The sequence below is a fragment of the Monodon monoceros genome, unplaced genomic scaffold (genome assembly GCF_005190385.1).
Source record: "Monodon monoceros isolate NGI ecotype Baffin Bay Population unplaced genomic scaffold, NGI_Narwhal_1 Super_Scaffold_4, whole genome shotgun sequence".
Lineage (NCBI taxonomy): Eukaryota > Metazoa > Chordata > Mammalia > Artiodactyla > Monodontidae > Monodon > Monodon monoceros.
In genome coordinates this window covers 55,864,391-56,149,082 of record NW_021703781.1, presented here as the reverse complement: position 1 = coordinate 56,149,082, position 284,692 = coordinate 55,864,391, and the positions used below count along the sequence as shown (strand labels likewise).

The window sequence follows — 284,692 nt, the reverse complement described above, 5'->3', positions numbered from 1 at the left end:
CACTAGGCAACTAGGGAACTCCCAAGACACAGTTTAAAATTTAAGAATGTTATTAATTGCATCATGTTAGTGAGGAGTTATGTGCTTTGTACTTGTTCATCAAGTTGATATCTAGCTTGAAAACAGAATTTGAGCTCCAGTTTAAGTTAGGTTTTTTTTTAAGCACTTTATTTCTTCCTAATCACAAAAATTCTAACTCACAAGAATAAGGCATCTGGAAAGACAGCAAGTGTTGAGTGGCTGTCAGATGATTCTCTCTGGTTAAATTAGACTCAGAAATTATAGACTAATTTATCAACGATGAAAGACTACTTTGGGACTTCCCTGGTGGCGCAGTGGTTAAGAATCCTCCTGCCAATGAAGGAGACACGGGTTCGAGCCCTGGTCTGGGAAGATCCCACATGCTGTGGAGCAACTAAGCCCATGCGCCATAACTACTGAGCCTATGTTCCAGAGTCTGCGAGCCACAACTACTGAGCCCGTGTGCCACAACTACGGAAACCGGCACACCTAGAGCCCATGCTCCACAACAAGAGAAGCCACTGCAATGAGAAGTCTGCACACTGCAATGAAGAGTAGCCTTCGCTTGCCGCAACTAGAGAAAGCCAGTGCACAGCAACGAAGACCCAACACAGCCAAAGATAAATATTTTTTTTTAAAAAAGGAAAGACTACTTTGAGTTCCTTAGTATGTTGATGAGCATATCCTAAATTCTAAGGTTGAATATTTCAGTTTGGGAGATGAAAAACGAATAATTGGAAGAGTGTTTTTTTATGTTCTGGTACAGCATTTGACTATAGTTTTTAAATCCCCAAAAAAGAAAAGGTCATCAATTTCTTATCCTTGAGTGAAGCAAATCATCAAGTGCTAGGAAAGTGTCAATCTCGTGGCAATAGAGACCTAATCACCAATTTGATCTTCTTAAGCATCTTGACATATTAGCCAGTACTTTTATAGTTCCAATATTTATTTATTTATTTTTTTTTTTGCGATACGCAGGTCTCTCACCGTTGTGGCCTCTCCCGTTGCGGAGCACAGGCTCCAGGCGTGCAGGCTCAGCGGCCATGGCTCACGGGTCCAGCCGCTCTGTGGCATGTGGGATCCTCCCAGACCGGGGCACGAACCCGTGTCCCCTACATTGGCAGGCGGACTCTCAACCACTGTGCCACGAGGGAAGCCCCCAACATTTTTAAAAATTGAAGAATAGTTGATTTACAATGCTGGGTTTAATTTATGCTGTACAGCAAGCTGACTCAGTTATATGTATTCTTTTTCATTCTGGTTTATCACAGGCTATTGAATATAGTTCCCTGTGCTATACAGTACAAAGTTGTTGTTTATCCATCCTGTATATACTAGTTTGCATCTGCTAATCCCAAGCTCCCAATCCTTCCCTCCCCTACCCGCTCTCCCCCTTGGCAACAAGTCTGTTCTCTATGTCTGTGAGTCTGTTTCTGTTTCATAGATATGTTCATGTTGTGTTTTAGATTCCACATATAAGTGATATCATATGGTATTTTTCTTTCTGACTTACTTCGCTTAGTATGATCATCTCTAGGTCCACCCATGTTGCTGAAAATAGCATTGTTTCATCCTTTTATATGGCTGAGTAGTATTCCACTGTATATATACACCACATCTTTATCCATTCATCTACTGATGGACACTTAGGTTGCTTCCATGTCTTGGCTATTGTAAATAGTGCTATGAACATTGGGGTACATTGTTATCTTTTTTTTTTTTTTTTTTTGCCACATGCACACAGCATGTGGGATCTTAGTTCCCTGACCAGGGATTGAACCTGCGTCCCCTGCAACGGAAGCATGGAGTCTTAACCACTGCACCCCCAGGGAAGTCCTGTTTTTGAATTAGAATTTTCTCTGCATATATGCCCAGAAATGGGATTGCTGGATCACATGGTAACTGTTTTTAGTTTTTTAAGGAACCTCCCTACCGTTTTCCATAGTGGCTGTACCAATTTACATTCCCACCAATAGTGTATGAGGGTTCCATTTTCTCCATACCCTCTACAGCATTTATTATTTGTATGAGAGTCACTTAATGCCTTACTCTTCCTCACTGCTCCCCTACCTCCACCCCACCAACCAAGTTCTAGTTTTTTTCCTAAATATTTCTCAAATCTATCCAACTCTCTCCATCTTCTCTATCTTGGCACCACTTTAATTCAGGTCACCAAAATGATCTCTCTCCTGGCCTACTGTAGTAGCCTAACTGGTCTCAAAATATCCGCTCCAAATCCCTTCAGTCTATTCTCATGCTAACCACATTTGGCTTTTCAGCATGCAAATCTGTCACCAGCCTTTAACACATTCGGTGATACTGATGGAATATTTAATGTTAGTTGATTACTGTCTGTATTGGTAATTCTTTTATATATTTGAAATTTTCCCTAATAAAAAAAATGATACCCACACATACACTCAGTGTTATGGACTGAATGTTTGTGTTCCTCTGCCCCCTAGAATTTATATGTTGAAGCCCTAACTCCCAACATGATGGTAACAGTAAACAGGGCCTTTGGGAGGTAATTAGGTTTAGATGAGGTAATGAGGGTACAGCCCCAAGATAGGATTAGTGTCCTTGTAAAAAAGAGACCAGAGGGGGGCTTCCCTGGTGGCGCAGTGGTTGAGAGTCCGCCTGCCAATGCAGGGGACACGGGTTCGTGCCCTGGTCTGGGAAGATCCCACATGCCGCAGAGCGGCTGGGCCCATGAGCCGTGGCCGCTGAGCCTGCACGTCCGGAGCCTGTGCTCCGCAACGGGAGAAGCCACAACAGTAAGAGGCCCGTGTACCGCAAAAAAAAAAAAAAAAAAAAAGAGACCAGAGAGCTTACTCTGTCTCTCCCTACCATGTGAGGACATAGCAAGAAGCCTTCTGAAAGCCAAGAAGAGAGTTCTCACCAGGAACCAAACAGGCCTGCATCTTGATCTTGGGCTTCCCAGTCTCAAGAACTATGAGAAACACATTTCTGTTGTTTAAGGCACCCAGGCTATGGTAGCCCCAGATGACTAAGACACGCACACACTCTTCAACAGCTTCCCATTGCCTTCAGAATAAAACACGCCTTACAAGGCTCTATATGCCCCGGTCCCTGCCTCCCTCTCAAGCCTCATCTTATACTGCTTTCCTCCTTCCTCTGCCTTTCAGCTGCACAGACCCCTTCTGGGGTCTCCATCATGTTCCCTCTCACCAAAAGGCCTTTGCACATGCTGTGTCTTCTCACTGAAAAAAACACACAGCCCTGTTCACCTTGCACCACTGAGACAGGCTGGGACCTGGGACCCTTTACTGGAGTGCTTGCACCTAGACAAGCAACAGAATACCAAGAAACTATAAGGGACTATGAACAATAAGATACTAAAAGACGACAAACCAACTGCCACTTCTGAGGAGCCAGGAGCAAAAGCAGGGTACTCTGCATGATCCCAGCACCGCCAAGCGGGTGGGCAGACCACCTAAGCCACTCCTTCAGCCTAACCCACCCATCCGCCCCCACCCTCACACCGCTTAAGGAACAAGCCCACCCTCCTCGGAGAGCGAGCAAGGGAACCTGTTACTTGTTTTCCCTCCTTTGTGCTACAGCGTGAGTCCCAATAAAGCCTTGCCTGAATACCTCGTATGGTCTCTTATCAACTTCTATTGATTAAAGAGTCCAAGGACCCAAGTCAGTAACATCAACACCTTCACCTAATTAACTCTCACCTTCAAGTCTGGGCTGAAACATCACTTCCTCAGTGAAGACATCTATTACCACAGTGACCCTATGTCCTGACTTGCCTGGGAAAGTCTCAATCCACACCTATTCCTCTCAGCCTAATTATCAATCTCTCTCCCTTCATTCTCAAAAACATCCCAGTTTAGGGACTTCCCTGGCTGTCCAGTGGTTAAGACTTCGCCTTCCAATGCAGGGGGTGCAGGTTCGATCCCTGATCAGGGAGCTAAGATCCCACATGCCTCGAGGCCATAAAACCAAAACATAAAACAGAAGCAATATTGTAACAAACTCAGTAAAGACTTTAAAAATGGTCCACATCAAAAAAAAAAAAAAAATCTTAAAAAAAAAAAAAGCATCCCAGTTTACATGATAAATTACATGGCTACCCAGTCCGTGAGGAAGTCTCACCACTATGTGGGCTACTTTCCCGTCACATGTGCTCACAGCTCTTTGTACCTTGCCCTCATTGTACTGAAGTTTATATTTATACATTTATTTGTGTGGATTAATATCTTTGCCCCTCATTAGACTGGGTAAACTTTGGTTGCTGGGACTGTGTCTGGTTTTTTGTTCATTCATGATTTTGTTAACATCTCTCACAAATTATGTGCCTGGTATATAGTAAGCACTCATATTTACTGAATGGATGAATTTCTGTGTCTGATAGGCTAATTTATTGAAATACTCTGTACCCTACCTACCCTCCAATACACTTAGAAGATGGAACCCTGGCATATGTTCTCCTCAATCCTGCTGGGAGAGGAGGGGAGACAGAGGAGAGAGCACCAGGGCCTCTGAGCTCCCAGGCATAGGAAGGACACAGGTCTGCAGTTTCCATAAGCAGTGGGACCTGTGACTGGTCCCCCTTATGGGAGCTCCAGTGCCCTGTTGGACCTGAGGGGAAAGTTGGGAGTTCCACATGAACATCAGGGTTCCTCTATGAACCATGTTGCCTGTTGCTGGTTTTCAGGTAACAGATGACCTCTCATAGATGACAGACTCTCCTCTCCACTCTCCAGAACCAAGGGTCCTCAAACGAGGACCTATGTCTTATTCATCTCTGTAGCCAAAGGCTCATAGCAGGTGCTCCGAATTTGTTGAATGTTAAGTGGGGTAACACAATGCCAAGCTTCAACTAGAGTCCAGCTCCCTGCAGTGTGCAAGGGCCCCACCTACTGGCCTCTTCAGTAATTGCAGACAGCTTAAGCCAGCTTTGCATGAGGCAGGGGATGAGAACTCAGTTGTCAGTAGGGGCTTTGCTTTCCCTGCAGCTGTATTTAGTGCCAGGAGCACTGCATTGGACTAGCAATCCCCTAACACACTCAGGAGAACAAAATAAAGTATTAACTCCTCACTTGGGTACAAAAGGCCATTGCTACTGAATCCTCAGACAGTATTATCCTGCCCCTGCTTACCACACATCCTCCACCTGATCCATCCTAAAGGCTCTCTTCTCCCACTGGGAACATTTCCTCTTCCTTTCATGGTATGTGCCTTCTTCCCCCCTGGCAGCTGCTACTCTCCTCAGAATCCTGGGCCAAGGTCAGTCTTTTGTTGCTGTCCCCTTGGGGGTGCTACTCTGGCCCTTGGTGACAGGACTCAGCATGGTGTACAGAACTGTTCCCATCTCTGACTTCCCCTATTAGACACTGAGCTCTCAGGGAGTTCTACGGCTGGTACATAGTAGGCATTCTAACACTCTTAGTATTTCAGAGCCCCCAAATACTAAGGTTGAGACACCATGATCTAGTTAATATCCACCTAACAGGGTTGGGTGGTAGTGAGGATATAACCTGTGAAACATAAAGCCACAAAAGGATATTGGAAAGTCTCCTGCTTTGTGTCCATATGAGGTACACTGCAGATGGGCATAAGCCATCATGTGTGTGATTCACTTAACGTGTGGATTTCAGCAACAATGCCAGAACCCATCAGCATAGGTAGGAATTCAGGTCCCTGAAACTAAACAATGAAATGAATAAATTAAATGTGGTATATACATACAATGGAATATCACACAGCCTTGAAAAAGGAGATCCTGCCACATGTTACAACATGAGTAAACCTTGAGGGCATTACGCTAAGTGAAATAAGCCAGTCACAGAAGGACAAATGCAGTCTGATTCCACTCATATGAAATATCTAAAGTAGTCAAAATCATAGCAATCTGTTGCACAACGTCAGTACTAACACTAATGAACTATACACTTAAAAGTGGTTAAGATGGCAACTTTAATGTTGTGTTTTTTACCACAATTTTAAAAAACTGAGCATTTTCATTTACCCAAGTGGCAAAGATAAACTTGTTTAAGTGTTGGCAAGAGGGCAAGCAAAGAGGTACTTTCATAAAGTGTTGGAACTACAAGTTGGTACAATGGTTTTGGAGAGCAGTGATGAACAAACGTTAAATGTACACATCCTCTGACCCAACAATCACTCTTAGACTATTTCCTATAGAAATACCCACACAAATACTCAGTCTCACATATAAAATATCCACTATGGCACTATTTATAATAACAAAACACTTAAACAACCTGAACAGCTACCAATAAGGTACTACTTAAAATAATTTATGCTACTTCCATACAATGGGGTCATTAAAAATGAGCTCCAAAGTTATGAAACCCTGCATATAGCAAGCTACTCCATATGTGTGAGGAGAAAGGGGAGAGGATGCATGTAGTAGTACACACAGTGAAACTCTCTGGAAAGAGACAAAAGAATCAAGTCCCAGAAAACGGGGATAAAACGGAAATTTAATTTTTACTTTATACTATTAGATTTAACAAGTACATTTGAAAATGAAAGCATAAGGGGAGGAAAGAAAAATTACCAACTCATTTCTTTTCAAATGCTCTTAGATTAGTGGTTTTCAGCTCTGGTTGCTCTTTAGAATCACCTAGGAGCTTTAAAAAATCTTAACTCCCAGAATCCACCAGAGAGCACCAGGATCTGACTCAACCGATCAGCAGATGGGTCCCTGGGTATCAGTGTTTTTAAAAGATCCCCAGATAATTCTAATTTTCAGCCAGTGTTGTGAAATCACTGATTTAGGCCAGGGTTTTGCAAACTGTAAAACGCCAGATAGTAAACATTATATCCTTTGTGGTCAAATAAAGTCTGTCACTTTTTTTTTAAAAACCCTATAAAAAATGTAAAAGCATTCTTAGCTCCTGAGCAACACAAAAACAAGCCATGGACTGGATCTGGCCCATGGGCCATTTTGCCAATCCCCAAGTTAGACTACGCACAGGCTGGTCTATTGCCTGGACAAGACACCATGAGACAAGGTATCATGAGATAAGGAATAGTCAAGAAGGCTCCACACTGAACCCACAAGTCTGGGCCCCAGCCCTCCAACTAGCAACCAAGTTGTTCTGTTTTGAGTGGAGGTGGGAGAACTTTGAACTCACATTAATAAAACTCCCAAGATACATTATAAACCAGCCAGCTTATTACTTTTTAGTAAGATGTAGAACTTTTACCATGCAGACTGAATACGTATGTCAGTGTGAAGAGCACATTTTCTTCCTAGAGGCAGTGACACAGAAAACCAGGCTATCTGTGGAACCCAAACAAGGGGAAGCTAACCTTAAGTTATAACTCATCCATAAAGCTAGGGCATACTTTCCCAACACAGGGACCAGCCCCAGAGAACTTGGAGAACTCGTCGACTTTCCTCCCTATCTTACTCTGGCTGAGCACTGCCAACAGTCATCTCCTACAGCTTTATGATCAGCCTGCTTGGCCTAAGAGTCATATCTCTGCTCACTGTTTTTTACTGTTACCTCCACTGTTACTGAGAGTCAAGGTTCTGAAGGGGGCACATCAGTTGCTCCCATGCACCAACTACAAGACACAATAATCCTGTTAGGATGCTCTCTCAACACCAGTCTAACTCAAGTATTACCAGATAAAATGCTTTGTAATGATTCTTCTCATCCTCCATTTACAGGTTACCTATAAATTCACTTGAATAATGTAACCTAATTCCTACTGAGGATTAACGTTTTTAATTATAGGTTTTCTTCTTTCACTTTCTTGATCAGTGATTCCCAACCATGTAGGAGTTAATGAAACCAAGAAACTAATTTTGTGTCACCACTGCTACCAAGACAGAAATACCAAGTGATATGTGCTTTTCAGATTAAATTAACGCTATTTTGTTCTCTAAAATGTAAAAAAATAAGATGTAGCCCTCAATTTAGTATTCGACACTCTTAAAGGTCAAGCCAATCAAAAATTGTCTTTGAACAATAAAAAAGTTTATGCTTTCAAATTAAAAAACACATATCGCAAACATTATGTAATAATAAAATTATAGCAAACGAAATATTCAGACTGACCCCACGGCATTCACACCACACCAGAATTTTGCCTGAAACAAAACAGTAAATTTTATCCACCGAAGTAGGTTAAGTCCATGCTGGCTGAAAACTTCAGTCCTAGACCCCACGAATGAGGTACATAGTTCATGCTTCACAGATACATACATTAACCAGTCTTAGCCACCCCTCACCAGGGCCCTGAGGGGTAGGAAGGATGAAATGTGGACACAAGCACTCCCATAGACAGAATTCTCCAATTATAAAAATTCATAATGTGACCTTTACCACATCTTGGAAGATAACTGAGATTTTAATCTGTGAACCCACCTCTGAAAACCACAACAAAAATCAGTAAGAAATGATCTAATGTAAAATATACAAATTTCTCAGTATGAGAACTTCCACAAAACAGGGAGAATGACAACTAAAACAATTTTTCTTAAAAAAGAACACTCCCCTTACCTTGTCCTTGCTACCCAACACTCAAAAACAAATCTGTACAAAACCACAAACACAGAAAAGGACCTTAGAGGATGTTACGACGCAAAGCCTTCAGACCTAATCTAAACTGCTCTCCTCACTGAGACCCTCCCCCGATAGAGCTGAGGGTTCCCAGGTCCACTGGGGAAAGTGAGTGGTCTCAGATCATCACCCCTGCTGTGCTACAGATGGTCCACGGTCACTCGCTGTCAAACTTAACAGAATTGACTTGGACAGAGATGGAGCCTCCCCGGTAACTGCCCCGCTTCTTCTTGGTTTTCTCATGCCGGAAGGATTTGCCTTTGGTGAACTTCAGAACTTGATTGGCTCGCTCCCCCCAGTCTCCGGTTGCACCCCGCTGGTAAGTAGAGACAGGTGGTTAGCACACAGAAGGACAACGCCAGGGTCCTGTCAGTTTCTTCTCCCTGCTCCAGGCAACCCGAACCCAGAGAACCTCCTACCAACCAGAACCAAAAGCTACCCTCTCTCACCCCACCCCCTCAAGAATGGTGAAGACCCTCTCTCTCCTCACCTTGGCGTCAAAGGAATTGTCTGCCACTCGAGCATCCACCTCAATCTCCTCCTCCCTGATCCTTCGGAATGGGGAGGATCCCCTTCGTTCTCCCTGAAGAAGAATGAAGCAGGAAATTCAGGATGGAGTGGCCTAGTGGTCAGGAAGGCCCTCCTGAGCTACACCCACAGCACGTATGCCAGGCCAGGCAAAGGGCTGTCAAGGTGCTTTGCAATTTTTCTTTCTACTCTAAACGCTGGCTCCTGAGAGGAAAATAAGGCAACTTACTTTCTTCCTTTTAGGAAACGTGTTGGGGGTCTGGGGCTTTATCTTCTTGGCTAGAGGAGTCTCTGCCTCCTTAGCAGCCTCATTCTGCTTCCGCTTCTTTCCTGAACCTACAAAACAAAAGGCCAGACTCAGGAGACCAGTTTCCTGTCCCTCCTCCCAGGGTCCCACACTGAGGGCCTCCAACTAACTGGAAGCCAGTCATGGGCCTCGGCTCCCTATCCCACCCCCAAGAGTAGAGCCCATCCTGATCTGGGGGACAAACCCAGGAGGCAGGTTCTTTGGATACAGACCTGGCTTAGCAACTGCCACTGCTGCCTTTTTCTTGCCCCGCTCCTCCTCATTGCTGTCCTTGTCTGCTTTTCCATTCTGGGCAGTCAGTGCAGAGGTGCCATTGGCCTTGGCGGTTTGTGGTCTTGGAGTGCCCTTGGCCTTGGGCTTCTCCTCTTCCTCCTGCTCACTGGAGTCCTCAGAGGAAGAAGTGCTGCTGCTCTCGGCCTTTGCTTTCTTCACAGAGGCTGGTTTGGAAGGGGCTACAGTTCCCCCTGCCTTCTGTGGCTTCTTTTTGGCTGGGGGTTTAGGCGTCTTCTGGTCCTCGTCTTCCTCGCTGCTGGAGCTGTCTGAATCAGAGCTGCTGTCCCCACCACCCTGAGAGGCCTGCCTGGCAGGCAAAGACGGAGCTGCTTTGGTCATCACCTTGGACTTAGGGGTGGCTACAGTCTTCTTCGTCTTCTCCTCCTCACTAGCACTGCTCTCCTCCTCGCTGGAGGAGCTATCAGCCTTTCTGGTCAGAGGCTTCTGGCCAGTGGCTGCAGGCTGCTTGGGAGTTGTAGCTGGTTTAACCACAGACTGCTTGGGAGTGGCAGCTGGCTTACCTGAGGAATTCTTGGTGGTACTGGCTGGCTTAGCAGGAGCTTCATCAGAACTGTCGGAGTCTAGACAGAGAGAATGGAGTGAATGTCTCCCCAAATCAGACTGAGGGGAGCCCTTGGAAATCCCACTGCCCTGAGGGCCTCCTATGCCTTACCTGAGCTGTCTGAAGAGCTCTCTCCTGCCTTCTTTGCTGGAGCTGGTTTAGTAGTTGCTTTGGAGATGACTGCCTTAGCTGGGGGTCTCTTTTCTTCCTCAGAACTTGAATCTGGAGAGAACCTATGGCATTAGGCTGGGTCCAGAGTCCCAATCCAACCAGGGGCAACGAAAAGAAGGACGCAGGGAGTTCCCTGGTGGCCTAGTGGTCAGGATTCCAGGCTTTCAGCGCTGTGGCCCGGGTTCAATCCCTGGTGAGGGAACTGAGATCCCAAAAGCCGCGCGGCACAGCCAAAAAAAAAAAAAAAGCAGAAGGGACAGAACCATTTCCCTCCCTACTCCTCATACACTCCCCAGACCCACTCACCACAGGTGATGACTCACCAGACTCGTCGCTGCTGTCCTCACTGCTCTCCACAGGCTGCTGCTTCTCTGCAGCTTTCTTGGGAGCCTGAATTCCCAGGGACTTCTTGGGTGGGGGAACAGAAGGCGGGGGAACTGAACTATAGGGACCTGTTTAAAAGGGACAGTGTGGTGGTTTTAAAATACATACACAAATTCTTTGATACTGCTTCCTTCTAGAAATGGAGCTTAATTCCCTATCCCTTGAGGGTGGGCTAGGATTAGTGACTCATTTCTAACAAATAGACTACGGCAGAGATGATGGCATGCCATTTCTGAGTCTAGGTTATAAAAGGCAACGTGGCTTTCTCCTTTCTCTGGGAGAAGCTGGCTGACACATGCCAAGGTCCACGTGGTGACTGCAGAGGTCCTCCTGCCATTGGGCCCTGGTCAGACGTCCAGCTTGACTCCCCGTGTCCAGTCACCTGGTTTTTTCTTCATGGGTGTTTTCCTCTGCTCCTCCTCCTCCTCCTCCTCACTGGAGGAGTCCTCACTGCTGGAACTCTTCCGGGCAGGAGTGGCAGCTGCTTTCACTGGGGCCTTGGCCACAGCTTGCTTTTTAGGTACAGTCTGCATCACACAGAGAAAATCAATTACCACAGGAAAATACTGATCCAACCAATCCTGCCATGCAATGGAGACCCCCCAATTACCAACGTCCCCAGTCCCTTCTTTCCTGCTAGAAATTAAGGCCCATACCTTCTTAGATACGGCTGCTGCCTTCCCCTCCTCTGAGTCATCATCACTGCTGCTACTGCTACTGCTGCTGCTGCTGTTACTACCAGCTGCTTTGCCATTGACTACTTTAGGTGCTGGACGAGCTGGTATACCTAAGAAAAAAGAAATAATGTAAGCGAGTACAAAGACAGCTTTCGGATCCACCATGGGCAGTGGTGCCGCCGCCACGATGCAGATTTTCAGGAAGACCCTGACAGGGAAGACCATCACTCTCAAGGTTGAACCTTCAGATACAATAAAAAATGTAAAGGCCAAGATCCAAGATAAAGAAGGAATCCCTCCTGACCAGCAAAGACTGATCTTTGCTGGCAAGCAACTGGAGGATGGCCATACTTTGTCTGACTACAACATTCAAAAGGAGTCCACAGGCTTCCCTGGTGGCACATTGATTAAGAATCCGCCTGCCAATGCAGGGGACACGGGTTCGAGCTCTGGTCCGGGAAGATCCCACATGCTGCAGAGCAACTAAGCCCGTGTGCCACAACTATGTGCCCGCTCACCTAGAGCCCATGCTCTGCAACAAGAGAAGCCACTGCAATGAGAAGCCCGCACACCACAACGAAGAGTAGCCCCCGCTCGCTGCAACTAGAGAAAGCCCGTACGCAGCAACGGAGACCCAACTCGACGAAAAATAAACTAAATAAATTAAAAAAAAAAAAAAAAGAGTCCATTCTTCATCTGTGTGGAGACTTCGTGGTGGTGCTAAGAAAAGGAAGAAGTCTTACACCGCTCCCAAGAAGAACAAGCATAAGAGAAAGAAGGCTAAGCTGGCTGTCCTGAAATACTGTAAGGTGGATGAAAATGGCAAAATCAGTCGCCTGCGTCAGGAGCGCCCTTCAGATGAATGCGGTGCTGGAGTTTCCAAGGCCAGCCACTTTGACAGACACTATTGTGGCAAATGTTGTCTGATCTACTGTTTCAAGAAACCAAAAGATAAATAATCGTATACTGGTTAATGAAAGACAAAAACTAATGAACAACAATAAAAAAGGAGTATCAAGACATTAAAAAGCCATAAAAACCTCCTTCCTATTAGCACGGAACTTAGGAGTCTGTCAATTCTCTTGCCTCTGGAGGAAGCATGAAGGAGAATGCTGTGGTTTACTACATCAAAGGATGAATTTCTTGCCCAATTTCAGGAATAAACCTGTCTTCCAAAAAATGATATGATGCAAATTATTTGAATATGCCCTCTGAAGTCTTTAAAACATGTTTTCCCTCACTGCAGACTATTTCTGTAGTTACTAGTCCCTAACAATAAAACTTTTTACTTACTAGGAAAATGTTTCTTTTTTAAAGAAAAACGACACCAGTCAATACCTCTAGTTCAACAACCAGTACCATTTCACTCCTGTGCTGAATTAAGGAATTTTCACATCAGTCCCCAGGGCAACCTGGTCCCCAGTCCAGCCTCCTAGGAACATAAACAATACCTGGTTTGGCTAGGGCTTTAGCCTGAGCTTTAGCTGCCACGGGTGTTGTCTTTGGTTTCTGGTTCTTTGGCACCTCATCTTCTGAGCTTGAGTCAGAATCAGAATCAGAGCTCTTGGCCTTCTTAGGAGGAGCTTTGACTGTCTTGGCTTGGGGCTTAACTCCCTTCTGTGAGAAAACACACAACCAGGAGAATCAGCAAGAGCTTCAGGGCACCCAAAGGACATCCTAAGGTAGAAAAGCTTCCTAGGTGCCCCCTTTTTTAGGCCTTGTCGCTGCCATTCCCTGTCTAGAGTTCCCTGTACCTGTCCATAAAACATATTCTCTTACTCTTGGAGTCCCTGACAGTATCCCAGAGAAACCCAATACTGCCAGGGAAGCAGAACGGGTTGAATTTCCTCTAGATTCAGGGCTCAACTTCAACCTCACATAATCCTTCCCAAACCTCATACTTCTACAACCTCCCTGAAAAACCATGTAATCACCTGTTGTATACCTAACACCATCAAGCTAAAAACCAAGATTTTAGTTTCTTCTTTCCAATCCCTTAGCAATCCCTTTCCTTCTCAAAGTTGCAAACCTGGACAGGCTTTTTCTTTTTGTCCTCCTCCTCATCATCACTGGATTCTTCACTGCTGCTGCTGCTCTCTGATGCCTTGACTGCAGCCTTTCCAGGATGCTGAAGCAGACTGGCCCGCTTGGCAGGTACAGCTGAACAAAAGTACAGGTCCCAGTAAGAACCAGAAATTTAGCACAGACAGGCTCCAAATCCTTTTCCTGGAACCACAACTCCCTGCTGGGTCTTACCAGCTTTCTTAGCGGGAGGCCCTTGGGCTTTTTCCTCCTCACTGCTGTCCTCACTGCTGTCACTGGATGAAGTCTTCTTCTTAGCCTTCTTAGTCACTGGTCCATTTGCCTGTAACTTCCGCTTTGGGGCCTTGGTGGACCTGTTGGGGTAGATTAGGCTAACTCCTGGGGAATCAGGACCTTCCCAAACCAAAGAACACAGTCCAGCCTACTTGGGGGGAGAAAACAGCCACACTAGCGCAGAGGAGACTTACTTGAGCCAGAAACTATAGATGTCCAAGAGGGAAGAGGCGTTGGCATCCTGCTGGGTCTGTAATAGAAAAAGCAGAGTAAGAAAGTTTTAATTTGATATAAATGTTACATCTCTGTAAGACTTCTACTTGCATAAATTAGGAGAAAAATATTCTATTTACGTATTTCCCAGTTTTTGGCATCAAAAACTTGGGCTATCCCTGTAGTCTCTGGCACCATCTATCTATTCCCCCACCTGTCAATCCTATTTATCAAAGCCTTTAAAAACATACATTCCCTTTACTCTAACAGTGTACTATCTAAGAATTTATCCTTACCCATGAAACAAACATCTACACAGGAGGATGATTGCGGCAACGTGGTTTATAATTCCAAATCACTGGAAACCATCCTCCAAGAGAAGACTAGTAAAAATCTACGTTACATATTCAGTACATAATTGCATTCAGCTATTACACTGATATAGATTATAAGTTGGTATCCAAAAAAATGGCAAGGCGTTACAGTATATACAAAAATACTGGCTCAAAGTTAGATGAGTAGATGTGAAACTCACCTCTGCCAATTATTAATGTGTGACCCCGAGCAAATCACTTAATCTGGGACTTCCCTGGTGGCGCAGTGGTTAAGAATCCACCTGCCAATGCATGGGACATGGGTTCCAGCCCTGGTCCAGGAAGATCCCACATGCCGCGGAGCAACTAAACCCATGTGCCACAACTACTGAACCTGTGCTCTAGAGCCCTCAAGCCACAACTACTGAGCCTGCATGCTACCACAACTACTGAAGCCTGTGCACCTAGAGCCCGTGCTCCACAAGAGAAGCCACCACAATGAGAAGCACCAGGCATCGGTACTGCCACTTTGTATATGTACATATCATGTTACTCACAAAAATCCTATAAAGTGGATGATGACATCTCCATAGAAGTACAAACAGATTCAGGGACGTTAAGCAAGCTGCCTGGATTATACATTTCAAAAATGGCAGAGGCTGTTCCCAAACCTAGACTTGTCTGATGCCATACGTCAAAGATTCAAGACAACAGCTATGCCTGCTTTGTAGAGAGAACTATGATGCTCAATCCTGCTTCAGTAAAACGAAAAGCAGAACCCTGCCTCTACTCGTTCATTTTCTTCTTTAGTAACAAAAATCCCAACCTTCATTATTTCTAAAGCAATTTTACTTATCTTTTGAGTCCCGGGTAAATTCGATTGAGAGTTAAGGTCAAGTCACGCTCGGCATCAGCCAACATAAAGCCCAAAGAAAGAACCAGGAGCCTCCAATGCCTCCGGTGGGGCACGACGCTGCCGCCTCGCCGCACTCCGCCAGCCACGTGACCCAGGCCACGAGGTTCCCACGCGGCCACCGCCGCCCCACTCACCAGAAAAAAAGCAACAAAGCTCAGCGCCATATAGTCAGACATCGTGGAAGAGACGCCGAGACTCCAGGCTTTCCGGCCACCGCCGAGTGCTCGGCACAAAGGCCTGGCAGACACTGGGCTGGCGAACCCCACAGACCTCCCTACCTGCAAACCTAAGCATGTCAGGGCCCGGAGCCCTGTGGTCATCCCACCCCAGCCCATGAATCATGCCCGGGACTCACAGCGCCTGTTGCCTTGGCGAACTTGTTGGCCACGTCCGAGAGCTGGTTATCGCGCAGAAAGCCGAGCACGAGGGGATACAGGTCGCTGGGAACCACGCGACGTAAGCCGGCGTCCGCCATCCTCTCGGCAATACGCGTCACTACCGTTGCCGACGCACGCGACTCAGGAACCCGGAAAAGGAGGGGTAGGGGCGGACCCGCGTGACGCCATCGCGCCGCGCAGGGCGCGGCGGAAGGGGCGGGCGCACTCCGTAGAGCAGCCCCGGCCACACCTCGGAGACAGGGTAAAGGCGAAATCTACTAACGCTTTCCGGTCCCGCGAGTGTCGCCATCTTGGTAAGGGTGGAGCCCGCCGGTCTGCTTTGTGAAGGCGGAACCCTGACGTCAGGGGCCACGCCCTCAGCCGCGGCGGGAAAACTTCGGATTTCCCGCGCCCTGCCTTTTTGATGGAGCCACCTTTTCTCAGTGCTGCGGTTACCCGCGCCCCTGGCATCTGGATGCCAGAGTAATGAGTGGGCCGGGGGGCCCGAGCTGACCTTGAATTCCTCTAAACTTGGTCACATGATCTCCCAACCTACCCTATTCGCGCTGCCCGTGGACTCCCACTCTTCATCTTCACTGCCTCCAACAACCTGGGAGGCCCTTTCTCAAGATACCACCCCAACCTCTGCATTCCCATCTCTATTACAGAGGACGCTTCAGATTATCTGTGGTAGTGGTGAGGCGCTGACCTTCAAAACTTTCCCTACCTCAATCATGACTTGCCCATGAGACAACCCTTTCCTCTTACATAACACAGCCTTAGGTCAGCTCCATGAAGGGAAAAAGGGGTTGTGCACCAAACCTGAGTGACAGCAGCAATCTCTTCAAACCTATAATCCTGAAAATAACACTTCTACCTCCTGGGGACAGCCCACACTATGAACCCTCCCTGTGGAAGAACTAGAAAACCCCTCAACTGCCTCTTCTTTTGTCATGAGTACTCAAATTTATCAATCAATGCTCAGGCCTGCCAGGTTAATTCCAAGTTCTATCTTATGTCAGTTCATATTAGCAAACAGCAATCCCTTCAGTCCTATGCACTACCCCTTGACTATTTCCCATTCATGCCCCTCAGGGAGGTAAGGATCCACTTTCTCAAGGGACACACCTCTCCTTTGCCTTTCTCAGGCATTCCCCTGTCCTTGGTATATAATTCCTACAACTCCCTCTTCCCCAAAGGTCTATCCACCTGCATGCATTCTTTAAACATCTGAGAACCTGCTGAATGCCAAGCATTGTGCTCAAGCTATTATGGTCCACATACACACAAGTCTCGGTTTCAAAACCCATTATTTGCAACAGTGTGAGCGTCCTCTGGGTCCTTGATATTAAAATTCCTTCCTGGACCAGTAGCACCACCTTTGCTGGAAATGCAGAATCTCAGGCCCCATCCCAGAAGTCAGAATCTGCATTTTTAAAAGATCTCCAGATGATTCAACTGCTCTTTTAAAGTTTGAGAGGCACTCCTAGATGACTGATTTCACTTACAACACTCTTCAGGAGCAGTTTAAAGTGGTCAGGATTCTACACCTGACCAAAGAGGGGTCCTAGGAATTAAATGGAGGTAAGCATGTCCCTGTTGTGTTCAGAGAGGAAAAGTGACTTGTCTGGCACTACCACCATAGAAAGAAGCACAACAGCACTTGGCAGTTCCCTCTAGTTCATGTTTATTAGTCTGCATAGTGACTTCGATTTTCCAAACACTGGGGGAACCCCTCAACCCCATCCTTCTTACATAGGAATGCAAGTTAATGTGTTTCAATGCCTATTATAAAAAACAAATACCACTTTAAAAAAATCAGATTTAACACATTTTTATTTCACTTTTTTCCATTTCTTTATAAAACAGTCATCTCCTCACTAGCAGCTGTCTCCCCTAGACTGGGGGAGGGAATGGAGGAGGTTGGGCACCTCCAAAGAAAAGGGGGTGGGGGAGAAGGGCCCAGGGTTACCTCCTGAGGTTCTTCTGGGCCTGTTTCAACAATGTGTCAAAGTCAAGAGAATCAAATTTGCTCTTTACAGGAGCAGGGTCAAAGTCTTCCCGGTTGGAGTCTATAAAGGTAGAGAGAGACAAACATCAAGGTCTCTGAGTACACCTCCCAACCACAGCGTCCTCAAATGGCCAGCTACCTCTCATGTCTATAATGGATGGAGCTAAAATCACCTGGATATTAATTCAAAAGACAGGTGAGCACCCATTTCTCCTCTCATCCCACCCCTTAGGCTCTTCACGTGTCAGAGGAAGACAAGTCTGCCTAGCTAGCGCCCCTCTCAAAAGGCTGGGGACCTTTTGAGGGAGGAGATGATACCAAAGGCTCAGGGCCTCCCTCCACTCACCAAGATCAGAATAGCTTCTCTTGCAGAACTGCCTGCGGCCCCCAAAGCACAGATCAAAGGGCTGTTCATCTGCTTGCCTCAGCTTGTGGCCACTCTCAATGGCTGCAAATGCCTCCTCGGCATAGCGGTAAGTGACGAAGCCATAGTTGTCACTGGTGGGGAGGGTGAGACAGAGGCTGACATGGCTATTTGGGCACATGCCATGGAGAAGAGACAGCTCGCCAGGGTACAGTAATGGACTGGGGTGGCTCTTCTCATTCCCCAAATTGCCAGCCCTCTAACTGTAGAAATGAAGGTGCCTATATTGCCTAGGACACCAGAGCAAGGGGGGAGAAACAAAGAAGCATCAAGATAGATAATGAGACAGGACATCCTGACCTTAGGGCCCAACCTCACCCTTGGACACGGAAGTGGATGGTGCACTCCTCAATCTCTCCAAAAACAGAGAACCTCTGTTTCAGCTCTGACCTAGTCATGTGACCAGGTATCTTCCCAATGAAGACCACTCTTCTCTCTTCCTATGTTAGGTCAAGGAAAATTGACACACTATGAGCCAAGGCCATAGCTGCAGACAGCTCTCTGAGCTCATGTCATGGCTCAGGGACAAGCCCTCTCCTCCCAGGACCTGTTCCTCTACTCACTATTGCACGCTCCTTCTGCAGAACTCTCTGCCTTTGGTAATGGTCGTGTGAACGATAAGAACTGTACCTGACAAGAGAAGAAGGTGCCATCAGTGCCCCAGACATTACGCAGCTCAAGTCTCAGAACTCTTAGGCACCTGCACCCCAGATGCACCGACTCCCTGAAAACACGCTCACCGTCGCCTCCTGTCACTTCTCCGGCGAGGAGATGGAGAGCGGGACCGACTTCGGGAACTAGATGATGAGGATGAGGAAGACGAGGAGGAAGATGAGGAGGAGGAAGAGGAAGAGCATCTTCGGGAACGTCCAGAGGAACTGCAACTGGACCTGGAGAACAAAGGGGCACACAGGAATGCTGGGAGCAGTGCAGGTATATTCTACTTACCTCACCTTGGCCCCAGCCCTGCCTCCCTGTCAGGAAGCTCAGGACCAAAGGCAAAGCAGAGCAGAGGAGATCTAGAAGAACTCTTCGCAGATGACCAAACTGAGAACGTCATGAACTTTAGATGTTCTAGAGTATTTGGGCACAGATCATATTTATTTTCAATTATGCAATTAAAAATAGAAAAATATTTAACAAATCAGAAAGAATAAAAATAACGGAGACTCAGAGATAAAAGGCTGGGCCCTAGGTCTTACAATTAGCTGTGGGTGGGGAGGGGGGCAGGCCTGGGTCTCTGGGATCCTGCTCCCCTCATATGTCTCATAGGAGTACTATGAACACGGCATTTAGGGGATGCGCTAGACCTGTAGTAGGGGACATTTCTGAAGATAAGCTTCACCATCAAAAACCAAGAATTCTTCATTGATTAAGTGGAAAAATTTGGGTCTATTACTGAGAAAAAGGTAGTGCCAGAAAATAGCTGAGGCCACAGTGACACTCAAAGGAACTGTCCCAGACTGTTTCCTCAACAGATGATTAAAGGGAGGACCGTCTGCCATTAACAACCCACTAGACCACCATCCCACATACTACCGGGAAAATAGCAGAAATAAGGACTGATACAGTATGCAAAGGAATCAACATGGTCAAGATCAAACCCTAATTGTCTCCCCAAGGCAGGTCTCCAGGAAGGAGGAGACCTCAGAGATATCCCAATCTCCAACAGGGGATATAAGCTATCTTCTCAGAGCTTGCCTCCTTCGAATCCAGTAAAGGGGGAGAAGACAAAAGCCAAAGACAGAAATAGAAGCCTTACTGCCTGAAAGTATCGATGTGCTAAAGCTTTCAGAGTAAACCAGAGGAGAGAACTTCCAAAGTGGAGAGAACCTAACAGGCCATCAGAGCTCACCTTCGCCACCTCTTGTGTGGGGGGGAGAGGGACCGGGACCGGGACCGGGATGAGGAAGACGACGATGAGGATGAGGAGGAAGATGCTTCGCTGGTCCGGTTGGACCCAGAGCTGACAGAACGGTTGCTGCGGCCACGGCGGCCTTGCCAGCCCCGGCTTGGGGGGCTGGCTGACCTGCAGGCTTTTCGATAACAGCGCATTGACTGCTGCTTGGCTGAGGGATCAGGGAGAGTCCTAGTGTTCGTGTCATTCCGGCAGGGTGAGGCCTCAGGGGACAGCAAGGTGGATGGGGCAAGGCAAGGGGCTGGGGGATCTGCCTGATCATTGCTAGTCCTGTGATCAAGTGGCTTCTGGGAGGCAGCTGTGCATGGGGGCAGCGGGGTGGCTGGGCCCAGAGACAAGACAGGTTTGATGGTGATATCCTGATGGCGTTTGACATTCCATCGGGAGCCCACCTCTGGAATGACTAGGGCAGGCGTCTTTTTTGGGGGGGTCCTGCTCCGGACACAATAGTCATGGTCCCCAGAGCCCACATGGACTGGACTAGGGCCATGGACCCCTTCTTGGAGGCAGGCTGCAGCTGGATGTTTGGCCTCTGTAACTCCTTCAGGCTTCAGGGTTCCCTCCTGGGCGGTGGACTTAGGAGATTTGGCTTTGGCCAGCAGTGAGACAGCAGCCAGGGGCTTCCATAACTGATGGGGAGGGGTAGCTGGAGGGGTGAGCCCTGTGAGGGGAGGGAGGATGGAGATAGCAGGATGAGATCCGATTCTACACTTCTAAACACTGTGAATATAGGCTCCAGGGATCCCCACTTCATCTCACAGAGTATACTAACAATGATCAACAGCCCAACTTCTCCCACTGTTAAAACTGCTCCTTCCCCTGAGTTCCCCATCTTGGAGACCAGCAGTAGAAACCCAACCAGCTATGGTCCTCCTGAACTGTTCAACCTCTCACTGCCCAAACCTAGCTGGTGGCCAGGTCCTGTCTGTCCTACCTCTTCATTCTTAGACTCACCCCCTGCCCTCAGAACTGCCTGACTTCTGGGCTGCATCTTGCATGAACTCATGTAATTGTCTCCTAATAACCTCCTACCTCGGGCATCACACCTGTCCACCTGTCTTCTACATTCCTGCTGGTGGGAGCACCCAAAAACCAAACTGGTAACGTTTTTTCAATTGCTTCTTCACTGTACAGTATAAAGTCCAACCAGCTTAACATGGCATTCAAAGTTCCCATAACCTGACCTCCTGCTTTCCACTCCAGCTTTCTCTCTTCCTTTAGCTCTGCCCAGCACCCTGATCAACCACTACACTCCAGCCAAAATGAACCACTCACAATTTCCCAAAACATACCGGGCTGGCTTTGCTTCTCCAGCTCACTCAAGCCATTCCATCTACCTAGAATGCCCATAAACCTACCTGATTGGTATCAGTGATTTTCTCAAACCTCCACTTTGAGGATTACCTTCTATATAACCCTGCCCTGACTGTCCCTCTTCAGACCCCACTATAAGCCACACAGGCTTCTTTAACACACAACAGCTGATACTCAACATGCTCATTTGTTTACACATCTGACATCTGCCCCCTGGACTGTGAGAACCTCAAGGACGAGGATCAGATCTCTGTATCCCCAACACCTACACACACTTGGTGCAGAGCAGGCTCGAAAAACATTTGCTGCATAAACTAATCAAAGGCAGAGTTCCCCACCCTGAACCCACCTGCCACGTTGGCCAGTTCTGGGGCTTGTAACCGGTCTAGGGGCCTCTTCTCCTGGGGAGTGTCAACGCTGCTGGCGGGGGGAAAAGGGAAAGCCTGGTTCATTGCCTCCTCAACATCTTGTACATCTGCTTTGCTCACAAAGCAATGGGAGAGGGGTGTGTGCAGAGAGGAATGGGGGGCACAAACTGCCCCAATCATTCTCCTCCAGCACAAAAGCGGTCTTAGTGACTGAACTTTATGTAGGTTGGGTCTCAATTCAGCTCTGCCCAATTCCTGGATGACCTTGAATACCCCCCACCTCCTCCAAGCCAGGAGCCTCTCGTGCCCGGCTCAAACCAACCCAAAATCAATGTGGAGGAAAATATGCTTGGCAAAACAGGATGGGGTATTGTGAACATGAAAAAAAAAAAAAGGCCTCTTGGTGCTGGAAGAATGGGAAACAAGGAGGTCCAGGATGCCTGTGCCCTCCAAGGAGTCAGGGGAGCCCTAGCCATGAATATCCTCCCCCACTTTTTCTTATACCATTACCAGTGCTGAGCAACCTTAACGCCTGTTAAATAAAGGAAAGAAATCCCCAAAAGCACGAGTTGCCAGAAAATAAAAGCCATCACCATTTGGAACCCCCAGACTGGAATAAGCCAGAAAATGGTACATATATATCCTCCTACTTCACCACTCAAGACAGTACCCTGTAGTGATGGGCTGAACCGGGGGTGGGGAACAGGGAAAGACTAGAGCGGACTAAATGTCCCTGTAACAGAGGCATCCAGTTGACAGTCCTGGAGTACCGGCCGGCTGCTGACCAACAGCTGTAGGGTAACTCACTCATGTCCCCATACTTACCCTGAGTTTCCTACATCCAGGCTGTCAGCAGGAGCCGGGGGAGGGCACTCCTTTTTGGCTGCAAAGAAACCATACTAGTTAAAAGCCCAACCAGATGTTCCATACTGAGGAGGTGCAGAAGGGCTGGCTCTGAGACCCAAAGGAGGAAAATCCATTTTGCCTACATACTCCATTTGGGTCTCCCCCAAGAGATCCATTCTCCTCCAGTGGGTACCCAGGTATATTTTTAATCATGTCTCTTCTCTGCTCAGAAACAAGCACACTCCCCACTGAATCTGGGGAGTCCAAACTTCTAAGCCTAGCATTCCAGGCTCTACATAACCCACCTAACTAACTTCCTAGTCTTATAACCTATTCTTGATCTACACTTATATTTTCTATTTTGCCTTGTACTACCGATACCTGTTACCAATTCAGCAGTCATTTCTGCAAATTCTTCTCCCCAGTCAGACCATAAGCTCATCTGAGAACAGGACATAATATCTCCCGCAGCACCTAGATCCATGCCTTGTACTGAGAAGCTGAGCTATCCATTGCCTTTCAAATACACCACATGCGATCTTTCCTATACCTCTGCCTTTACTCACCAGTCTCTGAATTCCTGTCTTCCAAGGCTCACCTGGAGAGCTACCTCCCCAAATAACCCAACCCACTTGAATCTCCCCATCCATCTACTCTTTATAGTTCTTGCCATGCTGTACCCACCACTCTCCCTGGCTTAGATTGTGTCACAGGTAAATCTTGTCTTCCCATTCCAATTAGGGGGCTGCTCTAGTGGCTGAGACTCCCCTTCTCCTTCCCCCCAGTTTAAGCAACTACAGGGCTAGGCCCAAAGGAAACATCAACAAAAAAGGGTTGGAGCAAAGCTACCCAGGTTTCCTCACCTTCTGATTTCTCAAATTGCTCCAGCAGACTGGACAGGTCCGATGCCTCAATTCCTGTGGAAGCATACAACACGGCCCCTATCAACTGAGTACACAGGTCCCAGAAGTCCCAAATCCCCTCACTTCTTCCCCTAGGCTCCCCATGCTCACTGTACTAAGTAAACCAAGGCAGCAACACAAAGCAGAAAGAATCAAACCAACCCAGACTTCCACCTCTCAAGAACTCTCCAAAGAAATCCAACAAAGGCCAGCCCCAATAAGGTAGTTTATCCTGTTTTATGGAGGACACTCCTCACACAACCCCCATGCCATTCTTCACGGAACTGTGTGGCACTCACCAATCTCACTGATGAAAGCCTGTACCACATCCTCAGGACCCTGGGTACGTGGGGTAGGCAGAAAGGACAGTGTCCTTAGACGGGCTGGGTGGACAGCAGGCAGCTTGGTGGTAGTGCTCTGCCTTGGTGCAGATGTGGGAACAGCCTTGGCAACAGGAGAGGGTGCCTTCTCCCTGGGCCTAGCTTCCTGGGGCTCAGGCTTTAGCCTCTCTGATGCAGGCTCCTCAACAGCCACACTCTCAGCAGGCAGACACGGTGAAGCCTTGATCCGAGGGCTGTGCACCGGGGAGGACACCTTGTGTTTCAGATGGGGAGATGCAGGCACTGGCTTGACCTCCACCTTGGTGGGCTCTATCTGACCAGCTGCCCCAAGACTGAGGGGAGGAGCCATCGGCACAGTCAGTACACTATCAGGAGGGCCAGGTGGGATGCCACTGGGCTCCACCTTGGGTGAGGGAACAGCTCTTCCAACAGAGGTTAGAGGCAAAGGAGGTGGGGGAACAGCAGGCCAGAATGGAGGGTGTTGCAGCCCTGGGCCCCATCCCAAGGGCCCATAGGTACAGCTGGAGCTATAAGGTGGGACTGGGGCAGGAGGAGGTACCCAAGGCACATTGCAAGTGGAGGGCACAGCATAGGCACCTGGAGTACCAGACACTAGGGGCACCGTCGGTGGAGGGGGCAAGCAAGGATAGCCAGAAGGGGACAAGGGGGGATAACAAGGCCAGGGTGGCACAGGGGCATAGTGAGTAAAGGGATCAGGTGGCACTGGCCCCACAGACATCGGAACACTAGGAGGCTGCAAGGGTGGTGGGGGCAGACTGGGGACACTTTGCCCATTTGTGGGAAGGGGCAGCATGGGAGTCATGCCCAGCCCACCCGTGGGAAAAGGCAGGGCAGTGGGCATTGTGGGGGGCATGGACTGCACAGCAGGAGGTGGAGGTCTTGCTGGCAGTAGCATCTCTTGGGATGGCACCTGCTCAGTGGGAGTTGAGGCCACAGGTTTGCTTGCAGGTGGCTCAGGACTAGGAGAGGCAGGGCTGGGACCCACAGGAGCAAAGCAAGCCTCAGAAGGAGCTTCAGGGCTTCTCTGCAGAGTTGTCTTCTTGGCTGTGGCTGGTGGGACAAGACAAGGGATGTCTGCCAGCCCTGTGGGAGTTTCTGGGAGGCTGGGCCACTTCCCAGCTGGGGGATGGGGGTTCCTCTCTTCTGCCTCTGCTTGGCGCTGCTGCCTTCGTCGCCGGTACTCAGATAGGCTAAGAGGCCGAGGCCTGGCTTCCTGGGCTGTTGCACTAGTACCACTTTCCCCCTTCAGAGGACCCATGACCTCGACTTCAGGATTGATGGCCTTTGGGGGGTCTGAGGACTCTGACTCCAGGAGGAGCTGGGGGGCTGGACTCCCCTGGGCTGATGACACTGTACCACGTCTGGGATCAGTTGGCCTAGACTTAACTAGTACAGGGTCAACTAGAGCCAGGTCATTGGGAAGAGAGTCAACTTGTACTGGCTTGGCTAGGACAGGGTCAACTGAAGGCAAGTCATCTGAGATGGGAACAACCACTGCACCGTCAACTGCTGCTGAGTGAGCCAGAACTGAGTCAATCAACACTGAGTCAGCTGGGAGAGGGTCAACCAGCTCTGAGTTCGCTAAAGCACGGTCAACCAGTTCAGGGTCAACAGGTAGAGGGTCAGCCACAGTGGGATCAGGGTCAACTGCAGTGGGATCAGGGTCAACCGCAGTGGGATCAGCTTCAACAGAGTCAAGTGGCATGGGGTCAGCTTCAGCAGAGTCAACCAGTGAGAGATGGGTTGAAACAGGGTTGGCTTGGATGGGGTCAACCAGGCTGGGGTAGAGGTCTAGAGGACCTTCTTTAGCAGGACTAGCTTGTCCAGCACTACTCTCCAAGTTCCCAGAGCCAGGCTTCTCCAAGGCAGCTGCCCAAGCCCGAGCCCAAGCCCGGGGCTTCCCTCTACCACGGGGAGGCACAACCTCTCTTTGAAGGTCCTCCTGAGGCAAGCTGCCTCCCTGAGAGGTCAGCTCTGTAACTGCTGTAGACTGCCCACGAGAGGCTGACCTCAGCCTCCTGGCATAGCCTTCTGCACAGGCAGCTGGCTGCTCCTTGCTCTTCTTCTTTCTGCCCTTTCGAGCTCTCTGGGAACTTAGCATTGTGTTGGCTGGTGGGTTCTGAGGCCCCTTGGGTGCCATTGGCTCCATGACCTCCCTGGGCTCCAACAAGCAGGCTGACTCCAGCTTTTCCTTTGAATCCAGTGACAACCCCTCTTTCTCAGGGCAGAGGGCTTCCCTGGGCACAGCAGCCTCTGTCTCTGCCTCTAGTGTAGGCATGAGCAGCTGCAAGGCCGCACTGGCCTCTAGCGAGTTATCCAGGAGGACAGGCTGGGGTCCAGTAGGGATCTGTCGCACCACAACTGGGATCTCCAGGTCGTTGCCAGCTGTGGCCGCCTGGCCCACAATTTCCAGCACCACACAATCCTCAGGCAGTGTCAAATCACCTGGCTGCTCTTGAAGCTCATCCTCAAGTGCTGTCAGGTGGGTGAGGTTAGGCAGGCAGTACGGGTGCATGGCCCGCACCAGCTCACTCAGGGAGGAGATGCTCTCATCGCCAGCTGCCTGCACTGCCATCTCTGCTGCTACTGCTGTTTTATCTTCCTCCTCGGGACAGGCCAGGTGCATGGGGAAGTCTGCGATGCTGCTCACAGAGTTGTTGAGCTCCCCAGCAAGCATCTCGCTGCTGAAGCCGGCCACCTCCTCCTCTTCTTCCCCATCACTACGCTGCTGGGGAGGTGGGGACTGGCCCCAGCGGGGTCTTGACCTTGGGGGTCTCCAGCTAGGAAGCTTGGGGGAGGAGGTCTCCAAGAAAGAGGGTGGAGAGAAGTCCCAAGGAGGATCTGTGAGAGACATCTCAACCTACAGGAAAGAAGATAAGACATAGGAGTTTTCTCCAGGAATATCTTTTTCCAGACATGTCCCCATATATTCCTCCCCATTGGGAGTCCATGAGGCTCCCTAGGTCAGGCTTACCCCACTCACTCTACTACTGCCTGTGCTGGGCCCCAATGGGTCAGTCGGGGTGATGAGGTCACGTTCTGGGGGTGTCCGAGAGAGGCTGAGCAGCCTGTGCAGCTAAAAGGGAGAAAAAGACCTGAAATGTGTTTGTGCTTCAGAACTTTATGAGTAGGCTCATGGATGTGGTTCCAACCTTTGCACCAACCACACACCCCCTTCCCCTCATCCCACACTTACAGAGGAGCCCTCCCGAGGTGACACAAGCAGCTCTGAGTCAGGAATGCTGTCAAATGGAGACAGGTTCTCGGAATCTGCATTGTCCAAGATCTCTGTTAGAGCTGTGAGCAGTGACACTTCATTCTGGTCCTCCAGAGATAACCTGCTCTGCTCAGGAAAGACAACAGGAAGGTCCCACCACCATCCCTATGACCTACCAGGCCACTGAGAAGGACTGGATGCCAAGAGAATCCCTCTCCCAGGCTCAGTTCAGCTCAATTTGCCAGAGAGAGATGTTAGTACCAGGAGGCATGGGTTCCAATCTCATTTACTACCATCCACCATCTCTCTAGTGTCAACAAAGACCTGTCAAAACTGAGTCTTGAACTTATGTTTCATACTCCCTACACTCTCAGGTAAGATGTGGGATGCTCAGCAGACAACCCTTGGCTAAGCTGGAATTGGACTCAAAACAAAGATCAGAACCCTCTGAACATGTAAGTCAGGGGCCCAGGCAGGGTGAAAGGCCTTGGATGATAATCCAAGTCTGCCAGGGCATCCTTTTACATGGGATGTAGCCCAACTCTCACTGAGAAACAAAAACACACTTCAAGGACTCAGGCTGAGTATCTAGGAACCAAGGCGCTAGGAGAACAGAGCCACTGAGCCAAAGCTCCTGCCTGAAGACCTCCAAGCTCAGCCCCAGCTCACCTCTCCAAGGCCACCAAAATCTTCAATGAGGGAGATGAGGGAGGCATCCATATAGCTGTGCATGGTCCCCAGCAGTGTCCCATCCTGCAGTATCAGCTCCTCCATGTCTAAGTCCTTGTCCCTCAAACAGGGGCCCAGCCGAGATAGATTGACAAAGCCAGAATCATCCCCCTCCTCATGCAGCAGCACCTGGGGCAAAAGGGAATAAGGTCAGGAAGGCACAGTGAAGGCTGCAGGGCATGGGCCCTCGGGGGCAGCTGATTTACATACTCTGTAAACCAGGTACTGAGCCCTCCACCAATGGCCTCAGACTCAGCAGGAGCCCCAACACACTCTGGACTTGCTGGGCAGAGAGAAGTACAAACTATGAGCCACAGTCACAACCAGATGGCAGTGTTCAAGAACCTTCTGGGAAAAAAAAAAGTTTAGACTCCATCCAGAAACACTTGGAACCACACGACATTGATAAACTGGGGAATAAAAACATCAAAAAGACCAAGATTGTTCAGAAGAGTTATCTGCTGGCAGTGATGAATACAGACACTCTCAGAGGCACACCAAAGGAGAGGAGGTCAGTAAGCAGGCAATTCCAATTACAACCACCTTACCTTCCTCAAATCCCACTTAGGCCTCTCGTCTCTGCTTAGCTCAAATCCCACCTTCTTCAAGAAGACACCTCAGGCCTCCCCAACGCATCTCTCCTCACACCCCGAATTCATACGTGTTCCTGTACCGCTCACTTCTGTGGCAATCACATCCTACCCACTTCCCTACCCCATGACATTCCTTGCATCATTACTAAAACTATATTCCAAGTTCCTTTGGGGCAAATAACCCTTTGTATCTATTAGCTTATATTTTTCTTGGCTCTTGGAAGGGTTTAAACTGTGCTTATACTTCCTGGTCACCCACCATGCCTGGCACAGTGCATCACAGTATACACAGCTGACAGTCACACTTATTTTGAACTTCTATTTTGAAGGCTCTACAGTGTGCCACCCAACCTCTCAAAGGTAGTCCCAAGGAACAAGTCTCTTCCCTACCCCAACCAGGTTAGAGCAAAAGAAGAGAAAGCTTGATTCTGTGGATGGAAAAGCCCCGCCCCACCCCACCTCTTCCCTGAGAACTAACAACATCTTCAGCCTTGTCAGGCAGGGAGCCATCCGCCCAGGCCTGTCAAGAGTGTGGGCGTGGGCAGGGCCAGAAGTGGCTGGAAGGGCTGGCAAGGCCAGAGGCAGGGGTATCTCCACTATACGAAATTATAGATGATGCAAAGGCCAGAGAACAGGAACAAACACGGACAAGCCAATCTTACCTCTCCTTTGGCAGCAAAGGCAAACTCTGTACCTCTTCCAAAAGAAAAAAAAAGCAACAGGTATGACTGCACCCCCCCACCCTCCTAATCAAGCTGAAGAGTAACAATGCCCAACGAGAGAAAAGGATAGATAGGGACACTTTAGGAGGCCAGGCCCAGAGATGAAGTAAAAGGTGGCAGGTTTTAGGCACTAACTCCTCCCAAGCCTTCACAATCCTGTAATTACAACTAGCAGCTGAATAGCACCTCGCTCAGCAAACACTCCCAGGTGAGCAAAGAGGCTGCATCTCCTGCCCTGCCACCTACCTGACCCAGCTACTAGGCCAGAATCTTGAGACAATGTCCAGCTTTATGAACCACTCATCACCACTTCCATCAGGCAGGTACTGGAGCCCCAGTCAGAGAAGCCCCTCTTTACCTGACCTCACCCATCCCTCCCCTCAAACCCCAAACAGCACAGCTCCCAGAGTACCAAGATCATGGAGAGGATAAGCCCAGGCTAAGAGTGTGCCAGCCACCAGCATCTCTTTAACAACCTCCCCGACTGGCTTTCCCACATCCGGCTTGTCCCTGCAGGGTTCAAAACCAGCTACAAACGTGAAAATACACATTTGATCACCTCTTGAGACACTCTCTAATCCCCTCTAAGGGCATGTTCCTGCTCTTAGCACTAGGTTTAAAGTCCTTAAATGGCTTACAGTGGTCCTGGTATTCCCCACCAGACTCCTCCAGCGTGTCTTCTCTCACCACTCTCTCTGTCGCTGTATACACCAGCCATACGGGTTTCTCCAATAAGGCATGTTCTCTCCCACCTCAAGGTCTTCACATACTGTTCCCTCTGAGGAAAGCTCCCCCTCCCCTCCGCCCCCCACAATCTCACCTTAAAATGTTTCTTCCCAGACCCTGCAAGTTAGATTACTACTGCTGATTATATAATATGCTGCACTTTCCTCTGTCCTCATCATTATTGTCTGTCTAAAACATAAGATCTGATAAAAACATAAGATCCTGGAGCACAGGGACCATGTGTGGTTTACCACAGTATCCCCCTATGTCTAAACATAATGGAATCTCAGTAAGTTCCTGGCTGATTGACTAGCTTCCACATACTCATCTTTGTGTGTGTTTGTGGTGAACAATCTCTCCACAAGACCCTCTCCAACCCCAAATGACTACCTAACTTGGACTACAGCTGGATCATGGATACTTCCTGCCTCTCCCCCAAAGGGTGGGCAGCACCAGCCCCACAAGATGTGGCCTCTGAGAAAATAAGGGAAGAGCGGGTGGGCAGCTCCCAAGTAGAGCCCCAGAAGCCACTCCCCACCCCCCACCCCCAGGGCCTGGATTGGTCTGCTAGAACTGATATTACCTGGCAACCTGCAGCCCAACTCCCACCTAGAAACCAAAAAAGAAAAAAAAAAGCTTTCAAGGACTCAGCTTAATTGCTTAAGCAAGATAACAGTTCAAACGAAGTCTTGCCGACCTCCACTCTGGGTGGGAACTTTTAAGAAGCCCTGGTGAGAAATGGGACGATAACACTTTTAACTATGGAGAACTGAAGACCAGGAATAAAAGAGTATGACAGAAAGAATGTCCCCCCCCCCCATTTAGTAAACGTTCAACTGGTGTTGAGTAGTTCTCAGATCGCCTCCAACTTTTGCCATCCCCAGCACAAATTCCAGAGAAGCTTAAACACAGACCATCTCAAATTTGTCTGTATCAATTCACAGGAGCAGGCCTTAGCTGCCTCCTCAAAAGAGATGCTTGAGGAAAAGTGAGGGAAGGAGAGGACTCCCTTTCCTTACTTAAGCCTGTGCCATGTAAATGTTGACACCTCCCATGCCCCTTGAATCACGAACGAGGCAGGACTGCAGGCAACAAAAACGCCAGTGCCCATGCCTCACAACCCACCCCAAGCCGGTCGGAAAGAGGCCGCCACTCCACAGCCCTTCAACCTCAGCCCTCTACCCTCCCCAACACACTCCGTCATCCGCAGGGAACAGACTACCCGCACACCTGTAAAGTCCTTTACCATCCGTTGTCGAGAGGCAACGCGGACCAAAGCAAAAAGAAAAAAACTCCTCCAAGGCTCTGGGCAAAGTTGATTCTAGCAGCCCCTACCTTCCTTCCTTCCCAGCCTGGGGCCCCCAGCGCCGATCGGAGATGGCGGGACCGGCTGAGACACACCCAGTTCCCGGCAGTGCGGCTCCAGCGCCGATACGAGATGCCCGGCAGCCTGGAGCGGGAGCCACGTGGACATCCCCTCCCCGCCCCCACGTGGACCCGAGGGCCTCCTCCCCCCCGCCCAACCCACGTGGGTGCCGGGGCCGCCTAGAGGGGGAGGGGAAGCAGACAAATTATCCCGGGAAAATCGCTCCCCCCACCCCACGTGGCTCCGAAAAGGCACTGCGGCGCTGGGCTACAGGCAGCCCCCACTCGGCATCCTTAGAGGGAGGTCTTACTCTAAGTCCGAGTCCCTCCACACACAGGGACCAGGTTTCCGACACCCTGCTCTGCCCCTCCGGCGTTCCGGAGGAATGGCCATAAGGACCCGCCTCTGCCCGCATCCCTCCAGCAAACGACCCAGGTCCGGTCGGTCCAATCCGTCTTCCGCAGCCACCCGGCATCGACTCCCGAACGCTTCTTCCCTTTCCTGTGGCGTCCACGTGTCACCGCCCGGCACACGCCGCTTTGCTGCCAGCCGCGGGCCGCCCGCCAGTCTCACCTGCTCCCCGCCACTCACAGCGCCCACAGTGCCATACGGCGCTTGGCTCCGACTCCCCCAACCGCTGCTGCGCACTCCACCGCCAGGGTCGGGGCCGGAGCCCCCACTCAGAAGCGGCGCGACTCCGTCTCTCAGTCTCCGGCGCGCCGCCATCTTGGCCCCTGAACACCCGGCGCAGCTCTGATCGCCGGCGCCGCCTCGCCCAGCCGATTGTGGGAAGGGAACTACAACTCCCGAAAGACACTGCAAGACTACGAGTCCCAGAAGACTGAGCGGCGATACCCATTTGCACACGGGAAAAGGGCACTGGCCTCACGAGGGAGCCTGGGAGTAGTAGTCGCATTCAGCAGAGCCTGAGTGGCACGTGCTATAAGCATACTGTAATGCATAATTTTGTGTTGCGCGGGGGGACCTAGTTGGGGAGCGCGAGGTAATAAGGGGATAATTACCTATTGCGTATCTTTTTATTTTCCCAATTCGTCCAACTGTCAGAACTCCCTCTTTGTCTGACGTTTTACCTGCTGCACGTTCCTTTCTCCTTAGTCCAAGTGGGCCTGTGTTTTGAAACAGCACCGCCTCGTGGGCACCAGCACTCCAGGAGCTAAGCCTCACCCGCTACACTGCGGCACTACCGCGAGTTTAATCTTAGAACACAGCATTATCGGTGTCTCTCTGAGCTACTCAGAAACCCACGTTCATGTCTCATTACCAAATTTACTTCCTGCTACTGCAGATCATCTTGCTATCTTCCAAATACAACAGGTGTTTTTCTGCCTTGTGGAAAACTTTAGCCTCAAAACATCTTTGAGGCCCTATTTTATCCGGGAAAGACTTTTTGGTTATCCCAGCCAACCTTGATCCCTCTCTGTATTTCCACAGTCCATCACTATGTCTATTATTTACTCATTTGTCATTTAGAAGCTACTTCATATTGTTTTCTTTTTCTTTTTTTAAATATTTATTTATTTATGTGGTTGTGCCGAGTCTTTGTTGCAGCAGGCGGGCTCCCTAGTTGCAGCTTGTGGGCTCCTTAGTTGTGGCACACGGGCTTCTTAGTTGTGGCATGCGAACTCTTGGTTGCGGCACGCATGTGGGATCTAGTTCCCTGAGCAGGGATGGAACCCAGGCCCCCTGAATTGGGAGTGCAGAGTCTTAACCACTGTGTCACCAGGGAAGTCCCTGTTTTCTTTTCTTTTTTTTTTTTTTTTTTTTTTTTGCGGTGCGCGGGCCTCTCACTGTTGTGGCCTCTCCCGTTGTGGAGCACAGGCTCCGGACGCGCAGGCTCAGCAGCCATGGCTCACAGGCCCAGCCGCTCCGCGGCATGTGGGATCTTCCCGGACCGAGGCACGAACCCGTGTCCCCTACATCGGCAGGCGGACTCTCAGCCACTGCGCCACCAGGGAAGCCCGTTTCCTTATTTATTTATTTATTTATTAACATCTTTATTGGGGTATAATTGCTTTACAATGGTGTGTTAGTTTCTGCTTTATAACAAAGTGAATCAGTTATACATATACATATGTTCCCATATGTCTTCCCTCTTGCGTCTCCCTCCCTCCCACCCTCCCTATCCCACCCCTCCAGGCTGTCACAAAGCACCGAGCCAATATCCCTGTGCCATGCGGCTGCTTCCCACTAGCTATCTACCTTACTATGTTTGTTAGTGTGTATATGTCCATGACTCTCTCTCACCCTGTCACAGCTCACCCTTCCCCCTCCCCATATCCTCAAGTCCAGTTCTCCAGTAGGTCTGCGTCTTCATTCCTGTCTTACCCCTAGGTTCTTCATGACAATTTTTTTTCCCGTTTCCTTATTTTTAAAAAAAGTTTTGTATTACAAAAATTTAAAAATCACTTCAAAGAATACAAAACTATTTAAGTAAGAAATATACTTGGCCTACAAATTCCAGTCCCCAGATTTAACCCTTGTCACCTTTGGTGTGTATTCAGCCACACTTTTTCTATGTATATAAAAACGTATAGGTCCCAGTGAAGAAACATTCAAACATTACTTCCTGTCCTAGTCCCAGAGCCTGTAAAGGTGAACCCAGTGGGGCTGGCTGGAGAAGAAGAGGAAAGTTTGTTCCAGAAGGAACTGAGGGATCATAAGGATTTCAAAACATGGGAAAGGGAGGAATAAATTATTCGTCAAAAATCAGTTGTGTAGGGCTTCCCTGGTGGCTCAGTGGTTGAGAGTCCGCCTGCCGATGCAGGGGACACGGGTTCGTACCCCGGTCCAGGAAGATCCCACATGCCGCAAAGCAGCTAGGCCCGTGAGCCATGGCCGCTGAGCCTGCGCGTCCGGAGCCAGTGCTCCGCAACGGGAGCAGTTGTGTATATTTTTTCCAGGCCCAAAGAAAGAACAAGTCACGTGTAATGGAATCTAACTCTTGGAGAATATCAATAGGGAATTTTCAAGTTATTTGTTATACAACTTAGCTGTTTTAATTAGCATACAATCATTCCAGCCCCTCTAAATAAAAAAGTTTTGTTTTATTTTGTTTTTCTTTTGGCAGCTCCGCGTGACTTGTGGGATTTTAGTTCTCTGACCAGGGACTGAACCCAGGCCCTCGGCAGTGAGAGCGTGGAGTCCTAACCACTGGACCACCAGGGAATTCCCAGAAGTGTTTTTTTTAACCTTAAAAAAAATGTATAGGGACAGACATTGACCTTTGTTCAAAAATGGGACCATCCCACATGTATGGTTCTATAACTTGCTTTTTTTTCATGTAACAATATGTTTGTCCATTCATTAACCAATATATACTGAGATCTTGGTGAGTACCAGTTCCATTAAAAGAATATATCATTATTTAAATGAATATATAATTTAATATCATTATCATTATTTAAATTATATTTGTGATTTCTAGTTTTTCACTATTACAAATTAAGTTACAGTGAACATTCTTTTTTTTTTTTTTCGGTACGTGGGCCTCTCACTGTTGTGGCCTCTCCCGTTGCGGAGCACAAGCTCCGGATGCGCAGGCTCAGTGGCCATGGCTCATGGGCCTAGCCGCTCCGCGGCATGTGGGATCTTCCCAGACCGGGGCACGAACCCGTGTCCCCTGCATTGACTGGCGGACTCTCAACCACTGCGCCACCAGGGAAGCCCTACAGTGAACACTCTTGTACATGTATCTTTCCTTTTTTTTTTGCCGTGAGATCTTAGTTCCCTGACCAGGAATGGAACTCACACCCCCTGCAGTGGAAGCACTGAGTCCTAACCACTGGACTCCCAAGGAATACCCTTTTTTTTTTTTTTTTTTTAATCTTTGCCTTTTTGTACACTCTTTCTATGGAATACTTTCCTCGAAAGGAGATTGCTGAGTTAAAGGGTGTATATGTATGTACATTTGAAATTTCGGTGGACAATGCCAAATTGCCCTTCAGGAAGGTTGTATTAATACACATTCCCAGGGAATTCCCTGGTGGTCCAGTGGTTGGGACACTGCGCTTCCACTGCAGGGGACACAGGTTCAATCCCTGGTCAGGGAACTAAGATTTTACATGCCGTGTGGCACAAAGTATTAAAAAAATAAAAAATAATACACATTCCCACAAAAAATTCATGAGAAGAGAGGACCTCTTGTTATGGACTGAATTGTGTGTGTCGTCCCCCCTTCACCATGGGCAAAATTCATATGTTGAAGGGCTCCACACCCAATATGACTATATTTGGAGATAGAGCCTTTAAGAAAGTAATTAAGGGTAAAATGACATAATAAAGGCAGGGGGTCTAATCCAGTAGGACTGGTTGCAGAAGAGGAAGAGACACCTGCAAGCCAAGGAAAGAGGTCTCACTAGAAACCAGCCCTGCCAGCTCCTTGATCTTAATCTTCCAAACTCCAGAGCTGTGAGAAAATAAATTTCTGTTCTTTAAGCCACTTAGTCTGTGGTATTCTGTTATGGAAGCCTGGGAAGACTAATACAACTTTCTTTTAGTTAGTTTCTTTTTTCTAATTTTTTTAAAAATTTATTATTTATTTATTTAATTAATTTTTTTGGCTGCGTTGGGTCTTAGTTGCAGCGCATGGGATCTTTGTTGAGGCATGCGGGATCTTTCATTGCGGCACCCTGGCCCTTCGTTATGGTGTGAGGGCTTCTCTCTAGTTGTGGCGCAGCATGCATGGGCTCTGTAGTTGTGGTGTGCCGCTTCCAGAGTGCGTGGGCTCTCTAGTTTGTGGCACACAGACTCTCTAGTTGAGGCCCGCGAGCTCAGTAGTTGTGGCACCCTGGCTTAGTTGCCCCGAGGCATGTGGGATCTTGGTTCCCTGACCAAGGATCAAACCCATGCCCCTTGCAGTGGAAGCACAGGGTGTTAACCTCTGGACCACCAGGGAAGTACCTTACTAACCTTTTGGGTGAAGTGAATCTGTTCACAATTCTCCCTATAAAATAGAGAGGGCAACAAAAAAGTTTGTTTCCAATAAACTTAGAAATAATTTGCCAGTGAGAAATCAGTAAGAACCAATACAGGGTGGCACAATTCTTCCTCTGTTGAAGAAACATTCTCTAAGAGATGCTCTGTAAATGCTGGTGATTTGGGCACTAATTATGGTCATTATTATAAGGATTAGACTCTGGGAAGAAGATTAATGTTAAAGAAAGCAGAAAGCTGTGCCCTTTTTTCTTTATTCAGCATATGATAAAAAAATATTCACCTACATGTGGTGTCTGCATGGAATCTACTAAAAAAGATACGAATATATCTCTAGGTCTCCACTGCCACCTAGACAGGAGTGTTGTGGCTACTAGTCTCCTTGGCTGGTGCATTCCTAAGGGCTAGGAAGGAAAACCTCAGAGACACAGGCTACCAAATATTGGGTGTCAATCACATCTTTGCCTGACTCCACATTCACCAAAGACTCATTTGATTATAATAACAGATTTCCCATATCATTTTCTATGGGGAGAGTGAGATGATCAAGTGAGACAAAATACCCAGTTCACATGACATATATTTCTCAGTGTGAATTAACAAATTAACATTCTGGTTTATTTATTGAGTGCCTACTATGCACCAGGCAATGTTTTAGGCACTGAAGATACAGCAATGGCAAAACAGACCAACAAACACACAGAAACAAAAAAACCCTCCCTAACAGAGCTCACATTCTAGTGGGGAGGCAATCTCCAAGTAAACAAAGAGTCAAAATAATTTCAGAGCACCAGAGGGGCTATCAGAAAATAAATGGTGGCACAGGGGTTAAGAATCCGCCTGCTCGCATGCCACAATTACTGAGCCCGCATGTCACAACTACTGAGCCTGCGTGCTGCAATCATGGAAGGCCGCACGCCTAGAGCCTGTGCTGTGCAACAAGAAGCCACCGCAATAAGTCTGCGCGCTGCAACTAGAGAATGCCCACGTGCAGCAACGAAGACCCAACACAGCCAAAAATAAATGAGTTAATTAATAAGAAAAAAGAAATGGGATGGGACTTCCCTGGCGGTCCAGTGGTTAAGACTCTGTGCTCCCAATTCAGGGGCACGGGTTCAATCTCTGGTTGGGGAACTAAAATCCTGCATGGGGAGAAAAAAGAAAATAAATGGGTTGGAGACTGTAAAAGGTAAGAGGGGACAATTTTATTCTATACGGTGTGATCAGGTAAGGAGGAGGAGATATTTGAAGTAAGACCTGAATCACAAGGAAGACCTAGCCATTCAAAGAGCATTCTAAAGAGCATTCTATGGTAAGAAGAACAGCCAGTGCATGGGCTCTCAAGTGACAACACATTTTTTAAAATAAATTTATTTTATTTATTTATTATTTATTTTTTGGCGGCATTGGGTCTTCGTTGCTGGCTTTCTCTAGTTGCGGTGAGCGGGGGCTACTCTTTGTTGTGGTGTGCGGGCTTCTCACTGCGGTGGCTTCTCTTGTTGTAGAGCACAGGCTCTAGGTGAGCAGGCTCAGTAGTTGTGGCGCATGGGCTTAGTTGCTCCACGGCATGTGGGATCTTCCCGGACCAGGGTTCAAACCTGTGTCTCCTGCATTGGCAGGTGGATTCTTAACCACCGCACCACCAGGGAAGTCTGACAACACTTTTTTTGTGTTCAAAAGGAAGACTAGTTTAACTAAGGAGTTCTAGAAAAGAGGCAGAGTAGTGCCAAGATAATGTTTCATGTGTATTTAATTTGTGTGAATCAGTTTCCTGAATCTGATGAATTCTGATTAACTTCCTAAATTAAACCTCCAGACCTGCAACACTAAGGACCAGACCTGTTGTCATTGAAAACCCCCAGGATGGGTCCCAATAACCTCTGCCTCCTGTTATTCACACTCTTATGTAGTTCTCTCCCCATTTGTACCAGGGTTGGTCTGTGTAACCAATAAGATAAGGCAGAAGTGATGATATGTCACTTCCAAGATTAGATGATAAAACGACTGAGGCTTCAGCCCAGGTGTTTTTGTTTCTCTCTCTCTCTCTCTGATCTCTTACTCTAGTGACAGCAGCGTGCCATATTGTGAGCAGCCCCATGGACAGTCCCATGTGGCAAAAAATTGAAGCCTCTGTCCAACAGCCATTGAAGAACTAAGGCCTGCCAATAACCACTAGAGTGAACATGGAAGCTTATTCTCTAGCCCCAGTCAAGATGACTGAAGACCTGGACAACAGTTTGACTACAACCTTGTGAGAGACTCTGAGCCAGAACCAACAGCTTACCCACTCCTGGATTCCTGACCCTCAGAAACTGAGGGAAAAAAGATAACAAAAAAATAAAAAGAAACCAAGGGAGATAACAAAAATTTGTTGTCTAAGGTGCTGAATTTGAGGGTATCTTGTTGCATAGTAATAGATAATTAATATACCTGGTTTACAGTTATTCTTTCAGGGAGATGCAAACTTTCAGGCAATATTCCTTTTAGTGGTTTATTTTTAGCCCCAAACAACCCACATTTGAGGAATGGTTTACAGTCTTCAGCTTGCTGTCTCCTTGCAATATCCCTGGAAGAATTAGAAAAGTAGGGATTATTGTCCACATTCTACTGAGGAAGAAATTGAGGCTAAGGGAGGGTTAAACAGGGGCACACAGTGAATAGAGCAGACTGTTTTCTTTGGTTCCTCTGTTCTTAGTAGTGTATCCTCCACTGTGCTAAGCAGATGCTTGTGGAATGAATGAATAGGTTTCATCCCATTTGGCGGCATGCTCTGAAGGGGCATGGACCCTTTTAGAAGGAACTATTCCCAAATATTGGCATGTGTAAGAACCAACTGAGGCACTTCTTTAAAATGCAGATTCCTAGATCCCTTTCCTCCAGACGTAATGTTTCCTCCACACAAGGATGGGGCCTTCTACATATTTATTTGGCCAAATCTACCAAACTGATTTGACAGAGAGAGGGATGGTAATGGTAAATGGTGATGGTGATGGTGATGGTAAATGGACAAGAAGGGAAGGAGTCACTTGTTGGAGCAGGAAAAGATAAATCCTATCAGAATTCTTATAATCATTTAGTAAGTGTTATAGGACACATATCAGGTTCTAGGCACCTTCTTAGGTGCTGGGGACAGAGCCATCAATAAGACATATTTGCCATCTTGATGGAAAAAGAAGATTCGTCCTTGAAAGAAAGAGCAATACCAATGAGTATTTGAGGGAGTTTCAGGGGTAAGAGAAATGTGGGAGAAAATAGAGAAGGCCAAGGTCAAGGTCAGGAGAAGAAGTTGGATGGGACAGGTTCTAGGAGCTGGAAGAAGCAGGGAACCCACCTGTCCTAAAGCAGTCTAGCCCATTGCTTCTGCTGTCTGCCTCTCTGTGGGGCTCCTCTTCCCTTCTCCTTTCCTTACCACCTCACCTCTTCTCACTTCCCATTTTGCTTCATCCCCATGTCTAGAGTCCATCTTGCACTAATGACTGTATTTAAAAATATTGGAATGCCCCTGAATTATTCCCTTTTTTTTTGCCACGTCACATGGCATGCAGGACCTTAGTTCCCTGGCCAGGGATTGAACCCACGCCCCCTGCAGTGGAAGTGCAGTGTCTTAACCACTGGTCCCCCAGGGAAGTCCCTGAATTATTCCCTTAAAAATGGTTAATTTATGTCATGTGATTTCACCTCAAAAAAAGAAAATATTGGACTTCCCTGGTGGTGCAGTGGTTAAGAATCCGCCTGCCAATGCCAGGGGACACGGGTTCGAGCCCTGGTCCAGGAAGATCCCACATGCTGCGGAGCAACTAAGCCCGTGCGCCACAGCTACTGAGCCTGCGCTCTAGAGCCTGCGAGCCACAGCTACTAAGCCTGCATGCTGCAACTACTGAAACCCACACTGCTGGAGCCCGTGCTCCGCAGCTAGAAGCCACCGCAATGAGAAGCCTGCTCACCTCAACGAAGAGTAGCCCCCGCTCGCCGCAACTGGAGAAACTCTGCGCACAGCAACGAAGACCCAACGCAGCCATAAAAAAAGAAAATACTGGGTGCTCAAATCCATCCATCCACATCAGCTAAGCCTGCCACCCTCCAGGACCTTGTCATTAAAGACCTTCCACATAGACTCATTGCCTTCCTACCACACCCCAGGGCTATCTGCCAGGCATCTGTGACTTCTCCCATTTTTGCCTGCACCACAGTTTCCAGAGCTGCTCCAATGATGGTTTCCTCTTCTTCCCCAGGCCTAGCCCAAACTAGAAGGCAGAAAAGAGCACTGGGTCAAGTACTTGTTAGTTGTGTGACCTTGGGCAAGTTCAGGGAGGTGAATCCACTTAACTTAATCACCCATTCAACAGTACTGAGATAATATTTCCTTAAAGGAAACAGGACCAATAGATCAGCTGGGGTGGGAGTGAGAGGAGTACCTTCCCAGAGGAGGTGAAGGTGTAACTGAGGTTTAAAAGGCATTAACTAGTTAGTAGGCAAAGAAGACAGAGAAGAATGTTTTACAGAAAGTTTGAATTTATTAGCCTTCCTGAATCTGTTTTCTTGTTTGTTTAGTGGAGGTAACAGCACCTTCTTCCAAAGGTCATTATTAAAAGTAAATGAGATCTCAGGTGTGAAACACCTTGCACAGTACCTGGCACATAGTGTATACTCAACAAATGCTGTTTTTCTTCTTCCCAGCCTTCCACCTTCCACATGTGTAATCTAGGAGAAGGGAGCCTTAGATTGAGAGGCGGCAAAGTCCCCTATAGGGTGGGTTATAAGCCCCTTTGTCCACTCAGGTGATTGGTGATCACCGTGGAATCTGGCCAAGCTAGTTATTTGGAATGAGTGGCCTTAGGGGTGAGTGGTTACAGGATTGGGGGAAGGCAAATTCATACACAGTAGAGAGTGAAAGGGGTCCAGCCAATTCAGCCCACTCCTGAAATTTTTTTTTTTTTTTTTTTTCCTGTATGCGGGCCTCTCACTGTTCATGGCCTCTCCCATTGCGGAGCACAGGCTCCGGATGCGCAGGCTCAGCAGCCATGGCTCACGGGCCCAGCCGCTCCGCGGCATGTGGGATCTTCCCGGACCGGGGCACGAACCCGTGTCCCCTGCATCAGCAGGCAGACTCTTAACCACTGCACCACCAGGGAAGCCCCTGAAACTTTTGAAATAACCGATAACCTCAAAGAAAGCAGAAAGGAGCTAATGTATATTGAGTACTGACTACATGGCTGGCATTGGGCTAGGCGACTGGGCATACATTGTCTCATTTGACTCTCATCAAGCTGCAGGTACCAATAACAGAGGGTAAAGCTAGAGTTCAGAATGGGGAAGTCAGTTGTCCCAGGTAATTTGCTAGTGAGGGGCAAAGCTGGAATTCAAACTGAGGTATCCAAAATTCCAGGCTAAATTTCCATTGCTTTAGGTTCCCTTTACTCCCTGTAGTGCTGACCTCTGCCCTGCGGAATGTGGGGAGGAGGTGGACGCAGGCAGGGGATGCTGCCAAGGAAATAACTGTGTAAGTGTGGATGGCTTCAGTCACATCCCTCTGCAGGTTTCTATCTCGCCCCCCCCCGCCCCCCAGAGGGTGGAGGTAGGGAAAGCTAGGGGTGGGGGAATCCACGATGTGGACGGAATGCTGGAGTTAGTGAGAGGCTATGCTTACAGTTCCCTTCCCCCACCCTCTCCTGAGCATAAGGGAGGGGATGCCCATCCCTGGGCAGGCCCTCTTTTCAACTCTCAGACTCTACATCTGCCCTTCGTTTCTTGCTCCCTCAGCAAAAGCTTAAGGGGTCTCATAAACACTTAAGCTTCCACATCTGTAACCCTCCCCCAGCCAGTCAAGCCAGCTGTGCAGACTCTGGGCAGGGGTGAGGGAACCTTCACAATCAATCCCCACCTAAGTAACAAAGGGAAGGAGGACCCTTCACCCAGTCTGGGGCAGACGCCCTAGGAAGGGGACACCAGGCCAGGTCCCCAGCATCTACTCCTGTAGCCCACCCTGAAGCTTAAAGAAGAGAAGCTAGCAGCTGGGGACCCCCAGAAGGGAGGGGTCCAACTCTCTCTTCCAGACTTCTCCCCTCCCCTCCCTCCTCCCAGCTAATAGGTATTTCCTGTTTATGAGGCAGCTAAGGCTGGGCTTTTGGGAAGGGATGGAGATGGTGATGTTGCCCCCCACCCCGGCTGGGTTAGGGAATCCTTGAGGAGCGTCTGAAGGTTGGGAAGCTCCTCCCTGGGGAAGGAGTGTTCCTTACGTTGACCATCCACATCATCCTCCCTTCCACCCCACCCCCTCCAACTGAGGCCACAGCCCCTGCGGGTAGGGGGCACTGGAGGGGTTTGCTTCCTGTTCTTCCCAGTCTCGGAGGCCCTCAAAGGAAAGCAGCTTCCAGGCGATTGGCGGGGGCGGGGGCGGGGGGGCGGGGGGAGGGAGGCTGAAACTGGATGGAGAAAGGGGGAAGGGAGGTGAGCATCTTGACTGATGAGTCAGAGTCTGCAAGGGTAAAGGACAGCCTACGGATTCTCCCTCCCCAGACCAACCTGGCGGTCATTTCGCTACCCGCCCTTCTCCCAGCAAAACACAGATCCCAGGCAATTAGGCGAGGGAGGGCCGGGACCTCACCTAATTAACCCTTTTAGGGCCAGTTCCAACTGGTTTAGCAGGCAAGGGAGGGGTAATTAATTTAGGGGGGAGGTGAATTCAGGGGTTGCTACTAGAATTAAGATAGTGCTGCTTTCCCCACCCACGTTGGGGTGGGAGCGCATAACCAGGGGCCTCCAGATTAAGATTGGGGTTTCAGCAGAGAGCATGGGCGGGGGGTCGGCAGTCGCGTTTCTCTCCCAGAGCGCGGCCGGGGGGTGGAGACAGAGCTACATCTCAAAGCCCACCCTGGCCCCGCCTCCCCCAGTCCCGGCTCCCGCTTCGGCTCCTCTAAGCTCCCAACCCAGCGGCGCCCGGAGGACGGACACCCAGCGTGAGGCTTCGCTTCCTCTCCCTTCCCCTCGCCCGCCCTCTCCCGGGTCTCTGCCTCGGTCTCCTTTTTTAAAAGCTGCGTCACAAGCACGCCGAACTCGGAGCGCCGCCGGCCCCTCGCCGTCCGCCGCCGCGCTGCGCACGCAAGTCGCCGCCCGCTGCGCCCTCGCCCGGGTCACTTTGACACTGCTCTCCCCGCCCACTAGCAGGCAATTAGCATATTAATAAAGCCCGGCCCAGCCCGACTAGGGCTGGTGAGCGGGCGCCTACCGAGGGAGAGCGAGAGCGAGAGCGAGAGGGAGCGCGAGAGCTAGAGGGGGCGAGCGGCAGCGGCGGCGGCGTTGGCGGCGGGGAGGGCGGCGGGAGCGCACAGACACGCACACGCGCACACACAGACACACACTTCGGGGACGCACACCCGCGCGCACACACGCAGAGACAGCTCGCCTTCCTGCCTGGCTTCCTTCCTGTCTGCTCCACGCCTGACAGGCCCCTCACTGCAGCCAGGGGCCGCCCGCACCGGGCCGAGGCCGGGCCGGGCCGGCGGCGAGGACAGCGGGGGCCGCGGGCGGCGGCGGCGGCTCATGCCCAGCCTGTCCCCGCGCGGGGCGGGCACCGTGACTTGGCTGGGCCCCCAGCGGCGGGCGATGTGAAGATGTCAGTGGGCTGTGCCTGTCCTGGTGAGTGGGGCGCGCGGCCGCCCGGCCCCTCCCCGAACCCTCCCTGCCGATCCTTCACCCCTTGTTTGGTGAGAACTTGTGTGTGGGGCGTCGATGGCATGCCTGTGGTCGGAGGCTTGAGGGGTGTGTGGGGCCTCAGTCGGGGGAAGGTTTTCCCCAACTGTGTAAATGCGCAGCAGCCCAGAGGCACGGGTAAGGGGCGCTGGGGTTAGCTTGTGTGTGTTTTTTGGTGGAGGAGGCTACTTAGGGAGGGGTTTTGGGGGGGCTGAAATTCCCAGAATTCCAGGGTGTTAGCCAATCAGAAGTGAGTCTGGACTTTTGACCCCCCCCCTCAGGTCATCATACAGTTGTGATTGGCTGGTTTGGGTTGCCCCCCCTTCCCTGCTGCCTATTCCCTCTTACCTATTCTGTGACACCTCCCTCCAGGCTGTTTCTGAGGACGCTGTTTGGGGGGAGGGATTGATTGGGGGCCGTCTTGCCCCCCTCCAAATTATCCTGCCTGTTGCCAGGGAAGGTTGGCCCTCCTGAGGGACACGAGGTCCTCCTGGGGTGTGGGGGGCAGATAATTGGGCCCTTGGGTCTGGCATCTTCGCCCTAGTGGGAGGGGGAATGTGGCAGCCCCAGGCAAGCTAGGAAATAAGAGTGACTTGTGAGAGTTGAATTGAGGGGAGCGATGCTTGACCCCAATGAGAGGACTTAGGTTCATATCCCTGCCTCCCCCCAAACACATCAGCTCTTGCCAGTGACAGACAGCCTGGGTCTGAGTTCTTTCCTAGGGAGGAGGAAGGCCTGGGTCTGAGTTCTTTCCTGCTGCCAGGGAGAAGGAGAGGGGCCGTGTGACTGGAGAGGTGGTCTTCAGAGGGCCTCAGAACACGGTTTATATCCATCCCCAGGACTCTGGGTTCTTGAATTATCTGCAGGACCCCCTTCTGTCCCAGGCAGGAGGTAGCTTTCTTTGGAAAGTCAGGTATTCCTGAATCTAGCCTGGTTTGGATCCTTAGCCCCTCCAAATGCCCTGTTCTCTGGGAGGCCCATACCTCACAACTGGAAACCCCCCTCCCCCCAACACACATCCCCAAGGGAAGCTGCCAGTGCGGAAGCTTCCTTGAAAATCATGTGACCCAGGCCAAAGCTCTGCTGGGCTGGGCACACACTTAAAGTGCCTGCTGAGGCTGACGTTTAAGGGGCATGGGGCCCAGAGGGAGGGCTAGTAGAGCCTAAGAATCCTGGGATATCCAGGTGTGGGAACCCCTGGCTCCTGCTGCAGAGGGTCGGGGAGAGGAGGAGAGGGAAGAGCCTGCCAAGCTGGAATCCTGCCTGGCCCCATCATTCCTCCTCCTACCAGCTTGGTGTGTGTGTTTGTGTATTTTCTTTACAATTGCCCCACGCTGAGTACCCTGTTCAGATCCATCCATTCTCTGAGTCCATCCCATGGCCTTGATCCTCCATCGCCCTACATAAGCATAGCTAAAGGGCTGAGTCTTAAATATGATTATTAGTGCCTACAAATAGCGAGCAGGAGGTGAGTATGGAAGGGTTGTCAAGCTGGAGGTAGATGGGAGGTTGATCTTGAAGTTGAGGTAGGGTGCCTGGTCCTGTAGGAGAAGGGAGAAAGTTTCCCTCTCAGTCTCTCAGGGAGCAGCATGGGTACAGAAGAGGACCTGTATGTGTGAGGGGGGACAACTTAAGGCAGTGCCCTAAAAGGTATGTTCCTTTTGTGTGTCTGGTGATCTGGTTGGGGAAGAGGGGGCCTAAGATGGCCGAGAGTGGGGAATCTTTTTCCTGAATGTGAGGAAGTCTATGGATTGGTGCCACAGAGGATGGATGGAGGTTAGTCTTCAAGAGAACCACTTGGGGAGGGGCATGAGAGTGGCCTGGGGGTGAGAAATGGTAGGATTCGGGGTAAGGGAGGGCACCACGCTTGCATGGGTGTGTGTGAGCACATGGCTGAACACAGGGACCCCGTGGCAGCATGTCCAGTCCAGGCCTAAAGACCACCCCCCGCAACCTGAGCAGCCCTGGGGTGGGGGCCCAGGCGCCCTGGCAGGCTGCCTGCCTGCCGCCTGCCTGCCTGCCTGCCTGAGTCTCTCCTTTGTGCTCTGCTGTCTCCCGGCTCCTCCTCCCCCAGCCCGGCAGAGACAGCACATGCCCCACACATGTGACTGAGGGAAGCCAGAGCACACGCAGACCCACACACATGCACATGCAGAAGGAAACACTACAAGATACACACATACACACATCTAGCTCTCATAGTGCTCCTGGGGTGTGTAGTAGCTTCTGGGGCTTTGGTCGGGAGCAGGGAGGATCTCTGCTAAGGGACATCATCCTGGGCAGGGCAGGTTGCTGAGGGGGCCAGGGCCTGTCTGGGGCAGCATGTGACTCAGAAGGGTTAAGGTAGGGAGGAGTAGGGGGAGGGGAGGAGGCAGCAGTGGTGGCGGCTGGGAGCCAGGAGAGGAGGATGGCAGAGCGCCAGGCCAACGGGAGGCCGGGCACAGACAAAGGAAGGGGGGCAGGCACACTGGAGGCCTGGGTCAGGGAGCCCCAGGGGCCCGGGCAGGGGGCAGTGCTGGTACCTTATCCTGTGGGCTGGGGCGGGCTGCTCCCCTTCAGAATTCCCACCTCCAGCAGGGGTGCTCTTGCTCTTCCCTCCCTCATCACCTTTGTCAGTCTTTGCTGCTCCCTGCTTTCTCCCCACCCCACCTCCCACCAATTTTAGAGCCTTCTAACTCTGAGTTGCTCTCTTTAGTTGGACCTCATCTGCCCCTGTGCAAGTGGGAGAATTAAGTCCGAACTGAGAGAGGACTTGCTGGAGAAGGGGAACTAGGAGAGGGCCCGTTTTGAGTGATATGCCAGGGTCTGGATACATCTTGGTATTTAGGGGCCCTTCTCCCTGAAATTTGAGGAGACAGACTGGGTGGGGGTTCTGAGTTCTGAACTGGATGCTGAAGCCAGAGCACACAACCATCTCCCCTCCCCAAGTAGATAGTCATTTGGGGCCTGGAGTGACCATTCCTTGGAGGGGGCAGGCAGTAGGAATGGCTGCAGTGCCCCAGGGCTGGGCTTGTGTGAGTGGGGTTAGAACCAGGGTTCCAGCCTCAGGCCCTCCTGTCTCACTGTAATCTGTGCAAGTTAGGATAATAGGCCCTGGATGCTATTAGGATCTCTTGAGGTACTGCCTGTGACTGTGCTTTGGAAAGTTTAAAGGCACAAAACAAATGACAGGAATTGTCCTGTCAGTGGGGGAGGAATGTAGTTATCCCAGAGTTGGGCTGTAAATTTGGGAGTCAGGACAAGTATCTCAAGTCCTGGTGGTAGGCAGTATGATGGTAGGCATTCTGGCTGAATAGTATAGATTTCGATAGGTTTATGAAAGCCAGGATGTATCATATGGCCAGGCCATGATGGAGAATGGTGTGCAGATTTCAGAGGGGGGTGGGGTTAGTCCCTGGGTAACAAATGGTCAGGGTATGTGTGTAGCAGTCTGTCAAAGGTTCAGGAGGTATAATGCAGTTTTGGGGTGTGTCTTGGGGCATGTGCGTCACAGGTCCCACTGTGTATGTGTGTGTGTCCTGGGTTTGGGTTTATTTGAGGTTTGAGGTATATCACAGGTTGAAGTATGTATCAGGTACGGATTTGTGTGAGAGTGAGCTGTGTTAATTGTGTGTGGAGGATGTTCACAGAGCCAGATGCAATAGTATTATTATTGCACAGTCAGCTGGTGTGTATGCCATCCTGTTGTGGGGCTGTGTGTGAATCTGGTTGGGGGGGCGGGAATACAAAGCTGAGACTCAAATTGCAAAGCAGAAGGAAGTCCTTACTGCCCCCCACTTCCCATGTGAGAGAGAGAGAGAGAGAGAGAGAGAGTGTGTGTGTGTGTGTGTGTGTGTGTGTGTGTTTCTGTCCAGGTAGTAGGGCCTGGACCACTATCCAAGTTTTAGAAAAGCCCCCTCTCTTGGGCTTCCCCCCTTGCATTGGAGAACAGGTTCCTACCCTGGTAACCATATACCATTTTTTCCTAGGGTTTGGGGGAGGATTCAGCAGCAGACTAGACCCCTTCTGGGGACCCTCAGATGGGCAAGTTTGCCTTCCTGAGCTCTAACAGAGCCCCTTTCCCTTGCACCCACGTGCCTCCGGTGGTGGTGGTGGTGGTGGTGGTGGTGGTGGTGGTGGTGGTGATGATGGGTGGGTGGGGGAAAGGGGGCTTCCTGCAAAGGTAGTCAGCATTTGGAACTAAGCTGGGTTGGGGGCAGGGAACCTGGAGTGTCCCCCTCCTTCCAATCAGTGTTTACAGGCTGAAGTCTGAGTGTGTCTCTGTCAAAAATAACCCCCTGGAGCCTTCCCCCCAGCTGCTCTGGGATTTCACCAGCCAAGGGTGGCTGCTCAGGCCAGCCTTCAACCCGAGAGATCACTAGGGAGAGGAAGAGAGATTTGGGGGATGTTTGGGAGACCGTTAGAAGATACTGGGAGTCTCCAGAGAGGACGAGTGCCCTCCTCCATCCCTGCCTGTGGCTAAGGCTCCCCAGCTCACCCCTGAACACCCCGCTTGGGGCTTGGGAGCGGCATTCCAGTTCCTGGCTCCCACAGCCCTCCCCTCCATCCCGGTCTCTCCAGACCCAGTCTCTCTGTCTCCCTCTCTCCGGCCTGTCCCCTGTCTCTCCCAGTCTCTGTCTCTCTTTTGTTTTTCTCAGCAGTCCTCCCTGCCTGCCTCCCTCTCTCGAGCTGTCTCCCTCCCCTCTCTCCCTCTTCCTCTTTCCTCGCAGGGAGGGGGCGGGGCCGGTGGGGGCAGCTCCACCCTCCGCCCGCCCTGGGGCCTCATTCTGAGAGAGGCTCTGAGAGAGCCAGCGGGGAGGGAGGGAGAGAAAGGGAGAGAAGGAAGGGAGCCGGCGGGGCGCTGTGTGTGTCTGTGCGTGAGCGAGTGTGAGTGAGTGTGAGTGCCGGGCCCTGCCTCTGCTGGTGCCCCGGCGGAGGGGCCTGCTGGCCTGGGGAGGGCGGGCGGGCTGCTTGGAGGCAGAGGCAGAGGCGGCGGCGGGGAGAGCAGAGGAGGAGGAGGAGGAGGAGGAAAGAGCGGAGCAGCCATTGTTGAGGGAAACCTTGCAAACAAAGAAGGCTCCGGACTCCCCGCGGCCCCCCGCCCCCCAGGCCGGCCCCCTGGCCCCGGGTCCCCAGCCCAGTGGCCATTGTAACTTTCTCCCGGGGCTGTGGCCGCCGTGGGGCGGGCCGAGGCCGTGCGTGCGAGTCTTTGTGCAGCCCGCGGAGTGGAACTCCCAGCCAGGCCTGCCTGTCCCACTCGGGACATGAGCGGCTGAAGTTGGCCCCCCCTCAGGCCTCACCCCTGCCAGGGCCCCTCTGGGCTCGCAGCCGCTCCCCGCACCTCTCCTGGCCCCCTCAGTTCTCCCAGGTAAGTAAGTCTGGGCACCCTGCAAGCCTGTTGGGGGTGGGTGGAAGGTCCTCCATCAGGCCCGGGCCTGGTATGCTGGCTGTGAGAGAGGTGACCCAGCTCATAGAGGAGAGGGCTCTCAGGCCTGCTGACGACCTCTGGTCAGCCCCCAAAGGGAGGGGGCCTGCCCTCGGGTCAGGCTGGTTACCATGGAAATACCCAGCTGGAGGTGCCCCCCTAGGCCACAGGATGCAGCTTCCATTCTGAGAAAACTTTACTAGTTCTGGGCTCTTCCTCTCTCCTCCCCCTTCCTAAGGGCTCCTAGGTTGCTAGAGGTGGGAGACGGGACTCTGCCTGACTCCAAGACTGGATGACACATCCATCCCCTCACCCCCACCCCCACGTTGCTCCCTCTACCCCTGCTGCTGGGGACAGGCAGCAGCAGGGACAGATGGTCTGGGTGATGTTCCCTCCCCTTCTCTTCTCACTCCCCAGCCCTTGTGCTGGGGCTACTGGGAGTTGCTATGGCTCTGGAGAGATGCTGAGTTTATTTGTGTCCCTTCACTGGTCGTGTAAATAGAGGCCCCAAAGCGTTGGGCTTTAGCTCCTCAGTACTGTTACCTAGCCCCAGGCAATGCCTGTCATTTCTCAAGTGAGAAATTGAAGCTCTGAAACTTTTTTCAGAGTTAGAGAGGAACCCTGGTGTTTTGCCTCCCTTCTCTTTAGGGTCTTGAGCTGATACATTTCAAGTGGTCCTGAAACTGAGGGGCAGGGGCAGTAATGCTTTTGGGGAAAGGAGGGCCTAGGTAGGGGATGAGGGCCAGGTCTAATAATCTAGACTACTGGGTGCATTGCCCAGGCCTGGCTTCTGGTTGCTAATGTGAGCTTTGACTTCCTACATGGCCTTGTCCACCTGTCTGTGGAGTGGGGAGACTTGGGGTTGGGTGGGACTGCCTCTTTCCTGAGGACACATGCTCCTCATTCAGTCCTGACTGGCATGTGAAGGCTGTGTATGTCGTGCTGGGAGCATTTGGATGTGGCCTGTGAGAGCTCATGCGTGGGGCAAGGGCCTGTTGCAGGCACCCTGATCCTGCCTGGGGCTGCTGGGTTCCAGCCCTTGGTAGACATGTTGGGGCGAGCTGCGGGTGCAAGCCTGCTAGGCAGGATGAGGCACACGCGTGTGCAGGTACACACAGGCTCTGAGTCTTGGCACTGAGTCTTTGGGGACAGTGGAGGGTAGGCCTCTCTGGGACCCTCCTTTGGCCCATATTGTGAGGAGGGGACCCAGGGGAGAGAATTAAATGATACATGTTGGTACAGGGTCTTCCTTTGTCTCTTCCTCCCAAGGAACAAAATAGATTTTGTATCTAAATTGGAGATGGGGCTCAGATACAGCGATACAGCTACCCTTCCAAATGCAATCAAGTTTGGGAGACATGAGGAAGCAGCTGTGACTAGGACTCTGCTTCACGATCTCCTCCTGTCTGGTGGGGAGGGGATAAGTGGCATTGTGAGGGTACCTGGCTCTTACCTAGCTATGAAAGTAACACTTCTTCCAGTCAGGTAATAGTAGAGCAGGAGTAGAACTGTGTATGCTTCTGAGTGAGGTGGAGAGGGGACACATGAGCACATGCACAGATACACACAAGCAGAGACCCTGTCTAGTTACCACTTGCCTCCTAGACTGAGCCCCTGAAACCTAGGCTCCTTCCCTGGGGCTTCTTATTTTCTATATGTAACTAGAGTGGGACCCATTGGAGGCCCGTCTACCTCCCTCCCTCACTGCAAGTCTAAGGAGAGAAAAGGGGTTGAGGCTTTGGGTTTCTGGTTTGGAGACAATACTAGACCCATGGTGGGTGTGTGTGTGGGGGGCTGGGCTGATAAGGGAGTGGCCGTTTGTGGGAGAGGCAGAAGGCCCAACTGGTTATCTGGTGGGCGGCACCCAGCAGGCACTCCCCCCCCCTTTATCTTTCTATTCCCTGCCCTCCTGAGACCCTGGGGGTGGAGAAGGAGCAGGGAGTTGGCAAAATCCCCCTTTACCCTCCCCCAACCTGGTCTCCAGAGGGCAATAGAGGGGTAAATACTATAGGATATGGGAATCGGAAGACTAGGCTTGAGCCCTAGGACTTGAGTTCTCACTCTGCCAGTTAGTAGCTGTACGGTCTTGGTAAGTCCCTTTGAACTTTTAGTTGCTTCATTTATAGAATGGGAATGTTACACTCGGCCCTGCTCCCTCACAGGCTTGTGATGATGATTAAACAAAATAATGTAGATGAAAAGGGAGTTTCTCAAAATTTTAGATTCTGATATTTAGATATTTATTTATCCTGTGGTATTGACATTTCTTCCCAGGTTCAATTCTGTCATCCAGGGCTCAGCCACATGAAGAAATGGGGTCTTGGGTATTAGGGCTGAGAACTTCTAGTTTCTTAATAAAAACTGGGATAGGTGCTCCGTAGGGTAGTCTCCCTCCCCTAGTGCCCTCGGGGGCTCCAGAAGACCAGTCCCTGTGCATACAGTCTAGCAGACTTCTAGGAGCACTGCCAAGAGGGACTCAGGAGACCCCTTCTTTCTTTCCCTTCTAGGTTGTTCCTCAAAGTCATTCAAGCTGTACTCACCCAAGGAGCCCCCGAACGGCAACGCCTTCCCCCCCTTCCATCCCGGCACCATGCTAGATCGGGATGTGGGGTGAGTTTCTTGTCTACTTCCTGTTCCTTCCCCAGATGGCATCCTGCCTGAAAAGGGGAGGGAGTGACACCCCCCAATAATTCCTGTCTTCCACCCCCATTCTCATAGCCTCTTCCCTTACACAGCCCAACTCCCATGTACCCGCCTACCTACCTGGAGCCTGGGATTGGGTAAGTGGAGCCCAGTGGGGAGGTTGGTGCTTTCCATTACAGGGGTGAAGGCGGGGGTGGTGAGGGGGATGCTCTGCTCCTACTGATCTCCCTTCTTCACTTCCCCCAGGAGGCACACACCATATGGCAACCAAACTGACTACAGGATATTCGAGCTTAACAAACGGCTTCAAAACTGGACAGAGGTATAGCCAGGGGAAAGGAGCTTGGAGGGAGAGGGCCATCTGGGCACCCCTGTGGCACGTCTTCTGACACACACACCCCTCCCTGTGCTTCTTAGGAGTGTGACAATCTCTGGTGGGATGCTTTCACGACTGAGTTCTTTGAGGATGATGCCATGTTAACCATCACTTTCTGCCTGGAGGATGGACCAAAGAGATATAGTGAGTGACCTCTAGGGGTCCTGCCAGTGCTGCTGTAAGAGCGTACATCTCCTGTGTCCTTCTAAGATCTGGGCGTGGGTATTTGTCCCAGGGGATCTGTCTTGGCAGGGGTGGTATCTGCCTGACCACTTTTGAGATCCTTCTGTTCTGAAGAGTTTGTCCCATCTCTGCAGCCATTGGCCGGACCCTGATCCCACGCTACTTCCGCAGCATCTTTGAGGGGGGTGCTACGGAGCTCTACTATGTACTTAAGCACCCCAAGGAGGCATTCCACAGCAACTTTGTTTCCCTTGACTGTGACCAGGGCAGCATGGTGACCCAGCATGGCAAACCTATGTTCACCCAGGTTAGCACCCAGCTGGATGTGGAGCACTGAAGTACCTGGGTTTGATTCCCCTTCTGGCTCCCAAAAATGTACTTGGCTTTTCCCCAGGGAGACATAATGGGAAGTGGCAGGATGCACAGGGATGGCAGGCATGCTGCAGTATTCAGCAGACATGTATTGAGTTTGTACATGACAGTTTTCTGGGCCGCAGGGAGACACCAGTGAACAAGAGCCTGTCCTCATGGAGCTTATGGCTGACGAGTGTTTTGCTAGCTACAAGAGGAGAGGACAAGAATCTGTTAAGCGTTTCTCCTGTGTGTGTGTGTGTGTCTGTGTGTGTGTGTGTGCCGGTGTGGCAGGTATATGAGGAGACGGTCCATGTCAGTTATGCACCCAGATTTCTGTTCAGGTGGCAGGAGTGTATGTAGTGGGAGAATCATGAGGAAACAGGGGAACTGGTATACTTTTGCGTATGTGGGGAAGTGAGCAGACTTGTGACAAGCTTGTTTCCAGGTTTGTGTGGAGGGCCGGTTGTACCTGGAGTTCATGTTTGATGACATGATGCGGATAAAGACGTGGCACTTCAGCATCCGGCAGCACCGAGAGCTCATCCCCCGCAGCATCCTTGCCATGCATGTGAGTTGTGCACAGAACCTAAGCCACAAGGCTGAGGGCAGGCAGCAGGAAGGGTGGAACAAGGTCTGCCATTACCCGCCAGTGGCCCTAGACAGAGGGTTGAAGTTTATCCATCTGAAAAATGGGTTTTTATATAGTAGCCCCTCTTCTCTTGGGTGTCACGAGGCTAAGATGATAGGGCAGGTGAGCAGATGCAACCCAGGTGCTAGTATTCTTACCTTTCTCCTCCTCTAGGCCCAGGACCCCCAGATGTTGGATCAGCTTTCCAAAAACATCACCCGGTGTGGGCTGTCCAATTCCACTCTCAACTACCTCCGAGTGAGTCTCTGGTCACCCAATTTCTGCCCCATCCCATTTGGTCTCCACTCCACGTCTGTCCCCTGACAAGCCACTAACTGGTCTCCCCCCAGCTCTGTGTGATACTCGAGCCCATGCAGGAGCTCATGTCCCGCCACAAGACCTACAGCCTCAGCCCCCGTGACTGTCTCAAGACCTGCCTCTTCCAGAAGTGGCAGCGCATGGTAGCACCCCCTGGTGAGTGCCTTGCACCTGTACCTGCTCTTACCAGTATCTGATGCTGCTTTCCCAAGGCTGTATCGCTGTCTCCTCACAAAGCCCTTTCCTCTTTCCTGGGTCTGCAAGATTGGGATCAGGGTAGGCTCAGGCTCCTTAGGAGCCAGAATGGGGAATGAGGGTCCCAGGGCGCTACCCCACCTGAGTCTCCTTTCCCTGGCACAGCGGAGCCTGCACGGCAGCAGCCCAGCAAGCGGCGGAAAAGGAAGATGTCAGGGGGCAGCACCATGAGCTCGGGGGGCGGCAACACCAACAACAGCAACAGCAAGAAGAAAAGCCCAGCCAGCACCTTCGCCCTCTCCAGCCAGGTACCTGTAAGCATCTCGGCTTTCTTCTCTCTTCTGGGCTGCCCCACTGCTGGCCCCTGACCCTGGACCCTGTCCCATCCTGAGCTCACTAGCAGATGTAGAAACAAAGACAGTTTTTCCCAGTGTACTTTGCCATCGTGGGCTGACTCTTGTCCCTGATGACAGTCCTTGTCAGTCACGTGCATGATTGTGATCACACAGACTCAGACGTAGCAACGTACGACATCAAGGGACGGAGACAGCCATGGGAATGTATGGACATAAAGGACAGACAGCTTAGGGGCACACAGACCACCAGAGAGACACACACGCTGACAGAGGGACACACAGACTTGAATGTGTGCAAATCTAGAATACATACATGCACATACATTTCCCCAACGGTGTTTTGGATCTGCTCCTTCTCTCTTACATTGGACAGAAGTTCAGGAGCCCCCTAAAATTTCGGAGAGATGGACTAGGGAGCTAGAGGAGTAGACTGACTTCTCCCAGAATCCAGTGGATATAGGTTAAAGGCTGTGATGCTTTGCAGTCATTCAGTGGGAAGTATTCCAGGGGCGGAGGGTATCAGAGGAGTTGGGGTTTTAAATTGGGGTATAAGTTGGGGGTTGTGGGGTTGAGTTTCCCGGGTGGGTGTTGGGGCTCTGAGGGTATCTGCTGCCCTGGGCTGGGCGAGCCCCTGCCCCGATTATGTTTGGGGACCTCCGCCACTCTCAGGATGTGATGGTGGTGGGGGAGCCCACCCTGATGGGCGGGGAGTTCGGGGACGAGGACGAGAGGCTCATCACCCGTCTGGAGAACACCCAGTTTGACGCGGCCAACGGCATTGACGACGAGGACAGCTTTAACAACTCCCCTGCCCTGGGCGCCAACAGCCCCTGGAACAGCAAGCCTCCGTCCAGCCAAGAGAGCAAATCGGAGAACCCCACGTCACAGGCCTCCCAGTAAAGGCTTTGCCATGGCCACCGCCACCCAGCGCTCTGCCTGTCTGCCCCACCCCTCGAAGCCCCAGGGAGCAGAAGACAGAATGAAGAGACTGAGCATCTAAAATGGGCAGCCTCATCCACCCGCTTCAGGGAGGAACTGGACTCACTGGGGGCAGGTGCCAAGATTTGCCCCCCCAGTGGCCCTGGGCTGGGGCTGGCCTCTGCAGAGCCTTTTGGGGAAGGGGGTACTCATGTGGATGCCTATGTGGACCCTGGGCCTCTGAGAAATGCCCTGACCACCTCCCAGGGCATTTGCCTCCATCCTCACCCCAGGTTCTGGGTTCCCTCATCCTCCTGACTCCACCCTCTTCAAGCCTGGGGTTGTCTATGCCCACAGCCCTTAGGGACTTAAAAGTTATGGGGCTTGATTGAATGCCCCTCCTCCAAACCCTCCCCTTAGGTGGCTGGTAGTAGAGGGGTAAAGCTTTGGGCTCCTCCCTTCTGCCACCTATCCCAGCTCCAAGTTTTTTAAAAAATAATATTATTAAAAATGTAAGTTTAAAAAAAAATCACTCATGTCCCCTATTTCCCCTTATTAAAGGTCCAGCTACCTCCCTATGCCTGGCAGATGGAGAGCTTAGGGCCTATGTGGAGGTAGTGGGGTATGCATCACCATTTTACATAGTTTGGAGAGCTTCAGACCAAGGAGACACTTTGCCATCTCTCTTCTCTTTTCCTCTGGGGTGACTGGAGTTGGGGAAGGCATGCCATGGGGGTAGGGCGCCATTGATGGCCTCACTTTTGTGACAGCCCCCTGCTGTTGTCTCTGTCTCCCCATCCTCTAGGACTCTGGCCTGCCCTCCTAGTGCTTGTGACTCCTTCTATCCCAGCCCCCAACCCCCTCCCTCCACGGTGTGTATATTCTTTACAAGTCCTCCACTAGAGCAGCTGTCTTGGATGGGGTGAGGGGGAGGCTCCCTGCCTTAGGGAGTGTGGAGGGAAGGGAGCAGCCTTGTTTGTCACTGTGTTTTTTGTTTTGTCTCAGTTGGGCAGGCATGGGTGGAGGAGGGGTTCATCCACTCTCCAGTACTCTCTTTCCCCAACTTCTCAGACTGCATATCTAGTCCTCCCCTGCCCTTCAAGGAGGGGTAAAAGCCACTGAGGGTGTCCCAGCTCTGAGCCCACCAGGGAGCAATAGGCTTTTGTCCTCCAGCTGAAGTAAAGGCTCTTCATCTCTCAGTATCTCCTCTCTCCCCTTCTTCATAGAAGGACAGGGGAGGCAGCCAGGATCCTCAGCTCTGTTTCACAATTGGACATGTGGAGGCTCCAGGCCCAGGGTGAGGCCGAGAGCAGGGTCCCATGAGTCTGGACGCAGCTCTGTGGCTTCGCTGCCTTCTCCTGTGGCCAGTTCCAGAAGTGTTAGCACCACCTCTCTCCCCACTCTTCCTTCTGGATTCTGGGGTCCCCCACATCCTGTTTCCTCTACTCCAGCTGCCACTTTTGGAAGGATATTGTGTCAGGAGCTGAGGGAAGGGGTAGGGAAGGTGGATGTCCCACCCCCCCCGCTGTAATGCCTTTTTTTTTTTTTTTTTTTTTTTTTTTTGGGCCATTTGAGTCATGTATGGTACCGATCAATAAAGAGACTTTTTGGTTTGAGAGTGTCTTGGTTGGTCATTGATGCCTATAATGACTCAGTCCAAGGCAGTCTTTTTCCCCTCTTTCCTGCAGTCCCTAACACCAGTCATTGGGGAAGAGGCATGAATTGGGCTTGTGAATTCCCCCTCACTCCCATCTCACATTTCCCCTCACTCTTCTGGTGGTGTTCTTGATGTGTCCCAGGCTGCCCTGTATTCCTCAAAAGTTGACTTCCCAGCCCCTCCCAGGACTATTGTTCCTCACCCCTAACTGTCATGGGGCTGCCAGACAGGTGGTGGTCCTCTGCAGGCTGGGTTTCTGGGATAGATAGACCTGGATTAAGCTGTTGGGGGAGGGGTGGAGGAAGGGGTTCTTGCCTAGGAGGGGACTTGGATTGGAGGAGCTTTGGGTGGTTAGAATTCTTGGGAGACTCAGTCCTGTTTTTGTCAGATTCCTACCCCTACCTGGCCTCTAGCTTACCAGCCCAGCTGAGATATGAACTAGTCTCCTCTGGTGTTAGGTCCCTGGGTGGGGAAGCGGGAGAGTAGTGGGGTTGTCTCCTTGCTGACTTTGGGCTGAGGCACAGAGAGAGGAGGATGCTTAAGCACTATTGCTAGGGGACAGCCTGAAGCTCCACAGAGAGATGGTAGGAGGAATAGGGCACTTTTCAGACTCCTTTCCAGGTATTCTCCCTGATTCCCCTCCTTCCCCACTATTATAGAAGATTGGCAAGATAGGGAGATACTGCAGTGGGTTGGGGAGGGGTGTTAGCACCTGCAAAAACCCCTACCCAGTCTCCCTCATTTTTTTTTTCTTTTTCTTTTTTTTTGGTTGTGCCGCGCATCTTTCAGGATCTTAGTTCCCTGACCAGGGATTGAACCCGGGCCACGGCAGTAAAAGCGTCAGGCAATTCCAAGTCTCCCTCATTTTCATCCCAGACAGGGGAATCTGAGGCCTCAGACTGTTCCCTCACTAAGGTCTCTGGATCTCAAGTAAGGCCTCATAGACCTGCACCTCTGCCCCCACCTCCCAAGCTGGCAGGAAGAAACCAGAGGAAAGGACTGCATGGCCCACCCCACACCCTTTCCAGTCCATGCAGTTACCTCGGCCCTGCCCTTGCTGCCAGCCCAGCTCCTCGTTGCTCCAGGACCTCAGAACTCCCAAGGCCTGCATTTGTACACACACACATATCCCACCCCTCTGCAGGCCTGATCTGACTGAAGGACATTTACCAGCCAGCTGTGACCACTAATTCGTCCTGGAAGTCCTAGGTAACACCTATCTGCAGTGTGTTTGTGTCTGGCGCTAGGTGTACATCTGACCTTTTTGCCTGAGTGTGAGCTTGTGTATGTAGTAACTTCTGACCTCAGAGAGGGCTTGGATATGTGTATATAAGGGACGTATACATGTATTAATAGGCATGTGGGCTTGTATATGCATTTGTTTATGATGTATGTCTTGGTGGATTCATTCATTCAGCTAATATTCATTGAGCCCTCTCCAGGTGCCAGCCCCAATTCCACGTGCTAGGGATGCGGTGCTGAACAAGGCAGAGGAGGCATGACCACTGGGTGTGAGTTGGCAGTGAAAAGTACATAAATGAGGATGTGTTGTTGAATGCATGGCTTGGCAGTACGATTGTGTTGGGTTATGGGGCTGCCAGGGCGGGCATGTGACTGGGTTTCAGCATTTGCAGGTTCACATTGTGTGTGTGTGTATGTTTCTGAAAGGGAGGTGGGGGTCCAGGGGAGAGGTAGATTGCTAAGCCTGGACTCTGCCCTGCTAGGCCTGGACTCTGCCCTGGGGGAAATGAATGGGCCAGAGAGACAGGGGAACCCACTTTTTGAACTCAGGAAACCTGGTGGCCAGTGACTTCCTCTGAAGCCCCAGCTCTGGCTCCTCCCTGTTTGCCCCAGTGGCCCCTCTGGGGAAGGCCCTTGTTCAGGAGGAATTGCTGGGGTGGGGGAAGTAAACCCTTCAAAGCCCTCATGTCCTCTGTTTCTGGGTGCAGGGGAGGGCCCAGTCCCAGGCCCAGCATGATGCTGAAAAACTTGTTTCAGCCCAACTGTGTATGCCAGCGGGGCCCCACTGCAGAGGTCCAGGCCTTGACCCCCAGGCCCCTAGCTCATCCTGAACCCAGCTCCTTCCCCATGTTTCCTAACCCAGTCCAATCCAGCCTGGTTTCTAGCCTCTTTCTTAGGACTGCTAGTCTAGTCCAGCACAATCTCCAGCCCCTTTTATACCAGTAGCCCAGTCCAACCTAACCTCTAACCCCTTTCCTAAAGGTAAGAGGCCAGCGCAGCAAGCCCAGCCCAGTTCAGTCTGACCTTAAGCCCCTTCCCCTAAGGTGGAAAGTTTGAAGCTGCCCTCTCAGAGCTTCCCCCCAATCCCTTTTTTCACAAAGTAGGGTCTCATTTTGGGGATTGGTAGAAGTAGAGGTGAGAGTACAGGATTAGGAGCTACAGTTAGGATGAAGAAGGAAAGGGCAGGGAAGACTGGGAGATGAGGGGCAGGGGGTGCTTAGGATGGCCCAGGTGTGTCCTGGGCCAGGCTGAAAAGAGGGAATGTGTAAAAAGGTGTGAGTCAGCGGCCCCGTAGTTCCAAACGGAATTTTTTTTTAATTAATTAATTTATTTTTGGCTGCGTTGGGTCTTCGTTGCTGTGTGCGGGCTTTCTCTAGTTGTGGTGAGCGGGGGCTACTCTTGGTTGTGGTGCGCGGGCTTCTCATTGCAGTGGCTTCTCTTGTTGCGGAGCATGGGCTCTCGGCGCACCTGCTTCAGTAGTTGTGGCTCGTGGGCTCTAAAGTGCAGGCTCAGTAGTTGTAGCACACGGGCTTAGTTGCTCCGCGGCATGTGGGATCTTCCTGAACCAGGGCTCGAACCCATGTCCCCTGCATTCGCAGGCAGATTCTTAACCATTGCGTCACCAGGGAAGTCCCCAAACTGAAGTTTGAAGATGGTGGTTTTGACCTCCACTGGACCCAGCTCTCCAGTACCCAGAATGCTTACAACACTCTACCATGTGGCCACAGTCCCATTCTCTCAGGACGTACCTCTTAGGCTTCTTTCCACTCCATCCGGAGGTCTTCAATGAAGAGCAGGAAATGAACGACAGACTACACACCCTGTAGTTCTTAGCCTAGGGAATGGGGGGAGCTGAATGGTAATGGAAGCTGACCCACCTCCAGGTTCCTACTCCACCAATTCCAGGATGCTTTTCCTGAAGTAGCTAAACCCTGGATTACTCCTCTCCCTGCTGCCCCACCTCTGTGCCACCAGCTCACCTCTCCAGGAGGAGAACCTAGAGAAAAGTCCCAGAGAGGGTTGGGAAGGAAGAAACTTTTCCCCCTCTCCCCCAAACAAATAAGGCTACCTGGAGAAAGTAGGCATAATTTCTCTCCCTTGCCGTTAATGGATGTCAGGTGCACAGAATTAGATTAATCATACCCTTGTTTCATGGCACACTCTTTTCATTGCCCTGTGCACAGGACACATTTATTTAATTATAGTACTGTCATAGAACTTATCACATGAAAGCTAGGACCTTGGCAATAGCTGAAATGCATCCTCCTCCTGAGGTATCCACCATTCTCTTTTCCTTTTTATAAATTTATCTTAGCTTTATGTATTTCCATTTTTTTTTTTTTAGTTTTTTTTAACCTTATTATAGAGGAATACTGCTGTATGTAGTTTTTGGCTGCTTATTTTTACTTAATATTACTAAGATTCATATTGCTGCAGTTCATGCATTTTGAGGGCTGTGTAGTATTCCACTATGTGACTATACCACAGTTCTTCATTCTCCTGTCACTGGACATCTGGGTTGTTTCTATCATGGTTTCTGCTCTTATGAAGAGCCTTCCTATGAACATTTTTATTCCTTTCTCCTATTTTATGTGTGCAGAGTTTTTCTTGGTTTTATATTTCGGTGTGATCTCTGCAAACTCATGTTCCCACCTCTGAAGCCCAGGTCTGAGTACGTTTACTATGGCAGAGGATCTAGGGTTAACTTGAATTAAAGTTCAAACATTTATTGGGAATTCCCTGGCGGTCCAATGGTTAGGACTCGGCACTTTCGCTGTGAAGGGTCCAGGTTCTATCCCTGATCGGGGAAACTAAGATCCCGCAAGCCACGTAGCCAAAAAAAAAAAAAAAAAAAAAAATCCAAACATTCATTGAGTACCTGCTATATAAAGTACTCTGTCCATTCATTCATTCAGCCAGTCAAGCTACATTTAGTGAGCATCTACAACATGCCAGGAATTGGAGATGGAACAGTAGATAAGAAAACATGACTTATAGAGTTGGGTAGGGAAATAGATGTTAAACAAACAGTTACATATATATGCAATTACAATTTATATATAACTGAATAGTGCAGGTTAGATATATAATAGAGACCTATTTTTTTTTTTTTTTTTTTGGCTGTGCCACACAGCATGCGGGGATCTTGGTTCCCCAACCAGGGATCAAACCCATGCCCTCTGCAATGGAAGCGCAGAGTCTTAACCACTGGACTGCCAGGGAAGTCCCAGAGAGAGACCTAATTTAAACTGGTGTGTTAAAGAAGGCCTCTCTAAGGGAGTGATGTATCAGCTGAGACTTGAAGGATTAGGAGGACTCCACCAGGTAATGTGCATGGGGAGGGGGATTTCATGGGGAGGAAATAGGTCCTGATGCTGGGAAGTGCTTAGTGGGTTGGAAGAATAGAACACCAGTGGGTTCTGGGCCTGGTGAGCAAGGGAAAGTGGTGGCAGGAGAGAGGCTGAGGCCAGATGGGACAATGCCATGGTGTCAATAACGATGATGACAATCTCAGTTAACATTCATTCTGCACCAGGTACTGTGAGAAATGCTTTATATCAATTATTATCTCATCAAAAGCTGAGCACAGCTCTGTGTTGTGGGTACTGTTATTATCTCCCATTAATATGAAGAAACTAAGTGCCAGAGAGGCCAAGCAACTTGCCTAAGATCACAAAGATAGCAAGGAGTTTGAATTTCATCCAAATGTAATGGACTGTCACTGCAGGGTCTAAGGCGGTCATGGTTAAGACCTGGTCCCTGCCCTCCTGAAACTCCCCAAACGGGAAAGTCAGACATAGCCACATGTTGAGTAAAAGCACACATCAGGGAGCAGGATTAGAAACCTGCGAAGTGCTTTAGACTTACAGGGAGAGAAATTCGTTTTGACCAAAGTGATCTGGGAACACTTCTTGCTGAAGGTGAAATTGGTTGTGATTGTGGAATGGAGGTGGACCTGTGACAGGTAATTTTGTCAAGGATCGACAGACATTCTAAGTAGAGGGATAGCTTTAGGAAAGGTACTGAAATGGGATGGTCAAGGGAAGGAATGGTGAGTACTTTGCTGGATAGGAGAGAAGGAATCAGCAAAACTGCCCTCCATAGTCTTTCTAGATTGTAGAGAGTTTTGAATGACAAGCTGAGAAGTTTGTTTATTTTATTTTTTTTGGCCGCACTGCGTGGCTTGTGGGATCTTAGTTCCCCGACCAGGGATCAAACCCAGGCCCTCTGCAGTGCAAGCTTGGAGTCGTAACCACTAGACGGCCAGGGAATTCCCAAGCTGATAAGTTTAGACTCAATTTTATAGGGAGTGGGAAGCCACCAACTGTTTTTGAACAGAGAAGTGACCTAGTTAGATACTTCTTTTAAAGTGAGATTGGTTTAGTGTGGTGTATAGAACTAGAGAAGGGGGACCAAGTACGGGGCCGAGAAGCCCATGCTACTAGCAACTTAAAAAACCAAAACAAAAAGATCCTATCTTATCATAAAATAAATTGTATAAGATTGAAGAATTAAATGTAAGCAAATAAAATTAGATGAAAATAAGATGAAATACTATTCATCACCTTTCTAGAAGTATGTGTGGATAGGATAAACTTGTAAGATTTTAAATACCATAGAAGAAATCAGAAAGGAAAAGAGTGAATAATAAAAAAAAAAAAAAAACCCGAAAAGAGTGATCAATTTTGCTACATATAGACTGAATTTATAACTTTGGTATATGTGTGTGTAAATAAAAAAGTAGATCCTGACTCTCTACCCCTTATACCAGCCACAAGAAAAAAAAAAAAAGCAGGTGTGCTGGGAAATATATTTGTAACAAATATGATGAGTTACAATCTTTCTGTACAATTAATTAATGCAAAATAAGTTTAATAAAGAGGCTCCTCACTAGATAAAAGGATAAAGGACAATTTCAGAGGAGGAAGCACTAAGACTAAAACACATAGAAATATAGTAATCGAATGTATATTTAAATAATATGGCTCTTGGGCTTGCCTGGTGGCACAATGGTTAAGAATCCGCCTGCCAATGCAGGGGACACGGGTTCGAGCCCAGGTCCGGGAAGATACCACAAGCCGTGGAGCAACTAAGCCCATGTGCCACAACTACTGAGCCTGTGCTCTAGAACCCACGAGCCACAACTACTGAAGCCTGTGCATCTAGAGCCTGTGCTCCGTAACAAGAGCAGCCACTGCAATGAGAAGCCCAAGCACCGCAACAAAGAGTAGCCCCTGCTCACTGCAACTAGAGAAAGCCCGCACAGCAACGAAGACCCAATGCAGCCAAAAATAAAATAAATTTTAAAAAAATTAAAAAATAATAATATGGCTCTTTTTTGTCTATTAAAGATTTCTTTTAGTAAATTAAAAAAATATGTAACAGCTTTATTGAGATATAATTTACACACGATACAATTCACCCATTTAAAGTGTACAGTTCAGTGGCTTTTAGTATATTCTTAAGTGTTGTGCAAACATCTCCAAAACCTATTTTAAAACATTTTCATCACTTAGAAAAGAAAACCCATACCCAGCAGCAGTCATGCAACATTTTCCCCCACTATCCCAGCCCCAGGCAACTACTAATCTACTTTGTCTTTTTTTTTTTTAATGTTTATTTATTTATTTATTTGGTTGCGCTGGGTCTTAGTTGAGGCTTGCAGGCTTCTTAGTTGTGGCATGTGAACTCTTACTTGCGGCATGCATGTGGGATCTAGTTCCCTGACCGGGGATCAAACCCTGGCTCACTGCATTGGGAGTGTGGAGTTTTAACCACTGCACCACTACTTTATATCTTTATTAATTTGCCTATTTTAGACATGTCATATAAATGGATTCATACAATATATGGTCTTTTGTGCCTCGCTTCGATCACTTAGCAGCATATTTTCAAGTTTCATCCATGTCGCCCCATGTATCAGTATTTCATTTCTTTTTATTGCCAAGTATAATTTTCCATTGTATGAATATACTACATCTTATTTAGCCATTCATCAGTCGAGGGACATTTGGATTGTTTCTACTTTCTGTCTGCTATGAATAATGCTGCTATGAACATTTGGGTACACATATTTGATTAGATACATATTTTGATTTCTCTTGGGTATATACCTTAATTGTACAAAAAGATTGTAACTCATCATATTTACGCAAATGTATTTCCCAGCACACCTGCATTTTTTTTTTGGCGGGTGTAGGGGGTAGGGAGTCAGGATCTACCTTTTTATTTACACAGACATATACCAAAGTTATAAATTTAGTCTATATGTGGTTAACTTGATCACTCTTCATTTTTTTTCTTTTTTTATTGTTCACTCTTTTCCTTTCTGATTTCTTCTATGGTATTTAAAATCTTACAAGTGGAATTGCTGGGTCATATGGTAACTCTATGTTTAACCTTTTGAGCAACTGCCAGACTGTTTTCCAAAGTGACTGCACCACTTCACAGTCCCATGAGCAATATATGAAGGTTCTAATTTCTCTATATCCTCCCCAACACTTGTTATCATCTGTTTTTTTTTTTATCATAGCCATCTTAGAGTGTGCAAAGTAGTATCTCATCATGGTTTTGATCTACATTTCCCTGATGACTAATGACATTGAGCAACTTTTTTCTTTTAATTAATTAATTAATTTTTATTTTTGGCTGCATTGGGTCTTCATTGCTGTACGAGGGCTTTCTCTAGTTGCGGCGATCAGGAGCTACTCTTTGTTGTGGTGTGCAGGCCTCTCATTGCGGTGGTTTCTCTTGTTGTGGAGCATGGGCTCTAGGCGTGCGGGCTCAGTAGTTGTGGCTCGCAGGCTCTAGAGTGCAGGCTCAGTAGTTGTGGCACACGGACTTAGCTGCTCTGCGGCATGTGGGATCTTCCTGGACCAGAGCTTGAACCCATGTCCCCTGCATTGGCAGGTGGATTCTTAACCACTGCGCCACCAGGGAAGTCCCCACTGAGCATCTTTTATTAGCCATTCGTATACCTTCTTTGGAAAAATGTCTCTGCAGATCCTTTGTCCATTTTTTAATTGTCTTTTTATTGTTTTGTTTTTTTTTTTGAGGTATAGTTAATGTACAATGTTGTGTTTCAAGTGTACAACAAAGTGATTCAATTATATATTTTTTCTTTTTCATATTTTTTATTGTGTTTTAAGAGTTATTTATACATTGTAGATGCAAGTCTTTTATCAGATGTATGGTTTGCAAATGTTTTCTCCCATTCTGTGTGTTGTCTTTTTGCTTTTATGAGAGTGTCTTTTTTTTTTTTTTTTTGCGGTATGCAGGCCTCTCACTGTTGTGGCCTCTCCCGTTGTGGAGCACAGGCTCTGGACGCGCAGGCTCAGCGGCCATGGCTCACGGGCCTAGCCGCTCCGCGGCATGTGGGATCTTCTCGGACCAGGGCACGAACCCGTGTCCCCTGCATCGGCAGGCGGACTCTCAACCACTGCGCCAGCAGGGAAGCCCAAGAGTGTCTTTTGACGCACAAAAGTTTTAAACTTTGATGAAGTCCAAATTATCTATTTTTTCTTTTGTTGCTTATGCTTTTGGTGCGCTTGGTAAACTATGCTTTGAAGTGTAACATACAGAAAAGTACACATATCATAGAAATACAACTTGACGAATTTTCTCCAACTGAACACACAAACTGAACCAGCACTGAGATCAAGAAGTAGAACATTACCAGCACCCTGAAGTCTTCCTCATGACCCTTCCCAATAATTTTTCCCCTGCAAGGGTAAGCACTGTCCTAATTTTTAACACCATGATTGATTTTGCCTGGTTTTTGAAGTATGTAAATAAAATCATACTAAAGCGGCAAAGATTTTCAATGATCCTACTCAATGCTGAAAAGGATGTGAAGAGACTAGAATCTCATACACTTTAAGTAAACTAATCTTTCAGAAAAGCAACTTGTATTAAGGTGCACAACATTTGACCCACTAATTTCATTTCTGGGAATCACAGCATTACTTATAATACAGAAAATTTGGAAACTCCTGAAAGTGATGGATAGGAGAATGGCTTCGTTGACTATGGGACATTCTAAGAATGGAATGCTATACGGCCATCAAAATATTTACCAGGCTTCCCTGGTGGCTCAGTGGTTGAGAGTCCGCCTGCCAATGCAGGGGACGCGGGTTCGTGCGGAGCCCTGAGCGGCTGGGCCCATGAGCCATGGCCACTGGGCCTGCGTGTCCGGAGCCTGTGCTCCGCAATGGGAGAGGCCACAACAGTGAGAGGCCCGCGTACTGTGAGAAAAAAAGAAAAAAAAAAAAAGATATTTACCAAGAGGTTAAAAGAATGTGAAAAATACACTTACGATCAATGTTAACTGAAAAAGCAGGATGATAAATTATCATACAAAATGTCTGCAATTATGTAAAAGGTCTATGCCTGGGGAAAAAGTATCAATACATGGGAAGAAAGTACAATGGTGGGAATAAGATGATTGGATTCTGGGTGGATTTTTCTTCTCTTTGCCATTTTTCAAACTTCCTTTAATGTACTCACACTACCTTTATAACAACCAATACTAACCATAAGAGAGACAAAATCCTGGTGGGAAGTAATAAAGACCTGAATTAGGGTGTTTGTGGTGGGCCTGGGGAGAGAAGCAGGAGTATAGATACAATTTGGCAGTTTATTGAATATGGGGAGTGAGTAGGTGGGAAGGATGGAAGGCAATGTTAAGGTTTGGAGGAACTGGGAGGACACTGGTGCCATGAACTAAAATAGGGACTCCTGAAGTAATTGCCGCACAGTGGTCCAGAGCACGGGCTCTTGCTAGAGACACACCTTTTTTGAATCCTGGCCCAACCACTTATAGGTGGATAACACTGAACAAGTTATTTAACCTCCTTGAACTTGTTTCCTCATCTCTACAATGGGGATAATAATAGCACCTGTCTTAGGGGATTGTTAGGAGGATGAAATGGTATAGAGAGTTTAGAGAATGCCTGGCACAGAGTAAGCTTTCAGTAAAGATTAACTATTGTGATATGCCAAGAGGCCCTGGGAGGTTGGCGGGGGGTGGGGGGGAGGGGGGCAGGGCTAAGATGTCTCACTCCCCAGCCACCTGTTAGACCAGAAACAGTCCTTCCATCTCCCCTTTCCCAGCTTGCTCACTGCCAGGAGGTCACCCCAGGAGATGCTTCAAAGCCCACCAGGGTGGGAGTGACCGGGGCTGTGAAGTAGGATGTGTGGGAGGACTGGTTTGGAGGAATGGAAGGACTGGTTTGGAGGAACGGGAGGGTTAAGAGCTAGGAAACTGCAAATTAAGTAGGCCAGTCTAGCGCAAAGCAGAGAGGCTCTGGAGTACCCCACTGGAGCCTTCCTGTCCCATATCAGTATATCATGATGCTTTCTGGATAGTATAAGGAGGGTCATGGCTAATTGGGTCCCTTCTGTCTCACCACTCTGCCTCTGCTCCCACTTAGACCTAGACTTGTGAGAGCAAGGTCTCTTGGCCTCTAAAAAACAAGGACAGCCAGTGGGACATCTTGAAGAAGATAAGGCGAGCTCCATGTGTCAGTTTGTCTTCCAGAGGCCACCCTGCCACCACCCCTCCCTGCCCTGCACACACGGGCAGGAGGTAAGACGTGTGAGTAGCTACCTGGATGTCTGGTAGAAGCCTAAGACCACATTCCCTCCAGGCCCCTCCCAGGTCTTGAAATATGAGGCTGGCTACATAACTGTACCTGCTGCTTGCCTTCATCTTCGGTCTGGTGCTCTTTCTGTCTGGCTTCAGCCTGTAAGGCTGCCTGTGTGAGTTCTGCAGGGGCTATTCATTTTATCACTCCAGTTCCCAGCACCACCTATCTGCCTGCTTCCCGCTGGGTGTGACCACGCTCCTCTTGTTTGTTGCCCTTCCCCTACCCAGTGTGCATGCCTCATGTCTGAAAGCTAGTCACTCAGGCCAGGAGCCACCTCTGGTCTCCTCAGGAAGATCCTATCCTAACGTGTAACCCCTCCCCACCTTATGTAACTTGCTCCCCACTCTGACTTTCTGGGCCCCATCCCTCCAAGAACCATCCCCTTTCATTACCCAGAACTCCCCAAACCCAACCCCTGCCTATACCCTGGTTCCTCTCATCTGCCTCTGATCCCTCTTCCATTTTTCTCTCTCCTCCCTGACCCCTCACCTCCATCCATCTTCTCCTAATTTCTACACCCCCACCTGTCCTCTACTGACTCTCAACCTTTCTGCACATTCTGACCTGGCCTTGAGTTCTTTCCCACTCTCCCCCCTGCCTTTTCTCCCCAGGGGCTGGAACATCTGTAGCTTCATAAGCAATAAGCAGCTGTATGAGGCCATTTCCTACAGCAGCTACTCCGTTGGAAATAACATGTACAACCTTCACTCTTTCCTTAAGTCCATCCTTCAGGCACAGACGGGACTTAACCCTCCCTCCACCCCTGGGAATTTCTCTCTGAGTCCCAGACTCAGATCCTACCCCCACTCCAGAATCCCAGCCTCCCAGAGAGCCTGAGCCACACCCATGGGAGTGTCAGATTCCAGGCCTTACAGTCACAGATGTGAGACATCAGTCTACCCAATCTCATTTCTCTGTCCCTTCTCCCTAGGATTTCTGGGCAGGAAACCCCCTTCCCCTCAAATTTTAACTTACTCCTAGTGTCCTGACCCTGCTCCCTCTACCTCCCAGGACATGGATGTAAACACTATCTATGGATAGGAGACCATCAGAAAAATCCAGTCCAACCTGCTGGGTGAGGTGGAAGCAGCCTGCAGTGGGACTAGGAGGGACTGGGAACTCTGGTGGCTCATTATCATCCTGTCTCCCCCAGATTTCAGGCCCTTGCTGGGGATCAACATGTGGATCACCCTCCGTGGGTATCTCCATTATGTTTTTTTCAACACCACCAGGCAATTCTCCAGTACCAGCTGGGTGTCCTGCAATTCAACTCAATTCTGACACTATCTACCTGGAGAATAGCATCAGATCCTATGGGTTAAGGGCTTGGTCCCACAAGACTGCCCCCTACTCCAGATGCCAATCGTAAGTCCAGGTTGTTACCTGTGCTTCTGACCGACTGGCTAATTAATTGGACGTTCCCATGCCACCCCTCCCTGGTTTGATTAATTTGCTAGAGCAGCTCAGGGAACTTAGGAAACCAGTTTACTTACTAGATTACCAGTTTATTACAAAGGATATTAAGGGATATGAATGAACAGCCAGGTGAAGAGATACATAGGTAGAGGTCCGGGAGGGCCCTGAACACAGGAGCTTCTCTCCCTGGGGAGTTTGGAGCACACCACCTTCTGCCCGGTGGATTCGTTCTGGTTCACCAGCCTGGAAGCTCTCTGAATCCAGTCCTTTGGGGTTTTTATGGAGACCGCATTACATAGACATGATTGATTAAATCATTGACTATTGGTGATGGATTCAACCTTCAGTCCCTCTCCCTTCCCTGGAGGTCAGGTGGTGAACTGAAAGTTCCAACCCTCTGATCACTAGGTTGGTTCCCCTGGCAACCAGCCCCAACCTTAGGTACTTTCCAAAAGTCACTTCATTAACATAAACTCTGGTGTAGTTGAACGGGTTTATTTGTTATGAATATCAAGACATGTTTCTCAAGACACATTTATCAATTATGAAGCTCCAAGAGTTTTAGGAGCTCTGTGCCAGAAATGGAGACGAAGACCAATTACATATTTCTTATTATATATCACAGCATCAAAAGCCCATGCTGGAATCCTTTTCTGAGCAGATTGAGAGTGAGAGGGATGGGTTGGGGGGGGCGCTGTGGGCGGGCAGCCCAGCCCAGGCTCAGGTAGAAGCAGGCCCACAGTGACAGCAGTCAAGACCTCCTAGCTGGATGAACAAATGCTTGGGAGGAAGGCACAACTATTAGGTTTGAATCTTGCTTCCACCTCTATGGAGCCGCACCATAGACACGTTTAACTTAGGACCAGTATAGCCGTCTGCACTCAGCAAAGAGCAACTCCATTTTAAACAACTGGCAGGGTGAGAAGGGAGATGGCATCTCAGTTACACTAAGTGTGAGTTCAATGATTCAAGCATTTTTCATGCAACATGGACCCTAAAAGCAAGCCAGCTGCCAAATCTGGTGCTCAACCACTGAAACAATTGGTTCCCAACTGGCTGAGCTGGACTTATTGAGAGGTCAGCTCTACCTTATTTTATGGATGATTTAAGGAGTTATCATGTTTTGACTATATGATTCAATTTTTGACCTATGTGTTTACTTTAAAATCTAATCTCTTTGTATGATATAATTCTATTGTACTTACTTTGTGACCCTTTCTCCGTCATTTATCCTCTGATCCTCAGTTTCCTTAAGATCAGAGAAACTGATCTTAAGAGATTCCTAAGGTTCCTAACTATTAGTGCCCTCCAAATGACATGTATAGAATATACAAGTAAGTTCTTCCACAGTCATTCTCTCTTTTAATCCTCAAAACTGTTCTATCATGTAGATACTGTTCCTTTTCCTCTTTTATGGCTGAGGAAATTGAGGTTCAAAGAGGTTAAGAAAGTTATTCAAGGTTACACAGACAATAGGTGGTAAAGGCAGGATTAAATCCTTGTGAGTTCTTATCCAGTGTGTCTCCAGGTACCCTTCTAACACTTGGGAGGAATGCCCCAGATCGATGGGCAGGCAGGCCCTCTTGAAGGGTTGGGGCTAATTAAAATAGAAGGATGTTTTAATTAATTAATTTATTTATTTATTTTTGCGGTACGCGGGCCTCTCACAGTTGTGGCCTCTCCCGTTGCGGAGCACAGGCTCCGGACCCGCAGGCTCAGCAGCCATGGCTCACGGGCCCAGCCACTCAGCGGCATGTGGGATCTTCCCGGACCGGGGCACGAACCCGTGTCCCCTGCATCGGCAGGCGGACTCTCAACCACTGCGTCACCAGGGAAGCCCCGGATGTTTTATTTTTACACGTACCTCCTTTGCCTTATAAGTTTCAGTGCTCTTGGTCCTTTGTTCATATGCCTAAGTACTAAGTTAAACTCCCACTGCTAGGGTAGTCCACTCATGCCTGGGGGTCCTATCCTTGAGCTGAGAGAGGTTCCCCAGGTCCACATGGGAAGGGGAAAGGTGCTGGCCTAAAGCCTGTAGGCCTGTCTCCTTTCTAGTCCCACCTCTCTCACCTGCTGGCCAAGGATCCAGCTTGCCTGTTTGCAGCTTAGTTTTCTCTGTAATATGGGCATCATAACTGCTGTTCTGTGGGCTTCAGAGGGTAGGAGGATCAGATGAAGTAGATGACAGGGAGTTACTTTTTTGTCTTTAATTTTTGGCTGCACGCGGGCTTTCTCTAGTTGCGGCGAGCAAGGGCTACTCTTCGTTGTGGTGCGTGGGCCTCTCACTGAGGTGGCTTCTCTTGTTGCGAAGAACGGGCTCTAGGCACACAGCCTTCAGTAGTTGCGGCGTATGGGCTCAGTAGTTCTGGCTCTCAGGCTCTAGAGCACAGGCTCAGTAGTTGTGGCACAAGGGCTTAGTTGCTCCGCGGCACGTGGGATCTTCCCGGACCAGGGATCGAACCCATGTCCCCTGCATTGGCAGGCGTATTCTTAACCACTGCGCCACCAGGGAAGTCCAGGGGGTACTTTGAGGTGTGAAATGCTCTTCCAGTGTGTGTGTGTGTGTGTGTGTGTGTGTGTGTGTGTGTGTGTGTGTGTTGGGGAGGGGTGGGTGGAAGTTATCCAAGGCGTGGCCTGGCAGAGCAGTTTCTTCCCAGGCTAAGGTCAAAGCCAGGTCCTCTTCCCACTATCGACACCAGAGCCTGGGTCCTGTTTGTTGTTTTTGGCTCCTCTCCTAGCAAACAAAGCAGCATTGAAGAAGGTATTGCCAAGCAATGGGGACCTTGCCTCTCAGCTCTCTAGGAAGAGGGGTCAGAGCTCCAGACCCTGGCAGCAGCCTTATATCACCCTGGGCAAGTGCAGGGAGCTCTATCAGCAAGTGCAAGTTCATGGCCCAAGGCTCAACCTCAGCCTTAGCTTGGTGAGGGGCCCTCCCGAGACCTTCAGCTCTTTACTGCTACCCTGAGTTTGACCCAGAAGAGATAGCCTCCACCCAAGATATATACCCCGTCCTTAGGGAGACCTGATGAGGGAGACCCCACCTCATTCTTGGGGTGTGTATTAGCTTTCTAGGGCTGCAGTAACAAATTATCACAAACTTGGTGGCTTTAAACAACAGAAATTTATTCTCTCACAGTTCTGGAGGTCAGAAGTTCAAAACTAAGGTGCTCACAAGGTTGGTTTGTTCTGGAAGCTCTGAGGAGAATCCATCCCATGCCTCTTTCCTAGCTTCTGGGGGCTAGCAGCAATCCTTGGCATTCCTTGGCTTGTAGACCCATCACTCCAATCTCTGCTCTGTCTTCACATGACCTTCTCCTTCTGTGTCTCTGTGTTGTCTCCTTTTCTGTCTTATAAGGATACCCATTCTTGGATTTAGGACCCACCCTAGTCCAGGATGACCTCTTTTTGAGATCCTTACCTTGATTAACTCTGCAAGGACGCTGATTCAAAATCAGGTCATATTCTGTGGTTCTGGGTGGACATATCACTTGGGGGCCATGATTCAGCCCACTACATGTGCCTCCAATTGGATGGAGGAAACCTAAGCCCACTCTTGGGGAGTCATTGACTCTGAGAGGAGAAATCTGTCCCTACTTAAAGAAGCCCCTCTTTTTTTTTGGCCACGCCCTGTGCAGCTTGTGGGATTCTATTTCCCTGACCAGGGATGGAACCTGTGCCCTCAGCAGTGAAAGCACAGAGTCCTAACCACTGGACCGCCAGTGAATTCCCAAAGAAGCCCCTTTATGATGGAGAATTTGATTCCCAGGCTAGTCCCCAAGAGCCTTTAAATTGAGACAGGCACACAAATGTTGGTGGCGGGGAAGGGTCAGCATTGGCAGAATCCAGACCACTGTTCTCTATAGAACAATGGGAGGGTGTTGTGTCTGTCGTGTGAGGATTTGGAAGGGGACCAAGGGGGAGTTTCCGCCTCCACGAGGCCAGTGAGGCAAGCCAGACACATGGCCTTAGTCTTTGCCCTCCCCCTTTTTCTTTCTCCAGCTCCCAGATGTTAATGAGCTGATCTCAGTGTTAAATACATTTTTGAAAATGAACCCCTATATAATCATCAACAAAGTAGGACTGTTCCCAAGGGTGGTCTTAATATGCTGGGGAAGCCATCAGGGTTAAGCCCCCATAAGGGTCTTTTTGCCAAACCAAGCTAGCTCCCCGAGCCCTGTTTCTTCCTTACTTGCCAGGACCTACCCATTCAGCTGGGTTCTTTTCTTTCCCACTCTGGGGATTCTCTTCCTGAACTGGGAGCCGTAGAAGCCTTGCAGCTGGTACTACCTCATGCCTCCTTTCTTTTTTCTACAAACTGCAAGAGCCTCAGGCTGCTTCCTACCCATTCAATCTCTGGGGGTCCTCACGCCTCTAGACTGGATGCTGAGTGAGGCACCAGCTCTCCTCACACCTCTTTGCCCCCCCCATTAAGATCTCCCTAAAGACAATTGCAGGGTACCTTTTCCTTTCAAAGCTTTTACAGTTGGTCACTATGTGGAAGGAGGCCCGAAGTCTGAGGAAGGTTTGAAAATTTCAGAAACCTGGGAAACTTCTGCCAACCCTCATCCATGGAATGAAAGGGCAGCCAGCCTCTCCACTTAGATCTGGCCTGAAGACACCAACCAGGACAACCATTCATGTTCCCCTTTACCTCTGTATGGCTACATTTGAGCACCTCCCAGTTGGCTTTTCTCACCTCTGTATTTCCTCAGCCTCATGCAGGAATAGCCCCTTTATGGAATGATTTTTTAGGAGAGTCACCAAAGAAGTCCCAGTAGGGCCAACTCCTAATCCCCCCTTTCCTAGAATTAGTTGCATGGATTTGGGGTTAGAGAAAGTTGGAACCCCAGTAGGGGACCCACAGTCTCTCCATGGTATTCCAGAAAGAGTGGATAAGAGGGCACAGACATTGTGGCATATATGGGATGGGTACCCCCCAGCTCCAGATCCTTCTTTTGTACTACCACTCCATTTCCACCACCTCACCCAGATGTGAATACCCAAGTGGAGGATATTGGGATATCAACAGAGCTTATAATACAGAAGATTTGTTGAATTCAACCTGTTAAGAATTTCAGTGTATTGATGGACTCAGTGGGTTTGTCCACTGAGTGGTCAATACACATAAGCTGAGAATCCATTACTTTGAGAGATGGATGTGAGAGATGTGAGGAATGAAAAGAGATGACCAGAGCTTGACAGGATTGTGATGGGGAATTGAAGCTGGGCACAGTGATGGGAGAGGCAGGGCAGAGTTGACGGACTGACAACTGCTCCCTCTTTTTTTTTTTTTTGCTGAGTTTTATGGTCTTATTAACACAAACAAAATGTGTGCATGAGCTGTCTGTTCATTTTCTTCGCTGCACAGCCTGGCATTGGGATTGGTGACTCTGATGGCCAGCTGGGCTGCTCTCTCCACAATGGCTTTGTGGTTCTTGGAGGAGACGTTGTGAGCAATCTCATCATAGTAAGATTTGTTGCACATCAGCAGCACTTCAAGCTCCTTGACCTTGTGGACCAGGAACTTCCCAAAGCCGCTGGGCAGCATGTGCTTTGTTTTCTTGTTGCCCCCATAACCTATGTTGGGCATCAAGATCTGGCCCTTGAATCTCCTGTGCACTCTACTGTCAATGCCTCTGGGTTTCTGCCAGTTCTGCTTAATTTTGACGTATCAGTCTGACTGGTGCCAGATGAACTTCTTGGTCCTCTTTCTGATAATCTTGGGCTTTGTGAGGGGTCTGAGGGTGGCCATGACGCCTAGTAGGAGATGGCTGCCACCTCCACAGGCAGTGCTGAGGAGAAGAGCTCCCTCTTGTTTTCTTGATGGCTCCTCAGCCGTTCCCACATACATGACCCCTTGGACCTCTGCTTCCAAAAAACTATTCATAGGGGAAGAAATGGGTTAACCACAGATTCTCCTCCTGGCTTTCCCTCATGCCAAGCAAATGAGCCCTCTTTGAGTTAAGGGTCTGACTGATATAATTAAGGGGATGATGGACAAGGCTAACAAAATTGACACAGAATCAAGAGCCTACTCCCAGGTCCAGTTAAGTTTGTCATTAAAACAAAAAACACACCTCTTCAGGGTCTCAGTAGCGAGATCTGGGACCAGCTGGGAAGGTGCTGCTGTCTACAAGGAGAAACTATATCTTTTATTGGAGAAACTACAAAGGTTTAGGAAATCCAACCAGTGTTCCCCACTCTGTTTTTCTGACTCTTCTTCTCTGGTTTGATCCCTCTTGGCCATCCACTTCCAAACTTTCTACTCTGGAGCCATTCCATTCCTCTCTTTTGAAGCAGCCATTCCCTTATACCCCATAAAGCCCACCTTATGTTTTCTTCCCCAACATTTACAGGGGAGACCTACTTGCTGGGGAACTCACTAGGGCCTGACCAGTTGGTGGAGGGAGGAAGTGGGTCACTGATGTGTCCATCCTCCCTCTCCTAGGCTTCCCATGAATCACCTCTTGCCCATACTGACCCTCCACTATCCCCAAAGGGCTATGAGAACAATGAACCAATCTAGTCAGTGATGAGCAGTCACTTGGTTTCCCCTCTGGATAACTCTCCAGTGATATCCAGGTCAGTGTCCCCCCTGCCTTGGCCCAGGACACTGACCTGGCTATGCTTGGGTCCCCTCTGCCTCTATACCTCCAATCAGCCTTCCCTTTCCTTCCCCCACTGTAGCCTTCCCACGTCCAGCATCACGGCTCTGTGGGAAGGGCTCTATGCTGGGGAAGGCTCTATGCTGGGGAGGCTCTGCCCCCCAGTTCTGAGGCTCTAGGCTCCTCCTAGAGCCTGTGTGGGGTGGTTAAGGGTGGGACAATGCCCACTTCTCCCTGGTACAAAACAAAAATAATAGAGACTTTGATAAGACTGCATGTCACCTTGGAATCTGAGTGGCCGCCAAAGCCTGAGGACTTGACACCTATGAAAGACCTGGACAGTCTGCCCCTCCAGAACCTTTAGCTCAGCGAGGCCCAAATGAGGTGGACTGACCTCATTCTTGGTGCAGGCCACACCCCCTCCCCCTTCCTCAGCTCTTCACAGCTCCTTCCTTTTTCCTTCATTTCTCAGATAATGGAAAGCTCTAGGAGACCAAATCTAGATGAGCTGTCCCACTGGCTCTACGCTCTGGCTATAATTCTGGTGAGAGGCCCCAAGGGACCCCTCTCTGCTCTGTCCTCCATCCTCCAGCAATCACACTTGAGAGCGTCCTCTGCTCTCCAGAGTGAGAGCATTTCCCTGCCTCCCCCAGGTCCCTCTTCCCGTTCCCATCTGTCTGTCTCCTCTCTTCTCCTGGTCCAACCTCATCCTCTTACTCATCTCTCTGCCTCCGTCTTTCCTCACCTTTGTTCTTGCTCCTGTGTAGCGACCTTTGGAGCCAGGCCCGGGCTCTCCCTCTGGGAAGTAGAGGAGAAAACACTGCAAGGCTTCTACCTACAACTGGTGAGTGACCCTGGTCACTCAGCCCTGACCTCACAGCCTGATTCAGCCTCCCTCCCCACCTGAATTTTTGTTTACCAGCAGAAATGGGGACGCATGCAGTAATAGTGTAAGCAGTTTACAATTCACACAGTCCATTAGCCTTGAAATTGTGATTCTCAAAAAGTTTTATATTTAGGAAGATTCACCTTCATTTCACATTTTGTGCATAAAGTGAGACTATTGATTTTGAATAAAGCCCAGCATCTTATTCCTATATTTCAAATTCATGTAAAATATGACCTCACTGTGCCTTCCCAGAAATCTCTGCTGTGCCCTCGACTTCCTCCTCAGTTGGCTCAAATTATCCAGATCAGTCTGGTAGCTAGGGCAGGGTTCCAACCCTGGAGAGGAAGCATCCTGGCAGCTCAGGTCCCTCTTTCTTCTGGGTGATACTGTCCTAGTACAAGACCAGGGCCACTTTGCCTCCCCTTGATTTGCTCCCTGAGTTCTACCCTGACCTCTTCCTCTCCTCCTCTCTTGCCCTCAGAGAACCTTAATTTACCACCTTCAAAGGCTTCTTCAGTCTTAGTCAAGAAATGGGCAAGTGTGTGCTTGTTTAAGGGTAATGGTGGAGCTGGCGGTGATGACAGTAACCACCAGGGGGAGCCTGTGCCTAAGAAGAGATTGAGTGGGGCCCTGGGGAGCCACTCTGAGAATTTTTCTTCCTTTCTTCCAGGGCAGTAAGGGTGCCAGGCATTCCAGCCTGAGGGGGCTCCCTCTGGAGCTGGGGGTCTAGAGCTGCACCCTCCCCACTCTCCAACTTCCTCTCTTTCCCTGACCACCAAGGGGAAGTGTGAACCAAGTTCTGGTACATTTGTACAGTGTGGAACACTTCCTAAGGACAAGTTCCCTTGATGGCTGGGTCAGGGTATGGGGGGAAAGCAGAGTGGTTTGGATACAGCTCACTCTGGCCACCAGTTTCCTACAGGAGAAAGGGGTGGGCTTTGATCTCTGGCCTTTGTGGGTTGGGGAAGACTTGGGTTGCTGTGGTCTTTTTTTTAAAATTATTTTTGTCTGTGTTGGGTCTTCGTTGCTGTACGCAGGCTTTCTCTAGTTTCGGAGAGTGGGGGCTACATTTCTTTGAGGTGCGCGGGCTTCTCTTTGCGGTGGCTTCTCTTGTTGCGGAGCACAGGCTTTAGGTGCGCGGGCTTAGTAGTTATGGCTCGTGGGCTTAGTTGCTCCGCGGCATGTGGGATCTTCCTGGACCAGGGCTCGAACCCGTGTCTACTGCATTGGCAGGAGGATTCTTAACTACTGCGCCACCAGGGAAGTCCTGGGTTGCTGTAGTCTTGTGTTCCAGTCGTTGGGTGGCATGGAAACCGTGGTCTGTGTCTAAACAGTGAATCTCCTGGTGAGGGAAGGGAATATGGGTGGGCAGTAGGGAGATGAAAAAGGGAGGATTGGGCTCCATGGCCATATAGGCAGGTAGAGGAGCCTCAGGATTTGCTTCCTCTCCTTTGCCCAGACTGCATTCTGGTCTTGTGTAGCTTAGCTTCACCTTCAAGCTTTCCAGAGACTACTACCAAGTGAACTTGAGAGTAGTATGCTCCAAAGATGAGGCATACCTGTGGAAATGCACCTACCCAGGGACCTCAGGCCTTCCTACCACCTCCTGCCCAGGGACTTTGGACCTGGGATCTTGTCCACTGCTCAAAACCTTCAGCCCCAGAACTTCGCCCTTTACCCAGGCACCCAAGATCAAGGACCTCAGAGCTCCCAGATCTCCCATATCCCCAGGTCCCAACATCCTGTCTAGGGACCCTCTCTACTTTCTGATCCTAGAATACTCCCTGCCAACCAAAGACCTCAGACTTGGGATCTCCACTCACCTATTTGGAGCCCTCTGACTCTGGAAGACCACACTGGGCCAGCTCTCTGATGGTCCTCTCACACACTCCACCAGAACCCAGTCACACAATGATATCTATATCCCCGAGCTGTTCTCCAAAGTCCTGAGACAGGGTTGGGGGTCACTTTACCCTCCTCACTGGAGCTGGAGCATGAGCAAGGACAAGAGCAATCAAGCACCAAGTCTGTAACAGCAGGTGAAAGTTCCCATCTAAGCTCACCTGCTCTACTCAGAGCTGCCAGGCTGGGTGGCTCCCCTACTTGTAGGTGGCCCTGAGGAAATTCCTTGAGCCAAACAAGTCCAAGGAAAAACCTGGCCCCCTTCTTTTGCCCATGCCCCCAGAGACCCACTGAGTACAATTCTTTTCCCTCCAAGCACAGAAAGAGGCCCAAGCCAATCTCAGGCTGAGAAGAAACAACAATGAGGAACTTCCCTGGCTGTCCAGTGATTGGGACTCTGCGCTTCCAATGCAGGGGGCGCGGGTTTGATCCCTGGTCAGGGAATTAAGATCCCACAAGCCACCCGGAGTGGCCAAAAAAGAAAACCCAAAAAACAACAACCATGATTCAGCAGGATCATGAACAGGAAACAGATTCCTGCTTTTGTCCATCCCCAGCTTCCCACAGAGGGGCCATAATGGGCCCAGCCTCCAGACTAAAGAGGAGGATGAACCCCACCCAAACTAGGGCTGAGGTAGAGGCCAAGGGATGACCTGTCCCTAGTTCTGGGCCTCTGGGAGGAGCAGAAGCTTAAGGGTCAGTAGCTTGACTCCTGATATTGGTAGACAACCTGTCTTAAGGGCCAGGACAACAGCCATCCAAATTCTGGATGAGGTCAAGGTACCATCCTTAGACTTTCATGAGGCCGAGGAGTAACACAAGCCCTGTATAAACCTGAGGTGCTGCCCCCTTCCTCGAGACTGAGGAACTGTCCCTAGTCCCATATGAGCCTAAAGGGCCACCTTAAGTCCAGGATGAGGCTGAGCAGAACCCAAGCTGCAGGTCCTAGCTGAGGGCAAAGCTAAGTGGTAGTCCTTACCTTGGGCCCAAGCCTTGGACAAGGGATACCTGGGGGCCCAGGGTGATGCTGAGGAGCAGCACCCAGAGTCCTACCCTAAGCCCAGAACCAGCCTGAGGGGTCACTTGGGTAGAAGTGGGCAGAGGGCCTAGGCCTCTTCAAAGGTGGTCCTGCTGACTAAATCCAGATGAACAGAAATATGTTCTGGAGACGCTCTTTTTTCTTAGTTTTGGGAGTTAGCCTCCAAGCAACCCTCCTCCAGTGACTCTTGTTGCTAAGCCAGAGGGCTCTGCAGGTAGCTCTCCTGTCTGTGGTAAATCTTCCCCTTATCCAGTGGCTGCTCCAGAAATCCTGGGGGAGACAAGCATGGGCTCAGGGCCAGCACAGTTCCTACTCAGGAACAGAAGAGTCTTGGGGAAAGGAAGTGTGTACCTCTGCAGATCCCCCTCCTCACAACAGGCTAGAGAAGCTAGCATTGAGCCAGGAATGAGAAGTGCTTCAAGCCCAAGCCGGTAGTAGCTATTGGGCTGTACAGTGAAGTGGTTCAAATCTTAGAGCTACTACTTTCTAGCTGACTGACCTTGGTCAAGTAATCTTTCTAAATCTCTGTTTCCTCACCCGTAAAATGGAGATAATATTAGTACTTTCAGGATGGGGTTATTAGAAACATTAAAAGAGGGACTATTTAAAGACTAACAGAGTGACTGGTATACTTTAAATGCTCATAAATGTTAATTATTTTCATTATTGGAAGTGGTCACTTCAGCCAACAGATTCAGATTTAACCACTCCCTCTATAACCAACTCTATGAGGCCCTCAGCTATTGAAAAACACACCAACCGTGTATGCATTTCTGGAGTGTCTTCCAACACCAACCATCAATTTTCTGTGGACATCAATTGGGTGTCCTACAAGTCAACTCAATTCTGATACTAACTACCTTGAGTTAGCACAGATCCCACAGGTTAAGGGCTCAATCCCACAAGACTGCCCTCACTTCAAACGCCAGTCACAAGTCACTGGTACTTCTGATCAGCTGGCTATAAATTGGGAGTTCCCATGCTATAAATTGGTTTGATAATTTGCTAGAATGGCTAACAGAACCCAGGGAAATACTTATGTTTACCAGTTTATTAAAGGATACAACAGTCAGAAGGAAGAGACGCATAGGGCAAGGCATGGTGTGAGGGGTGTGCATGGGGATTCCATGCCCTCTCTGGGTGCACCAGCACCTTAATGTGTTCACCAAGCCAGAAGCTCATCAAATTTCCCTGTTCAGGAGCTTTTGTAGAGCTGTCTCTAGCCCCACTCCCCTCCCAGGAGGTTGAGGATGGAGCTGAAAGTTCCAACCCTTTCATCACTCGGGTCTTTCTGGTGACCAGCCCCATCCTGACGCTAGGGGTCCCCACTTTAAGTTACCTCATTAATGTAAATGCAGGTTTGGTCTAAAGGGGCTTGTTATAACAAAGACATTTTTTTTTTTTTTTAATTTAATTTAATTTTATTTTTATACAGCAAGCTCATGGACTGTTAAATTTTTCCAACACAAAGCATAGGGAGCTGGAATAAGTCCCACCACCTCAAAGAGTTTCCCTATTTAATTTGTTTTAATATTTCTTGTAGGCAACTTTTTTCTGTTGAAAATGAAAACTTTGACCTTTGGGAAGTAAAAATTCAAAACTTAAAAAATATTTGGATATAATATGAACTAAATCTCCAGTTTAAATCTGAAATTTTCTGGTAATTTTTTTTAGCTTTTTCTCTCCCCCTGCATCTGTGTTCATTTTTATGATAAAGCACACCTTAATTTATCTAATAAATATGTTCCCAAAATAGGAATCAGATCATATTTAAAATGTAGTGAGGATTTGCTGTTTAAATGGCTTCTACTGTAAATTTATTTGCAGTGTAAGTTATTTGACCTTAATTTATCTTTGAGGTATGCTTGGATTTTAATCTATTAGGTTTGTCTAAATCAAGGCACATCAATTAACCATTGGATCTATTCCTGTTTATTACTCTCATAAAATCTAAAGCTATCACTTTGAAATTTAAAATCCAGAATCTCCTGTGGTTAGCACCATTACTACTACCAGCAATGTAGTTTTTCTTTGAATTTTATTTTATACAGCAGGTTATTAGTTATCTATTTTATACATATTAGTGTATATGTGTCAATCCCAATCTCCCAATTCATCCCCCCGACCCCTACCCCCCCGCCAGTTTCCCCCCTTGGTGTCCATACGTTATAACAAAGATATTTCTATCACTCAGGAAATTCCAAGTGTTTTAGGAGCTTTGCGCCAAGACAGAAACCTGAGGATAAAGACCAAACATATTTATTATACACACACACACATATATATATAAATTGCTCCAGAAGAGAGAATAGTATTGTGAGTATTGCACACACAGGTCCCCACTCTGGCCCCCTCCAACTCCTAGACACCTTTCCCTGATCACTGTGTCCTAGAAACAATTTTCAGCCTGTGTCAGTCACACAGAGGCCCTGTCCAGATGGTGCCCATGCCTCCAGGCCTGGGTGGTCTGATGCCTGGAGGGCTGACATAGGTCCCCGAGGTGGGGTAGGGGGTGGAGTGCCTGGGTCCCATAGAATGTCCTCATATTGGCTTAGAACTGGGCCAGAGGGTCGTCCTTGAGTCCCAGTCTGCTCCAGCAGGGCTCTGAGCAAGCCCACAGTGAGAGGGGGCTCTGCCCCAGGCTCAGGGAATGGGGCAGGGGGCTCCAACTCATCTGGGAGGTGTGTCTGCAGTAGAAGCAGGAGCTCAGTTGGAGCTAGGTCTGGTGGGCACAGGCGGCAAAGGAGGGGGAGGTGAGCATCAAGCCGGCGGTGCCGGGCAAATTCGGCCAATAGCAGTTTGAAGATCTCACTTCGAAGCAGGGGGCTGGAGGAGCTGAGGGCCAAGCCAGCCTCTAGAGCCCGCTCCCACTCTTCCTTTTGCACCAGCTGCCCCACAGCTTGGAGCACAGCTTTGGGCCGCCCACTGCCCAAGAGCAGGTCTAGCTCCAGTGCTTCAGGCCTAGTCCCCTCCTCACCTAGCACTTCCAGGGCTCGGCGATAGAGGGGCAGCCCTGGGCCCCCTGATCCCCAGCCAGGCCCGCCCTGCTGCTGTGCCAGCTCCACAAAGGGTGGCAGCCATCGTGGCTCCAGCCGGCAGAGGCATCGGCACAGGAGTTCAAAGAGGGGCAGTATCCCACTGGGTGGCTCCTTTCCACCTGTTGTAACACCCAGTACCTTCTTCCACACATCAGGGGGAGCTTGGGACCTCAGCCTGCCATTCCCATCTGGCTGGAGCTGCAGGGCCCTGAGGATGGCACCCCAGGCCGCTGTAGGGAGGGCTTGGAAAACGGTGTTGAGCTGGGCCAGCTGGTCTCCCATCAACTCAGTCCTCAGCAGCCGTGCCACTTCGTGCTCTGCCAGCTCAGTCCAGCCAGCCTCCTCATCATCCCCAGCCACTAGCTGGGCTTTAAGATGCTCTAAGCCCCGGTAATCCCGAAGCTCGGCCCTCAGTGTGGTCAATAGTGTTGATGGGGACACGTGGCCCTGGAGGATGGAAGCCAGGGCCTGAGGTGCCCGGAATGTGCTGTTGTGTCTTAGTTCCTCTGGGGTGAGCCGGGCACCCCGCAGGCTCCGCCGCTGGTAGTACTCGCAGGCCTCCTCAAACACCAGATCTTCAGCTGAAGGCAGCTCAAGGCCTTGTGGGGCTTCCCAGCCTACTCGAAACAGACCCACAGCTGAAAGCAAACGAAGACCCCCTCGGGTCTCCAGCTCTTCCTCATTTTCCATGCCAGGGGCTGGGGGTTCCAGCAGATGTACTCGATCTGTACTTAGGACCTTCCTTTCTAGCAGCTGCCCACTGCCCATGTCCAGCAGTTCCAATGTGGAGCCCAGCACACAGGCCAGAGTGCCATGAAATGCGCCCAGTGCTGCAGACCCTGCCAGGCTGGCAGGTGCCTCCTGAAGGGTGCCAACAGCCCGGGTACCACCGTGGGGCTGCACCAGGCTCACAGTGCCCCTGAAGTCAAGCCACAGCAGGCCCTGGGGAGTTGGGGCCCAGGTGTGTACAGTTAATGGTTGCCTGGGGGACAGCAGCCCAGGAAGGCCTCGGAGCAGGGTCCTGAAGTCCCACGGGTCCCCTCCTCCAGGATTCAGGCTCTTACTGTGGGAGAGGCCAAGACATGGGGCAGCCACCACCACCTTGCCCTTGCTTGGGCTCCAGATGAGCAGAATGTGGCCCACGCCAGGCCAGGTGGTGGCAGTGGGCACCAGGAAGAGGTCCTTGCGGGAGGTCAGCAGCCCGAAACGGGGGCAGTTGTGCAGCAGGATGTGTGTACGGCCCAGGTTGGTGCCGGCCTCCCCGCTGGGCTCCAGGGTCCGGACGCACACACAGTGGCTGAAAGCCACTGCGGGAGGCCCTTCGCGGCCCTCAGCGCCAGCCTGACGCTCCTCGCACCACACCAGGCGGCCTCGGGGCGCCGCCACGGCCACCACACGGGCTCCACCGCCAGTACACAGCTCGGTGCTCTGCAGCAGCCGCCAGCCGGGCCCCACCCCCGTGCCCCACACCTCGGCTAGGCCACTCTCCCACACTAGGACTAGCGCCAGTCGTGCCGGCCACGGTAGGAAGAAGGCGTCTAGCGGTGAGGGCTGGCCAGCCGGCCAGGCACGTTCCAGTTCCGTGCCGGGTCCACGCACCGCGACCAGCAGTTGCGGGCCCGGTGCCCCCGGAGGTCGCAGCAGCAGCAGGTGGCGGCCATCCGGGCTGCAGCGAACTCGGACGGCTGGGTCCCCGGCCAACAACTCCCGGAGCCGGGCCGCGCCGCTGAAGTTGTTCAGGTCCGAGAGCAGGCGCAGAGTTCCCACACGCTTCATGGTGCCGCCCGCGCCGGTGCACGCCCAGGCCCGCCACCCCGTGGGGCGAGGCCCGGCTCTCGGTGCCGGGTTCCCAAGGGAGGTCAAGACTGGGGTTGAGACTTCCGCTCTTCTTTGATGAGGTGAGCCAAAGCCGGGCTGAGTCGGCCCCGCCCAGCCCGGCCCCGCCCCTCACGGCTAGCTTGCGACTGGAGCCGGTATACTCCCTGCCGGCACAACACCGCCCACCAGGGGCGGGGCCGCAGGAGCCTCGCGGGGGTGGAGCCGCGGAGCACACAATCGTCTCAGCGCTCCGACCTCGCGAGTCCTGGGGAAGCTCTCAGAGACGGGATGTAGGCCCGCTGCTTCAGGCCCCAGGAAACCGCAGAGCGGCGCAGAGTATGACTAAGGTATCTGGCTTCCAGCCCGCCCAGCATCCAACTACCAAGCCTTCCCTTCCCTCCACGCCTCGCTCTCTCATCCCAGTTTATTCATGAAATTTTTATTGAGCACCTACTAAGTGCTAGGCTCTGAGTAGACAACCCTGAACAAAAGAGAAAACCTCAACTTCAGGGAGGTGACAAACTAGTGGAAAAAATAATAATGGCTAGTACTTCCATAGCCCTTACTGTGTGACTCCCCCACCCCACCCCGCCTTTTAAAGATAAGGAAAATGAAGTACAGAGAGATAAAGTAAACTGACCAAGATCACACAGCTATTAAGCAGTAGAGATACAGGTGGGATTTCAACCACAGGCAATCTGGGTCCAGGGTCAATGCACCAAACCACTGTATCAACAGGTCACCCAAACTAACATTTTGCTAGAAAACAAAATGAACACATACTTTAATGGCACTGAGTCTGTGTGTAATCTCTTTAGCACCTACAAATTGATATGCAGGAGTCCTTTCCACCCCAGATTAACCTTCTCAGGTGCTGTGGTATTCCTCTCTCCTCCTCCAGTCCCTCCTTCATTAGCTTGCCCCTCCCTCCCTTTCCACGCAACTTCCCTGAGAACGGCATCCGTTTCTGTTTCATCATCCTCATTCTGTCCTCTTGCTCTCAGCATAGAAATACTCCCCAGTCTGTCCTGTCCTGGAAGTCACTCTTTCATTCTCATCTCCCCCAACCTTTACTCCTATCACTCCCTCTCCCTTTCATTTCACAGTCAAGTTTCTTGCAAAGATCTAGTATTTGTTGCCTCTACTTTCTCTCCTTCCATTCATTTCTCAAACCAATACTTACCCGAAGTAGATTTTCCTGAAGTCTTCAAGGCATTTTAATTTCCTTTTCTCTTTTGAGACATTTGACAACTTCCTTATTGAAAGTCTCTCCTGTAGTTTCCACAGCATCTTTCTCCTCTAATTCTCCTCTTTTTTAGATAGTGCTGTCTTCAGAACTTTTATTGCCATTGGTTCCTCTTTCTCCACCATCCTTTAAATGCTGGTTTTAAATTCCATTTGGGGCCCTTTTATCTTTTTTCTCCCCATATTATTAATATTTTTTTAGCCCTCTTCCTAGGCCATTTATTCCCTGCTCATGGCTTGAACCATTACCACTAGGACAATGGCTCCAAAATATTTATCTACACTCCAGAGATCTCTGTTGAGTTCCAATGAAGGTATCCAAATGTCTACTAAATATTTCTGCCTGGATGTCTCATAGACATTTCAGTCTCAACATGTCCTAAACATCATCTTCCTCCCCAGATTTGCTCCTCCTCCAGCTGTTCCTAGTTGCCATGGGATTTCTTTCATTGTTATAGCCTCACTTAAAAACACTACATTTAAAAAATTGAAGTATTGATTTACAGTATTGTGTAACACTACATATTTTTTGAGTATTTTTAGCCATATTTCTTTTTTTTAAGTTTATTTATTTTTGGCTGCATTGGGTCTTCATTGCTGCGCACGGGCCTTCTCTAGTTGCGGCGAGCAGGGGCTAATCTTCATTGTGGTGCACGGGCTTCTCATTGCGGTGACTTCTCTTGTTGTGGAGCACGGGCTCAAGGCACACGGGCTTCAGTAGTTGTGGCTCGTGGGCTCTAGAGCACAGGCGCAGTAGTTGTGGTGCACGGGCTTAGTTGCTCCGTGGCATGTGGGATCTTCCCAGACCAGGGCTCGAACCCACGTCCCCTGCATTGGCAGGTGGATTCTTAACCACTGTGCCACCAGGGAAGTCCCTTTAGCCATATTTCTGATGGATACACACGTGCATATTTCTGATGGTTACAAAAGCATGCATATATGTATATGCCACTGTATTTTTAATTTTTTCTTCCCGTTTTATTGAGACGTGATTGATGTACAGCATTGTATAAGTTTAAGGTGTACAGCACAATGATTTGACTTACATATTACCACAATGAATTTAGTGAATATCCATCATCTCATATTGATACAAAATTAAAGAAATAGAAAAAAAAATCTGTTTTCCTTCTGATGAGAACCCTTAGGATTTACAGCAGTGTTAATTATACTTATTGTGTTGTACATTATGTTGTATCCTCACTTTTAGAGTAGAGCCTGGCACAAAGAAAGACTTCAATAGATGTTTGGTGAAAGAATGAGTAAGCTTGAGTAGGCACATGTTTGTGTGTGTGATATCACTTAGGAACCTTTTAAGAGTTATAGAATAGTTACAGAAATATGGAAAAAAATGAAATTTACTAGAAGAACATTGGTGTGGGGAGGGTCACAGAAACTGCAGGAGACAGGAAGAACAGGCTTAGAAAATGTGCAGGAACCCAAACTCTCTGAAGACCAGGAAATAGGAAGCACAACTACTTTTCTGCAGGAACCATACAGCCAGGACACCACAGCCCCTGGTGCTGCATGACTTGGTCACTGCATTTGTGGACAGCACCTGTTATGAATGACTTGTGACCATCTTTTCATCTCTGCATCTCTTGATCAAGAGCTGAAGCCCTTGGAGGTTGCACCTAGTGGCCAAGCCCAGGTCACATGAGCTCACTTATCTTGGTTGCCCAGGGCCTGGTTTTCCATCAAGACTCTACCCAAAGGGGCTTCCCTGGTGGCGCAGTGGTTGAGAATCCGCCTGCCGATGCAGGGTACACGGGTTCGTGCCCCGGTCCGGGAAGATCCCCCATGCCGCGGAGCGGCTGGGCCCGTGAGCCATGGCCACTGAGCCTGCGCGTCCGGAGCCTGTGCTCCTCAACGGGAAAGGCCACAACAGTGAGAGGCCCGCGTACCAAAAAAAAAAAAAAAAGACTCTACCCAAAAGAAAAGGCCCCCAGAAAAGGAGGGGAAGGGCTCAGTGCTGGATAACCAAACCAATATAACATAGGCCTTTTATTATCCCCATTTTCCAGATAGGAAACTAAGGCTTAGAGAGCTCATTTAATTGTCCAAAGTCATACATCTAGTAGGTAGCCAGCCTGGGATTCATTTCCACAGTATCCCAGAGGTCGCGCTCTTACCTACTCAGTCTGTGGACTTATAAACTTACCCTCTGCTGAATCTGTATTTAATTCACTTCCCGCCAGTGTATTGTGTTTCTTCACCTTCACACTTTCGCCTTTCCTTTTCTTCTCTCCTCTAAGACTTAACTTCATCTTCATCTTCCCCCCAAAAGCCTCTGAAGATTGACAGGGAATTTTCCATTCTCTGAATTTTCAGGGCATTTACAGCTTGAGCTTTTCTAAGCTTACCTTCGATAATTCACTGTTTGATATTTAAAACATTTAATTGTATATCTATTTTTCTATCTATCATCTGTCTATCACTTTCTTACAATATAATCTCAGAATTGTAACTGTTTTTCTTTTTACTACTCCCAGAATTGGGTATTCAGTAGGTGCGCAACAAAGATGTGCTAAAAGGAAGTCAGGTATGGAAGGGGTTCTTTCAGCTGTACAGGAGGCTTCTAACTCATGTTCAGGAACAATAGTTCTTGGGGTTCACCTCAAGATGCCTTCCTATTACCACTTCTCACTTTTTATATCCTATTAGGGTACAACTTTTTACCACTAATCATGTTTTATGCCACTGTGTAAACAGACAAGAAAAATTAAAATTACCTGGGCTTTTGGGCTATTAAGACCTCTTTCCTGATAGATCTGGGTTTAAACTTTTCTTCACCTCTTACTAACTCTAGAACATTAAGCAAGCTGTTTAATCACTCAAAACCTTTTTTTTTTTTTTGATATCTGTGAGGTACCAACTTTATAAAGTCATTATAAGGAGACACATACACACACGCACACACTGCCCGGCATGTCTTTTTTTTTGGTTTTTTTTCCAGATTCTTTTTTTTTTTTTTTAATTTTATTTTCTGCATGTCTTTTTTTAATCTTCCATTTTGCCTGTGAGAAAACTGAGACTCAGAGAGGTAACTTGCCAAGTTGACACAGATTTACACGGTGCTTTGTACATGGCAGGCACACAATTACATATATGTTGATTGAATGAGTTTGTCTCCAATCTTTCACTTACAGAGTTGCAATAAAGAGCTTGGAACATATATCTTTCCAAACTTTGCCAGTGTTTTTAGAGGATATATTTACTGCTGGAAGTGGAATTGCCGATTTCAGGGTCTGCTATATTTAAAGAAACTGCTAATTCAACTTGCATCCAGTAGACTCTTGATACATGTTTCTTTTGCTAATTTCTTTCTCGTGGTGCATTTTGGGAGTCGTAGTCTTTGTGATGGTTGCTGGGAATCGTGGTCCGAGCCAGCCTCAGGCAGTCGGCGCGGGCGAACGTATCACGAGGCAGGCTTTAGGATCCTGCGGGGCACGGCGGGCCGGGGGAAGGGTCTGGGGAGGTCGGGAGCGCGTCCGTGAGCCCGGAGCAGCTGCGGCGTCGGTGGCGTCGGGAGCGAGCCGGTCCGGGAGCGGCGCGGGTGGTGGAGGAGGAGGCAGGGTAAGCGGCGCTCGGTAAGCGGCGCCGGCCCGGGCCGGTCTCCGAACCTGGCCAGCCTCTGCGGGTACTGCCATACTAGGCCTTGGCCCTGAGGCGGCCCTGGAGGCGGGGCCTGCGCTCGCTAGGGCACGACAGGGGTTATGGGGGGAGAGGGAGGGAGGGCAGCTGCTGAGGAGCGCAGAGGCTGCGTGCGGCGGAGCGGAGAGAGAAGCGGCTAGCTACTCCAGCTGCCGGTCCCTCTAACCCTCCAGTGCCGGTCACACGCCTCTCGCTCCGGGTCCCTGCTGGGCCCTCCTGGCAGCCGAGGCGCCGACCTTTGACCCAGCAAGAGGCTGACTCCGACCCCTCAGGCTACCTTGAAAGCTTTCCTCCCAGGTGTTTCCCACCCGAGTGGCCTTCTTCCCAGCCTGTTTCTGGGGTGAGGGCGTGGGGCAAGACCTCGGAGAAGGGCTAGAGGAAGCCCTGTCTGCCCGAAGTCATCAGGCGTCCCGGAAAGTCCCCGTCTCCTCTTTACAGTCTCTGATCGCCGGGCTTCAGCCCACCCTTTACATACAATCATTGAAGCTACCGTGTTTTCTCTGGTTACTCTGTGTGAACCTGGGAAACAAACCTGTTTCCAGGCAAGTGTAGGGAAGAAACAGGAGATAAAAACTGGTTCCCTGGGGAAGAACTATCAGAAACTGAGGAGTGCTGCCTTTCGACATGGGGAAGTAGAAACTTGGGCAGGCCCGAATAAATGTGGATCATCCGACCCTCCCCAATTCTTCCTCTCCAGAAAAAGTTTTGAGTTCAGTGAGAGCTGTTTCTTTGCTATTCTATACTCTCTCTGACTTTGTAAACCAGGGCAAATAGGATTTGTGTCCCTGCTCTTAATTTAGCACAAGTTAATTGGAATTATTTTGGGTGTACCTTCAGTTGGTCTTGTGTGCACAGTAGTTCCTATGTGAGGGCTTTTCCAGATATCAGATCAATCAGTCTAGAGAAAGGTGGATCCTTCTAGTTAGGATTGTGAAGGGGGACTCTCGTTCGTTCCTTAATGAATAGGGGAGCCTTTAACGTATTTTCATTGGATGTTTAGGCATTATAATTCCTATACTTGTTCGACATTTGAATAATAATAATAAAACCTCTTGAAAACTCAAAGCAGTGTTATGAAAGTTGGACTTTTACATAGAGCCAAGTTCAAGAATCCATACAATTTTGGGAAAATAACCAAATAACAAATTGATCCAGGATATGTGAGGGCACACAGTTTATTAAACACACATTTATTGAGCACTTGTTAAGTTTTCTTTTTAATGCATTTTTGGCCACACCGGGTCTTAGTTGCGGCATGTGGGATCTTCGTTGTGGCATGTGGCATCTTTCATTTTTTTTTTTTTTTTTTAAACATCTTTATTGGGGTATAATTGCTTTACAATGGTGTGTTAGTTTCTGCTTTATAACAAAGTGAATCAGTTATACATATACATATGTTCCCATATGTCTTCCCTCTTGCGTCTCCCTCCCTCCCACTCTCCCTAGGCATCTTTCATTTTTATTTTTTATTTTTAATTAATTTATAGCTGCATTGGGTCTTCATTGCTGCGCGCAGGCTTTTCTTTAGTTGCGGTGAGCGTGGGCTACTCTTCGTTGCTGTGTGCAGGCTTCTCATTATGGTGGCTTCTCTTGTTGCGGAGCACAGGCTCTGGGCACACGGGCTTCAGTAGTTGTGGCACACGGGTTCAGTAGTTGTGGCACACGGGTTCAGTAGTTGTGGCTCATGGGCTCTAGAGCGCAGCTTCAGTAGTTATGGCGCATGGGCTTAGTTGCTCCACGGGATGTGGGATCTTCCTGGACCAGGGCTTGAACCAGTGTCCCCTGCATTGGCAGGTGGATTCTTAACCTATGTGGCATCTTTTAGTTGCAGCATGTGGACTTTTTAGTTGTGGCATGCGGACTCTTAGTTGCGGCATGCATGTGGGATCTAGTTCCCCAACCAGGGATCGAACCCAGGCCCCCTGCATTAGGAGTGCAGAGTCTTACCCACTGGACCACTGGGGAAGTCCCTATTGAGCACTTATTATGTAACTGGCACTGGGGTTAGAAATATGAATATCTTTCTTCAAGAACATCAGAGAGACATATTCACATGAAAATTGTAGTGTTGTGTGTTATATATCCATTAAAAGGAATTTATATGGTGTGAAGGAAATATTACCATTGCCTGGAAAGTCAGGGAAATGTTTGTAGGGAGGAGATACTTGAGTTGGGTGTTGGAAGATGGGTAGGAGCTTGCACAAGTAAAGAAAGGCATTCCAGATGGAGACAACAGCATGAGCAAAGGCATGGTGAAAGTGTGAGGAAAAAAAAATAACATGATGTTTAAGTGTCAGAAATTTGTCCAAAACAGGATGTGTGGTGGGGAAATTGCCAGGTGAGACTGAAAAGAGAGTAGGGAGCTATTGGAGCGTTTTAATGTTAGGGAGTGACAAGTGCAGATTAAGGTAATGAGAAATGAGGCAGTGAGACTAATTAGAGTTGTTGCAGTTGACTGAGAGTCTGAATAAAATGTGACCGTGGGAATGAAGAGGAGGGGAATGGATTTTAGAAATATTTCTAAGATAGCTGCAATAGGATTTAGTGACTGGGGAGAGACAGTGGGCTAAGTTTTCTAATTTGAGAAATTGGGTAGATGGGAATTTCATTGACCAGGATATGGATTAGTAAAAGTAGAGCAGATTTTTTTTTGCGGTATGTGGGCCTCTCACTGTTGTGGTCTCTCCCGTTGCGGAGCACAGACTCCGGATGTGCAGGCTCAGCAGCCATGGCCCACGGGCCTAGCCGCTCTGCGGCATGTGGGATCTTCCCGGACCAGGGCACAAACCTGTGTCCCCTGCATCGGCAGGCGGACTCTCAACCATTGCGCCACCAGGGAAGCCCTAGAGCAGATTTTTTTAAGGTTTGGGTGGCTATAGAAAGAGGTATAGGGGAGCTAGTCTGGTATGCTGAGATCAAGTTGTCATGGGATATGCACATGGAGATGTTACTAGGCAGCTGGAAGTAAGGAGGCCTGGTGAGCTTGATATATTGGCAATAGCTTGGAGTAAGTGAGGACATATTTGAAAAAAAATCCTGGGAAAATAATGTTTATTTTATTTCTTTATAAGGAAATATTAGAATATGCCCTTCTCCCACTTAATAGTGAGCTTCTCAAGGCAGGGACCATATACCTCAATAATTTTGCATCCCTTTTCCCCTTATACAATGCCTGTGTTATTATAAGCTCTCAATAAATGTTAGTTAAGCTAGCAGGAAATCAATTTACTTTGCCAGGTCGAAGTTACCTTTTGGGCTTTCTTTAAGAAGATTATGGGAGGCTGTCTTATAATTTTCATTTTATACTTAGGTGGTATTCATGAGGCTTGTATGGGTCAACAGGAAAGGAAATGAAGAAGATATGAGTGATGTGTTGCTGCTTGAGGAAGTTCAGGGCATGAGCAGGAGATAGACAGTATTAATTTATAAGAGGCTCCTGCTCATTGAGAAGAGGATCTTACAATGAATTCTCATTCTGGGAGATGTCAGAAAAATGTGATTTTCAATCAGCGTTTCCTGAAATCCTGTCAATTTGAAGTTGGTTCCTCCTTCTGAAGGTGCAAGTGCATTCCTTCTTGTGTAAAATCATTTGAAAGGGAACCTGAGGTGGTCATGTTTATATAAACCTCTTCATCTGTATTATTAGTTTGTGAAAGTTGGCAGACTCAGTAGATTCTGATGGGACCAGACTGAATTCTCTTCTGTGAAGCTAGTTCACTTCTAGTAGGTACAGACTATGGCTGATATCCAGAGTAAGATTGCAGAAGTCCTGGTTTTGCCACTTGCTGTTTAGTCTTGGGAAAGTCCCTGAGTTAATTCCACTTTCAAATGTAGCCTAAATACTCACTCTGAGGTGAGCGCTGTTCAGAGCACACACAAGATATAGACGCTGCCCCATAGTGGCACATGTGCTTATTACTGAATCAGGCTGGTTCTATCCTAGCATCTAGAAAATAGGGATGATGCTTGTCAGATGATGTCCTGAGTTGACTGACTTTTCTTGGATCAAGTGGGAATGTTGATATGGATATCAGTTTGGAGTTTCCATAGAATTTTAACTGAATCTGGATTTTGAATGTTCTACTAGTTAGCACCTGCTTTTTTTGCACTAACAAGATATTCTCATAGGGAGAAGGGCTACCAGACAGAAAGATTTAGTGGCTGTACCACTTAAAATCCGTTACTTTGGGCAAAGTAACATCCTCATTGTAAAATTATGGTATTAGTACCTACTTCATTTGTTTATTGTGAGGATTAAGTACAGCATATTTAAATCACTTAGAATAGTGCCAAGTACATAGTGACTACTCAGTAGTGTTATTTATTATTATATACCACCTTGAGTGGGAGGCTGTGCTCTGAAAGATTTGGAGGAATGAGTGATGAATTCCATCCCCAGTAATTAAAAAAAACAGAAATGATAGAACAAAAGGGTGGACAGTTCTGGAGCCTGTGAAAGGAAAACCACATTCACAGAAAGATAGCCAAAATGAAAAGGCAGAGGACTTTGTACCAGATAAAGGAACAAGATAAAACCCCAGAAAAACAACTAAATGAAGTGGAGATAGGCAAGCTTCCTGAAAAAGAATTCACAATAATGATAGTGAAGATTATCCAGGACCTCAGAAAAAGAATGGAGGCAAAGATGGAGAAGATGCAAGAAATGTTTAACAAAGAACTAGAAGAATTAAAGAGGAAACACCCAGAAGAATTACAGAACAAACAAACAGAGATGAACAATACAATAACTGAAATGAAAAATACACTAGAAGGAATCAATAGTAGAATAACTGAGGCAGAAAAACGGATAAGTGACCTGGAAGACAGAATGGTGGAATTCACTGCCATGGAACAGAATAAAGGAAAAAGAATGAAAAGAAATGAAGACAGGCTAAGAAACCTCTGGGACAACATTAAATGCAACAACATTTGAATTATAGAGGTCCCAGAAGGAGAAGAGAGAGAGAAAGAACTGGAGAAAATATTTGAAGAGATTATAGTCAAAAACTTCCCTAACATGGTAAAGGAAATAGCCATCCAAGTTCAGGAAGTGCAGGATAGACCCAAGGAGAAACATGCTGAGACACATAGTAATCAATCTGACAAAAATTAAAGACAAAAATTATTGAAAGCAACAAGGGAAAAATGATAAGTAACATACAAGGGAGCTTCCATAAGGTTAACAGCTGATTTCTCAGCAGAAACTCTAAAAGCCAGAAGGGAGTGGCATGATAAACTTATGAAAGGGAAGAACTTACACCCAAGATTACTCTACCCGGCAAGGATCTCATTCAGATTTGATGGAGAAATCAAAAGCATTACAGACAAGCAAAAGCTAAGAGAATTCAGCACCACCAAACCAGCTCTACAACAAATGCTAAAGGAACTTCTCTAAGTGGGAAACACAAGAGAAGAAAAGCACCTACAAAAACAAACCCATAGTAATTAAGAAAATGGTCATAGGAACATACATATTGATAATTGCCTTAAACGTGAATGGATTAAATGCTTCAACCAAAAGACACAGGCTCGCTGAATGGATACAAAACCAAGACCCATATATATGCTGTCTACAAGAGACCCACTTCAGACCTAGGGACACACACAGACTGAAAGTGAGGGGATGGAAAAAGATATTCCATGCAAATGGAAATCAAAAGAAAGCTGGATTAGCAATACTCATATCAGATAAAATAGACTTTAAAATAAAGAATGTTACAAGAGACAAGGAAGGACACTACATAATGATCAAGGGATCAATCTAAGAGGAAGATATAACAATTCTAAATATATATGCACCCAACATAGGAGCACCTCAATACATAAGGCAACTGCTAACAGCTATAAAAGAGGAAATTGACAGTAACACAATAATAGTGGGGACTTTAACACCTCACTTACACCAATGGACAGATCATCCAAACAGAAAATTAATAATGAAACACAAGCTTTAAATGACACAATAGAGCAGATAGATTTAATTGATATTTATAGGACACTCCATCCAAAAACAGCAGATTACACTTCCTTCTCAATTGTACATGGAACATTCTCCAGGATAGGTCACATCTTGGGTCACAAATCAAGGCTCAGTAAATTTAAGAAAATTGAAATCATAGCAAGCATCTTTTCTGACCACAACGCTATGAGATTAGAATTCAATTACAGGGAAAAAAAAGTGAAAAACACAAACATGGAGGCTAAACAATATGTTACTAAATAACCAAGAGATCACTGAAGAAATCAAAGAGAAAATCAAAAAATACCTAGAGACAAATGACAACGAAAACACGATGATCCAAAACCTATGGGATGCAGCAAAAGCAGTTCTAAGAGGGAAGTTTATAGCAATACAAGCCTACCTCAAGAAACAAGAAAAATCTCAAATAAACAATTTAACCTTACACCTAAAGGAACTAGAGAAAGAAAAACAAACAAAACCCAAAGTTAGTAGAAGAAATCATGAAGATCAGAGCAGAAATAAATGAAATAGAAACAAAGAAAACATTAGCAAAGATCAATAAAACTAAAAGCTAGTTCTTTGAGAAGATAAACAAAATTGATAAACCTTTAGCCAGACCCATGAAGAAAAAGAGGGAGAGGACTCAAATCAATAAATTTAGAAATGAAAAAGGGGAAGTTTCAACAGACACTGCAGAAATACAAAGCATCTTGAGAGACTACTACAAGCAACTCTGTGCCAATAAAATGTACAACCAGGAAGAAATGGACAAATTCTTAGAAAGGTTTAACCTTCCAAGACTGAACCAAGAAGAAACAAAATATGAACAGACCAATCACAAGTAATGAAATTGAAACTGTGATTTAAAATCTTCCAACAAACAAAAGTTTAGGAGCAGATGGCTTCACAGGTGAATTCTTTCAAACATTTAGAGAAGAGCTAACACCCATCCTTCTCAAACTCTTCCAAAACATTGCAGAGGAAGGAACACTCCCAAACTCATTCTATGAGGCCACCATCACCCTGATACCAAAACCAGACAAAGATACTACAAAAAAAGAAAATTATAGACCAGAGTCACTGATGAATATAGATGCAGAAATCCTCAACAAAATGCTAGCAAACAGAATCCAACAACACATTAAAAGGATCATACACCCTGATCAAGTGGGATTTATCCCAGGGATGCAAGGATTCTTCAGTATACGCAAATCAATCAATGTGATACACCATATTAACAAATTGAAGAAGAAAAACCATATGATCATCTCAATAGATGCAGAAAAAGCTTTTGACAAAATTCAACACCCGTTTATGATAAAAACTCTTCAGAAAGTGGGCATAGAGGGAACCTACCTCAACATAATAAAGGCCATATACGACAGACCCACAGCAAACATCATTCTCAATGGTGAAAAACTGAAAGCATTTCCTCTAAGATCAGGAACAAGACAAGGATGTCCACTCTCACCACTATTATTCAACATAGTTTTGGAAGTCCTAGCCACGACAATGGGAGAAGAAAAATAAATAAAAGGAATACAAATTGGAAAAGAAGAAGTAAAACTGTCACTGTTTGCAGATGACATGATACTACCTAGCGAATCCTAAAGAGGCCACCAGAAAACTACTAGAGCTAATCAATGAATTTGGTAAAGTTGCAGGATACAAAATTAATGCACAGAAATCTCTTACATTCCTATACACTAATGATGAAAAATCTGAAAGAGAAATTAAGTAAACACTCCCATTTACCATTGCAACAAAAAGAATAAAATACCTAGGAATAAACCTACCTAGGGAGACAAAAGACCTATGTGCAGAAAACTATAAGACAATGATGAAAGAAATTAAAGATGATACCAACAGATGGAGAGATATACCATATTCTTGGATTGGGAAATCAATATTGTGAAAATGACTGTACTACCCAAAGCAATCTACAGATTCAATGCAATCCCTATCAAATTACCAATGGCATTTTTTTTACCGAACTAGAACAAAAAATCTTAAAATTTGTATGGAGACACAAAAGACTCTGAGTAGCCAAAGCAGTCTTGAGCGAAAAAAATGGAGCTGGAGGAATCAGACTCCCTGACTTCAGACTACACTACAAAGCTACAGTAATCAAGACAATATGGTCCTGGCACCAAAACAGAAATATAGATCAATGGAACAGGATAGAAAGCCCAGAGATAAACCCACGCACCTATGCTCAACTAACCTATGACAAAGGAGGCAAGGATATACAGTAGAGAAAAGACAGTCTCTTCAATAAGTGGTGCTGGGAAAACTGGACAGCTACATGTAAAAGAATGCAATTAGAACACTCCCTAACACCATACACAAAAATAAACTCAAAATGGATTAGAGACCTAAATGTAAGACTGTACACTATAAAACTCTTAGAGGAAAACATAGGAAGAACACTCTTTGAGATAAATCACAGCAAGGTCTTTTTTGATCCACCTCCTAGAGTAAGGGAAATAAAAACAAAAATAAACAAATGGGACCTAATGAACCTTAAAAGCTTTTGCAAAGCAAAGGAAACTACAAACAAGATGAAAAGACAACCCTCAGAATGGGAGAAAATATTTGCAAATGAATCAACGGACAAAGGATTAATCTCCAAAATATATGAACAGCTCATGCAGCTCAATATTAAAAGAACAAACAACCCAATCAAAAAAATGGTCAGAAGACCTAAATAGACATTTCTCCAAAGAAGACATACAGATGGCCAGGAAGCACATGAAAAGCTGCTCAACATCACTAATTATTAGAGAAATGCAAATCAAAACTACAGTGAGGTATCACCTCACACCAGTTAGAATGGGCATCATCAGAAAATCTACAAACAATAAATGCTGGAGAGGGTGTGGAGAAAAGGGAACCCTCTTGCACCGTTGGTGGGAATGTAAATTGATACAGCCACTATGGAGAACATTATGGAGGTTCCTTAAAAAACTAAAAATAGAATTACCATATGACCCAGCAATCCCACTACTGGGCATATACCCAGAGAAAGTTATAATTCAAAAAGACACATGCACCCCAATGTTCATTGCAGCAATATTTACAATAGCCAGGTCATGGAAGCAACCTAAATGCCCATTGACAGATGAATGGATAAAGAAGATGTGGTACATATATACAATGGAATATTACTCAGCCATAAAAAGGAACGAAATTCTGTCATTTGTGGAGACGTGGATGGATCTAGAGACTGTCATACAGAGTGAAGTAAGTCAGAAAGAGAAAAACAAATATTGTATATTAACGCATATATGTGGAACCTAGAAAAATGGTACAGATGAACCAGTTTGCTGGGCAGAAATAGAGACACAGATGTAGAGAACAAACATATGGACACCAATGGGGAAAAGTGGTGGGGTGGGGATGGGATGAATTGGGCAATTGGAATTGACATGTATACACTAATTTGTATAAAATGGATAACTAATAAGAACCTGCTGTATAAAAAAATAAGTAAAATAAAATTTGATAAAAAAACTGTAAAAGAACAGAAGAGTGGTGGCCTGTCCTGGAGCTCTCTATGAAGGGAATTTAGAGAGGTGGCTTCAAGAATGCAGGCCTCACTTTATTTTCATTTTGGAGGTATGAGAGACTTGGAGTGACTAGCAGTAAAAATCCATTAAAATGGAAAGGAGTTATAGGTTGGTTTTAGAGCCAATCTATAGGGTGCAATTGAGGGAACCTGTGTCCCATGCTACTGAGAGAAGGTATGGCAGGGAATCATGTGGAACAGCAGTATGTGAATGCAGCAAGTGAGCTAAATCCTTGGGGCCTTCAGAAGGGAAGAGGCATGTTAGGAGCTAGTTTGAGAAACGAAGTGTTGGTATTTGGAGGTAGAAATGCCTTGCATTATAGTGCTAGTGTTTACCTTGAGAGTGTGGGATGCCTTGCAGAAGAACATATGGAGCAGATAACTTTTGCCTAAAGATTTAAAAAAAAACCTCGCATCTAGAGGAACTAGGGAACTCTTTTTAGGAGAGTCTTGGAGGAGGCTATTTCTGGCTTTATAAACGTATTGCCCCCTCTTGTGTGTTGGGTGAATGGCTTATTGTCAGACAGTGGAATGGTAATATCTGACTCAGCCACATCTCTTGGGCAGACAGGGTTTTCATCTCCTTCACTAGGCATTGTGGATTACTATAGTCAGTGTGTTTTGTAGTGATCCTTCACAGATGGGCAAACTGCAGCTAAGATCCTAAGGAAAGGGGATGCGTTGGTGAGTTAATATGGGGAGAATGAGCTGGAAGTAGGTGAGGATTGCTCCAGTGCCCTTTCTAGAGATGGCAGAAGTTTTATTCATCCTCTCAAAATCATCTTCTGTCCAGATGCTCCTTTCTTTTGAAGGCCTGATTTAAGGCTCAGATGAGTACTTCTCAAACTTTAGTGAGCATCAGAATTATTTGGGGCAGGGTTTTTCAACCTCGGCATTATTGACTTATTGGGCCATATAATTCTTTGTTGTGTTAATTGTTCTGTATACTTTAGGATGTTTAGCAGCATCCCTGGCCTCTACCCAGTGGATGCTAGTAGTACCTTCCCTCCCAGTTGTGACAACCAAAAATGTCTCCAGGCATTGACAAATGTCCCCTGGGAGGCAAAATTGCCCCAGTTGAGAACCACTGACTGGAGTGATTATTAAAAATGTAGACCTCTGGGCTTCCCTGGTGGGGCGGTGGTTGGGAGTCCACCACCTGCCGATGCAGGGGACGCGGGTTTGTGCCCCGGTCCGGGGGGAATCCCACATGCCGCGGAGTGGCTGGGCCCGTGAGCCGTGTGGCTGCTGAGCCTGCGCGTCTGGAGCCTGTGCTCCGCAGCTGGAGAGGCCACAACAGTGAAAGGCCCGCATACCGCAAAAAAAAAAAAAAAAAAAAAAAATGTAGACCTCTAATCCTTATCTTGAAAAATCTGTTTCAGTAGTGGGGAGGGGGCTTAGGAGTCTACATTTCCAGGAGGCATGCCAGGAGATTCTGAAACATGTGATCACGGCTCTGCAGGGGTAAAGCATTTTTTACAATATCTTTCCATTCATAATGAAGTTTTGGTGGAGAATTATCCTCAGAGCACTGACTTAGCTCAGTTAAAATAGTATCAATTAAATCCTGTAGTGGATATCAGTGTATTTCAGCCTTGTTAAAATTTTTTTCTGTTTACCATATTGAATACATCCGTCAACTTGAATAGAAACTCAGATTCCTCTCTAGTTTTTCCGAAGTTTTCTACTATTTCATTAATTTGTCTCTTTTTCACTTTACCATTATCAATATTTATATACATATGTATGTATCAGACAGTTATCTTTTACTTCCTACTGTGGCACATCTACCTATGGGCAAACTAGTGATGAAACTCAAGATATCTGGACATTCCAGAGTTTGTTCATTAAGGTCAGTGAGCATATACTTTTCCTCCTCACTTACCTGGAACCTCTTCAGTTTCTTTGCAGATGCTCAGCTTTGTTTATGTGTAGGTTACTCTACTTCTGCTCATTCCTCCTCAGTATAGTACAGTGGTTAAAGGCTGAACTCAAACATCAGGCTGTCTGGGTTTGAGTCCCTACTTTCACTTATCCTGGCAAATTTTTAAATTTTTGTTTTTTAACCACTTCATGCTTTAGTTCTTATTGTAAAGTTACTGGATCATAGGTTTGTTGTGAGGATGAAATGAATTAATGTATATAAAGTGCTTAGAACAGTGCTTGGTATGTAGCAAGTACGAAATAAGTGTCAACTCTTTGGTGGTTATTTTAGATCAGTGTCCTGTGTGTGCAAGGTGGGGTCCCTATTAGCCTTTGTTCTAGTGTTCTGCATGGGTATTGTTAAATTTTCATATACGTATATGAGCATATGCATTATTTTAGGTTGAGGAATAGTGTACATAATGTGAAGTGTATGACTTGATAATTCTTTTACACATGTACATATTTGTGTGACTTCCACTCAGGTCAAGATAAACCACGTTTCTGGCACCTCAGAAGGCTTCCTTCTGCTCCTTTCCACTCATCTCCCCACCCAGGGTAACCTCTATTCTGATGTCTGTCACCGTAGACTAATTTTGCCTTTTTGAGTTTCATATAAATGAAATCATTAGCTTGTACTCCCTTCCTCCCTTCCTTCCTCCTTCCCTCCCTCCCTCCCTCCCTTCCTTCCTTCCTGCGTTGGGTCTTTGTTGCTGTGCACAGGCTTTCTCTAGTTGCGGCAAGCTGGGGCTGCTCTTCGTTTTGGTGGCTTCTCTTGTTGCGGAGCATGGGCTCTAGGCATGCGGGCTTCAGTAGTTGTGGCACGCAGGCTCAGTAGTTGTGGCTTGCAGGCTCTAGAGCGCAGTCTCAGTAGTTGTGGCGCAAGGGCTTAGTTGCTCCACGGCATGTGGGATCTTCCCGGACTAGGGCTCGAACCCTGCCTTGGCAGGTGGATTCTTAACCACTGCGCCACCAGGGAAGCCCCACCTGAATAAGTTTTACAAAAACCTTTCAAAAAGGGAATGTTTGTACTATAGGCACTCTGGCATTTCTGTTTCTTGAACATGCCAAGTGTGTTCAAATCTTGGAGCCTTTGCACTTGCCATTGCCTCTGTCTGAACACTTTTCCCAAGATTTTCACATGGCTGTTTTCTTTCTGTTATTCTGATCTCAGTCCACATATCACTTCCCATAGAGGCCTTTAATCTGCAATCTGTTGTAGTACCCCTAGACAGTTTGTCTTCAAGATGCTTATCATTGTCTCAACTTAACTTGTTGTCTTTCTTCCTCTACTAGAATGAAAACTCTGAGAGCAGGAATCTTGTCTTCTTGTTCACTGCTGTATCCCTAATGCTTAGGTGATCAATATTTGTTGAATGAACACCTGATCTGTGCATGTTTTTTCTTCCTAGATGATGGGCACATTTATTTTTATTAATTTTCCTTTGCCCTTCTTCTTTTCTTTCTCTTCTCCTTTTTCTTTTCTTATATACTGGTTGAAATGTTTTGGGATGTTTACCTTAGCATCTACCTACACTAGTGTTTTGGAGCGTCCCTGGACAGTGAAGTGAGGGTGATACTTGCTAATAGTCCATTACAAGTATGAGCCTAGAACTCCAGACCATTGCATTGAAAGCCTACAGAGAGCTGTTCCATGCCCTCCCCCCCATTTATCGAAATATAATTTACATATAACATTGTATAATTTTAAGATATACAATACGATGATTTGATATACATATATATTGTGAAATGATTACCATGATAAAGTTAGTTAACGCATCCATTCCCTCACATAGTCACTTTTTTTCCTTTTTTGTGGTGAGAACATTTAAGATTTAATCATAGCAACTTTCAGATATACAATACAGTATTGTTAATTGTAGTCACTGGGTTGTGTGTTAGATCCCCAGAACTTATTCATCTTATAACTGGAAGTTTGTACCCTTTGACCAACATCTCTCCATTTGCCCCATCCCCCATCCCCTGGCAACCACCAATCTAATCTACTCCATTTCTATGTGTTTGACTTTTTTTAGATTCCACATATAATTTTTTTTTCAATAAATTTATTTTACTTATTTATTTTTGGCTGCATTGGGTCTTCGTTGCTGTGCACAGGCTTTCTCTAGTTGTGGTGAGCGGGGGGCTACTCTTCATTGCAGTGCACGGGCTTCTCATTGCAGTGGCTTCTCTTGTTGCAGAGCATGGGCTCTAGGCTCACGGGCTTCAGTAGTTGTGGCACGCGGGCTTAGTAGTTGTGGCTCGCAGGTTCTAGAGCGCAGGCTCAGTAGTTGTGGTGCATGGGCTTAGTTGCTCTGCAGCATGTGGGATCTTCCTGGACCAGGGTTCAAACCCATGTCCCCTGCATTGGCAGGCGGATTCTTAACCACTGCGCCACCAGGGAAGCCCCAGATTCCACGTATAATTGAGATCATACAATATTTGTCTTTCTCTGACTTATTTCATTAGCATAATGCCCTCAAGATTCACCCATGTTGTTGCAAATGGCAGGATTTCCTTCTTTTTATGGCTGAATAATATTCCATTGTATGTATATATCACATTTTCTTTATCCATTTGTCCATTGATGGGCACTTAGGTTATTTCCATGTTTTGATGATTGTGAATAATGCTGCAGTGAACATGAGGGTACATCTCTTCAAGATAGTGATTTTAATTTCTTCGGATATATGTGCAGAAGTGGGATTGCTGGATCATATGGTAGTTTTATTTTTCTGTTTTTCATTTTTAAAAATTTATTTACTTATTTATTTTTAGCTGCATTGGGTCTTTGTTGCTGCGTGTGAGCTTTCTCTAGTTGCGGCGAGCGGGGGCTACTCTTCGTTGGGGTGCACGGGCTTCTCATTGTGGTGGCTTCTCTTGTTGCGGAGCATGGGCTCTAGGTGCACGGAGCTTCAGTAGTTGTGGCACGTGGGCTCAGTAGTTGTGGCTCGTGGGCTCTAGAGCGCAGTCTCAGTAGTTGTGGTGCACGGGCTTAGTTGCTCCGTGGCATGTGGGATCTTCCCAGACCAGGGCTCAAGTGCCTGTCCCCTGCATTGGCAGGTGGATTCTTAACCACTGTGCCACCAGGGAAGCCCTGGTAGTTTTATTTTTAATATTTGGGGAACCTCCATACTGTTTTCCATAGTGGCTGTACCAATTTACATTCGTACAAGGGTTCCCTTTTCTGCACATCCTTGGCATGGCTTCTTTTTACAGATTGGCAAATTCAAGCCAGGAAGGGAAAGGAAACTTAAGATTATAGAATAAGTGTATAAGAATTGGGACTAAAACCAAAGACTTTTTTTTTAGATTTTTTTCCAGTTTTATTGAGAAATAATTGACAGACATTACTGTATATATTTAAGGTACACAGCATAATGGTTTGATTTATGTATTTGGGGAAATGATTACCTCAACAGATTTAGTTAACCTCCATCATCTCACATAGATACAATACCAAGACTTTTGATAGATTAACTGGTAACTCTGGAAATCAGAGTGAATTTCTATTAGATTAATTTTCTGATACTAGCGTTGGCATGTATTGTGCTCAAGAAGACAGTAAAATAAATGAATAATTAGTTAAGTGTAACTAGCATTCCTTGCTTGTAAGACATTGGAAGTGTTTGGCTTTAGGTTTTTGATATTTGATTATTTTATCCTGTAGGGATGTGAACTGATGTGCATTTAAGAAGTGTGTGGCTGGATTGCTTTAAGATATAGTTCTTAAAAAGTCGTATGACTTTGGTCTTTCAGAGAGAAGTTGTGCTGCAGGTCATGGGACCAGCAGTCCCTGAGGTTTAGGAATGAAAGACTTCATTGATTTACCATTGAGTTTGGGGGATTTGAAGCCATTCCTAAGTTTGGTGGTAGGTGAAAGTAGTATTGAAAAGTTGCCTAATTCTTTTTTATACTTTGTCTACTGTATGTCTTATTTCTGAGAAACTGTGTTAATGTCTAAGATGACATTTCTGTGGGATTGCTGTGGCTTTGCTGTGTTTACTTCTTCGCTAGAAGGATTTAAAAGCCTAGATCAACAGAGGTCATAGCGTACTCATAGAATGCTTCTTTCTCTTCCTTGTAGTCCCATAGCATTTTCTTTGTACTTTTACTCTATTTCTCATGATTTGCCTTGTGCTGTGGGTTATTCTGTGCCTGTCTCCGCTAATAGATTGTGAGCTCCTAGAGGATCCGGTCTGTAGTTTCCTCTTTGTAACACCTTAGTGCCTAAACTAGTGCTTTATAATATTTAGGTGTTCCCTATGTGTTTGTGGTATTTCAGGGATGCTAAGAGAATCATTAGATGATATGTCTAGTCCAGTCCCCTAGTTTTACTTGTAAGGAAACTGAGAAGCACAATGATTTACTCAGTGTCATCTAGTTGGTTGGGAGAGCTGTGTTCTAGTCTCAGTTCTGCCAGTTGTTTGTTCCATTATGTCTTGCTGCTCAGCTGGTACTCGTTCTCTCTACAGCAGGGGAGGATTGTGAAAGAGGAAAGAAACACTGGGAGGATATAAACAGATTACACTCACATTACTGATGTATTCCAGTTTACTGCTTTACCAGTCAGATATTTTACTTTCAAATTTGGAAGCACAAGCTTAATTTCTGAGACCCCAGAAAGACTTTTGTAAGAGTTCTACACTTCTTCCAATCTATTACCCTAGAAACACCCTTCTTTGCTGTGCTCAATGGGTAGAAGTGCTGGCAGAAGGAGACTTTATGTTGTCAGTTTCCAGTCACACTTCAGACAGCTTGGGTGGTAAATTCCAGGTGCCTGTGATGATGACAGAGAGTAATGTGTTGAGGCCCTTGGTTGAATTTTCCCCTGTTCCAAATGGAAGGAGAGTGATGAAAACAATTTAATTTCTTAGGAAATTTGGTACTTTTGGTTGAAATTGTTTTTCCCGCCTCTCCTATTCCCTTTTGCTTATTAGAAAGTATTGATTCTGAAATAGAGAAAGTGAGTTTATTAGATTTGGGCTGGACATTGATTAGCAGTAACTTAATTATAAATCCTCAGAGGGAGATGTTTGTAAACATGTGCTTTTGACATCCAGGGACTTGTGGTTCCCAACTGTTCTTGTTAATCAACTGGTTGAAGCTGAGCACATGAAAGGTCTGTATCCACTAAGCTTAGAATTGCATTGCTTTTGATTTATTTTAATAGGATCCTCTTGATTTCCAATTTATTTTCCCCCGATAAGGACATCTTCCTCTTGACAACCTATTTAAAAGACACAAGAATGTTTTGAATGGAGGCTGTATTTCATGCTTTAAGGCAAAGCCATGATCAATATAGTATAAATTGCCTGAAAGAATCTTCTCTTTTTTTGTTGTTATTTTTTCCTTCAGTTTTCTCTGGATCGTAAAGGAATTTGAGGGCTTAGTGAGGCTTTGATAGAGACAGATCTAACTAAAATTTTAGGACTTCTCAGGTCTCCACCATTTAGAATCAGTCAGTGATAAGCATACTCTGAGCATTTACCATGAGCCAAGTGCTTATGGAAAAAGTGTAAGATATAGTCCCCGTGCTAAGGATGCTTAACATCCAGTTGAAATTTTCTGTGCTTTTAGTGCTCAAAAGTGAATCTCCTTTTTGGCTATATGTATTAGAGATAGATGATGTTTGAGATACAGTCTTTTATGCTATTGGATGCATCTCTTCCTTAAACAAAATTTTGATTTGCAAGGTAGTATATATTTTCCAAACATCATTGAACAAAATTAATTTTTTGCTGTGTTGGATTTGTCTGGAAGTGAAATCAGTCTCCTCACTACCATCCATACTTGCTACTGGGTGAGATTAAGTTTCACAACTAGAGCCTAGGATTTAAGAGAAAGAGAGGAATTTTGTCAACAATAGAAAGAATCTGGGAAGTGAGAGAATATGTGTAAATCCACATGGAGACCTGTGGGGTTTCAAGTTCTCATTTGAAAAAAATTGAGAATTCCTTGAAGCAAGATGGGAAAATTTGAGCATAATTCATGGAACTGCTTTTATATAGAATTAAAAAAAATACTCTGAAGTTTGATCTGCAGTACAGTGTTACAAATATATGTATAATTAAATTTGAGGGACTTCCCTGGTGGTCCAGTGGTTTAGACTGTGAGCTCCCAATGCAAGGGGCCCGGGTTCCATCCCTGGTCAGGGAACTAGATCCCGCATGCATGCCACAACTAAAAGAGCCCGCATGCTGCAATGAAGATCCGTGTGCTGCAACTAACACGCAGTGGAGCCAAATAATAAATATTAAAAATAGAAACTTGAAAGGAATATATTGTTATTTTTGGTTATTTTGAAATTAAATTTAACTTTTGGTCTTTTAACTGCTGTTTTCTGCCTTGGGTCTCTTTCCAGAGGAATTTCTGAAGATGGTCAAGTGCAGTGTGATTTATGAGGCAGTGAAGGGCAAGTACTTTGCAGTGAGGAGGACCTGCTTACTTTGGGGAAATCAATGGAGCACGTCAGTCTGCAGCACACTTCCTGTCTTAATGGTCCTAAGCTCGATCAATACTTGAAATTTAACTTCGTCATCAGTCTGTGGGCAGCGTGTGCTTTGCAGCCTTCCTTCCATCAGCGTCAGATATATGGCCAGACTTCTTACAGATGGAGCTAGTTACACTTTCCTGCTTGGTTTTGCTTCTTCTTTAAGTCTTGTCCACTGGCATGTTTTAAGGATGTAAAATGTGTTGTGCTGTAAGCCAAGTAATGATTTAAACCTTGAAATTACCTGGTTAGAGAAGGGGGCGTTGGACAGATGCACAAAATCTATAGCATGGTTGTTTATCATTTCTTCTTCCTAAAAAATTTCCCATTGAAAGGTATTTCAGTAGATTCTCCAACATCTTAGAGAGCATTTCTAGCACTAACTGTGGCTTTCTTTTCACAGATTCTCTAACCATGGCACAGGTAGAGAAACGAGGGGGTTTGCTCAGGAAATCTTCAGCCTACAAAAAACCACTGAAGGAAAAAGTGGTGCTGATGTATGATGAGATCTTCATGGTAAGGCCTGGAGCCCTGACATTGGGCACAGGTTGACTCCTTAGTTTCTTGTTCCAAAATGAGAAATAACCTCACCTCTGCCTGCTACCTTCTAGTTCTTCAGAGGGAGAAAGAGAGAGAACAAGGGTGAGGGTGAGCTCTCTCATGGTAGAAATTATGATCATGTGTTAATTAATATAGATTGTTATTATGTTGTTCTTATAGACTGTTGCCTTGAGCTGGGTAAAACAATTGAAAGGAGGGAGGAAGGCTCAGGAAACTTCTTTTCTGATATCTATAAGACTTTTCTTCCTTATGATTTTTTTTTTTTTTTTTTTGGCTGTGCCTCGTGGCATGTGGGATCTTAGTTCCCTGGCCAAGGATTGAACCTGTGCCCCCTGCAGTTGAAACGTGGAGTCTTAACCACCGGCCCGTCAGGGAAGTCCCCTTATGATTTGACATAAGGACCTTTCTATCCTAGATGTCCCTTGAATTTCCTTTTGGCTCTAGAATTCTATCTAATTCAGATATTTTAAAAAGATGCACTATTATATTCCATCTCAAGTTGTTAGTGGACAGAACAATTGCTTAGTTAGACTATCTCATCTTCCAATTCTATGAGAAGACTGAGGAATTATTAGCAATTAGATTAGGGGATTTCTTTGGGTCTTCAGAACTGCTTATTGACCATGGTCCAAGCCTGTGTTGTAAAATGTACCCTATCAGGGAAGGTTAGAGTGATTAGATACCCTGCAGATGTACTTGACTTCTGAAATCCTAGTCATTAGTAGTACATGTAAACATTTAAAACATGTAATACTTGTAAAAGGAGTTAACCATATCTTGTGTAAATCTTGTGGACTCTCTTTCCTAGAAGGAGGATAATGATAATATTTACCCTACCTGGCTCACTGGGCTGTTGTATTTCATGTATGTGAATGGGCTTTGACAACTGAGCAACATACAAATACAATGGGGATGCATCATAATATGACTAATTGATTCAGATGGCTAGGTTCACTTCTCGCTAAGAAGAGAAAAATTTGAGGGAGATTCTTGAGTTCCTACTATGTGCCTGACATTGTTCTAAATGCATCACCAAACACATTAGCTCTAATTCTGACAAGAATGCTGCAAGAAGGCTATGTTTTTACATGTGCCATGTAAAAGAGCATGATAATGAGAAAACTGGCAGTCACAGCTAGAAAGTGAAGGAGCTGTGATTTGAACCCTAGTGTCTGACTGCAGAGTCCTTACTTGTTCAACTTTGCCACATGGCCTTGGATAAATAACTTGATCAAGTAAAACATCTAATTCTTGGCAAGCCTTAGAGACAAAGTTTGACATGCAGACAGTTAATACAGAATTGCCCAGGGCAGTATAGGTGGCTATACAGAGAAAATGAGTGGTTATTAGGATCCTATTAGGGCTCTTTCTATGTTAAGTAATAAGCTTGGTATACATATGACTCCTGCTTGAGAGAACTTTGAGCATGGGAAATGCCAGCTCCATGAATTCCCTGTTTCATATATAAACAACAAAATGATATTACAGAAGTGTGAGGGTCAATGTGTGGCCCCTCTTGGGGAGCAGGACTTGAGAGAAAGGGATAGAAAGAATTCACTAAATGAGAACCTTATTAGAAGGCCAGAAATGTTGCTTCTTTATGTCATTCTCAATTAAAAAGCCAGAGGAGATTCCTAGGATAATATCTTCTTATTTGATCAGAAGTTCTTATCTAATGAAGACATTAGTTCTTGGTAGTAATTTTAAAAGGTCAATTTAAGGTAAGGTGATAGCAGGCAATTGACATACTGGTTTTATGTCATTAGCTTTCCTGTGAAGTAAGGGTTCTCTTTTTCTTATTTCACTCACTAACCAGAAGCCTCTAACTTCCTAGAATTTCTGTTTGAAAATTATTGCTAAGAAAATTTGGATTTTAGCACCATAATTTTGCTAATTATGGACCAATTTGAAGTAAGAAAAGAGAATATTACAGGCTCTGTACAGAGGACTAAATGCATATGGGAGGGCAAGTAGAAGCAGGATGTTGTAAAAATCATGGCAGTATTACTTAGATGATCTGGGTTCTGGCTCCTGCACTTGTGTAAGTCTTGTGGACTCTATTTCCTAAAAGGAGGATAATGATAATATCTACCCTGCCTGGCTCACTGGGCCATTGTATTTCATGTATGTGAATGGGCTTTGAAAACTGAGTACCATACAAATACAATGGGGATATATCATAATATGACTAACTGACTCAGATGGCTAGGTTCTTTTCTTGCTAAGAAGAGAAAGATTTGAGGGAGGTTCTTTGAGCCATTTAACTTTTGGTGCAGGGAATATATATCCATGCACAATGTCTTCCATTTGGGAAAAGAACCCAAAAAACTTGTTCCCCATTATAGCTGTTTGGAATGACCAAGCATTTTCAAAGTTAATTGTGAAAGGTAAGGTTGATTATGTGTAGTGACCCTTTCAAATGTGTTCTTAATGCTTTGGTGTTAGCTGGGGATATTGAATATACTTATCTTCCGGTTTCAGACAGAGGACCCTAGTAAGTGCAGTCCTCGATTTTGGGAGGAGCTCTTCCTTATGAAGGTAAGACTTGGTGGCACCTGTGGATTTTCCTGGTAACTGAGATTGCCTTCACATGTGTTCTAGGTGCTGCAGTAAAAATGCACTCAGGCCCTTATTGTTTCCTCGTTAGGTGAATTTAGAGTACCTAGAAGGCAAGCTGGAATCTCTTGACGGTGAGGAGTTAATGAAGATCAAGGAAAATATTAATTGCTTATTTCAGCACTGCATCCAGGCTCTGGGAGAGGAGCATCCAATTCGAGTGGTCAATGCATTGCAGGTACAAGGCTGGGAGACTGGGGAAGTCTTGTTTAATAGGAGAAAGAAATTGTAATACATCTATTGGAACTTGAGGAACCTAAAATTGCCCTTAGGTTTGAGGCTTGCTTTCTTTGTTTTTTCTTTATTTCTTTAAGTAATCAAACATCTATGCCATGTTTGTTTAGCCATCTTCCTGGTTAAACAAATTGACGCCTATAGTAGTTATCTTGTCCATTTGTATAATTTGATCTAATGCCAAGGAGGATTGTTTGACAGAATTTTTATTATTACTTGAGGACAGGAAGAGAGAGAGAGGAAACTCTGGCAAGGTTGATTAGTCTACAGCAAAAATCAGAAGACTTTCTTAATTAAATAAACAGTATTTTATTAACGTGAGGTTTCAGAAGGTCCTTGACTCCCTGAAGTTACATGTAATATTTTATGTGTAAATGTACGTTATGTGTATATGCACATTTTTTTTGGAGAGAGGGCTTTTGTCAGATTCTCAAAAAGGTCTGTAACTCTAAAAACATTAAGAATCATTATTCTTTTTTTTTTTTTTTGCGGTACGCGGGCCTCTCACTGTTGTGGCCTCTCCCGTTGCGGAGCGCAGGCTCCGGACGCACAGCCTCCGTGGCCATGGCTCATGGGCCTAGCCGCTCCGCAGCATGTGGGGTCTTCCCGGACCGGGGCACGAACCCGTGTCCCCTGCATCGGCAGGCGGACTCTCAACCACTGCGCCACCAGGGAAGCCCTAAGAATCACTATTCTTAATGCTAAGTGGCATGATCGTGAGGAATATTCATTATTCTTGAACTACATTCATTATTTCTTGAATTACTGTTATGTGCTAAGCATTGAGCTGGTGGGATACATTATAGGCTTCTTGAGGGCAAAGACAGTATTATTCAATACTTTGTTCCTAGTGTGTAGAACAGTGCCTGGCAAATAACATTCTAGAAGTAAATTTTTTTGAATGAATGATGGGCAAAATTTCTAGAGTTTATAGCCTAGTAGCTCCAGTGTAGCCTAGATTAGGCTGAGTATTTAGGGTAGTGATTGACAAGCTTAGAATATGAAGAACTGATGACAGCATAAAGGATTTTGTTGGAACTTTTGGTAGATTGGGTTTAAGTTTCTAACTTACAAGTTGGGCAGATCACTTTGTGAGCCCCAGTTTTCTCATCTGTAAAATGTAGAAATTACCTCTTGAGTTGATGCCCCAGAGAGAAGGACCATGTTTATCCTGTAGCTTTGTTAACCCTTGGACAGTAAATTCTACATTTCGAGCATCACAGTTGTAGTGACTCATTAATTGAAAGTTGAAATGAAAGTTGGAAATTGTACTTCCTGTAATTATAGTGGCTTACTGTGGGGGCATGAATTATAAACTGATTTTAGTCCAGTGAAAATAAATTGACATTAAGCCACTTGGTGACCCATAAAAATATAGTACATTTATTATAATACCTGATATTTATTGAGCTGTAACAAAGTTAAGTTCCAGGCATTATTCCAGGAACTTTAACAAAGTTCCAGGGAGTATTCTAAGTGCCTTACAGTATTAATTCACATAGCCATCACAACATCCCTATGAGGTTAATGCTATTATCATTCCCATTTTATAGCTGAGAAAAATGAGGCACTGAAAAGTTAACTAATTTGTCCAGGCTCACACAGCTAGTAAGTAGTGGATGGGGATTGTAATGAATTTTTAAGATTTGAATTGATTGGTTGTTATCATATAGGGACCTCTATAGTTATTAAAAATGGTAAACTATTATGTAAATTCTAAAACTAATGTTAAATAAAGGAAAGCTCCACCAATCCCATGATTCAAACTCAAGAACTGTTTTTTATTTTTATTTTTATTTTTTTGCGGTATGCGGGCCTCTCACTGCTGTGGCTTCTCCCGTTGCGGAGCACAGGCTCCGGACATGCAGGCTCAGCGGCCATGGCTCACGGGCCCAGCCATTCCGCGGCATGTGGGATCTTCCCGGACCGGGGCACAAACCCGTGTCCCCTGCATCGGCAGGCGGACTCGCAGCCACTGCGCCACCAGGGAAGCCCCCTGTTTCTTATTTTTGAATATCACCTTCCAGTCTTTGCAGTGTAATTTTTAAAAAGTGGATGGCCAGAAAATAAAAAAAAGAGGATGACAACAGTTTCAGTTGCTGTTCCTCTTTTCATTTCTGGATTTTGCACATATTAAGACCCAGACTGTGTTTTGGAGCTCAGAGAATAGAGCAGTTGAATGTCAGCTGTGTAAGGAGAAGGTTCTGAGGTTGCAGTGTGAAGCTACTGATCCAATGCCCTTTGCATTTTGAGACTTCCTTTCTAGAAAGAATTCTTTCTCTCATCTCTGCAGACCTTGTGTGCACTCATTCGAGGAGTCCATCAAAAAAATAAGTCTACCTCTGGGTTTGACATTATCAACATGCTGATGGGCTTTGACAAGGCGGAGCTGTGCATGAAGGTGAGACATAAGCTGTAGATGTGCCTGTGGATGTCTGCTTCTGACAGCTGTTCATGGATCATCTGCAGACAGTTAGATGCACTAGAAGATTTGGACTCAGACATAGATGATTGAATTTTTATTCTTTTTAATTTATTTTTGGCTGCATTGGGTTTTTGTTGCTGTGCGCTGGCTTTCTCTAGTTGCGGCCAGCGGGGGCTACTCTGATGCGGCGCGCGGGCTTCTCATTGTGGTGGCTTCTCTTGTTGTGGAGCTTGGGTTCTAGGCATGCAGGCTTCAGTAGTTGCAGCACATGGGCTCAGTAGTTGCAGCTCATGGGCTCAGTAGTTGCAGCGTGTGGGCTGTAGGGCACACGGGCTTCACTAGTTGTGGCTTGCGGGCTCCAGAGCACTGGCTCAGTAGTTGTGGCTCCTGGGCTCTAGAGCACAGGCTCAGTAGTTGTGGCACATGGGCTTAGTTGCTCCGCGGCATGTGGGATCTTCCTGGAGTAGGGCTTGAACCCGTCTCCGCTGCATTGGTGGGCGGATTCTGAACCACTGCACCACCAGGGAAGTCCCTCATATGGTAATTCTATGTTTACATTTTGAGGAAATTCCAAACTGTTTTCCAAAGTGGCAGTACCATTTTACATTTTCCCCAGCAATGTGTGTATGTGTATGTGTGTGTGTGTGTGTGTGTGTGTGTGTGTGTGTGTGTATGAAATGTCTATTCAAATCCTTTGCCTGTTTGTAGATTGAATTATTTGTCTTTTTATTGTTGAGGTGTAAGAGTTCTTTATATATTTTGGATACAAGTCCCTTATCAAATATCTGATTTGCAGTATTTGTCACTATCTTGAACGAATGTTGTTCATAATATGAACTTTGAAGAACCTGTCTTCTCTCATTCACTACATTTAAAATAAAGAAATCTGTATGCCAAAGAATCCTTATAGTGATTAGTTTATTTTTTAAAAGTTACAAATATGTGGGACTTCCCTGGTGGCGCAGTGGTTAAGAATCTGCCTGCCAATGCAGGGGACACGGGTTCGGTCCCTGGTCCAGGAAGATCCCACATGCCGCGGAGCAGCTAAGCCTGTGCACCACAACTACTGAGCCTGCGCTCGAGAGCCCGTGAGCCACAACTACTGAAGCCCGCATGCCTAGAGCTTGTGCTCCACAACAAGAGAAGCCACTGCAATGAGAAGCCCGTGCACTGCAATGAAGAGTAGCCCCCACTCACTGCAACTAGAGAAAGCCCATGTGCAGCGATGAAGACCCAACGCAGCCACAAATAAATAAATAAAATAAATAAATTTATTAAAATAAAAACGTTACGAATATGCAATTAGGAATACACAAAGATTTAGTACCTGGAGTCAGTTCTTTTTTTTTTTTTTTAAAGATGTTGGGGGTAGGAGTTTATTAATTTTATTAATTTATTTTTGCTGTGTTGGGTCTTCGTTTCTGTGCGAGGGCTTTCTCTAGTTGTGGCAAGCGGGGGCCAGTCTTCATCGTGGTGCACGGGCCTCTCACTATCACGGCCTCTCTTGTTGCAGAGCACAGGCTCCAGACGCGCAGGGTCAGTAGTTGTGGCTCACGGGCCTAGTTGCTCCACGGCATGTGGGATCCTCCCAAACCAGGGCTCGAACCCGTGTCCCTTGCATTAGCAGGCAGATTCTCAACCATTGTGCTACCAGGGAAGCCCTGGAGTTAGTTTTTAATTCTAACCTTTTACAGTCTATATATATATATACATATATATATATATATATATATATATATATATATATATATATATATAGTAAAATCCCTAATATCTTTTTCATTCTTACAGTTTTCACTACTGTCTATATACTGCTGATTACTAAGTCTCTATCTTTAGCCTTAATTCCTCCTGAGTCTCAAACCTGTTCTCTTTAAGCACTTGCTGAATATACCCACTTGTTTGGCATATCCAAACCTCTTGTTTGGCATATCCAAAATGGAACTCATTGTTTTCTATACTTCTGTTCTTCCTCATTCATTCTGTGTCAGAATGGGGATACCTGTCTTCCCAGTTCCCCAAGCCAAAGACCTGAGAGTCACCCTTGACTCTTTCCTATCCCTCATCTTTCATATCCAGACTATCACCATGTTCAGCTAATTTTACCTCAGCTCATACTTCTCATATCTGGTTTTTTCTTTTCTTCCTCTACTGCCAAAGTCCCCATTATCCCTGAACTATTGTAGTGATGCCTTCATTCTTTTGACAAACATTTGTTATGCTCCTCTGTGCCAGACATCGGGGATACAGAGGCAAATAAGACATGGCAACCATCCTCAGAAAATTGATAGGTTAGTCTTCTTTTGTCTCCCTCTCTCCAGCCTTACCATCTTTAAATCTGTCATCCACGCTGACAGCAGAGTGATGTAACTTAACACTCATATCTTTCTTGCTTAAAACCCTTCATTAGTTTCCTATCACTAAAAGGATAAAGACAAAACTCCCTCATTAGCTGTATAAAACTTTTATGATCTTCTTTCTATTTATTTCTCAAATCGCATCTCTCATCACTGTGCCTCACTCTTTATACTTCTATAATAATAAACTGCCTGTATTCCAACTGCATGTCCAGGGCCATTTCATTCTTCATGTGTCTTTGATCATGCTAATGCCTGTCTAGAATTCCTTTCCTCCTCAAGTTTTAATTAATTCCTACTGATTTTTCAAAATACAGCCTGTCCCTGAGGAGTCCTGGAATAGGTAACTTCTGAGCTAATTCCCTTCCTCCATATATATTACTGTCATAGTAACCATTAAACTGTTTATTTGTTTTTCTCTCCTGTTAGACTAAAAACACCTTGAGAGCAAGGGTCATTGTCTTATTTTTTTCTTATTTTCTTTGAAAGCACAATATTTAGCGTATAGTAGACTCTTACTACATATTTGTTGAATTGACCTGAAGTAGCTTATTTTGAACCTTCACTTGACCTTCCAGCACACTAAATCCTTTTTTTTTTAAGATTTATTTATTATTTATTTATTTATTTAATTTATTTTTGGCTGTGTTGGGTCTTAGTTGCAGCATACGGGATCTTCACTGAAGCATGTGGGATCTTTCATTGCGGTGCACAGGCTTCTCTCTAGTTGTGGCCTGCGGGTTTTCTCTCTCTAGTTGTGGCGCGCAGGCTCCAGAGCGCGTGGGCTCTGTAGTTTGCGGCACGTGGGCTCTCTCACTGAGGTGCGAGAGCTCAGTAGTTGTGGCATGCAGGCTTAGTTGCCCCATGGCACGTGGGATATTAGTTCCCTGACCAGGGATCGAACCAGCGTCCCCTGCATTGTAAGGTGGATTCTTTACCACTGAACCACCAGGGATGTCCTGCTAACTCCTTATTCTCCGTTCATTTTCCTCCTTTATTTAATGTAAAATATTTCTTTTTTTCTTCCTTGTAGTATCTAAAGGTTTCATCTTTTGACTACATTGGATAAAACAGTTGGTTGTTAGTACAAGTGTTAAACTCTAATCACATTGTCTAGTAGAAGCGACCAGGATGGATATGAGCTAGCTTTGTTGGATAGTGCATATGGCCAGTGAACAGCTAGTAGTGATGTTATCTCTTTGTTGTTTGTTCAGTGTGCCTGCATCAAGTGATATGCTTTCTTATCAAATAATGAAACATACCTAGCTGTTTAACCATTATTATTAACCTTTAACTTAATCATTTGTTTAATTTATTATTTAAAATTTATTTAATAGAATTTAATTTTATTTAGTTTATTATTTATTGTTTTTAATTTGTATATTATTTAACTGTTATTAATCTTTTAAAAAATTTCATTCTAATCTGAAGGTTTATATGAGGGTGATAGGCTGCAAACATTCATTTGCTGGAATAGTAAATTCTTTATTTTTCTGTGCGGTTGTTCTAAGGCATTTTTCCCAAAATAGCTAGACCTAGTTAGAAGTCTTCCTTTTTTATGTCTAGTCTTGCAAGGCCTAGGCCTAAGGGAATGATATGGTTGCTTCATTTTATTTTATTACATTACCCTACATAACATAACCCAGAGTTTGACAAAGACATGGTGGAGATGTTCTTTGATATGGTTTAATACTTAATGGTTCTCTTTCTCAGAACTTGATGGAGAGTTTGGATTCATTGCTTTGTGCAGAAGGTTCTGAAAGTCTGAAGAGCTTATGTCTGAAACTTCTCCTCTGCTTAGTGACTGTAAGTAACTTACATAGATGTTTCTTTGTCAAGGGTGTAAATTGACAGCAGGGGCAAATTTGAATTCTTGAGCCCAAAGTTAGAAAGGAAAAGAGAAAAAAAATCTCTACTGGGCCATTACATCACTCTGTTGTGTTTGTGTAGAAGGAAGTTATTTGTATGGGCTTTCGCTTCCTAGAAGTTGCTCTTTGGAGCAACTGCTGACATTTTTAACCTGTACCAGTCTGGATTGTTAGATTTTGCCCTTCATCAGGTCTCATTTGGAAACAGTTTTTGTGATTCTGAATATTTTTATTTGTTCTGACTTTGATTTTATAGCTGGAAGCTGGCCTGTACCTTCTAGTGGGAGGAGGGTAGGGTGTTATTCATTTACTTCAGGTGGTTTCCTTTCCCTGCCACTGCTTGAAGACTTCTGGATCATAAAGTTCTTCCTGTGCATCTGGGGAATGAAACCCAAGAAACTGTTAGGCAAATGCTTTTGTGAGGGTATGAGAGAAACAATGAGAAGTTCAAAGATTTAGGAAGTTTTAATTTGCTAATTTCTTACCCTTCTAGTGTCTTGTCTATTCAGGCTCAGGTGGCTTTGGGAGTGCTTTAAGATCTGCTAAGTATCTAGTAGAATGTTTTAACATTTCTGTTTCTCTTAGATACTAGGTGAGGAGATATACATGAGATATCAGAGTGTCTTAGTATAGACTTTAAATAGCCTTTTATTATATTCAGGTGACAGATAACATCAGCCAGAACACTATCCTGGAGTATGTAATGATCAACAGCATATTTGAAGCAATTTTACAGGTAGGTCAGTTCCCTTGTCACCTCTTTCTTTTTTGGGTAAACCACCTCCTCAAGCACTCTCACCATTTTTGGTTCTGGTTACAGATACTCTCCCACCCGCCAAGTCGTAGGGAACATGGGTATGATGCCGTAGTCCTCTTGGCTTTGCTGGTGAACTACAGAAAATATGAGGTAAGTGGGTCCCTTAATGGAGAGCTGTTACCTTTCTACAATCTTCCTAAATGTGGCCACTCCTAGAGGATTTTGCTTAATGTAGAAGACATGTTCTTGGCAAATGGTTTATAGATTAATTTTGATAAACCAATTCTAGAAGTCCTATGTTAGATGCCTGCGGTAGAGGATATAGCTGTTTAAAGGAATCCTGTGGTGTAACTTCTAAAAAAGTGAGTAAATCTCTCTTAATGTAATGGTTCCCAAACCCAGCTTATCATTAGAATCACCTAGTTATCTTTTTAAAAATATTTATTTATTTATTTGGCTGCGTCATGTCTTAGTTGCGGCACATGGGATCTTCATTGTGACGTGCAGGCTTTTCTAGTTGCAGTGTGCAGGGGCTACTCTTTGTTGCGGTGGCTTCTCTTGCTGTGGAGCATGAGCTCTAGGCGTGCAGGCTTCAGTAGTTGTGGCTCGCGGGCTTCAGTAGTCGTGGCTTGTGCGCTTAGTTGCTCCGCAGCATGTGGGATCTTCCCGGACTAGGGATCGAACTCGTGTCCCCTGCATTGGCAGGCAGGCAGCCAGCCACTGCGCCACCAAGGAAGTCCCTCAGTAGTTACTTTTTAAAAAGAAGATATTTCTGGGCCTTACTCTTTATTTTATTTATTTATTTACTTATTTGTCTGTGCTGTGTGGCATGTGGGATCTTAGGTCCCTGACCAGGGGTCGAACCCATGCCCCCTGCAGTGGAAGCACAGAGTCTTAACCACTGGACCGCCAGGGAAGTCCCTGGGCCTTACTCTTTACACACCAAATCAGAATCTCTTAGGGGGTGAGACCTAGATATCTTTCTTTTTTTTTAAATATCTCCTTTTGAACGTGATGATCAGCTAGGATTGGGAACCACTGACCTAATGCATCTATTTTGAAATATTGGACTTATATATTGGATTTCTGCAATGCAATCAATCCACTTGTATAAATATCAACTGTTGGTTTGGAGGCTCTTTCTGATTTTGATGGGAGTTGAAGACAGAGCCTTATCCATATTAATTCTGGAGTTCTTTTTGCCTCTGAATTAGTCAGGGATAGATTTATAGGTTTTGAGATAAAGAGGTGAACTCAGAGACTTATACTTGGATTGGAGCATCTACTTGATTCCCCTCAAAAGGTAGAATACACAGAAAAAGAAGGGGTCCACTTAGGGAAGACCAGGGACCTCACTGGGGATTGCTTTGTGGGAATAGGGAGCACTTGGCACTGGGTCCTGGACACTAGGAGTACTTCACTGAACCCAGAAGTCAGGAGCTGCATTGAGGCAACTTGACCTTCTTCATTTAATAAGTAGCAATACTATGAGAAATGGGCCAGCTGGAGGGAATGTTTTCATTTTTGAGCTTCTGGATCTTCACTTAGTGATTTTTGATATGATTACTAGCCAGGTCAAAAGTGATGGGTAACATAAAATATGGAGCTTATTCTTATAAATAGGGATATGAAAGAAAGGCTGGCTGTGAGAAAGGAATACTTAAAGAGGGACTGGAATATGTGGAGCAATGTTAACGTGTTATAAATCCCAGGAGTTGATTGCTTTCATTGTCTTGGAGGAACTGACAGATGGTGTACAGAGCTACTAATAAATAAGTAATTTATCACCAACACCTGTTTTGCTGGTGATCTGGAAGGGCAGGTGTGGTAGCCATTTTGATCTCTGTCATGTGTAATAGCCTCTGGGGCCTTATTACAACAGCAGGAAAAATAGCTGAGGAAAAATGCTGAAGGTAGTTAAAGCGAGTTATGTGTGAAAGGAAAGAGCCATCATCAGTAATGAATATTTTTGGAACATTCTGCTGCATGTAGGCCACTCTGAGGCAATGGCTTGGCTTCTCTAAATGTGAACTGAGCCCTGGTTCAGCCCAGTAAGACTTTCTGAAATGTCAGCCTGAAAAATTGGACATGGCCAAGGAACTGGAGAAAATCATATTTCTTGAGTGGGGTATGCATCTCTAGTCTGTCAGAAACCCCAGAAGAGTTAATACAGTAGGCGAGGGCAAGCTGGTAGGCATAATTTATCTGGGCTTTGCAGCTTTTGATATAAGTCAATCACCAGAAACCATTAAGGAAACCTGGTGACCATGGAGCAGGAAGGTTTTTGATAGGAGCATGAGGAATTCCAGATGAACATAGCAAAACCAAAAGCTGGTGAAGTTTTATGCAAAATACAAGAGGGTGTGCTAGGGGGAACAACATTCTAATTACCACCACAATCGATCCCATGACCAGTGGGGTAAGTTGTAACCTTTCCAGAAAGGTGCAGAGAGCACCAGAGAGGCTTGGTGTCCAGCTAAACACAGAGAAGAGAGATTAGGTGTTGGACTTAAGGAATGGAAGTAGTTCTTGCTCACTTCAAATAATGCATTCCATTTTAGTAATTTCATCTCAAGAGATAGAGGAGGCCAAAAAAAAAAAAAAGGTCTAGGGAAGAGCAATGAAATTTGTTAAGTATGGTTTAGATCAAGTAAAGGCTGGATGGACCCTATTAGAGTGATTCTGTGAAGGCTGACTGAGTGTGTAATCCTGTCTTGCTGATGAAAAGTAGATTGCCTTGAGTTTTAAAACATGACCACAACAGGTATATAGTGTTAAGGAAAATCAGTGTTTGACAGAATAGAAATTTTCACAGCATTAAGATCTTGGCCTTCTGGGTTGGCCAGGTCTTCTGAGATGAAGTGACTCAGTCCCCAACTGCTGCCCTGAACATGATGTTTCCCAGAAATTACAAAATTGTTTATTATGTCCGGTTGTAAGTTGTTCCTTCTCTTTTTCTTTCTCTCTCTCTTTTTTCCCTACAGATCTTCCTTTGACTGTGATAAAAATGTCAAAGGAAAAAAAATATAGCTACCAATAATCGAGCCCTTATCATATGCCAGATACTGTGCTAAGGATTTTACTTGATTTAAGTCTCATAGCAACCCCAAGGAAGAAAACATTTTTCCCCATTTTACAGATGAGAAAATGGAGCTTAGGTTTATTAACGTGCCTAACTTGTCACAATAAGTCGAGGATCTAGAACTCAAATCCTTGATTTTAGCCACCTTGCCTTTTCCTCAACTGTTGCTAATGCATAGGCTGTTCTTGGTAATCAGATGGTCCTTATTATTACTTAAGACAGTCTACTTTTGGGAAGGTGATAACTAGGACTTTTCAAAAATTGTGCCAAGAGACAGTGGCCTATTCTTTCTACTGTTGTTTTCATTTGATGGCATCTCAGGGTCAGCTTACTGCTGATTTTCAGTTCCAAGGATCCACTTGCTTTGGATGTTGTCTGAAGTCTGTAGCGTCAGCAGGATTTGACTGTTAGTTATAGGAAGAAGTATTGAGAGCCTTCCTCTGTCAGATCAAGTAACGAATGGAGTGAGTTTTACCTCCTTGAATTGTATTGTAGAAAACCTTGTAAACATTTGGGCTGTTAAAAAAACAAAGCTTCTCCTTCTCTATTCCCAGTTAGCATTCGAAAGATGCCCTCAGAAACTTGATTAATAAGTCTGTGGGGCGGGGGGGGGTTAACCTTTCAGTTGGGTTTCCAGGCTTCTCAGTAATGTTTTCTTGGTTGCTGTAAAAACTGCCAATCTGAGAACTATTGTTTCTAGCTTCCCGTGGGTTAGAATTGGTGCCTGATCTGTAGTAGGTCTTTCCTCACATACTACGCAGGGGTTGTTTTCAAGGTGAGCACGTCATTGGTTCTCATCCCACTGGTAGGAGATGGCCCAGTTGCTTAATGAGTTTAAATATATATATATTTCCATATGCTGCCCAGCTGAGATTGAATCTGGAAAAACTCAAGAAATCTTCCAATATTTTAAGTGATGGGACAATCATTAAATCCCAGTGTCCTGACCAGATTGTAGTTTGGGTAATTACATCTTTTTTTTCAGTTCCCCTGCAGTGTTACTTGGGTATTGGATCTATAAATGGCCTCTCTGGCTGTTAAGCAGCTGCCACTTTCCACCCCCAAGGTGGCTTTGTTTTACGGGTGGGTGAATCAGTCCTTGGATATAGTTTGTGGAATGGTTAGGGAGCCTTTGGGATGAGTGTAAGTTAGCAACTTATAAATTTGTGCCTTATGGCAAGGGAGCTTTTGTGCACCCCAAAAGACAGCTGTCCCTATAGACTCAGTAAATTATTGGCAGGATAGGACAAAGTGAGTGTTGTGGAGCGTTCACTTACTTCTTAGAAACAAATAAGAGGGAAAGATGGGAGAAGTGGCAGACATAGGCCTGAGCTGATTCAGTCTAGAGGAAAATGTGGGTAGAATAGAAGTGTGTGTGTGTGTGTGTGTGTGTGTGTGTGTGTGTGTGTGTGTGTATCTGTGCATGCTTGGTGAATGCCCATGCACACTGAGAGATTTACTGGAAATGGAGGAAGTCACCTGGCAAGATAGTTGGGCATAGGTATTAGGAGCATCACTCTAGAGAGAGCACCTTATGGAAGCATTTTTGTGAACACTTTGTTAAATAGCTAATGGGTTCTTAACTAGGTCACACTCACCTGGAGTCTCTTCTCTTGTTTAATAGTCTGTGAATCCTTATATTGTGAAGCTGTCTATTGTGGATGATGAAGCCACGCTCAATGTGAGTATCTGGATCCTTGTGTATTGTTTTAATTACTTGCCTTTGGTGGCCTTACTTTTAGTAGATATTTAGAACAGAGAGTAGAGAGCTATTGTGTTAATTTCATCTGGCTATAAAGAGGGAATAGGTATTTCTTTTTAGAGCATCAGTGCTACTGTCTTACTGTTTTCTATTTTCTCATCATGGAAGGAAGGTGTGAGGGGATATTTGCTTGCTAATCATGATGAAATGGTCAGTTATATTTCATGTTGTAGTGTGCTGAGGTTGATTATCCTACAGAGTCAAGAAGTTACATTTCCAAGAATAAGATTTAGATGGTATATCAAATCACCATGATGTACACTTTAAATATCTTACAATTTTGTGTGTCAATTATACCTCAATAAAGCTGAAATTAAAAAAAAAAAGAAGGCTTAGATGACTCAATGTTGTGAGATTTCTTCTTGTAGAACCATCCAGATTATATTTATAGCCTGCCTTGGTGAAGCTGAAACATGGAGGATGATATATATCTGCTACTTATATCCATGGAGGTTTGGGAAATAACATCTGATCTCTGAATATAGGGAGGAAGAAGATGACCAGGTGTCTGGCTTTATTCTCTTTCCATCTTGCCCTCTTCATTCTTCTAATTTCTCTTCTGAAAAAAAAGCACACATGATTCATCCTTGTGGCCTTAATTGATCTTTGTGATACGCTTAGCAGTTTCTAGGGGGAAAGTTGATAAATTAATATTTATTGGATGCTTCTTCCCATTACATTCCTGTTTTCCTGTGGCCTGAGAGTAGCTTGTCTTTGTTTTTAAAAATAAATTTATTTATTTATTTATTGTAGGCTGCATTGGGTCTTCGTTGCTGCTCACGGGCCTTCTCTAGTTGCCGTGAGCGGGGGCTGCTCTTCGTTGTGATGCGCAGGCTTCTCATTGCGGTGGTTTCTCTTGTTGTGGAGCACGGGCTCTAGGCGTGCAGGCTTCAGTAGTTGTGGCATGCAGGCTCAGTAGTTGTGGCTTGCGGGCTCCAGAACACAGGCTCAGTAGTTGTGGCGCACGGGCTTAGTTGCTCCGCGGCATGTGGGATCTTCCGGGACCAGGGCTCGAACCCGTGTCCCCTGCATTGGCAGACGGATTCTTTTTTTTTTTTTTAATCACTGTTGGGGAAGCGATGACAGGTTCTTCATTTCTTTAAAAAAATTAATTAATTAATTTTACTTTTGGCTGTGTTGGGTCTTCGTTGCTGCGCCCAGCCTTTCTCTAACTGTGGCGAGCTGGGGCTACTCTTCGTTGCGGTGTGCAGGCTTCTCATTGTGGTGGCTTGTCTTGTTGCGGAGCATGGGCTCTAGATGTGCTGCGGGCTTCAGTAGTTGGGGCTCATGGGCTCTAGAGCACAGGCTCAGTAGTTGTGGCGCATGGGCTTAGTTGCTCTGCGACATGTGGGATCTTCTTGGACCAGGGCTCGAACCCATGTCGCCCACATTGGCAGGCGGATTCTTAACCACTGCGCCACCACGGAAGTCCCTGCACCTTCATTTAATGTGGGACTCGTCACTTTTATTATGGGTTGTTTTAGAGACATTCGAGAGCTTTTTGTTTGAAGATTCTAACGCACTCTTCTTTTGAGGTGAAAATGATCCCAGTGAAATTGTCAGTGGTCTGAGCTGGTCTGTTTCATCCCTTGTTACTCTATTTTAATTGTATCTGGAACCCTTAAGTAAGATAATTAGATCAGAAAAATCTTTCCAAAGAAGTTCCTTTTGATCCTTTGACAATGTCTCTCCGAATTTCTGTCCTTGTTGCCTACTTTCAGGTAGAACTTCTTGGGCTTGGACCATGGCGCTGTAATTAGTGTTTTCTGTGGTCTAGTCATAGTATCACCAACAGCCCCTTATTTCACCTGTGCTATCTTTTTTTCTCTCTAGGGAATGGGGCTTGTGATTGCTCAAGCTTTATCTGAGTATAACAGGTAAGCCCACCTTTCCAGAAGGGAAGGGTCTAATTTTCGTTTGAACTGGTTGAGTAGGAAACAGGTTTGTTAAGAGTTCTTGGGTGAACGTCTCTTACCTATCCTAGAAGAGTATTTAGAGGTACAGCTGCTGGCAGATGCATTTGTTCTAGCTGGGCTTGATGGCTTTAGCAGCAGTTGTTTTTAACACTGGGGAGAAGTAGCCACCATGTTAGTGTCCATCTTTTGTTTAAGCAACTCTTACATTCAAACATTCTTATGCAACCTTTGGTATTTTATTGCAGAGCATTTTAACTAGTTTTCCAGCCATAAGCAGGCTCTTCCATTTAGCCCAATGTATCATATAAATACCATTTTCTATGTAAAAAAGGTTGTGAAACACTGCTTTTTGTATGCTTAAAAAAAAAGGAAAGAAAGCACTGAATTAGTTCTAGTTTGACAGATACTTCTTTTTCATCAGTAATCAACTGCAGCTTCCTAGAGTCCCTGTCTGTTCTGCGGGCTCTTTTCATTGATGCTTGCTTTCCCTCTTGCTGGGGATGGGGAAGGATTTGGTATTCAGTGAATGGAAACCAGAAGTGTATCTAATCCTGGCAAGGACCAGGCAGGATCTTTCTTACTCCTTTCCAGACTTTGCTTATACACGATTGGGTATTGGGATTTCAAATCTGTCCCATCTCCACAAATAGTTTAGCTCACAGATTTCCCTCCTTTTCCTTCAAAAACAAACAAGATTTTCACTGTTACAGCCTTAATTTTACTGTCACACTTTTCAAGTAATAGTCTGTTTGGGAAATAACTGGATCAGCCATATGTTAGAGCAGTTTCACACTTTTGCAGCTTGCTTTCTAAGACTCTCCCGAAGTAGCTGGGCATTTTGGTACACGCTACCTCAAGAGCAGATGGGTGCCTCTTAGCTTGCAGGGGAAACTGCAGTGGCTGGGTTGTCATAACGCTTTTGTTTTTTGGAGTCAGTGAATTCTGCGAGTGAGCTGCTCTGATTACCACTTGGTATGCCAAGGACAAAGACACGTGATAAATAATACTAAAGTTGAATTTAGTTATTTTTGTTCAGGCAGTATAAAGACAAGGAAGAAGAACACCAAGGCGGTTTTTTCTCTGCTTTAACAAATATGGTAAGTCCTACTTGTTTTTTCTCTCCTGCTCAGAAATATATGAGATCTGCAGGGGTAGACAAATTTAGACTCAGAAGTTTATTTTATCTTATTTTTTGCGGCACGCGGGCCTCTCACTGTTGTGGCCTCTCCTGTTGTGGAGCACAGGCTCCGGATGCGCAGGCTTAGCGGCCATGGCTCACGGGCCAGCCGCTCCGCAGCATGTGGGATCTTCCCGGACCGGGGCACGAGCCCGTGTCCCCTGCATCGGCAGGCGGACTCTCAACCACTGCGCCACCAGGGAAGCCCCAGAAGTTTATTTTTATTTTTTTTCCTAATATTTATTTATTTGGCTGCCCTGGGTCTTAGTTGTGGCATTCAGGCTCTAGTTTCCTGACCAGGGATTGAACCCGGGCCCCCTGCATTGGGAGCATGGAGTCTTAATCACTGGACCACCAGGGTTAGAATTTTTTTTTTTCCAATTAATCAATTCAATTTTTTAAAGACAACAAAAACAAAAAAAGCGTTCATATTAAGCCAGACTTTTGCTTCCTAAAGAGTTGGCTCTGTTTGAGGACTGATGCTATGGAACACACAATAGGAGGATTTAGATCCAAGTCCAACCCTGAGTGATCCTTGGCTGTCTGCAGTGGCCCCTTCATCTCTTGTAGTTGGTCCTGGATTCGAGGGATTGGTGCAGTGATCTGAGCCACTCATCTAAAGGCTTAAGGTCTGGGCTGAGAGGTCCATAGTTTAGGAAAGTTATTGGTTCAGTTTGCAAGACTCCTGAGCAAGGTATCTCAACCTTAGCACGATAGGCATTTTAGGCCAGATAATCTGGGACTGATTTTTAAGATATAAATCTAGGAGTCTTGGAACTTAGATTCAGAAAGTCTGTCTTCTTGGGCATTAGTATTCAAGTAATCAGCCCTAGAGCAAGACAGATTTTGAGTTCATTGCAAGAAACAGCAGTCCCCCCATCTTGTCCCCCAAAAGGCAACTTTTCCCCCACAATATCTATGCCTTCTTCATTCTCAGAGCCTACTGTCAAGGAAAGGACTTGATAAACTCTTTAACTCTGAAGCACAAATGGATAATCCCTCAGATGTCAGAGCAGTGTGAGTGCTGTATTGGTGTTTGATTAGATGAATTAGATATAATTATATTGCTACCAGGGACCTTTGCCTTCTAGCCAAGAAGAAAAGGTTTTCTACCAAATAAATGAAGCTCCTGCTGCATGGTTTTGGGCATCAATAAGTAGGTGGAAAAGGTATTCTTAGATGGATGGGCATCTATCTCAGTGCCTCTGATATCACACATATTGGAGGCAGTCTACTCCATTTACTTATTCAACTGCCCTAGCTAGGACACAGACAAAAGGTTTTATGATGTAAAAGATGGACAGTAGGTTTCATTTAGACAGTTCTGGTCTGAAACCCGGATATTCCCCCAAAGATGGCTCTGTGTTGGATGAACAGCCTGCTTTCCTTGTTCTTTGTGAGTTAGTTCCTGACTTCAAATAAGCAAATTCAAGGGCAGATGCAAAGTGATGAGGATGTTTAGGTTGCCGTTTACTTGTTGTCAGTGGTTATGCATTAACTTATGCATTAAAAAGGAGAGCTGGACAAAAGTACTGGGATTGTTTTTTTGCTTTTTAAAGTCCCTTTAAGTAAAGACAAGTTAGGGGAGCTCTCATTGTTTCATTTATTACTTATGATTATTTTAAGATCTTCAAAGTGAGCTGGTTTTGTTGTATGTGACTGGTGGGCCAGGGTTCCAAGCAGCTTGTTTTTTGACTGATTAAAGGCTTTGTAGGCACAGAGCACCTCTCACGTTTCCCTGCTATAACTCTGCAATTTCCCTTTTCTTCCACAGGTGGGCAGCATGTTCATAGCAGATGCCCATGAGAAAATCTCAGTGCAGTAAGTGGCTGACGTTCTTGTGTGGTAACTTGAACATTAGTGTGGGCTCTCACTGGATATGAAAGTGTGAAACGTTACCTCTGCTAATCTTTTATAGATTCAAACTTTTTTGGTGATTTATCAACTGTTTCTTGAGTTTTAAACAATAATGGAACCTTAGAAAACTCTGCTTCAGTCACATGTATTGAGCCCCAAGAAGCTGAAAAACGGTTCCCAGCTGTCTCTGGAATGAAATGAAAGAGGGCTTGGTGTCTGAGCCAGTTAAAGACTTAACTGGATTGGGGTGGAAGAGCAAGAGGGGGAAATAGTGAATGAAGTAGATAAGAACTAGTTCTAAGGAATTAAAGTTAAAGCTCTGACTGTATACCCTTTACATAAGCCCCAAAAGGAAATAAAGGGAGCATTAGAAACTCAGAGGGATTTATAGTGAGGAGCTGGAGTGAAATCTTATCTTGAGCGTTATACTCTTTTAACTTCTTCATTATAAGAGACTCTCCAATTTGTTCTCTTTTTCTTTAGAACCAACGAGGCCATCCTTCTGGCACTTTACGAAGCTGTTCATTTAAATCGGAACTTTATCACAGTGTTAGCCCAGGTTGGTTATGTTAAAAACTTCAATTCTTTTTCTCCCTGAATTTCATACACGGCTGTGTCGTGTAAACCCTACTTTGCATTGGTGAGTGGTAGTTATAAAGAGTTGCCTCAGTTGCCTTTGCTTCATGCTCTCCTCAAATATGTATCTTTCCATCTGGTGCTGAAATGGATCTGATAACATGCAAAGTTAATGGTCTTGACCAGTTTACTGATTCAGCTAAACAAATGAGATGAGATTACTTCATTTTGCTCACCGGAAATCCCTTGGTATTATCTGCCCATATGGATTTTTATAACAGGCTTTCTGCTTTCTAAACCTCTGTGGAATTACAACCAGAGATAAAATAGGCCACGTCACTTACCTTATTATCTTACCCATGTCCAAAGAAGAAGAGTACAAAATATCTTGTGCAGCGTAAGGTTAGCTGTTAACCAAAAAAAAGAAAAAAAGTTTACAAATATTGAAAGCAGAAAGTCATAGAATCCTGAGTGCTGGATCACTTGCCTAAGGGATAGCCTCGGTAGTTGGTACAGAAGGGAACTTAAATAGGTTGAAAACTTGAGTGATGCTCATGAAAGCTGTCTTAAAAAATTGATAAAGTATTTTTATTTTAAAGCCAGACTGTTTAAAATATGTATGAAGGTTTCTTTTACAGGAAAGTTTGCTTATGCTTTTTTCTCAAAGGGCAGATGTGTATGGGATCCACTGAGTTTCATATAACAAAAAAAATAAGGTCAAAAAGCAGTGTGCTGGTTTGAGGGTCTGGCTAAGAGGGACTTATCATTTTTCATGACTGATAACATGAGACTTTACCCACTATTCTCAGGGTGTTCCTTGTCTGCTCTTTGAATTCTGTAACTGATTTTTTTTTTTTTAAACATCTTTATTGGGGTATAATTGCTTTACAATGGTGTGTTAGTTTCTGCTTTATAACAAAGTGAATCAGTTATACATATACATATGTTCCCATATGTCTTCCCTCTTGCGTCTCCTGTAACTGATTTTAAAGGAAGAAGTGAGATGGGTAAAATCTGGTAAAGTTGTTGGGGAAGAGAAGGGAGTAGCCACCACTCAGCCCAATTTTCAAGAGCTGATGTGGCAGGGATGGCTAAGGAAGGTAAGGGAAAGGGGAGTTATCTGTTTTGGTCCCCAGTGGGTGTCTCGCCCGTGTCTCTGCCTCCCAGCCCCACACGCTCTTGTTTGTTGTGAAATGGGAAGGCTGCCCTCTGCATAGCTCTTTTTATAGTACCTGTTATCTCCTTGGCTCACCTGCATTTATTAGTCAACTATGTGGTCATTAGAACAGTCTGTAGATATGTTTTAGGTTGATCTGATAAGAATAGTCCCTTCTCAGATAGGTTCAAATAGGACAGCAAGTGCCCTTTTGTGTGTGTGTGGAATAATTCTGTGTTTTTTTTTTTTTTTGTTTGTTTTGTTTTGTTTTTTACATGGGCCTCTCACTGTTGCGGCCTCTCCCGTTGCAGAGCACAGGCTCCAGACCGGAGCACCAACCCGCATCCCTTGCATCAGCAGGCGGACTCTCAACCACTGTGCCACCAGGGAAGCCCCTATCCCAGTTTTTTTATTCATATGGTTCTGCAGAAAAACTTATGTAATGGGAACTTAGTTGCTTAAAGAAAATTAGCCTGCAGAGCTTCTCATTAGAGTTTAGCAAGCATCAACAGTAATCAGGTACTCATAGGAACTAAATGTAGAAGCAGTCCCTCCTCAGTGAGCTTTCTGTCTAATTATGAGGCCAGGAATACCAGAAAGGATAAGCAGAGGATACCCAGAACGGGATTTTCTCTTTCTTACCCTTATCTGTGCTCTCGTTCAGAGTCATCCAGAAATGGGCTTGGTGACAACCCCCGTCAGCCCTGCTCCAGCAACCCCAGCCACACCGCTGGGGACCACGCCGCCCTCCTCTGATGGTAAGTCCACCATCTCCTTTGTTTTCTTGACGAATATGATCTTGAAACTTTAGGGGTGAGCATAGTTCTTTTGGTTTTTTTTGTTTTTTGTTTTTTTTTAACAAAAAGCACAATTGTTAATTCTTTTGCTTAAGAAATTATCTGAAGAACGGTCCTTCAGGATTCATGAAGCTCCAAAGAAAAGTCTGGAAAAGAGAGTCAAATGCTTTTTTCTGTAAAGAAGCTATATAACTCCAGCTTGTCCTCCTCAGGGAATGGTTGTAGAATCATGGAATGCTAGATTTAAAAGGGACCTCAGAGGTCAGTGATGTCTGTCCTGCCAAACTGTCAGGGTACTTGTGAGGCTCAGATGAGATGTTTTATGAATATCTCACTAAACTAAATGTAAAATAGTAATATTATCTCTTGTTATCATTTGAGGTTTGCCTAAGGTTAGTGAGAGTTGAGACTAAAAACCACAACATGGATCAGGGCTGGGACCATGCCTGTTTTGTTTACCACTAATTGCCCAGCATAGTGCCGGCATGGTCACTGCTTAGTAAATATTTGTTGAATAAATGGATGAGAAAGTGGACCTGGGATTTGCTCACTGTTATGTGTCTGCCAGGTACACCCAGTTAAAAAATGACAAGTGCATAATAATTGGGAGTTTGCTGGGTGTTTAAGACTTCCCTCCCTAAAAAAATAACAAAAAAATCTCCACTTACCACTGGCACTTAAGAAAAGGGTAACAGAAAAGAAATAATGAATTTTGCCTGATAAACTTTGTGTCAGCCTGAATTGGTTCTATTGTCAGCTGGGTGTGTTTGATGGAATAACTTAACCTAAAAATAATCTTCATTAATATTTGATGTTTTGCCTCAAACGTTGACCTCATTTTGGGTAAAGAAGTACAGGAAATCTAACTTTGATCCTTTCTTTGTCCCTCCCTCCTGTCTGTATGACATGACCGCCTTTGATCTGCTTTTTCTCCTTCAAAGTTTCATATAACACCTGTGGCATTAGCATTTCAAGATAGTACAAGCATTATTGGTATAAAAGCATGACTGGGAGGTGCCACTGATATTCAAGTCTATGGCAGCAAATTGGATCTGTTTAGAATTGAAAGTCAAATTCCAAAATACAGGTTTCCCCTGCTGTCTGAAAGTAGAGCTCTCATATGCAACCTTCTGTAAGCCGAAAAGGCGTAAAGCAAAGAAGCAGTTACCTGAGGACACATCTTGCTAACAGGTTTACAAAGGAAATCTAGAAAAAGCACAGATGCTCACAGTTTAAAGCTGTGGCGGCTTGATACTTAGATGCTGCGTGTAGCTCCTGGGGAAGGAATTTGGTGGTGCCACTCTCAACTGCCTGGGATGCTCGCTGCCTCTGTTACAACTTGCTCTAAAACAAACGCTGAACACGATTTTCATTTTTTGCCTTTTTTCTTTCTTTCTCCCCCCTGCCCCCAACTCTTGTCTCTTGTTACATTCATTTCTAGTTGTTAGTAGGTGGTAGGATTTTTTTTTTCTACTTTTCATTGTCTAAATGTGAGGGAAAAAAAAATGGAACGTGTATACTTTCTTTAAATTTTTTTTCAGTTTTATTGAGGTGATTTGATATGCATATACATTGTGAGAGAATTCCCCCCATCTATTTAATTAACACATTCATTACCTCACATATTTATCTTTTTATTTTTTGGAGGAGGTGAGAACATTTACGTTCTACTCTCTTAGCAGATTTCAAATACAACATGGTGTTATCAACATAGTCCCCATATTTTACATTAGATCTTCAGATTTTATTAATCTTACAACTGAAATTTTGTACCCTTTTATCAACCTTTTTATATTTCCCCCACCCCTAGCCCCTAGCAACCACTATTCTACTCTCTGCTTCTATAAGTTTGACAATTTTTTTTAGATTCCACATGTAAGTGATGCAGTACAGTATTTGTCTTTCTCTTTCTGACTTACTTCACTAAGAATAATATTCTCCAGTCCATCCATGTTGCTGCAAATGGCAGAATTTCCTTCTTCTATATATATATATATATATATATATATATATATATACGATATCTTCTTTATCCATTTATCTGTAAATGAACACTTAAGCTGTTTCCATATCTTGGCTACTGTGAATAATGCTGTAATGAACACGGGAGTGAAAATATCTCTTTGATATCCTGTTTTCATTTCTTTTGTATATATACCTAGAAGTGGGATTGCTGGATCATATGGTGGTTCTGTTTTTAATTTTTTGAGGAACCTTCATACAGTTGTCCTTAGTGGTTACACCGATCAACAGTGCACAAGGGTTTGTTTTTTTCCACATCCTCACCAATACTTGTTATCACTTGTCTGTTTTTTCTTTTTTTTTTGGCCATGTGGCTTGTGGGATCTCAGTTCCCCGACCAGAGATTGAACCTGGGCCTTCTGCAGTGAAAGCTCAGAGTCCTCACTGCTGGACTGCCAGGGCATTCCCTCACTTGTCTGTTTTTTTAAAAAAATTAATTAATTAATTAAAAAATTGTAGTATAGTTGATTTACAATATTACGTAAGTTTCAGGTATACAAATAGTGGTTCACAATTTTTAAAGATTATACTCTATTTATAGTTATTATAAAATGTAGGCTGTAATCCCTGTGATATATCCTTGTAGCTTATTTAGTTCCTATAGTAGTATGTACCTCTTAATTCCCTAACCCTATTCTGCCCCTCCCCACTTCGCCTTTTTTCTTTGTTTCTTTTTTTAAATAAATAAATTTATTTATTTATTTATGGCTGCGTTGGGTCTTCGCTGCTGCCCACGGGCTTTCTCTAGTTGCGGTGAGTGGGGGCTACTCTTCGTTGCGGTGTGCAGGCTTCTCATTGCGGTGGCTTCTCTTGTTGTGGAGCACGGGTTCTAGGCGCGTGGGCTTCAGTAGGTGTGGCTCGTGGGCTTAGTTGCTCCGCGGCATGTGGGATCTTTCCGGACCAGGGCTTGAACCCATGTCCCCTGCACTGGCAGGCAGATTCTTAACTACTGTGCCGCCAGGGAAGTCCCGCCTTTTTTCTTAAAAGTGGAAATTCTCTTTGGATTCTTTCCATTAGCGAAAACAGATACTAATGTAGGTTTTTCGTAAAGGCGAAGTGGCTTATGTAAAAATGAGCTTTCGAAAAGCGGGGCACACCTGTATCTTAATGAGAAGGAACATGTAGCAGGATTGCCTACTTGTCTGTGCTTATTCAGGTCACCAAGTATTCCAACGGAAATACTGATCTTTCTCTTCAACGATGAAGCCTGCCTGGTTACCATGGATATCAAAAGGCGTGTATGTAGGTGCGTGTGTGCGTGCATGTGTGTGTGTGTGTGTGTCTGAGTTCCATGCAATGTTGGGGTTTGGATGCTTCAGAGAACTGCCTTTCAAACTGTTCATTGGGAACACTTCCACCCACACACTTGATTATGCAATGGCAGGATTTGTGCTTACTTACCTACAACCAGTGAGCTTTTATTTTTTCTAGTGGGAAGATTGGAGTCAGCCCACTTTCAAGTGACTGTCTCCCTTGACAAAGACTGCTGGGAAGAATTATGAAGCCAAAGATCAAGGAATAAACTCTCCCTTAGGAAGGAGATTTTAATTTGTGAGGGATTTTATTCTATCTCTTCTATTTTGTTCTTTTTCTTCTCTCCTAACTCATTTCCTTTCTGTTCGAGTCTAAGTATTATAATCCTGTTTTCAAGTTTTGGTTTTTCATTGGTTTTTAATATAACTGGTGCTCAGTAGCCTAGTTATATTTAAAGGTATGTCACTGGAGCCTTTTTTTTTTTTTTTTTTGGAGCCATTATTTTTTAAAAGCCAGCAGTTTAGCTGTAACATTTGTTTCCAGTTCAGACTTGACATTTGACAGCTCAGCCTTGGCATGAGAGGACTTTCCGGTAAACTAAAAATACATATACTTCTATATTTCTACATATTATATAAGGCAGTTTTTTAGTTATTACTGTGTTTGAGTGGGGAAAAAAGTCCCACTAACCAGTTAGGTGCCTCTTTGTATTGAACAAAGGAATGATTACGGGCTCTGAGCTTCAGAATAGGCTGTAGATTGAAATGACAGTCTCAGGTCATTAACCCATAACATGAATAAGACCTTTTAGTATTTCAACATAAAAATATATTTGTCTTTTATTAGTTCTTGGGGGCTGAACTGTGGGAAAACAGCCAAGGGTTAGGCATGTTAATTTCCTCTCATAAGGTTTTTTGCTGTGCTTGCTATGTATTTTGGATCCATAATATGCAAATGTTTCCCATTGTTAATAAATGTTCTCTGCATACATCGTAATAACTCCAGAGGGATTCATTATGGTTATGAATACATATTATGAATAATATCCCAAACTCAGCTGAGTCTTTGCAGGTGAAAATATAACAGTTTGTCTGGGCTATCATGAGCTTCCTTTTGCTTATATATTATGTCTTAGACAGTGTAAAAGTACTTAACAAGATGTCTGAGTCTCGTGTAAAGTATTAGAAACTTGGGAAATCTATATTAGGGCTGTCCTTTGTCAGCCCTAGTCTGGTCCCTTACTGTTCATTGGGACTGTGACACAGAGAATGTGAGCAGGGGTAGTTTCTCTTGGAAACATCAAGCAGCTAGTTATATAAAACTCTGTCCCAATCAGTAAGGTCCACCTATCTTTAGTCTGGTATTCCTTCTCAGGTTCCCTTTCAGGTGGGGAAGGGATTAAAAAATAGTATTTGAGGGCTTCCCTGGTGGCTCAGTGGTTGAGAGTCCGCCTGCCAATGCAGGGGACATGGGTTCGTGCCCCCGTCCGGGAATATCCCACATGCTGCGAAGCGGCTGGGCCCGTGAGCCATGGCCGCTGAGCCTGCGCATCCGGAGCCTGTGCTTTGCAATGGGAGAGGCCACAACAGTGAGAGGCCCACGTACTGAAAAAAAAAAAAAAGTATTTGAATGTAGTTCTGCCTTAACTTTTTTTCCTTTCCATCTTGGGTATTTCCAGCCTCAAACCTTATTCTCAAAATTGAGCAATATTTCTCCGTATTAGGAATGAATTGTCATTTATTTTAAGCGGTAGACTCATCAAAGCAAGGCTCATTTATATTCAGTACAGCTCTTTCACTTAGGTACAAATTAAATTGCTTTTAAGAAGGGCCTTGAACCCTTTTGGATTACTTGGGGCTAGAAAGTGGAATCAAAATACCCTTCTTAGGGCTTTCCTGGTGGCACAGTGGTTAAGAGTCTGCCTGTCGATGCAGGGGACACGGGTTTGTGTCCTGATCTGGGAAGATCCCACATGCCGCGGAGCGGCTGGGCCCGTGAGCCCGTGAGCCATGGCCGCTGAGCCTGCACGTCCGGAGCCTGTGCTCCGCAATGGGAGAGGCCACAACAGTGAGAGGCCCACGTACTGCAAAAAAAAAAAAAAAAAAATACCCTTCTTAGGATGTTGGGAGAAAAGCACTGTTCTGGAGACTGACATTCTTAGGTAGGAGAGAAGGGCATTGGGCTTAATCTTGGGGGTAGGAAGGGCTGTAGAGGCCTAGGAAGACTAGATAAAGGTTTTATGATAAGCACTTGGTCTTTCCTCTGTTGTGTAAAAAGATTATTTCGTGATTTCCTTGCCTGCTGGCAAGTTGGCTGTCTGTATAGGTAGAAGTGTTAGATGGAATATGTTACAGGCTAAATGCATTTCATCTGTTTTATTCCAGTTATAAGTTCTGTGGAACTCCCACTGGATGCAGATGTACAGACCAGTAATCTACTGATAACCTTCTTAAAGTATAGCTCGATTGTCATGCAGGACACCAAAGGTAAGGCATGCTACTTTGGGGGCTTAGGAAGCAGGAGGTGGCAGGTAGCTGCTTAGCTAGAGCAAGAAGCAGCATTAATACTTTGAAGCTTTGACAAGATTTACCATTGGGACCTCCTGTGCAAGGTGATGGTCCTGATTACTGGCAGTGATTTCTTATTGCCAGATGACAATTAGATGGTGTTGGGGAAACCTGGAGCTGGAGGGGGAGTGCTCCAAAGTAGAACAGGAAAAAAATTGATCTCTACAAAAAGTAGCAAGTCTTCTTAGCAGATTTTGATAAGTAGATGCAGACTCTTGTGTGTGGGAAGTGAGGGGATTAGCATGTTTCAGGGAATTCCCTTTTGAGGACAAGAACTGAAAACATCAGCTCATAGTGAGAATTAGGACTGTTGTACAGAGTACGGTAGGAAGAGGTGCGATTCAGAGGGACTGTGTTCTTTAACACTTAAAACAGGAGTGTCAGTACTCATCCCTGAAATGCAGAATGGAAGTGGGAGAGAAATAGGTATTAGAGAAGTTTGAGTTTATTCTGTCTAGTGTCCTGTTCTTCCTCTGTTGATGATTTTTCTATGACTTTTTTTTTTTTTTTTTTTTTTGCTGTACGTGGGCCTCTCACTGTTGTGGCCTCTCCCGCTGCGGAGCACAGGCTCCAGATGCACAGGCCCAGTGGCCGTGGCTCACGGGCCCAGCCGCTCCGCAGCATGTGGGATCCTCCCGGACTGGGGCACGAACCCGTGTCCCCTGCATCGGCAGGCAGACTCTCAACCACTGCGCCACCAGGGAAGCCCTCTATGATCTTTTAATTGGTGGTAGGGTAGTGGAATAGTTGGGCTAGAAGAAGGGATTGGGAGGAAGCCCAGCAAATTCTGTCCAGTATATATATCTCAGGGGTTTTTTTTTAAACCTAGTTTTTTCTTTATACCAGATTTATATTTTTACAATTTTTATTTATTTATCTCTATTATATTTTTTATTGTAGTAAAATTTACCATTTTAACTATTTTTAAGTGGCACTAAGTACGATCCCATTGTTATGCAACCATTACTACCATCCATCTTTAGAACTCTTCATCTTGTGAAACTAAAACTGTACCCATTAAAAACTTATTCCCTATTCTTCACATTCTCCCCTTTTCCCAAGCCCTGGCAACCACCATTCTGCTTTCTGTCTCTTTGGATTTGACTACCTCATATAAGTGGAATATATCCCCGTTTTAAGTTTCTCTGGAAATGAGCCTTTTATTTCATGGTGACACTGAGGTAGCATTTTTCTTCCAATTTTTTAAATGAAAAAACTCCAGTAAACAGAGAAGCTGAAAGGGTCATACGGTGATCAGTCATATACCCATTAACATTTTGCCATATTTGGTTTATCTCTAAATTTCTGTGTTATTCTTATTTTGGCTGAATAATTTTAAAGTAAGTTGCAGACGTCATTCTACCTTCACACCAGAAGTACTTTGGCATGTATCTCAAAATTAAAGACATTTTCCTAGATATCCATCATTAAGGCGCTAAGAAAATCAACAACAGTTCTTTTTCTTTTTTTTTTTTTTTTTGGCCGTGCCACACGTTTTGCGGGATCTTAGTTCCCCGACCAAGGATTGAACCTGGGCCACCGCAGTGAAAACACCGAGTCCTAACCACTGGCCCACCAGGGAATTCCCAACAGTAATTCTCTAATATCATGTAATAGTCCATATTTAGTTTTTCCCAATTGTCCCCAGAATGTTTTCCATAACCGATAGTTGTTTCTTTTTCTTTTAAATAAATAAATTTATTTATTTATTTATTTTTTATTTTTGGCTGTGTTGGGTCTTTGTTGCTGTGCGCCGGCTTTCTCTAGTTGCAGCGAGTGGGGCTACTCTATGTTGCGGTGCATGGGCTTCTCATTGCAGTGGCTTGTCTTGTTGTGGATCACGGGCTCTAGGCGCACAGGCTTCAGTAGTTGTGGCATACGGGCTCAGTAGTTGTGGCTCACAGGCTCTAGAGCTCAGGCTCAGTAGTTGTGGCACATGGGCTTAGTTGCTCCGAGGCATGTGGGATCTTCCCCGACCAGGGCTTGAACCCGTGTCCCCTGCAGTGGAAGGCAGATTCTTAACCACTGTGCCACCAGGGAAACCCATAACCAATAGCTTTTAAACTACACTAGCATTTTATTTTATTTATTTTATTTTTATTTTTTCATTTTTAATAAATAGTTTATCCAACAGTTTCAACCCTGATATTGAAGACTGTTGCAGAGATTTTTTTTTTTTTTAATAAATTTATTTATTTATTTTTGACTGTGTTGAGTCTTCCTTGCTACACATGGGCTTTTCTCTAGTTGTGGCAAGCAGGGGCTGCTTTTCATTGCGTTGTGCACGGGCTTCTCATTGTGGTGGCTTCTCTTGTTGCGGAGCACGGGCTCTAGGTGTGCAGGCTTCAGTAGTTGTGGCTCACGGGCTCTACAGTGCAGGCTCAGTAGTTGTGGTGCACGGGCTTAGTTGCTCCGCGGCATGTGGGATCTTACCGGACCAGGGCTCGAACCCATGTCCCCTGCATTGGCAGGTGGATTCTTAACCACTGTGCCACCAGGGAATTCCTGGTGGTGTGATTAAACTTGGTTTTTATTGTTCTTTTTTTGTGCTTTTCTGAATTAAAAAAATGTTTATAATGAAATATGCCTTATTTTTGTTTTCAGTAACAGTTTCTTTTAAGTGGAGAGATAGCTGCAGGCTTTTCTACAAGAGTTGCTTATCAGCTTAAGGGGAAGGGGGAGGATAGTGCCAGAGAAACTCTGGCCGGGAATAGGTAGAAGAGTCTTATGAATCTAATTTTGCAGGCAAAGGCATTTCTCTTCTGGCCTAGGGGCTCTGCTGTAAGCTACTGGGAATGTCAGGTAGGAGCATCATCATTATTCTTTTGCACTGCCTGTCACTGAGGAGAAGCAAATGTATTTCTTTGACCACACCCTCATTATGCCTTCTGATTGTCAGGTTTTAGTTGATAGATTCCATCTTTGAGGAAGTAACAGGTTAATGTCAGGGTGTGTACTGTTGTTAGCTAACTTCTACAGCACTGTAATCCGTTAATAGATCTCTCCAGAATGGACTTTAGTCTGGGTCCCATCAAAGCTAATTTGAAACATCATAAGCCATTTTTCTGGTTTGGATATGCTGGTATGACCTTTTTTTCTTTTTAAAAAATATTTATTTCTTTATTTATCTGGCTTTGTCAGGTCTTAGTTGTGGCATGCGGGATATTTGTGTCGGCACGCGGGCTTCTCTCTAGTTGTGGTGCATGGGCTCTCTAGTTGTGGAGTGCGGGCTTAGTAGTTGCCACTCATGGGCTTAGTTGCCCTGCGGCATGTGGGATCTTAGTTCCCTGACCAGGGATCAAACCCCAGTCCTCTGCATTGGAAGGTGGATTCTTAACTACTAGACCACCAGGGAGTCCCAATGACCCTCTTTTTACCTCCATTTCACCCCTTCACCCACAAAGATCCTGGAAAGTAAAGAAGTTTTGATGGTTCTGGTAATTGGCAGTGATGGAGTAGCTCTTTCTGGGTCTTTTGTTTGGGCTTAGAGCCCTGTTACTGAGGTTGCCTTCTTTTTTTTTTTTTTTGCTGTACGCGGGCCTCTCACTGTTGTGGCCTCTCCCGTTGCGGAGCACAGGCTCTGGACGCTCAGGCTCAGGGGCCATGGCTCACGGGCCCAGCCGCTCCGCGGCATGTGGGATCCTCCCGGACCGGGGCACGAACCCGTGTCCCCTGCATCGGCAGGCGGACTCTCAACCACTGCACCACCAGGGTAGCCCTGCCTTCTTTTTTAATAACAAGAATGTGAGTTCTGGGAGACCACAGACCTTTGTTTAGTTCAGTGCTATGTCTCTATTGCCTAGCACAGTGCCTGCCACATAGTAAGTACTAAATAAATATTTTAGAGTGAATAGCTTTGGCAGGAAGAAAAATGATCAGCTTATGGTCATAAGTAGTGTTCACAGTGCAAGGAGAAGCATGAGCTTGACCCTAGTCTCCAGTTAATTTCTTTCTGATTCATAGCCAGTTTGCTATGAACAGTTATAAAACTTTTCTAGATTTTGTGGTAGATGGGTAAAGATGGTGGTGCTTTTAGCTAGTGGATGAGGAGGGGTGGGAAAGGGAATAGGTCTGATTATTCAGAAGCAAAGGGCTGATATGGAAACAAAGGGCATAGGCCTGACTTGGGCCATGGTATTAGTGACCATTACAATAATTGGATGGTTCTCAGGAAGATGGTTAGCTATCCATCAGACTACCAGAATATTTAGGAAAAAAATCTTATGGGGGAATTCTTTTGCCTAGAAGAAAAGCAAGGATTACTCTAGTAGAACCTTGATTTTCATTCATGAATTTTGTGGGGAGAGAAAGTGTGAATGTTCTTTTTGATGATACACATCTTTGTTCTCTATAGAAGCATGGTCTGGATGATTTAGAGAGAAGGGTTTATTTTTTCTTTTCAGATGAGCACCGGCTTCACAGCGGCAAACTCTGTCTGATTATCCTTACGTGTATTGCAGAGGTAGGTCTCACCAGCCTCTGGTATTAGCTAATCTCTTAACAAAGTGCTGTCTCTTTTTGTGCTTCTTCCAAGTTCCTGTCCCCTGACTTTTAGAGTCCTAAGGTTTAGGAGAGAAAATCTTCCCACCTTGTATTATCTCCTCCACTAGAATGTAAGCACCACTAGAATGTAAGCAATAGGAGGTACTTTGTCTTCTTCACCAGTGTATTCTTAGCGTCTGGCACATAGTAGAGGCTCAGTATTTACTGCATGACCTAATAATGAATTGTGATGTGATAACTGCTATAACTAGAATATTCTAGTTCTTTTTTTATTTTATTTTTTTAAGATTCTAGTTCTTCAGAGTTTGAAACTCTGAAGAGAGTTATGCCTCTTCAGAGAAAACAGTCCTGCCCTTTTGAAACTGTTCATGTTGGGTCTTTTGCATTTAGCAAAATGAAAAAAGGAGCTCAGGTTTCTGTGGGGAGAGGTGGAGACAAAAGCCGAAAAGGGGCATTGGAAACTGAGTAAAGTGGGCTGATTGCAGTTTGATGAAGAACAAGAACCCGAGGGGAAAAAAGAAGAGATGCTTGGGCTTTGTAAGGAGACACTTTTGGTTGGATTAATTAGGCCTGAACTCACCCTAGATCTTGGTGGCAACACAGGTATGGCAGAAATTGAGTCAATTTAGAGCTAAATTTGTAGTTTCAGACTCCTCCTTCACTTACTCCTTACTCTGATCTTTTTTCTCCTAAGAAAAACAATTAAGGCGTGGTCCATGTGGAACAGAGATCTCTCTCAGTCTTTCCATTTTTATGTTCTTAGTGAAAAGATGACCTGCTTTTCACCAGGTTAGGGGTAGCTGGTTATAGAAGAGCTGCTTATTAGCAGTGGGCCTGGTGTAATTGCTTTTCAAAAATCTTTCTAAGAAAATCTTTAAAGGAGTTGTTTTTCACAAATGGTAACAGTTCCTAGGAATTGGAGTCTGTAGGCACATCAGATCTTCAGAAGAGATGTTGGGAAAGGGCCAAGGGATGTTTATTACTGATTCATGGTGAGAGGTTTTTGATTTTATATCAGTCTTCAGCAAAGCCAGGGAGAGACGGGGTCTTACCTACTGCCATGTTGCCTGTGTAAGCAGCTTTCTCTTGCTGTGCCAAGCCCGTTCCCGGCGGAGTGCAGACCTTTCTTCTTAATTGTAGATCCTCATGTGGAGCCTGCACATGTATCCTGCAGTCCCTGTGAAAACCTTCAAGCTGTCACAAACAGAGCAGGTTCCTTGGGCAGATGGGAAGGAAGAGAGAATAGGAAAACACATTCCTCTCAGCATTTGCCTCAAGTGCCTGTGCCTTAATTTTTATTGTTTGTAATTTGCTTAGAGATTTTTGGCCAGTTTGAGACACACTGGGAAATTACACCCAAGTGAAATCTCATGGCTTAAGTGGGGCTTGACATAAAGGCTCTAGGCTCATCCCATTACTCTCTAACTGGTCCTTGAAAGGAGTTCTTTAAGTCCTACAAATCCTTGGGCTTTAAGATTATAGATTATAGATAGATTATAAACTGAGTTTCTTAAGTATAGCACTCATTCCATACTTTTAATCTGTTTTTATTTTTATTAGGATCAGTATGCCAATGCATTTTTGCATGACGACAACATGAATTTTCGAGTAAACTTACATAGAATGGTAAGTGTGACTTTTGTTTCTTGTTTTTTCTTAGAGGAATTTTTCTGCCAACACAAAATTGATCCTACTAGAACAAGTGTGGGTGGAAATTTATGCTAAAGGGCTCTTGCTTAACTGCTGTTCAGAAGACCCATACTGGTTGTTGGGATTTTTTGTGTGTGTCATGGAGGTGTTACCTGCTCTAGAGAGGGTGGAAAGATCCATAATCGTATACCCATGGCAGTAATATTAGAATGTATCAGGGGACTTCCCTGGCAGTCCAGTGGTTAAGACTCTGCAGTTCCTCTGCAGGGGGCATGGGTTTGATCCCTGGTCGGGGAACTAAGATCCCACATGCTGCCCAACGTGGCCAAAAACAAACAAACAAAAAAAAAACAAAAAGGGACTTCCCTGGTGGCACAGTGGTTAAGAATCCGCCTGCCAGTGCATGAGATATGGGTTCGATACCTGGTCCGGGAAGATCCCACATGCCACGGAGCAACTAAGCCTGTGCGTCACAACTGCTGAGCTCGTGTGCCACAACTAATGAAGCCTGCGCGCCTAGAGCCCATGCTCCGCAACAAGAGAAGCCACCCCAATGAGAAGCACGCGCACCTCAACGAAGGGTAACCCCTGCTTGCGGCAAGTAGAGGAAGCCCACGCACAGCAGCGAAGACCCAACGCAGCCAAAAATAAATAAATAAAATAAATAAATTTAAAAACAAACAAAAAAACCCCTCAAAAGTATATCTTGACTAGAGATATACTTTTATACAAGTATATACAAGATAGAATGTATCAGTAATGTAGATTTCAACAAGGAGATGGGCCTAAGCCTTTTGCTTTCAAAATGTAGTACAATCTTTGATTGGTTGATGCTAGATCCTGCTTTGATTTATTCATCTGAGAGGTGGGGGAAATAAGAGTACGAAGGATCAGGGAATTTCCTAAAACTTGGAGGTATGTTCAGAAATATCACATTGAAGTTTATATTAAAACTTTCCTTAAAAAAAAAACTTTTTTTTTAAACTGCTACTGTTGCTGCCTTTACACAGTCACATTTTCTTTTTTTAAAAATAAATTTCCTTTTATTTATTTATTGGCTGTGCTGGGTCTTCGTTGCTGCGCACGGGCCTTCTCTAGTTGCGGTGAGCGGGGGCTACTCTGTCGCGGTGCGCGGGCTTCTCACTGTGGTGCCTTCTCTTGTTGTGGAGCACGGGCTCTAGGCGCGCGGGCTTCAGTAGTTGTGGCACACAGGCTCAGTAGTTGTGGCTCACGGGCTCTAGAGCGCAGGCTCAGTAGTTGTGGTGCACGGGCTTAGTAGCTCCGCGGCATGTGGGATCTTCCCGGACCAGGGCTTGAACCCGTGTCCCCTGCATTGGCAGGCAGATCCTTAACCACTGCACCACCAGGGAAGCCCCCAGTAGTGATTTTACTTGCATGAAAAACATGATGGCAAGCCATTGGATGTTAGTTCAGATGTCTACTAGTTTCATTTCTTTTTTATGTGAAGCCTATGAGACACAGGAAGAAGGCAGCAGACAAGAACCTTCCTTGCCGTCCTTTGGTATGTGCAGTACTGGGTGAGTATCATCAAAATTGGCATGTTTCTGGGCCAGCGGTAGGTTTTCATGATTAAGATGAGGGATAGATCCTGGTTGATGTGCGCTTCCTCCTCAGGGAAGAAGTTACTGGTTATGTTTCTTCCCTGGCCTAAGAAACCATGTTTCTTGTTGAGTTTGGTAAAGCAATCCCAAGGAATATAATGCTCAATTAAAGGGTGCTTTTGTTCAAAGAAAAAGATCTTTGTAGGGAGACAAATGTCTAAGTCTAACCTTGATACATGATTTAAATTTGTAAACTGTCTTACACTTGATCAAGATTTCAAATCCTTCCCTCCCTTTCTTGGTCCAAATTGTGTGTCAGCTGGCCAGGAGGCTTAAAGTTCAAGGTTCAGACGTATAAAACTTCCTCTGAGTAAATTAAGCTGAGAGGAGGCTGACAGAGCTGACAGCTAAGGGGCTGTATTGTAGGTAATTTAGTCTGCCCAGAATTCTACATTTTCCTCAGGTAAATGATCTGAACTCTTAATTCCATTTCACCTGGGTATTCAGCCCTACTTCCTAAATCTACTTGATTTTAGAAACAATAATTAAGGCTATATAATATTAAGTCTCTATTGACCCAAAGCTCCTCAGACCATTTCAGTCAATACCTGACAAACTGAGTGTGATAGGAAGATGAGATAGACTGACATAGCTTTAGAGTTTGAGTCTGGTTACACGGACGTGATCCATAGTTTTTTTCTCTGCTTGCCTCATCACTTGGTTCTCAGAATATGATTTCCTTCTGGCATTTTGCATTAGTGTCATGGTATGAAATATCTGTACAATGAAATCTCCCTTGTATCTGAGTTTATTGGCAGGTCAAAGTATCCTTCTGGAAGTAGGAGAGAACTAATTTTCTTTTTACCTTACAAGTGGCGGGTGGTGAAAGTGTTGCAAAAAGTGCCTTATATAAAATAAAGTGCACTGAGAAGGTTTTTTTCCCAGCCCAAAGGCAAGCAATGAATTTCATTCTGATTGATCTAAGTTTTCTCTTTTTCCCATTCAGACCTGATGGTAGAGTTTATTGTAACACACATGATGAAGGAGTTTCCTATGGATCTCTATGTGTAAGTACCGTGGTTCATTTAATGTGTGCAAATCTGTTTTATAGAATGGAGTGATGGGAAGTTTAATAGTCACAAAATTTTTATGTACACTTCAGGAAAAGCACATTTATGTGTGGAGAAGTGTCAGGGAGTGTTTTATGGCCTGTTTTATACATTTTTCCAGAAGGGGGGAAAAGTACAAACTATGTCTCTTCATTATCACTTTTAGGCACACTGCATGAAGAACAGGGCTGATGCGTTGAAGCAGTGATCATAGCTGACTCCTGTACCCAAGGATATGGAATACTAGCAGACCACTTAGTCATCCCTGGGCTTTGGCATCAAAGGAGTCAGCAGTATTTAAAAGATATGGAAAGGCCAGAGGGATAGATCTTTTGGTTCATTCTTAGCCTACATTGTACTAGCCACATAGTCAGAACTCTGCTAGCTAGGCAGATTATGTATATAGTGGCCAGGCTGGGAGATTCCTGCCTCCTGAGGAGATCTGATTGTCTGTCACAATTCTTTACAACCAGTATAACTAGAGATGACTGAAAATCTTCATATTTTAATAAAGTTTAAGCCTTTAGGCTTTCTCTCTTCTTTGGTATTTCAGCATTCTTCTTATCGTCAGTGCCTAACAGCTGTGCCATGTTAGTGTGATCTCAAATATATGTATTATCTTTATTCCTTAAAATGCATCTGAATTCAGTCTGACAACAGAATTAGTACCTCCACTTTTTTGAGTAAGAGAGAAGTTTGGTGCACAGCAAGCTTAGTGTACCTTATTCCAGTGCTAGGCTGGGATCTAGGGAGATATGAAAGATTTTACTCTGACTAGAGTAGATCTCCAGCTTTTTAGACTGTTTGTAGGCTACATATTTTTGGTTTCCTAGATACGAAATAATGATACAAATTTTACTTTTAAGTAAGTAGGTAGGTTGTGGTTTGCATTTTTCCATATCTTTTGGGTGTTTAAAAGTTAGTCTGATCCTTTATTTCAACTCAAAGACCATGAAAAGCTGCTTTTTTTTAAATAACACTTACCAGATGAGTTTTCTGCTTGTTTTAGATAGGATCGCTGAACATCAGTACCTCAGGGATCAGATTTGTTTTGCTACAGATTATATTTTTAGCTTGTTTATGTAATGTTCTAGTTCTAGGATATGCTCTTTATGTTGTAGTATGTTATTGTAGTCTTAGTTTTCTCATTTTCTAGGCAAGGAAACTGAGGCTCTGGAGGTTGGGTTGTTCTGTTAGTAAGCACCATTGCCTGGACTTGAACCCAAAGTTTCTTACAGTAAATCCTAAGCTGTTCCCACCCCTTCTCAGGTGTATTATCTATTGCTATGTAACAAACTACTTCAAAACATAGGGGTTTAAAACAAACATTTACTACCTCATAGTTTTTGTGGCTCAGAAATCCTAGCAGCTTAGCTGGGTAGTTTGGGCATAGGGTTTGGCAGAGGCTGCAGTCAGTGTGTTAGCTTTACTGGGGCTCTACTGGGCTGTACTGGGGCTGGAGAATTGCTTCCAAGCTCACTTACATGGTTGTTGGTAAATCTCAGTTCCTTGCCATGTGGGCCTCTCCATAGGGTTGCTTGACATGGCAGCTGGCTTTCTTCAAAGCAAGTAATCCAAGAGAGAAAGAGAAGAGTGAGAGCCCAGGATGGAAGCCATAATGCCTTTTATAACTTAATTTCAAATGACATGCCATTTCTGTTGGTCATACAGACCAAGCCTAATACAATGTGGGAGGAGACTCCATAAGGTTGTGAATGCCAGGAGGTGGGGACCATTGGGGGCCATCTTGCAGGCCGGCTACCACAGTTACCTACCTAGTTAAGTTGCATCACCAAGATTCAAACTCAAGTCTGTCTGACCCCAGAGGCTGTACTCTTTCTTAACTACTACTATGATAAATGACAAAGGAAAGATTTGTACAGGGTGACTAATGCTCACTGGGGCATCAAAGGGGGCTCTGTTTGACCTGAGTCATGAAGAAACAATAGGAGTTTTCTATGCAGAGGAGTGGGGGAGGGACACCCCAAGCAGGGGACCAGCATGTTCAAAAGCTTGGAGACTTGAAAGTGTGGCATGTTTGGAGAATAGAAAGTAATTCAGGAGGATTAGAGTGTAGGGTACATGGAGGAAGGATAAGAGAGCAGAAAAAATGTTACCTGATTTAAGTGGATGATGGGTGTAACAGTTGAAGATGAGGATGACATGATAAGACTGTGTATTGAGTACTTAGAGTTACGGTATGTCACTGTCCACCCAAACCCTCACATCCCAGCCAGTGAACCTGATCTACACTAAATATTTTAACTCCCTCTCCCCAGTAGTTCCTGCCTTTTTTTGTTTTGCCTTGCTTTCTCAGTTCTTTTTCCACCTGCTTCCTAATTGAATGTCCTGAGGTTAGGGAAGATGGAGAAGATAACAAGCTGACAGAGGCTGGGCAGAAGTTCCTACCCTCAGGCTGAATTCACTTTCTTCATTACTACCCATGGGCATATTTCCATATCTCCCTCCCCCAACTTCCAGCCTTCTTTCCAGTTTTTGACATTTGGAGCATCAAGTCCTTTTTAGGTGAACTTATCTGCTCCGAGCTGGGCATCAGGCCAGCTTGCTGCTCTCATTTCTCATTATGTACTGCTTTTCAGCAACATACAGCGCAATGAGAAATTGAAAGCAAAATGAATTTCTACCATTTCAGATAAGTGTATAATCTTCCTGGTGAAATATGAAGAAATATGGAGCATGGAAAGGCTTAATACTCAAGTCAGAATCTGTGTCAGAAACGAAATAGTCTCATATCTGTGTATGAATGCTGTAGGTAAAGTAATAATGGGGGAAGGTGCTTATACGGAAAAAAAAAGAGAAAAGTCTTGCCTGGAGCGGTAAGAGGTAGGAAAACCCAACAAATGAATTTCTTCTTCTGGATGTCTACACTCTGTTTCTTGCCGCCACTCCCACTGCTGGCCCAGGATTTGGGAGTTAGGGGAAATAGTCTCTGGAGAGAGTAAACTCTCCTTTAAGTTACTCTTACATGGAAAACTTGGACTCTTTCTAATCAGGGATTCTCTGTAGGTAGAGACTTCAGTGGCCCCACAAGAAGATTTCAGGTTAAAATGGAACTGTCTTCTGTTGAAATAGGAAACCACTACATGCATAAAAGAAACACCCTAAGCAGTCAGTTTAGAGTCATTCAGCCAGTATATATATATTTTATATATATATATATTTTTTTAATATATATTTTAAATTATTTATTTATTTATTTGGCTGTGCTGGGTCTTAGTTGCCGCATGTGGGATCTTCGTTGCAGCATGCGGGATCTTTAGTTGCGGCATGTGGGATCTTTTAGTTGCAGCATGCAGGATCTAGTTCCCTGACCAGGGATTGAACCCAGGCCACCTGCATTGGAAGCGTGGAGTCTTGACCACTGGACCACCAGGGAAGTCCCCAGAACTGAATTTTTAATTTAACTTTTAATGTGAATAAAATTTACATTTTATTTAAAATTTAATTTATATTAAAAACAAATTTAAATAGATCTAAAGACTTAAGGTCTTTAATTTTATGTTTTTGCATCCTATGTTTGCAATTTCGAATGGAGTAGTCTAATTTTGGTCTAGTGGTGCATCCTTCCTCTCAGGAAAGATACTCAAGGGAATGGTATCAGTAGTGCCTAATTGAATATTGACCTATATGTGGTTATAGCTCCCTTTTCCTAGTGATAGGGGAAATTAGCACAAGCAGTGTGTGTGGGATGGGGAGGGGGGATTTTTTTTTTAACATCTTTATTGGAGTATAATTGCTTTACAATGATGTATAGTTTCTGCTTTATAACAAAGTGAATCAGCTATACATATACATATATCTCCATATGTCTTCCCTTTTATGTCTCCCTCCCATCCTCCCTATCCCACCCCTCTAGGTGGTCACAAAGCACCGAGCTGATCTCCTTGTGCTATGCGGCTGCTTCCCACTAGCTATCTGTTTTACATTTCGTAGTATGTATATGTCCATGCCACTCTCTCACTTCGTCCCAGCTTACCCTTCCCCCTTCCCAGGTCCTCATGTCCATTCTCTGCGTCTGTGTCTTTATTCCTGTCCTGCCCCTACATTCATCAGAACCAGTTTTTTTTTTTTTTTTTAGATTCCATATATATGTGTTAGCATACGGTATTTGTTTTTCTCTTTCTGACTTACTTCACTCTGTATGACAAACTCTAGGGTCCATCCACCTCACTACAAATAACTCAATTTCGTTTCTTTTTCTGGCTGAGTAATATTCCATTGTATATATGTGCCACATCTTCTTTATCCATTCATCTGTTGATGGACACTTAGGTTGCTTCCATGTCCTGGCTATTGTAAATAGAGCTGCAGTGAACATTGTGGTGCATGACTCTTTTTGAATTATGGTTTTCTCAGGGTATGTGCCCAGTAGTGGGATTGCTGGGTCATATGGTAGTTCTATTTTTAGTGTTTTTTTTTTTTTTGTTTTGTTTTTTTTTGCTGTACACAGGCCTCTCGCTGTTGTGGCCTCTCCCGTTGCGGAGCACAGGCTCCGGACGCGCAGGCTCAGTGGCCATGGCTCATGGGCCCAGCCTCTCCGCGGCATGTGGGATCTTCCCAGACCAGGGCACAAACCCATGTTCCCTGCATCGGCAGGCGGACTCCCAACCACTGCGCCACCAGGGAAGCCCTATTTTTAGTTTTTTAAGGAAACTCCATACTGTTCTCCATAGTGGCTGTATCAATTTACATTCCCACCAACAGTGCAAGAGGGTTCCCTTTTTGGGCAGGGGGGATTTATCTACCAGAAAGCTGCAGGTAGAAGTTCATTTCTTTCCCATGTGTACAGATTCATATCCAGTGTCTTTTGTGGCCTTAGCAAAAGCTGCCTCATTAAAGAAAGGGTATCTGTGGTGAGTTGTACCATATTTTTAGACTTATTCCAGTTTTTCTCTTTTTCTCTTACAGGCGCTGCATTCAGGTAGTACATAAACTACTTTGCTATCAGAAGAAGTGTAGAGTACGCCTGCATTATACCTGGCGGGAGCTCTGGTCAGGTAACTTTCTCTTTTGAATTCATCCTCTTTTCCTATATCTTTTTTTTTTTTTTTTTTTTAACAAATTTATTTATTTATTTGTGGCTGCACTGGGTCTTCGTCATTGCACATAGGCTTTCTCTAGTTGCGGCGAGCGGGCTTCTCATTGCAGTGGCTTCTCTTGTTGCAGATCACAGGCTCTAGGCACGCGGGCTTCCGTAGTTGTGGCACGCGGGCTCAGTAGTTGTGGCTCATGGGCCCTAGAGCACAGGCTCAGTAGTTGTGGCACACGGGCTTAGTTGCTCTGAAGCATGTGGGATCTTCCCAGACCAGGGCTCAAATCCGTGTCCCCTGCATTGGCAGGTGGATTCCTAACCACTGCACCACCAGGGAAGCCCCTTCCTATATCTTTTATGAACCCCTAGGCCTGGGCACAAGCTGAATTTTTTTAAAAAACTTTTTAGTTTGTTTAGGTTGCTTCTATTTTCAACTCTTCTTTTTGTCATTTCAGCCTTGTTCTAATCCAAACCTGGCCATGTCACATACCATTATTTCATACTTTCTGTCTTGTTCCTTCTCCTCCCTGTAATTTTTGTCAGCTGGTAGAAACAAATATTTGAGTTCCATTGATTCTTCCAATGGGGAGTCAGTACAAACTTGGATTCTCCCTTGGTTCCATTTGGTAGCAGCATATGGACTATAGGGAGGCTTCTGTGTGTTTCCTCAGGATGAGTAATCTCAGGAGGAATGTCTTAGGGAGAGGAGGTGGGGAGGGGGTGGAGAGATGGGGGGAATCCTGTTCTTTGTGTTATATCTGGCATTGTTACTGTTTACAGACAGTGTCAGTTTTACCACTCCTCCTGTGCCAGAGACAAAAACAGCAAATTAGTGTTTACTTTTGTCTTTGTATCCATTTGGTAGCTCAGTAAAGTCACTCCACCCCTGTAGGAGGGAAGTGGCTCTTCTCTAAGGGTACAATTAATGCTGGCTTGCCACCCATTTCTTTTGTGCAACTAAATTGGAGGTTTCAGAAAAGCAGAGGAGACATTTTTCCTGAGGCATTTGCTTGCTGATAGGTCCTGTGGCTTTTGTGACCTGATGATACAATAAAGTCTTCTTCAGATGATTATAGTGGTAAATTGTTGCCCCACCCTTGGGAGAGCTTCTCTGTATTCTGAGCAGACAAGGGTGTGTTAGTGTCAGAGGCTTTATGAGAAATGGGTCAGTAACCCCACACCCTCCCATGGAATTCATCTCACTTGTTGTGACACATGGTTTCCTCCCAACCCAATTTGGCTTTCTAAATTTAGTCCTTCATAATGGAAAGTAGAGATCTTTAATTAATGGATTAGCAAGTTTTTTGCAGTTACTGCCTATGGTGGTGAAGGGGGAGTAGGAGAATAACAGTAAGTGGCAATAGTGGCATTTTGATATTTTAGGAGAAGAGTATGATTATGTGAGAGTTTGAAATTGAGGGAATGTCAGAAGAGCTAAAGAGAGATCAAAAGAGATTGAAATGACTAAAGTTAGTAGAATTTCTTAGGTCAGAACAGTGCTTTTTAATATTAAGGACTATTTGGTTGCCTATGGATAGTTGTATGATTATTAGGTTCTAAAAATTTAGGATTAAAGAGAAAACACAAAAATGATGCAAATCTCTGGATATTGGTATAATTGTAGGACTTATAGCAAGTACAAATGGTTTATATCTATAACTGGGGTGAAGTTATACATTGTACTAAAGAGTTGGTGGTAGTTATTATTTCTGCCTGCCTTTGATCCTCTTCTGGTTTTATTTTCTATTTAATTCTATTTTCTTTTCTTTCTACGCTAGCCACCCTGTCTGTGGCCCCTGGGATCTCTCTGGCTTTTCATCTATCCTCTTCATCTGTTGTCCTCTTCCTCATTGTCCTGTCGTTGCCTTTTCCATTGCATTCTCCCATTCACTCTGGTCTGTCTCCCTGGGGCCCAGGGCTTCCCATTATTCTACTACCTCTACCTTGCATTCTGTCCTTTGTGCTATTGTTGTCATACATTTTACTTTTACATATGTTATGAACCCCAAAATACATTTCTGTCATTTTTATTTAAAGAGGCAATTATCTTTTAAAGAGATAAAAAAGTGTCTTTTATATTTATCTTTTCTGGATCTTAGCATTCACTAACCTAGCTAGAAAACTATGAGGCAAGAGACCATTCTTTATCCTATGTTGGTCAGTTGACTTTATTTCTTTGAGTACTTTATGTCGTATCCAGCTTTATGTATAATTATTTGCTATCTTGGGACTTCCCTGGCAGTCCAGTGGTTATGACTTTGCCTTCCAATGAAGGGGGTGCGGGTTCGATCCCCGGTCGGGGAGCTAAGATCCCACATGCCTCCGAGCCAAAAAACCAAAACATAAAAAAAAAAACCCCTAAAACATTAAAAAAAAAACCAGAAGCAACATTGTAACAAATTCAGTAAAGACTTAAAAAAAAATTATTTGCCACCTCAAGACTGACTGACTGGCATTCTAAGGCCCTTGATACTTTGAGAAGAGGTGTATATGAGTGTCGTTGATGAGAGTTGGATGGCTGCTTTTTCCTAAGGCATAGGCATTTGTACTAGAGTTCTTTGCCAAGTGAGGTTAGCTCCTTTTCATACGTAGACTGGGTGAGCCCTCCTGGAACCTGGCTCCCTGTGTTCATACATGGAGTATATACAGTGAGATGCAGAGCAGCAGGTGTTAAGGAAAGCTGCAAAATACTAGACTACATCTGATGCATCAGAGCCTATAGTAATGTATAATATTGCAGTCAGTGAATATAAATGTGGCTGTGGAGGACCCACCCACTCCTTGGCTGGTACTGCCCCTCATATGTTGGCTTGCCCGTGTTTTCACTCTTTCTTTGCCTTCTAGACTTATGGATTTGAGGGAGGTGTGTGAAACTCATCATGGCAAATATGCTTATACGTACAGATGCTTGCCCATACATGTGCTGCAAGCATTAGTTGAATTATACTTATAAATAAAACTGGTAGGGCATGTGTTGTTAGGTCAGACACACGGGAGACCTAGGGTGTCTAGGAAGCAGTGGACTGGGGTGCAGATGCCTTTTGTTATTTGGAATGGGAGCGTTTAGTCTCACTGCACTTTGAGTGGTGATGTTTATTCTTATACTGTTTGACTACAGTAGCTCTTTGTTATTGGGGAGGTAGCCAGAGGTCCCGCTCCAAATTCCCATATGGAATTCTCAGGCTTGGTTTTATGGATGAGGAGGAGCCAGCTGTACTAGTTGGGGGTTTAATCCTGCCTGATATGTTGGTTTTATAGATATAATCTGTGACCTACTCCCTGCTGCCACTGTCTATTTATATGATGCCTGTCACCATGGTATCTGAGTACGTGCAGAAATATATTTAGACTAACCTCAACTTGAATATAGAAAGGAAGAAGTCTTGCCTTTCTCATTGCCCTATTTTCAGCAGTTACTATTTTCCACCAAGTTATGGAAAGTTCAAAAGCTCTTCTCTGACCTCTAGGCTACCCAGATCTCCTATTTTGAGTAAAAGGTTAGGTCTTAAAACTCTCCTCTGATAAGACAGGAGAGTTGAGTCAGATAACTGAGTTTTAGGGTAAGATGAAATAGTTCTTTACCTTGGAGAATATAATGAAAGATATGATCTTTGCATCTGGAAAAATGTCCATTTGCACATACGTATTTTGCATATACAGAGAGTTCATGGACCTTCTTCTGAAGCCCATCCATGTTCCCATGTTAAGAATCCTGTCTTAATTTTAGGTTCCATGGCCTCCCAATTCTGTTTTCACAGAACATCTTAGTACTTGGTTAAATAGTTTTTCTTTATTTACTGACTGTGCTGCATTCCTCCTGGGAACTTTAGCTTAGTATTTTCTCTCAACTTCTGGAGGCTAAAGACCTTGTTAGTCACTATGTTTTGTTTCCTACACAGGAAACAAACACACTATGTGTGTTTCCTATACATTCCTACAGAACTTTGGGCTTCTATTTGAGCATATCACATTGTTTTGCTATGTTTGCATATGTCTGTACAATGATTTGCTTAAATATCTATCTTTCCTCTTAAAAAAAATTCCTGGAGGGCAGGGCCTGTGTTTTAATCATTGTTTTATTCCTAGCACACTACTTGGCTTGTAATAGGGGCTCAGAAGACATTTGAATGGATAAATGAATGGATGCATGGGTATGTAGAATTTCCATTAATGATGAATCAGCATTCTCTTAAAGCAGCACAATGTTGTGTTTGGACCTCAAAAAAAAATTAGAATATTTATTGTCATGTATCTTTTTCTTTCTTTTTAACATCTTTATTGGAGTATAATTGCTTTACAATGTTATGTCAGTTTCTGCTGTATAACGAAGTGAATCAGCTCTATGTATACATATATCCCCATATCTCTTCCCTCTCCCTCCCTCCCACCCTCCCTATCCCACCCCTCTAGGTGGTCACAAAGCACAGAGCTGATCTCCCTGTGCTATGCAGCTGCTTCCCACTAGCTATCTATTTTACATTTGGTAGTGTGTATATGTCAGTGCTACTCTCTCACTTCTTCCCACCTTTTTATTTGAGTTGTTGTTGTAAAAGGGAGCAGTGATAATTTCTTTCCTTTGTCTCTTTCTTCCTTACCTACAGATAGATGGATTGCTTTTAACCAAGTGAAAATGGAAACTTAGATGGTTTCTAAGCCATTAACCAAGTAATGAGCAGAATGTTTAGAGGCAAGCATGTAGTTGTTAGAGAGGGAAATACTTGAACAGAACTTCATGGAGTCAGCTTATTTTACTTCCACTGCAGGCAGAAGAGGCATTGGGGAGGCAGCCTGCATTTAAATAGTGTAGCTTTCCACAGTCTGAAAACATGGGTTGATTTAAAGGCAGGTTTATATTGGCGTTTTATATTTGACATTTATCTATGGATCACAGTCCTTACCCTTTCCCTCTGCTGCATCCCTGGGTGATAAGTCATTATTTTTATCGCCATTTGTTGGAGAATGTATAGAAGGGTAAGTGACTTGCTAAGGATAATGGAACAAGACACTAAACAGAGTCATGGTTAGAACTTAGAGTTTCTGACTCCTAAGCTCAGAAGCAGATCACTAGGCAACATTTGCCTCCCTGCAGAAAGAGGGGCCCCCAAAGCCCCCAAAACAATCTGTTCAGCTTCACTGTGCTAAATAGCATCCAAAGCATTCACAGCTTTGTGAAAAAGAGAGAAACTGTACATGGCCTGACCTTTCTGATACTTACTGGGAAAAATAGAAAACCCAGAGGGTGTCACAACTTTCTGGATCCAGCTGGCACTCTCATCACTGACAGAAGCCTATGACTTCATGGTTAGGTACACCTTGAGACTGGGACTTGAGAGCCTTTCACTGGGAGCTTGTTATACTGTAGTTGTTGTTATACAGGATTGAAAATTATCAAGAGAAAGACTGACCTGAGCTGTAGATTTCTTTGGCAGTTCTTGTATAGGTATAGCTTTGACAGATTGCCAACCCCTCCTGATTTGGAGAGACTATCCTTTGAGTTTTTAATTGTCTGCTTCTTTTAGTTTAGTTACTTTTTTAAACATTTTATTTTGATATAATTATAGACTCACATGAAGTTGCAAAAATAGTACAGAGAGTTCTTGTAACCTTCACCCAGCTTCCTCCAATGGTGATATCTTATATAACTCTATAATATTGTTTCTTTTAGTTTTGAAGAGGGTATCCAGGTGGGAAAGAACATAGCAGTAAACAGAGTATATGGGAAGAGGAATTTTGGCAGCTGTTATTGCTATTTTGTTCTTAAAATTGCTTTTTAAATTGTTCTTCCTATTTCCCCCCAATTTTCTCTGATTTAGGGGAATATGTTACAAGATGTATTCTAGGCTTGGTGTGCCTAATTAAGACTGCTCTAGCTTCCATGTGCAAAAACATGGAGGCTTCTTTCTTCTGTGGATAATCAGTTCCTCTCAAAATTAGAATGTTCTAATATAGGGTCATTAGAAGGTATTTCTCTCTTTTCATAATTTTGTTATGAAAGATTCTGTATAGCAGTGTACAAAGTCCCAGGATTGAAAAAGAATGCCAGGAAACCATTTTTTCCTTCAAATCATCACATTTGGCTAAATCCAAAATTTATACTATTTTGAATCTTTCTCTTAGAAACTTGGCAAAAGCAAAAGATAAGAATTTCCAACAAGTTTAGCTTGTTAGAGGGAGAAAAAGATTCCCACCTAAAAGCCCCTTAAAAGAGTGAGAAATCTCTGTTCTTTTCTCTGCACATGAAGGCACTTCCTATCCAGAGAAATGTCACCTCTCATAGGCCCATTAGCATCTTGTCAACTAAAAGAGGCAGAGGAAAGAATAGTTGTACTTTTGTTGCTCTGTCTGTACTGGTTGTATAGGAAAGTATCATTTGGTTTCATAAGGTATCGTCCCCTGGATCTCAAGTGAGCAGGACAAGTCTGTTAGTGGTTTTCCCTAAAACCACTTTCTTGGTTTAACCAAGAAAGTAAAGTTCTTGGTTCTACATCAGATGGCTCCACTGAGACATGGTCTCTTTGACTACTAGATTTCTTCAAGGGTGATTTTTGACTACCTTTCAATTGGGCAATGTTGGAAAAAATAAGCAGGTGGTATAGGGCCCTAGAAGAAGCCAGTAGCTTCTGAGCATGCTTAGTTAGAGGCAGCTGCACAGAAATGAGGTGTATGGGATCTTGCATTTCTGAGTCTAAGTTCCATATGGGAACTTTCACATAAAAACTCATTTTCATGGTAAAGAGGGTGGGTGGTAACTCTGAGGATTGCAGTGTCCCCAAGTAAAGGGGGAATTGGAGATAGTTGAGAATTTTATTTTCTCTTTTAGCAGATACACTTTAACAGCAAGGAAAATGGTAAGACAGAACCTAACTTCCATTTAAAGAAAGGATTTGTTTTTTTTTCCAGTTCATCTAGAGGGGTGTGGAGCCTTTAGACAGTGCAGTTTGTTGACGTACTGACTTATTATTGTGCTAAAATACACAAAACATAAAATTTACCATCTTAACCATTTTTAAGTGTATGTTCAATGGTATTAAATACATTCACACTGTAATGCAGCCATCACCACCATCGTTCCCCATAAATCTTTTCATCTTGTAAAACTGAAACTATTCTGTCTTTATGATTTTGACTACTCTAAGTACTCCATGTAAGTGGAATCATACAGTATTTGTCTTTTTGTGACTGGCTTATTTTACTTATAATGTCCTCAAGGTTCAAGAAATCAGATTCTCCCCCTTCCTGCAGATTTAGCTATTTTTTTGTTATTATAATTATTTTTTGCTGCACTGCGCGGCTTGTGGGATCTTAGTTTCCTGACCAGGGATTGAACCCAAGCCCTTGGCAGTGAAAGCGCGGAATCCTAACCACTGGACCACCAGCGAATTCCCTGTTGTTTTTGTTTTCGATTGTAGGCTGTCTCTGTGCTGAGGATCAGCCTGAGGTGTAAACTTAATGTTTTCTTAGGTCTCTTCTGAGCCTTTTCTTGGGCATGTGCAGTCACTCTCTAATTTTCCCTGAATATGCAGTTGTTTCTGAATGTCCTAGTTTTTTTTACTTCTGAATGCCTTCTTGGTTAATGTTTATATTATCCTAGTATTTACCTTTTTTTTTTAAATTGAAGTATAGTTGATTTACAATGTTGTGTTAGTTTCTGCCGTACAGCAAAGTGATTCAGTTATACATATGTATATCCATTATGGTTTATCACAGGATATCGAATATAGTTCCCTGTGCTATACAGTAGGACCTTGTTGTTTATCCATTCTATATATCATAGTTTGCATCTGCTAACCCCAAACTCCCAATCTGTCCCTCCCTTACTCCCTCCGCCCCCACCTTGGCAACCACAAATCTGTTCTCTAGGTCTGTGAGTCTGTTTCTGTTTCTTAGATAGGTTCATTTGTGTCGAATATTCTAGTTTTTAATGTCTGGCTCCTGAAAGGGGAAAAGCAAAAAACGAAGGTGGGGAAAAAAGGGGCACTAGCCCGTTAAATCTGGAAGTCACTTAACAGGAGGGGGAAGGGCTTGCAACAATGAGGGGAGGTGCAACAAAAATGGCTGGCCACCTCTTTGTCTGCACCTCTGTGATCAGAAGCAGCAATCAGTGATCATAGCACAGATCCCCAGTATTTGGAAGACAGGGCCCTTTTTGCCCACCCTAGCTCCTGCAAGCTGTGTGCAAGCTGCTTCAGAAACAGGTGCACAGCTGCTTACCACAGGCCTGGGATTGGGTGATAGGTAGCTGCTAATGTACTAAGAGTTGAAATTGACCAAAATGAACCAAATTTACCATCCAAGTTTTCCTCTGGAAGTTGCAAACCTTCATCAGAGGCCAGAGTTCTAAAATAGTTACATCAGACAGATTCTGCCAGTGCAGTTATTGCCTAGGTGGGAAGAGAGATTCCTGGTGTTTCATGCTTTGCCACCTTCCCAGAATCCTCCCACTGGATATACTAACTTTTGTGCTCTGTTCACCTGGAGAGGCTCATAGCATACAGCCAAAGCCATTTCATTTTCTTGTTTGATTCATTGGTCTCAGTTTCAGTGAGGTGCTTGGGTTTGCAGCCAGACAGTTGCCTGTATTCTGAGAAGCCACCTAGTGTATTTTTAAATTATTCTGCTGGTAAGTGTTGGTTTCTGAGTCTTTCCTGTGCCACTTGGCTGACCGGCAATGAGCCTGCTGATTGCTGGCAATGTCCCTGAGTAATTGGTGATTTTGTCCAGAGATGCTAGAATTGGCTAGAGTTTATAGTGCCTCTGGGGTTTTGGAGGCATTGACTTGTTACACTAGTGCTATTTCTAGCCTGTCATTTGAGTTCTTCTACCTCTCTCCTAAGCAAGTGAGGAGCTAAATATTTCTCTTCTGTCAGTCACTGTGAAATTATCCATATCCCCTAATGATCGGGTTTTGACCTGGGATCTGTGGCATCTCATCCTAGCTCCATGCCAGGCCACAAAATAGGGCCTAGATGAGTCCTGTCTTTGCTTTCTATCTCTTTCTCTTCATAGCATGTAAAAGCTGTTCAAACAGACAGCTCTCTCTGACCCGATTCTTTGGAGACATTTATTTGTGCTTTGCTGGAGGCTCTGTGTCTCCTTCCTGTTTTTAATCTTATTTAAATGTCATTCACTTGGTTTTGTAATTAAACCTCCCCTCTGCTTCTCTGAGACAGGCGCTGAGCTACCACTTAATTGTATCTTCCTGTGGTTGGCTTGTTCCTCTCTGCACCTGGTTTACTTCAATGTCTGGGACAGGTTTTAGTTCTGGAGAAGTTCCCATATCCATTATTCATTCCACTCTCCTACATTGCAACATGGTTTGCTGCTTACTACTTGCTACCTTCTTCTCCTCCCCTTGAATTCAAAGCAGGATAGAAAAAAGTCTGGGAAAGTCCTCATTGTGTAGGGTACATTAATGCTAGGAACAGTTCTGTGAACAAGGTTCCTTGTGGAGTGAGAGGGCCCAGTGTAAGACAGCAGGATTCTCAGGTGGGTGGTACTGAGCTCTTCTCATTTGAGAAACAGATTGGCTGCTTTTGCCTCTGGGAATTCACTTGGGCCTCAGGGAACCATCAAGGTACTCATTCCTGGCGCAACTTCCCAGAACCTGCACACTCTGCTTTATTCCACTTGAGTCTGCATACAGAAAAGTCAGAACGTCTGTACACTGCTGCCATATTTGATGCACAAGACTCTCCAAGGAAAGAAACTAGCGCCAGAGCTAAGTAGGAGCCTGACACTTGCCTCTAGTACAGAGTCAAAAGAGGCAGCTGGGGACTTCCCTGGTGGCACAGCGGTTGAGAATCTGCCTGCCAATGCAGGGGACACGGGTTTGAGCCCAGGTCCAGGAAGATCCCACACGCCGCAGAGCAACTAAGCCCATGCACCACAACTATTGAGCCTGTGCCCTAGAGCCCGTGAGCCACAACTGCTGAGCCTGCGTGCCACAACTTCTGAGGACTGTGCGCCTAGAGCCCAAGCTCTGCAACAAGAGAAGCCACTGCAATGAGAAGCCCGCGCACTGCAACGAAGAGTAGCGGTTGAGAGGGGGTACCCTGCTCGCCGCAAGTCGAGAAAGCCTGCGTGCAGCAACTAAGACCCAACAATGAAGACCCAATGCAGCCATAAATAAATAAATAAATAAGAAAAAAAAAAGAGGCAGCAGTTGCTGCCAATTTGTAGTTCCTGAAAGCAAACCCAGAAACTAATTTTCAAAGTGCCTGGTGGAAAAGACTTTCCAATGAAGAAACAAGTGTGTATGGAGCACCCACTTCCCTACAACTTAAACTTATTGAATGTGTAATGTAATACTTCAAATGTTTCACTGACACAACTTCTCTGTTTTTCACTCAGTGCAGGTTAAGAGTATTTGGAGCCAGGTCTCTGGATCCTCATTTAGTAGAAATAGAAAAGATTAGGAGGCAAACCCAGGATCCCTAAGGATTTCCTAGAATATTTTTAGTATAGTTGACCCTTAAACAAGTTGAAGGTTTGGGGTGCTAACACCGCCCACTACTCCCTCCAACCCTGTCAAAAATCCACCTATAACTTTACAGTCTGCCCTCCCTCTCCACGGTCTCACATCTGTGGATTCACCAACCACGGATCATGAAGTACCATAGTACACATTTATTTTTAAAAATCCAAATATAAGTGGACCCATGCAGTTCAAACCCATGTTGTTCAAGAGTCAACTGTACTTCGGTACATTGTTAGCTTTGATTATAAACTGATTATTATTCTGAGGACTGCCATAGTATTGTCTTGAAGGCTGTCCAGTGTTCATTTTCAATTTGCATTCCTGCTCAAGATCTATGGCTCTCTGTTGATTGAGTATATTTGGATCCTTTTCTTTTCCCCATCAAAAAGGAAACACCTTTGTATACTCACCTATACTCAGTATTGTGTACCATGATGTAGATTTCAGCTCATCAGTTACACTGAGGTTACAGAAAGTTGGGATGGAGTGTTTGCAGGGCTCATGCTAGTGTCTGTGGAAAGAAAAACATTGGCCTCTTGTTAGTTAATTGGTAAAACATACATAAAATTTACCATTTTAAGTGTACAGTTCATTGGCATTAAGTACATTCACATTGCTGTGCAACCATCTCTACCTTCCACCTCCACAATTTTTAAAATTTTCTTAAACTGAAACTGTATCCATTAAACAATAAGTCTGCCTTCCCCCCTCTCCACACCCCTGGCAACCACCAATCTACTTCCTGTCTCTATGAATTTGATTTCTCTAGGCTCTGCATATAAATCGAATTATACAGTATTTATCCTTTTGTGACTGACATTTTTCCCTTAGCATAATGTCTTCATGTTTCATCCATGTAGTAGCATGTGTCAGAATTTCCTTTTTCAGGCTGAATAATATTCGAATTATGTATATACCACATTTTGTTTATCTATTCATGTGTCAATGGATTCTTGTATTGCTTCCACCTTTTGGCCATTGTGAATAATGCTGTGATGAATACTGATGCACGAATACTTGAGTCCTTGCTTTCAACCTCTTGTTTTTGAGAGTGTGCAGGTTAAAGTGTCTTAGGTCAGTGGAGTGAAATCCTGAGACACTTACAAGAGAGATGGACTTGAACTTACATGATTTTTCTTTTGGTCACTTGGATGTGTGAGGGGCTGATTAAGTGGAGTTCTGACTAAAGTTATGGTTTTGGGTGGCAAATATAGGTATTGGCCCTAGATAGCTTGCTCCCGCACACTCTACAAATGTTTGTTTTTAAAGATTTATTATTTATTTACTTATTATTTATGGCTGCGTCAGGTCTTAGTTGTGGCACGTCAGATCTTCGTTGAGGCATGCGGGATCTTTTCGTTGCAATGCGTGGGCTTTTCTCTAGTTGTGGCGTGCGGGTTTTTCCTTCTCTAGCTGTGGCGCGAGGGCTCCAGGGCGAGTGGGCTCTGTAGTTGTGGTGCGCCAGCTCAGTAGTTGTGGCGTGCGGGCTTAGTTGCCCCTGCGGCATGTGGGATCGTAGTTCCCTGATCAGGGATTGAACCCGAGTCCCCTGCATTGTAAGGTGGATTCCTTACCACTGCACCACCAGGGAAGTCCCAACAAGAGTTTTTTTTAACTGAAGTTTAGGAGGAACCAGTACAGTTTCATAGACCTCAGCAGGGGGAGTTCATGGACCTCCTTCTTGGTATGTAGCCCTTAATGTAATTTAACTTCAACTAGTATGTGGCTTTGGGTAACTTATTTAATCTTTCTGAATTTCAGTTTGGTTATCTGTTAATTGGGACCACTAATACCTACTTCATTGGATAATTAATAGGATTCAGTGAGAGTGATGTACTTTAAGTGCTTTACATGATGCCTAGCATCTAGCAGACACCTAATAAATGTTACCTCCCTTGCCATTTATGACTTTTGTGTTTCTCCCTTTGAGAAGAGATGAGAATACAGTTTGGGGGAGGTGATTTCTGTAGTTAAGTGTCTCTTTTTAAGGTGTCAGGTGGAGCACAGTAGAAAAGAGGAAAGTTTGAGATACAGTTGTCTCTCCATATCTGCATCCACAGATTCAACCAACCATGGATTAAAAATATTTGAAAAGAAAATTCCAGAAAGTTCCAAAAAGCAAAACTTGAATTTGCTGCATGCTGGCAACTATTTACATAGCATTTACATTATATTAGGTATTATAAGTAATCTATAGAGATGATTTAAATTATACAGGAAGATGTGTGTAGGTTACACGGCAAATACTACATCATTTTATTTATTCATTTTTTTTTTGCGATACGCGGGCCTCTCACTGTTGTGGCCTCTCCCGTTGCGGAGCACAGGCTCCAGACGCGCAGGCTCAGCGGCCATGGCTTACGGGCCCAGCTGCTCCGTGGCATGTGGGATCCTCCTGGACCGGGACACGAACCCGTGTCCCCTGCATCGGCAGGCAGACTCTCAACCACTGCACCACCAGGGAAGCCTATATCATTTTATATAAAGGACTTGAGCATCTATGGAGTTTGGTGTCTGTGGAGGGTCCTGGAAACAATCTCCATGCCCCATCCCCCTATCCCCGCTCCCCATCCCCCCATCCCCGCTGTGGATACCGAGGGACCGCTGTACTTTGTGTGAGCTTCTGACACAGTTATTGACTTGTAATTGTTGTCATTCAGCAGAAAGATGTGATGCATTTCTCTGTATGATATATCTATCTGGCATTGGTGTTTTGGGACAGCCTACTCCTGGGGCTGTGAAGGACGGGGGCCAATGAGAATTGTCTGTTAAGACCTGGAAGGTCTCAACCACCAAGCTTGTCATCTGAAAAGATTCTGCAGTAAGCTGTGCCATTCTGTTTTTTTTTTTTTTAATTAATTAATTAATTAATTTTTGGCTGCATTGGGTCTTTGTTGCTGCGTGTGGGCTTTCTCTAGTTGTGGCGAACAGGAACTACTCTTTGTTGCAGTGCATAGGCTGCTCATTGCGGTGGCTTCTCTTGTTACTGAGCACGGGCTCTAGGCACGTGGGCTTCAGTAGTTGTGGTGCACGGGCTCAGTAGTTGTGGCTCGAGGGCTCTAGAGTGCAGGCTCAGTAGTTGTGGCGCACGGGCTTAGTTGCTCCGTGGCATGTGGGATCTTCCCGGACCAGGGCTCGAATCCGTGTCCCCTGCATTGGCAGGCAGATTCTTAACCACTGCGCCACCAGGGAAGTCCCTGTGCCATTCTGTTTTGTGGATGAGTAGCCATTGCTCACCTAATGGGCAAAACTGTTTACACAGTAATGGGTTTCTATAGCATAGGCCCTTTTTCTTTGGAAATCTCTCAGACTAAGGATCATGTCTTTGGTGAGGAAGAGCTTGTGTTAGTCCCTTCTCCCCTGCTTCCTTTTAAAACTATTATTTAAAAATTAGAAACATGGTAAACCAAAGGGTTAAATTAAAAAGAAAAAAAAAGTATATCCTGCCCCTCTTATCTTCACAATGACTACAACATGTATTGTACTTGATACCAAACTCTTATAGACATATGACTAATTAACAATACTGTTTATACAACCAACCCCTTATCTTTTGTAGTTACCTTAACTCTTCCCTCTATGTACTGTTACTTCTGTGACAGTTTGGTTGGTTATGTGCCCAGATGGCACCAAGTGGACAAGTGGATCAAGGGCAGTTTTCTAAAAATGTGTGTGTGTGGAGAGTGGTGAGCCAGGAGTCAGCCAACATGAGCTCTGTGCTACTTGTGTGTTGGCACCGAGTACCAGATCTCTGCTGTCCTTGAACCTGCCCCTGGCCCAAGGCTATTCTCTGGCCTGCAGTTAAACCCTGTTCATAGCACTATACCATAATAGCTTATGAATAAGCCTGGATATTAATTGTTTATACTCATGCCTTTTGTTTGTTTGTTTCAGTTCTGATTTTGCATAAAGAAGGGAGATCTTGGCTCCATTTGAAGTCCAGACCTGATCATATTCCATCTTCAGTACATAATTTTGAAGGAGGCAACCCTGAGTGAGGGAAATAGGACAGTTTTAGTTGACATTTATTATTATTATTTTTTAAAGATACTAAGAGGAAGCAGAAACAGAAAGGGAGATAGAGGTGTGTGAAAGGTGAGATTTAAAGGAGGGAGGTAAGAGCTGATGTAGAGGGCCTGCTGAGGCAGTTTATGCTGAGAAAAGCTACTGGGTGTGTTTTAGTGTTGAGAGTGAGTAGAGGAAAGGTAATAATGAGGCGTTAAACATCTTTACTCTAATAAGTAGTTGAAGACCAAGAAAAGGAGGGGATCAAATACATGAAAATAACCTTGGAGCAGCCAGTAGGTGGAGAAAGTTATATAAACCAGTCTAGAGAAGCGTTGGTAACAGTATAGTCAGGAAGTCTAAGCACACCATTTATACGTAAGCTTCCTTCCCTTTAACATTTGACTGCATCTAGCACCTTTATTTGTTTAATCTTATGTTAATGGAATGGTAGAAAGAACACTAACCAGGAGACCAGGTTCTAGTCCCTGCCTAGTCACTAACTAGTTGGCGTGGTGGTGGGGGGTTGTTTTCGAATCCAAAAAATGAGGGAGTTGGATTAAATGACCTCTAAGGTCCTTTCTAGCTCTAAAAGTCTAAAATCAGCTATGTCAAAGCCTCACAGACTTTGAACTCCCTTCACGTCAGGTCAGAGGATAGACAATGTGTGTGTAGTGATGTGTATAGAACACTAAACAGTTGATAGAATGAGTGCAAAGTCAGATGTTGAAGGAAAAAAGCATTATTTTATGAGACATTTGGGACATTCCTTTTTGAAGAGGAATCGTGGTCCCTGATGTCAGAGGCTTGTGGGAGCCAATTTTAAGGTTGCTTTATTCATTTTAGCTGCTTGTTAAATTCCCTCTAGAGAATAACTTCCAGGTAAGAAAACCCTGGCTTTTTTAAGAGGGTAGGGGGTCTGACCTGAATTGTCAGGGGCAGAATGCAGGTTTCCCCTGACACTGACTCTCAGAGTATTGAAGTGCTGGACTCTCCTTCTCAATACTGTTTGGCTCTGCTGACATCTGTGGCAATTGGGACACAGGCCACCTCTTGGCCTGTGCCAGAATTGCTCTTCCTCCCCTCATATTTATCACGTTGTCATCCCTGACTCTGAATCCCAGAGATCAAGACTAGCTGTAGTCTAGCAGAGGAGCAATAAATCATTGCTCTCACTTCCTTTTCTCCAGGTTTTCTACCCCTTAATTACCACATAACCACTTCTGAGGCTGCATCTTTGTGCTGTGTGTGCCTGGGACAAAAGCCCTCCTTGATTGGATATGTGCAAAAGCAGCTTTGTCTCTATCTAGCCATTATGTTTTGCAGAGTGCCACGTGTGTTACCCATCCTTTTCTCTTGTCTCTGGTGAGTTTAAGGAGTCTTATTGTCAGGTGATTTATCCATTAATAGGGCTTTTCTAAGCTCTGGGGTTAGGGGGTGGACTGGGCAGCCCCTACTCATTAAGGAGAGAGGTTTGGGCTGGGTGAGTGCTTGTTTTTTTTTCCCCCCTGCTGCCGTGCTGCCCGGCTTGCAGGATCTTAGTTCCCCGACCCGAGAGTGAACCCAGGCCATGGCAGTGAAAGCGCTGAGTCCTAACCACTGGACCACCAGGGAATTCCCTTGGGTTAGTCATTTTTATGTGGATTTTAGCCAGTCCCCTTCATTTTCTGGGCTCCTAGTAGGAGCTAAGCAGGTTGTGTGATCCAGAATGGGCTCCCGTGGAGCTTTTTTGGGGTCCAGTCCAATAGATCACTTGTTAACAGACGACATCAAAAGGGCCAGCTGCCTATCATTTGCCTTTCCATTATGAAACCTCAGAGAACTTGAGTCAGGGTGAAGAGTTCATAGATGAGGATACCTATCTCCTTCATCCCTAGCAAGCCTTCTTTTTTTTTTTTGGTATTTGAAGGGAAGGTCCAGGCTTTAGAAACAGAATATAGACAAGCTATTGTACTTTTGCCTGCTGCTTCTTTACTGTACTTGTGCTTTTAGAGGATTGAGAGTGAGGGGTGTTGTGTGGCAGGCAGCAAGTGTCTGGAGAGACTTACTTCTACTCATCATTCCCTGCTGTTTCAAATCAAAGCTCACATCTCTTTTCTAAGAGTAGTAAACTTCACACAAAGCTCAGACAGCATGGGAGAATGGACTTCTTTGCTGGCAAAGAAGCAGATATGGTCTTAGAAAAGGAGAGGTCACGCCTTTTTTTGTGTGTCTGTGGAAGTAGGAAGGGTTGAGGGGGAGAAGACAAAAGGAACATCAGATACTTGCAGCTGCTGAACCCCTTCTTTATAGTTCCCCATCAAACAGGGGAAATAGGTACAGGGGCAGTAGTCATGATGGGCAGAGAAGCAGAATTTATTTTATAGTCTTAGTTGAGAGAGTATAAGGCAACTGGTAAATTATTTTATGCTTAATATTTATTTGCAAAACTGTCTTTAAAGCTGCACTGTTAACCTAGGGACTTGGCAGTCAGTCTCATGACTGAGATTGCTTGGGTTTTAGCACTGTCTCCCCTCATTAAAGATTACAAGGCAAAAAGGGGACCTTTTCAGTAAACGTTGTCACAGTCGAGAGAGGACAGAGCAAGCTGCGCTTTTGTTTAAATATTTAGCACAGTTAAGGGCTTTTTTTCCCTTCATGAGCTCCATTCTTTTTTTTTTTATTATTCCTAGGTATTTTATTCTTTTTATTGCAGTGGTAAACGGGAGTGTTTCCTTAATTTCTCTTTCAGATTCTTCATCATTAGTGTATAGGAATGCAAGAGATTTCTGTGCATTAATTTTGTATCCTGCAACTTTACCAAATTCATTGATTAGCTCTAGTAGTTTTCTGGTGGCCTCTTTAGGATTCTCTATGTATAGTATCATGTCATCTGCAAACAGTGACACTTTTACTTCTTTTCCAATTTGTATTCCTTTTATTTCTTTTTCTTCTTTGATTGCAGTGGCTAGATCTTCCAAAACTATGTTGAATAATAGTGGTGAGAGTGGGCACCCTTGTCTTGTTCCTGATCTTAGAGGAAATGTTTTCAGTTTTTCACCATTGAGAATGATGTTTGCTATGGGTTTGTCATATATGGCCTTTATTATGTTGAGGTAGGTTCCCTCTATGCCCACTTTCTGGAGAGTTTTTATGATAAATCAGTGTTGAATTTTGTTAAAAGCTTTTTCTGAATCTATTGAGATGATCATATGGTTTTTCTTCTTCAGTTTGTTAATATGGCGTATCACATTGATTGATTTGCATATATTGAAGAATCCTTGCATCCCTGGGATAAATCCCACTTGATCATGGTATATGATCCTTTTAATGTGTTGTTGGATTCTGTTTGCTAGTATTTTGCTGAGGATTTTTGCATCTATATTCTTCAGTGATATTGGTCTGTAATTTTCTTTTTTTTGTAGTATCTTGGTCTGGTTTTGGTATCAGGGTGATGGTGGCCTCATAGAATGAGTTTGGGAGTGTTCCTTCCTCTGCAGTTTTTCGGAAGAGTTTGAGAAGGATGGGTGTTAGCTCTTTTCTAAACATTTGATAGACTTCACCTGTGAAGCCATCTGGTCCTGGACTTTTGTTTATTGGAAGATTTTAAATCACAGTTTCAATTTCATTACTTGTGATTGGTCTGTTCATATTTTCTGTTTCTTCCTGGTTCAGTCTTGGAAGCTTATACCTTTCTAAAAATTTGTCCATTTCTTCCAGGTTGTCCATTTTATTGGCACAGAGTTGCTTGTAGTAGTCGCTTAGGATGCTTTGTATTTCTGCAGTGTCTGTTGTAGCTTCTCCTTTTTCATTTCTAATTTTATTTATTATTTATTTTTATTTTTATTTTTATTTTTTTTGCGATACACGGACCTCTCACTGTTGTGGCCTCTCCCATTGCGGAGCACAGGCCCGGACTCGCAGGCTCAGCGGCCATGGCTCATGGGCCCAGCCGCTCTGCGGCATGTGGGATCTTCCGGGACCAGGGCACAAACCCGTGTCCCCTGCATCGGCAGGCAGACTCTCAACCACTGCGCCACCAGGGCAGCCCCATTTCTAATTTTATTGATTTGAGTCCTCTCCCTCTTTTTCTTGATGAGTCCTCTCCCTCTTTTTCTTGATGAGTCCTCTCCCTCTTTTTCTTGATGAGTCTGGCTAATGGTTTATCAATTTTGTTTATCTTCTCAAAGAACCAGCTTTTAGTTTTATTGATCTTTGTTATTGTTTACTTTGTTTCTATTTCATTTATTTCTGTTCTGATCTTTATGATTTCTTTCCTTCTGCTAACTTTGGGTTTTGTTTGTTCTTCTTTCTCTGGTCCCTTTAGGTGTAAGTTTAGATTGTTTATTTGAGACTTTTCTTATTTCTTGAGGTAGAATTGTATTGCTATAAATTTCCCTCTTAGAACTGCTTTTGCTGCATCCCATAGGTTTTGGATCATCGTGTTTTTGTTGTCATTTGTCTCTAGGTATTTTTTGATTTTTCTCTTTGATTTTTTCAGTGATCTCTTGGTTATTTAGTAACGTATTGTTTAGCCTCCATGTGTTTGTGTTTTTTATGCTTTTTTTCCCCTGTAATTGATTTCTAATCTAGCGTTGTAGTCAGAAAAGACGTTTGATATGATTTCAATATTCTTAAATTTACTGAGGCTTGATTTGTGACCCAAGATGTGATCTATCCTGGAGAATGTTCCATGTGCACTTGAGAAGAAAGTGTAATCTGCTGTTTCTGTATGGAATGTCCTATAAATATCAATTAAATCAATCTGGTCTCTTGTGTCATTTACAGCTTGTGTTTCCTTATTAATTTTCTGTCTGGATGATCTGTCCATTGGTGTAAATAAGGTGTTAAAGTCCCCCACTATTATCGTGTTACTGTCGATTTCCTCTTTTATAGCTGTTAGCAGTTGCCTTATGTATTGAGGTGCTCCTATGTTGGGTGCACATATATTTATAATTGTTATATCTTCTTCTTGGATTGATCCCTTGATCATTATGTAGTATCCTTCCTTGTCTCTTGTAACATTCTTTATTTTAAAGTCTATTTTATCTGATATGAGTATTGCTACTCCAGCTTTCTCTTGATTTCCATTTGCATAGAATATCTTTTTCCATCCTCTCACTTTCAGTCTATGTGTCCCTAGGTCTGAAGTGGGTCTCTTGTAGACAGCTTATATATGTGTCTTGTTTTTGTATACATTCAGCAAGCCTCTGTGTTTTGGTTGGAGCATTTAATCCATTCACGTTTAAGGCAATTATCGATACGTATGTTCCTAAGACCATTTTCTTAATTGTTATGGGTTTGTTTTTGTAGGTGCTTTTCTTCTCTTGTGTTTCCCACTTAGAGAAGTTCCTTTAGCATTTGTTGTAGAGCTGGTTTGGTGGTGCTGAATTCTTAGCTTTTGCTTGTCTGTAAAACTTTTGATTTCTCCATTGAATCTTAATGAGATCCTTGCTGGGTAGAGTACTCTTGGTTGTAGGTTCTTCCCTTTCATCACTTTAAATATATCGTGCCACTCCCTTCTGGCTTGTAGAATTTCTGCTGAGAAATCGGCTGTTAACCTTATGGGAGTTCCCTTGTGTGACATTGGTCGTTTTTCCCTTGTTGCTTTCAGTAATTTTTCTGTCTTTAATTTTTGTCAGTTTGATTACTCTGTGTCTCAGTGTGTTTCTCCTTGAGTTTATCCTGCCTGGGACTCTCTGCGCTTCCTGGGCTTGGGTGGCTATTTCCTTTCCCATGTTAGGGAAGTTTTCGACTATAATCTCTTCAGATATTTTCTTGGGTCCTTTCTCTCTCTCTTCTCCTTCTGGGACCCCTATAATGCGAACGTTGTTGCATTTAATGTTATCCCAGAGGTCTCTTAGGCTGTCTTCATTTCTTTTCATTCTTTTTTCTTTATTCTGTTCTGCGGCAGTGAATTCCACCATTCTGTCTTTCAGGTCACTTATCTGTTCTTCTGCCTCAGTTATTCTGCTATTGATTCCTTCTAGTGTATTTTTCATTTCAGTTATCGTATTGTTCATCTCTGTTTGTTCTTTAATTCTTCTAGGTGTTTCTTCTTTAATTCTTCTAGGTCTTTGTTGAACATTTCTTTCATCTTCTCTGTCTTTGCCTCCATTCTCTTTCCGAGGTCCTGGATCATCTTCACTATCATTATTCTTAGTTCTTTTTCTGGAAGGTTTCCTATCTCCACTTCATTTAGTTGTTTTCTGGGGTTTATCTTGTTCCTTCATCTGGTGCATAGCCCTCTGCCTTTTCATATTGTCTGTCTTTCTGTGAATGTGGTTTTGTTCCACAGGCTGCAAGATTGTAGTTCTTCTTGCTTCTGGTGTCTGCCCTCTGGTCCATGAGCTCCATTCTTATACAGAGCTGAAGCAGTAGGTTCTACAGTATATCTGGCACATCTGTTGACCAGTTAGAATTAAAACATTTTCTTCTTAGCAGTGATGTTTGAAACAGTTACATAACTAAAACTTAGTGACTTGGGATGCTAGCATCCTAGGGTGAGAAGGGGACACTCAATAAACTGAGCAAATATGATGTGGAAATCACCATGCAGGAATAAATTTGGAACACTGAAATGTCCATTTTATAATCAAAGTTCTGACCTCAATTGCTGTTTACGAAGTGGCAAAAAGTAGATTTTTAAAAACCTGTGGGCAGATGAGCAGACATGTGCTTGGGAAGGTCAGTGCTTTCTTCAAATACACCTACTTTGTCTGCTTTTAAAAAGTCCTTAGTAGCTGTGATGTACTCATTCTAGCCCTCTTTGGATTTCTGTAGAGCTAGTTTACTTTCATTGCTTTCATTTAATAACTTTATTGATTATGCTTTGATTACCTTATTGATGCCTTTCCTTCTTTTTTTTTTTTTTTTTTTTCTTTTTTAAGCCTTGATAAATTTGCTGAAGTTCCTTATGTCAAATGAGACCGTACTTCTGGCCAAACACAACATTTTTACCTTAGCCCTTATGGTGAGTAGCAAAAAAATATATTTATTTTTATGAGCTGTACCCTAAGGCAGAAGTGGGCTGGTTTGAGACAGGAGCTGGTATTCTAGGGATTAAGTCATAGGGAAAACCAGGCCTTTATTTTCCCTTTGGATCAGAATCTCTACACTGGTGCTCCCCACTTTCACCTATGTCTTTGGAGAACCTGGGGTCTTTCATGAGATAATGGTAACACACCATTATATGATATTCCCACCAAACAGATATAAGAGGTGTAAATTAATTTCAAGAGCATTGATAATACTAAAAAGTAGAAAATAATTAGGTAGTGGTGAGTTTTGAGTACTTATAACTTGATTTTAATATAATTTATTGAATTGCAAGTTTATATAAGTTAATCTTTAATAATGACTTTAATAACCAGCTCACAAAATTTCTGAAAATTTAACAATTAACTCTTGCAAGACAATAAGAGCTGGCTATAGCACACTACTGATAATACCCTTCTGGTCTTCATAGTATGATACCTGTTTATGGGCTTTTGCTTCTTTTTTAGATTGTGAACCTATTTAATATGTTTATCACATATGGCGATACATTCCTGCCCACCCCCAGTAGTTATGATGAACTCTACTATGAGATTATCCGCATGCACCAGAGCTTTGACAACCTCTACTCCATGGGTAAGCTGTCTGCTTTTTATTCCTCTCTCCCCATCAGCTGTGATTTTTGGTATATGAGAGGAAAAGACTACATAAGATTCTCCTCTAGTTGCTAGGTGCCCTTGCTTGGCACAGAACTGTGTAGTCTCCTTTTCTCAGGCAATAAGAAAGTATATGTGGACTTCTTTGCCTTCAGGAACTCAGAATTCATCTCAGTAGAAAGCTGGTTAACATCCCTGTAGCCCTTTCTTGATGTTTGTGAAAGAGAGAGAATAGGGAGGCTTGTGGATTTAGTGAATACCAGTGAGATCCGAGTGAGAGTGGGTGGGAGTTGACAGCAGCAAACAAAAGAGCTTGGATCCCAAGGGAACATTGTGTGATTTGAGAAGGTACAGGGTTTTAAGGAGTTTTAATGTACCTAGGTATTTTTAGCATAACTCACAAGAGGAAGTGGGCATTAGATAAAAATCTTTCTTGCAAACCTTTTGGTAATTGGCTCACTGAAAATTTACTCTGTAGCCGTAATGAGTATAACTTACTTCTGAAAGAGGTCATGTATCCCTGTAAGTTTGAGTGAAGAGGCTACTCAAACCTACCTAAGTTTGAAAGGTGTTTATAGTGCCCAGAAACAGAAAGCCACTCAATAAAGCGGTCTATTAAAAACCTCCAACTTATTAGCTTTATTGGGATGTAATTGATATATAATAAACTGCACCGTTTTTTAAAAAAAAATTTATTTATTTTTTGGCTGCGCCACGCAGCCTACGGGATCTTAGTTCCCTAACCAGGGATGGAACCCGCGCCCCCTGCAGTGGAAGCGCAGAGTCTTAACCACAGGACCACCAGCGAAGTCCCAAACTGCATTCTTTTAAAGTATACAATTTTTAATAAGTTTTAGCATATGTATATGTACATGAAGCTGTCATTACAATCAAGATAATTTACATATCCATCCTCTCCCTAAAATTTCCTTGTGTCCCTTTATGTCCCTTTTACCACCTCTGTCCCTCATCCCCCCATCCCTGGACAACCAGTGACCTGCTTTCTGTCACTGTCGATTATTACTTTATCCCTTTCGTTGGGTCTATTCGTGAAAAGTTCATATTTTGCTTGCGACTCCTGTATCATGAGAAAGGTAAAGGGGATTTGTAGCAAATACCTGGAGAAAGAGTAGAAGCAAACCGTGGAAAAGGATTGCCTAGGAGAACAGAATTTTTTCTATTTCCCTGCTCTCTTATTCTCAGTGTAATAGCTTTAGCATCAGGTCAGCTCCCCTCAGAATATTAAGTTCCCACTGTCACATCAAGACACACATCTCTTTTTTTTAGGAGCTAGGAAGTCTTCCATGAGAACCCTCTGGCAAACTTCCCATTGGCAAAAGGTGCTCAGAGTACCCTGGTGTGGTTTGCATGTACCTGGTTTTACCAATGTCCTTGTTTTCAAGAATGTAGGATTTTCCAAGGGTGAAGAGCTACCCCAGAGGCTTTAGTACCCATTAATAGATGAATAAAGATGTCTTTCAGTGAGGAAAGGAAGGAGAGTTGGAGTGGGGGAGATATTTTATAGACGTCTGACTTATCTGCTCAACTGTGCCATATACACAAATGAGATAAACCCTTGTAGCCACAGCAATAAGATAAGAGAGGACATCTGGGAATGCTCAAATCTGCTAACGGAATTAAAATGGTAACCAAGAAAGTACAAATAGGAAAGTGAAAATTTCACTAAATGAAACACAACAAATAGTAGGAGGTGGCATGTTTCAGTGCTCTCCATTTTGTATAAAGTATGAGAAAACTTCTGGTGGAAAAAAACATTTGTTTTAAGTCAAGTTTTTTGAGGTATAATTTACATATATGGTAAAATTCACCCTAAATGTACAATTCTGAGTTTCAACAAATGCATATGGAAGTGTAATTATTACAGAAAATCAAGATATATAAGGGTTTCACTATCTCAAAAACTTCTCTTGCGCTCCTGTGAGGTCAACTCTTCCACCCACCCCAATCCCTAGCAATCACTGATCTGTTCCATGTCCGCATGGTTTTGCCTTTTCTAAAAAAATATATAGAGGAAATCATACAGTCTTTTGAGTCTGGCTTCTTTTTTTTTTTAAATTAATTAATTATTTTACTTTTATTTGCTTTGGGTCTTCGTTGCTGCGCACGGGCTTTTTCTAGTTGTGGTGAGCGGGGGCTACTCTTTGTTGCAGTGCGCGGGCTTCTCATTGCTGTGGCTTCTCTTGTTGTGGAGCACAGGCTCTAGGGTGCGCAGGCTTCAATAGTTGTGGTGCACTGGCTTCAGTAGTTGTGGCGCACGGGCTTAGTTGCTCCGCGGCATGTGGGATCTTCCCGGACCAGGGCTCGGACCCGTGTCCACTGCATTCGCAGGCAGATTCTTAACCACTGCGCCACCAGGGAGGCCCTGGCTTCTTATACATAGTAATTTGTTTGAAATTATCCATGTTGATGCATGTATCAGTAGTTCATTCCTTTTTATTATGCAATAATATTCCATTGTGGGAATATGCCAGCTTGGTTTATCCATTTATCAGTGGAAGGACATTTGGGAGGTTTCCAGGTTTTAGCGATTGTAAATAAAGCCCCTGTAAACATTTTTGTACACAGTTTTATGTGAACACAAGTTTGCATTTCACTTGATTACATACCTATGAATGGGATTTTTGGGTATTATGTAAGTGTACGTTGAACTTTATAAGAAACCGCCAAACTGTTTTCCAAAGTGGTTGTACTATTTTACATTACTTACAACAGTATGCAAGAGTTGTAGTCACTCCATATCCTAGCCGGCTTTTTTTTTTTTTTTTTGGCTTCTTACAGGTGTGTAGCGATATCTCATTATGGTTTTAATTTGCATTTTCCTGATGAATAATGGTGTTGAGCATCTTTTCCTATTCTTATTTGCCATCCATATATCTTTGGTGAAGGATTTGTTAGATTTTTTGCCCATTAAAAAAAAAATTTGCATACCCGTGTTTATAGCAGCACTATTCACAATTGTCAAAAGATGGGAGCAACCGAAATGTCCATCAGCAGATGAATGGATAAATAAAATGTGATATATACATATAATGGGTTGCTATGCAGCCTTTAAAAAGAAAGAAATCCTGTTACATGCTACAATGTGGATGAATGTTGAGTATACTATGCTAAGTGAAATAAGCCAGTCACAAATGGTTTCCACCTATATGAAGTATCTAAAGTAGTCAAATTCATGGATACAGAATGGTGGTTACCGGGGGTGGTGGAGAGGGTGCAAAGGGAGTTGTTTAATAGGTACAGAGCTTCAGTTCTGCAAGACAAAAAGGTTCTGGAGATCTGTTTCACAACAGTGTACATATACTTTACATCATTGAACTGTACATTTAGAAATAGGTTAAGGTGGTAAATTTTATGATTGGTATTTTTTACCACAATAAAAAGAAATATACTAAACTCTAGACTTTATTTGGATTCTGCTAATTCCTCTAATGTTCCTTTTGTATTCCAGGATCTCATCCATTGCTACATTTACTCATGATGTCTCCTTAGTTTCTTTTTATGTGACAGTTTCTTAGTGTTTGCTCATTTTTCATGGCCTTGACAGTTTTGAGGAGAACCTTCTTCAGTTTGGGTTTGTCTGATGACTTACTCATGGTTGGACTAGGGTTATGCGTTTGGGGAAAGAATGCCACAGTGTCAGAGTGGCCTTTTCGTCACATCAAGGGTATATGTTATTAAGATGACTTAATCACTGGTGATGTTAATCTTGATCACTTGGTTAAGGAAGTGTTTGCAAAGTTTCTCCTCTGCAGGATTGCTTTTTTCCTCCTGTTCCGTGCTCTGTTCTTTGGAAGAAAGTCACTAAATGCAGCCAACTTTAGAGTTAGTGTTGTACCACTTCAGTAAAATATACAAGCTTTGCTACTATATAGGGTTCTCTAATCACCAGCCCCCCACACTTACTTTGATATTATAGTTGTCATATGTATTACATCTACATTGAAAACTCCACCAGACAATGCTATAACTTTCACTTGTGACAATCATCCAAATTCTAAAGAACTTCAGAGGGAAAAATATATTTTTTATATTTGCCTATATGTTTTCCATTTCTGTTGCTCTTTTTATTCCTGAAGATCCAAATTCCTTTCTGATATCATTTCTCACAGTCTTTAAGAATTTTCTGTAGCATTTTTTTGGGCTTCTGGTGACAAGATTTTTTTTGTTGTTTGTTTTCTTTCATTCCTGAAGGGTATTTTTGCTGGATATAGGATATTGAGTTATAGTTCTTACCTTTAAGTACTTTGAAGATGTTATTCCCCTTTTTTTGGCCTGTATGGTTTCTGATAATAAATCTGTGTTCATTTGAATCATGTTCCCTTATTTGTAATATGTTGTTTTTCTACCGCTTCTTTTAAATTACTTTTCCTTATCTTTGGCTTTCAGAAGTTTGATTATATGTTTTGGCCTGGTTTTTCTTTGTGTTTATCCTGTTTGGGGTTTCCTGAGGATCTTGAATCTCACCAAATTTGGGAGTTTTCAGCCATTCTTTTAAAAAATTATTTATTTATTTATTTATTTATTTTTGGCTGCATTGGGTCTTTGTTGCTGTGTGCAGGCTTTCTCTAGTTGCGGCAAGTGGGGGCTGCTCTTCGTTGCAGTACGCGGGCTTCTCACTGTGGTGGCTTCTCTTGTTGCGGAGCATGGGCTCTAGGCGCGCAGGCTTCAGTGGTTGTGGCACGCGGGTTCAGTAGTTATGGCTCACGGGCTCTAGAGCGCAGGTTCAGTAGTTGCGGCGCATGGGTTTAGTTGCTCTGCGTCATGTGGGATCTTCCTGGGCCAGGGCTTGAACCCGTGTCCCCTGCATTGGCAGGCGGATTCTTAACCACTGTGCCACCAGGGAAGCCCCAGCCATTCTCTTTTGCAAATTGTTTTCTGCCCTTAATTTCTCTCTCCCTTTCTTCTTGGACTACAATAACACAAATGTTAGACTTTCTGATACTGTTACACAGGTCTCTGAGGCCCTTTTTTTCCCCCCCATTTTTTCCTGTTCTTCATGTTTAATAATTTCTACTGTTCTGTCTTTAGGTTTACTGATTTCTGTGTCAATCCATTCTGCTATTAAGTCCATCTAGAGAATTTATTTTACATAATATATGTTTTACTTCTAAATGTTTTAATTGGTTCCTTTTTATAGTTTCAGTTTCTCTCCTGAGAAGTTCTACTTTACCATTCATTCATTCAGGAATGTTTGCCTTTTTCTAATGGAGCATGTTTGTAATAGTTGCTCTAAAACTCTTTGATAATTTTAACATCTGTGTCACATCAGGCATCTGTTTGTCTTTTCTTTTGAGACTTTGTTACATTTTCTTGTTTTATTGTATATCCTGGTTCTTTGTATGTCCTGGTTCCTTATAAGTTGAGTAATTTTGGATTACATCCTGGACATTTTTCTTATGTTGTGTAGACTCAGTGTTCATTTATAATCTGGAGGGTTGGTTTTTTTTTTTTGGTATTAGTAGGCAATCAATCCAGTTAGACCACAGGTTCTTTCTCACTTTCTGTAGGTAGTGGTTCCAATATCAGTTCAGTTTTCAAAGCCCTTTCTGTGCTACTTTGGATCTGGTCCACATACTCACCACTCAGGAGACTGGACTGTAGTTCAAATAGCAGTTTAGTTTTTAAAGGGTTTGCTTTGCTACTTTGTATTTGTTCCATGCTTGGTCAGCTCCCATGAGCCTAACTTTCATGTGCGGAATTAGAGGAACACTTTCTCCTGGTCTGTCCAGGATTCCCTCTATGTTCTCTGCGTAGCAGAAGCCCCTTTTCCTGGTTTCTGTCTACAGAAAGATGAGGTTTCTATTGAAGTTTTAGCCATCCACCCAACTCCTCTATCATGCATCTCTGTGACTGTCTGGATCTTGAGGCAAACCTGCAAAAGAAAAATAAGAAAAAAGAAACCCTGGAAACCCACTTTTGTGGGTGTTTCTCCAAGTTTTGACTCCCCTCTATAATCTGTCTGCTTTTGTTTAATTTTCAGAGCCCTCAGGTAATACTTTTTATATTTTATACAGGATTTTAAACTGTAATCAGCAGGAGAGAGAGGCTGAAGTAGGCTTACTCTGCCACACGGGAAGTGGAGTCTCATCTTCAGTTTTTAGAGACATTTTTGCTGAATATAGAATTTTTCTTTCAATACTTAAAAAAATGTCATTTTGTTGTTTTCTGGCTTGCATAATTCCTGATGAGAAGTCTACTGTCATTCTTAGCTTCATTTCTCTGTATATATCTTTTTTCTCTGCATGCTTTTAACATTTTCTCTTTATTGCTGATTTTCAGTAGTTTATCATGTGCCTTAACATGGTTTTCTTTATTTTTCCTGGAGTCTCTTGAGCTTCTTGGATCTGTGGATTTCTGGTTTTCATCAAATGTGGAAAAGTTTTGGCTGTTAATTTCTTCAGATATTTTTCTGTCCTCTCTCCTCTTTTCTTGTTTTGGAACTTCAATTATATATATGTTAGACCTCTTGACAGTGTCCCATAGGTCACTAAAGCTCTGTGGGTATTTTTTCCTTTCTTTCCATTTTTTTTTGGTCTTTTCTCTCTCTTTCATTTTATTTTATGTATTTATACTATTTATTTTTGGCTGCACTGGGTCTTCATTGGGTCTTCGCACGGGCTTTCTCTAGTTGCAGTGAGTGGGGGCTACTCTTTGTCGCGGTACGCGGGCTTCTCATTGTGGTGGCTTTTCTTGTTGCAGAACACTGGCTCTAGGCACATGGGCTTCAGTAGTTGTGGTGCACGGGCTCAGTAGTTGTGGCTCCTGGGCTTAGTTGCTCTGCAGCATGTGGGATCTTCCTGGACCAGGGGTTGAATCTGTGTCCTCTCACTGTTGTGGCCTCTCCCGTTGCGGAGCACAGGCTCCGGACGTGCAGGCCCAGTGGCCATGGCTCACGGGCCTAGCTGCTCCGCGGCTTGTGGGATCTTCCCGGACCGGGGCACGAGCCCATGTCCCCTGCATCGGCAGGCGGACTCTCAAGCACTGCGCCACCAGGGAAGCCCGGCAGGTGTATTCTTAACCACTGTGCCACCAGGGAAGTCCCTGTCTTTCGTTTTAGATAGTTTCTATTCCTCAGTCTTCAAATTCACTGATCTTTTCTTCTGTGTTTTTTCTAATGTGCTGTTAATCTCATTAATCTCAATTCATTTCATCCTAGTGTATTTTTTTGTTTCATAAAGCATTTTCTTCCCTAGAAGTTCTATTTAGACTTCTTTCTTTAATATGTTCATTTCTTTCCTCATCATGTTTATATTTTCCTCAATCTTCCTGAGCATATGGAGCATATTTACAATAGCTGTTCTAATGTCCTTTTCTGCTAATTCCATCATCTCTCTTCATGTCTAGATCTGTTTCTATTGACTGATTTTTCTCCTGCTTATGGGTCATATTTTTTTCTGCTTCTTTGAATGCTGGTAATTTTTAAATTGGATTTATAACATTGTAATGTTAATGTTGTAAGTGCTTGATTTTCTTACGTTTTTTTATATAATGTTGGACTTTGTTCTGGAATGCAGTTGTGTTGTGTGGAATCAGTTTCATCCTTTTAGGGTTTGCTTTTAAGGGTTGTTAGGGCAGGTTGAGAGCAACTTTTATTATGGACTAATTTGGCCCCATTACTAATGCAGTACCCATCTGCAGACTCTACCTGATAACCCATGTATTAGTAGGTTTTTCCACTCTTGCTGGTAGAAATGCAAATTATTTTATTTGTGGAGCCTTCTATGAGCGCCACAATTTCTTCTCTTTTCCAGTGGTTCTTCACCGCCAGCTTTGGGTAGTTTCCTCTTCCCTGTGTGAAGATCGGTGCTCAGCAAAAGATGGAAGAGGACCCCTCTACAAACTTCCATAGTTCCCTGTCAAACTCCCTCCTCTACAGTACTCTACCCCACAAATTCTAGGTGCCTTGGCCTGCCCAGTTGCTTATCTCTATGTCTTTGGCTTGGCACGACTTCTGGATTCTGTTTAAGTTCCTCCTCCCTGCCCTGTAGGCTAGAAACTTTTTCACATAGTAAGCTGGGGTAATCGTAGGGTTCACCTTGTTTGTTTTCCTTCTTCAGGGATCACAGTTCTATATACTTGTTGTCCAGTGTCTGAAAACTCTTGTTTCATATATTTTGTTCAGTTTTCTATTGTTTGAGGTAGGAAGGTTAATTATGTCTTGATATTCTAGCATGGCTAGAAGAGGAAGGCTCACTGAGACTTTTTTGATAAAGGCACACATTTAATATTCCTATGGCATTAATTTATTGCAGTGATATCCGCTGAATAGGAAGGACCTTGACACAAGCTGCCCTGAACCATAAATGATACCATATTTTGAACTGTTTTTTTCATTAAAAAAAAAAGATAATTAGAAAAGAAAAAGCAAGGTAAAAAACATTTTTACAATCTCTCCTTTCTAGTATGACCACTGTTTTCATAGTTATATATTAGTCTACTTGTATGCATAGTTTTACATAGTTGTAATTATGTTTTCCTATTTCGTGTTTTTTTAAACCGTCAGAACATTTTCCTTTTTTTTTGTAGTTTTCTTAGGTCTCTTTCTCTCTCTCCCTCTCTCTCTCATTTTTTGCATAGTATGGATGTAGTTTATTTAACCATTCCTTCTTTTCATGGAAATTACAGTTTCCAGTTTTTGCTGTTACTTAACTCTCTTTCTTTAATGGCCACATGGTATGCTATTTTTGTGTACCATAATTTACTACATAAATGATAACCTTAGCTTGAGGCATTTAGGGCATTTTGAGATAATTTTGTGTTTAAATTTGGTAACTTAGAAAAGAATGTAAAAGCCTATGGCATTTCCAAGGGAAATGCAGTGATGAGGTCTGGGTGCTTGTTCACTAAGAACAGAAGTGACAGGATGTTAACAGAGAAATAATACATGGACAGAGTTAAATACCTCTCTGAGGTAAGGAGAGTAAAATTCAGCTCAATTCCGTAAGGGTTAGGTCCTCACCATCAGAGAATTTATGATTTAGTGGAGGGTCTAGTGAAAAACAGATGCATCTAAACAGTTTTTGCAATTGAGTTGAAAAAAATACATCTGACCTGCTTGAAACAATTTTGTTCATTACGCGAATAAATTTGCACAAACACTAGGTGAAACCTGAGTTCAGACTGTAGAGCTCTAACTTGAAACTATACCAAGTTCCCCTTCACTAAATCTTGTAAATTAGAAAAGCAGCTCTCTGATCATGTTTTATTAAGGCTTCCATCTTCTCTTTCATAAAATTGCATGAATTTATAAAAATGAAGTATTGCTAGAATAGATGCAGAACAGCCAGATGAACTTTCTTTCCCTATTACAGTTATAGACCCTCCCTCTAGTAAAGCTGCTGCTACTACTCTTCTTGCTAGAGGAATACTGGTCAGGAGTAGGTAGTGATGGTACTCAGGTGTAAAGTTCCTATGCAGATTGATTACACATTTCTTAATGTTACTTAGGCTGTGACTTCCAACCTTTGAGAAAGTCTCAGGTACATTCTTTTATTTGTTTGGGAGACAAGTCTATCTAAATTCATAATAGCTAATACTTATATAACATTTACTATGTGCCATGCACTGATCTAAGGCTTTATATGTAACTTATTTGATTTTCATGATTATCCTTTCATGTAAGTATTGGTATTATTCTCTAGTAAGTGGCAGGGGCTAGACTGGGACTCCGACAGTTGGCTTCAGAGTTCACACTCTTAACCATTCACTGTGTAAGTGCAGGCTGTAGAACCATTCCCTCTAGGTTTAAATTCTAGCTCCATTACCTACAACTCTGTGAATGAACTTGATCAATTAATTATTTGTCTCCTCCAAGTCTCATATGTATGCTGTATTGCATATAACCTTTGTCCAATTTCTGGCACATAGTAAACTCGCTACATGTTTAGCTCATATTAGTTATTCACTCGTTAAAAACATATGCTTGGAGTGCCCACCATATGCTTGCTCTTTCAAGGAGCACTTGTGCTGGTTTGTCTCTTTTCCAAAATAGTGTAGGTACTGTAATGTGTGACCATGAAGCTCATAGCTGATAGAGGATATGATGATTTGTATTTCCATCATTCCTTCTCCTGTGAGTAAGGGTGGAAAAGAGACTTTGGTCAGAGAAGGGAAGAATATTCCTGTTGATTCATGTTGCAGGTCACACAGTTAAGTCAGAGGAGCTAAAACAGGTTACTCCTTGATTGAAACATGACCATCTTCTATCTTGCAAGGTTATTTGTCCTGTTTGACCCAGCTTAGACCTTCAGGAGAAAGACATACTGTATGTGGAGCAGGAGGGGGCACTTGCTCAGCTGGCCAGTTCCACTAAATCAGCCCCAGCCATTAGGGAAATGATAAATGTGGCAATCAGGTGACCCATCACACCCCAGTGTAGATTTTAAATGAATGCAAAAACTAGCAGGGAGTGGAGAGAGGGGAGCCCAAGGCAGAGGAGAAGTAGAATATTTTGATAGAAAGTGAAAAAAAGAGGAAAAAGTTTGCGGTAAAGATAGTTGAGAATAAGCCCTTACTTTTTTCCCTAGATGAAGATGTCTTAAATAGAAGATTGGCCCAGGCTCCATTTGGTTATTCTAATAGTGATATTCTGCGATGTGTCTTCATTCCTCATATTTGTGTTTTATACCAGGGGTCTAACACATCTTTGTTCTTTCCTTTTTTACAGTCCTGAGGCTTTCTACCAATGCAGGCCAGTGGAAAGAAGCAGCTAGCAAGGTGACCCACGCGTTGGTTAATATCAGGTGAGGAATGAGGATTTATCTCTTTCAGAGTTCCTTGGCTCATCCTGAGGTTTATTGTACCTTTCTAAGTGGAGTGTGTTGAACAGCACCACTATTTTAAGCCCTGATGTCTGTAGGAGTGGAAGAAATTGTCATATTTGATCAAGAAAAGCAGGAATGCATGTGACTTTCATTTTGTCATATTGAAATAACTCACAGTGTTTGCTCTTCTCTGAATTTTCTTACCAAGAGATGGTTGCAAGCCCGTTTCAGCATCTTTGTTGCCAAAGTGTTTTCTGTGTATAGGTCATCTGAAAGCTGTTGTGTGGCAATTTTTTCTGTCATTCTCCAAGAGTTGAATGAATGACTCATGGGGATCTGGAACTTTGACGTTTTGCTTTACATGGCTATTTCTGTTTGTGGTAAACAGAGCCAAATGGAGCTCATGGGGCTAAGTCATTTCAGGTTTCTTATGAAACAGCAAGGCAATTATAGCGTGCTGTATGTATTGGATAAAATTGAGTCAGACATGGAGTTGGTTTAGGGTTTTGAGGAAGTAGCACACACTCACAGGAGTGAGCTGTTAGTAAATGGAGAGAATGTGCCTTCAGTATTATGAAACCTAAGGCTGACTTTTCTTACATGCCTTGCTCCCTTTGTGCCTATCATTTTTCATTTTCTCAACAGTTATTATATTGCTCTTGCAAACAATTGAAAAATTAACATTGAGTAGAAGAGGCAAACCCAACAGATGGGGAAACTTGATTTAGCTCCAGATGTAAGCCTTGCCAGACATTTCCAGTAATAGTAATGCACATTTACAACTTGGTATAGATTCTAATTTGTGACAGAGCTGGGATTGTGTTTATTTCTATATCTTTCTTTTCTTGCCCTTTTTTTTTTTTTTAAAGGTAAAATGTCCTGTCCCTGCAGTGATGTACTAGTGTTTGGCAAATCTGGGAACAAAAGAAAAAGTGTGAATTGTGTGTGTTGGGAGGGCTGGGATGAAGGAGCATGGGGGTGAGATGTGCTAACAAGATTGTATTGAAGGTATTGAAGGTTGATCTGCCTTACCTGACGCGAGACATTTTTTAGTAAACACGGTTTTATAAATCTCACAACTAAATACATAACTGCATCGAGCAAATAAGCCAGATACTGTAGTAAGGCCTTATGATAAATGTGATTTTCTGTAGGATTCAGGAATTACAAACTGCTTTCTCCCAAATATCCCTTTGTGACCCAAGGGCAGTATGACAAATGTGAGTGTTTGAAAGAAACACCAGATTCCGGGCTACAGTATGAAGTGCATATGGGTATAATTTATGTTGTGTTTATTTATTCATGTATTTACTTAGGCTTTCCAGGCAGTTCCTTTTCATCTGGGGCCTGTTTCCTTGATCACAATCCTTTATGCTTTCTTTATATCCTACCTTGTTGCTTTTCCTTTCAGTGGCTTCTGGCTTGGCTGCTGTCATTCTTCCCAAGGGCCATCAAACAGCTGATTTAAGCTATTGGCCTGTCCTTTTTCTTTTTTCTGTTTTTTGTCCCTTTTCCGAATAGCCCAGAAACGACTGGCCTGAGATTTGAGCAGATAACCATGACCTCTTCCTTCTCTTTTTAGGTCTCTATCAGGCCTACCTATACCTCCATTTTCATTCCTCAAACTTCTTTGATGAACTTGCTGCAGCGAGTAATTATATCATCCTCACTGTTGCTAATGAATTAGACTTGGAGTATATGTAAAAAGTATCAAAGATCCAGTCAGTTTTTTCAAGAGGTTACTGGAAAGATGTGTTAGAATATCACTTATCACACTAAAGCCAGAGCAGGGGGAAATACTGGTGATGCTGAGCCTGCAAAAGTTTACTTTTTTCCTTTTTAACATTTATTTTCACTTAATAAGTGCTAAACTTGTTGCTGCTCTTTCTTAAACTGCTGTCTTCTTCAGTCGTCAGACTCTATAGCATGCATTATAAACTTTAAAAAAATATACCTTTTACCAATGAGGAAACTGAGTCTTAAGGATATTTGAATTGCAGAAATCCCACAATTGTTGTGTGGCAAAGCTGAGAATTAATCATAGGTCTTCTAATTCACAAGTCCAGGGCTCTTTCTTTTATATAGTAACACCTCCTTCTATAGTGTTACATCAAAGGCTACTATGGAGGTAAACAGAAAACTCAGTATGATGTATTGAAGGGGGCATGGGCATGGAAATTTGAGTTAGAGAAACTGGGTTTTTAATTTTTATCTCTACCACTTAATATGTGATCTCGAGCAAGTTATTTAGCATCTCTGGACCTCTTTCCACCATCTATAAAATGGAGGTCATGATGATATCAATTGTTTTACAGGGAAGTGGTTGTGAGAATTACATATAATGTAACATATATTAAAGTATTTAGTAAACTATAAAATACTGGTCATTTCATTTAGCGTAATGTCTGTACGGTCCATCCCTGTTGTAGCATGTGTCAGAATTTCCTTCCTTTTTAGGCTGAGTAATACTACTGTTTATTTATTCATTCATTCATTCATTTATGGCTGCATTGGGTCTTTGTTGCTGCGCATGGGCTTTCTCTAGTTGCGGCGAGCGGGGGCTACTCTGTTGCGGCGCGTGGGCTTCTCATTGTGGTGGCTTCTCTTGTTGCAGAGCACGGGCTCTAGGCATGCTGGCTTCAGTAGTCATGGCACACGGGCTCAGTAGTTGTGGCTTGTGGGTTCTAGAGCACAGGCTCAGTAGTTGTGGTGCACGGGCTTAGTTGCTCCACGGCATGTGGAATCTTCCCGGACCAGGGCTCGAACCCGTGTCTCCTGCATTGGCAGGCGGATTCTTAGCCACTGCGCCACCAGGGAAGCCCTAATATTCCATTTTATGTATATGCCACATTTTGTTTATCCATTCATCACTGATGAAACCCCAAGTGGATTGCTTCCACCTTTTGGTTGTTGTGGTTTTGGTTATTTGTACATGGGTGTACAAATATCTGTTCAGTTCCTGCTTTCACTTCTTTTGCGAATATACGCAGAAGTGGAATTGATAGATTGTATGGTAATCTTATGTTTAATATTTTGAGGAATTGCCATACCATTTTTCTGGTTTAGCATTCTGAGCCTTCCTTAGAATGTTTCCTAAGTATGTCTTCATTTATCCCTTCTCTAAATGTTAAAATGTTACCCGTAAAAGATGTTTTGCTTTTCTTTGTAGGTAGGCTGTGTTGCTTTGAATAAGGGTGTTCCAAGGAGTATTCTTTTCTCCGAGTTAGTATTCTCTTAGCTGAGAGCAAATAAGTGGTATGACTAAGAAGTCAGCATTCCACTGAGCCAATGGTAATGAGTGCTGCCTTATGCTCCTTAGCTTTGCTTCTTAAGAGCCTTGTGTTGTACATCCATGACACTGTTAACTTTGGGTGGTTTAGAAAACAAGAGACTGTCAGAAAATTGGACCTGTGGGTCTCCCAGGGATACTATGGGATATTTAACTTCTGAAAATTGGACCTGTGGGTCTCCCAGGGATACTATGGGATATTTAACTTCTGGCCACCAAATTGATTATCAACGACAGAGTGTATAAAGGCTCAGTAGTAAAGTTGTGATGGTATGCAACATTTACTTATGTTGTTTGTAAAGGTTGTATTGATCCCACACCTGGAAAGGATTTCTTTCTGTCTTTTGTTGATCCTACACCTGGAAAGGATTTTCTTTTTTCTTTTCTTCCTTCCTTCCTTCCTTCCTTCCTTCCTTCCTTCCTTCCTTCCTTCCTTCTTTCCTTCCTTCCTTCCTTCCCTCCCTCCCTCCCTCCCTCCCTCCCTCCCTCCCTCCTCCCTCCCTCCCTCCCTTCCTCCCTTCCTTCCTTCCTTCCTTCTTTCTCTTTCTCCCTTCCTTCCTAACTCCCTCCCTCCCTTCCGTCCTTCCTTCCTTCCTTTTAAATTTGGCTGCACTTCACGGCATGCGGAACTTCCCCAACCAGGGATCAAACCCCTTCAGTGGAAGTGCAGAATCTTAACCACTGGACCACCAGGGAAACCCCCTGGAAAAGATTTCTAAGGCAGAGTGAACAAACTCTTAGCCACCTCTCCTGTAGTATGTATGTTCTTTGATAATCACGGCAAGGGATTGGGTTGCGTGTGAAATTTTCAGATACCTAACAGCTGGGAGGGCCTCGGAGACTGGTTTGCCAGTTGATGACAGCTACAAGTTATGCCTTTGGGATCTTCTGGAACGCAGTGCATGCAATGGCAACCCTAACAGTATCTCACCAACAGTGAAAAGCAGCAGAAAGCCTGCAGACCTTTCTTTTTTTTGGAGTTTAGATTGTGACAGTGAAAACTAAAAGTACTTCTACTTGCTTGGAGGCCTAAATTTGCTCAAGTGTCAGTGTTTGCTTTTTACTTGTCTTTAGTGGCTTAGTCATGCTAGTTCTTTAACTGTCAAAGTTATTTGTGTTTAAACAATTTGTCTCTCTCTTCCTGCTTGATCCTTCAGAGAGATTCTTAAAATGCAGCTGCTGAGAAACTGCTATTTTTACTGAAACACCTGATGTCATTAACATACAGGGCCCTATGTTTGTTCCTCCCTATCAGAGCGTTGTTCTATTGCTTTGCCACAAGAAAAATAAAATAGTATTGCTCCATCTTTAAAATTCCACTTGGTATAATTGTTACTTCAGCTGCCTTCACATATCTACTGATCCCCAAAGGAAAAATACCCTGAGGGGCTATGTGCAGGGCTGGAAGGAAAACATTTAGAAGTTTTGCTTGGAGACTTCTATGCTAAATATTTCCTGTCACCACTTAGCAGGCTACCCCAGTGAGGTCCTGTACTTTAGGGAAGATGTCTGCTGACTATTAACTTAATTAGTCAAAAGAGAAAAAGAAAAATGTTAGACTAAAATCTGACCTTCATCTAACCAAAGAACTTTCAAGGTAAGTAATTTGAAGCCCTTAATGAATCTCTTCACGTTAACATCTTATTGCTTTTCACTTAATGAGCATTTTATTAGCACCAGGTTCACAATCCTGTTCTCTTGTTGCTCACAGAAATAGTGGCTGAATGACTGCAAATAGGTTTTTCTCCTGATCTGTAATTTTCTTAAGGTGGATAAAGTTTGATCTATGATATTACTCTATAGTTAATATATTAATTTTTCCTTTTATTTGGAATGCATTAAGCTAAAGTTTAGTTTGTCTTTGAGAATGACTTTTTAGATACTGCTGGGGTTAGTGACAAGCCTGGGGTTTGGAATGAGAATTTAGTGCATTTCTTTTTAAGTCTCTTAATTGTTCCCCAGTGAGATTGCCTCTTGTCCCCCTGTTTGCTCCACTGGTCTTTTTGTTCCGATGCTGAGGTGTGCTCCTCCCTCCTGCTTATGTGCTTATGTAGCTATTTTCCTTCATCCTAAAAAATACTCCCTCAAAAAAAAAAAAAAAAGGAATGCTTTAAATGTACACTCTGCTGGGGGCTCTCAGGAACAAGAAAATCTCTCAGCACCCTCTGGATACGGGGGGTTCATTGAGAATAACACCCTTTGGAGTGGGCTGTGTATAGAATTCTGACTGTCACGGGGCGGGGGGTACGGAACACCCTCAGGCAGTAATCAAGGCCACTGTTGATGGCCACAGAGTTAGAGTTGGGAAGGGAATAAGTCTCATCCAGGCAAAATCTCCCCAAATCCCTTTGCCCATGCACCTGTTTGGGCTACAAAATTTGCCTCTTAGTCACAGCTCTCTTATCAGAATGGATACTGATGAGTTGAGAGGGGGAGCAGTTTGATGCCAAGCATTTCAGCTGAAAGATGCAACTTCGTCTAGTGAAAAGTAAATATGGACTAAAGTGACTAATGATAGAAGCAGAGGCATTGGGCAGATGGCTCTTGAGTAGCAAGGAGTACACGAACATAATCTTCTAGTCCAGTTGTCTGCTCTAAAGTGGCAGGCAGGCTCAGATTATCCCCGGGGTCAGAATTTATCAGTAATGACCTTTCTTCTGTTAATCAGACCCTGCAGATCTCCCATTACAGAGAATGAAAAGCATTATGCAGATTAAAACAAAGCACCAAAATGAGGCTGCTATAATATCATTTCCCCAATACCTGGGAACATTACATATTATTCTAATAGTTGCTGTTCCCTAATCTCTTAAGACTACAGCTAGAAATGAAAAACCAAACACTGAATCCCATGTGGTTAATCATCTCTTTTGCCCTAACTTGGTTTATGCTGCAAAGTGAGGTTTTGCATTAGGTTGTATCTAAGCTTGTGAACTGCAGTGCAGTAAAGAAGTCTTGGTTTAGGAGATTCAGATATTTATAATGAAATATTAAGATTTTTTTTGTTGGGGCTGCTGTGACTTTAGCATATAAAGCCCCTCCTTACCTCAACCTGAAATTCCCTTGGGGTCTTTCTCCATTTTGCTTTGTAAAAGAAAATTGTGGGAAAATATATGTAACATAAAATTTACCATTTTAACCATTTTTAAAGTCTACAGTTCTGTGGCATTAAGTACATTCACATTGTTGTGCAACCACCATCATCACTGCCAGCCATCTCCAGAACTTCTTTATCTTCCCCAACTGAAACTCTGTACTCATTAAACAGTAATTCCTCATTCCCTCCTCTTCCCAACCCCTGGGAATCACCATTCTACTTTCTGTGTCTACTCTAGGAACTTCATATGAGAGGAATTATACACTATTTGTCCTTTTGTGACTGGGTTTTTTACTTGACCTAACATCCACAAGGTTCTTCCATGTCATGGCATGTATCAGAATTTCCTTCCTTTTTTTAAAGACCAAATTCAGTCTTCCGTCCTATATATATATTACATTTTCTTTATCCATTTATCCATTGATGGACACTTGCATCCTCCACCTTTTGACTACTATGAGTAATGCTGCTGTGAACATGGGTGTAGAAATATTTGAGAACCTGCTTTCACTTCTTTAGGGTATATACTCAGAAGTAGGATTGCTGGATCATATAGTAATTCTATTTTTCATATTTTGAGGAATCATTATACCTTTTTCCACAGCAGCCACACCATTTTACATTCCCATCAGCGATACACAAAGGTTCGAATTTCTCCATAGCCTTGCCAGCATTTGTTATTTTCTGTTTCTTCTCAATCATAACCGTCCCTGTGGGTGTGAAGTATATCTCATTGTGATTTTTGATTTTCAATCCCCTGATAACTAGTGGTTTTGAGTATCTTTTCATGTGCTTATTGGCCATTTGGTATCTTCCTTGGAGAAGTGTCTATTCAAGTCCTTTGAGGATTTTTAAATTGGGTTGTGTTGTTGTTGAGTTTTAGTAATTCTTTATGTATTCTGGATATCAATCTCTTATCAGATATATGGTTTGCCAATATTTTCTCCCTTTCCATGGGTTGCCTTTTCATTCTATTGATAGTGTCCTTTGATGCACAAAACTTTTTAATTTTGATGAAGTCCAGCTTACCTATTTTTTTCTTTTGCTGTCTGTGTTTTTGTTGTCATATCCAAGAAATCATTGCCAGTGCAAGTCATGAAGCTTTTCCCCTATGTTGCTCGAAGAGTTTTATAGTTTTAGCTTTTACATTTAGGTCTTTGATCCATTTTGAGTGAAGTTTTTTACATGGTGTACGGTAAGAGTCCAACTTCATTTTTTTGCATATGGATGTCCAGTTTTCCCAGCACCCACTTTGTTCTTTTTGAGATAACCACAACTCTGATTTCTTAATTTGAATCAGGCTGAATTTGGAACTTAACTGATAAGGTATAGAAATGGAGACTCCACGTTTTTTTCTGCATGTCTTCATTCCTTTTGGTTTTTAGGTTTGCTCATTCTGCTTGTTTAAGAGCAGGGACTCTAGAGTTAGGTTGTCTGAGTTTAAGTCTGAGCTCTACTACTTACTTTGAATAAGTTATTTAACTACTTTTTGCTTGAGTTTCCTCATCTGTAAAGTGAGGATAATAATGGAACCTGTGTCATTGTTGAGATTATTAAATGACAATATATGAAAAGCACGTAGAATAGTGCCTGGCACATAGTCAATGCTATGTAAATGTTCATTATTATTATCTTTTTTAAAAAATTGCCATCCTGAATGTGCATAGCTGGGGGTCTTACCAGCCTTGGTTCTGATGATCTGCACAGAACCTCATTCTAGACAAGCGAGTACCTAACATATTCAAATTTGCTCAGTTCCTTTGGTCCCACCTCATGTGGACTTAAAAGGGACCAGAGATCAAAATGATATTATTACAGGCTGACATTAGGGGAACACTGAAACTGAGGCTGTTAGTCTGTGTCTTGGCATCATTGATGGGAAAATAGTTTGAATGGAGAGTTTATGTTTTCCATCACTTCTAGCCCTTTGAGATGTTTGATCATGAAACTTTGGCTTTATTATTTTCAGGTGAGCAGTCTGCCATCTTGTTATAATTGTAGTAAAAGAGAATGTCCTCAAAATGAATATGAGGGGATTTCCCTGGTGGTCCATTGGTTAAGACTGAGCTTCCACTGCAGGGGGCACTGGTTCAATCCCTGGTCGGGGAACTAAGATCCCGAAAGCCATGAAAATGGAAAAAAAAAAAAAAAAGAATATGAAAGGAAACTAACCAATATGTTCTTATCTCTGGTTAGAGAGATTATAGGTGTTTTAAAATTTTCTTTCTAATACTTTATTAAAAACAGCTGTGGTTTGTTTTTTTTGGTAGATGCTCTTTATTAGGCTAAGGAAGTTCCCTTCTATTTCTGGTTTCTTGCCTTGTTTTTTTTTTAACATTGAAAGGGTGTTGGGTTTTGTCAACTACTTTTTCTGCATCTATTGAGTCGATCATGTGGTTTTCGCTTATCCTATTGATATGGTTATATTACATTAATTGAGTTTCAGGTGTTAAACCAACCAATCTTGCATTCCTAGGATAAATCTCACTTAGTTATGGTTTATAATTCTTTTTATATGTTGCTAGACTCAGATTGCTAATACTTTGCTGAAGAATTTTTGTGTCCATATTCATAAGAGATATCTCTCTGTAGTTATCTTGCAATGTCTTTGGGTTTTTTATTTTTGCGGGGGGGGAAGGAAACTTTATTCACGCATGCACAAAGGTTGTGATATTAACCGAAGATGATGGTGAAACTTTCTCAGCATGCTCGCTCTGGCCGATGCCAGCCTGCGGTGAACCTTGGAACCTTGGAAGCTAATTCCGGTGCCTGGAACCGTCCCCACGTGGGCCAGGAGGTGCATTGGGGAGGGAGGAATCTGTCCCCTCCCCAGCAGTCTTACCTCATCCAGGGATGTTCAGAAAAAAGTGTTGCTGGGTCTCTGGTCTGTGATCCGTGGTCTGTGGCCCGGAGCGGAGAAATGCACACCAGGAGGATCAGGTCTGGCAATGAGTCCCCACCACCCAGCGATCCCTATGCACCCACTCACTCAACTGCCAGTTATCGGGTGATGTCTTTGGTTTTGATATCAGGGTAATGCTGGCCTCATAGAATGAGTTGGGGAAGTGGTCCCTTCTCTTTTGTTTTTTGGAAGACTTTGTGAAAGATCAGTATTAATTCTTCTTTAAATCTTTGGTACAGTTAATCAGTGAAGCCACCAGGGCCTGGGCTTTTTTTCACAGGTAGTTATTTTGAGATTGTAATTCATTCTCTTTGTTTCTTATAGGTCTGTTCAGATTGTCTGTTTCTTCTTGAGTCGGTTTTGGTAATTTGTGTCTTCCTAGGAATTTGTCCCTTTTGTCTAAGTTGTCTAGTTTATTGGCATACAGTTGTTCATAACGTTACTTTTTTTATTCTGTAAGGTCAGTAGTAATGTTCTCTCCTTTATATCTAATTCTAGTAATCTGAATTTCCTCTTTTCTCTTTGTTAGTCTAGCTAAAAATTTGTCAATTTTGTTGATCTTTTCAAAGAATCACCTTTTGGTTTCATCGATTTTTCTCTTTTTTCTTTTTTCTATTTCATTATTTCCACTCTTGTTTTTTTTAAATTTTCTTCCTTCTGCTTGCATTAGGCTTAGTTTGCTCTTCCATAAAACAAACCTCAATAAGTTTTAAATGATAGAAATAATACAAGGTATATTCTCTGACCACAGTAGAATGAAATTAGAAATCAACAATAGAAAGAAATTTGGTCGGAGAACATATGTTGTATAATTTTCTCCTAGGAGTCATACTCCATAGACAGTCCCTTATCTGAGCCAATAAAAACAGGCCACGATCAGCAGCTCCTACCTTGCTTGGGAGAAAATTAGATGTAAAAGATATGGCACAGGACAAGAATTTCTTCCACAAACCAACACTGACTCCAGACATAAAATGACGCACCTAAGAACTCTTTTGTGCACAGTATCAAAGTACTGTGTCCTCTCAGAAATTATATACCTCCAAAACAACTGTTCACCAATTAGTCCTATTACTTTTGTACCTGTACTCTTAGTTATAAAGCTCAACATGTAGGCAGTAAAAGCCAGTAAGCTCTGATTGCTCACATTTTGAGTATAGAAAAAGAAATAGCTGTGGGCTATTAGTTCACCAAACAATACAGCAGGTTCTAGAATGCTGTGTCTAATATCTACATGTGAGAAAATCTCTCACAAAGGAAATGTATGTATCTAAACTCTAAATACAGACTTTTCCCCCACTATCACCTAGTCCTAGCTCCAGATATGAAAAAGTAGACAAAATTAGGGTCCTATTTCTAATGCATCCTTTCTCAGGAAATATGTGAAATTCTTTCTTTATTCAACTTTGAGCCCAGCCCTCTGTCCGGAATCCAGCTACTGGAATATGAAGTAGAAGGAGTTCCTCGGTGGGTTCCAGGTGCATGCTCTGAGAGTATCAGTTAAGGCCTTCTAGGTGTGGGGCCTCACCCTTTGTAAAGGCTAGTGTTTCATAGGAATGTGACAGCCAGCTTGAGGAACCTCATAATTGTGAGTTAGTTGGGAGAGATCTTATATGTATCTGATGACCTTATTTTGTTTTTGTTTGTTTGTTTTTGTTTCTTTAATGCCAACTCTGTTTTATTTATTTTATTTTTTAATTAATTTTTATTGGAGTATGGTTGCTTTACAGTGTTGTGTTAGCCTCCACTGAACAACAGAATGAATCAGCCATGAACATACAGATATCCCCTCCCTTTTGGATTTCCCTCCCATTTAGGTTACCACAGTGCATTAGGTCGAGTTCCCTGTGCTATGTTCGCATCAGTTGTCTATTTTATATATAGTATCAATAATGTATATGTGTCAATCCCAGTCTCCCAATTCCTCCATCCCCACGCTTTTCCCCCTTGGTATCCATACATTTGTTCTCTACGTCTGTGTCTCTATTTCTGCTTTGCAAATAAGATCTGATGACCTTATTTTGAATGTTGTTTTGGCAAGTGCTTAGACAGTCTTTTTGCTTGTTAATTACACTGATATTTTTCTCTTACTTAATGAATTATGCCAAGTACTTACTTGAGCCTTTTGGAGGTGGCTTTGAGGGACTGCCTTTGTGACTGAGCCAGTGATAATGGAGTAGCTGCTTTCTGGTGACTAAGGTCATTGAGAGTACAGGGTCTTGAGGTAAGTTGGAAGGGCTTTCTTCTCAGCAGACAGTTGCAGATAAAATTGCTAAGAACGCTGGAGGAGAAATGTATGATTGGCAGTTTGCTCCAGAATGTTCTAGCCTCGGTCCCAGGTGTGTGAGTGAATGGCCCCCATGTGGCAGGAGAGCAAATTCTCTCCTCTTTCTTTAGGTACATAGTCTCACAACATTCTCTGTTTCGTAAATATGTATTTACATAGCAAAGGCCTTTGGTTTGTACCTGTCCCATTGGTTATTCATTGGATTTCCTACCTATAATTTTATAGGTAAAATGGTGTGGTAAATTAGCTTAGATTTTAAACCTAGCCTTAACTTTTTTGTGGGTATCTGAGATGAGCCATCTGATGTATATTCTTCATTCTGCTAGTCTTTTAATCAGCAGGACTTACCATATGCTATTTCCAGTTTCTGTAAATAGGCATCAAAAACCTGAGAAGAAACACATTGAGAGAGAGAAAGAGAATGAATGAGAGGAAGTGTGGTGTGTTTGTGTGAGATAGATTTGGGCTTCTTTCTTTAAAAGCCTGCGGTTTTAGGAGCATTTCTTTATTCTTCTCTTTCTGTCACTGCTTCCTTATTTTTATAACTCTTTCTAAATACTAGGAGTTGAGAACCAGAGGGGCAGTCAAGGTGACCTAGAATTGCTGCTCTATTTTAGCAGGTCAGGAAGAAAGGTGTTTCCAACTGACTCATTATAAAATGGGGTCATAAGGGTGGGAAGGGGCTAGAGTCTACAGCAGTCCAAAGCCTATCATTCCTGGGCTTTTGCCCTTTCCCAGACAGCTCTCTCCATCCTCTGGCTCTCTGGAGATGGCCTGCTTTTGGCGGCGCAACTGACCCTGGTCCTTTAGGGATGGACTGCTCCCTAATTATTATTGATTCCAAGGAAAGAAAAAAAAACAAACATTTTGTTTTCACCTGAGAAAAGGTTGTTGCTGTTGTTTTCCAAAAGGAATTCTTGCTAGGAAATGTAGATATTTAATCATGGCTTAGTTCACAAAATGCTGGCTTCTAATTGTAACTTATATAAAGCCTAGCCACAAATGGCATCAGTAGGCATAGTTTAGGTCCCTAATTCCTTTCCCTTTTCCATCCCATATCTAAGATACTTTAAAAAGTAGTCTTTTAAAACTGTGGGCAGTTCATCTTATCCCTTATTTTTCCTTCTTCATTTACCTTTTCCAAAAGTCAGAGTGGAACTCTGTTCATATAACTCAGGTACTCTAACCACGTTGAACTGTAGACTGTTAATCTGCTGATGGGATGAAGAAGCCATTACTATTGGGTAGCAATATATTATCCTATCAGCAAACCCAAACAGGCATCTGTTCAGCAGATGAAACTTTAGGTTTCTTTGGATTATTGTGAACAAAAAGAGAAGTGTTCTTGGCCATAGGAGCTTAATCATTCTAAATTCTCAGATTATACCAGAATGGCTAAGATCGCATACCTTTCTCTTATCTATTTGACTTTGATCTTGCAGGTTAGCAGTGCTGGGTCACAGAACCTTAAAAGCTGAAAGAATTTAAGAGGCCATCTACCCCAGTCTCCTTCCCAAAGCATAAATCTCATTTGTTGGGGTAATATCCAGCCTCTGCTTGAAGACTTAGTAAAATAGTGCTTAATACTTTAGGCTATAGCTATTCAGTTTTTAAAGTAATTAATTAATTAATTTTAGCTGCCTGGGTCTTAGTTGTGGCACGTGGGGTCTTCATTGCAGCATGTTTTGTTGTGGCATGCAGGATCTTTAGTTGCAGCATGTGGACCCTTAGTTGCAGCATGCGAACTCTTAGTTGCGGCATGCATGTGGGATCTAGTTCCCTGACCAGGGATCTAACCCGGGCCCCCTGCACTGGGAGCATGGAGTCTTACCCACTGGACCACCAGGGAAGTCCCTATTCAGTTTTTTAAATGATGAGAATCTTTTCCTCATGTCGATTCTTCCTTTTTATAACCTGAACCTATTAATATTTCTACCTTCAAATGCAACACCAAAAAATTTACTCTTTTTTTAAAAATTTACTTATTTATTTATTTTTGGCTGTGCTGGGTCTTCGTTGCTGCACGCGGGCTTTCTCTAGTTGCAGCGAGCCGGAACTCTTTGTTGCGGTGCGCAGGCTTCTCATTGCATGGGCTTCTCTTGTTGCAGAGCATGGGCTCTAGGCACGCAGGCTTCAGTAGTTGTGGCATGTGGGCTCAGTAGTTGTGGCTCGCGGTCTCTAGAGTGCAGGCTCAGTAGTTGTGGCGCACAGGCTCAGTAGTTGTGGCTCACGGGCTTAGTTACTCCGCGGCATGTGGGATCTTCGCGGACCAGGGATCGAACCCATGTCCCCTGCATTGGCAGGCTTATTCTTAATGACTGAGCCACCAGGGAAGTTCCTTTACTCTGTCTTCTATGTTGACTTCTTCAGAGGGCTAACATGTATACTACTGCCCTTCTGTAGGCAAAACATCCCTCAATTGTTCTTCATATGACATGGTTTCTAAATCTCTGGGGTACTGTGATTGTCCTTTAGATATATTTTATTTTCTCAATTTACCTCCTAAAGTGTGGTGTTAGCGTGTGCCTTGTACCAAATAAGCATTCAGTAAATGTTTATTGGATCAGATGACACCTAGAACTGGATCCAGATGTGATCTTAGTAGCTTAGATTGTAGAGAGACACTTAGCACCCAGGATATGAACCTATTTCATTTGCAGCCTCCAGTTGCATTAATTTTTCAGCAGCTGAATTTCATTGTTGGTTCATAACAAGCTTAGGTCCCACTAAAACTTTCAAATCTGCTTAAGGTGACCTGCAGTCAAATTAACTCTCCTCCATCCTGTAATTGTTCGGTTGGTAGTGCTGTTTTGCTTTGTGGTGCTGGTTAGTTTGTTTTAATGCTACTTGCTTATTGTAGAAATTTTTTAAACAATGCAGAAAAGAGCAAAGAACAAAGTAAAGTAAAATCTCACTATTCAGAGATAGCTACTATTACTGTTTTGGTGAATCTCCTGAACATATCTAGTTGATTTTTTCTTTTAAACTAACCTAAATGAAACTCTTTATCCTTATTAAATGTATCTTTATTCATTACAACCCATCAATCTAGTTGAGTCCTGATTATGTCATTCTATGTATTGGTTTTCCTTTGTAGCTTTGTATCGTCGGCATATTTGATAAATACTCTTTCTAAATTTTTGTCCAGATGCTTTGATATAATCCCAACTCTGCTACTGATTTGGGGGTGATTTGGGAATAATCTCTCCTCTTTCTGGGTTTTGACTTGCTGCTGTTATGTAAAATGGCCTTGAAGACTGAAAATTTTTCTTAAGAATCAACAGCAAAGCTCTTTGTAAAGAATAAATTTGTGAAGAAAAAGCTGTGGGTGGGGAATCATCAGCCAGGGCCAGGCTAGAAAAATAAATCCTTTTATAGACAAGTCAGGGACAACAACCTTCATGGAGTGGTTAAAATCTTCCTCTATCCTCCTACTCCCCCAGCAGAGGGGTTTACCAATTGAAATTTTAAAAAAAAAGGGGGGGGAGGAAAGGAGGGAGGGAGGAAAAAGATTATAGCAAGCATTACTTCTTAAATTGAGAAATTAAAGAGAACATACAGGTAAAGAAGATTTAAAAGGCAGTTTGGAGTGAGGGTGGGTGAGAGAGCTTTACTGAGAAAGAAGATGCTCTTTACCGTTTTCTCTTTTAATTGGTAAGCTTGGTGGTCACCGTAAAGGCTCTTCTGAGCCTGGGGTCCATAGGGAGAGAAAAGTGTGAAACTCACTGCTGCCTGCTATTTCTCCCCTAAACAAGCTTTGCCTGTGTGTTGCATTTCCCCTGGGTTCTTAAAGAAGGTGTGTGATAATCTAAAACTGAAACTGAGGCAGCGTTTTAAGCAGGCAATTCATGACATGATAAGAATTTTTAGCTCCAGTAGATTAATTGTTAAATGAATTGTGTCTGAATTTTACTGTGATACCAGCCTAATTATAAATATAGTATTTATAGTAGAAGACAATAATAAGCAGAATTATGTACTCAGTGATCAGACTTTAGGAGTTTCTAACACGGAGGAAAGATTTTCTCCTTAAACTGTCTCTTGCTGTTCTTTTTATGTAGGTTTTGATTAATTTTACCTTGATTACACGTGTTTCCCTGGAGCCTAGATATTGTGCATGCTCTAGCAAAGCAGGCTCCTGTTCTAAGAGGTTTAATGAAGTTTTTTGTTCTAATTGGTTTCTATATAATTTCTTGTAAAACCAGTAACATGTGAGTGGGATGTCAAACACAAGGTGCACTAATGCATTTTCACTACCCTATTAATTTCTCTCTTATTTGACACTATTTTCGTATGATGAAAATTCTCAATCTCAAGGAAGCTCTAGAGACAGTTGGTTCTCATTGGTCTCTCCTCTCCTGCATTCATCTTGGTGACACCTCTGAAAACGCAGCAGGAGTAGCCATCTGTAGTTGGAGCTCATTCTGAGTAGAAGGGGGCGGAAGATTTCTTACCAGGGTTTTGAGTGTATCTCATCTTTCTTATGCGGTAATTTACTAGATGGAATTCAGATAGCGATGAATTAAAATCTGTTCCTTTTGCCCATTTAATCTGAACTAATTTCCTATTTTAAAAATATGGGGACTTCCCTGGTGGCGCAGTGGTTAAGAATCTGCTGGCCAATGCAGGAGACATAGGTTCAAGCCCTGGTCCGGGAAGATCCCACATGCCATGGAGCAACTAAGCCCGTGCACCACAGCTACTAAGCCTGCACTCTAGAGCCTGCGAGCCACAACTATTGAGCCCACGAGCCACAACTACTGAACCCCTTGTCTTGCAGAAGACACTGCAATGGGAAGCCCACGCACCACGTGAAGAGCAGCCCCCGCTAGCTGCAACTAGATAAAAGCCCACGCGCAGCATCGAAGACCCAACGCAGCCAAAAATAAATAAATTAAATAAATAACTTTTTTTAAAAAGAAATAAGGCCCCGATTGTTTAAACAAACAAACAAACAAACAAAAAAAAAAACGAGAGGAGAGAAGGAGTAAAGGAGATTTCTTTGACTTAAATTTCACTGCATTAATATGCCCCCCACCCTTCTGAGGATCAAAAGCACTGTTTCCTTCTGTTGGCAGCTATTGAAGGTCCTTCCTTTGGGGCTTTGGTAATATCTGTGACCTGTAAGTGTCACTTGTAATGCTAAGCGTTTTCTTTTCATGAGTCATTTAGCAATTATCTATGGTTTTGACTAAACTGACCTCAATTGAAAACTCTTGAGGTTAAGATCTCCATGCCTATTGCCATGTACCTCTGCCCCATTACCCTGAGCTCTTTGGGTGCTCAGGGACTATAACTTGATTTGAAAAGCTCAGTCTTCTGTTTTGGATTTTTTTGTGTGTTTGTTTTTACAAGAAATCAGTGTTCTACTAAACCTGACAATTCATTGTCTACTGGACAATTTTGAGTTGGGATACATTGCAGATGATAAATGTGACTTCCCTAAAAGGAAATCCATTTGTTTTGCTTAGTGTTTCTGTGATTAATTACTTGCCAGATTAAATTGCTCCATAAAAATGCATAGTATTTTGTTCAGTTGCTCTTCATGGTGATTAATTAGGCCATACTGTTGCTTCATATGTTAATTATGCTGACTTTTTTTTCTCTTCTAGTTTAATTAATACAGCATTTATTTGAAACACTGCTTTTAGGACAGGACACTGTCTTAGGAGGAACAATGCCCAGAGTTGCTTTTAGGCTGGTGTTAGGGAGTAACACCTCAAATTTTCTGAGAGTGCTTCTGTTGGTCCTTGTCTGTATCCGTGATTTGCAGAGAGTACACTAGGAATAAGTTGGGAAAAGCTCTGTTTGGTTTTTCTGTAGTTACTAAAGGTAATATACTGAAGATTCTTGGCTCAATTGAAAACTGATTAAAAATATGGAGGAGAGGGCTTCCCTGGCGGTGCAGCGGTTGAGAGTCCACCTGGCGATGCAGGGGACACGAGTTCGTGCCCCAGTCCGGGAAGATACCACATGCCGCGGAGCAACTGGGCCCGTGAGCCATGGCCGCTGAGCCTGCACGTCTGGCACGTCCGGAGCCCGTGCTCTGCAACGGCAGAGGCCACAACAGTGAGAGGCCTGCATACCGCAAAAAAAAAAAAAAGAATATAGAGGAGAGACTACTGATGCAACATGTGTTATTAAACAAATGTAAAGTTAAATTGTGTGTGTGTGTGGCTTAGGAAGGAGCGTTGTTTCCTAGGATGCTGCAGGGTGCTGATGAGGAAGTCAGGAATATTTAACATTTTTATTAATAATCTAGGGCTGAAAGTAAACAGAATGATAATGAAGTTTGTAAGTGATGCTGATTTGGAGATGTTTCCTATATGCAGGAGGCAGAGAAATGATGTAGATGGACCAGGAAGAGAAGCATCACAGAACTAGAATCACAGCTATTCCATTGGGAAAATGCATATCTGCTGTATAGAAATAGCATAAATAGAATCAGACAGATATTTTCAAAAGTAGTCCACTCCTAGTAATTTACCCAAGTGAAATGGAAACCTGACTTGAATAAATGTTTATAGTGGCATTATCCATACATTCTCTCAAAACTGGAAACAACCCAAATGACCCTCAACTGATGAGTGAATAAACAAACTGTGGTACACCCATATAATGAAACACTACTTAGCAATAAAAAGGAATGAATCACTGATACATGCAGCAACATGGATGAATTCACTTGCATTACACAGTATGAAAAAATCTGGACTCAAAAGGCTATATAGTGTATGGTTTGATGTATATGATAGTCTGGAAATGGAAAAATTATAGGGACAGAATTTAGATCAGCCAGGGGCTGGGGTTGGGAGGAGGGGTATGGGGGAAATTTTTGGGTGATGAAACTGTTCTGTATCTTGATTGTGGTGTTGATTACATGACTGTATGCATTTTTCAAAACTTACAGACTGTACACTAAAAGGGTAAATTTTACTGTATGCAAATTTTACCTTAATTTAAAAATTAGATCTTCACAGGGAAGGGTAAGACATTAAACTTTTGACTATCACTACCGTAGTTTATATGTGGCAACTTTTTGAAACTGATTTGAGTAACAGGAGGTAGAATTTGGATTTTCTTCATGTTGCATCCAAATTCCAAGGGTTTTTTTGTTTGTTTGTTTTTGAGTGGAAGCAGAGATGGAAGGGTGAGTTGCAGTGGATTTCTTTAGGTGTCAGCATTATATAAACCTGTATACTGATATAAGGGTTATTTTAAGAAGAAAATCACAGTTAAGGAGCTTTTGGACCTTGTTGATAGCCATCATACAAAGACAAGCGAATCATTTCCCCAATTTATGGATTGAATCCCATTATTTGGAGTTCTGTGGATTTAGTTTTTGTTTTAAAGCTTTGTTTATTTGTTCTGTCTGGGCTCTTCCATGACTGAATTGTTATAAGACCCAGAATAGAGCCCAGGGTATTTCTGTCCCAGAGCTAACCTCAGAGACAACTTCTTTACCTCTCCACATTTGGACTGGAACAAAAAGCTTCATCACACTATGGATCTGTGAGGCAGGTTTGCAGAATGTCAGGGACCCAGGGATAGGTAAACCACTAATGCCAAATCACTGCTGAAAGCTGCTGTGCCTTTTTCCTCCCCCTCCCCCATGTCTCCAGTGATCTGAACTGTGTGTATAGTGCTTGTTTCTCATGTCCAACTTGAAGCACTTCCCTGAATGCCAAACTCTTCAATATCTATTCAGTGTCTCTAAAAATAGCCCAGTGGGGGAAAATTATATGGTGGTAGTATTATTACACTACTTGCAGCAATAATACTTAATATAGCTCTGTGGCTGCAGCTTAGTGCGCTAACTGCTGACTACCCTGAGCAGATGTGTGGCCCTCATTCTGGCCCAGACCAGGCAGATTACATTTAGCAAGATGCTGATTCCATGAGTGATTTGCCAAGCAAATATCTCTGAGTCTTCCAGTGTTTATAGCTGAATGGTTTTTAGCACTGGACCTGAAGGGGCTGCTGTGCCCCCAACCAAGACCCCATCTGTTAAAACCTCACATTGATTTGTATCCCTAGTAATAAAAATCTGTCCCTTCTCCTAGTGTGATAAATAATGCAGATAATACTAGATGAAGGCTGCTATTGGAGCAGAATTCTAATCATTTTGTTCAGTGTTGAACTAAAACTAATTTAGTCAGAAATGGGATTTTCTCATATATACATATCAAGTGGCCTATTGTTTTCTTATTCTGACTTAGCATGTTCACCTATACTTGCAGGGTTTAGCAAGTAGTAATTTAAAAGATGTAATTAACTTTGTAAAAAAAATGACAAGTTTTAGCAGGGAAAGAAATTATAAGATGACATTTAAAAATTTTGCCTGGATAAATAGGTGATAATGAAGCACTGTGAGATAAAGGTTTATGTCAGCAGCGTATCATATCTTAATCCTATATATATATATATATATATATAATTTATTTATTTATTTTTGGCTGCGTTGGGTCTTTGTTGCTGCGCACGGGCTTTCTCTAGTTGCGGCGAGCGGGGGCTACTCTTCGTTGTGGTGCACGGGCTTCTCTTGTTGCAGAGCGCAAGCTCTAGGTGCGCGGGCTTCAGTTGTGGCACGTGGGCTCAGTAGTTGTGGCTCGCGGGCTCTAGAGCACAAGCTCAGTACTTGTGGCGCACAGGCTTAGTTGTGCTGTGGCACGTGGGATCTTCCCAGACCAGGGATCAAACCCCTGTCCCTTGCATTGGCAGGTGAATTCCTGACCACTGCGCCACCAGGGAAGTCCCTTGATCCTATATTTTTATGCCCCTTCCACCCAAAAGGGATCTAATGTGCAGTTTACTGACTGTACATAGCACAGCACTTCATCCAACTGGGAAATGCAAATCCATCTTGGCTAACTCTTAATTAGTCAATAATTACTTATTTTGTATTTTCTGTGTACCAACCCTGTGCCCTTAGCTCCTGACCTGCATCAGCAGTACCACATGGCAGGACTTCATAGGATAAAATGTGATTGCAGTTAAGACTTTGGAAGGACATCTGAAGGCCAGGGTACAATCATGTTGTACCCAAGATAGAATGTGACCAAGATAGCTGTGCTCCCACTATAGCTCCTTTGAAAAGTTCCAGGAGATGACGGACTACTGCTTATCACTCATTATTTGCTTCTGGAGAGTTTCTGAAGTGTTCCCTCCCTCCTGTGCAGTCATGGAAGTCACTCCAGGAGAGAGGAAGCCACTTTAAGCACTAAACTGGACATGTCTGTTGAGGACATTTGCCCACTAGAGTCTGATTGCCTTTGACTTTAGTCAAGACTGATGTTCTTCTTTCTGTCTGACCTTTTAAGCAAGGGCTTTCTCCTAGATCAAGAGCTATCCCCTCCCTGCGCCATATCTTGGATATCCTTCCAGAGATAATGTGTACATGTGGAAGTATGTTTTGTTTTGGGGTTTTTGTTTGTTTATCAGTCATTTGGGAAATGCAAAATTTGACATCTGTTGATTTAAAAATCTCAGCATAATACGAATAGAAGAGCTTCCTCTACCCGATAAAGGGCATCTATAAAAACCTTTAACTATCGTACTTAACAGTGAAAGACTGAATGCTTTTCCTCTAAGATCAGGAACAAAGTGGGGATGTCTACCCCACCTCTATTCAGCATTGTGCTGGCGATTCTAGACAGTGCAGTCGGGCAAGAAAAAGAAATGGAATGTGTCTAGATTGAAAAAGGAGACAAACTGTCTTTACTTGTAGACAACATGATTGTCTAAGTAGAAAACCTGATGGATTCTACAAAAAGTTACTAGAATAAGTGAGTTTAGCAAGGTTGTTTTCCCTTGGTAGTAAATTCCAGAGGTGAAGTTCAGTTCACTTTTTTATTTTATTTTATTTTTTTAAATTAATTTTTATTGGAGTGTAGTTGCTTTACAATGTTGTGTTAGTTTCTACTGTACAACAAAATGAATCAGCTATAGATATACATATATCCCCTCTTTTTTGGATTTCCTTCCCATTTAGGTCACCACAGTGCATTAAGTAGAGTTCCCTGTGCTATACAGCATGTTCTCATTAGTTGTCTATTTTATACATAGTATCAATAGTGTATATATGTCAATCCCAATCTCCGAATTCCTCCCACCCCACCTTGGTATCCATACATTTGTTCTCTACATCTCTGTCTCTATTTCTGCTTTGCAAATAAGATCATCTATACCACTTTTAATTCTTCCTGCTAGTGTCAGTAACAGTCAGTCAGATACAGCATTTATTCACCAAAGACTAGATACGTTTAAGAGTATTTCAACCTTTAGTGTTTTTAACTTACTAGGGCCCCATCATTGTACTGTTTCTTATGTTGAAGTGTAGACCATGGGAAGAGCAGGTGGAACAGTAACAGGGGAAACATTTGCAACAAGTTCTAGACAGCATGGTCCAATATAAGTATATTATCAGCCACATACAACTTTATTTTCAAACAGGTGAAATTAATTTTAATAATATGTTATTTACCCACATGTACCCAAAATATTATCATTCTAACATGTAATCAATATAAAAATTATTGAGATATTTTATATTCTTAATATATTTTATAAAATCTTTGAAGTCAGGTGGCTATTTTATACTTACAGCACAGCTCAATTCCGATGATATATTTTCATTGGAAATATTTGATCTATATTTAGATTTCATAAAATTTACAATTGAAAAAGTAGAGTTATATACCCAAGTTGTTCCAAACATACTTAAAAGTTTTCCAGTAACTGAATTGCGTACCTAAATGTCATTCCTCTTTAATATTTGCATTCTCATTGATAAAACTGGTTCATCGTTTTTAGAATTCATTTGACTTCAGAGCTACATCTGTCCAGGTTAAGGTAATTCAGTAAACTCTTGTTTTAACACCAAATTCAAAAAGGTACGGCGTAGGGGCTTCCCTGGTGGCGCAGTGGTTGAGAGTCCGCCTGCCGATGCAGGGGACATGGGTTCGTGCCCCGGTCCGGGAAGATCCCACATGCAGCTGGGCCCGTGAGCCATGGCCGCTGAGCCTGTGCATCCAGAGCCTGTGCTCCGCAACAGGAGAGGCCACAACAGTGAGAGGCCCGCGTACCGCAAAAAAAAAAAAAAAGGTACGGCGTAAATTGTTAAAGTAACTCCAACTTTATCCACATCGAAAAAATGTTTTCAAAAATTTCTTGTAGTTTTTGCAGTTAGCTAGTGCTATCAATTACAATTAAAAATTTCCATATTTTGATTCATACTAGAAAAATCTGTTAATTATCATTGATATTATGAAAAGTTTCAATGTCAACATAAATACCTGGCCAGATAGGTCAAAATAAGCTTTTCCCTTCCTTGGAGCTTCAAATTTAACTCTTTAATTTAAAAATATTTTTTATTATTGAATATTTGACAGGCATTCCTTTTGTTTCAAGAACATCTTGAGTTGAAATTAACAGTACAGTCTTTTGTAAACCTCGCCACAACTCAACCAGTGAGCATTGGCAAAGAACTCAGGATCATTAAATTCATTGTCTTCTAATTCTCTTAACTGTTCCATAAACCTGCAATGTTCATAGCTTTTGCAGGTATGTACTAAATTATTTTAACAACTGTATCCATGATACAGAGTCTGCTTCAGAAAACTATGGACAAATATTTTTAACATGTACCATGAAGGATGAAGCAGGAGGGGAAAACTTTAGTCTTGTTTTAAAATTCCTATAAGGAATTCCCTGGAGGTCCAGTGGTTAGGACTCCACGCTTTCACTGCTGAGGGCCCGGGTTCAATCCCTGCTCAGGGAACTAAGATCTAGCTGCACGGCAGGGCCAAAAAAATAAAAATAAATAAAATGCCAATAAATCTGGACTTTCAACCTAACATAGCGCGAGCACCATTTGTGTGCTGTAATTTTGTTAAAATTCTAGTCAAATTCCTTATTGACAGATGTAGAAGATTTAAAAATATGCCACAAGTTCAGAGATTTGGGCTGCGAATTGACAAAATTTTCTACATATTTGGAAGTTACTTGAGACAAAATGTACCCGAAGTATTTATTAATTGCGTAGTGTCATCTAAAATCTAGAGAAAAGTAATTAAAAACATTTTGAATCAATTGATTTTTAAATTAATTTATTTATGTATTTATTTTTGGCTGTGTTGGGTGTTCGTTGCTGTGCGCAGGCTTTTGCTAGTTGTGGTGAGCGGGGGGCTATTCTTCGTTGTGGTGTGCGGGCTTCTTATTGCAGTGGCTTCTCTTGTTGCGGAGCACGGGCTCTAGGTGCACAGGCTTCAGTAGTTGTGGCACGTGGGCTCAGCAGTTGTGGCTTGCGGGCTCTAGAGCTCAGGCTCAGTAGTTGTGGCACACAGGCTTAGTTGCTCTATAGCATGTGGGATCTTCCCCGGCCAGGACTCGAACCTGTGTCCCTTGCATTGGCAGGCAGATTCTTAACCACTGCGCCACCAGGGAAGCCCTGAATCGATTGATTTTTGGTATCGTTAGAAAGTCATATTCTATAGGCAATTGTTTAGTGGTTTAATTGAGGATCTTTCACTTTTTATAAGGTAGGGTTTTTTTCCTTGTCTGATAAACTGTCCATAACTGAAATAATAATTTCTTTTACCATATCTCCATCAAAAAAATGGTACAGTAGGGACTTCCCTGGTGGTCCAGTGGTTAAGACTCTGTGCTCCCAAGCAGAGGGCCTAGATCCCACATGCATGCCGCAACTAACACCCGGTACAGCCAAATAAATATTTTTTAAAAAATACCCTGATAACCATTAAAAAAAAAAAATGGTATAGTAGCCAGAGATGCAGGCTCAGATCCTGTTAAAAATCATTGAAAAATTTTTTGGACATTTAATTCTGATTTCAGACAACCTGTTTTGTTGATTCATTTTTAATGTTTTAATGTTAGGAATAAACTTCGTATTTATTTTATATTTGCTGACATTTGTTAGTAGTATTTACTTTATTATCTTGAAAAGTTGTTTACACAACAAAAAGCCTTTTTGTTTCACCTTGCTGCAGCAAAGTGCAGTTGCCATTCATTATGAAACGTACAACATACCTTCTTCCAGACTTTCTTTGCTGTTCTGAAGTAGTACTGTTATTTGCATCTCTGCTCCATAATGCGTCCGTGGTATGCCTTCATTTTGAACTTAAAAATCTGTTTATATTTACATTTTAAAACTAGAAACATAATTTGACTCTCATTAAAAGCTGATCAGTATTCTACTCTAATTACCAATTCTGATGTGTGTAGGTATCACTGTAACTCAGTACTTCCCAAGTGATGCGATTTTGCCCCCCAGGGGACATTTGGTATGTTTTGGTCATCACGACTTGTAGGGGGTGAGGGAGTGCTACAGCATCTAGTAAATAGAGACTAGGGATGCTGCTAAACCCAGGAGAGCTTCCCACAACAGATTATCTAACCCAAAATGTCAATAGTGCTGAGGTTAAGAAACCCTGCTGTGACTCATGCTGTCTGCATAAAATATTTTAAAAATAAACTACATTGTTAAATCTGTACATAGAAAGTCATTTGAACTGAATCAATACATTGGTATCAGCTAGATTGGTGATGTGTTTATGGGTAGTACTAGAAACGACACACATGCCCGACATACACTGTAATAGAGCAGCAATACCTTATGCCGTGCAGTGATGAAAATGAAATGAAGTCCTTCTAAAACAATGTTGTATCTAATGGAATAATATTTTACACTGCTTTAGTTTTTTTAGTTTAAATTAATTAAAATAAAAATTCAGGGCTTCCCTGGTGGCACAGTGGTTGAGAGTCCGCCTGCCGATGCAGAGGACACGGGTTCGTGCCCCGGTCTGGGAGGATCCCGCATCCACCCCCCCCTCCCCCACCGTGAGCCATGGCCGTTGAGCCTGCGCATCCGGAGCCTGTGCTCCGCAACGGGAGAGGCCACAGCAGTGAGAGGCCCGCGTACCGCAAAAAAAAAAAAAAAAAAAAAATTCAGTTCCTCGGTTGCACTACGTTTCAAGTGGTCAGTAGCCACATATGGCTAGTGGCAACAGAAGAGGTCTAGAAAATTAGACATGATAGGTTGATTAACACCCATCCTCACACTATAGGGCAGGAGTAAGTTGACTCCTTATTCACCTTAGGGTTTGAAGGGTGGTGTTTTAGCCTGGTTTCTGTAGGCACTAGATATCTCTACTTTCTTTCTAAAAATAAAGAGACCAACACATTGTTTTATTAGAATATAATTCTGGGTTCTTAACCCTGCATTTTTTCTAAGGTCAGTTACCACTGAAAAACAGGCGTGACACCGGTGGTACCTTAGATTCCCAACTGTTCCTATATCCCACTAGGATGAAACTGCTGTATCACTATTACCCCATTTTCTGAGCTTCTATTCACACTTTGTTGAAATTAGGTAGAGAATGAAGAAGTATTCATCATATTTTCTCAATAAATACTTCCTTCTTGCTTAAAAAGCACCTTTCCATATATCTGGAAGAGCAAGGAGTTCAAAACACAGCAAATTATAGAAATGTTTAAGGGTACCTGAGTAGGATACACTCAAAGGAGCTAAGGCTTGTTTCCGTTGTCAAACAGGATGTCAGGTCGTCTCCCCTTTGTTAATAACATTTAAAGCACAGCTTGGTAGTAGCTCTTTGAGGTCTAGTGTTATGAAGCTGTCATCTTTCATCCCTGCTTGTTCTACCTTAGGCCAAAGGTTTTAGTCTAAACAGGTGGAAAGTCAGATATAGAGTTAGTTTAAGGGGAGGGTACCTACCTTGTATCATGGGGCATATAACTGACTTTGTTTTTTTCTGGAATGAGAAACTAGTGTTAACTAGTAGAATGTGCTGTTCTCTTTATTTATTTTCTTAACTGTTTTGAGCCTAAGTATCTGATTCTTTGTAGCTACCTAGGTGAACAAGTTTTACAGTTTTTACTACAAGCATGGTCTTGCCTCTTGAACTTCATACCCTACCTAGAGGTCCCACAAGTACTTCAAACTTGACATTCCAAAGAATATGCCTTATTGAATACACCAATTTAAGAACCATATCCCCCTGTGTTTACTATCTCAGTGGTATCATCGTCTGTTCAGTTGCCTAAAGCAGAACTCTCAAGGTTGCTTTAGAGTCATCTCACTCCTTTACCCCGAACGAACTTTTTGGCCAACCCAATATTTCTCAAAGTCTCCATTTCTACAACTACCATTTCAATTCAAGGCCTCATAACCTCTCACATTTATTCAGTCACTGGAGTTGAATTTCAGAAGTGCAGGTCATAAACACTGCTGATGGGAGTATGTTGGTACCATGTTTGAGGGCAGTTTGGCAATATCTAGTAAAGTCCAAGTTGCCCAAACCTTACAATACAGTAATTTCATTCCTTGGTATATATCTTTGAGAAACTTTCCCAAATGATCACAAGGATATATAAATAAGAACACGTGTTGGGGGCTTCCCTTGTGGCGCAGTGGTTAAGAATCCGCCTGCCAATGCAGGGGACGCGGGTTCGAGCCCTGGTCTGGGAGGATCCCATATGCGCGGAGCAACTAAGCCCGTGAGCCACAACTACTGAGGCTGCGTGTCTGTAGCTTGTGCTCCACAATGGGAGAGGCCGTGACAGTGAGAGGCCCGCACACCGCGATGAAGAGTGGCCCCCACTCGCCACAACTGGAGAAAGCCCTCGCACAGAAACGAAGACCCAACACAGCCAAAAATAAAAAAATAAATTTATTAACACTCGGCACTTCCAGTGCAGGGAGCGTGGATTTGATTCCTGGTTGGGGAACTAAGATCCCACGTGCTGCACAGTGCGGCAAAAAAAAAAAAGAACACGTGTTAAGTATTGTTTTTTGTTTGTAATACCAAGAAAATTGGAAACCACCTACATTTCAGGCAACAGAATGGATTGTGATATATTTGCACACTGGAATATTATATAACACTGAAAATGGATTAGAACTACACAAATCAATAGAAATCTCACAAATATAATATTGAACAAAAAGTTGCAGAATATAAGGTAATATGCACATATTAAAAACAAAAACCATTTAGAGACATACTCATATTTAGTGAAAGAATAAAGCTGTGTATAGGGATGATAAGTGCGAAAATCAGGAGAGTGTTTACTTCTGGGAAGAGACAGATATGCGATCCAGAAGAAGTACCTGGAGAGTTTGAAAGGTATTTGTAACACTTTCTTAAGTTGGATATTGGGTAAACAAACATTCAGTATATTCTTTTCTGCATTCTTTTCTATGTCTAAAATATTTCATTAGAAAAATCATCAGATTTTAAACGTTGTGTGATTCCCCATCATTGATAGGGATAGGATAATGTCCAAATTTCTTCAAATGACATCTTTCTAGCCTTATTTACTACCCCTCTTCCATCTATCCTAAGATCTGGCTGAATTAGACATGGCCACAGAGTATCAAATTTCAAACCTCTGTGCCTTGCACATGCTGTTTACCTAGAATGTCTTCCTATTCTTTTCACCTAGCAAAATCTTATTTAATGCTTCAAAATCTAGCTGAGATGTCACCTTTCTTTAAAGCGTACTGGATTCTTTGAGGCCGAATGCCATAGCACTTTGTACATTGCCATAGGACTTTGTACGTTTCTCTCTTAGAGCACCTATCACATTGAGGGATAGTTGTTTACATGTCTGTCCGTCACTAGATGGTGAGCTTCTAAGGACAGAGACTGTTTGTTTGTTTTACTTCTGGAATCTCTGCCCCTAGCACAGTGCAGTATGGTACAATACATGTTTGTTGGGTGCATGAATAGATGACTGGAATGAATGGTTCCAAGGCTTTATACTGCTACCATTGTCTTCTAGAATCATCAGCTAACCTGACTGAGGTCCTAAAAAGCTAGGGAAGTGGATATTGAAATGCCTAAGAAGTCCTTGTAGGAAGCCCCCCCAACACATAGTACTTCCAAAAGTCTGCTTCAGATCTTAATAGACAACAGTCTTGGCAGCTTCTGGGTTATCCTAGTATAGCCAGGAAGTACACTTTGGAATTGTTAGCAGAGTCCACCTTTCTCAATGATGAGGTGAGTTATTTATCCTAACACAGTAGAATTTACTAACTTCTGATTCCCTCCAGGGTAACAAGAGGACAGCCAAAAGGTTTTAATTAGCTGAAATGGGGCTTTGAGACAATTAAAGCCACTTTAAAGTGCATTACTGATAGGATTATATATTGTCTTTCTTCCTTTTTTTTAAGTAACAAGTCAGGGCAATTAATGCTATTTTTATCTTGCAGTTTCACTGAATTTTAAGGATGATTTTAAGGATTCCTTAAAAAACCCTCTCATTGGCTGAGTGATGGGCTGCTGTCATTTATGTAAGCTAGAGGCCCTGCTGAAGGAATCTGTGATTCTGAATGTGTTTCACATGCTAATGTTATAGCTGTTTGGATGCCTTACTGCTCTTGGCAGTAAGGTGTTTTTTTCAGGCCCTTTGTGAGGTTAAAGTTTCTCTTGTGTGCTTCCTACTGAGGACCTTCCCAAATGTATATTGTCTTATAAGCCAAAAGGGAACCAAGGAAACAGTTACAATTAACAGGCAGCTGCAAAGCAGAGCCATTTAGTCTCTTCAGTGTGGTTTGGTGGAGATCAGAGTCTAGAGGCTTCAGTCTGGCTTTAAGTGAAGCAGCTGCATCACCAGCTGGAGACTGACACACTGTAGAGGGCGGGCACAGCACAGCTGAGATCCATCCACTCCCATATAAGAGTGAAAGGCCTCATCCACTCCCATGAGACTGAAAGGCCTGACTTCAACTTTGCTAGTTGCTTTGTGTTTACGTTTAGTTTAGGGTAGAGGAGATACAGAACTTGCCATGAGCATCTTTGAGTCAGCACTGAGCAAAAAGATGCAAACAGGACCCCTGCAGGCAAAGGTCTCATGGCTTTCACTAAGGTTTCCTGCTACCCCTTAGCTGGAAGAGATTCAAAACAAGATCCTAGGAAAGGAAGCTATAACTTTTCTCTTTGGTTTACTGGGAAAACTTGGATGGCTATTTTTTTTTTTTTTTTAGTTGCATTAACCTTAATTTAACTTATCTAGTAAGGTTTCTTTAGCCTGACTTAGTAAAAATTGGGTAATAGTCTCCATCCCTATAAGAAAAAGTGTCAAGACATTCTTATCTTTCCTTGCCTGATTAAATTAACTCATATTTCAATACTCTGCTCAAGCACCATCTCCTTTAGAATGCCTTTCCCAAGTTCCCAGGTTGGGCTAATGCCCCTCCTCTGTGTGCTCATGGTACCTTTGGTCTACTCTTTGTCAGTCTAGTCCTTACAACATCATAATGAGATTGTCTGTCTGTGGTATGTGTCTCTTCCACTAATCTGTAAGTTCCTTGCTACCTGGGATCAAATTTCATTCACTTCCCCCATTGCCTAGTAGGTATTCAGGTGTTTGCCAGACAAACTGAACCGTCGAGTCATGGGCTGTGCTATCAAACTCTTAGCTTCAGATACCATAGGACTTTCTTCTAGGGACAGAGTGTTCCTTCACTATGTGAGAAAGCAGTCAATTTGCAGAGTAAGGGAAGGGGAGAAGATATAGAATTTCTCTCTTTCTAAAATGGTGCATACAGGATAAACAAAGTCCTGTAATCACTTTAAAGCTAAATCTCTCCTTTTCGTAGCATCACCGTTTCAGGAGGAGAAAAGCTTACCATTATTTCTGGTATATTGGAGAGAAAGCAGCTAATAACTTCCTCCTGAGCATAAAACAATTAAACGCAGCCTCCCGTAGAGGCAGTCTGCCAGAGCCGACCGCCTCACCCTCCACATGGGCTTCATCTTCTTACTCCGGATTTCATAGACTCTCCCCCAAAGACCTTCGTCTTGTTGCACTATTATGATGAATGTGTGGAGCTGGCTCTTACCCCCTGGTTTACTAGCTATTATTGGAGGTGCTGTCAAAGAATCAGGCCTCAAATTTTTCCTCCCATTAAGTCCTCTCCTGGGCAGCGCTGCTTGGTTCTGAGTAGTAGTCATCTAGTCTCCTCTCCTTTTCCCACCTCCCGCTGCCTTTGAATGTAAGGAAACTGCAGGCCCTGTTGCAAACAAAGAGGTATGGTAGAAAATAAGGCTGTAAATCATTTTTACCACAGCTCTTTGTTTGCACCTGTTCTAGGCCTAGAGAGGAGCTCAAATACGTGATGTGAGACCTCCATCAATTTTGGTCACAAACCCATTCCATGTCATTTCCTCAATAGGTTGGTCATGTCTGTCTCGCAGCAGTGTCTCTGGGATCTCCTCTCTGTAATGAGTTAGAGATTCATTGGTTTCTAAACACACGGGCCTTACCTACTTGCCTGTCTACTCTTAACTACTCCTCTGAGTGATAACCACATGGTCTCTGATGAGTATTTTTAATGTGTTATATGATTTTTAAATTTGTCCCCATATATGATTTTTTAATTTGTCCCCGCAGGAACTCTTACAGCCTTCCTCTTGTAAGGGTTTCTGTTGAATAGACGCTCTCTGGGCCTCTGACTTAGTAGGCTGCCATTTAGTCAGTTTGAGGCTTTTATTCTGACTCTTATAAATTCTTTGCAGAAAAAAATAGGGCCAAAGGTACATTGGGTACCATTTGTAAATCTTAGGATGATTGATAAATACCCATTTCCTTTAGCAAACAGTGGATTTTGTTCAATAATAGATAGTGATTAGGTTGTTGAGAAAAATAGCTTTGGAGCTAACTCATTAATAATGCTGATATTGAGACTGCTATTAATATTGAAAAAACAATATTCCTCAGTAATATTTCTTTTCCTGTGGAGAAAGTACATTGCAACAAAGTTTTAACTTTTCCCCTTTCCAGTGAGAGATACCATCAACTTCACCTAAGCAGAATGGTTCAAAACATTGAACAGCTTATTTATTCTTCATTTACTTCTTGATTTACTAAACTATCCTATTCTTCTTACTTTACTACCCAGCTCCCCTGCTTTTTCTCCGACACCCATCCTTTCTACCTCTCAAGGTTCCTTTCTCTAGCCAGCCCTACCACCTGCCCCTACTATTTACACCCAGTCTTCTTAGGGTAAATCACTTGTGCTAGGGCTTCTCTGAAGGCAACAGAGCACAGACAGAGCAGGTGAAAGCAGCCTGCTTTTTCAGAGCTGACAAGAAAGGCAAAGCTCTCTGTCACAGTGGGTGGGCGAGCAGTCAGGGCCGAGTAACGCTGCATTTCAGTGGTTAGCACCTGCAGGCTCAGAGCTGACAGTGCACTGTAATACGATTCATCTCTGTTCACTTAACTGATGTGGGCTTTATGGTAAATGTTCGCCTGCTTAATTACTTTGGCAGAGTCGCTGATTGCCTTTTCTGAGGAGTTCTAAAAGATCCCCCTGGGATGGAGCATAAACCCCTTTTCATGTCTTTTAATTTCATTCTTTACTTGGAGTACTTGAAAACCAGTATGTGATCCATATAGCCAGTATCCTGTCACTCCTTTACATGAACATCAGGACCACTCCTTTCTAGCATGGTGTCTGTATGGCCCATACTGGACCAACTCAGAAATCTTGACAGCCTTCTTCTGTTTTTATCCACATGAGATCCCCATTCTTCCCTCTCCACCACTGATGTATATGCACAGCTCTTCTCATTTAGTTTGGAATCCATGTGCATCTTTTTCTCTAACCAGTATGGGATCCACAGAATATTTCCCTCTCTCCCCAGTCTAGCATGTGATCCATTAAATTAATTTCCTTCTATTTTTGAAGTGATAGGAAAAGAAGCCTAAGTTAGTCAGTTACTATTTTTTTTGCCATCCTGCCCCCCCCGCTCAAAAGTTATAAATGCCTTATAATAAATTGATTAATTGCACAAATGGGAATGAGGTATAATTAAAATACAGTTTTTGGCGCATGTCAGTTTTTTTTTCTTAAAAGTTCTCAGGTCACATTCAGGGGATTGGAATGTTCACGATTAATTAAAAGTAGATCACTTCTTGGGGTTTTGAGCTATCTCCACTGCCTCAGAAGTCCTCCCAGGTATGTATTAGGATTTTCGTGTATCCTGAGTAGGGCAGAAAATCTATTAGACATTTTTACATGGCCCATTTTGTTCCTTTATATTCACTAGTTTCTGAGAGTGTAGAGGGGCCTTGCTTCTGGAGACAGGAAATCCAGGGCTAAACTACTAATTGCAGAGGCTATCAAAGGTTTGCATTCTATAGCCCCAGGAACTCTGCCAGCAACTGCTGGCCTGCCACTAGAGACAGAGTAAGGGAATCTGTAGCACAGAGTAATGGGATCTGAGCAGACGTAGGCTAATCTTGTAGGTGTTTTGTCCTAGGAAAGTTTTGGGGCCTCTGTTCATTTATTGAGAGAAAGCTTTGATAAAAAGCAGACATTTCTAAGGGGCATGGATTAAGATGGTCCATTTGACTTCTGTGGTTCCTTTATCTCCTGTGGTTCATTCTTCTCCATTTACATTCACTGTGATTATGGAAACAGTGAAACAATGTCAGGCAAGTATCTAAAGCAGGAAGGAATTCTGTTTCTGTCTCATGGCAGTGCTGGAAGAGATAATTTAGCCAAAGTGTAAAGCCCATGGCATCTTACTTGGCTTAAATCTATGGTTTGGGGCCACAGTAACTAGAAATTAGCTCAGTTTTCAAGCAAATTAGCTATAACCAATTGCTTAATTTCTAGCAGGTGATGAGGCGGAAACCTACTTTGGGCAAAATCATGCATCAAGGTAGAAAGCTCAAACTGCCAAAATGTGTAGCCATGCACAGCTTCAGAAAATGAGGCCACTGCCCCTCAGGCCATGTATGTTTCATACACATTAACTCTTTCCTCTTTCCTTCCAGTTAATGAATTGTGAACTTTCATTTGTCCAATGCAGATACTGGAAAAATATTGTCCAGTAGTTGTAAGTTACCTAGTGTGACACATATGTTTCTCACCTAGAAATCAAGAGGAATACTGACTTAAATCATTCTCTGATTTAAAACCTGAGGGTTACTATGGTGTAGTATGAGGCATTCTCTATTCCATTTCCTTCAATCAATAAATTTATGTGTACAAATAAATCAAGTTCTCTTGGCCAATTTACAGACTTGGATCATTGAATAAAGCAAGCAAGTAGAGGCATTGGCCAATAGCTCATCCTTCCTGATGGTGCCTTCTGTAGTAAGGGTCCATTTTTGTGTCTCTGGTCCTGAAAAGAATGGCCACAGGAACAGCAGTATAAGGAAGGGGATAATTGGCCTGAAAGGGTTAAAACCTAGTACATAAGGGATAAGTTGGAGGAAAACCCTAACAGGTCACTTGCTGAAGTTCTGACTAGATAGTGTCAAAGTGAAAAGGTTAAAAGGTATTCTTATTTGAGGTTTCATTTTGTTTAATGTTAATCAGCAGAGTCTCTGAGGCTTGTAATACACTGCTGTTAAAAGGCATCAAGGGAAATTGCTTTTTTGGTTGCTGTTGAATTGGATGGGCTGAAGATTCATTGACTTCATGAAGAGGGAAGCTTATTACTGCATGAAATGGGAATATATGAGGCAATTCTGAAGGTGAAAAGAAGTGTTAGTTTAAAGTTAAATAACGTGGACTTCTCTGGTGGCCAGTGGTTAAGAATCCGCCTGCCAGTGCAGGGGACACGGGTTAGAGCCCTGGTCCAGGAAGATCCCACATGCCGCGGAGCAGCTAAGCCCGTGCACCACAACTACTGAGCCTGCGCTCTAGAGCCCGTGAGCCACAACTACTGAAGCCCTCGCGCCTAGAGCCTGTGCTTCGCAACAAGAGAAGACACTGCAATGAGAAGCCGGCGCACTGCAACGAAGAGTAGCCCCCGCTCGCCGCAACTAGAGAAAGCCCACATGCAGCAATGAAGACCCAATGCAGCCAAAAATAAATTTATAAGAGAAAAGAGTTTATGAAACATTAAAATAAATAAAAGTTAAATAACTCAACCTCAGGTAGACCATTTTAATCACCCCCACATACCACTCAGTCATACCTTCAACCCTTTCTCAGAGGCCAGTCTTGTAACCTGTATGTTTGAAGGTTTCCCAAGTTGAAGCAGTTATGAACATGATGGTTTTCTTGTCTTTTTTTTTTTTTTTGGCCGTGCCGCATTGCACGTGGGATCTTAGTTCCTTGAGTAGGGTTCGAACCTGTATCCCCTGCAGTCCTGCAGTGGAAGCACGGAGTCCTAACTATTGGACCACCAGGGAATTCCCCTGGTTTTCTTGTCTTTAGTTCCAGATATCTGGGAATATGCTCTGTAGTGTAGATCACTGGACTGCTCTTTTGGGTCTAGGAAAAGAGAAGATGCTTGAGGGGGGAAAGTTTCCTTTCGGGCAAGTTATGGTTATATAGGAAAACACAAAGCAAAGCTTTGGAAAGGAAACCCAACCAGATGAAGAATACCTCTCTGGTACTCAGAGGTTGATGTCTTGCCCAAGGTCATGCAGCCTAGAAATGGGGGAAGCAGGATTTTAACTCAGGTCTAATGCCTCTAAGGCCTTGCCTTTTACATTATATACATCATGTTGTTCAGGGAAACAATGGTGCTTTAACTGAGCTTTCCAAAAGGAAAAATAAGGCTTTGGCTTTTTAGTGATAAAGAAAAATAGCATTCCATGTGAAGAAAACCATGTAAGCAAAAGCATGACATCCAGGTGTACATGTTTAAGCAAGTATTTGAGAATACAGGACTATAGCTCTTATGAGGTTGGGCTTGAAATCCAAATGTATTTTTATCAGGCTTCATATATTCACCCATAATCAGACTCTTTAATGTAAATCTGGTAGCCTTATAGGAATAATTTTAGGGTGAAACTTTTAGGAATCTTCCTAGTATGTACCATGTTGAGTATACCAGTTGTTTCCTCCTTCCTTGGAATCAGAGCTTATAGAAACTTTGCCTGTAAACAACCGTTGCCTGTTTTTCTCCTTTATGCCTGAAGGATTTACATAGCAGCTTTTAGAGACAGTTGGTTTTCTTCAAATGTCTCAGTAAGGAAACAATCACCATGTTCTGAGCTTCTGGATGAAACTATTATTTATTTGTTGTTTTATAAAAGACCCTTAAGGGCTTCTGTCTGTGGGAGATATTGTCTGTGTGAGAAATTGCATCTTAGGAGGATTTACTTTAGATTCACATTGGATATGAGGAAGAATCCACATTTTCTCTTAAACTACATTGCCTAGTAACATTTCCATGCATTTCCTGGGTAAGCTGGGCATTAACTGTGTCTCAGCCAGCATCCACCCAGCACTGGGGGAAAGAAAGCTGCTTTGCAGAGTCATGAGTCAGAGAGAATAAGTTAAAAATGGACCAAGGAATCCTCAGCCAGTTTGTAGCTCAGCCTTGCTGTTCCATCTGTCCACTTCATTTTCCTTCAGTTTATATAAGTGACCCCTGTCTTCAGCAGTCAGTAGTTGACAGTTGCATTGGAGGGTGGCCCAGATTCTTGCCCTTAAAGGTGCTTTGGGTGCAAAGCCATCCCTTACTGTGGCTGACTTTAGCAATTTCCCTTTCTGTGACATTGTCTGTTTCTTATTCCTTTTCCTTTTTGGGACTTTCCAGTTCAGTAGCATTAGGAGACCCAGTACCAGAGTATAACATACTCCCCCACTCCTCTTCCATCCCCTACCCCCAAATAAACAAACAAAAATTCAGGCTTACTTTTAGAAGATATTGGATTACTTTTATAAGAAATGCCAGAAAGCCTCCTGGTATGACTTGAAAGGAAGAGAAAGCTTTACTGTCTTCAGTGACAACTTTTGTTCCTTCATTGGGGGACAGCTGTTCATGTCTGAGACACTTTTTCTTCTGGGATGGGGATAAAACATTTTTATTGTTATTTTCATACTTTTGGAGAATAGCTGGTGATCATGGACCTCCTTACTTGTGGTAAGACTGGAAAAAAACCTTCTTAGACTTTCATTTATTCAGTTTTACTAAAGGCTTGGGAATATATTGGTGAGCAAAATAAATCTGGTCCCTGCTTTCATGGAGCATTTAGTTCCAGTTTGAGGAAAGCTGGAGGTTTGTTAAGAAATTATATTCCCGTTCCCCACTCAGTTCTACCTCCAGACTCCTTTCCCTTTCCTTGGGCCTTATTTCTTTAAATCCTCTTCCTAGTCTTGGATGGATGGCTCTCTCTGCGTAATGTGGGCAGCTCCAGCCATCTCTCAAAAAAAAAAAAAAAAAAAGTCAACAGTGTTGAGAATAGGAGAACCTTCTTTCTCCCCCACCAGTTTACCCCCAACATTTTTTTTTTCTTTTGGCTGCATCGGGTCTTAGATGCCATGTGCAGGATCTTTGTTGAGGCACGCAGGCTCTTCGTTGCGGCACGTGGGCTTCTCTCTAGTTGTGGCGTGCAGGTTTTCTCTTCTCTAGCTGTGGCACGCAGGCTCCAGGGAATGTGGGCTCTCTAGTTGTGGCTCGCGGGTTCCAGAGCACGTGGGCTCTGTAGTTTGAGGCACACAGCCTCTCTAGTTGAGGCGCACGAGCTCAGTAGTTGCCCCACGGCATGTGGGATCTTAGTTCCCTGACCAGGGATTGAACCTGCATCTCCTGCATCGGAAGGCAGATTCTTTACCACTGGACCACCAAGGAAGTCCCTAATTTATTTTCTATCTCTACAAATTTGCCTATTCTGAACTTTTCCTATAAATGGAATGGTACAATATGTGGCCTTTTGTGTCTGGCTTCTTTTACGTAACGTAATCTTTTCAAGGTTCATTCATATTGTAGCATTTATCAGTACTTCATTCCTTTTTATGGGTGAATAATATTCTCCTGTAGCTCTACCACATTCTTCAGGTAATGGACATTTGGGTTGTTTTTTGGCTATGATGTTTTTTGGCTATTATGAATAATGCTGCTATGAACACTTGTGTACAAGTTTTTGTGTAAACATAATGGGTTCATTCTTTTGGACAAGTATGTAGGAGTAGAATTTCTGGGTCATAGGTAACTCTGTGTATTAACATTTGAGGAACTGCCAAACCACTTTCCAGAGTAGCTGTACCATTTTACAGTCCTACCAGCAGTGTATGAGAGTTCTAATTTCTTCCTGTCCTTACCAACAGTTGTTAACTGTCCTTTGGTTATTGCTATCTTAGTGGATGTGAAGTGGTATCTCACTGGGTTTCTCATCAGATACATGATTTGCAAATATTTTCTCCCATTCTGTGGGTTGTCTTCACTTTCTTTCTTTTTTTTTTTTTAATTAATTAATTTATTTATTTTTGGCTGCGTTAGGCTTTGTTGCTGCGTGCAGGCTTTCTCTAGTTGCTGCGAGCGAGGACTACTCTTCATTGCAGTGCGTGGGCTTCTCATTGCGGTGGCTTCTCTTGTTGCAGAGCATGGGCTCTAGGCACACAGGCTTCAGTAGTTGTGGCTCACGGGCTTCAGTAGTTGTGGCTCGAGGGCTCTAGAGCGCAGGCTCAGTAGTTGTGGTGCACGGGCTTAGTTGCTCCGTGGCATGTGGGATCTTCCTGGACCAGGGCTCGAACCCGTGTCCCCTGCATTGGCAGGCAGATTCTTAACCACTGAACCACCAGGGAAGTCCCTCTTTTCACTTTCTTGATGGTATCATTTGCAGCACAAAAGTTTTTAAACTTGACCTACTTTTTCTTTTGTCAGCTTGTGCTTTTGGTATCTTAAGAAATCATTACCTAATCCAAGTTCATGAAGATTTACTCTCATGTGTTCTAAAAATTTTATAGTTTTTAGATCTTACATTAAATCTGTGTTCCATTTTGAGGTTTTTTTTTTTTTTTTGGCCACACCACATGGCATGTGGGATCCTAGTTCCCCAACCAGGGATCGAACCCATGCACCCTGCATTTGAAGCACAGAGTCTTAACCATGGGACCAACCAGGGAAGTCCCATTGTTTTTTGTTTTTTGGCTTTTTTGGCGGTACGCGGGCCTCTCACTGTTGTGGCCTCTCCTGTTGCGGAGCACAGGCTACGGACGCGCAGGCTCAGCGGCCATGGTTCACGGGCCCAGCCGCTCCGTGGCATGTGGGATCTTCCCGGACCGGGGCATGAACCTGTGTCCCCTGCATCGGCAGGCAGACTCTCAACCACTGCGCCACCAGGGAAGCCCAGGGAAGTCCCATTTTGAGTTAATTTTTGTGTATGGTATGTGGTAGTGGTTCAACATCATTCTTTTGCATGTAGATTTTCAGTTGTCCCAGCATCACTTCTTGAAAAGACTCTTCCCACTTAATTGTTTTGCCACCTTTGTAAAAGAGAAGACTTAATCTATTTATAATGGCTGTTTTCTCATTCATTGCCCACTCACACCTTCCTCTTCTTCCCTACTCCTCCTCTCCTTTCAAGTCCCCTTTTCCAAAATACTTCTTAGCATGAAAGCTTTCCTTTGGCAAAGCTAGGTTTTGTTTAAATACCTGAAGGGCTGATATTAGATAAAAACCAATCTCAAAATGCAAACAGGGAATTCTCTGGTGGTCCAGTGGTTAGGACTCTGGTCTCACTGCCGAGGGCCCAGGTTTGATCCCTGGTCGGGGAACTAAGATCCCACAAGTTTTGCAGTGTGGCCAAAAAAAAAAAAAAGAAGAAAATAAAAGGGAAAATGCACATCTCTGTCTTTGCCATGTATGGTGCTACGAACCCTGCTGCTGATAACCCATGTGGCTACATTTGTGGCATTTGATTGGAACTTTGTGGCATAGGACCCTCAAAATGATCCTCTTCTAGAAGAGAAGGATACAATAACCTGAAATGTAAAGGATATGAAGAGAGGAAGTCACCAGCAGCATGAGAAGCTGACTTTATCCACTCTACTACTTTGCTAAGACTGACTCTGGCTTGGGGTCTGCTTTGCCCAAATGCCAGGGTCTCTGTGGAGAGTAGAATATCCACGTATTTGTCTTCTCAGCTGCCATAACAAAATACCACAGACTAGGCAGCTTAAAAAATAGAAATTAATTTTCTCACAGTTCTGGAGGCTAGAAGTCCCAGATCAAAATCCAGCAGGGTCAGTTTCTGGTGAGGACTCTCTTCCTGGCTTGCAGACAGCTGCCTTCTGGCTGTGTCCTCACATGGTGGAGAGAGAGAGATCAAGCAAGCTCTCTGTTATCCCTTCTTTTAAGGACACTAATTCTGTTTAGTGCCTCACCCTTATGACCTCGTTTAACCTTAGTTACTTCCATAAAGACTCTCTCTCCAAATATAATTACATCAGAGGTTAGTGCTTCAGTATATGAATTGGTGGGGTGGGGGCAGATATTGTCCATAACAATTCAGTACAAACCTAGTGGGGATGCCCTGATTAAGCCTGTCCTAGCTTCCTGCTCCTGCAAGACTTTTCTCCCTGGTCTCTTCAGTTACCTTCTTTCCTTACTGACCTTCGTTTTCTACAAGGCTAGTCAGGGGCAAGGAACTTGTGTCCTTCGTGCAGTATTCACCTTCTCTGAACCTGCCCTTTTTGGATGGAATGGGTAGGGAGGGACTTGAACTCATACTTTGATCATTCATCTTCTTTTTATTTATTTATTTTTTTGTTTTTAACATCTTTATTGGAGTATAATTGCTTTACAATGGTGTGTTAGTTTCTGCCGTATAACAAAGTGAATCAGCTATAGGTATACATATATCCCCATATCCCTTCCCTCGTGCATCTCCCTCCAACCCTCCCTATCCCACCCCTCTTCATTCATCTTCTGATAGAAAAAAATTTGCTATTTCTTCTCTGGAACCTCAAATTTTAGACTTTAGCACTGGACAGTTGCTACCTGTCACGTGTTGATCAGTGAAAATGAGAGAGCTACTTTAGAATCTCTTAGTAGACCCCTCCCCCTTCTCCCAGATGTTCAGAAGAGATGATAGTAAATCTTTTTTAAGGTGATATCAGTGGGAAGGAAAGCCTAATGAAAAGAGAGAGGTTCCTCCTTCATCCATAAATCTGGTATTTCATCTTTCTCCTACTGAGAACTAGTCAGGCATAAGTTTAATTCTGGGACCGTGGCCAGGTGGGGAAATGTGAAATCACAACCCAGGTGAACCCTGGTAGCCTCCAAACTTCCTGGTGAAGGAGAAACTAAGTACTTCAGTCGCTGCAAAGGTATGTGTCACTCAGTGTGGGCTGACTTAGCCTGGTTTTGGTGTTTTGTCATCTCTTTGCTGTCTCAGAACATATTTCCATTTCAACAGTGTGAAGTCCTGAGAACTTTAATAGGAAGCTTCCAAACCCTCTCTGAAATACCCTGCTAAAGAGCATGGAGGGAGAACAGCCAGTGTCAGTCTATTTTTCTTAACCTCTTAGGCCTAGTGCCCTGCACCTGCTATCTTCAGAAGATCAGATTAGTAGTCAGATTTTACAGATAACAATCCCAAATAAACAGCAAGAAAAGTAAAGCAGGGACGTATACTCTGTGTCCTTTGTGGGTACTGAATTAGAAATTATTAACTGGATGTACAGTGTTCCACCTCTCTCAGGTTTCTAAACAGTCCCTTAACTTGCCTGGTGGGAGACCTTCCATCACTTGCTGAGATCTGAAGCTCTGGGACGAGAATGTCACAGGGCGGGTTGGAAGATGATTTTATCTTCATTCCAAATATAAATTCTCAGACTGGCAAATCTGTCATACCCTCAGGATAAGTTTGCCCAAACAATATTAGCATATATGCCCTGCAATATCAAGCACAGGGCATCCACAGACCCAACTGACACTTGGCAGGTATAATGGTGAGAAGGGAAGGAAATAAGTGTACTTTTTTTTTTCTTTTAATAGAGTCTTTTTTTAACTTTATTTCTTTTTGGCTGCATTGGGTCTTTGTTGCTGCACACGGGCATTCTCTAGTTGCGGTGAGCAGGGCCTCTTCATTGTGGTGCGTGGGCTTCTCATTGCAGTGGCTTCTTTTGTTGTGGAGCACGGGTTCTAGGGTGCGCGCGCTTCAGTAGTTGTGGCACGCAGGCTCAGTAGTTGTGCCTCGCAGGCTCTAGAGCGCAGGCTCAGTAGTTGTGGTGCACGGGCTTAGTTGCTCCATGGCAGGCAGGATCTTCCCGGACCAGGGCTCGAACCCATGTCCCCTGCATTGGCAGGCAGATTCTTAACCACTGCACCACCAGGGGAGTCCCAGTAAGTGTACTTTTTGAAGATAGTACCTTCCAATTTTTTTCTTTCTCTCCCCCATTCCCTCTCTCCTCCTTTTCTTGCTCTGAGCACCTGCCCCCGTCTTTCTTTCTTCCCTCTTTTTCTTTTTCCTTTCTCTCTCTTTTCTTGCTTCCTTGCTTTATTTCTTGGCAAGAAAATTCTTCAGATAGAAAGGGAATAGAGTTACAGCATCCCCATCTGTTCCATTCCCAGGGATTATTTAGTTGTCCAAATTTCACCAGCTTCTCTGGATTGCCAGCTGGGCCCCAGTGGCTGCTACCATCCCACCCAGACAGACATTAGGGTTTTTTGGAGTTCTCTGTTTTCCAAACCTAGGCAAACCAAACCAAAACAAAAAAATCCTAGTTCAGTCAAGTCAGGATTTGTTTTTTATATAATTTAATTTAATTAATTTATTTATGTATTTGGCTGTATTGGGTCTTCGTTGCTGGGCGCGGGTTTTCTCTAGTTGTGGTGAGCGGGGGCTATTCTTTGCTGCGGTGCACGGACTTCTCATTGCAATGGCTTCTCTTGTTGTAGAGCACGGACTCTAGGCACGTGGTTTTTAGTAGTTTTGGCACGCAGGCTCAGTAGTTGTGGCGTACGGGCTTAGTTGCTCCGCAGCATGTGGGATCTTCCCAGACCAGGGATCGAACCTGTGTCCCCTGCATTGGGAGGCAGATTCTTAACCACTGCACCACCAGGGAAGTCCGAGTCAGGATTTTTTTCAAAAAAATTTTTTTACTAAGAAATTTAAAGGAAACCTTAGGAAAAAACAAACCTACAAAAGCATGAAATAGATGTATTTACAGAATGCAGATTCTGTTTTCCAAAATAACTGAGATCTAATTGTAGATTGATTTGTCTATTGTATTTCCTTTTCTCAATCCCATCACTTTTGCATGCTGGACCCTATGACTCAGACTCTACACTGGGTTAACTAAGTTAGTACTGCTGCTAGGTTTGGTGGGATTCTCAGTTCCCTAAACCTGCCCTCCCATCTTCTCATTGGGTTTAGCCTCCTGGTTTTCTTTTCTGCTCCTGGACTGTTGTCATCCTTGCCAATACCCCCAAATGTTGCCTTCTGAATGAGAAAAATATTTGACACCCCAGTTGGTCACAATGGATATTTGGGATTTAGACCAAGCCCCACAACCTTAACTTGCAGATAACATCTCTACCCTTCGTCCTAGCCTCTAGAAAAATAAGTTAGCAAAACTTGCCTCTTGCTCCTGACCCATTTCTGTCCTATTTGATTTGTTCATTCATTGAATATTTATTGAGCACCAGCTTGTGCCAGGCATTGTGCTAGATACTTGACATTGCTTTGTTATATAAATATTGCAAGAATCCTCTTAAGGTTTAGTTCACTCTTTCAGCAAACATTTATTGTATGCCTACAATGCACCCTTCCTAGATACTGTGCTAACTGCTAAAGTAGATATTATTATTCCCATTTTTTTCCTTTGGTGAGACATACAGCTTCCCAAAATCGTTCAGGAAAACAAGTGGTCAAACTAGGATTCCAAACCATAGTGGGTTTTTTTTTTGAAGTTTCTGGCTTATACTTATGTTAGATTAAATGGTTTTATAATCCTTTACTATCAGTAAGTTATATTAAAAGAACATATTGATTTCTATTATGCTATCCAGACATACACATTTTAATAAATCGTTTATTTTGGAATAATTTTAGAATTACAGAAAAAGTGCAAAGATAACACACAGAGTTTCTGTATGCCCCTCAGCCTAGTTTCCCCCATCTTACATTACCATGGAACATTTATCAACACTAAGAAATGGGCATTGATACATTGCTAATAACTGAACTTCATAGTTTATGTGGGTTTCACCAGTTTATCCATTAATGTCCTCTTTCTGTTCCAGGATCCAATTCAGAGTTATCACATTGCATTTGGTTGTCATGTCTCCCCAATGGTCTCTGGTCTGTGACAGTTTCTCAAGTTTTGTTTTTCATGACCTTAACAGTCTCGAGGAGTACTGGCTAGGTATTCTGTAGAATGTACCCCAGTGTGGGTTTGTCTGATGTTTTTCTCACGATTAGATTCTGAGATTATGGATTTTTGAAAGTATATAACAGAGGCGAAGTGCCCTTCTCATCAGATCATACCAGGCGTTACCTGACAGCCACATGACATCACTGGTGATATTCACCTTCATCGCTTGGTTAAGGTAGTATTCGCCAGGATTCTTTACTGTCAAGATACTATTTTTACCTTTCGCTACTCTTCTTTGGAAATAAGTCTAGCCTACTCTCAGTAGGAATGGGAATTAAACCCCACCTCCTAAGGAGGAGAGTATCTACACATGTTATTTGAAATTGTTCTGTTAGAAATATTTGTCTGTTCTCCACATTTCTTTAATCACTTTTATATCACTAAGGACCCATGCTAACCTCTGGTCTAAAACCTGTGCTTTTTCTGCTGTACCAGACAAGAAATGACAAAGACCTGTACTAAGACATTTGTTTCAGGAAAATTTATTTCAGATTTCAGAGGTTTTTAAAAGGTAAATTTGGGGCTTCCCTGGTGGCGCAGTGGTTGAGAGTCTGCCTGCCGATGCAGGGGACACGGGTTCATGCCCCGGTCCGGGAAGATCCCACATGCCGCGGAGTGGCTAGGCCCGTGAGCCATGGACGCTGAGCCTGTGCGTCCGGAGCCTGTTGCTCCGCAACGGGAGAGGCCACAACAGTGAGAGGCCCGCGTACCGCAAAATAAATAAATAAATAAATAAAATAAAAAATAAATAATATAAAAGGTAGATTTGATAAGACTTGGTGACCTTGAATGTGACAGAGTGGTGGAGGAGGGAGTGTTTGAAAACACTCAGATTTTGGTTTGAATGGCTGGAAATAAAATTTTGGTTTGAAATATTAACTAACAAATATGATGATTGGTTGTAGGCTTTGATAAAGCTTAGCTTCTTCAGAGACTGTATTTAGCCTATGTGTTACTGAATGCCCTGTTCTCCCAAGTAAACTACTACTTTTCTTTCTGACTGAAACACCAGGGCCCCCTAGTGGACAGCCCCCCGGGTCCTGTTTCTTGTCTAAAGGATGCTTGGTTTTGTTTTTTGTTTGGTTGTGAGGTTTTTCCCTAGTTCATTTGCAGAGCAGAGATGCTTGATTCTGTTCTCTGTCTAATAAATTATTAAACCCTTCCCATTTTAAAGTAATCAGTTCACCCCGTGTGACCTCATGTTCCTAAGAGGACAGTTACTTTCTGACAGGTACTCCCATGCTCTCATACTCTAAACCAGAAGGTAGTCGATACTTGTTTTTAACTCATTTATCCTCTTATTCCATCTGGTGCTATATTAATGTTAATTCTTTGTTTCAGAGCCATCATCAACCACTTTAACCCCAAAATTGAATCCTACGCTGCTGTGAATCACATATCCCAACTGTCGGAGGAGCAGGTAAGCCACTACTTTCCTCATAGTGACCCTAGTTTGTGGCTAGCATCAAGCCCTCTCTGATGGCAGAGGGGTTCTATGACTGAGCTTCTAATGGGAGTGGCAAGAGCTAGGCTGCTAAGAGGAATTAGTAAGGGATTTGTTGGTAGTACTTTAAATAGAATGATGGCTTCTGTTTTTGTGCCATATGAAGGGTTTGCTTAATTATGTAGAAGATATGTAGGTGAAATTTTGGTGAATTGTTATTTTAGAGTGGGTGATATGGCATTTCTTCTTTTAATTTTAGGCAGAGAGTCATTTGACTTTTGAAAATAAGAAATGAAAACTTAGCAGTGGTTGAAACTGCCAATTAGAAAAACCCTGAGTTCAGCTTAATTTGAGGCTGTTTGGCTCATTAAAACATGAGCCCTCCTTGGGACAGATTTTCCTTAGTAATTGAGTTCTAATTTGCCTTGAGCATTTATTTCGGAGCAGGTTTTTCTGTGATATGGACCAAGTTGGAGATGCACATAGTGTTGTGTGTTTGTTTTCCTTGAGTCTGGCCTGATTTCCTCTTCTCCCAAAATGCCTGTACTTGGCCCTGCATTATATAAAATTACAGATGGGGCTTTAGCGTAGCATGGTATTGAACTTGATGTTTCAGAATGAGACTCTTGAGTCCTGTTTTTAAAAGCACAAAATGAGACATGTATTCACACAATCTTCCTTCCCTCCCACCCTACTCCCAAGTTGGAGGCCCTGGGTATTCATGAGGTGAGAGTCCAGATATAGGCTCCAAGCCAATTAAAAAAAAAACACCTATGCTCTGCGCTCTCTTTTTTTTTGCCACTGAGCCTCTTGCTGGCAGGGCCAGCCAGCTAGCTGTTGTGTGATTGTGTGTTCAGTGTTCCTAAAAGCTGTTCCGCTCACCAAATGAGGCACCAAGCAAGCCTTTTGCCTAACAGACAGCTTCTCAGTATTCCCACCAGTGGCTCTTTCCTCAGCCAGATGGATAGGACTCAATTAGTCTATCAGTTATTCCCCTTGACATATTTGTTCTCTTTTGTGAGGCCAGCTGTGAGAATCCATCCTCTTATTTAAACCGCTTTGATAAATAACTTTCATTTTCTTTTTTCCTCTTCTGCCTATGGAGCAGTCCTAAGTCCTGTATAGGACTTTGATGCCACTGCTCTCTGTGAGGTGCTTCAAGATCCTACCTTTTTCCTGTTGGACCAGTTCAGATCAGTTTTATTATACCATTTTTATGCAAAAGAATTCAACATCTTGAGTTTTGTATAGTGAAAGAAAGGGTGACTTTCTTACCACAGTGAGCTCTGGTTAGCCTAAAAGCTTTAAAAAAAAAAAAAAAAAAAAAAAAGGAAGACACATTTTCCCAGTCAGCCACGTGCAGTATTCATCCCCCAGCAGCTTGGGAAGGTCAGGCTGAAATCTTCCTACAGCAGTAGCAGCCACAGACCAATAATAAAATCCATTCTGGCGCATGAGGCAATCTGGAAAAGGATGATTAGCAAGCACGTGTCCTCACCCTTCTCCAACTTCTTTCAAAGTTAAATGAAGTGATGAAAGTGACTCTCAGTAAGAGTCCACAAGCCAGAGATGAGGCGACTTCTATAGAGTGAGAGAGTACACAGCCCTATTTGAGAATGAGGAAGGGATAGCACTCTCAAAGATTTATTTTCTTAGTAAATAATTGCATGCCTGCTGTATACAAAGTGTGGTCCTGGGTAGTAGGGATCAGTGGTGAATAATCTAAGTGTAGTCCTTGCTCTCATGGAGTTTTTGTATATTCATTACCTTTCTTAACAACTCTTTTCACTTGGGTAGTGGGGGAAGGGTGATAACTATTCTGGGACCCTTTTCAAAATTGCCCTCAAAATAGTTGTTGCTTCTCTTCCCTAACTGACTCTGAAGGGCAATAAATGACAGCATGAGGGTGCACTTGGTTTTATTCTCAGCATATCAGATTAAAAGTATTTTGACTCCTTGTTAATCTCCAACATGTGTTGGAGCACTTCTCTCCCCTCAGTTATGAACATTAATGCTAATGTCACTAATATTAAGCGTGTTCACAGCTTCTCAAAGAACTGGCTTTGGGATGCAATAGAGCCTGGTGGTCCAGTGATTTAGACTCCACGCTTCCAATTCAGGGGGCTTGAGTTCAATCCCTGGTGGGAGAACTAAGATCCCACATGCCATTTGGCCAAAAAAAAAAAAAAAAAAAGAAAGAAAGAAAAATAGGGCCTCAGTTGTTAGCAGCAAACTAAGTAGAAAGAAAAAATCAGGAACTTAATCCCCATCTAGATTCTAAAATACTCCTAAATTAAAGCCTAAAGACCATGGATAGACGTTAACTGGGATTTATAGCACTTAGTAAGATAGCAGACAAGAGAGGGCTCTTTGCTAGATCTGCCTGCCTAGGCTGCCATTTTCTTCTGGCAAGAGGTTTAGTTCTGGCAACCCCCAGACACATTCTAGTGTGTGTTTGAGGCATTTCAAGATGATGTTTGTAAATCCATTATTGCTTAATAAACAAAGCCCAGTCTCTCACACTGGGGTTTCTTTTCAGATGTCCAGAAGATAGATGACATTTTTTATTACTTCTCATTGGCTTCATGGAGGGCAAAGCTTTTTAATCAGTTAATACCCTCAGTGTGACTGAATGGTCATTCATTTTCTAGTGTAATAAACTGCGTACATTTTTTTTTTTTTTTTTTGCGGTACGCGGGCCTCTCACTGTTGTGGCCTCTCCCGTCGCGGAACACAGGCTCCGGACGCGCAGGCTCAGTGGCCATGGCTCACGGGCCCAGCCGCTCCGCGGCATGTGGGATCTTCCCAGACCAGGGCACGAACCCGTGTCCCCTGCATCGGCAGGCGGACTCTCAACCACTGCACCACCAGGGAAGCCCCTGCGTGCATTTTTATTTTGTATACACAGGTGTCATATTTGTCTGGAGTTGATTGTGAAGCTTGCTCGTTTTGACTCCTTTTGTGTGTTTGTGGTAAAATCTGCATAAAATTTACCATTTGAATAGTTCTTAAGTGTACAGTTCAGTGGCATTAAGTGCATTCACATTGTTGTGCAACCATCACTACTGTCCATCTCCAGAACTTTTTCATCATTCCATGCTGAAACCCTAAACCCATTAAACAATGACTCCTCATTTCCTGTACCCCCAGCCCCTGGTAACCACTATTCTACTATTTGTCTCCATGTACCTGACTATTCTAGGGGTCTCACAGAAAGTGGAATCATACAATATTTGTCCTTTTGTATATGGTTTATTTCTCTTAGCAAAATGTCTTCAAGTTTTGTCCATGTTGTAGCATGTATCAGAATTTCATTCGTTTCAAAGTTGAATAATATTCCATTGTATGTGTATAGCACATTTTGTTTATCCTTCTAACCATCGATGGACATTTGGGTTGTTTCCACCTTTTGACTATTGTGAAGAATGCTGCTATGAATGTTGGTGTTTTGAGTCCCTGCTTTCAGTTCTTTTGTGTATATACCCAGAGGTGGGACTGCTGGATCAAATGGTAGTTAATTCTATGTTTAATTTTTTGAGAAGCCATCATAGTGTTTCCCACAGTGGCAGCACCATTTTACATTCCAATTTTTCCACATCCTTGTCAACACTGGTTGTTTTCTGATTTTTTTTTTTTTTTGCGGTACGCGGGCCTCTCACTGCTGTGACCTCTCCCGTTGTGGAGCACAGGCTTCGGACGTGCAGGCTTAGCGGCCATGGCTCACGGGCCCAGCTGCTCTGCGGCATGTGGGATCTTCCCGGACCGGGGCATGAACCCGTGTCCCCTGCATTGGCAGGCGGACTCTCAACTACTGCGCCACCAGGGAAGCCCATTTTCTGATTTTTTTGATAATAGCCATCCTAATGGGGGTGAAGTAGTGTCTCATTATGGTTCTGATTTTTATTTCCCTAATCATTATTAATGTTGAGCATCTTTTTATGTGTTTACTGGCCATTTGTTTATCTTCTTTGGAGAAATGTCTCTTCAAGCCCCTTGCCCATTTTTTAATTGGGTTGTTTGGATTTTTGTTGTTGAGTTTTAGGAATTCTTTATCTATTCTAGATATTTATCCTTCATCAGACATGTGATTTGCAAATATTTTCTCCCATTCTGTGGGTTGCCTTTTTACTATGTTGACAGTGTCCCTGGATGAACAAGTTTTCAATTTTGATGAAGTCCTGTTTGTCTGTTCTTTGGTTGCCTGTACTTCTGGTGTCATCATTACTAAATCCAGTGTCATGAAACTTTTCCCCTATGTTTTCTTCTAAGAGTTGTATAGTTTTAGCTCTTACATTTAGGTCTTTGACCTATTTTGAATTAATTTTTTGCATATGGTGTTTGGTAAGGGCACTTTGACCGCTTTTTGTATTTCATGTATCTTTATGAATAAAGTTTATAGAGAAGGTACAACTTGCTTTTCCAAGAACTGTGAAACTACTCCCAGTTTATTCCCTACTGGGTTTGCTTGTCTTTAGTACATCTTATAAAACCTGTCCTTCAGGCCCCTTGCCCACCCTCAGCTGAGATTTAGCTCCTTTCTCTTCTCAGTACGGCTTGTTGGTAAGCATCTGTCACTAGCTGGTAGAATCATTTGGTATGCCCCTATCCCTACCAGTGACACGCACCCTGATTTTTATTCTCTCACGAGGATAGCTGAGTCACACAACCTGTGGCATTTTCATAGATAAATCCCAATGACCCTTTTGTTTGTACTAAATAAATGGGGAAGGAAGGTATTTAAGAGAAACTCTAGACCCCAGACTAAATCTTGGGTTTGGATGCTTTGAGGATGTACTGTCTTGATGATGCAGTGCTCTCTGCAGATAAGTATGTTACAATAGAAGAGCTCTTCAGGGGGTTTTCCTCCCTATCCTGTCCTACCCTAAACTCTTATATACTCCCTGTCCTTTATTCCTGCTTTTCAAATTAGGAAAAAGACTTTTTTATTACTGGCTGCATCCTACTAGAATTGGGTCTACACTCGAGATCTGTCATGAAATTTTTTGGAATACTGGCTCACAGGTTTTTAATCCAAAGTCCAAGAATAGGCTTTAGGAAATTACTGCGCACTGAAATTGTGTAAAATTATGCATATGTCCTTTTTTTTTTTTTTTCTTGAAGAGGGTCCATCTTTCTTAAAAGTCTCAGTCAGGCTTTGACCCCTTCAACATATTTCTTTTTAAAGAATCACTGGCTTAGGTGCCTTGAATAGTACCTCATACTTCCCTTGCCCCCAAAGCCATCAGACCTTTGAAAATGCCCATTGAAGATCTTAAGCACCTTTTAGACTATTCACTATTTGTTTTGGTTTGCAAATGCTATGACATTGATTTATATCAGCTCTAACTTCCTTATAGGCAACAGAGGGATTCATAGCAGAACTTTACAGAAGATTCTCTAGAGCCCTGAATATCTAGAGTACATAGTGGCAGTTTAAGATTCAAGTCAAAACCTTCCCTGAGCACCTGATTCCTTAAGCTTTCAGTCATACTTATGACCAATTTTGTGCCATTGAAATATCCCATTGGAAAACAAGTAAATGGCCCACTTTTACTTTCTTCAGCCTTCATTCAGCTATCAGTATTTTAGCATTTAGTGCTTTGTGCTTTAGATTGAGCCAGGCATTTGAGGGATACAGAGGTATGATAAAGGGCCTTTGTTCTCAAAGGATGGAGTAAGTGCAAAAGATGGCTTAAGGCAATTTATTATCAATAGCCGACCAGTACTAGCAATAGGATCTGTGTGTTCCTGTTGGAGAAAGATCTCTGCAGGTTGTGGTGGTCAGGAAAGGCCATGTGGAAGAGAGAAGAAGTGAGTTGGGCCTTGAAAGAAGAAAGGTAGGAATTGGATAAATGGAGAGGCACAGATTGTAAAATGTACTCAAAGCCAGGACCTGAAAAGGACAGAAAGAGTGGAGAAGAGTCCCAGAGTTTCTATGCCTTGTCCTTGGGTCCCAGGGCACCCAGGGGCTGGATGCCTTAGAAATATGATTCAGTCATTTAAATTGTTAGCACATCTTCCATAAACCCTAGTGCACTGACTCTCATCCCTGTCCTAATTGTACTGCCTTTGATTCAGTTCACAAGCGTTCATCTCAAAGGCCTAGCATGAGCCAGCCTCAATGCTACTAGGCATATGATTAGACCTACTGAGCAAACCTATCTCTCTCTTTTTTTGTCCTGGTAAAAAACACATAACAAAATTTATCATCTTAACCACTCTTAAGTGTACACTACAGTAGTGTTAATATATACATTGTTGTGCAATTTATCATGGGTTCGAGCCCTGGACTGGGAAGATCCCACATGCCATGGAGCAACTAAGCCCATGCACCAGAACTCCTGAGCCTATGTTCTAGACTCGCGAGCCACAACTACTGAGCCCACATGCCACAACTACTGAAGCCTGCACGCCTAGAGCCTGTGCTCCGCAACAAGAGAAGCCACCACAATGAGAAGCCCATGCACCGCAACAAAGAGTAGCCCCCACTCACCGCAACTAGAGAAAGCCTGCATGCAGCAACAAAGACCCAACACAGCCAAAAATAAATTAATTAATTAATTTAAAAAGAAAACAAAAAACTGAAACTCTGTGTATTGAACAACTCCCCTTTTCCTGCCCTCCACCTTGCCCCTGGCAACTACCATTCTACTTTCTGTATCTAAGCATGAGCAAACCTATCTGGAAGCTGGTATTCCTTTAAACCAAGTGGCCCAGGGGCTTGCTAAAAATTTTTCATACAAATTTAGGGATTTTCCGGGAAGATCACAAAGGTGGTCTGCTGGCACCCCCATGTGCCACAGGACTATAGGACAGTGTCACTAGATGCCTCCCATTATTTCTTCAAGTCTCCACTCTCACTAAGGCTTTGGATTTTGGTTTCAGAGGAGGCCCTGTATAATGTCATGTTATAAGAGGTATCTTTGAAAGTATTATGATGAAACAGAGAATCATTCATTTGTAGGAGTAGGTTAAAGTCAATTAGGGAAAAAAAATCAGATGCTTCACATCTGATTGAAAGTTGCACTGGAAGCTGAGTATTTATTTTCATCTGTTAGTCATCTTTCTAACCCTTTTTGCTTTTCTCCTCATCCTAAGATAATAGCCACTATAAATAACTGCTGAGTGTTTAAAGATCCTAACGAAACCTAACTTTATTTTCCCAGAGAACAGTGAGATACTGCTAATAAGAGGAGAGCCCTAGTTTGTGGGACAAAATGTTGTTAGGGTGTCTGGGTGGCACCTGTTACTTGTGAACATGTAGGAGGAAGCACAGAAAGATCTTGGGGAGATATCCTAAAAGCTTCAAGCCTTATGAGGAAAATGGAGCCTGGTACTTCAGCTTTAGAGTTCTTGGCCCTTGGGGTGCTAGTAAATGTTTAATAACTGGTAGCGGGGTGAGTGGTTGGAGGGGGCTGATTTGTAGTGCTGAGGGTGAATGCTCCCACCATGGCTACCAGTGTGAAGCCAAGTGGCTCTCACAGTGCTTGAAAATTTAACAATCATCTCTCACAGGCCAAGCATGTGTAAGTCAGCTCCAGCATACCACTGGTTGTTGAGGAAGACTGGGAGAAGGGGGCTGTAAAGCTGTGAGGTGGGGCTTCCTGAGCAGGAGGTGAGTGTGGGTCACTTTCCCCATGGAGCCACCTATATTGCATCCCAGGGCAATCGGGTCCTCTGAGCAGCCCATTCTGAGAGCCCCTGTGATGTTTTCTTATCTTAAAACAGGGCCTTGGCCACCATGCAAGGCAGCCTTGGCAGAGACACATGCTGGTGAGCTGAGATTTAAGACTCTCACGATAGCTGTAACTCAGTTTCCCGTACTTGGCATTGTGTTTTTTTGGTACAACAGCCTGTAGTTTTGCACTGCCTCTCTATAACACTGAGTGATGGTTGCTGTGGGAACTCTGAGTACGAGCATGTGACACAAGCATTGGCTGTCTGACCCTTCCTCTCTTGGTGTCTTTGTCTAGATTCTGACATTTCAATTGACCTATTTGGCAGGAAAAAGTTTGATATGAGTTATTTGTTCACTGGATTCACCAAAGCAGAAAGACACAAAGTCAGAGGCAGAGAGATTTTCCTACCAGCTGCTAATAAACCTTGGAAATCAACTTTATGTTACATAGGGCATCTTGAGAAGGTCCACTTAAGAAGGTCAGCTGATTATGTGCTGCTAGGATGTCCACTCTCTTACTTGGACCAAGAGGTAAGCTGCACTACCAGAGACAGGGGAGAAAGCTGGATTTTAGTTCCTCTGAATAGGGAAGAAAGTATCTTGGATTTAAAAAAGGACACAAATAGATAAAAGGAAAGGAACAACTAGGAGTTTCTGAGCTAGGCACTTTTACTTAGGTTATGTAATTAATTCTTTAATCAGTTGTTTGAGGTAGGTACAGTTATCGTCATTTTATAGATGACGATGCTAAAGAGACTTAAGTAATTTGTTCAAGATCACACAGCTGTTAGTGGTAAAGCCATAGTGTAAATGTAGGTCAGTCTGACACCAAAGTCTGAGCTTTTCATTGGCCAAAGCACCTGAGATAACTGGAGTTTGTCAAGTATCCTGAAGGAAGAGGCAAGTCAGGATAGGAAGGTGCAGGGAGAAGCAGAGAGAATGGGGATAACAGGGCTCGTTCCTAAGGGGTGGGGAAAGGTCCTGGTTTGGGAACGGCCCATTCAGTTAAGGAAAAAAAGTACTGAACAGGGACCTGGAGAGTTTGCCTGCCAGTTAGGCAGAAATGCCTAAGTAGAGGCTCCTGGCATGGTATGATAACTTTATAAATGAGGGAAAAGTCTCTTTATTCCATACAAGCATGTCAGAAAAGTCAGTATGAGAAATAAAGCTTTTCCACACACCAAAGGAAGATGACGAATTTTTAAAAAGTTCTTATGTACTTATTTCTTTTAAAGATAATATATTTATGTGGGTCAAAACCAAAAAAAGTAGCACACTGAATTTTAATTATTTTTAAAGTGGTAGTTCCATTTTGTTTAAAAAAATAAAGGGAAAATTAAGATTCAAAATTAATGTCCCACAGCCAAGCTAGATGAATGCAGAGGTCACTGGTGAAGAGCTCAGCTTATTATTCATGTCTGCCACTGTCAGCATTTTCTTCAATTAAGCATGAATTTTGAAATGCCCATCACATAAACTTTCTGGTCTTCCTCAGTCAGGCTTCATTATCGGTGAAGCTTCATTGGCAGTGCATGAGAGGAGTAGCTTTGGAGCTCATAGGAACTCCAGTAGTCAGCTTTTCAAGAGGTTACAGGAGACGGCAGCCCTTGCTTTCTTGGTTTAAGCTAAGAAGGACCCTTTATCCCAGTTACTAGATGTACAGGTAGGACTTCACTCTTCAGTTTGTTTATTTATTTATTTGGCTGTGTTGGGTCTTAGTTGTGGCACGCAGGATCTTTCCTTGCGGTGCGTGGGCTTCTCTCTAGTTGTGGCGTGTGGGTTTTCTCTCTCAAGTTGAGGCACGTGGGCTCAGTAATTGTGGCATGCAGGCTTAGTTGCGCTGTGGCATATGTGCTCTTAGTTCCCTGACCAGGGATTGAACCCACGTCCTCTGCATTGGAAGGCGGATTCTTTACCACTGAACCACCAGGGGAAGTCCCTTTAGTTTGTTTTTTTAGCCACCTCCTTCCTTCCAAATAGATGTTCATGTACTTTTGTTTTATTTCCATTGCAACCTCTCTCCCAGGAGGTAGCTCAAAACTCTATAAGGTGTGCTTGGAAGAGTATGGTTTGCCACTGTGATAGTAACACTGGAGGCCAGAAGTGTCACTATGCAAACTGTTATCTCTGTTATAAGCTGTGTTAATTGGAGATGTTTTTGCTAAGTACCATAACAGCACTTTGACCTTTCACAGTGATCCTGCTTAAAAAGAAGTTACAGTCTTAAAAATGACCCACCCAGCTAGAAGGGAAACTGTGGATAGCCCACAAATGGGATTTCTGTTAAAGAATTTTGTCTCTTAAGGAGGGATAGATAAGTGAGGCCTGGCAGTGAGGCAGAGACCCCGTATCAGATTGTCAGAGAGACGGTGTTTTCTGTTTCCCTCCCTGAGATGTGATATATTTCCAAGAAAAGGAAGCTCAAGTAGGGAGGACAGAGATCTGCCTCTTGGTTTCAGCTGGGTGGAGTGTCCAGCCTGCAATAAGCCATAGAGAGGGAGAAGGCCTGATGCGATATTTGGTAAACATGTGTATCATGTTCCCCCACCGCTATTATCTTGGCTGCCTCTTGGTGTGATTGCATGCCTTGCTTGTGCAGGGTGAAGACCTGGGCATGTTGGATCTGTAATTAGTGCAAAGAAAAGCTTCACAAGCTTCACCCCTGGAAACAAGGGGGTTTCTAGGGCTTCAACCAAATCAAGTCAGGGAGGTGGGGCAACTACCCAGGGAAATTAAAGAAAGTCATTGTCGCCACTCCTTTAACCAACTGATGGCCTTTCACGAGTCACCCACTATGAGTTTCATTATCTGGTCAACCTTTCTGAAAGGCAGAGCCAGCCTGTCAGATCAATAAATTTCAGGGCAGTCAAGAGCCCTTTGGTAGCAGGCTTGAAAGACATGGATGGACTGGAGAACTGGCCAACTTAAATCGGTTCTGAAGGTACTTCCCTGGTGGCGCAGTCATTAAGAATCCACCTGCCAATGCAGTAGACACGGGTTCTGAGCCCTGGTCCAGGAAGATCCCTCATGCCGTGGAGCAGCTAAGCCTGTGCGCTCAACTACTGAGCCTGCACTCTAGAGCCCACGAACCACGACTACTGAGCCCATGTGCCACAACTACTGAAGCCCGCACGCCTCGAGCCCGTGCTCCACAACAAGAGAAGCCACCGCAATGAGAAGCCCGTGCACTGCAACGAAGAGTAGCCCCCGCTCACCACAACTAGAGAAAGCCTGTGCGCAGCAATGAAGACCCAAAGCAGCCTAATTAATTAATTAATTTAAAAAATTGGTTCTGAAATTGAGTTTGGTCCTGAAGTATATGAGAGGAAAATAGAAAGGGGAAAAAAATCTTCTGCATATTATATACAAGTTGGCTGTATAGAGGAAACAGTTATCTTTTAAAAGGCATCATCTTTTTTATCATAAGAGATTTGTGTCCACCTTTTGTATCCTTGTTTCCAAACAATTATATTGGATGATTGTGCCCTGGAGAGATATTCACGTTATCTTGGATAGAAAGTCACTGTAAGCCCCTAGTGGAGGGGAAGGATGCTCACTCAAATGAGGCCTATGAGTTTGTTACCAGGTTACTATTTGTTCTAGCTCCTGTACTGTTGGCTTGTTTTCTTTTTTTCAGCCACTTTGAGCTAAAGTGTTCTGAAAAAGAATCAATTCTTGCCTCCCAAGGAAGTTCTCAGAACCTGCTTTTGTCTAAGAATTCTCTGCTTCTGGGTGTCCTTGGTTCGTGCAGCAAGACAAGGAATGGGTGCCCCAGCTTCACATCCCCCAGATTATTTCTTTTCTGTACAGAAGGACAGAGGTTTCTGCTCTGTGCCAAGCCAGGGGATATAAAAATGCAAACATCATATATGCCCTTGAGGACCTCACAGTATTAGAATCAGGATCACTAATTTCTTGCTTAGACCTTTGCTTCTGTGCCCTCCTGTAGACCTCACTCAGCTGATGTATTTGGCGTGCTTGTAGCAGCATCCCCCAGCCTTTTATAAACCTAAGAAGGTTTAGGTTTGTAGGTACCCTAATGAAAAAATACCTCATTATAAATCCGTAAATGGTTGGCTGATAACCCTTATTTGGAGTGAGTTTCCACAAGGAGAGCCATGATCGTCTCATATCTTTCACCCCTGCCTCAGTTTCATAAAAAAGGCAAAAGTGGAACTTTCATTAGATGTCCTTGGTAAAGGTAGGACTCTATAAGTTCCTGAGCTTGGCAAATGATTTGAGTTTGTCAAAGATCCATCTACAGTACACCCACTTAAAGAAACCTCATGTGGCTACTGCCCAGCTGAAAATTATTTCAAACACTGTTGATTGCTACCTGGAGTCCCTTTAATTTGTCAGGGAGGATTGCCAGGGATGGAGAGGTAGGGAGGAGTAGCATAATGAGGGGAATCTTTGGCCTTGTGGAAATACTAGGAACTCCTGGCTTATAGATACTGATATTTCAGTCGGAATCATTCTTGCCCCAGCCAAAAATGGAATGGTAAGACCAAAAAAGACATAAGTTTACTGCCATGGCCCTACTTTTTTTTTTTTTTTTTTTTGCCTAGTCATGATTTCCTGGACTAAACTTTTTACTTAACTTTATTGAGATGTAATTAACATATAAGAAAACGTATTTGTGTAATCATCAGCACCACAAAGATACAGAACATTTTACTTCCATCACTCATAAAAGCTCTCCTTTACAGTTAGTCTTACCTGCAAACCTGAGCCCTAGGCAACCACTGATGTAATTTCTATCACTATAGATTAGATTTGTCTTTTCTTTTTAAAATTTATTTATTGTTTATTTTGGCTGCACTGGGTCTTAGTTGCAGCACGTGGGATCTTCATTGCAGCACACAGACTTCTTAGTTGCAGCATGGGGGCTTCTTAGTTGTGGCATGCATGCAGGATCTAGTTCCTCGACCAGGGATCGAACCCGGGTGCCTTGCACTGGGAGCACGGAGTCCTACCCAGTGGACCACCAGGGAAGTCCCTAGATTTGTCTTTTATAGAATTTCACATAAACTCTGTTGTGTCTGAGATTCATCCATATTGTGACACTTCTAGCTGTTTACCAAAGAGAAATGAAAATATATGTCCACCCAAAGACTTGTATACAAATAATATTCATAATAGCATTATTCATGATAACCGAAAACTAGAAACAACTAAAACAACCAAAGCAACCAGCAACTGAATGGGTAAACAAAATGTGATACACCCATACATACAATGGAATATTTTTCAGCCATAAAAAGGAATGAAGTACAGATACCTGCTACAACATGGATGATTCTTTTTTTTTTTTTTTTTTTTTTGCGGTACGCAGGCCTCTCACTGTTGTGGCCTCTCCCGTTGCGGAGCACAGGCTCTGGACGCGCAGGCTCAGCGGCCATGGCTCACGGGCCCAGGCGCTCCACGGCATGTGGGATCTTCCCGGACCGGGCCACGAACCCGTGTCCCCTGCATCAGCAGGCGGACTCTCAAGCACTGCGCCACCAGGGAAGCCCTAACATGGATGATTCTTGAAAACATATGCAAAATGAAGGAAGCCAGTCACAAAAGACTACATGTTGTGTGATTCCATTTATTTAAAATGTCCAGAATAAGCAAATCTATAGAGACAGAAAATAGATTGGTGGTTACCTAAAGCTGGGTTTGGGGAGTAAGTTGGGAAATGACTGCTAATGGTTATGAAGTTGATGAAAATGTTCTAAACTTAGATCATGGTGATAATTGCCCCCTATGTGAATATAGTAAAACCATTGAATTGTACACTTAAAATGATTGAATTTTATGGTATGTAAATTATCTCTCAATAAAGATGTTTTTAAAAAGAAACTGCCATACTGTTTTCAAAAGTGGTTGTACCATTTTTAATTCCCACCAACAATGAATAAGAGTTCTAGCTACTCCATATCTTTGTCACACTTGGAATTGTGAGTGTTTTTAATTTTAGCCATTCTAGTGGGTAGGCAGTGCTCTAGTAATACTGCATACATAGTTTTTTAAATTACTGTTAATTTATTTTGTGTGATGTTGAGCAGCGGATCATTTGCCTGTTTTTAAAATTTGATTATTATAATATTTATGAGTTTTTGTATTGATATATTCTGGATGCAAGTCATTTGTCATAATTATGTATTGCAAATATTTTCTCCTAGTCAGTTGCTTGTGTTTGCAAGTTATTAATGGTGTTTTCACAGTCCAGAAATTTTAATGAAGACCAACTTTAATTTAATACCATAAAGATGAATTTATTAATTTTTAACACTTTTTACTATTGTGTTTTATTTAGTAAATCTTTGTTTACTCCTAGTTGTGAAATTTTTCACCTGTATTTTCTTCCGTAAATTTTATAGTTCTGTCTTTTACATTTAGTTCTATGCTCCATGTCAAGTTAATTTTTTGTAAAATGTTTGGTAATGGTAAATGTTCATCCATTTCCCGCCCACCCCCCCACCCCCTGCCCTGCAATATCCTGTTGTTCCATTGTCATTTGTTGAAAAGACTGTTCTTTCCCCTATTGAAATACCTTGGCACATTTGTAAAAAAATCAATTCACCATATATATGTGGGTCTATTTCTGAAATATTAGTTCTGTTCCATTGGTCTAATATATGTCTAAATTTATGCCCTACACTGTCTTATTATAGGTCTGTAGTAAATCTTGAAATCAGGTAATATAAGTCCTCTGATTTTGCTCTTTTTAAAAGTTGTTTTGAATATTTGAGGTCTTTTGCATTTCTATGCAAAGTGTAAAATTAGCTTGTCCATTTCTACACAAAAAAAAGGCTGCTAAGATTCTTTTTATTTAATATTTATTATTTATTTTTGGCTGCTTCGGGTCTTAGTTGCGGCATGCGGGATCTTACATTTCAGCATGTGGGCTTCTTCGCTGCGGTGTGTGGGCTTCTCTCTAGTTGTGGCGTGCGGGTTTTCTCTTCTCTAGTTGTGGCGCACAGGCTCCAGGGCGTGTGGGCTCTGTAGTTTGCAGCACGTGAGCTCTCTAGTTGAGGCTCATGAGCTCAGTAGTTGCGGCGCACGGGCTTAGTTGCCCCATGACATGTGGGATCTTAGTTCCCTGACCAGGGATGGAACCCACATCCCCTGTATTGGAAGGTGGATTCTTTACTATTGGACCATCAGGGAAGTCCCAAGCCTGCTAAGATTTTGATTGGAATTGAATTAACGCTATAGATCAACTTGGGGGAGAATTGACACTTTAACAATATTATATTCAAATCCATGATGATAATATACCTGTTTATTTAGATATTTAAAATTTTCTCACCAATATTTTGTAGTTTTTAGCATGCTGTTTTGCATCTGTTTTGTTCAATCTATCCATAAATATTTCTTTCTTTTTTTTTTTTTTTGCGGTACGCGGGCCTCTCGCTGTTGTGGCCGCTCCCGTTGCAGAGGGCAGGCTCCGGACGCGCAGGCTCAGCGGCCATGGCTCGCGGGCCCAGCTGCTTCGCGGCATGTGGGATCCTCCCCGACCGGGGCACGAACCCGTGTCCCCTGCATCAGCAGGCGGACTTTCAACCACTGCGCCACCAGGGAAGCCCCATAAATATTTCATTTTTTATGTTACCTAAATGGTATTTTTAATTCTTTTCCATTATGGTTTATTACAGGATACTGAATATAGTTCCCCATGCTATACAACAGGATCTTGTTGTTTATCCATTCTATATATAATAGTTTGCATCTGCTAATCCCAAACTCCCAATCCAACCGTCTGCCCCGAGCAACCACAAATCTGTTTTCTATGTCTTTGAGTTTGTTTCTGTGTTGTAGATAAGTTCATTTGCGTCATATTTTAGATTCCATATATAAGTGATATCATATGGTATTTGTCATTTTCTTTCTGATTTACTTCGCCTAGTATGATAATCTCTAGGTCCATCCATGTAGCTGCAAATGGCATTATTTCATTCTTTTTAATGGCTGGATAATATTCCATTATATATATGTACCACATCTTCTTTATCTACTTATCTATCAGTGGACATTTAGGTTGTTTCCATGTCTTGGCTACTGTAAATAGTGCTGCTGTGAACATTGGGATGCATGTATCTTTTCGAATTGTAGTTTTGTCCAGCTATATGCCCAGGAGTGGAATTGCTGGATCATATGGTAACTCTACTTTAGTTTTCTGAGGAACCTCCATACTGCTCTCCATGGTGTCTGCACCAGTTTACATTCCCACCAGTGTAGGAAGGTTCTCTTTTCTTCACACCCTCTCCAGCATTTCTTATTTGTAAACTTTTAATTTTTCCTTGTGGGAGCTTAGTTCGCAGACCAGGGATTGAACCCGGGCCCCTGGCAGTGAGAGCACCAAGTCCTAACCACTGGACTTGCAGGGAACTCCCTGTAAACTTTTTAATGATGGCCATTCTGACGGGTGTGAGGTGGTATCTCATTGTAGTTTTGATTTGCATTTCTCTAATAATTAGCTATGTTGAGCATCTTTTCATGTGCCTATTGGCCATCTGTATGTCTTCCTTGGAGAAATGTCTGTTTAGGTCTTCTGCCCATTTTTTGATTGAGTTGTTTGTATTTTTGTTATTGAGTTGTATGAGCTGTTTGTATATGTTGGATATTAAGCCCTTGGTCACATTGCTTGCAGATATTTTCTCCCAGTCTGTAGGTTATCATTTTGTTTTGTTTATGGTTTCCTTTGCTGTGCGCAAGCTTATAAGTTTGATTAGGTCCCATTTGTTTATTTTTGCTTTTATTTCTATTGCCTTGGGAGACTGACTTAAGAAAACAATTGATATGATTTATGTCAGAGAATGTTTTGCCTGTGTTCTCTTCTAGGAGTTTTATGGTTGTCATGTCTTATATTTAAAACTTTGAGCCATTTTGAGTTTATCTTTGTGTATGGTGTGAGGGTGTGTTCTAAACTCATCGATTTAAATGTGGCTGTCCAGCTTTCCCAACACTACTTGCTGAAGAGACTATCTTTTCCCCATTGTATATTCTTCCCTTCTTTGTCGAAGATTAATTGACCATATGTGTGTGGGTTTATTTCTGGGCTTTCTATTCTGTTCCATTGATCCATAGGTCTGTTTTTGTGCCAATACTAGGCTGTTTTGATTACTGTAGCTTTGCAGTATTGTCTGAAGTCTGGGAGGGTTGTGCCTCCTGCTTTGTTCTTTTTCCTCAGGATTGCTTTGGAAATTCTGCATCTTTTATGGTTCCATATAAATTTTAAGATTATTTGTTCTAGTTCTGTGAAAAATGTCATGGGTAATTTGATAGGGGTTGCATTAAACCTGTAGATTGTTTTGGGTAGTATGGCCATTTTAATAGTGTTAATTATTCTAATCCTAGAGCATGGGATATCTTTCCTAAATGGTTTTTTAAACCTTGATTTCCAACTTTTTTGCTAATATATAGAAATAGAATTTTTTTTTTTGTGGTACATGGGCCTCTCACTGTTGTGGCCTCTCCCGTTGTGGAGCACAGGCTCCGGACGTGCAGGCTCAGTGGCCATAGCTCACGGGCCCAGCCGCTCCGCGGCATGTGGGATCTTCCCGGACCGGGGCATGAACCCGTGTCCCCTGCATCGGCAGGCAGAGTTCCAACCACTGCGCCACCAGGGAAGCCCTAGAATTATTTTTAAATTGACCTCTTTTTCTCACAACTTTGATAAATTCATTTTTTTCTTTTAGAGTCCTTAGAATTTTCTGTGCTCACAATCATATTGTGTACAAGTCAATTCAGTTTTACTTCTTTCTTTCAAGTCTGTAGGGCTTTGATTTCTTTTTCTTTCCTTATTGCACTGGCTAGGACCCCCACTACAGTATTGAAGTGGTCAGAGTAAATATCCTTGACAGATCTTCAGGAGAAAGCATTTGGTCTTTCATCATTAAGTAATGTGTTAGATATAGGTTTTCATAGATTTCTTTATTAGGTTGAGGAAGTTCCCTTCTATCCAGAGTTTGCTGAGAGCTTTTATTATGATGAATGTTGAATTTTGCCAGTGTTTTTTCTGTATATATTGAGATGATCATATGGATTTTCTCTTTTATTCTGTTAATATGGTGGCTGATTTTTATATATTAATCCAACCTTATATTCCTGGGAAAAACCCTTCTTGATCATGATATAGTATTTTATTTTATTTTAATTAATTAATTTATTTATTTAATTTGGGGGGGAGCTGTGTTGGGTCTTCATTGCTGCGCAACAGGCTTTCTGTAGTTGTGGCGAGCGGGGGAGAACTACTCTTTGTTGCGGTGTGCAGGCTTCTCATTGTGTTGGCTTCTCTTGTTGCGGAGCACAGGTACTAGGTGTGTGGGCTTCAGTGCTTGTGGCATGTGGGCTCAGTAGTTGTGGCTCACAGGCTCTAGAGTGCAGTCTCAGTAGTTGTGGCGCATGGGCTTAGTTGCTCCACAGCATGTGGGATCTTCCCAGACCAGGGCTAAACCTGTGTCCCCTGCACTGGCAGGTGGATTCTTACCCACTGTGCCACTGGGGAAGAACATGATATAGTATTTATAATATATATTTCAGAATTTGAGTTGCTAATATTTTGTTGATTATTTTTATGTCAGTATTTATGAGGGACATTAGTTCACAGTTTTCTTGTGGTATCTTTGGTTTTGGTATTAGAGTAATGTTGCCTTACAAAATAAGTTAGGGAGTATTCCTTCCTCTATTTTTATTTTTTATTTTATTTATTTATTTTTTTGCGATACGTGGGCCTCTCACCGCTGCGGCTTCTCCTGTTGCGGAGCACAGGCTCCAGATGCACAGGCTCAGCGGCCATGGCTCACGGGCCCAGCCGCTCTGCGGCACGTGGGATCTACCCGGACCGGGGCACAAACCCGCGTCCCCCACATCGGCAGGCGGACCCCCAACCACTGTGCCACCAGGGAAGCCCCTTTCCTCTATTTTTAAAAAGAGTTTGTGAAGAATCACTGTTACTTCTTGCTTAATGATTAATAGAATTCACCAGTTAAGGCATCTGGACCTGGAATTTTCTTTGTAGGAAGAATTTATTTTTTCTCTTTAATTTAATTTTATTTTTTATACATCAGGTTCTCATTAGTTATCCATTTTATACATATTAGTGTATATATGTCAAACCCAATCTCCCAATTCATCACACCACCACCACCACATACATACCAAATGTATGTATCCCCCCTTGGTGTCCATACATTTGTTCTCTACATCTGTGTCTCAATTTCTGCCCTGCAAACCAGTTCATCTGTACCATTTTTCTAGGTTCCACATATATATGTTAATATACGATATTTGTTTTTCTTTTTCTGACTTACTTCACTCTGTATGACAGTCTCTAGATCCATCCACGTCTCTACAAATGACCAATTTCTTTCCTTTGTGTATATGTACAACATCTTCTTTATCCATTCGTCTGTCCGTGGGCATTTAGGTTGCTTCCATGTCCTGACTATTATAAGTACTGCTGCAATGAACATTGGGGTGCATGTGTGTTTTTGAATTACAGTTTTCTCTGGGTATATGCCCAGTAGTGGGATTGCTGGGTCATATGGTAGTTCTATTTTTAGTTTTTTAAGGAACCTCCATACTGTTCTCCATAGTGGCAGTATCAATTTACATTCGCACCAACAGTGCAAGAGGGTTCCCTTTTATCCACACCCTCTCCAGCATTTATTGTTTGTAGATTTTTTGATGATGGCCATTCTGACTGGTGTGAGGTGATACCTCATTGTAGTTTTGATTTGCATTTCTCTAATGATTAATGATGTTGAGCATCCTTTCATGTGTTTGTTGGCAATCTGTATATCTTCTTTGGAGAAATGTCTATTTAGGTCTTCTGCCCATTTTTGGATTGGATTGTTTGTTTTTTTGATATTGAGCTGCATGTGTTGCTTATAAATTTTGGAGATTAATCCTTTGTCTGTTGCTTCATTTGCAAATATTTTCTCCCATTCTGAAGGTTGTCTTTTCATCTTGTTTATGGTTTCCTTTGCTGTGCAAAAGCTTTTAAGTTTCATTAGGTCCCATTTGTTTATTTTTGTTTTTATTTCCATTTCTCTAGGAGGTGGGTCAAAAAGGATCTTGCTTTGATTTATGTCATAGAGTGTCTGCCTATGTTTTCCTCTAAGAGTTTTATAGTGTCTGCCCTTAGATTTAGGTCTTTAATCCATTTTGAGTTAATTTTTGTGTATGGTGTTAGGGAGTGGTCTATTTTCATTCTTTTACATGTAGCTGTCCAGTTTTCTCAGCACCACTTATTGAAGAAACTGTCTTTTCTCCTTTGTATATTCTTGCCTCCTTTATCAAAAATAAGGTGACCATATGTGCGTGGGGTTATCTCTGGGCTTTCTATCCTGTTCCATTGATCTATATCTCTGTTTTTGTGCCAGTACCATACTGTCTTGATTACTGTAGCTTTGTAGTATAGTCTGAAGTCTGGGAGCCTGATTCCTCCAGCTCCATTTTTCTTTCTTAAGATTGCTTTGGCTCTTTGGGGTCTTTTGTGTTTCCTTACAAATTTTGAAACTTTTTGTTCTAGTTCTGTGAAAAATGCCAGTGGTAGTTAGGGATTGCATTGAATCTGTAGATTGCTTAGGGTAGTATAGTCATTTTCACAATGTTGATTCTTCCAATCCAAGAACATGGTATATCTCTCCATCTGTTTGTATCATCTTTAATTTCTTTCATCAGTGTCTTACAGTTTTCTGCATACAGGTCTTTTGTCTCCTTAGGTAGGTTTATTGCTAGGTATTTTTTTGTTGCATTGGTAAATGGGAGTGTTTCCTTAATTTTCACATTTTTCATCATTAGTGTATAGGAATGCAAGATATTTCTGTGTGTTAATTTTGTATACTGCTACTTTACCAAGTTCATGGATTAGCTCTAGTAGTTTTCTGGTAGCATCTTTAGGGTTCTCTATGTATAGTAGCATGTCATCTGAAAACAGTGACAATGTACTTTTTCTTTTCTGATTTGGATTTCTTTTTTTTCTTTTTCTTCTCTGATTTCTGTGGCTAGAACTTCCAAAACTATATTGAATAGTAGTGGTGAGAGTGGACAACCTTGTCTTGTTCCTGATCTTAGAGGAAATGGTTTCTAACTGAGTATTTTTTATGATTCCATTTTATGTCCAATATTGACTTCTTAGCTATACCTCTTAATTTTTTTTTTTTTTTTTTTGCAGTATGCAGGCCTCTCACTGTTGTTGCCTCTCCCTTTGCGGAGCACAGGCTCCGGATGCGCAGGCTCAGCGGCCATGGCTCACGGGCCCAGCCGCTCTGCGGCATGTGGGATCTTCCCAGACCAGAGCACGAACTCATGTCCCCTGCATTGGCAGGTGGACTCGCAACCACTGCGCCACCAGGGAAGCCCTGTACCTCTTAATTTTATTATTTTAGTCGTTGCTCTAGGTTTTACAATATGCATCTTTAACTTACCACAGTGTACCTTCAAAATGTTACAGGACTTAATGTAATGTATAATAACCTTGCAATAGTGTGTTTCCATTTGTCCCCCTCTTGTTCTTTGTACTACTGTTGTCAGACATTTTTCTTCTAGGTTTCTTATGAATTTCACATTAGATTGTTATTATTTTTTGCTTTAAAGAGTCAATTATCTTTTTTCCTAGTTTTCAAATTTATGTAAAAGTTTTTTACACTTATCTGTGTATTTACCATTTCCAGTATTTTTTATTCCTATTTATAGATCCAGATAATATAATTGTCCTTCTACCAGAAGATCTTCTTTAAGCATCTCTTCTAGTTGCAGGACTGTTGGCAACACATTCTCTTAGATTGTTTTTTTGATAAGGTCTTTATTTCACCCTCATTTCAGAAAAATATTTTTGCTGGATATAGAATTCTGGGCTAACAGTTTTTTTTCTTTTGGCACTGTATCATTCCATTGTTTTCTGGCTTGTATAGTTATTGACAAAAATTGTGAATTTTTATCTTTGCTCCTCTGTACATAATGTGTTTATCCCTCTTCTAGTTGCTTTTAATATTCTGTCTTCAACATTGATTTTCAGCAGTTTTATTGTGATGTGCCTTATACCTTCCATTTTGTTCCTTATTATGTTCATGGTTGTCTTTAAACACTTGAACATAATTATAATAGCTTTTTAAATGTCCTTGCTAATTCCGTCATCTCTTTCATTTCTGGGTCTATTTCTATTCATTGATGTTTCTCTTGGTTTTGAGTTAACATTTTCCTGCTTCTTGACGTGTCTGATTTTTTTGTTTTTTTTTGTTTTTGGATGCATTGGGTCTTCGTTGCTGTGCGCAGGCTTTCTCTGGTTGTGGCAAGCGGGGGCTACTCTTCGTTGCGGTGCACGGGCTTCTCATTGCCGTGGCTTCTCTTGTTGTGGAGCATGGGCTCTAGATGCGTAGGCTTCAGTAGTTGTGACACATGGTCTCAGTAGTTGTGGCACACGGGGTCTAAAGCGCAGGTTCAGTAGTTGTGGCACACAGGCCTAGTTGCTCCGGGGCCTGTGGGATCTTCCCGGACCAGGGCTCGAACCCATGTCCCCTGCATTGGCTGGCAGATTCTTAACCACTGAGCCACCAGGGAAGCCCAGACGTGTCTAATAATTTTTTATTGGATACCGGGCATTGTGAATGTTATATAGTTAAGTGCTGGATTTTGTTATCTTTATTAAATAATGTTGGACTTTATTGAGGAAGGTAAGCAAATTATTTGTGGAACACCAATGTTCTCTTGAAACTCCTTTTTTTCATGTGGTGATCTTTTTTTCCAGTGTTATTGAGATATAATTGACATACAGTACTGTTTAAATTTACCACAGTATCTTTAGTTAACATTAGTCATCTCCTGTAGGTACAAAGGTGGCGGGGAATGGGGTGTTCCTTGATATATAATTGACATATACTACTGTTTAAATTTACCACAGTAACTTTAGTAACATTGGTCATCTCCTATAGGTACAAAGGCGGCGGGGAATGGGGTATTCCTTGTGATGAAAACTCTTGGGATTTACTCTCTCAATAATTTCCAAATATACCATACAGCAGTGTTAACCATACCATACAGCATGTAGTACATTATATCCCCAGTACTAATTTATCTTATAATTGGAAGTTTATACCTTTTGACCACCTTCATCCATGATATTTCTTTTTATCTTTGTTAAGGTAGGTTTATAGCGGCCTTTAACTCTAGGGCTAGTTTAGTTCTACAATTAAGGTGTGACTGTTCTGGTGCTTCTTTTGGATGCCATACGTACTCAACAGGTACTTTTCATTCTGCTTAGTCAAAATTCATACACCTCCCAGTCCTGTGTGAGCTCTGGGAATTGTTCAGCTTACAGATCCTTAGTCATTTTTTTGTTCGAACTGGTTGAATTTTACCTTTTACGTGCGATTCTTATTCAGCAGCAGATTCAGTGGGAACCCTACATAAATTTCTGAAGCTCTGTTCTTTGCCTAACTCTTTTCTTTCTGGTAACCTGCCTCACAAGTGCTAGCCACCTCTGTGTCTCCAAGCTCTAGTGTGTCTCCTTTAGATTTTCATGCTCACCTTATATTTTCTTTCTCTCAGGATTCCTGTCCTGAACTGCCTTTTATACAATGTATGAAAAGAGGTATTTCTTTCCTAGTTTTCAGTTACTCCATCATGAATGGAAGTGGAAGTCCTGAACTGCTTTAAAATATACAGTATACCCTGAGTTACCCAACTAAAATTTTTAAAATTCATATACTTTTCAGAGAAACTTCCCTTGAATTAACTATTCATATGCATTGTCCATTTTACTTCATTCTCTTTCTTCCTTCCTTCCTCTTTTTTCAGTTACTGGAGGAGAGGTTTTTTTTTTTAAATAAATTTATTTATTTTTGGGTGTGTTGGGTCTTTGTTGCTGTGCGTGGGCTTTCTCTATTTGCGGCGAGCCAGGGCTACTCTTCGTTGTGGTGTGCGGGCTTCTCATTACGGTGGCTTCTCTTTGTTGTGGAGCATGGGCTCTAGGCACGCTGGCTCAGTAGTTGTGGTACACAGGCTTAGCTGCTCTGCGGCATGTGGCATCTTCCCAGACCAGGGCTCCACCCCATGTCCCCTGTATTGGCAGGTGGATTTTTAACTGCTGTGCCACCAGGGAAGTCCTAGAGGAGAGTCTTGAGTGGATTTTGGAAACAATATGTTATAGTGAGCATTTTAATATATTTTTAAAGATAATCCACTAAAACATCTCTCTTCCCTTTCCGCATTTTTTCCTTCTATTCTTGGGCCAGAGTCCCAGCCTTACATTGATCCTTTACAAAGATTCAACCCTCAACTCTCTTAAAAGAGCAAGAATTGAAACTGAAGCTCTTGGATGGCTGATATTTTGTCCTGATAATTAACTGTCTTCTTGGTCATCATGACTCTTTTAGGCTATGTCCACCTGGAGAGAATTTTGCAATCTGAATTAGCTGAGTAGGATTAGGTGGTAGGCAAAAGAGAAGAGACTTTGGATTCCTTAATTTTCCCTGTCTTAAGAGATGTGATACTGTTTCAACCAGGCTGCCCATTCACTGGTCAGTTATGCAGCGGACTGCAAACCACACTTAGTTCTACTGGCCCAACTGTTTATATGCTTATATATGTGGGTATGCCCTTACATGGTGGTTTATCTTGATTCCCCATTTGCTTGTTAGCTTCTTAAAGACAGGACTTGGGCTTTAGAAGCCTATAAGAGTGCTGAGAGGGCTTCCCTGGTGGCGCAGTGGTTGAGAGTCCGGCTGCCGATGCAGGGGACATGGGTTCGTGCCCCAGTCCAGGAAGATCCCCCATGCCGCGAAGTGGCTAGGCCTGTGAGCCATGGCCGCTGAGCCTGCGCGTCCGGAGCCTGTGCTCCGCAACAGGAGAGGCCAACAGTGAGAGGCCCGCGTACCGCCAAAAAAAAAAGAGAGTGCTGAGAACCGTGCACTGGCTGGGTGTACTGTCTAATTCTAATCTTATCATGAGACTTTCCCACCCGCCCCCACCCCAGGCCATGTGCAGCTTGCGGGATCTCAGTTCCCGGACCAGGGACTGAACCCAGGCCACAGCAGTGAAAGCCGAATCCTAACTACTAGACCACCAGGGAACTCCCCTATTGTGTAACCTTGATGAGAGATTCCTTTCCTTTTTGGTTGCGCCTGAGTGTTAATAAATTAGTCCACAAGCATGTTGAATGTTTACTGTTCCTTAGGACTGTGTTTAGGCATTGTGGAAAATCTGTAATGTAAAACTGGGTGCCTTCCTTCAGGGTGCTGAGAATCTAGCTATGATGCAATTTCAGTGAGGCAATCAGTAGTAATAGCATGTTTGTTTCTTCGGGAGAGAGCCTGCCACTTAGCCTGCCTGTACCTGCTAAAGCACAAACCCTAAAGCAGGGTGTTCTTTCCTCCACCAGAAATCCCTCATTGGGAAGCCTGTAGAAGACAGATCTCTTCCAGAAAGTGGGAGAAGGGAAAGGTTGCTCATTTATGGCAGGGGTTGGAATTTCAGGTCCTAAAAAGCAGTTATTCATGGAGTCATTTAAAATGAAAGAATAATAATAATAGCACGGCTTCCCTGATGGCGCAGTGATTAAGAATCCGCCTGCCAATGCAGGGGACACGGGTTCAAGCCCTGGTCCGGGAAGATCACACATGCTGCAAAGCAACTAAGCCCATGCGCCACAACTCCTGAGCCTGTGCTTTAGAGCCCATGAGCCACAACTCCTGAGCCTGTGCACCACAACTACTGAAGCTCACATGCCTAGAGCCCATGCTCCACAACAAGAGAAGCCACTGCAATGAAAAGCCCGTGCACCACGACAAAGAGTAACCCCCGCTCGCCGCAACTAGAGAAAGCCTGCATGCAGCAACAAAGACCCAATACAGCCAAAAATAAATAATAAATAAATTTAAAAATAAAATAAACTTATGAAATGATTCTCAACCTGGTGTAAAATAATAATAATAACAGCTATGGTTATTACGTACTGCTTGTGTGTCAAGCGGTATACTTGGCGCTTTATATATATTACCTTATTTAATCTTCTATATGATGAACGTTATTATTATCCCCGTTTTACAGATGAGGAAACGGGCTCACCCAGCTCCACCCTGCTGCTAGTATGTGGTAGAGCTAGGGTGAGTCCAGGCAGGCTGGCTCTAGAGCCATTCTCTTAACTACGTTATTTTGAAAATTAATAGCTGTTGGTTGAGATTCTTTTGCAGGGCCTAGGCACAACTAGACCTAGACTGTGACGCACCAATGTCTTTAATTGGAGAACATCTTTGCATTGCTTTTTTTTTTGTTTTGGCTGCATTGGGTCTTCATTGCTGCACGTGGGCTTTCTCTAGCGGTGGTGAGCAGGGGCTACTCTTTGCTGCAGTGCACAGGCTTCTCATTGCGGTGGCTTCTCTTGTTGAGGAGCACAGGTTCTAGGGCGCATGGGCTTCAGTAGTTGTGGCTTTTGGGCTCCAGAACACAGGCTCAGTAGTTGTGGCACACGGGCTTAGTTGCTCTGCGGCATGTGGGATCTTCCCGGATCAGGTTATCGACCCCGTGTCCCCTGCACTGGCAGGTAGATTCTTAACCACTGCCACCAGGGAAGTCCCTGCAGTGCTTCTTGTTTAGCTTTAACTAATCCTGAATTTGGAAGAATAAATATGGATTATGGAGGAAGAAGAATTGGCTTTTTGCTTCTCTATCATCAGAATTCCCCTTACAAGCTGTCTAGCACGTGACTGCCACTTAATTGTGAGAGTGCCACTGAAGGGCTGTCCTTAGACTGGTGGGATTGCAAGGTTAGGGAGAGACCTTTATTGCTTCTGGGAGAAAAGAAACACATTAAACACAGTAAACACATAACCAGTTCTGGGGAGGAGCTGCTTTGGGAAAGTAGAGGAAGAGTGAGAGGCCAGATGAGGTCCTTTCAGAGAAAATGAAAGATTCTAGGAAGCCCACAAGCCCAACAACTGGTGAAAGAAGGTGGGCTGTGCTAGGGTGTAGACTGTTACCTGATTGATTAGGGAGGGATGCCCGCCTAGGAAAGGCCTTTGAAGTTGCCAGGAAGTCAGAAATTGAGGCGGCAAATTATGGTAAAGCCTGAGGCCTTTAGGTACAAGGGTTCTGGGATATTACCCTCTGCCTAACTACTGCCCTTGCCATGTCCCAGGCCAGTGTTGAGTGTGAGGGAGGCCCAAATGGACATATTCCTAAAGTCTTAAGCTACAGAAAGGAAGATCCCAGACGAGGAGTGTATCCCTAGTGCTCTGAAGTTCCGAATGGGCTGGGGCCCAGACCTGAGCTTAGAATGTTTTCTTCTCTTGGAAATTTAAGAGAAGTGATATGGGCAGGAAATGGCAGGGGCTGGGTGAACACAAGAAAGGGCCAGGGAAGGAGAACATGACCCTGGGCAATGTCTGGACAAGGGGAGAGCTGAGATCATGCACAAAGTCCAGCCAGGCCTCTGGTTTCCTTCCAAGGAGCTGATAGCTCAGGGGCCTTCTCTGCTTTCACCTCCCTGCAAGAAACTGAACTAAGCTCTTACAGGAAAAGCCAACTTTATTGGGAAAGAAAAAATCCCTGTTCTGAGCGATATCTTATACCTTCCATTCTGCCCTGGCAAGAAGAGAGAAAGCCCAGGTGATCAGGGCGGCCTTGCCTGAGGCTCTCATTGCATCTCTTGATGTGCTGTTTCTTCTTCTCAGGAGTTAGCTTTAGCATGGTATTTGTCTTTTGGCACCTGACACCCCTTAGGAAAGGCTGAGCCCAGGTTGCTGGGTCATAGCCATTGCTGAAGCTGCCCAGAGTTCAGGGATTGGAAAAGCATGTATTATTTTATTCTGCCTGATTCCTGGGAGCTGGTTCCATCTTGCCTTTTTCTGGAATTTTGCCTTTTTCTGGAATTTTGCCTTTTTCTGGGCTTGAGCCATTTACTTCTGAGCCAAGACCTTGGCCGTAGATATTTCAGCCACTAGCACAGCCCACGTGCATGAGGGGGCCAGATTACTTCGTGGGTGACTGGCATTGCTGGGTATTGGTCCTCTTGCCGACAGAGCTGACAAATGGAATTAGAAGCAAAGGAGCCAGCCTATGCTAGAGTCTGTGGGACATAGTTTAGCAAAGTGACCTTGAGGAGTCGGGTGTCTGGAGGAAAAGAGCCTGAATCTGGACCAGACCTTTGACGTAGCTGTCCCTCCCAAACTCAGGAACACAAGCCTGTGTTCTCCATCCCTACTTTCTCCTCAGGAATTCTTGGCAGGCAGAAGTGTTTGCCACTAGGTGAAGTCTTCTCTGGCACAAGAATGAACTGGTGAAAGGAACAGCCCAGAGGCACCTTTGTACCCCTCAGGAATCCATTCTCAGTCCCTGTGCTCAGTCCTGACTCTAGCTTATTCCCTTCACCCCTAAGCCTCCCTCATCACACTCCTTCCTCCCAAGACTCCCAACTGAGCTGGGAGCTCTCCATGAGGTCATACACTTCCCTCCCAGGTCAGATCAAATTGCAAAATAGCTCTCACACAGGTTGCCACAGTGAAAATTTATTCACTCTCCTGGTCTCTCCTTTCTACCCAGCTCACTTCTTCCAACTTAATGTAGAAGATCTACATCTTCTGATGTAACTAATCATTGTATAACCCAAATATAATTATCTTCAAGCTGGCAAGATAGTACTACACACTCTCTAAATACTAGTCTGGTCTTGCTAATAATAGACATGATATATACAAAATAGTTTTCATTATAGTGGGCAGCAGGGAGCTGGGCTAGTTCACCTCTAAATATTCGTGATGTAACTGATTGTCCTTGTCTTTGATTTGTGGTCTGCTAAGCCGAAGTCATATCAGGACTGGCTTTGGTAGTCCTTTCCTTCTGGAACCACAGAGATCCAAGGTTCCTGGAATTAGTGGAGGTCTGAATCCACCCCCATAGAAAGCAGAGGCATAGTAGGGGAGGGAGCCCTCATTAGAACAAAAGAGGATGAGATAAGCTCTAGCTTAGTTTAGAAAGTGTCTCCTACACTCCAAGGCTAGGATGCCCGAAAAGTTCCATCCAGGCAATGGATAAGAAGACTGAGTTGGCATTGGGAGATGAAAACAAGTGGCAGATGGTGCTGAGGAACATCCCAGGACTGAAGAAATGTGGTTCCCAGAAAAGGAAAAGGAAGGAGACATTGGCAAAGTCTTACTCAGCAACTGACAGCCTGGCCAGAGAAAGCTGCAGGATATGGCTGAGAACGCATCTTCGGTATCAGGGATACTGAGGGGCTCCGACACTCACTATTCTGTCACTTCTTCTCATGCTTCTTTACCATACCCACAGTAAACAGCCCTGGTGACCAGGCTGGACTAGTCAGGAAAGGCAGGGGATGGAAGAGATTAGAAACTGGTACCACCTACCATATAGCATAGGGAACTATATACTCAATATCGTGTAATATCCTATAATGAAAGAGAATGTAAAAAAAAGAATATGTATATACGTGTGTATATATATATTTTGGCCATGCCACACAGCTTGTGGGATCTTAATTCCCCAACCAGGGCTTGAACCCATGCCCTCGGCAGTGAAAGCGTGGAGTTCTAAACACTGGACCACCAGGGAATTCCCTATATATTTTTATATATATGTATAACTGAATCACTTTGCTGTACACCTGAAACACACACCATTGTAAATCAACTATATTTCAATAAAAATTAAAACAAAAACAAAAACATGGCCCCAGAAACCTGAGGAATCACTCCCCGTGGCCAGGCTTTTTTCAGGGTAATAAGTAGGGAGCAAGGTCTCTTGGGGGTGTTGTCTCAGACTGAATGCAACGCAGTAGGGCAGCAGGAGGGGCGTGGGGGCAAATGACCTAGGATTCTTGTGGACTAAGCCCCACCTGGCCCTTGACTTCCCCAGGTGCTAGAGGTAGTGCGAGCCAACTATGACACGCTCACACTGAAGCTGCAAGATGGCCTGGACCAGTATGAGCGCTACTCCGAGCAGCACAAGGAAGCCGCCTTCTTCAAAGAGCTGGTGAGTGTGCCCCGCCTCCACCTCTGCCTGTGTCTCTTAAGGGCCTTTTCCCAGCCACTGGGTCCTACTGTGCAGGTGGGCAAAGGCTGATGAAATAAGACTGGAGAGGCCTGCTTCGATTGTGTTTGCAACTTATCTCCCAAAGCAGTCCAGGAAGGACCAGGCAGTGAGAGCTGAAGATATTCCCCAGAGTGCTGGTGCCAGGCTGGGAAGGGTGAGAGGCCTGAGGCAGCAGTGCCCACCTCTCCTCTGCAGCCATGGTGACAGCCCTTGCACAGCTCCAGCTGGGCCTGGAGTTTGACGTGTGTTCCCAGTGGCAGCTCTGGCTCATTACTCCTTATCCTGTCCTCAGAGTAACTAATGAGAGTAACTGATTCTTCTCCTCCTTATGTAATCACTTCTTCCTAAGTTCCTAACTGGGTCCTGGTCTGAGTGCCCTTCCAGTCTAGTTCTCCAGTCTTCACTCCCTGCCCCCATTCCCACTTTCCAGTCACTCAGCTTTCTGCAGCCCCCTCCTGTGGCCACCTGCAGCCAGTGAACATCTGCTCTGCCTCCTACTCTACCTCCCAGTCAGCATTTCCACAGAACTGGACTTACCCTGTTGGTGGTCCCTGTCCTGTCCTGTGCTCAGAAGATACTCTCAGGAAAAGCCCAGTCTCCCTGTATTCCTGCCACTCCACCTGCCTGGTTGTGCATGATCATCCTGGCTGGGGGCTGAGACCAGGGCACACAGGCCTGTGTACCGAGTACCGACTTCCCATGTCCTCAGACCTCCCACTTCTGGGGCAGAACTTGCATCAGCCCAGCTTTTACTTACCCATGCCCAGTCCATGATGAAGGTGCTAGATTTTAGATCACCTGTCTTGTGCTAAACCCAGCCCGACTCTGACCCTGACATGGCATTCCTGGGATTATTGGGTTTCCCCAAGGTGAGGCAGATATACTCTGGACTGAGTTAGCTGGGAACAGGGAAGCCACTAGTGTAAGAAGATAGCAGAGTACGGTATTCTTATGGGGTGTTCAGCAAGTTATTGGGAGATGAAGAGGATTGTGGAGGAGAGAGTTCAAGCAGCTCTCTTGAGGCTTTTGGGCACTAGCCTGTGCCTTACTCATTTCTCCTCATATCTGTACCTCTGGCACAGGGAAGCAAAGAGGGTCTGGTTAGGTTTGGAGCTAATGAGCTTGAGCTGCCTGCTGTTTGCCATGCTGCCCTTTCCTCTGCTTCCTGCCTGATGACTTCATTAAGTTTCCCATAGCAAAACAGAAATTGAAGAAAAGCTCCCTGGGCTTTGGGGCCTAAGACAGATACACATTCTTTTTCTCCTTCCTCCCCTGCTTTGTCTCTCATTCGATGTTCACTTCTATTTCCCATGAATGAATTTCCTTCCAGAGTCTGCTGGATTCCTCTTAGAACCCACTCAGAGCAGGGAGTTTGGCCTTCTGACCCCTTTCCCACAGGTCTTTTCTCCTGCTGACACAGGCGGGACTTCCTGCAAGGTTCTTGGTCTGTGGGTAGAAAGCATGAGCAGTGGGGACATAGCAAGGATACAGCTAGACTTTCCTCTCAAGTGGGGAGGCATCTTTGTGGTATGGAGAGTGCTGGACTAGGAGTTGAGAAACCTGGGTCCTACTTTCACAACTGGGACTCACTGGCTGTATGACCTGATTCTGGCTATTGGCCTCCTTGGATCATACTCCTGCCATCCAATGACAGACAAGGGCTGCATCTCTAACTGTTCTTTCCAACCCAGAAAAGTAGATAAATACAGAAGGAGATTGAGGAGACTCAAAACACATCCAAAGGGAGGTAGCTCCAGAGCATGAGTCCTCTGGCCTCAGTTTCTCCTCCTCCATTAGACCACTGACCAGATCAGGGCCCCTTCGGCTTGGCCGAGGCAAGGACAAAGGCCTGACCTCAGCCCTCCTTCCCTGTCTGTGCTTGTTTCTACCTCATCAGGTGCTCAGACGCTCTGCTCACATCCACTAGGATTCCTGTCTCTCAATCTCTTTTCTTCCGACTATCACGGAATTGTTTGCTCATTTACCTGCAGGGATGATAGATGTTAAGGGTTCATTTCCTAAGAGAGAAACTTCTAGCACTGCATCTTGGCCTTGTGCTTCAGGCACTGCCCTCTGCTGTTTGTAACGGACTCTCTCCTGTTTTCTCTCTGCCTGTGCTCCCCCCTCCCCACCTTCCCTCACCTTTTCCCAGGTTCGATCCATTAGCACCAACGTCCGGAGGAACCTGGCCTTCCACACACTCAGCCAGGAAGTCCTGCTCAAGGAATTCTCCACCATCTCCTGAGGCTGCCATGCATACCTGGGCAGCCACTGACTGCCCCTTACCGATGAGGCTTCCTGGGCTGGAGGCGGGGGCGAGGGTAGAGGGCCTGTTCCCAAAGCTGGAGAAAAACACAGATACCGAGGTCTCTCGGTGAAGGCCGCACTTCAGTGGAGCTCGGACAGCAGGGGCCAGGATGGGCAAGCCAAGGATGATCTTATTTGGGGAGAGGATGGGTGAGCACAGGGAGACACCTTCAGAAATGTGGAGACTTCCAGGGTGGGCTCTCTGAACAACCCCTCATGTTTCCAATTGAGATTACAAGTTGTGGCTACTGACTAATTTTCAGGAGCTGTTGGGTAAGCCTTAGGGTGATGCCAGCACCTGGGGGGTCAGTGGTTCTCCTAGGCTTCTGAAAACAGACTAACTCTCAGATGTAGGGGGAGCCAGTTCTGCTTCCTTTGTGCTCAGAAATCTGTGTCCCCAGCCCCCACCTGCACTTGACCCTTAGCTCAGGCTTAGGGTGGGGTAGGAATGGGATACGTTTTTTCTATTTTCTGAATCCAGAGCTGACTCCTCTGCTGTCTGACCACCACTTTGTGGATTTGATTCTTGGCAACGGGAGTACCTGTTTGCGTTACCCTGCCTTCCAGCCCATTGACTCGTCAGCACTACAGGGTCACCACCTTAGCTTTTCATTTTCAATCTGGTTTAAATTGTCTTTAGGGTGTGTGTGTGAAATAAACATGGACAGGTTTTCTGGAGCCCTCAGGTGCCTACTTTGCTGGTTCCCTTTCCAGCAGCTTCCCCACCTCCTTAGCTACCCCCTCCTCTGGGAGCCTTTCTTGCGTCTGCTGAGCTCCCCTCCACATGTTCCTCCCCCTCACCCGGCTGTTGTTTACATCCAGCCTGCGTGAGAATTTCCTCTGGGGAGGAATCTGTTCCTGCTGTGGTCTGGTGCCTGGAAGGGAGAGAACTTGCTGGGGCCAGGCTCTGAAACAGACCAGGTGAGCATCATGGAGAGGCCGACCTTTGGGAAGTTGGCCTATGGTCCCTTCTCTGGACGGCTTCCTTGGGACTACTACTGTAGGCTTTCCTGCCCCACAGCTGCCTTTGAAGTAGCTGCTGCTCTGAGATCCTCCCTTTCTAAAGCACTTTCTAAAGCCCTCAGGATGGTAGGGGGCAAGCAGCACAGGAAGAATCTGGGAGTAAGTATCAGAATCCAGCCGTGAGAGCAGGTCTGGGACCTCCCCGGCTGCTATTCCACTTGGCTTCAAATCTTTTTGGAGTACTCGCCCTCCCTGGGAACCAGAGTTCCGACTCCAACATTGAGCAAATTCCAGAGAATCCACCATCGTGCTGCCATGTATAGTTGTAGATTCTTAAGGTATCAAGGGCAGGGTCATCTCTGATCACTAGATGGATAATCCAGCCTGGGGCATTTAGTGTTTTCCACAGTTTTTCCACAGATAAACCCCAGAGGAGCAGGAGCTGGAAGCTGGTGGCAAGTTGAAGTTATTAAAAATTGATTTGTATGGGACAGTCTTTTTAGTGTCTTTTCTATTTCCCCTTAATCTCTGTTACCCAGAACCCCTTTCTCAATGACAGAGTTAAGGTAATCTCGGAGGTGCTGGTCTTATCTGGTTAGGGAACCCCTTATATGCTCTGCTTCTCAGTCTCCTGGTCCTAGTGGAAGCGAGTTCAGTTCAGAAGTTGTAGCCTCCCTTGCCTTTTGGGTGGAAGGAAGGAAGAAGAAAATCCCTTTACCTCAAAACTTGGTGTTAAGGAGGCCAGCCAGCCTATTTGGGCTGCTTCTAGATTCCTGCCAGCCTTTCATATGAAGTGAATAAGGGCAGGTCCAGGGCATCAGGCAATAAGCAAAGCACTCCTTGCCCTCCATTTTAAAAGCCCATCTCTTGGCCCATTTACATACACCTATTCTAAGAACTCCAAGTAGGAATCCCATCCTTTCTTAGAATTTAACCCCAAAAGGAGCCATCTATGCCCTGTCCATGCCCCAATGTCTATACCAGGTCTGTGGAGGACCCTCCGGAGTCAGGGAAAAGCCAGGAGTAGGGCATTGCTCCCAAAGATAATCCTTCCTTCGGCTGCTCGTCCCCTTCTCATGCCTGAACTCTCACCACAATTCGTGCTGGGTTAATTGAATCAAGTGCTTGTAAATTAATCCAGTTGAAGAGATTAAATGTGCTGGGGTCACTTTAGCTGAAGCTTTCCGTCTCAGCAGGTCACTCCTCCAGAGGAGCCATTGGGCAGGCAGGATTACCTGGGACACTGCCACCATACCATCAAAACACATCAGACATTGCCCCCGCCCCTAATCCTCATGGTGGTTGGGGAGCTCATGGGCTAGGAGCCCAGGAAGGATCGTGGGGGAAGTCAGACTAGTAGGCTCAGTTGTTCAGTAGCCATTCCTGGGAGCTGGAGGTAGGCGAGCTTTGTGCTAGCCGCTAGCTTCAGAAAAAAGAGCTAGTCTAAGGGAAGGGGGCCTCGTAACAAGGGCATTTCTCCCCCACTCTTGCCTGCATCCCCAAACCCCTCAATCATTTCCCAAATCTTCTGGAAAACAGAAGGAATCTAGAACAGGGCAGGTGACAGAAGAGAGCAGGGCAGGAAAGTTGAAAGAAAAAAAAAAGGAACAAAAGAACAAGAAAGTCTTGAGAAACTGACCTGGTTCACTCTTTCTTTTCTTTTTCTTCCCAGTTGGCCAGCGGGGGTCATTAGATCAGGGAAGAAGGCACCTTGAGAGTGAATAGGGCCCAGAGACAGGGTCCTGGAGTGGGTGAGGGTAGCGGTCCTTCCAAGAGAAGAGAAAATTGTAGTCCACTGGCCTGAGATAAGCCTGCGTTAGAGGCTGAGTTGACCTTTGCATCCCTAACCCCCTTCAAGCAGGGTGGGCACTGGTGGGGGCCAAAGAGACTCATACATGGGTGGAGAACAACAGAGAAAATAGGGGCTGACAGGGAGACCGAACAGGGGACTCATACGTACCCGGGCCAGTGCTGAGGGTAGGGGAAGGAGTGCTGAGAATCGGGGGCGGGGATTCCTCCTAGCGGAGCCTTTCTGGCCCTGTTCCCTCCTCCACCCGCAAGACCCGGGACTTCTGGTTTAGGGGGTAGTGTTGCCAGAGAGCTCGTCTCCCTCCCCGCACTTCTCAGCTCACCCTTTCACCGGGTGCCTCCCCCGAACTGCAAAGAGGAGGGGGCGGGGGTAGGGGGAGCCAATCCCGGCAGCGCCAAAGAGGGGAGGTAGCTGTGACAGCCGCGGGGAGGGGGCGGGAGGAGAGGCGGCTCGGCTCCAGCTCCGGGCTCTTCTCCGCTCCACTCTGCCTCCGGCTCTGCGCTCACCCACTGTCCAAGCCTCCCGCTCCTGCCCCAGGATCCCCAGGTGGGCCCTAGACCGCGGCGGTCCCCAGGCTCTTAGCCCAAGCGCTGACTCTCCAGCCCCCAGCCCCCGGCAGCGCACTACACCGCCAGGGGGCGCCGTGTGAGTTCTCTATCCCAGCCACCCGGCGCCCCCTCCCACGGCCCACGTTGGGACGGGAGGGGGGCGCCGGGGGCCATGCGGGGCCAGGGCCGTAAGGAGAGTTTGTCCGATTCCCGAGACCTGGACGGATCCTATGACCAGCTCACGGGTGAGTCAGTGGCTTGGGGGTCGGGGGAAGGAGGGTAGATTCCATCCCCCCAGACCCTTAAGCCCCTCTAACCCCTGCCAGGCCCTTACCCACACTCTGACCCATTCCCAGGTACCCTCCCGGCTGTTCTGGGCGGCAGGACACTGAGGCTCAAAGCCTTGGGTCCCGCGGGGGTGGTGGTGGTGGTGGAAGGGTTGGGGGCAGAGCACGTGGGCAGGTGGGGAGAGGCAGCAGGTGTGGGCATGCATGACACAAGGCTAGGAGGGTGTCTATAGTGGGAGGTGTTACGTGCGAGAGCGCCTGTCATTCTTTGTGTCTGTGTGTATATATGTGTGTGCGCCTCCCACAGCTGGTTGCCATGTGCCCTGGGCTTGGTGACAGCCAGGGTGAGTGTGATTGCCTGTGATTGTGCAATTGTATGTCTTGTCAGATGTTTCAGTGAGGTTGTGTAGGACCCTGATTGTACTAATGAAGTTGTTTTAACCAAGTATCTCTGTTCTGTGTGCAACTCTGTGCTTTGAGTGTGTGATTTTCTGTATGAAGAGGCATGTGACTACCAGTATGTGTCAGGTCTTCACTTTATGGTGGTGTGTCTCTTTGTAAGACTTTATGACTGTGAACCTCCTGGGACAAGCATGTGTTAAAGTGGGTTGTGTTGTGTTTTAATTGTGAGACTGTGCGGGTTATATTGGTGTTTGATACTGATTGTGTACTTTCACGTGGTGATGTCTGCAGTGGGGCTCTGTGAGTGTCTATGGCATGTCTTACCCTTGCTGCCTCTCTGGCTTCCTGGGGCAGAAGGGGGTCTTTAGTGCACACCACTGCTTCCCCATGTTTTCCACAAATAGCCCCGGTCGACCCAAGGAAGGACTCTGGTGTCCATCTACCCAGCTTGGCTTTCAGGAGCATCACCAGCTCCTGTGGGGAGGCTTTGGTTAATGCTGGATCAGCACCCCCCCCACAAAGTATTTAGAGACCATTCTTACAACTGAAGCTCCTTCAACCCCCAACAACCCTCCCAGAACTTCACCCAAACCCAGAGGAAAACAAACCCTCTAGCCTCCCCTCCAGACCCAGAGATAGAAGCTCTAGGCCTGGGAGGTGCCATGTGGCCTCCCCTTCTAAGTATCCCCCCAAACCACTTTGCTGCTCAGGCATCCTCTCTCTCCCACACTGGGGAGGTATGTGAGACCAGTACATCTGTGCCTGTGCATATTCCTGGGTTTGGTAGGCAGATCCACGTGTTTGTGTGGGTGACTGTGTCACCTTGTGTACATTTCCATATACGTGTGTTTCTGTCTCTCATTGTGCAGCCTGCCCAAGAACTCCCACAGAGAATGGGAGTAGGGAGACTGTCTGCCCTGTGTCTGAAACAAGCTGGGGAGGTGAAGGGAGGCCATGATCCTTGTCCTTGTCTTGAGGAGAGTAAGGTTAAGACTTGGGGATGAGGAGAGGACTAGGTTGTAACGCCTTGAAAAAGTGTCTCCCTGACTAACACACCCTGGGGAGGTTCTCGTCCCTATGCCCAGACTCCCAGAAGGGGGAGCCCTTCCACTCAGGCAGGCCCCAGATGTGCCCTAGATGTGCCTCAGGCCTGGATGGATTACAAAGGTCCAGGTGACTAGCTCTGCTTTAGACTGTGTTCTCACCAACTCAGGATCCTTGAGAGTAGTAAGGCCCCCAGCGCCCTCATTAGCACCACATTAATCAGTGTTTTCTTCCTGCTTTAACTGATTCTCCCCTTTAGTGGAGTCATCTGCTCCCCACTTGGCTATTTGAATCAGAGATTGGGTGGAAGTGGGGAAGCCCTTGTACGGGAAGGTGCAGGAATAGAAGTGTGAGTACCAGCTCTGTATGACTTTTGCTCTCTGGGCCTCATTTTTTTCATCTGTAAAATGGGAAATACTACTTCCCACCTGCCTGCCCCCCCGCCCAAGGGAAATAGAAAGTTCAAATGTTGACAAGCATCAAGAATCGTGTTCCACGTCATCAGCATCCTCGCTGTAGATAGCTCCACACGCGACTTGGGAAGTAGAAATAAGACTACCAGAAGCTCTCCTTTCGAAGGAGGGCTTATCTTACAGAGGGAGATAAATGGGGTTGGGAAGCCGGTGTTAAGGCGGTGGGTGCTCGGAGACGCCTGAGCTGAAGCCGGATGGGGAGTCGTTGTCCGCGGTGCTGAAGCGCTTGCAAGGCGGAAGTGCAGCAGGGCCAGCCAAATTCCCAATGTTCCTTCCTTGTGCAGGCGGGATTCCTGGAATCGGACCTGGGGGTATTCTTTGGCTTCAGTCATCCCGGCCTATCAGGCTGACAGGGAGGGGGCGCTAAAGTCATACCTCAGGTCATCCTGGGTTGCCCCAGCCTCTTTCCTTACCCACTCCCACCCCAGGCTCAAAACAAATCTGGGGGCTTCCCTGGTGGCGCAGTGGTTGAGAGTCCGCCTGCCGATGTAGGGGACACGGGTTCGTGCCCCGGTCCGGGAAGATCCCACATGCCGCGGAGCGGCTGCGCCCGTGAGCCGTGGCCGCTGAGCCTGCGCGTCCGGAGCCTGTGCTCCGCAACGGGAGAGGCCACAACAGTGAGAGGCCCGTGTACCGCAAAAAAAAAAAAAAAAAAAAAAATCTGGAGGAGACTTTTAGGAGAAAACAATCTGAACCCCACCCCGCCCCGCCCCGCCTCTAGCACCTCCGGGCCCGGCAGGACCTATTGGCAGTGCGGCGAGGTGGGAAAAGGCAGAGATCCGCTGCGGTCCTGTCCAAGCTGGAAGCAAGGAAAGGACTGGAGAAGATGATGAGAGAGTTGGGACTTGGCTGGCCAAGTCCTGAGCTCGGGTCCCGGCCTGGGATCTCCGGAGTTGCGTCCCTCCGGCCATAAATATCGTTCCCGGACTGGCGCGCCCCCGTGTGGTTTTAGAGGAGCCATGCTTGCGGAGCTGATTCCAGATGAGGATGTTGCCAAATCAAGTGGCAAGGTTCCATGGAGTTCAGGGGTGACTCGCCTCGTAAATGTAGGATTTTCAGCCAAAAATACGGGATCCCAGTCGGAAGAGTGGGATCCCCATAGGCTCTGTCAGAAGTTTAAAGGCGTTAGTGGGTCCTGGAAGGGTTTACTTTGGGTATAACCAGATAGGGATGAGTCCAGGGCCAGGACTGTGGGTAGGGGGGCTTCTCGATGCATCTGGCTGACAATCGGCGTATGAGGGGAGAGTGTGAACCCGCCGGACCAGGACACAGGGACACAAAACAGTTACAAGAAAAAGATATTCAGAGCCAGAAGACAGACCAGTAGGGGCACGCCCCTGCAGCCCCTTTGTCACTCCAATACACTGGTCAGTTCCTCCTCTTCCCTCCTACTCTCGCGCCCATTGGTCCAGGAAGTATGGAAGTGTGGGGAGTTGCCATGACAACTAGGTTGTCTAAACCCCTTCGCATCTTTATGTCAAAATGGGAAGAGGAGGGGTGTGACAGGCAGAGAATGAGGGGATGAAGCGGGGCAATGAAAGATAATGTCCATTCCCTCCCCAGCTCATTTTTCAAAAACCGCGGGTGCCCCCTTCCCCACCGGAAATTCAGAAAATATTCCCAGAGAAGGCTGTGAGGGAGAGTCCGTGCCGCCCCTCCCCTCCGGCCCCGCCCCGCCCGAGTCTGGGAATTTGGGGGGCGGGTGCTTCGGGCGCTGGGGCCAGGGTGAGTTCCCCTCGTGTGGCCGGGAGAAGACGGGAAGCGGAACGAGGCTCTATTGCCTGAGATCCTGGTCCTATGGGTCCGGCCCTCCCGCGCCGCCCACGCAGGGCCCACTCCGTTGGGGGCGGAGATCAGAACGCCCCGGGCCTTGGGGGCGGAGCTTGACCTCTGTGCTCACCGCAGGACCATGAACAGATGCCCCCGCAGGTGCCGGAGCCCGTTGGGGCAGGCAGCGCGATCCCTCTACCAGCTGGTGACTGGGTCGCTGTCGCCAGGTATGAGGAAGGGAGGAAAGGGCTGGACCCCTCAAAAAGTAAGCGAAGTGGGATAGGAGCCTTACAGAGGTGGGGAGAGAAAGGGCCCCTCACAGAGATGGAAGGGGCAGGATCCTTCAAAGAAAAGAGTTTAAAGGGCAAGACTCCAACAGAAGTGGAGCTTGGGATAGGGTCCCTTAAAGAGAAGGTGAAGGACATAGGGGTCTTCAAAGAGGAAAGGAGAAGGGGCATCATCGTCCCTCACAATGGTGGAAGAGGGGGCAGGGCTCCTTACTGATAGCAGAGGTGCAGGGCTCCTTACTGAGAGCAGAGGTGGGGACCTCAAGAAGGTGGATGTAAGGGGCAAGGCCCCTCACAGGGATGAAGGGAGGAAGCTTGCAGCAGAGCAGGGAAAAGGCAAAGCTCTTTACTGAATTGCTTAGTTTAATGGGATCTTAAGATGACTAGGGGCAGTGTGCAGAAGGAAAAAATCCTGAGGTGGGACTGGACCAACATGAACTCAGCTAGTGAGTTTATGCATGATGGATGGATAGACTTGTGTGGCATAAGGATTGTATGTCACCGTTTTGTCTATCTCTGGGAGTCTGTATTAAGGGGGTTGGTGCCTCAATGGGGTTGTGATCACTGGGGCTGTGCACCCCTAGGGTTACGTATCCCTGGAATTCTGTGACACTAAGACTGCATGTACCTGGAGTTCTATGCTTTAGAGTTGGGTTGGGGGTTCCTGAGTCACACTAAGTTAGCTGTATAGACTTCATAAGGTTGTACCTTGGTGTGGGATTTGTTCAATTTATGACATGGATTGTGGGTATCATATCACGGCACTGCTGAGATTATGCACACCTCCACTTGGGTTTCCTTAGAGCTGCCTGGGCAGGGCCCACAGAACCCAGCAACTCCTCCCCACCTGACCTGGGGAGACCAAAACATCCTAGCCTGGTGGCATTCTGGGATCTGTAGTTCTCTGGCTGTCTGCACAGTATCCCCTTGAGCCCCTGGAGTATAAGCAGGCCTCCCCTTACAATGTGCTCCCAGAAGGAGAGGAGATGGGGCTGAGCCAAAGCCATGCTTGGATGTCTCTTGAGAAGCATGTGTCCTCCAAGCCCCCTGCTTGGGCCTGTCTCAAGTGACAGATGGCTGGAGCCAGGCGGGGCCAGCTCTCAATCATAGCAGGCATGACTTCCAGGCCCTAAAATAGCCCCAGGGCCTAGGGAGATCATTAATTACCTGATGCAGCTGGGGGCTGCTCTGTCTTCTGGCCTGGTTGGGGATGGAGTGGGGCTGGAGGGCTGACAGAAGGGTCTTTACTGGTTGGGTTCTTCACTAGGGGAGCAAGGGCAGACGGGAAAGTGGGACAGTTACATACTATGGGCCCCCTTCATTAGGCAGTATTTCTCTGGGTTTGAACTTTGGGAGGTAAATAACTAAATGATAGGTGTATCTCCGTGGTGAGATTTGAGGGATCTAAGGGAGGGCTCACTTTATGCTTCAAGATAGTTTTCCCTTCAGCCTTCACTCTGCCTGAAGTATTTTCATTAAGACTTCACTCCTCTGGGTGAAGAGCAAAGTGGCACAGGGATGCTTGGGGAGGACAGACCTGGACAACTTTCTCACAGAGCCCAGAGACTTGAGAGGTCTCTGAGTGGGGGTGGGGGGTGGGGAGAGAGCCTGAAAAACAACTTGCTCTTTCACTTCTATCAGATCCTCTCACCAGAGGCCTGGTTGATTTAGGACCTTGAGTCCTGTGAGGCTGGGTCAAGGTCTCTGAAGGTTGAGGGTGAGGGTGAGAGAAGGAAGAGGAGGATCTGCAGACAGGGCAACCAGCTAAACGGTTGTCAATCTGTCCATCTGTGAATCAGCAGCAGAGAGCAAGGAGATGCTGCTGTTCTGCCTCTTTCCAATCAAATAGCCTGGCTTGGCATTCAAGGCTCCATGGAATCTGCCCCTTTCTGGTCTTATCACTCATATCTACCCCAATACCAACTAAGCGGCAGTCACTCAGGATTCCTTGACACCTCCACACACGTTGGAGAGACAGCCTGAGGGAGCTGGCAGATCACTGGTTCTGGTTCAAGTCTCGATCTATCATCCTTTATCATCTGTGTTATCTTGGGACAATCACTTCTCTGAGCTTCAGTTCCTTCATCTGCAAAATGGGTATACTGCTACTCAATCTGACCATTTCAGCTGTAAACACAGGAATAATAGACCCTACCCCTCAGGTCTATTATGAGGACTAAATGAGATAACATGTGTAATGTATCAAGGACACAAAACATGCTCAGTAAATGTTGGTCCCTTTGTTAAGGCAGACTGTTGACAGTTTAGCCATCCTTTAAGAACCAGCTCAAAAAATGCCCGCTCCAGGTTTTTCCTGGGCTCCCAGTTAGAAGACTAGGGCTCATTTCATGGCCTGCTTTGAACAGTTCCTACCACATAGTAGGCACACAACAAATATTTTTTGAATGAGTAGATACCTTATAGTTCTGTCAGTAGGCTGTCTCTCCCTGCCCAGGAGAGCCAGAACCCTGTTTGGTTCACCTTTGTTCCACAGGCACCAGCTCAGAGCCTGGCATTCAATTTGTATAGGTCCAATTTTTTAACATCTTTGCCCTCTAGGAGCTTGGAATCTAATTGAGGAAACAGGACTGATCCAGAAAGACCTGAGTGCAAATTTGCAACATCTCCTCTTAGCTAGGTGACCTTGAGCAAGTTCCTTTACCTTTCTGGGCCTCATTTACCTCATCAGTGAAATGGGCACAATACTATTCACTCTGCCTACCTCATGGGGTTGTCATGAGAAGACATGGAAATAACAGTGTTTGTGGAAATGCTTTGTAAATTGCTAAGATATGTAAGGGGGGAATATAATATTAATAGTGGCAGTAAACAATTATAAGCAATTACTCTGTGCTAGGAATTATTCTAACAGCTTTCCGTGTATTAGTTCATTTAGGAGGGCCTAGCAACCATATGAGGTAGGAAACCGAGGCACAGAGAGATTAAGAACTTTCCCAGTTAATTCCAAGGGGCAGAGCTGGGATTTGAACCCAGGGAGTCTGGCACCCTGGCCCACACTGTTACCTACCATGCTATGCTGCCTCCTTTTACTGTTCCCACTGATAACATTACAGACTTAGGTGCTGAGTTTTGAGGGCCCAATGGGCTACCGTAGAATTTCAGGTAGCTGGGAGCCTGCTGAGGGCTGGAGGCTCTGAAGGGAAGGGAATTTAAGCTGTCTCTAAAGGACAGGTAAGAACTGTAGGATAGGAGAGCAAAAGGGAGTTCATTCCAGGCAGAGGGAATACCAGGAGCAAAGCCACAGAGATAGCACTGAGTTTGGTGTGTTTGGGGGACAGTGAGGAGGCAAAACTGGCTCAAAAAAAGGTATCTGCTGATGAGGGTGGGGGAAGGGTATTAAATCCCAGGCATGGATTTTGGACGGTGAGAGGGAGATGCTTGCTCATTTCATCTGTAAACCTGTAACCTCCAAAGGTGTGAGAAGCCAAAAACAGTCCCTGAATTGACTTCTTCCTGGGGGAGAGAGGGGGGACAAGCAGAGGACCAAGCCTGCCGGAGGCATACCCTCCTTCCCAAGGATGTTGGAAGGGTCGGTGGAGAGGGAAGGGGTAAGATAAGGTGTGAAATGAATGCCTGACCCCCCAGTGGTGGCCATGTAGAACTGCAGATCCGTGAACCTCAAATGAAGCAGTAGGGACTAGCCCCCATCCCCACCCCCACCCCACAATTGAGGCTGAAACACATCCCAGAGCTGGACGAGGTGGCAAGGGTCCCTTGGGTTAATCCCCCTAAACTGGGCCTCCTGTGTGAGCAAGCTGTCTATGAAAGGAGCCAGTGTAGCGTGGTGGTTTAGAGCACAGGCTGAGTCAGGCTGGGTTAAAATTGAGCTCTGACACTTATTGATCTTGGAGATTTTCTTAAGCTACTTTTGTCTAGTTTTCCCACCCATAATGTGGGGATAACAGTACCTCCTTCATAGGTTTATTGTGAAAATTCAATGTGATAATGTCTGTAAGCACATAGCACATTATCTAGCACATACTGAGTGCTCAATCCCTAGCCAGCTGTGGCAGTAACCCAGAGGCTCTTATCTTCTGGCTCCCTGGTTCTGCAAGCCTCTCCCCACCCCACTACAGACACCACCGCCGCCATCACCACCACTTTGAGGGAGACTGGAAGACGGGGGAGGGGCTCCAGGAATACAGCGGGGCTGTGTGGCTCCCTTGGAAGGTTCAGATTTCCCTCCTACTCTGGGTTTCTCCATCAGCTCAGTAAAGATTCCCAAAGAACAGGGAGGGTTTTGGCAGCTCCTGGGTGAGGCCCCTGCCAGGAGGAAAGGAAGAGCACATCCCTCCTCTCCCAAGGAGCTTGATTCTCTGGGTCCCAAAGGCAGCTGCAATAAGTCCCCTCCCCAAAGGGTCATGATAGGGCTAAGGGGCTGTTTTCCTGCCCAGGCTACTGGACCTAATCCTCCCTCCCTTGGGCCTCAGTTTCCCTGTGGCCTGTGGGAAGAGAGTGCTTCCCGCCTCTCAGTCTCCATGACAACCACAATCGATGGTGGTGGTGTCCTCCTGACTGGAGAGGTCACCACCTTCTCCTCCCTTATATTCTCATACACTTTCATGCAGATACAATTACACAACCACCATAGACCCATACTCCTAATTATATGACACATCCATACTACCAATCTTCAGACCCACATGCCACAACCCTGCTAAAATACAGATACCTCACACCCCATACACACTCAGAAATACTCCAATACACTCTCACACACACCCCCCACAGACACTCAGGTTACATACCCGTATACACCACACACACCGCTAAGACAGGTGCACAATCATGTGTAAACACACACACAGACACACGTAAGAGGAGGTACACATACTCTCCATACACATACAGGAATATACACACAAGAAAACACTCAGACACCCATAACATATTCTGACCCACACATCTATTACTTATGCATGGGCAGCTCCTAGTTTCACACACACACACACACACACACACACACCCTGCCCTTCCCTGCCTTCTCTCTAAGCACAGGTCTTCCCTCTGCCCCCTCTCTTTGGTACAGAGTAGCCACAGGCTGTCTGAGGGAAGCTGTCTCAGGGGCAGAGGCAGGGCACTGCCCCCCTTCTCTGGTCTGGCCTGGCCCATAGCCTTCACACCAAAAGCTCTGGAGGAGATACCAATCCATAGGCAGGAGTGGCCCCGTGAAGAGGAAGAGGCTGTGGCTTGGAGGCTGTGGCTGGGAGGCCTGTGGGGAGGCGGGGGGAGGGGGAGAGGGAGGAGATCCGGGGAGCGAGAAGGGGAGGGAGACTGCGGGCAGTCCTACTCAGGCTGGGGAGCCTGAGGGGGAGGAAGTGTGAGTAGGGAGGGCCAGCCTCAGCCTGTGGGGCCATCCCCCTGGCCCACCATGAACCTGGAAGGGCTGGAGATGGTCGCTGTGCTTGTGGTCCTCGCCCTGTTTGTCAAGGTCCTGGAGCAGTTTGGCCTCTTTGAGCCTGTCTCCTTGGAAGGTAACCCAGGTGTCTGGGCATGTCTGGCCTGCTGGCTAGAAGGACAGTGGCCCGCAGGGTTGGGAAGAAGATTACTCTGACTTTATGACTGGGGTGAGGGCTGCAGGGGTAAGCAGGTTAGTGATGGGATGGGACATCTGGGGGAGGGGAGTTGGGGGAACAGGACATCTGGGAGAGGCAAAGAGGGGGACTCAAGGAGTGGACCTGGGGGAGGCGAGGAGGGAATCTGGGGGATTGGGTGTCTGAGGGAGGTGAAGAGAGAGGGCCAGGAGCCAGGGAGGTGATGAGGGGCTACAGTACGGGGGTACTGGGATTGAGGATAAGGGGAAACTGGGGGGAATGAGGAAAAGTCTGGAGACACGCAGGGGTATCTGGAATAGAGGAAGGAGGTTCCAGGGGTCCTGAGATAACACCAGACTTCTGGGGAGTCCTTTTTGGGGCCAGGGACCCACAACGGCTCTGAAGATGTGTGTGACTCGCCACACCTCCATCCTTGCAGGCGTGGGTTACAGGGTGTGTGTGGACTCAGTGTGTGAGAGATACAGGGGGTGTGGCTGTGTGTTCATGTGTGTGAGAAAGGACAAAACATATGACTACTTGAGCCTGTGTATGTGACAGGGGTGTGATTTAATGTGTCTGAGTGACAGAGTGTGTCGCTTTATGAGATGGCAGATGTGACTGTGCCTGAGGGGCATGGAGTGTGTGGCTGAGCCTCTTGGGGCATCTGATTGTGTGTGTGGCTATTCCCAGAGTTCCCTGATGATATACCAGCTCCATACCCAAGGCTAGGGATGGGGTGGGTTCTGGAGGGACAGGAGTGGGATCACTGTGAATGAGACATTCATAGACAAATCTGGTAGGAGAGTGAGGGGTGGATCGGATCAGGGACCCTGCCTCCCAAGCCACCTTGCCTCTCCCAGGTCCTCTCAGGATCTAAGGGCAGAATGGGCTCCAGAGTCTAGAGTGGGAAGTGGGAAGGCAATTCTCCACCCAACCCGAAAGTCAGGTGGGGAGAGTGATACTGGAGGTAGAGAGGGGAACATGTTCTGCCTCCCCAGGGAGTTTTAGCCTCTCCCTCTTCTTCATGCCGAGACCTGTGCAGCTCCATAGCATGGCTACAGGAAAACAGGCAAGAACCATGATAAGAGGACTGCAGGGTAGATAGACACCTGGGAGAACTGAAAAAATGTGAAAGGAGCTAGGGAAGAAGGTCCGTGAATTGCCTGCTCTAGAATTCCGTAAGAGCAGAAAACTCCTAGTCTACCCTCCATCCTCTGCTGCATTTATTGGGGTGGGGTGGGGTGGGTCGCAGGGATTGGTCCTAGATGAACTGGGATTCATCCAGTCCTGAAAAGATGAAGTCAGTCGGGCTCTAACTTTCCATCCCCTTTAGACTATTGGTTGGAAGGGGGGAGGCATTCTGTCTGCTGAAGGCACCCCCTTTCTCTTCCCACCTTCAGAGGAGCCTAGAGGAGACTGAGTCCTTGGAGCAGGCAGGGGACCAGATGGGGGGATGTGTGAAGAGGGGGAGGTTGGGAGAGACGGGGGGAGCCAACCCCGAGTCCAGAGGCTACTACACCACCAGAGGCCCCAGGCACAATCGGCTTCGGGAAACCAAAGTCCAGGCTAATGGAGCCCTGGGCCAGAGGCCAGGCCGCCATCGATCCCTCACCCAGCTCACTGCCTCCCTCCCACCTCTCCATAGCTCCTGGGGAGAGAGGACAAATGGGAGGGAGAGGAGGCGCTGACTTCAAGCAGTTCCCTTCTGGGAGCACAGCATCTTCCTGAGGGTGGAGCCGGCTTGGAAGGCAGGGCCTGCAAGGGAGCTGGGGTGCCAATCTACAACTAAAGGAAATTGGGCCCCTCCAGGAATGGACTGAGGCCAGCTTCAGTCAGTATGCCAAGTCCAGTGAGCTCTGGCCCTCGAGTCTGGAGGTGGGTGCAGCCAGGAGACAGACACACAACAGGAACTTGGAGGGTCTCCCTGGGATACAATTAGAGCGGTAGGACACATGTGTAAATAAGAGGAAGTGAGGGGAACTGTGATCAGTGGGCTCTGGGTAGTCCCACATTACAACAAAATACTCATCTCCAAGGTCTGTCATTGCCTGAAAGTTTGCTATCATTTCACCTTCAAAGAGTAAGCCATACTGGAAAAGACTGGGAAGGGACACACTTTTAGGGTGGATGAGTTCTCTGAGAACTCTGTTCTGCTGGCGGGAAGATTCTAGGTGCCTTGGAATGAGGGGTTATAGGCAAGAAAGGTGGGGGTGTACCCAGGGCAAATGCAGGTTCTGTGGGTGAGGTGCAGTCTTAGGTATCTGGGTGCCATGGGCACCTAGGTCACAATATGATATGGGCATGTGTGTGGTGACCTTGATATGTCATGGTGACCACACTGTGATGTGATGTCCCAGGGTCATTGTGTGTTCTTGTGTGGTTTGATCATGCTGTGTGTAAGATGGCCTGTATGGTTCCTAATGTATGTCATGTTTTTCCCAGGTCAGTCACATTTGTATATGTTTGTATTAAGAAGTACTAGGTCAAAGTGTGTATGTCTGTGTGTGTGTGTGCATGTGTTGGGAGGCCACTGGGTATGAATGAGGTACTAGGTATCAAGCGGTCCTTGTGTGGCATCCATCACTCTGATTTATCATACTATGTATACACACCTGTCACTGTGTGTGTGTGAGAGAGGCAGGCAGCCCCCGGGTTGGACATCACCCTCAGAGGTCCAGCTGTAGCACTGGAGCCAAGGACACTGGGTCAACAAAGACTGAGGCCAATGCTACTTCCTCCCCCCCCCCCCCCCCCGCGCCCCGGCCACCTCGCTGTTCCCAGCTGTGTCCCTTTATACAAGATGCGGAGCCACCTTGGTGGACTTTCCATGCCTGTGAAACCCACTGGACTCCCCTAACCGGCCCCAGCTACTCTCACCATTACCCACCCCCCATTTTCCCCCAACACCCGCCCCCAGCCAGGGTTGATTTGTGATGGTGGGGAGGGTACAAGGAACAGAGGGACAGTGGGGTTAATGTACCTTCCTGGGGTCTTCTCTCTTCCCAGGCCACCCTCCAGGGCCCACTAAAAAAGCGCTGAAGCAGCGGTTCCTCAAGCTGCTGCCTTGCTGCGGGCCCCAAGCCCTGCCCTCAGTCAGTGAAAGCAAGTGCCTCTCCTGTGCTTCCGGGGGTGGGGCCCGTATGTGTCGGGGTGTGACCGTTGTGAGGGGAGCCGGCCTGCGTGTGTGTGGGCGTGACCAATGTGGCGGAGGTGGGCTGGGCACTGACTGACCAGGAGTGTGAGGGGGCGTAGCTACGCAGCAGCTGAGCGGAATGTGTGGGCGTGGTCAGTTTGGAGGCGGGGCCTGAGTGTGTGGGCCATCTGGGTGTGCGAAATGGGCAGGATCTGGGTGTTTGGGCGTGGTCAGCGTGACAGGCTGAGGCCACTCTGAGCCTATGTGAGCGTGGCCAGTGTGGCAGGGGTGGGACCAGGCGGCTGTGAGGGTCTGTGCGTGGCTTAGCTGGGGTTAGTGTCTGGCCGCCCTCCCCGCCCCTGGGCATGTTTTGGGCCTTGAGATGTAGGTCACCAGTGCCTTGACTAGATGGATGCAAGTGTAATGATGGAGCCCGCCTTCCTCCAGATGCCAGGATACTTGAGTTTCCTAGTACCAGCCTGGTCCCCAGTTGAGTGACCTCGCTTTGTCTGTAGGCCTCAGTTTCCTCATTTGGGCTTTGCCCACCTCACAGGATTATACATACTGCATCTTTGCAAGCTATAAAGGCCCGGTTTGTACTCATTATTTGAGAAGGTCGTTGTGTTTGATTCTGCTGGGTCCCACAATGGGGGTCGATTCGGAAAAAGGGCAGGGGGATGTGCTCGGGGTCCGATTCGTGTGTGTCTGTGCTCATTCGTTACGTGTGCCTCTGTGCGCGTGGGGGGCTAGGGTGTGTGCACTGTAACACGCAGGTCTGTGAGATTTGCTGTGAGTGTGAGGGGCGAGGTGTGTGCAGCTGGCCGGGTCCTCCGCTTTCTCGGTGACAGTTCGCTCCCTTCAGCATTAGCCGCCCCAGCCTCCCTCCGCCCCCACAGACCCCGCCCGCTGGACCCAGGTGACTTACTCTCCTGGTGGGGGCGGGGGCGGGGGACTTCGGGAGCCTGGGGTGGGGGCACCTGCCTGGGGAATGGATGTTGGGAACAGGGGCGGGGCTGATACGGGGCCAGGGGTGGTGGCCTTCTCTAAGGCACACTAGTGCTGTGGCAGGAGTGGGGTGTGGAGGGGGCTTGGCTGGAGCTGGGCGGGGCATGGCTCGGGCATGGCTGGGATAGGCGGGGCTTGGCTGGAGGGAAGGATCTGGGCGGGGCAAGGGTGAGACCGGGCGGATCTGAGTTGGTAAGGGGAGGCCCAGAGCTCGAACCCTCAGAAGCCCCCTCTCCAACCCAATTTTCCTACTCCTGGCCTTCTGGGACAAAGACTGGGCTGGGAGCCTTCCCCTCCAACCATGGATCAAGGGCCCAGGGGCCAGCGCTGACTCAGACCCCGGGCTCTGGGGCCAGGCCTGGCCTTGGCCTGGGCCCGCTGATATACCTCGAAGCCGACCAGCATCTTCTTGGCTCTGGGTCCGGGGAACTGGCAGGCTGGTCTCCGGCGTCGGATATGGGGGGGATGGATGGTTCAGTGATTTTGAAGAGGGGTCGTGGGGGACAGGCCTGAGGCGCGGCTGTCCCCCCCAACCGCCCCCACCCCGCAGACAGCGTGGAGGATGAGTTTGAACTGTCCACCGTGTGTCACCGGCCCGAGGGTCTGGAGCAGCTGCAGGAGCAAACCAAGTTCACGCGCAAAGAGCTACAGGTCCTGTACCGGGGTTTCAAAAACGTGAGTGCAAAGCAGAACCAAACTGGGGAGGGGCAGGGCCTATCCGGGACTTTTCTGAAAGGTTGGCCTGGAGGCTTTGAGGAGTGACAGGGGAGGGGAGGAGAAGGGACAGCTCCCCTTCCACCACAGACCAAACTTCTAGGTTCCTGCTGGTTTGAGAAGGGGCGGAGCCTGTAGATTGGTCTGTCAGTTCTGTGTTTTTTATTTGTGCGCTTGGGAGAAGTCTTTCCTCCAGGAGAAGAGCTACATGGTGAGCCCCCTGGAGACATGAAGATTTCCCCTCTCTCTGGGAGTCTCTGGACAGGGAGGGTTGGGTGGGAACCTGGGGGGGGAGGGGCGGTGAGTGGAAGGGGGTTTTGTCTCTTCCTTCAGTCTGGTTTCCTTCCCTACGCTACCCCCAGGAATGTCCCAGCGGAATTGTCAATGAGGAGAACTTCAAGCAGATTTATTCCCAGTTCTTTCCTCAAGGAGGTGAGGGGACAAGTCCTGAGAAGAAGCAGCTGTCCATCTCTAGGCTGACTTGGGGAGAGGGCTGGAAATGCCAAGTGAATGGGGTTTGAGGAGCCCCACAGAGGTAGGGAGGCAGGAAGTCCTCTCCTGTCTGGAAGCCAAGCTTACTCATCCACACTTATCCTGCAGACTCCAGCACATATGCCACTTTTCTCTTCAATGCCTTTGACACCAACCATGATGGCTCAGTCAGTTTTGAGGTGAGCTGGAGACTGTGGGCCAGGGAAGCATGTTTCCTGCGGCTTCAGGGCCAGGCCAGACCCAGAGAGAGGGTTGGGTGAAAGGTATCAGAAGACCCATTTTCCCCTGCCTCCTTCCTAGGACTTTGTGGCTGGTTTGTCAGTGATTCTTCGGGGAACCACAGATGACAGACTGAACTGGGCTTTCAACCTGTATGACCTCAACAAGGATGGCTGCATCACCAAGGAGGTACAAGGCAACTGAACAGCTGGAGGGGTTGTATGTGTGTGGGGAGGTGTAAAGGGCCCATAGGAGGGAAATGTGACCCACATATACATCACCAGCAAGGGGTGGGGTCTGCCCTAGGCTCTAGGCCTTCTAGTTTGGAGGCTGGAGGCTCTGAGGAGGGATCCTCTTCTCTCTCGGCCTAACAGGAAATGCTTGATATCATGAAGTCCATCTATGACATGATGGGCAAGTATACATATCCTGCACTCCGGGAGGAGGCCCCAAGGGAACACGTGGAGAGCTTCTTCCAGGTGCCTGGGACTGGGTAGGCTGGGTTTTAGAGTGAAGGGAAGGAGGTGAGGTCCCAGAAGGGAACTTACCCGAGTTCTGCCTGCCTCTCTCCTGTCATCCCTTCTGTTTTCCCTACCTGACTACCTTTTTGCAGAAGATGGACAGGAACAAAGATGGCGTGGTGACTATTGAGGAATTCATTGAATCTTGTCAAAAGGTACAGGGCCCTGCCCTCTACATTTCCCTGGTCTGGACTCAGGGCCTGATTCAATGATGTAAGAGAAGGCTCCTTTGGGCAGAGTACTATTTCCCTAACTCACCGCCACCTCTGAATCTTTTTCCTTCATAACTTGGGGAGGCCTGTCCCTTCCCCACCTCTCTGGGTGTCTCCTTCCTCACTGCCTCCCTCTGTCTCTGAATGTCCCCATTTCTGAGTCAGTGTCCTTCTCCCTGTCTCTGATAAGCTCTTTTTCTTTCTCTCCAATCTGCCTCTCTCCCACCACGGCTACAGGACGAGAACATCATGAGGTCCATGCAGCTCTTTGACAATGTCATCTAGCTCCCCAGGAGAGGGGGGTCAGTTGTCCTGGGGGGACCATGCTGTAGCCCTAGTCCAGGTGGACCTCACCCTTCTCTTCCCAGGTCTGTCCTCATCCTAGCTCTACCCTGGGGGCTATAGGAATCCAAGAGCCTGGGGAGTCAGTGGTCCAGATTGCTAGAGCTGAGGGGGCTATAGAGTGGGCAGAGTGTATCTGTGGGGTGTTCCCAACTCCCAACAGCTCCCCCTTCCTGCCTGAAACTCAGTGCTGAGGGTGCCCCTGCTATAGGAATTGAGTGGTCCTCCCCCTTCCACCCCCACTTGAGAAACCACAATGTCTCCTGCTATGGTGCTTCCCCCATCCCTGATCTCATAACCATTTCCCCTAAGACCCCCTTATCAGAAAGGCTGTTCTGTCCTTGGCACTGACTGGCCTTTCAGACCAGGGCCTTTGAGAGCCCTGTAGGAGGTGGACAAGAATGTAGAGGGAGTAATCTTGGGCCTGAGCCAGTGCTTAGGTCCTAGGAGGTAGCTGGGTTAGAGAACAGAAGGGCCTGGGGATTATCAGTGAGAGCATGCCAAGCTATAGCTTTGAGCTCTACAGGTCTGCCATTCAAAGCTGTCAGAATATGAATTTCCAGGCTCTTCAGAAGACCTTGTTTCCTTGGAAATACCCCAGAAAATTTCCAAGTATCCCAGGAGAGTCTGGGATCCTGGTGTTTGGCTCATTCCCTCCTTTCCTCCCTTCCTGTTTGTGTAGTGGTGGTGGCAGCGGGGGGAAGATAGGTGGGAGCTGTCTTGGCTGATACCTGCCAAAGTTTCAGCCTACCCTCTCTGATGGCTACAACTTAAGTTTTCATTTGCCATTTCCTCTCGACTTGGAGGCACAGAGTAAGTCAGGGACAACACAGTGGATGCCTTAGAAGAAAAAGGAAGGAAGGAGGCAGGCATAGATTTGAACCCAGTGTGGGGGCATTTATTAGACTCTGTGATATACCCAGGCTCTATTCCTGCCCCCCGACATAGCCTCCTAATTGACCACCCAGAGTCTCCTCTTGCTCTATTCAATCTACCCAGAGATGCCCCTGAGCACACCTTGAAGGCAGGAACCATAGGACCCAGGTCCCACCTCACTGTCAGCACCCCTGCCGTGCCGCCACCCCTTAATATATCTGCTTGTCCCGTTTAGCTCACTCTCCCAGTCAGCTGTGATCTGAGGGGAGGGTCCCCAGGGAGCCCCCTTTCCTATCAGAACACTGTTGACTGCTTTGCATTTTTGGTTCCTCTGTAATTTTTGTAGAATAAGAAGTACACCGGATCCAATAAAACACAATGGCTATGCACAGGCTCTGTCTGCCTTTTTGTCTCTCCTACCCCGCACATAACTCACAACCCATAATTCATACAGCCTTTTGGATTCCAGAGAAAATGCTTCCTTTCCTATAGTATGGCCAACCCTTGGCAGGAGATCAAGACACAGGTTCTGGAAGGGTTGGAAACCTACTGGACCTCAGAGAGGCCCCCGAATCTCCCTCCCACATCCTTAGAGGAGACAAGGAAGAGAAAGGTGATTGATGTCCTGAAGACTATGCCAAGCAAGCTGTCTTTTGGCTAAACATTCTTACAAGTCAAATCCAGAATTTCTAATTTACAGACATCTTCGTTAATTTCAAAGTGTTTTCTTTTGAGAGGGGAATTCCCTTTAGTTTCTAATGAAAGTTCCTTTGTATAAACATCCCAACCTTGCCTCTAGTACGGAGGTACATTTGTGTCTATACTGCAGCCAAGAATGATGGGGGAGCAGATGAAGTGGACGCAGGGCAGGACACCGTGGAGCAGGTGACACAAAGGGTAATAGAAACTTCCTGTGTGGGGTGGGAACCTTTCTTTGTTCTGCTCCTGGAGAGGGGCCGCCAATGGTAAGTTCCTCTCATCCTTTCTCTAGGGCACCATTATGTGGTGATTAAGCTTCACTATCCATAGGAGGGGGATCAGGCCTTCTCTCCCAACACTGTACATGTTGACAAGGTCAAGGGAAGGGTATGGGTGTCCAAGAAACAAAAACTTACTTCCAGAGTCCATCATTTTGTCATCTGGTTTCACTGCTCACATCATCACACAACTGTCTGCTCCTTAGGTCCTTGGGTTTCTTTGGGTCACAACCCCTCTGAAGGATCTAATTAAAGTTGTGGGCCCACTGTCTAGAAAAAAAAAAAAAAACCAACACACTTTTCCATATATTTTTGTGTCCCTGAAGCCCATCCATGGGCCCTAAGTTAAGAGCCTGTGATCTAGTCTACCTCTCAGCCTAACATTGTACAGAAGAAGAAAAAGGCCCAAAGAGCGGAGAGGACTTGCTCAAGGTCACCTGGTGAGTTTACACGAGGATTGATACTACTAGACCCAATCCCCCAAGTCTCTGTTCAGGGTGGCATTGGGGCACAGTAAAAATTTGTGTGTGCAAGATGGATGCTGTGCATGTCATGCATAATCCAGACAAGGTGACACTGTGACAGGCTCTCATGTTGCCCTATACTTTTCCTTCATGGCACTTCTCAGTTTGTAACTGTATATTTAAGTATATTTATTTGAGTGATTGTCTTTTTCGATACACTGTAAGCTCCTGAGGGCTCCTTGAGTGCCCAGACTAGGTTTTTTTTCCCCCTCCCCATCCTATCCTGGGGCCTGGCACATAATAGGCATTCCATAATTGTATGAATAACTGTAAGATTTGGATAAGTGGACATGGTGAGTGTATGTATATAACTGGGTTAGGTATGGAGACAGTCTATATTTTAGGGTAGATCCAAGCTTAAGGGAAATTGAAGTCTGAAGCTGAGAATTTCTAGGAAATGAGAAGTACCCCAGAATTTCTAGGAAATCAGAAAAAAACAGGAGGTTGGCATTCTGATCATTTTTTTCTGGCCACTGGTTGGATTCTGAATGTTGTTAGCTGCCCCATCTCAAAACACTCTTCTTTATTGCCTTCCAGTATTTCATACTCTCCTGGTTTTCCTTTTACCTTTCTGGCCATCCCTTCTCATCCCTCCCTTGATGACTCATCCTTCTCAACTGGAATATTAAACATTGGGCCCCACAGCTGAGACCTGAGCCTCTTTTCCATATCACATCCAATCCCATGGCTTTAAACACTATCTGTATGCAGGTGACTCCTAAGTTTTTATCCCCAGAATTCTCCTCTGAGTTCCAAGACCCATATATCCAATTGCCTGTTTGACGTATCCATGTGGATCTGTAATGGTCATACTTAACATGTTCAAAATGGAGCTTTGATTCATGCCTTCCCAGTCCTCGCCATCTCAATAAACCAACTACCTAGTTGCTCAGGTCAAAATGTAAGAGTCTTCCTTTCTTCCTCTCACTCACTCTCCCTCTACTCCCCTTTAATTCATCACCAATCCTGGGGAATTCCCGGGGGGGGGGGGCGTCAGTGGTTAGGACTCGGTGCTTTCACTGCCCAGGGCCAGGTTCAATCCCTGGATCCCTGGTTGGGGAACTAAGATCCTGCAAGCCGTGTGGTGGGGCCGGAAAAAAAAAAAAAAATCACTAATTCCGCCATCAAAGATGCACCATCTCTCTCCATTGCTGTTCCTAGTCTAAGCCACTATCATTGCTTAACTAGATTATTACTTATTCATCCATCTGAAGAAGACCCTTCCTTGCTGTGGTTACTCTTCATCATATCACTAGATTTCCTTCCTTCATAGCACTTATCACAAACTGAGTTCCTGTGTGTGTACTGAATTTGTTACTGTTTCCACAAGCAGAATGTAAGCTCTGTGAGAGCAGGACCCTATCTTGTTCATTCCTCAAATGTTTATCATAGGCCTACTAGGCTCTGATTCCTGTGGTACGTGCTGGGCGGGTGGAGGTGTGGTACAGAGAGAAAGTGTGTGGCAAGAATTGCCCTTCAAGTTTGAGAAGTACAGATATGGAAGGTGCATCTTGCCTGAGTCATAGACCCCAGAGTGTTGGCTATGGAGAGTAGATGAAATTGTGGCTGATGACTTGCTAGAAGTTGCCACAGTGTAAAGTGTGAAGCAGAGACGAGAATGTCATGAGACTGAGGGCTGGGGTCAGCTGGAATGACAGCTCCCAAATCCCCCAAAGGACCACAATATCCAGTGAAGCTGCTATGGCCCCCAACTGTCATCACAGGAGGTCCCCTAAGAAAATACTTGCTCCTAACCCCCATCTTAACACTCCATGATTAAAAAGAAGAGGGACTATAAGAGTCCATGGAGCTACAAGTTGGGCTACCGCTGGAGGAGTCTAATATGAGATTCAAGTGGAAGATGGACAATGCTAAGTCTTAATAATCAGAATGAGACTGAGATGCTTATTTCACATTTATACCTCACATGTAGCCACAGATCTCTCAGCCAACAAGTGCATTATGACAGAACCAAAGGGAGCCCTGAGAACATATAGCAAGGGGACCCAAGCCCATCTAGGGCCCAGGGAAGGCTTCCACAAGGAAATGATGTTTATGCTGAAGCCCAAGGGGTCCCACTTCTCCTTTACACACACTTCATACTCCCCATTCCCAAACAGGCCAGGCCTTTTCGTCCCTTCCTACATTTGTACTCTACTTGCCTAGAGTGCTCTCTTCTCTTCCCCCCTATTCAACCTGGCTAACTCCTATTTAACCTTTATGACCCAGCTCGAAAGTGAAGCCAAGGCCGCTGCCTCTCCCCAAAGGAAGATGAAGTCGGTCCCTCCTCTGAACTCCCACAACACTTGGGTACACCGTGTGGGTATTATGTGTGTACTCGCTAGTCCGCACCACCATGCTGTGAGCTCATAGTGGC

General features: G+C 44.7%; 7 protein-coding genes, 2 non-coding genes and 1 pseudogene across 34 annotated transcripts in view; 5 read left to right on the top strand and 5 right to left on the bottom strand.

Moving 5' to 3' along the window:
• NOLC1 (nucleolar and coiled-body phosphoprotein 1) overlaps window positions 1-15,778 on the bottom strand; it is a 26,329-nt gene extending 10,551 nt beyond the window's left edge. For 2 of the 3 annotated variants that reach the window (XR_003797063.1, XM_029245627.1), the window contains exons 1-13: window positions 15,605-15,746; window positions 14,001-14,056; window positions 13,747-13,886; window positions 13,520-13,650; window positions 12,942-13,107; window positions 11,470-11,600; window positions 11,196-11,340; window positions 10,753-10,881; window positions 10,370-10,480; window positions 9,636-10,277; window positions 9,346-9,452; window positions 9,079-9,171; window positions 8,719-8,904 (exon numbers count right to left, since the gene is read on the bottom strand). Coding sequence is in view for 1 of the 3 variants with exons in the window: in XM_029245627.1 (XP_029101460.1) it covers window positions 8,746-8,904; window positions 9,079-9,171; window positions 9,346-9,452; window positions 9,636-10,277; window positions 10,370-10,480; window positions 10,753-10,881; window positions 11,196-11,340; window positions 11,470-11,600; window positions 12,942-13,107; window positions 13,520-13,650; window positions 13,747-13,886; window positions 14,001-14,056; window positions 15,605-15,724 (2,130 nt within the window). In the remaining 2 variants the exon portion in view is untranslated. Of the gene's footprint in view, window positions 1-4,436; window positions 8,905-9,078; window positions 9,172-9,345; window positions 9,453-9,635; window positions 10,278-10,369; window positions 10,481-10,752; window positions 10,882-11,195; window positions 11,341-11,469; window positions 11,601-12,941; window positions 13,108-13,519; window positions 13,651-13,746; window positions 13,887-14,000; window positions 14,057-15,604 lie in introns of all 3 variants that reach the window. The other variant, XR_003797062.1, reaches the window with a different exon arrangement.
• Window positions 11,607-12,925, top strand: LOC114908894 (ubiquitin-40S ribosomal protein S27a-like). The gene is made up of 2 exons (XM_029245628.1): window positions 11,607-11,876; window positions 12,175-12,925. Exons 1-2 carry the CDS (start codon window positions 11,654-11,656, stop codon window positions 12,447-12,449), a joined length of 498 nt encoding a protein of 165 aa, XP_029101461.1. The 5' UTR covers window positions 11,607-11,653; the 3' UTR covers window positions 12,450-12,925.
• A 1,524-nt stretch (window positions 15,779-17,302) lies between the features above and the next one.
• On the bottom strand, window positions 17,303-31,880 carry PPRC1 (PPARG related coactivator 1). Of its 6 annotated transcripts, XM_029201040.1 has the most exons (15): window positions 31,698-31,880; window positions 27,658-27,846; window positions 26,968-27,114; window positions 26,746-26,847; window positions 26,217-26,631; window positions 23,709-24,821; window positions 23,371-23,424; window positions 22,487-22,544; window positions 21,643-21,713; window positions 19,917-20,640; window positions 18,802-18,951; window positions 18,625-18,691; window positions 18,380-18,501; window positions 17,984-18,135; window positions 17,303-17,698 (listed from the first exon to the last, which is right to left on the bottom strand). In XM_029201040.1, the coding sequence occupies exons 1-15, from the start codon at window positions 31,848-31,850 to the stop codon at window positions 17,595-17,597; spliced, it is 3,621 nt and encodes a 1,206-aa protein (XP_029056873.1). In that variant the 5' UTR covers window positions 31,851-31,880; the 3' UTR covers window positions 17,303-17,594. The 6 variants fall into 6 exon arrangements, with proteins under 6 accessions (XP_029056873.1, XP_029056869.1, XP_029056870.1 ...); XM_029201036.1 differs by having other exon boundaries at window positions 23,709-26,631; XM_029201037.1 differs by having other exon boundaries at window positions 21,643-21,710; window positions 23,709-26,631.
• A 1,800-nt stretch (window positions 31,881-33,680) lies between these two features.
• On the top strand, window positions 33,681-33,800 carry LOC114883511. Its single transcript, XR_003790605.1, has one exon. It is a non-coding gene; the product is annotated as a small nucleolar RNA SNORD22 (small nucleolar RNA).
• Window positions 33,801-43,268: 9,468 nt separating this feature from the next.
• LDB1 (LIM domain binding 1) lies at window positions 43,269-56,698 on the top strand. 4 transcript variants are annotated; one of them, XM_029245141.1, is made up of 11 exons: window positions 43,269-43,712; window positions 51,678-51,780; window positions 51,906-51,950; window positions 52,060-52,135; window positions 52,231-52,333; window positions 52,507-52,679; window positions 53,172-53,294; window positions 53,529-53,612; window positions 53,705-53,828; window positions 54,033-54,175; window positions 54,893-56,698. In XM_029245141.1, exons 1-11 carry the CDS (start codon window positions 43,688-43,690, stop codon window positions 55,121-55,123), a joined length of 1,230 nt encoding a protein of 409 aa, XP_029100974.1. In that variant the 5' UTR covers window positions 43,269-43,687; the 3' UTR covers window positions 55,124-56,698. The 4 variants fall into 4 exon arrangements, with proteins under 4 accessions (XP_029100974.1, XP_029100973.1, XP_029100975.1 ...); XM_029245140.1 differs by having other exon boundaries at window positions 54,033-54,181; XM_029245142.1 differs by lacking the exon at window positions 43,269-43,712 and adding an exon at window positions 49,024-49,113 and having other exon boundaries at window positions 54,033-54,181.
• Window positions 56,699-74,405: 17,707 nt separating this feature from the next.
• Window positions 74,406-74,855, bottom strand: LOC114908561 (annotated as a pseudogene).
• A 6,972-nt stretch (window positions 74,856-81,827) lies between these two features.
• On the bottom strand, window positions 81,828-84,529 carry HPS6 (HPS6 biogenesis of lysosomal organelles complex 2 subunit 3). Its single transcript, XM_029245737.1, has one exon. The coding sequence runs from the start codon at window positions 84,350-84,352 to the stop codon at window positions 81,941-81,943; it is 2,412 nt and encodes an 803-aa protein (XP_029101570.1). The 5' UTR covers window positions 84,353-84,529; the 3' UTR covers window positions 81,828-81,940.
• A 4,573-nt stretch (window positions 84,530-89,102) lies between these two features.
• Window positions 89,103-260,839, top strand: ARMH3 (armadillo like helical domain containing 3). 5 transcript variants are annotated; one of them, XM_029245131.1, is made up of 26 exons: window positions 89,103-89,215; window positions 107,646-107,758; window positions 110,285-110,341; window positions 110,451-110,597; window positions 112,947-113,054; window positions 117,149-117,241; window positions 117,965-118,039; window positions 118,124-118,210; window positions 122,767-122,823; window positions 124,738-124,781; window positions 125,857-125,917; window positions 127,772-127,818; window positions 128,338-128,413; window positions 130,251-130,344; window positions 136,044-136,145; window positions 140,630-140,688; window positions 142,290-142,355; window positions 143,848-143,917; window positions 144,948-145,008; window positions 149,980-150,068; window positions 171,455-171,537; window positions 172,070-172,196; window positions 182,904-182,979; window positions 228,033-228,111; window positions 257,678-257,794; window positions 260,007-260,839. In XM_029245131.1, the coding sequence occupies exons 2-26, from the start codon at window positions 107,657-107,659 to the stop codon at window positions 260,097-260,099; spliced, it is 2,070 nt and encodes a 689-aa protein (XP_029100964.1). In that variant the 5' UTR covers window positions 89,103-89,215; window positions 107,646-107,656; the 3' UTR covers window positions 260,100-260,839. The 5 variants fall into 5 exon arrangements, with proteins under 5 accessions (XP_029100964.1, XP_029100967.1, XP_029100968.1 ...); XM_029245133.1 differs by having other exon boundaries at window positions 89,111-89,229; XM_029245134.1 differs by lacking the exon at window positions 122,767-122,823.
• On the bottom strand, window positions 91,186-91,258 carry TRNAR-CCU. The gene has a single exon. It is a non-coding gene; the product is annotated as a tRNA-Arg (tRNA).
• Window positions 260,840-263,285: 2,446 nt separating the features above from the next.
• On the top strand, window positions 263,286-281,191 carry KCNIP2 (potassium voltage-gated channel interacting protein 2). 12 transcript variants are annotated; one of them, XM_029201167.1, is made up of 10 exons: window positions 263,415-263,727; window positions 276,307-276,402; window positions 277,296-277,349; window positions 277,989-278,113; window positions 278,515-278,584; window positions 278,753-278,823; window positions 278,945-279,052; window positions 279,238-279,342; window positions 279,477-279,539; window positions 279,834-279,881. In XM_029201167.1, the coding sequence occupies exons 1-10, from the start codon at window positions 263,655-263,657 to the stop codon at window positions 279,879-279,881; spliced, it is 813 nt and encodes a 270-aa protein (XP_029057000.1). In that variant the 5' UTR covers window positions 263,415-263,654. The 12 variants fall into 12 exon arrangements, with proteins under 12 accessions (XP_029057011.1, XP_029057000.1, XP_029056999.1 ...); XM_029201166.1 differs by having other exon boundaries at window positions 277,251-277,349; XM_029201172.1 differs by lacking the exons at window positions 276,307-276,402; window positions 277,296-277,349 and adding an exon at window positions 278,284-278,286 and having other exon boundaries at window positions 278,464-278,584.
• Window positions 281,192-284,692: the final 3,501 nt, after the last annotated feature.

What these genes read in the sequence shown, in the direction of transcription:
- LOC114908894 (XM_029245628.1), top strand. Translation starts at nt 11,654, where the DNA reads ATGGGCAGTGGTGCCGCCGCCACGATGCAGATTTTCAGGAAGACCCTG. An exon ending in CATTCAAAAGGAGTCCACAG is followed by an intron (nt 11,877 to 12,174) that starts GCTTCCCTGGTG and finishes AAAAAAAAAGAG; the next exon opens with TCCATTCTTCATCTGTGTGG.
- PPRC1 (XM_029201041.1), bottom strand. Translation starts at nt 31,599, where the DNA reads ATGCCGGGTGGCTGCGGAAGACGGATTGGACCGACCGGACCTGGGTCG. An exon ending in CCACACAAGAGGTGGCGAAG is followed by an intron (nt 18,952 to 19,916) that starts GTGAGCTCTGAT and finishes TTTGTTCTCCAG; the next exon opens with GTCCAGTTGCAGTTCCTCTG. An exon ending in GAGAAGCTATTCTGATCTTG is followed by an intron (nt 17,699 to 17,983) that starts GTGAGTGGAGGG and finishes CTACCTTTATAG; the next exon opens with ACTCCAACCGGGAAGACTTT.
- LDB1 (XM_029245140.1), top strand. Translation starts at nt 43,688, where the DNA reads ATGTCAGTGGGCTGTGCCTGTCCTG. An exon ending in GGCTTCAAAACTGGACAGAG is followed by an intron (nt 52,136 to 52,230) that starts GTATAGCCAGGG and finishes TGTGCTTCTTAG; the next exon opens with GAGTGTGACAATCTCTGGTG. An exon ending in GCGCATGGTAGCACCCCCTG is followed by an intron (nt 53,829 to 54,032) that starts GTGAGTGCCTTG and finishes TCCCTGGCACAG; the next exon opens with CGGAGCCTGCACGGCAGCAG.
- HPS6 (XM_029245737.1), bottom strand. Translation starts at nt 84,352, where the DNA reads ATGAAGCGTGTGGGAACTCTGCGCCTGCTCTCGGACCTGAACAACTTC.
- ARMH3 (XM_029245131.1), top strand. Translation starts at nt 107,657, where the DNA reads ATGGCACAGGTAGAGAAACGAGGGGGTTTGCTCAGGAAATCTTCAGCC. An exon ending in TTCTCCTCTGCTTAGTGACT is followed by an intron (nt 117,242 to 117,964) that starts GTAAGTAACTTA and finishes TATTATATTCAG; the next exon opens with GTGACAGATAACATCAGCCA. An exon ending in TGAACTACAGAAAATATGAG is followed by an intron (nt 118,211 to 122,766) that starts GTAAGTGGGTCC and finishes CTTGTTTAATAG; the next exon opens with TCTGTGAATCCTTATATTGT.
- KCNIP2 (XM_029201166.1), top strand. Translation starts at nt 263,655, where the DNA reads ATGCGGGGCCAGGGCCGTAAGGAGAGTTTGTCCGATTCCCGAGACCTG. An exon ending in ATCCTATGACCAGCTCACGG is followed by an intron (nt 263,728 to 276,306) that starts GTGAGTCAGTGG and finishes CTCTCTTCCCAG; the next exon opens with GCCACCCTCCAGGGCCCACT. An exon ending in TGTACCGGGGTTTCAAAAAC is followed by an intron (nt 278,114 to 278,514) that starts GTGAGTGCAAAG and finishes CGCTACCCCCAG; the next exon opens with GAATGTCCCAGCGGAATTGT.